This window comes from Bombina bombina, chromosome 12 (assembly GCF_027579735.1).
Source record: "Bombina bombina isolate aBomBom1 chromosome 12, aBomBom1.pri, whole genome shotgun sequence".
Classification (NCBI taxonomy): domain Eukaryota; kingdom Metazoa; phylum Chordata; class Amphibia; order Anura; family Bombinatoridae; genus Bombina; species Bombina bombina.
The window spans coordinates 46,203,090-46,491,447 of NC_069510.1; the positions used below are offsets into that span (position 1 = coordinate 46,203,090).

The window sequence follows — 288,358 nt, forward strand, 5'->3', positions numbered from 1 at the left end:
CTCCTTATCCATAACAAATGAAACATGGTCAGACTGGAGACTAATCAACAAACCACTGAACAAAATCTCCTCTTGATATTCTCCTCTCACCACACTTCTCAATAACCCGGAATTCCCACCAGGCCTTCACCAAATACCCCCCCAACCCGCAAGTCCTTCCAGATCACTTCCTATATACCTCTTGACAGATAGCAATCACAAAATCATAACCAAAAACCAAATGGATTCTTTAAATCATCCATTCCTATCCTCTTGGTTTCGTCTTAATCAGGCAAGACACTACATAACCACACACAAGGATATAAAGAACCTAACACGATCTCTCACCCTCTTTGAACAAATATGTCAATCAATTGAAAATACACCTAGAACAATCTCCAAACTACATAAACTGATCCTACAAATGTCCTTTCCACTTCTCCCCTCTTATACAAAAAGATGGGACCTAGAACTCAAGACGAACACTGCCCCCAAAATCTGGATGCGCAGATTCGACACTCTAACCCACTCAGCACATTCAGCCCAAGCTAAAGAGACCAACATCAAGATAATGATGAGATGGTACTTAACTCCAGCAAGATTAAAATCTATATATAAAAACTCATCAATGCTCTGTTGGAGAGGCTGCACACAAGAGGGACACCTTACCCACATTTGGTGGGACTGCGATCTTATAAAACCATTCTGGTCACAAATTTTTACATATATTAATAAAATATTAAACACAAACATATCTCCCACCCCAGATTTAGTTCTACTCTGCCAACCCCCGCCATTACTTGTAAGATAAGAAAACACCTTTACCACTTACTGCTCAACACTGCAAATCAGCTAATCCCTAGAAAATGGAAATCTACATCAATCCCTGCTATCCAGGAATGGATAACATCAGTTCAAAAAAATCTTCTTTTAGAAAGATTGCATTACCTCAAATTAGGCCAACTCACCCTATATCAAGATATGATCTTCTTGTGGGAATCCTTCACATTCGCTGGTACATAGACTCAAATCAACAAAAGGTCCCCCCTTTAAAATCTTTAAATTCTATAAAAAACCCATATCCCCCCCCCTCTCCCTGCCATTAACGAGACATCTCTGCCCTTATCATATACAACTTGTAATGATCTAAATATGGTTCAACGCATAAAAATTCTAACCACAGACTAATGAAGTGGGCAAGTAAACAACACCAGAAGAAGCAGAGAAATAAGACCACTGATTGTGTACACGGTCCCCATGTTAGCTCCCCATTATCTTTCCATTTCCCATCTTTCTCTTTATTCTACTCTTCTTTCCTTTCTCTCCTTAATTTATGTTAAGTGCTAATTTTTTTTTGAGATAAGTTTACTTTCACTGCCTCACACTTATAATACAATATGTCTTGAGGAATGTATATCAGCATCCCAATTGGGCAAGGACACCATTAGTCCTATCTTTGAAACAACAGGAGCTCCCCCCACACCTGCTAATCTCTAACTCTTCCTAAGCACAAGAGCTCTAATGTCACAGCACACGATGGATTAATTAAAGGACATTGGACTATGGTATAATCTTTCAACAAGGACTGTCCTCATGACAAACATTATGCTATGTTTAGCCTAACATCAATCTTTTTCATGATTTATTTATCCTGCCTTGATTGTAAACTATTGACCTTATATATGTTTACCTGTTGTTTTGAATTGAAAATAAAAAGAAAACATAAATAAAAAAAAAAAAAATTTAAAATTTGAAATGTCTGAGTCCACTTTACTTGGATCAGATCCGTCACCCACAGAATGAAGCTCTCCGTCCTCATGTTCTGCAAATTGTGACGCAGTATCAGACATGGCTCTATTATTATCAGCGCACTCTGTTCTTACCCCAGAGTGATCGCGTTTACCCCTAAATTCTGGCAATTTAGATAGTACTTCAGTCATAACATTAGCCATGTCTTGCAAAGTGATTTGTAAGGGCCGCCCTGATGTACTTGGCGCCACAATATCACGCACCTCCTGAGCGGGAGGCGAAGGTACTGACACGTGAGGAGAGTTAGTCGGCATAACTTCCCCCTCGTTGTCTGGTGAAATTTTCTTTACATGTACAGATTGGCTTTTATTTAAAGTAGCATCAATGCAATTAGTACACAAATTTCTATTGGGCTCCACATTGGCCTTTAAACATATTGCACAAAGAGATTCCTCTGTGTCAGACATGTTTAAACAGACTAGCAATGAGACTAGCAAGCTTGGAAAATACTTTTCAAATAAATTTACAAGCAATATAAAAAACGTTACTGTGCCTTTAAGAAGCACCAAAAAAATGTCACAGTTGAAATAACAATGAACCAAATTAGTTATAGCAACCAAATTTTCACAGTAAATGTAATAAGTTTTTATCACAGTCAAAACACAGTCTCACAGGTCTGCTGTGAGTGATTACCTCCCTCAAAACTAGTTTTGTAGACCCCTGGGCTCTGTAGAGACGTCCTGGATCATGGAGGAAGAAATAGGAAGACTGTGACTGAATTTTTACTGCGCAATAAAGCGCCAAAATAGGCCCCTCCCACTCATAATACAACAGTGGGGAAGCTCAGTAAACTGATTTTATTCATAAACAAACGACAGCCATGTGGTAAAATAATGCCCATAAAGTTTTATCACCAAGTACCTCAGAGAAAAACGATTAACATGCCAGTAAACGTTTTAAAATAAAATTATGAAATGTTATTAATAAGCCTGCTGCTAGTCGCTTTCACTGCAGTGGAGGCTCAAATATAACTTAAATGTATACAGTATTTTCTTAGTGAAGTTCCATTCCCTAGAAATACCACAGTGTAAACATACATACATATCAGCCTGATACCAGTCGCTACTACTGCATTTAAGGCTGCACTTACATTACATCGGTATTAGCAGTATTTTCTCAGTCAATTCCATTCCTTAGAAAATAATATACTGCAACATACCTCCTTGCAGGTGAACCCTGCCCGCTGTCCCCTGTTCTGAAGTTACCTCACTCCTCAGAATGGCCGAGAACAGCAAATGGATCTTAGTTACGACCGCTAAGATCATACAGAAACCCAGGCATATTCTTCTTCTAATGCTGCCTGAGAAAAAACAACACACTCCGGTGCTGTTTAAAATAACAAACTTTTGATTGAAGAAATAAAAACTAAGTTTAACAATCACAGTCCTCTCACACGTCCTATCTATTAGTTAGGTGCAAGAGAATGACTGGGTAGGACGTAGAGGGGAGGAGCTATATAGCAGCTCTGCTTGGGTGATCCTCTTGCACTTCCTGTTAGGGAGGAGATATCATCCCATAAGTAATGGATGACCCGTGGACTGACTACACTTAACAGGAGAAATATTTGCTATGGAGTTATCCATTACAGCCGTCAATTGTTGCATAGTAATAAGCATTGGCGCGCTAGAAGTACTAGGGGCCTCCTGCGTAGGCAAAACTGGTATAGACACAGAAGGAGATGATGTAGAACTATGTCTACTCCCTTCATCTGATGAATCATCTTGGGCAACTTTACTATTTGTGGCAGTACTGTCCTTACTTTGTTTGGACGCTATGGCACAATTATCACACAATTTTGAAGGGGGAGACACATTGACTTTCATACATATAGAACATAGCTTATCTGAAGGTACAGACATGTTAAACAGGCTTAAACTTGTCAATAAAGCACAAAAACCGTTTTAAAACAAAACCGTTACTGTCTCCTTAAATTTTAAACAGAGCACACTTTATTACTGAATATGTGAAAAAGTATGAAGGAATTTTTCAAAATTTACCAAATTTTCACCACAGTGTCTTAAAGCATTCAAAGTATTGCACACCAATTTTCAGAGCTTTAACCCTTAAAATAACGAAACCGGAGCCGGTTACAGTTTTAACCCCTCTACAGTCCCAGCTACAGCCTTTGCTGTGACTTTACCAAACCCAGGGGGGAATACGATACCAAATGAAGCCTTCTAGGAACTTTCCAACTACTTTCAGATCTTCACACATGCATCTGCATGTCTTGCTCTCAAAAGTAACTGCGCAGTAATGGCGCGAAAATGAGGCTCAGCCTACAACTGGGAAGGCCCTTCCTGACTGGAAAGGTGTCAAACACAGTGCCTGACGTTAAAAAACGTTCCCCAAGTTTATAAGTGTGAATAACAAGCATACAGAAAATAATAATAAAATAATCCGAGAGCGCCAACTAGAGGCAGAGGAAGATTCTAACAGAAAAATAAATAACAGTCAAAACATTTATTTAAACATACTGTATAGTAAAAATATGGATCCATGTAACATATACTGAAATCAAATACAGTTAAAAAATACAATAATCAATACAGTTAAAAAATACAATGGTCAACGAATTTGTATCACCAATTACGGGGATAATAAAATAAGAGTCACATTAAATGATCTCTTAAGGAGAAAGAAAAAGTTCTGAAAAAAGTCCAAAGGAATAATGGTGCAATTCCTAGGTGTAAATGTCAAATCCAAAAATCCAGTGAAAAAAGGGGAGGTGAAAAAAATCCAATAAATAATCCAATGAAAAAAGTGTTATACTCCAAGTGTATATATAAAAATGTGTAATATGAACTGGGGATCCCCTAAAACTGTGTAAAAGAGTGTGAAAAAATATGTGTAAAAAATCTGAAAAATGGGAAAAGGTAAAAAAAATATATATATAAAAAAGTTATACGTGTAAAAAATCCAATATAAAGTCTTAATTAATAAGTAAAATCCAAGTGAAACTGAGTTAATAAAAACATAATTTATGCTTACCTGATAAATTCCTTTCTTCTGTAGTGTGATCAGTCCACGGGTCATCATTACTTCTGGGATATTACTCCTCCCCAACAGGAAGTGCAAGAGGATTCACCCAGCAGAGCTGCATATAGCTCCTCCCCTCTACGTCACTCCCAGTCATTCGACCAAGGACCAACGAGAAAGGAAAAGCCAAGGGTGAAGTGGTGACTGGAGTATAAATTAAAAAATATTTACCTGCCTTAAAAACAGGGCGGGCCGTGGACTGATCACACTACAGAAGAAAGGAATTTATCAGGTAAGCATAAATTATGTTTTCTTCTGTTAAGTGTGATCAGTCCACGGGTCATCATTACTTCTGGGATACCAATACCAAAGCAAAAGTACACGGATGACGGGAGGGATAGGCAGGCTCTTTATACAGAAGGAACCACTGCCTGAAGAACCTTTCTCCCAAAAATAGCCTCCGATGAAGCAAAAGTGTCAAATTTGTAAAATTTGGAAAAAGTATGAAGCGAAGACCAAGTTGCAGCCTTGCAAATCTGTTCAACAGAGGCCTCATTCTTGAAGGCCCAAGTGGAAGCCACAGCTCTAGTAGAATGAGCTGTAATTCTTTCAGGAGGCTGCTGTCCAGCAGTCTCATAAGCTAAACGAATTATGCTACGAAGCCAAAAAGAAAGAGAGGTAGCGGAAGCTTTTTGACCTCTCCTCTGCCCAGAGTAAATGACAAACAGAGAAGACGTTTGTCGAAATTCCTTAGTTGCCTGTAAGTAAAATTTTAGAGCACGGACTACATCCAGGTTGTGCAGTAGACGTTCCTTCTTTGAAGAAGGATTTGGGCATAAAGAAGGAACAACAATCTCTTGATTGATATTCCTGTTAGTAACTACCTTAGGTAAGAACCCAGGTTTAGTACGCAGGACTACCTTATCCGAATGAAAAATCAAATAAGGAGAATCACAATGTAAGGCTGATAATTCAGAGACTCTTCGAGCCGAGGAAATAGCCATTAAAAATAGAACTTTCCAAGATAACAACTTTATATCAATGGAATGAAGGGGTTCAAACGGAACGCCCTGTAAAACATTAAGAACAAGGTTTAAACTCCATGGTGGAGCAACAGTTTTAAACACAGGCTTAATTCTGGCCAAAGCCTGACAAAAAGCCTGGACGTCAGGAACTTCTGACAGACGTTGTGTAACAGAATGGACAGAGCTGAGATCTGTCCCTTTAATGAACTAGCAGATAAACCCTTTTCTAAACCTTCTTGTAGAAAAGACAATATCCTAGGAATCCTAACCTTACTCCAAGAGTAACCTTTGGATTCACACCAATATAGGTATTTACGCCATATCTTATGGTAAATCTTTCTGGTAACAGGTTTCCTAGCCTGTATTAAGGTATCAATAACTGACTCAGAAAATCCACGTCTTGATAAAATCAAGCGTTCAATTTCCAAGCAGTCAGCTTCAGAGAAGTTAGATTTTGATGTTTGAAGGGACCCTGTATCAGAAGGTCCTGTTTCAGAGGTAGAGACCAAGGTGGACAGGATGACATGTCCACCAGGTCTGCATACCAAGTCCTGCGTGGCCACGCAGGTGCTATTAGAATCACTGATGCTCTCTCTTGTTTGATTCTGGCAATCAATCGAGGAAGCAACGGGAAGGGTGGAAACACGTAAGCCATCCTGAAGTCCCAAGGTGCTGTCAGAGCATCTATCAGGACTGCTCCTGGATCCCTGGATCTGGACCCGTAACGAGGATGCTTGGCGTTCTGTCGAGACGCCATGAGATCTATCTCTGGTTTGCCCCAACGTCGAAGTATTTGGGCAAAGACCTCCGGATGAAGTTCCCACTCCCCCGGATGAAAAGTCTGACGACTTAAGAAATCCGCCTCCCAGTTCTCCACTCCCGGGATGTGGATTGCTTACAGGTGGCAAGAGTGAGACTCTGCCCAGCAAATTATCTTTGATACTTCCATCATAGCTAGGGAGCTTCTTGTCCCTCCCTGATGGTTGATGTAAGCTACAGTCGTGATGTTGTCCGACTGAAACCTGATGAACCCCCGAGTTGTCAACTGGGGCCAAGCCAGGAGGGCATTGAGAACTGCTCTCAATTCCAGAATGTTTATTGGCAGGAGACTCTCCTCCTGACTCCATTGTCCCTGAGCCTTCAGAGAATTCCAGACGGCACCCCAACCTAGAAGGCTGGCGTCTGTTGTTACAATTGTCCAGTCTGGTCTGCTGAATGGCATCCCCCTGGACATGTTCTCTTCCAGAGACTCAATCCAGAATGCCGCTGCAGCCGTGATCGGCGCAATGCATGCAAGGGGTTGCAATATAAAACCTTGTTGAACAAACATTTTCTTAAGGTAACCCTCTAACTTTTTATCCATTGGATCTGAAAAAGCACAGCTATCCTCCACCGGGATAGTGGTACGCTTAGCTAAGGTAGAAACTGCTCCCTCCACCTTAGGGACCGTTTGCCATAAGTCCCTTGTGGTGGCGTCTATTGGAAACATTTTTCTAAATATCGGAGGGGGTGAGAACGGCACACCGGGTCTATCCCACTCCTTAGTAACAATTTCAGTAAGTCTCTTAGGTATAGGAAAAACCTCAGTACTCGTCGGTACCGCAAAATATTTATCCAACCTACACATTTTCTCTGGTATTGCAACTGTGTTACAATCATTCAGAGCCGCTAACACCTCCCCTAGTAATACACGGAGGTTTTCCAGTTTAAATTTAGAACCGTCACCCACAGAATGAAGTTCTCCGTCCTCATGTTCTGCCACCTGTGACGCAGTGTCTGACATGGCCCTAATATTATCAGCGCACTCTGTTCTCACCCCAGAGTGATCACGCTTACCTCTTAGTTCTGGTAATTTAGCCAAAACCTCAGTCATAACAGTAGCCATATCCTGTAATGTGATTTGTAATGGCCGCCCAGATGTACTCGGCGCTACAATATCACGCACCTCCCTCTGAGCGGGAGATGTAGGTACTGACACGTGAGGCGAGTTAGTCGGCATAACTCTCCCCTCGTTGTTTGGTGAAATTTGTTCAATTTGTACAGATTGACTTTTATTTAAAGTAGCATCAATACAGTTAGTACATAAATTTCTATTGGGCTCCACTTTGGCATTGCAACAAATGACACAGGTATCATCCTCTGAATCAGACATGTTTAACACACTAGCAAATAAACTTGCAACTTGGAAATACAATTCAATTAGAATAATATTAAAACGTACTGTGCCTTTAAGAAGCACAGAAGATCTATGACAGTTGAAAATTAATAAATTGAAACAGTTATAGCCTCAATCCTTGTAAACAACACAACTTTAGCAAAGGTTTAATCCCATTAGCAAGGATAACAAATTCTGAAAGCAGGAAACAAATTACAGAATAAACGTTTTTTATCTCAGTCAAACTATAATTCTCACAGCTCTGCTGAGAGAAATTACCTCCCTCAAAATAAGTTTTGAAGACCCCTGAGCTCTGTAGAGATGAACCGGATCATGCAGGGAATACAATGAGTTGCTGACTGAAATATTTGATGCATAGTAAAAGCGCCAAAAAACGGCCCCTCCCCCTCACACACAGCAGTGAGGGAGAACAGAAACTGTCAGAAAAACAGATTAAGCAACTGCCAAGTGGAAAAATAGTGCCCAAACATTTATTCACACAGTACCTCAGCAAATGAAAACGATTTTACATTCCAGCAAAAACGTTAAACATAATCTCTAGTTATTAAACAGCTTTATGTATTTCTTACAGTGTAATTCTAGTGAAGTACCATTCCCCAGAATACTGAAGTGTAAAGTATACATACATGACATTATATCGGTATGGCAGGATTTTCTCATCAATTCCATTGTCAGAAAATAAAAACTGCTACATACCTCTATGCAGATTCATCTGCCCGCTGTCCCCTGATCTGAAGTTTACCTCACTCCTCAGATGGCAGAGAACAGCAATATGATCTTAACTACTCCGGCTAAAATCATAGCAAAACTCTGGTAGATTCTTCTTCAAACTCTGCCAGAGAGGTAATAACACACTCCGGTGCTATTTTAAAATAACAAACTTTTGATTGAAGATATAAAACTAAGTATAATCACCATAGTCCTCTCACACATCCTATCTAGTCGTTGGGTGCAAGAGAATGACTGGGAGTGACGTAGAGGGGAGGAGCTATATGCAGCTCTGCTGGGTGAATCCTCTTGCACTTCCTGTTGGGGAGGAGTAATATCCCAGAAGTAATGATGACCCGTGGACTGATCACACTTAACAGAAGAAATGGTGGTTATTAGTGAATGATCCTCCTTATGAATGTCTCCATATGGGTGATGGTAATAGACTTTTGTGTGCTAGATGACTTTGCTTTGTCTTTTCAATGTAAACTTCGATTATCCCTGTAATTTAAAAAACAACATAGTGCAATAACGTTTTAGCATATGAAAAATAATGTAATAATGCTCACCAGATTTGTCAACGCGTTTCGGCCTCTATAAAAGGCCTTTCTCAAGAGTAGGTATGCATCCTTTAGATCCACGGTAGTCATATATTGACCTTCCTGGATCATTGGTAAGATTGTCCGAATGGTCTCCATTTTGAATGATGGGACTCTGAGGAATCTGTTTAGAATTTTTAGATCCAGGATGGGTCTGAAAGTACCCTCTTTTTTGGGAACCACAAATAGGTTTGAGTAAAAACCCAACCGTTGTTCCGCAATTGGAACTGGGTGTATCACTCCCATTGTATGTAGATCTTCTACACAGCTTAAAAACGCCTATTTCTTTGTCTGATCTGTAGACAGACGAGAAATGTGGAACCTTCCCCTTGGAGGAGAGCCCTTGAATTCTAGAAGATATCACTGGGATACAATATCTAATGCCCAAGGATCGTGTACATCTCTTGCCCAGGCCTGAGCGAAGAGAGAGAGTCTGCCCCCTACTAGATCCGGTCCCGGATCGGGGGCTACCCCTTCATGCTGTCTTGGTGGCAGCTGCAGGCTTTTTGGCCTGTTTACCCTTATTCCAGCCCTGCTAAGGTTTCCAGGTTACCTTCGGCTGTGAAGCGTTACCCTCTTGCAGCCGGAGAGGATGAAGCAGGGCCGCTCCTGAAATTACGAAAGGAACGGAAATTAGCTTTGTTCTTTGTCTTAAAGGACTTGTCCTGAGGGAGAGCATGGCCTTTTCCCCCGGTGATTTCTGAAATAATCTCTTTCAATTCAGGCCCGAAGAGGGTCTTTCCCTTGAAAGGGATGTTCAAAAGCTTGGATTTAGACGACACATCGGCCGCCCAGGACTTTAGCCATAGCACCCTGCGCGCCAAAATGACGAAACCTGAATTTTTTTCCGCTAACATAGCTAATTGGAAAGCGGCGTCAGTGATAAAAGAATTAGCTAGCTTTAGAGCCTTAATTCTATCCATAATTTCCTCATAAGAGGTCTCCGTCTGGAGTGAGTCTTCCAGCGCCTCAAACCAGAAAGTAGCTGCAGTAGTTACAGGAATAATGCAGGCAATAGGTTGGAGAAGAAAACCTTGTTGAACAAAAATTTTCTTAAGTAAACCCTCTAACTTCTTATCCATAGGGTCTTTAAAAGTACAACTGTCTTCAATTGGTATGGTTGTGCGTTCAGCAAGTGAAGAAACAGCCCCCTCCACCTTAGGGACCGTCTGCCACGAGTCCCGCACGGGGTCAGATATGGGAAACATTTTCTTAAAAACAGGAGGGGGAACAAAGGGAACACCTGGTCTATCCCACTCCCTAGTAACGATATCCGCAATCCTTTTAGGGACCGGAAACGCATCAGTGTAAACAGGGACCTCTAGGCACTTGTCCATTTTACATAATTTCTCTGGGATCACCAAAGGGTTGCAGTCATCCAGAGTAGCTAATACCTCCCTGAGCAAAACGCGGAGGTGTTCTAGTTTAAATTTAAAAGCCAATGTATCTGAATCTGTCTGAGGAGGAACCCTTCCTGAATCAGAGACTTCTCCCTCAGACATCAAATCCCTCGCTCCCACTTCAGAGCGTTGTGAGGGTATATCGGATACGGCTAACAAAGCGTCAGAATGCTCATAATCTGTTCTTAAAACGGAGCTATCACGCTTTGCAGGTAACACAGGCAGTTTAGATAAGAAGGCTGTGAGAGAATTATCCATGACTGCCACTAAGTCTTGTAATGTAAAAGGGTTAGACACACTAGAGGTACTAGGCATCGCTTGAGCGGGCGTAACTGGTTGTGACACTTGGGGAGAGGTAGACGGGCTACCCTCATTACCGTCAGTCTGAGAATCATCTTGGGCCACATTCTTAAGTGCAACAATATGATCTTTAAAGTGTATAGACATATCAGTACAAGTGGGAAACATTCTGAGAGTGGGTTCCACCATGGCTTCTAAACACATTGAACAAGGATTTTCCTTGGTGTCAGACATGTTTAACAGACTAGTAGTATACACAAACAGGCTTGGAATTCACTTTAATCAAATAAAAAACACAATTTGAAAAAAACGTTACTGTGCCTTTAAGAGATAAAAAGAGCACACAATTTTGCAAAACAGGGAAAATGCAGCAATCCTTTTGAAATTTTCACATTATGTACCTAAAGCCTTAGTAAGATTGCACCACTAGTATCAAAACGATTAACCCCTTAATGCCCATACCGGAGCAGCCTAAAGCCAACACCCGGTTAAAATTACTACAGAACCTTGCCACAGCCTTGCTGTGGCCCTACCTGCCCTTAGGGATCAGATTTGGGGGAATATAGCTCCTTTTAGGCCCTCAAACAGCAGCAGGACCCTCCATGTGAAGCAGCATGAACTTCTATGCAATTCTAACTGCGCATCTGAGGCGCAAAACTAGGCTCCTCCCACTCTACTCCGGAGCTGTGAGGCCTAAGAAATCTCTCCTAAGTGAATAAAAATTAGCCATGTGGGTAATAACCCCAGAAAGAACCCAAAAGGACTTTCAAAGTGTCTTACAAATGATATTTTCCTTAGATAAACAATCGATTGCCCTGAATTAGTGTCAACCAGTGTCATATTTTTATAACTGGTCTTGTTCTTTAAGTATCGTTTGTTTCCTCTGCTCTTGCACCTATATCGACACACCTACTTTTCAACTTCCTATAAAGGATGAACTTACCCTTATCTAATTGCTTGGTATTTGTGCCGCCTACTCTCAGCAGCTGCACTCAAGCTTCAAGCCATTCTTCGATTCGGAATCTCTCTGAAACTACCGCTCCCAGCACCAATCGTGTGACGTCACACGCCACCGGAAGTGCAATCGACAACGTCTCACTGCATAGCTACTAGCCGCAACTCGCTCCAGGCAAATTTACAAATTATAACTGGACTTCATCCCTCATACTAACTTCGTCCTTACCGGTAAGCGACCTAACAATGTTATACTCAGAAGTCATACCGGAGCTCAGGTGAAATAATAAACTTTACTTGGGGAATCATTCTGCATATCTTTTTAAACGGTTGTAACTGGATACTAGATGTGACTAAATAACAACTGTCTATAACATATTTTTTAACCCACATAATTGACAAAGAGTTCTCTCCTATGTTAGTAAGGAAGTCCTACGATGCAGATATACTAAGTTACTTTGCTAGCAAGTACTATAGGGCTTCAATGCTTTATTTTTTTGTTACCTTCACCAATTACTCAATTACCGGTTAAGCTGTTTTAACCCTGTGCAAAGAAGTAATATTCTTCCATCTCAGATGTGAAAACAGCATTACCGCATATTATCTGAAAGGGGATTGTAGAAACACCACAGTTAACACATTCCTATTCCACCTGTGTGGGAAGTGCTCTCCATCTCCCATCCTACACATAAAATTTAACCTGCAGCTGAGGTCCTTACATTCCTTTCTTTCTCTCTAATTTAGGGGAAGAATTAATCATTACAACCAGCATAATTAGCCCTGTTATGTAAGCATTCAATTCCTTACTAAGTCTGTGACCATAGCTTACCCTCCCCTCATGGGGATATTGTCAGTCTCTTCTAGCTTTATCTCAGTCTTGTCTAGAAATAAATGACTGAACATACCTTATTGCAGACTACCCTGCAAACTGTTCCCTCCAACTGAAGTTTTCTGGTACTCCTCAGTCCTGTGTGGGAACAGCAGTGGATTTTAGTTACAATATGCTAAAATCATTTTCCTCTCAGCAGAAATCTTCATCACTTTTCTGCTACAGAGTAAATAGTACAAACCGGTACCATTTAAAATAACAAACTTTTGATTGAAGATAATAAAAACTACAATTCTAACACCACATTCACTTTACCCTCCCGAGAGAGACCCTAGTGCTTAGAGCCGGCAAACAGAATGACTGGGGGGTGGAGCTAGAGGGGGAGCTATATGGACAGCTCTGCTGTGTGCTCTCTTTGCCACTTCCTGTAGGGAAGGAGAATATCCCCGAAGTAAAGGATGAATCCGTGGACTGGATACACCTTACAAGAGAAATTTTATTTTAGAATAGGGTAGGGCATTTTGTTATTTTGGGGGGCTTTGTTAATTTTTTAAGGGGGCTTAGAGTAGGTGTAATTAGTTTAAAATTCATGTAATCTTTTTTTATTTTATTTAATTTAGTGTTTGTTTGTTTTTGTAATTTAGTGTTTGTTTATTTTTGTAATTTAGTTTAGTTGATTTAATTGTAGATAATTGTAGGTAGTTTATTTAATTAATTTATTGATAGTGTAGTGTTAGGTTTAATTGTAACTTAGGTTAGGATTTATTTTACAGGTAATTTTGTAATTATTTTAACTAGGTAGCTATAAAATAGTTATTAACTATTTAATAGCTATTGTACCTAGTTAAAATAAATACAAAGTTGCCTGTAAAATAAATATTAATCCTAAAATAGCTACAATATAATTATTATTTATATTGTAGCTATATTAGGGTTTATTTTACAGGTAAGTATTTAGTTTTATATAGGATTAATTTATTTAATAAGATTTATTTTATTTTGTTAGATTTAAATTAAATTTAACTTAGGGGGGTGTTAGGGTTAGACTTAGCTTTAGGGGTTAATACATTTATTAGAGTAGCGGCGAGGTCCGGTCGGCAGATTAGGGGTTAAAAAGTGTAGGTAGGTAGCGGCGATGTTGGGGGGGGGCAGATTAGGGGGTAATAAATATTATGAAGGGGTCGGCGATGTTAGGGGCAGCAGATTAGGGGTACATAGGGATAATGTAGGTTGCGGCGGTGTACGGAGCAGCAGATTAGGGGTTAAAAATAATATGCAGGGGTCAGCGATAGCGGGGGCAGCAGATTAGGGGTTAAAAAGTGTAAGGTTAGGGGTGTTTAAACTCGGGGTTCATGTTAGGGTGTTAGGTGCAGACTTAGGAAGTGTTTCCCCATAGGAAACAATGGGGCTGCGTTAGGAGCTGAACGCTGCTTTTTTGCAGGTGTTAGGTTTTTTTTCCGCTCAAACTGCCCCATTGTAGTAGTATTAAAAAGAATTTACTACTTGAGTAATGCTTATTAGTAGGTTTTAGGTTCTATTATTATTATTTTTTTTCCTTTGTATAATACACTGAGCACCAATTTATAAAGTTATAGACTTTTTTTGTTTGTGGTTGATACATTCACAATAATGGACATTGATAATATTCCATATTTTTATTAGTTTTTGGTAATTTTTATTTCGTCAACACTGATATATCACTGATAACACTGATAAGAATCCATATTTTTATTAGTTTTTGGTTATTTATACTTTGTTAACACTGATACATTTTTGAATCGCTAAGGAACTTCACAGTTATCTCTAGGACCATCATCCTTTAGATATTTTAGTTTTTTCTAACACATAGTAGGGGTTAACACACCCACAACTTTAGAGAGAATCAACCCTCTACATTTTGGTACATAACAATTTATAGATAAAGGCAACACTTTAACTAGCGTGTTTAGGAAGACAGATATCCTCAGGACGCTATACACACCTTCACTCACTTTTAAACATTTATATACACTTATTGTAAAATTTAACCTCCATTGTCTATACACATTTGTATAAACTATAAGAACCAACCCTATATACTAAAAAAAGAAAAATATACGCTTTATAATTTCAACGGATACCTTCAGCTTTTTTAGCGCACTTACTATCACCTTTTGCAGTTCTAACTTTAACTTGAAAAGAACGAAGGATCTTTTCATATTGTAAGTTGTGTGGTATCCCTCTCTTTTTTATATCCAGCACTCTAATGAACATCCTACATATCTAACAACCTATATTAAGTTGTGGTAATCAAAAGCAAAAGATCCCAGTAAATCCTCCTTAAAAGAAATCCACCTTTTTGAAAGAAGAAAAATCCTCTCAGGTGGCAAAAAATTAACAGGTGAAGTTCCAGTCAATCAAAAGAAAGCAAGTTCTATATAGGTCTAGAAGTGAGCAGTATGTGCATTCTTGATAAAGCCCTTTGGGGTGAAACGCGTTGAGTAGGACCTACTGCTACACATTATTGACTGAATGTCATTTATCAGCAACTTTCCAGCAACTTTTCAGCCAAACATTCGGGCGTTTGTTGCTTAAACATCTATTTGTGACACATACAGCGGAATTGCCATCCACATCCTTTTCTCCCAAGGCGCCTAGGTGATTGAAAGGAACACCAACATCATAAACTTGAAATCGTGGAAGCGGAACGTGAACTCGGACCTCTAAAACACAGAGGGGAGTCAGGTGACCACACTCGCCACCTGAGCCCTGCAGACTAACCACTTCATACAGCTGAACAGAAGGTGGAAGAGAATAACAAGTAACCACGTAAGCGGTTGCAACCAAAACTAAGGTACCTTTCTTTATCCCATATAATATCCAACTGGATACATTTACCAGCTATAAAGGTGAAAATTTTAAAACAGATACCCTCCTATATTATCCCCCTGGACTCGGTAAAACCGCAGAGGGGACTGTGAACTGTACAACTCTAATCAGGGAGCGGTATACCCACCTGAGGAGCTTACAAACAACATAATAAGAACTGTGTTATAAAAGGTTTAAAAACAGCTTTTCCTGGATAACCTGAAATAGAGAGCGGTACACCCGCCTGAGTATTTTACAAATTGCTATAAACAATATAATAAGAACTGTGTTATATAAGGTTCAAAAAAAGCCTTCTCTTGAAATGATAAAGACTTTCTTTTTTCTAATTTAAAGATTACTGCACACCAAGTCAATTGCTGCTGAATTTGCTATATTATGTTATTGAAATTATATCTATCCGATACATTGTTAAAAGCTACTTAAAGCTGCTTAGGTTGGTTTATATATACCAGCAAATCAGGTTTATATACAACTTGCTAGATTGTGAAGATTCTTTCTGTCTTATATCCATATAATATAAAGTTGGGGATTTATATATTTTACTTATTCAACTTTGTTTTAGATTGGGAGACGTCCCTTATTATCTGTTTTAGTGATTATAGTAATACATTTTTTTTTACATTGACACCATATGCTCATTCATTTTTTCATTGAACAAATACATTGTATCTAAAAATTCATTTTTTCTAACAAGTCACTATTTTCGTGCTTCAAGCACTGCTAATAACACTCTAAACTTGCACATCACTTTGTTTACCTTGAGGGATAAACTATATTAGTAGCAGGAAATTCATATCCTTAGGCGCTCATATCACACCTACCTATACCTATTGACATAAGTTACTTCATTATCTTATTGTTCTGTATTGCTGAAATAACATGGCTAATTATTTACAACATTATAACTATTAATATATATTTTGCTTTATTTTATGAATATTGGTTTCTGTCACATGTGATTGGGCAAATTGCTCATTATAAAATAATTCAGATCAGCCCAGAGACAAAGGATAATATAATCATGAAATCATATCTATCTCAAAAGAATATTTCTATATTATTGGTATAACTGCTGTTATGACAATTTATAGTACAGGATATAACTGCTATAAAAACGAATTGCTGCCCACAATCAGTTAAAAGCAAGTCATAATTGGATGGAAACCAAAAAAACTAATTTTATGCTTACCTGATAAATTTATTTATTTCCGGATATGGTGAGTCCACGGCGTCCTCAATTACTGTTGGGAATATCACTCCTGGCCAGCAGGAGGAGGCAAAGAGCACCATAGTCAAGCTGTTAAATATCACTCCCCTTCCCACAAACCCCAGTCATTCGACCAAAGTTAAATAGAGAAAAAGGAGTAACACAAGGTGTAGTGGTGCCTGAGGATAAGTCAATAAACTGTCTTAAAAGAAAGGGTGGGCCGTGGACTTGCCATACCTGGAAATAAATACATTTATCAGGTAAGCAAAAATTTTGTTTTCTTTCCTAAGATATGGTGAGTCCACGGCCTCCTCAATTACTGTTGGGAACCAATACCCAAGCTAGAGGACACAGAGGACTAGGGAGGGACAATACAGGTAGACCTAAACAGAAAGAACCACAGCTTGAAGAACCTTCCTCCCAAAGGAAGCCTCAGCCAAGGCAAAAGTATCAAATTTATAAAAAATTTAAAATGTATTCAGAGAGGACCAAGTTGCAGCCTTGCAAATCTGTTCCACAGAAGCTTCATTTTTGAAAGCCCAAGAAGAGGAGACAGCTCTGGTGGAATGAGCTGTAAGTCTCCCAGGAGGCTGCTGTCCAGCAGTCTCGTAAGCCAAACAAATTATACTTCTCAACCAGAGAGAAAGAGAAGTAGCAGTAGCTTTCTGACCTTTACGTGTCCCAGAGAAACAAACAAACAAGACAGACAAAATCCCTAGTCGCATGCAAATAGAATTTAAGAGCATGCACAACATCCATGTTGTACAACAAATGTTCCTTATGAGAAGAAGGATTAGGACATAGAGAAGGAACAACAATTTCCTAATTATTAATTCTATCCAAAACAACCTTAGGAAGGAAACCAAACTTAGTACGAAGTACTGCCTTATCGGCATGAAAAATAAGATAAGGCGAATCACACTGCAGTGCAAAGCTGAGAGTTCTGAAACTCTCCGAGCAGAAAATATAGCAAGAAGAAACAAAACCTTCCAAGATAACAACTTAATGTCTATGGAATGGCAAACGGAGCCTGCTGCAAAACTTTAAGAACAAGGTTAAAGGGACAGTAAACATCAGAATTTTTATTTATTACCAATTCCCCAATTTTGCATAACCAACACAGTTATAATAATATACTTTTTACCTCTGTGATTACCTTGTATCTATGGCTCTGCAAACTGCCCCCTTATTTCAGTTCTTTTGACAGACTTGCATTTTTAGCCAATCAGTGCTTGCTCCTAGGAGCTTCACGTGCCTAGATAGCTCAATGTTATCTATATGAAACACATGAACTAACGCCCTCTAGTGGTGAAAAACTGTCAAAATGCTTTCGGATTAGAGGTGGCCTTTAATGTCTAAGAAATTAGCATATATACCTCCTAGATTTAGCTTTCAACTAAGAATACCAAGAGAACAAAGCAAAATTGGTAATAAAAGTAAATTGGAAAGTTGTTTAGAATTACATTCCCTATTTAAATCATGAAAGTGTTTTTTTTATTTGTCTGTCCCTTCAAGACTCCAAGGAGGAGCAACATACTTAAAGGGACAGTCAAGTATAAATTAAACTTTCATTATTCAGATAGGACTTTTAATTTTAATCAACTTTCCAATTTACTTTTATCATCAAATTAGCTTTTTTCTCTTGCTATTCGTAGTTTAAACTAAACATAGGTAGGCTCATATGCTAATTTCTAAGCCTTTGAGGGCTGCCTCTTATCACAGGCTTTTTAAATCTCTTTTCAACACAAAGAGACAGAAAGTACACGTGGGTCATATAGATAACACTGTGTTCAGGCACAGAAAGTTATTTAAGATCTAGCAAAATACAATGCTAAATTTAAGACAATAGATGATAAACAGTCACAGTCATGTGATCAGGGGGCTGGAAGAAGGTTCCTAGATACAAGGTAATCACAAAGGTAAAAAGTACATTAATATAACTGTGTTGGTTATGCAAAACTGGGGAATGAGTAATAAAGGGATTATCTATCTTTTAAAACAATAACAATTCGATGGTTGACTGTCCCTTTAAATACAGGCCTGATTCTGACCAAAGCTTGACAAAAAGATTGCACATCTGGGAGGCGGAGCGGAGCGGAGCCGTTCAGGGAAATGGATGCACTGCAGTGAAGCTCTGTCGCCTTTTCAACCTTATTGGCCCCTTAATGCTCTAAAAACTGGTGAACAACTATCCACAACAAACACACACCCTTGGAGCAAGCCGACAAGGACTTTGACATGATACACTGCTGATCGGTGCAAATCACAGCTTTTACTCCAGCTCCGTGGGAACACCTGATCGCCATCTTGGATCTGGGCCTATACTCCAAAGGCCCCCAGAACCCAGTAAAAATGGATTAACTCACCCTCAAGCTTACACCTGTTCCTGACACAGAGGTTCATAGTCCCACATAACGAGAAGGCAGCCACTAAGGTGAGAAATGCCCCATGCGCCCACGCCATGTAAATAGGAACAAATCATGCGCTTAAGCCTAAAAGTATTACAAGGCCCTGCAAGACAAAAGAGGCCATGCTGTGCCTATTAATGCAGCAAGTACACTCTTTCGTAGGGCCACACAATTAATGATCTCCAGCGCTCCTGCACCAATATTAGATTTTGTCTCCCCCAGAGATACAAGCTTTTTCTTTAAAGCAGCAGACCAGAAGCATGTAAATGCAAGCACATGTAGGCTGCATACCTCCTAAGGCTAAAGGGTCTATAAGGCAAGCAAGGGATAATTAGTTAGCAACAACACTCAACACCTTAGCTGCCATGATTCCATGATCCAGGAATTAAAACTAAAAGTGGAAGATCTTGACAACAGGAATAGACGCAGCAACTTAAGGATATGCACTGATGTTTTTCCAATACCTAAAAGGTTTACTGGTTTGAGTCTCTGGAAGAGGCTTTACAGGTAGAGACCCCATTGGATGGCATACTTGGCAAGCTTAGAGCACTTAAGCTAGCCAATTCTTTTGTTTCTGATGCCATTGTTCATTTGACTAAACTAACGGCTAAGAATTCTGGTTTTGCTATTCAAGCACGCAGGGCGCTATGGCTTAAATCGTGGTCAGCTGACGTTACTTCAAAGTCTAAGCTGCTTAACATTCCCTTCAAGGGGCAAACCCTATTCGGGCCTGGTTTGAAGGAGATCATTTCTGATATCACTGGAGGAAAAGGTCATGCCCTTCCTCAGGATAGGTCCAAATCAAGAGCCAAACAGACTAATTTTCGTGCCTTTCGAAACTTCAAGGCGAGTACGGCATCAACTTCCTCTAATGCAAAATAAGAGGGAACGTTTGCCCAGTCCAAGTCGGTCTGGAGACCTAACCAGACCTGGAACAAAGGTAAGCAGGCCAAAAAGCCTGCGGCTGCCCCTAAGTCAGCATGAAGTATCAGCCCCCTATCCGGTAACGGATCTAGTAGGGGGCAGTCTTTCACTCTTCGCCCAGGCTTGGGCAAGAGATGTCAAGGATCCCTGGGCGTTGGAAATTGTATCCCAGGGATATCTTCTGGACTTCAAAGCTTCTCCTCCAAAAGGGAGATTTCACCTTTCACAATTATCTGCAAACCAGATAAAGAGAGAGGCATTCTTACACTGTGTTCAAGACCTCCTAATTATGGGAGTGATCCATCCTGTTTCACAGGAGGAACAAGGATAGGGATTTTACTCAAATCTGTTTGTGGTTCCCAAAAAAGAGGGAACCTTCAGACCAATTTTAGATCTCAAGATTTTAAACAAATTCCTCAGAGTTCCATCATTCAAGATGGAGACTATTCGTACCATTGTACCTATGATCCAGGAGGGTCAATACATGACTACAGTGGATTTAAAGGATGCTTATCTTCACATTCCGATACACAAAGATCATCATCGGTTTCTCAGGTTTGCCTTCCTGAACAGGCATTACCAGTTTGTAGCTCTTCCCTTTGGGTTAGCTACAGCCCCAAGAATCTTTACAAAGGTTCTGGGGTCACTTCTGGCGGTCTTAAGACCGCGGGGCATAGCCTTGGCCCCTTATTTAGACGACATTCTGATACAGGCGTCAAATTTCCAAATTGCCAAGTCTCATACGGACATAGTTCTGGCATTTCTGAGGTCGCATGGGTGGAAGGTGAACGAGGAAAAGAGTTCTCTATCCCCTCTCACAAGAGTCTCCTTTCTGGGAACTCTAATAGATTCTGTAGAAATGAGGATTTACCTGACAGAGTCCAGGTTACCAAAACTTCTAAATTCCTGCCGTGTTCTTTATTCCACTTCTCGCCCTTCGGTGGCTCAGTGTATGGAAGTAATCGGCTTAATGGTAGCGGCAATGGACATAGTGCCGTTTGCACGTCTACATCTCAGACCGCTGCAACTATGCATGCTCAGTCAGTGGAATGGGGATTACACAGATTTGTCCCCTCTACTAAATCTGGATCAAGAGACCAGGGATTCTCTTCTCTGGTGGCTATCTTGGGTCCATCTGTCCAAGGGAATGACCTTTTGCAGGCCAGATTGGACAATTGTAACCACAGATGCCAGCCTTGTAGGCTGAGGGGCAGTCTGGAACTCTCTGAAGGCTCAGGGATCGTGGACTCAGGAGGAGACACTCCTTCCAATAAACATTCTGAAACTGAGAGCGATATTCAATGCTCTTCACGCTTGGCCTCAGTTAGCGACAATGAGGTTCATCAGATTTCAGTCGGACAACATCACGACTGTGGCTTACATCAACCATCAAGGGGGAACAAGGAGTTCCCTAGCGATGTTAGAAGTCTCAAAGATAATTAGCTGGGCAGAGTTTCACTCTTGCCACCTATCAGCTATCCATATCCCAGGTGTAGAGAACTGGGAGCCGGATTTTCTAAGTCGAGAGACTTTTCATCCGGGGGAGTGGGAACTCCATCCGGAGGTGTTTGCACAATTGATTCATCGTTGGGGCAAACCAGAACTGGATCTCATGGCGTCTCGCCAGAACGCCAAGCTTCCTTGTTACGGATCCAGGTCCAGGGACCCCAAGGCAACGCTGATAGATGCTTTAGCAGCGCCTTGGTCCTTCAATCTGGCTTATGTGTTTCCACCGTTTCCTCTGCTCCCTTGTCTGATTGCCAAAATCAAGCAGGAGAGAGCATCGGTGATCTTGATAGCGCTTGCGTGGCCACGCAGGACTTGGTATGCATATCTGGTGGACATGTCATCCTTTCCACCATGGACTCTGCCGCTGAGACAGGACCTTCTACTTCAAGGTCCTTTCAACCATCCAAATCTAATTTCTCTGAGGCTGACTGCCTGGAGATTGAACGCTTGATTTTATCATAGCGTGGTTTCTCCGAGTCAGTCATTGATACCTTATTTCAGGCACGAAAGCCTGTCACCAGGAAAATCTATCATAAGATATGGCGTAAATATCTTTATTGGTGTGAATCCAAGGGCTACTCATGGAGTAAGGTCAGGATTCCCAGGATATTATCTTTTCTCCAAGAAGGTTTGGAGAAAGGGTTATCAGCTAGTTCTTTAAAGGGACAGATTTCTGCGCTGTCTATTCTTTTGCACAAGCGTCTGGCGGATGTTCCAGACGTTCAGGCATTTTGTCAGGCTTTAGTTAGAATCAAGCCTGTGTTTAAACCTGTTGCTCCACCTTGGAGTTTAAATTTGGTTCTTAAAGTTCTTCAGGGGGTTCCGTTTGAACCTCTTCATTCCATAGATATCAAACTTTTATCTTGGAAAGTTCTTTTTTTGGTAGCTATTTCCTCGGCTCGTAGAGTTTCCGAGTTATCTGCCTTATAATGTGATTCTCCTTATCTGATCTTCCATGCAGATAAGGTAGTTCTGCGTACCAAACCTGGGTTTTTACCTAAGGTGGTATCTAATAAGATTATCAATCAGGAGATTGTTGTTCCATCATTGTGTCTTAATCCTTCTTCAAAGAAGGAACGTCTATTACACAATCTTGACGTGGTTTGTGCTTTAAAGTATTATTTACAAGCTACTAAAGATTTTCGTCAAACATCTGCTTTGTTTGTTGTCTACTCTGGACAGAGGAGAGGCCAAAAGGCTTCGGCAACCTCTCTTTCGTTTTGGCTAAGAAGTATAATCCGCTTAGCTTATGAGACTGCTGGCCAGCAGCCTCCTTAAAGGATTACAGCTCATTCTACTAGAGCTGTGGCTTCCACATGGGCCTTTAAAAATGAGGCTTCTGTTGAACAGATTTGCGAGGGGGCGACTTGGTCTTCGCTTCATACCTTTTTTAAAATTCTATAAATTTGATACTTTTGCTTTTTAGGAGGCTATTTTTGGGAGAAAGGTTTTACAGGCAGTGGTACCTTCCGTTTAAGTACCTGCCTTGCCCCTCCCTTCATCCGTGTACTTTAGCTTTAGTATTGGTATCCCACAAGTAATGGATGATCCGTGGACTGGATACACCTTACAAGAGAAAACATAATTTATGCTTACCTGATAAATTTATTTCTCTTGTGGTGTATCCAGTCCACGGCCCGCCCTGTCATTTTAAGGTAGGTATTTTTTAATTTTAAACTACAGTCACCACTGCACCCTATGGTTTCTCCTTTCTCTGCTTGTCTTCGGTCGAATGACTGGATATGGCAGTTAGGGGAGGAGCTATATAGCAGCTCTGCTGTGGGTGATCCTCTTGCAACTTCCTGTTGGGAAGGAGAATATCCCACAAGTAATGGATGATCCGTGGACTGGATACACCACAAGAGAAATAAATTTATCAGGTAAGCATAAATTATGTTTTTTCCTAATTAGAATTCCAACTCCATGCTTTTTGGACTTAGGGTGGGATGCATAGCAACATGTGCCAAATTTAATTGCGAAGGTCAGTGGTTCTCTGTTTTTAATGAAATTAGTTTCTTGGACAAATGCTAAGTCCATTTTGTGTCTGTCAAAGTCTCTCAATGTTTGAGATCTTTTAGATGGGATGTTGAGTCCTTTGGTGTTTATTGTTTGAATCCTTATGGAATCTATAGGTTTTTTGTTATGTTGTGGATTAGCCATGGAAAGGTAATAGTATCAACGTGTCAGGGTTTTTTCCCTGCTTTGTTTGCCATGTGCTGCTAGCAGCCATTTTACTCACCTCTCTTGCTGACTCTGGTGCATACTGTGTGATGCTGCTCATTTCCTGCACTTCCTTTTATGGCCAGACTGATGTAAATCATCCGTGTGAGACAGGATGCAATCTCAGAATTGTGATGTCATCACTTATTATTTAAAGGGCCTCTATTCAGTATGCTTTGCCCTTGCGTTGTCTCAGACCTGTTTGTGAGAGCTCCTGTGTATTACCTGGCTGTCTGACGTCCCTCCTGGTTCCTGATCTCTGGTTTGTTCCTGACTCTGCTGGTCTCCTTGTTCCTGATTCCGGCTCGTCTGACTACTCGCTTTGGCTCCTGACTTGGCTCGTCTGACTATTGGTTTTGGCTCCTGACTCGGCTCATCTGACTACCAGCTCTGGTTTTGATTCCTGGCTTGTTATTTATTTTTGCTATTAATAAAGGTGTGATTATTTTTGCACTTCTCGTCTCAGTCTGATTCCTGGCACCCTGACATTACGCAAGGGACATAAATCCTGATGGTGCTAATAATCCACCTTTGCCTGCCATAATTTCCAGGATGGATGAACAGGATCACTGCTTGGATCAACTAGCCCTGCAAACCCTGCTGACTTGCACTGCACATTTGGACCAAAGTGCCCCGCAAGTTATGGCTGCTCCTTTTTCCGCTGCTGCACCTAGTCCTACCAGGAGCATGTCCGTTCCTGCACCTCTACCTCAGCGATATGGAGGCGATCCTAATCAGTGCAGAGGGTTTTTGAACCAGGTGGGCATTTACTTTGAGATGTTACCTCAGGCGTTTCCCTCTGACAGAGCTAAGGTGGGATTTCTCATCTTGTTACTCTCTGACACAGCTCTTGCCTGGGCTGATCCCTTGTGGGAGACTAATAAACCTGTGATTTCAAATTACCCTGAATTTTTGGCCTCATTTCGAAGAGTATTTGATGTTCCGGCTCGCTCCTGCTCTGCTGCTAAACGACTCATGTCCATTCAGCAAGGTATAAGATCTGTTGCTCAGTATGCCATTGAGTTCCATACGCTTGCCGCAGAGATAGGCTGAAACAATGAAGCCCTTGTTGCCGCCTTCTTTCATGGGCTCTCTGATGCGATTAAAGACGAAGTTGCTGCCAGAGATTTACCAGAAGATCTCGAGACATTGGTGTCTTTTTTGATCCTAATTGACATCAGACTAAGTGAGAGGCCCTCTTTCAAGGAGTGCTTGTGGAAGCCTCCTGTTCCATTTTCTCCTATGTGTTCGTTCCCACCCATGCCTCCCTCTCCTCCCATGCCTCCCGGTCCCGAGTCACCAGGTACTGCTGAGCTGATGCAGTTGGGATTCACACGTCTCTCCGCAGTGGAGAGGGCCTTTAGGAGGAGGGAGGGGCTCTGCCTCTATTGTGGGTTACAGGGCCACCTTTTAAAGTCTTGTCCTACACGACCGGGAAACGCTCACACCTAAGGTCCTGTCGGGGGCAGACTTTGGGTGGTTTATCCTCGTCCCCGGAACTGCTAAAGGAGAAACCTTTGGTCATGGTTGTCCTTTCCTCGGTGGACTCCTCCATAGTCACCCAGGCTCTAGCTGCGGGCTATTTCATTGACAGTGCTTTTGTATCAAAGCACTCCATTCCTGTTTTGCCTCGGTCCGTTCTGCTTGCTATTGAGGCCATTGATGGCAGGCCCCTTCAGCCCGCACTCGTTAATTACGAAACTGCTCCATTATTCATGGTTGTTCCAGGTGATAAACTCTCTGCATTTTCCGGTTGTTCTAGGTTATCCCTGGCTCCAAAAAACATTCCCAGTCTTGATTAGCGCAGGTCCCAAATTTTGTCGTGGTCTCCGCAATATCTTTCCACTTGTCTTTTCAGAAACCAGTTAAAACTTGTGCATTTCTTCAGTATCTCAATTGCCAGAGGAGAACTGAGAGTTCCTTGACGTTTTTGACAAGATGCCTGCCGGTACGTTGCCTCCTCACCGGTCTTACGATTGTGCCATAGACCTGCAACCCGGAGCCATTCCTTCTCGGGGCTGGGTTTACCCTCTGTCTGTTGCGGAGAATTGTGCTATGGAGGAATATGTTGTAGATGCTCTGTTGCGGGGGATCATCTGCAAATCCTGCTCTCCTGCAGGGACTGGCTTCTTCTTTGTGAAGAAAAAGGGTGGCGAGTTAAGACCATGCATCAATTATAGGGGTCTTAATCGTCTTACCATTAAGAATGCTTAACCTATTCCGCTCATTACGGAACTCTTTGACCGCCTCAAGGGAGCTACAGTCTTTACTAAACTTGATTTGAGAGGAGCGTACAATCTCGTTAGAATCAAGGAGGGCCACAAATGGAAAACACGAGCTTGCTTCAATTTTTGCCCGGGAGTTCTTCCGTTTACATTGGTTAACCAAGGAGATAGTGTCGGACCGGTGTAGCAAGTTTGTCTCCAGATTTTGGCGTTCCTTTTGTGCTCAAATGGGGATCCAGCTTTCCTTCTCCTCGGCATATCACCCTCAATACAATGGGGCTGCGGAACGGTCTAATCAAGCTCTGGAACAGTTCCTCCGTTGCTATGTCTCAGATCACCACAATACTTGGTCTGAACTGTTATCTTGGGCAGAGTTTGCACGTAATAGTGCTATAATGCTTCCTCCAAGTTATCCCCGTTCATGGCGAATTATGGGTTTCAACCGTCCTTGTTGCCCGATTCATTCATGTCTCAGGGTATTCTGGCTTTGGAGGAGCATCTCCGGCAACTCCGTTCCACGTGGGTGCAGATTCAGGATTGCCTTCATCTTTCTATGTAGCTCCAAAAGTTCCAGGCGTCTGCTTGCGTCTTCCTACCAGTTTGGCTGTCCTCCCGCAACTTGAACTTAAACTTTGTGTGCCTTCCAATAAACTGGCTCCCCGTTATGTTGGTCCTTTTTGAATACTCCGACGGGTCAATCCTGTGGCCTACGCTCTTGACCTTCCTCCTGCAATACGCATCTCCAATGTTTTTCATGTCTCCCTCTTGAAGCCATTGGTTTGTAATTGGTTTACCGCTGTGTTACCTCGTCCCCGTCCTATCTTTGTTAACAACCATGAGGAGTATGAGGTCAGCAGCATTATTAACTCTCGTATGTCCAGGGGCCACGTACAGTATTTGGTTCACTGGAGGGGCTACGGTCTGGAGGAGCGTTCATGGGTTCCTTCCTCTGATGTTCATGCTCCCGCCCTCCTCCGTGCCTTCCAAGCCCGTTTCCCTATAAAAGCCTTTTGTCGTTGAGGGGGGGGGGGGCGGTACTGTCAGGGTTTTTTCCCTGTTTTGTTTGCCATGTGCTGCTGGCAGCCATTTTACTCACCTCTCTTGCTGACTCTGGTGCATACTGTGTGATGCTGCTCATTTCCTGCACTTCCAGACTGGTGTACATCATCCGTGTGAGACAGGATGCAGTCTCAGAATTGTGATGTCATCACTTATTATTTAAACGGCCTCTGTTCAGTATGCTCTTGCTTTGTCTCAGACCTGTTTGTGAGAGCTCCTGTGTATTACCTGGCTGTCTGATGTCCCTCCTGGTTCCTGATGTCTGGCTTGTTCCTGACTCTGCTGTTCTTCTTGTTCCTGATTCCGGCTCGTCTGACTACACGCTTTGGCTCCTGACTCGGCTCATCTGACTATTCGCTTTGGCTCCTGACTCGGCTCGTCTTACTACCAGCTCTGGTTTTGATTCCTGGCTTGTTATTTGTTTTGTGGACTTTTTTTTATTTTTTTTATTTATTTTTTTATTGAGGATATTCAAACAGTACAACAAACGGTAACCGTCATAAGCACTACAACTTATAGTCACAGAAACATAAATAAAATGCTTTAAAAAAGTATATTAAGGTCAAAAATAGAAGTAATGAGTGATATGAGCATCTGAATCCTCCATTTTGTAATAATCATAGCTTATTGGGGTTACTACTGAGCTGACCACTTATGGGTCATATGGTTATGGAATTAGAGCAAATATGGTAGTCCCAGGGAAAGCCCTTTAAGGACCTCATGATGAATTGAGAGTTCAAAATATATGTAAGGGAGGGGATAGGGAATTCAGCGGGCATAGGCGTGTCGAGCTAAGAATAAATAACAGTCGGAACTGAAGTGAAAATAAAATGTATGACAGTAAAATGGGTTCTTGAACCTTAAGTTTACAATATTTTCTATAGTTTATTCCTCCTGAAAGATCTAAGGTCACTCTAGGACCTTACCAAGCTTAGTAACAAAATATAGGAGAATAAGCATATGGAGTGGGCGCTTTTGGACTAAGGGAAATATAGTGGAAGATTAATTGCAGGTATGACCAATTGAAATATATAAGAATAAGTATATATCTCCAGCGCCAAAGGGTGTCACTATACCAGCTCCTATATGCAAGATCTCCTGACCAGATCTTAAAAAGTTACAGAAAATATCATAGGCTGAAAGGAGCACTTAGATCACCTAAATGGAGTCTTCGCTGTGTAGAGTCAGAGGGGTATTTTAAAATAGTATAAAACTAATAATATTAGGATTAAAATGTATACATATTTATTTCACAGATAATAAAAATATATAAAATCACCAATTCTTGAAATAAAACATTCACAGGATCCTAGGATAAACTGGGGCCCTGACTGTGTAGTGGGAATCTTCCTTTGCCTCAAGGGAATGTTGAATACAGAACTTTATAAAACATCCATTGTACAATATAACAGTCTTCCTTTAAAAATATATATAAATCTTATAAAAGTGGAAAAAAATGGTTGCGCAGATGTAGTTAATGCACAAATCTGCTAGAGCAATGCTAGACAATGATAAACAATTTAAACAATGCTAGACAATGATAAAAAACAATGATAGACAATTTAAAACAAGAGGGTATCGATACCTATTAAAATGACCTTATAAAAATAACCATGTAAAATATGAATCGGTAAAAAAATTTATATAAGACAAAAAATAAATAATCCTTGTGAGGTAAAAAAAAGTGGTTGTGGAGTGAAAAAAACAATTGCTTAAAAAATGCAATTGCTAAAATACCAAAATTGTGGAAAAATGTGTAAGTGTAGGTGTACACCTTTTCAAAAATTCTAATGTCAATATTCCATATATAACATCATGGTGAAGAAATGTTGTGAAAAAATATATTGTGAAAAATAAATGGTGATAATGTCTTAATAAAATTGTGAAAGTTAATATCTTTAAGAAAAGTCTCTTAAAAAAATTGTCCAAATGTCCTTCAGATAGCACAATTATAATCCAATTTGTACAAGTAGAGATATCCTTGCTATAGTGTTTAGATGGTGGATGGTTCCTAATATATTTACTCCAGATAGGATGTTTCCATATATCTTCAATGTCCTAAGCAAAAAAATATATGATATAAGATATATGGAAACATCCTATCTGGAGTAAATATATTAGGAACCATCCACCATCTAAACACTATAGTAAGGATATCTCCACTTGTACAAATTGGATTATAATTGTGCTATCTGAAGGACATTTGGACAATTTTTATCAAAAGACTTTTCTTAAAGATATTAACTTTCACAATTTTATTAAGACATTATCACCATTTATTTTTCACAATATATTTTTTCACAACATTTCTTCACCATGATGTTATATATGGAATATTGACATTAGCATTTTTGAAAAGCAATTGTTTTCTCTTGTTAAGTGTAGTCAGTCCACGGGTCATCCATTACTTATGGAATATATCTCTTCCTAACAGGAAGCTGCAAGAGGATCACCCAAGCAGAGCTGCTATATAGCTCCTCCCCTCACATGTCATATTCAGTCATTCTCTTGCAGCCTTGTTATTTTAAATGGCACCGGAGTGTGCTGTTTATTCTCAGGCAGCATTAGAAGAAGAATCTGCCTGCGTTTTCTATGATCTTAGCAGACGTAACTAAGATCCACTGGCTATTCTCATCTGAGGAGTGAGGTAACTTCAGAGAAGGGGAATATCATGCAGGGCTCCCCTGCAACAAATGAGGTATGTGCAGTAATTATTTTTCTGAGGAATGGAATTGACTGAGAAAATACTGCTGATACCAATGTAAAGTAAGTTCAGCCTTAAATGCAGTGATAGCGACTGGTATTAGGCTGATGAGTGTGTGTACACTGAATGTATTTTTCTAAGGAATGGAATTGACTCTGAAAATACTGTTAATACTGAAATAATGTATGAGCCTTAACTGCAGTAAAAGCGACTGGTAGCAGGCTTATTAATAACAATTCATAACTTTTCAAATGTATGTTTAAAACGTTTACTGGCATGTTAATCGTTTTTTGTGAGGTACTTGGTGATAAAACTTATTGGGGCATGATTTTTACCACATGGCCATCTTTGTTTTCTGCATAGAAACAGTTTTCTGAGCTTCCCCACTGTTGTAATATGAGTGGGAGGGGCCTATTTTAGCGCTTTTTTTGCGCAGCATTTTGAGGGAGGTAATCAGTCACAGCAGACCTGTGACAGTGTGTTTTGACTGTGAGAAAAACGTTAATTATTAAATTGTTATCCGTTTTTGGGTATTAAGGGGTTAATCATCCATTTGCTGGTGGGTGCAATCCTTTGCTAACTTAATACATTTACTGTGAAAAATTGGTTGCTATAACTATTTTGGTTCATTGTTATTTCAACTGTGACAGCTTTTTGTGCTTCTTAAAGGCACAGTAGCGTTTTTTATATTGCTTGTAAATTTATTTAGAAAAGTATTTCCAAGCTTGCTAGTCTCAATGCTAGTCTGTTTAAACATGTCTGACACAGATGAATCTCTTTGTTCACTATGTTTAAAGGCCAATGTGGAGCCCAATAGAAATTTGTGTACTAATTGCATTGATGCTACTTTAAATAAAAGTCAATCTTTACATGTAAAGAAATTATCACCAGACAACGAGGGGGAAGTTATGCCGACTAACTCTCCTCACGTGTCAGTACCTTCGCCTCCCGCTCAGGAGGTGCATGATTTTGTGGCGCCAAGTACATCAGGGAGGCCCTTACAAATCACTTTGCAAGACATGGCTACTGTTATGACAGAAGTATTATCTAAATTGCCAGAATTAAGAGGCAAGCGCGATAGCTCTGGGTTAAGGACAGAGCGCGCGGATGAGGTGAGAGCCATGTCAGATACTGCGTCACAGTTTGCAGAACGTGAAGACGGAGAGCTTCATTCTGTGGGTGACGGATCTGATCCAGGGAAACTGGATTCAGAGATTTCTAATTTTAAATTTAAGCTTGAGAACCTCCGCAAATTGCTAGGGGAGGTATTAGCGGCTCTGAATGATTGTAACACGGTTGCAATTCCAGAAAAATTATGTAGGTTGGATAGATACTATGCGGTTCCGGTGTGTACTGACGTGTTTCCTATACCTAAAAGGCTTACAGAGATTATTAGCAAGGAGTGGGATAGACCTGGTGTGCCTTTTTCCCCTCCTCCCATATTTAGGAAAATGTTTCCTATAGACGCCACCACACGAGACTTATGGCAGACGGTCCCTAAGGTGGAGGGAGCAGTTTCTACTTTAGCTAAGCGTACCACTATCCCGGTGGAGGATAGTTGTGCCTTTTCAGATCCAATGGATAAGAAATTAGAGGGTTACCTTAAGAAAATGTTTGTTCAACAAGGTTTTATCTTACAGCCCCTTGCATGCATTGCGCCTGTCACTGCTGCGGCGGCATTCTGGTTTGAGTCTCTGGAAGAGGCCATTCGCACAGCTCCATTGGATGAAATTATGAACAAGCTTAAAGCACTTAAGCTAGCTAACGCATTTGTTTCTGATGCCGTCGTACATTTAACCAAACTTACGGCTAAGAACTCCGGATTCGCCATCCAAGCGCGCAGAGCGCTATGGCTTAAATCCTGGTCAGCTGACGTGACTTCTAAATCTAAATTGCTTAATATTCCTTTCAAAGGGCAGACCTTATTCGGGCCCGGCTTGAAAGAAATTATAGCTGACATTACGGGAGGTAAGGGCCATGCTCTACCTCAGGACAGGGCCAAATCAAAGGCCAAACAGTCTAATTTTCGTGCCTTTCGTAACTTCAAGGCAGGAGCAGCATCAACTTCCTCCGCTCCAAAACAGGAAGGAGCTGTTGCTCGTTACAGGCAGGGCTGGAAAGTTAACCAGTCCTGGAACAAGGGCAAGCAGGCCAAGAAACCTGCTGCTGCCCCCAAGACAGCATGAAGAGAGGGCCCCCTATCCGGAAACGGATCTAGTGGGGGGCAGACTTTCTCTCTTCGCCCAGGCTTGGGCAAGAGATGTCCAGGATCCCTGGGCGTTGGAGATCATATCTCAGGGATATCTCCTGGACTTCAAAACTTCTCCTCCACGAGGGAGATTTCATCTTTCAAGGTTATCAGCAAACCAAATAAAGAAAGAGGCGTTTCTACGCTGTGTACAAGACCTCTTACTAATGGGGGTGATCCACCCAGTTCCGCGGACGGAACACGGGCAGGGATTCTATTCAAATCTATTTGTGGTTCCCAAGAAAGAGGGAACCTTCAGACCAATCTTGGACTTAAAAATCCTAAACAAATTTCTAAGAGTTCCATCATTCAAAATGGAAACTATTCGAACCATCCTTCCCATGATCCAAGAGGGTCAGTACATGACCACAGTGGACTTAAAGGATGCCTACCTTCACATACCGATTCACAAGGACCATTATCGGTACCTAAGATTTGCTTTCCTAGACAGGCATTACCAGTTTGTAGCTCTTCCCTTCGGATTAGCTACGGCTCCAAGAATCTTTACAAAAGTTCTGGGCTCACTTCTGGCGGTACTAAGACCGCGAGGCATAGCGGTGACTCCGTACCTAGACGACATTCTGATACAATCGTCAAATTTTCAAACTGCCAAGTCTCATACAGAGATAGTTCTGGCATTTCTGAGGTCGCATGGGTGGAAGGTGAACGTGGAAAAGAGTTCTCTATTACCACTTACAAGAGTTCCCTTTCTAGGGACTCTTATACATTCTGTAGAGATGAAAATTTACCTGACAGAGGCCAGGTTATTAAAACTTCTAAATGCTTGCCGTGTCCTTCATTCCATTCCACACACGTCAGTAGCTCAGTGCATGGAAGTAATCGGCTTAATGGTAGCGGCAATGGACATAGTACCATTTGCGCGCCTGAATCTCAGACCACTGCAATTGTGCATGCTAAGTCAGTGGAACGGGGATTACTCAGATTTGTTCCACCTACTAAATCTGGATCAAGAGACCAGAGATTCTCTTCTATGGTGGCTTTCTCGGCCACATCTGTCCAAGGGGATGACCTTTCGCAGGCCAGATTGGACGATTGTAACAACAGACGCCAGCCTTCTAGGCTGGGGCGCAGTCTGGAACTCCCTGAAAGCTCAGGGATTATGGACTCAGGAGGAGAAACTCCTCCCAATAAATATTCTGGAATTAAGAGCAATATTCAATGCTCTCCTAGCTTGGCCCTAGTTAGCAACTCTGAGGTTCATCAGATTTCAGTCGGACAACATCACGACTGTGGCTTACATGAACCATCAAGGGGGAACCAGAAGTTCCCTAGCGATGTTGGAAGTCTCAAAGATAATTCGCTGGGCAGAGTCTCACTCTTGCCACCTGTCAGCGATTTACATCCCAGGCGTGGAGAACTGGGAGGCGGATTTTCTAAGTCGCCAGACTTTTCATCCGGGGGAGTGGGAACTTCATCCGGAGGTCTTTGCTCAACTGATTCATCGTTGGGGCAAACCAGATCTGGATCTCATGGCGTCTCGTCAGAACGCCAAGCTTCCTTGTTACGGATCCAGGTCCAGGGACCCGGGAGCAGTGCTGATAGATGCTCTGACAGCCCCTTGGGTCTTCAACATGGCTTATGTGTTTCCACCGTTCCCGATGCTTCCTCGTTTGATCGCCAAGATCAAACAGGAGAGAGCTTCAGTGATTCTGATAGCGCCTGCGTGGCCACGCAGGACTTGGTATGCAGACCTAGTGGACATGTCGTCCTGTCCACCGTGGTCTCTGCCTCTGAGACAGGACCTTCTAATTCAGGGTCCTTTCAACCATCCAAATCTAATTTCTCTGAGGCTGACTGCATGGAGATTGAACGCTTGATTCTATCAAAGCGTGGCTTCTCGGAGTCGGTTATTGATACCTTAATACAGGCTAGGAAGCCTGTTACCAGAAAAATTTACCATAAGATATGGCGTAAATATTTATATTGGTGCGAATCCAAGAGTTACTCATGGAGTAAGGTTAGGATTCCTAGGATATTGTCCTTTCTACAAGAGGGTTTAGAAAAGGGCTTATCTGCTAGTTCGTTAAAGGGACAGATTTCTGCTCTGTCTATTCTTCTACACAAACGTTTGGCTGAAGTTCCAGACGTTCAGGCTTTTTGTCAGGCTTTAACTAGGATTAAGCCTGTGTTTAAGACTGTTGCTCCGCCGTGGAGCTTAAACTTAGTTCTTAATGTTCTTCAAGGCGTTCCATTTGAACCCCTTCATTCCATTGATATCAAGCTGTTATCCTGGAAGGTTTTGTTTTTGATGGCTATTTCCTCGGCTCGAAGAGTCTCTGAGTTATCTGCCTTACATTGTGATTCTCCTTATCTGATTTTTCATTCAGACAAGGTAGTTCTGCGTACTAAACCTGGGTTCTTACCTAAGGTAGTTACTAACAGGAATATCAATCAAGAGATTGTTGTTCCATCACTGTGTCCTAACCCTTCTTCAAAGAAGGAACGACTTTTGCATAATCTGGACGTAGTCCGTGCCCTGAAGTTCTATTTGCAGGCAACTAAAGATTTTCGTCAAACTTCTTCCCTGTTTGTCGTTTACTCTGGACAGAGAAGAGGTCAAAAGGCTTCGGCTACCTCTCTCTCTTTTTGGCTTCGTAGCATAATACGTTTGGCCTATGAGACTGCTGGACAGCAGCCTCCTGAAAGGATTACAGCTCATTCTACTAGAGCTGTGGCTTCCACCTGGGCCTTTAAAAATGAGGCCTCTGTTGAACAGATTTGCAAGGCTGCGACTTGGTCTTCGCTTCACACCTTTTCAAAATTTTACAAATTTGACACTTTTGCTTCTTCGGAGGCTATTTTTGGGAGAAAGGTACTTCAGGCAGTGGTTCCTTCTGTTTAATGTTCCTGCCTTGTCCCTCCCTTCATCCGTGTACTTTAGCTTTGGTATTGGTATTCCATAAGTAATGGATGACCCGTGGACTGACTACACTTAACAAGAGAAAACATAATTTATGCTTACCTGATAAATTTATTTCTCTTGTAGTGTAGTCAGTCCACGGCCCCGCCCTGTCTTTAAGGCAGATCTAAATTTTAATTAAACTCCAGTCACCACTGCACCCTATGGTTTCTCCTTTCTCGTCTGCTTTGGTCGAATGACTGAATATGACATGTGAGGGGAGGAGCTATATAGCAGCTCTGCTTGGGTGATCCTCTTGCAGCTTCCTGTTAGGAAGAGATATATTCCATAAGTAATGGATGACCCGTGGACTGACTACACTACAAGAGAAATAAATTTATCAGGTAAGCATAAATTATGTTTTTTTCACTCCACAACCGCTTTTTTACCTTACAAGGATTATTTATTTTTTGTCTTATATACATTTTTTCACCGATTCATATTTTACATGGTTATTTTTGTAAGGTAATTTTTATAGGTATCGATACCCTCTTGTTTTAAATTGTCTATCATTGTTGTTTATCATTGTCTAGCATTGTTTAAATTGTTTATCCTTGTCTAGCATTGCTCTAGCAGATTTGTGCATTGACTACATCTGCGCAACCGATTTTTTTCCACTTTTATAAGATTTATATATATATTTAAAGGAAGACTGTTATATTGTACAATGGATGTTTTATAAAGTTCTGTATTCAACATTCCCTTGAGGCAAAGGAAGATTCCCACTACACAGTCAGGGCCCCAGTTTATCCTAGGATCCTGTGAATGTTTTATTTCAAGATTTTGTGATTTTATATATTTTTATTATCTGTGAAATAAATATGTATACATTTTAATCCTAATATTATTAGTTTTATACTATTTTAAAATACCCCTCTGACTCTACACAGCTAAGACTCCATTTAGGTGATCTAAGTTCATAAACATATGAACTATGGTATAATTAGCTCATGACCAGACAGTAGTGAATCACTAGGATAATGGTTGGTTATATATATATATATATATATATATAAACACAGAAAGCAAATATCTAACAGATAGGAAGATACTGACATTTGTTCTTTATGGTATTACTATAACAGTCTCCCAAAGGGAAACAGTGCTCTTTCATGAAGCAGCAGGTACTAACTGAGCTGAAGTTTCAACAATACAGTAGATGATGACGTGGGGGTTGGGGGTTTTCCTCTTAGCTTTTCCTAAGATAGTGCTCAACTTAACCCCTCCCTAAGTTAATATATAAGCTATTGTTATGGGATTAGAAAGTTGTTTATCACTGATATTAGGTTTTTTATATGTATAGAGAGCGAACGGATAACTAGTGCAATATACTAAAATATATGTAAATAACCAATCTGTATGTATCTATGTACCTATGTCCTGTCTATTCATACATAAAACCATAGTCCCTCCTGTTTCAGCTCTGGTCAAAAAAGAGAGAGTGAGTCTAAGCTCTACTAGTATAACTGGCCAAAGTTATTAGGTTTAAAGACCATCTATTAAGGTATGTTCAGTAGTAGGTGGGAAAGCTAGTGAGTTACAGATGTGATTATTGTATGTTTCAAAGTGAACCGGTAACAGGACTGCATATATATATGTAAACATAGTTAGGATACTAGGGGTACTGAGGTTGGTAATTAAAGGTTGTTCTCACGTGGAGCTTGAGAGTAAGGTGCCAGTACATATGCACATTTTTGCACCATATACATACTATATATAGGTTATCATTCATATTAGTACAAATACACAGCATATTTGAGTTCAGAAAGTGATCTTGTATGCAGATATACCAGATAAAAAAACAAAACAAAAAAAAAACGGTGTATAGGCTAATGGTTAGGTGGAATATATAGTAGACGTTGTTGAGAACATGAGAAAAACAAATGCTAAAGACAGTCAGTGAAATTCGACATTAACAATATGTCTATAAGCCTATAGCCTGAGCGCGTCTTAAGCACCTAAGTGTGCTCTCAATGAAAATTACTAAGAACAGAGGAAAACACTGAAGACAGTCTTACACATGAACCTATATCTAAGTCCATTTTAGCCAAGGAAAATATCTTCTAAGTTATGCAGAAGCCTTCTCTATCCTACTCCCATTCTACAGCTAGTCTGCAGGTAACTGCGTACTACTGGATTATCCCATGAAATGTCATGGGACTTCCGTGGAAAGAAACCATGTAAGACTCCAACACGCAGATGACACCGCTTCAACCTGTGGTGAGCCAGCATGACAGATCCAGATTCCAGAATGTGCTGGGGTAAAGACCTTTTAGATTAGAGGGACACTTCATAGACCAAAAATTCTGTAAGTTGAAAACGAGTAGGCCCCGATCTCCAACCTGAGGAGTCGGCCGCATCTCCCCGGTCAGAGGCCGGAGGCAATTGATCAGATGACTGTTTCTCTCCGGAACACAAAATAGGAGGTGTCAGCGGTCGGATAAGCCAAGCTCGTGTGGCTAGGACAGGTAGCATGGGACCTGGTAAGTCGACACTCACAAGTAGATGCCACTTGGTGCTTCCAAGGTAGAAGGGTGGTGAGCTGGCTAGACCGCATACAGCGTTGTCTTTGTTATTAACTCTTGGGTCACATTCTGGAGCATCGTCATACCCCTCATTCTGTGGTGACAAGCACTGCTGGACTGGGGATATGTCCTCTGTTAGACCCGTGAGAACTAAGTTCTTATTAGTAGGGTATCCGGTGCGGATCTGTATCGGTATGCCTCTGATAATTGCAGTGAGATCGTCAAATCTTCTGTCTGCCTTACTTGCAAGTTCCTTTAGAAGGGAATAAATATCTGTAGGCTCCATAGTGAATCCGTAGTATGATGAGCTTCTTGTACCCTACTATCTGAGGGTGCGTTAGTAGGGTTAGCATTTGGAGGCCAGCGCCGCTCCTTGTGACAATTTTAATTATATTCTCCACACAACATTGGTACAAAGTTTTACTTATAGCTGATAGTACCTATAGTTATTAGGGATCACATAAAAGCGAAGAAGATCTGTAGTTTGTTGGATTTCAAACAGAATTTAATTGAAAGTTTGTAGTGGGTCCAGAGCTGCTAATAAGTGCGACTTGTCATGGCGCCAGTTAGACACCCCCCCCCCCCCCCCCGTTTTGTGGACTTTTTAATTTCTTTTACAAGATATGCCGAGTCCACGGGTTTCATCCTTACTTGTGGGATATTAACCTCCTGCTAACAGGAAGTGGCAAAGAGCACCACAGAAGAGCTGTTACATAGTTCCATAGTTCCTCCCCTAACTCCTTTCCCCAGTCATTCTCTTTGCCTATGCTAGTAATAGGAAGGGTAAAGTGATAGTGGTTACAAAATGATAGTTTTAATTTCTCCAATCAAGATATTTTTTATTTTAAATGGTACCGGTGAGTACTATTTTAATCAGGGAGGATATGGAAGAAGATTTCTCCCGGAAATTGATGATCTTAGCAGCAGTTACTAAGGTCAGTTATGGTTCCCACAAATCTGAAGGCAATATGAAGGAAACTCTTCAGTGTGGAGGACGGTCTCATGCATTAAGCAGCATGAGGTATCTGTCAGCCTAATTTTTCTGAGGAAACCTTGTATATCAGAATTGGCTGTATTTGGTTCCTTATATGGAACAGGGTAAGCAGTAGTCCTAAATGTAAAGGGGAGTTACTGTCCTACTAAGTGTTTTTTTCTTTATTGCAAGCATATAATTGACACTGGGACCTTTTGTTCATAAATTTATATGAAGCAACAGTAAAAGAAATCTTTATTTATTTATTTTATTATTAAGACAGTTTGGGGACCACTAAGTGCGACGTCCATTGTGGGCGGGGCCTATTTTCGCGCCTCAATTGCGTAGTTTACTCTGAAGGAGACAGCAGACATTAGCTCCGGTTGGGCCATATCTGTGTTTTACACTATCCGGATTGGTGTCGATTCATTTGGCAGTTCTCTGGGGGCAGGTAGGCGCCACAGCCGAGCTGTGGTGAGGTGCAGGGGTCATTATTTAGAATTTTTTTTTATTTTTTTATTTAATGTTCCTGTAGAGAGTAAATTCAATTGTTGCATGTGGATGCAATAATTTTTGGCAAACTTATACATCCATACATAGGTTTTAAACGTTCATAGACGTTTTTAAGCGTATTTGGGGAAAAAATTGTGTGCTTTTATTTCTTAAAGGCACAGTACTCGTTTTTTTGCAAAATTGTTTTTGTTAATAAATAAACTATTTACCAATTGTTGTGGTTATTACTACTTTGTTCATCATGTCTGACATTGAGGAAACTCATTGCTCTATATGTTTAGAAGCCATTGTGGAATCCCCTCTTACTTTGTGTACCTCTTGGGTATAGGAAAAGCGTCGGGGTGCACCGGAACCTCTAGAAACTTGTCCATTTTGCATAATTTCTCTGGAATGACAAAGTTGTCACAATCATCCAGAGTAGATAACACCTCCTTAAGCAGTGCGCGGAGATGTTCTAATTTAAATTTAAATGTCACAACATCAGGTTCAGCTTGTTGAGAAATTTTTCCTGAATCTGAAATTTCCCCATCTGACAAAACCTCCCTCATGGCCACTTCAGATTGGTGTGAGGGTATGACAGAACAATTATCATCAGCGCCCTCCTGCTCTTCAGTGCTTAAAACAGAGCAATCACGCTTTCTCTGATATGCAGGCATTTTGGATAAAATATTTGCTATAGAGTTATCCATTACAGCTGTCAATTGTTGCATGGTAATAAGCATTGGCGCGCTAGATGTACTAGGGGCCTCCTGCGTGGGCAAAACTGGTGTAGACAAAGTAGGAGATGATGTAGTATCATGTCTACTCCCCTCATCTGAGGAATCATCTTGGGCAATTTCTATCGTTCAAAATTTACCAAATTTTCACCACAGTGTCTTAAAGCATTAAAAGTATTGCATACCAATTTTCAGAGCTTTAACCCTTAAAATAACGGAACCGGAGCCGTTTACAAATTAAACCCCTATACAGTCCCAGCTACAGCCTTTGCTGTGACCTAACCAAGCCCAGGGGGAATACGATACCAAATGACGCCTTCTAGAAACTTTTCCAAGCACTTTCAGGTCCTCACACATGCATCTGCATGTCTTGCTCTCAAAAACAACTGCGCAGTAATGGCGCGAAAATGAGGCTCAGCCTACAACTGGGAAGGCCCTCTCTGACTGGAAAAGGTGTCTAACATAGTGCCTGACGTTAAAAAACGTTCCCCAAGTTTATAAGTGTGAATTATCAGCATAAACATGTATAAAATGTCCAAATAAAGCAATCGATTTAGCCCATAAAAGTGTCTACCAGTTTTATAGCCCATATTAAGCCCTTTATTCTGTTTGAAACTAAGAAAATGGCTTACCGGTCCCCATGAGGGGAAATGACAGCCTTCCAGCATTACACAGTCTTGATAGAAATATGGCTAGTCATACCTTAAGCAGAAAAGTCTGCTAACTGTTTCCCCCAACTGAAGTTACTTCATCTCAACAGTCCTATGTGGAAACAGCAATCGATTTTAGTTACTGTCTGCTAAAATCATCTTCCTCTCACAAACAGAAATCTTCATCCTTTTCTGTTTCAGAGTAAATAGTACATACCAGCACTATTTTAACATAACAAACTCTTGATAGTAGAATAAAAAAACTACATTTAAACACCACATACTCTTAACCATCTCCGTGGAGATGTTGCCTGTGCAACGGCAAAGAGAATGACTTGGGTGGGCGGAGCCTAGGAAGGACTATATGGCCAGCTTTGCTGGGACTCTTTGCCATTTCCTGTTGGGGAAGAGATATTCCCACAAGTAAGGATGACGCCGTGGACCGGACACACCAATGTTGGAGAAATGGGAAGATGACTTGGGAATAATTATCTTTCCACAAACAAGTATCTCCATTTTTCCAAAATATAGTAAAAACGTCTATCTCGCCTATAAAATTAGCATACCTAAAAATGATACTTTTATGGATAAATGGGTCAATATTAATCAGTTGCGAACGTGCCATCCTAAATCTCAACTACAAGTCATAGAGGGAGAATGAAGTGTCATATCCCCAAATGCACTAAAGAAATATTGTAGTTTAAAGATGCCTAGCTAATGAGCATAGGGGTTCAAAAATAATGGACTCTCTTCATAAAAGGTTGTCTATAATGCATACTGTCAATACACTCACCAGGTACTACTGACTTTAAGCCAATTCAAATACATGTGTCCTACATCTATTTGAAATTGGAAGGGGGATTATGTGAGGATTCAAAAGAGAGCATTGGTCTCATTAGATCAGCACAAATCCCTGGGGTGATGGATCCAAATATTCTGTGTTTTGGTGGAAAATATGCTCAGAAGCCCTTTGAAAATTCTCAATATACATTCTGGTCTGGGAGAAACATATGCCAACCTTCACTAACAGACACATGTGATAATTTAACACCATGGCTCAATAGATTTTTTTTTTTGAAGCTTAAATATATTCAGAAAAAGAACCAGTTTTTAAGAAAAAGGATGTAGCAAAACTCGTATAGATGTGAATGATCCCCTGTCGAGCTCCCACACAAGCTGCCATTTTAAGTCTCTGTATGACATGGGGAAACTAGATTTCAGATAAAAGAATTGTGCCAAATTTTCATGTAAGTTTAAGATACTCAAAGGAACATGTAGATTCAGACACATATTAAATATGAAACTAAAAATCTGGGAGATTATCTATGCCTAGGAAGGGTAATATGGGAAGTTAAAAGCCTGAGAGTTAAGATTTTAACATGTCTTAACCTATGTATTTTTTTTTTTTTAATCATAGAACATCTACATGGCCCCTCTTGCCGCCATCGTCCGACGCCACAACCTCAACATTGTCTCCAGCGCTGACGACACCCAGTTAATTATCTCACTCACCCGAGATCCCACCACCGCCAAAAAGAACGTCCACGAAGGCCTGACAGCAGTCACCGCCTGGATGAAGGACAACCGGCTCAAACTTCACACAGACAAAACAGAAGTCCTCCTCCTCTGACCCAATAAATCCACATGGGATGACTCCTGGTGGCCCACAGCCTTCGGTCACCCTCCAACCCCAACCGACCATGCACAAAATCTAGGCTTCATCCTGAACTCCTCACTCTCCATGGACTGACAAATCAATGCCATCACCTCAACATGCTTCCACATTCTCCACTTGCTACGAAAAATCTTCAAGTGGATCCCTACCGAAACCAAGAAAACAGTCACCCATGCCCTCGTCAGCAGCCGGTTAGACTATGGCAACGCACTCTACGCCGGCTCCAACATCAAACTTTAAAAGAGACTCCAACGTATCGAGAAACCCTCAGTCAGACTCATCGTTGACATCCCTCTCCAATGCCACATCACCGAACACCTAAGGAACCTTTACTGGCTGCCCATCAACAAGAGAATCACCTTCAAGCTCCTTACCCACACGTTCAAGGCCCTACACAACATCATACCCGAATACCCCAATCACCGCGTAAATTTCTACACCCCCACCAGACAACTCCGATCGGCCGACCAAGCACTCGCAGTCATCCCCCGCATCAGCCATCCACAGCGGGCGGAAGATCCTTCTCCTACATGGCAGCAAAGACATTGAACACCCTCCAGCTGCACCTCAGACAATCCACCTCAAAAAGGACCTCAAAACCTGGCTCTACGACTGAATGCCCATCAACTCCCCCACTTCTCCTATCCCCTATCCCTTAGTGCCTTGAGACCCTCACGGTGATTAGTTTGCCCTCTATAAGTACCCAAGAGATAGATAGAAGTTTGGAAAAGCATATATATAGTTTTAAAACATTAAATATATACCTCAGACTGTATAAATATCTATACATGGTTCTAAGAAATGCCTTTCAGATTTGTAACAGATGAATAACTGCAAATAGATGTATAAATGTTTGACATTTTGAACAACATTATTTCTTTCATTTCAGACCTACATCTGGTTTTTCATGCATTGAAAATAATTAGAAACGTGAAATATACTGTATTCATTTAAGATACAATACAATACCAGGATGTTGAATGCTATGATGCTGTGAAGAGAGATGGTTGGCAGTGAGCTGTTTTTTTTAATATGATGCTAGAAATAATGCTCATGTTTCATATCAAAATAATCAGAAAAAAATGGCACAATATGGTCCATGTATATTAAAGGTATGACTTATTAATGCAAGAAATTATAGTATATTAAATAAAAATATATAGGAACTGTATTTACTGTTAGCAGTGTTAAGAATAGAAACTTCATTTCTGAGTGTCTGCTGCCACCTATAGATCAGGGATGGTATCACAGCCAATAGATAAATGGCTACTCAGGGAGGCATCTCCCAAATAACAAAGAGATGTTCAGCTCAAGGAGCCTATCACAAGACAAGCTTCCGTTGTGCGTTTTCAATTTCACCAATGATTATAATAAAAAGGGGTGGGGTTATATCACGTGATATAACCTCAGGCAAGTGAAAAAAAAGAGGACTCTGCTGCTGAATTTTGACTGACAAACTGTTGCCTTGGGATCCAGTCTATATAAAGCAATCTGGGCCTAAATTTTTATCCATCTTGCAAAAATTACCTCTTTTAATTTATGAGGTGAAATTGGATTTATCAGAGAAAATGTAAACATTAATTTGGTTATTTAGGTAAAGTATAAGAAACTGTTAAGTATATTTAATATTTTAAATCAAAGGCTATAGTTAGATTACAGTAATTTAAAAGGGCACTTTGTATTTTAAACTCATATTCACAGTCCTGTGTAGTATTAAGCTAGTCTTTTGTATGCTAAGTAATTTATTTCAGCTCAGATAAATTGGCATATCATTTGGTTGTTTGCATTAAAAATATATTTAATTCCTGATGTATATAATTGGAGTTATATAGGATCAATTGAGACTAAGTAGCTTAATTGTACTGGTCTGAAAGTTAGTGGCCCATACTTTGGTATTTCATTGTGGTGATGTAATGCAATTCAATTGTGAATAAGGTTAATTCTAAAGATACATTTGGTTTGCTTTTGTAAAGAATATTGTAACAACATAAGTGTGTATCATTTGATTCATAATCTAAATTCTATAAATATAATTCAATGTGCTTATAACTTTAACTAATATAAAGAATTTAGGAATTTATATTAACTTTAATTGTTTCATATATTCGTTTTATTGAGGGTTTGTTTTAAAGAATAATTATTAAATATATTGTATTATAACCCGGCCATATACTGAGATAAGCACATTGCAAAATGTGCACATTTAGGCCTAGATTAACATCCTATTAATGTTATCATGGCAAGACTGTTACGGAAATGTACAACAGCAATTTTGTAGTGTAGATACAAGGTATTATGAAAGTATTAATACTTTCACTTGGTTTAAAATATTAAAGGCTGATTTTACATTATTAAAATGTGTAAAATGTATCTAAAGGCATTGATGTCATTTTTTATTAAACACTGGAATCTAACATCTGAAAAATACTAAGGTTTAGCAGAAAAATAGCCTCTTGCCAAGGTTTATTGAAACACTCCCTAAATTAAAGGGATATGAACACTAAAAAAATTATTTTGTAATTCAGAGCATCCAATTTTAATAAAAGTTTCAAATTTACTTCTATTTAAATTTTCTTTGTTCCCATGCTTAAAGGAACATAAACCCAAAATGTTTATTTCATGATTCAGATAGAACATACAATTTTAAACAACTTTCCAATGTGCTTCTATTACCAAATGGTCTTCATTTTCTTGTTATCCTTTGTTGAAAAGCAGAAAGGTACGTTTAGGAGTGTGCACGTGTCTGCAGTACTATAGCAGCAGTTTTGCAACAATGTTATACATTAGCAAGAGCACTAGATGGCAGCACTATTTCCTGTCATGTAGTGCTCCAGACATGCACAATACCTATCTAAATATCTCTTCAACAAAGAAAAACAAAATAACAAAGCAAATTTGTCAATAGAAGTAAATTGAAAACTTTTTTTAAATTGTATTCTGTATCTGAATCATGAAAGAAAAATGTTGGGTTTCATGTCCCTTTAAGAGATATTTAGGTAGGTGCACAACTGGGAGCTAGCTGTTAATTGGTGACTGCATCTTGTGATGAAGCAAATTTGCTAATAGAAGTAAATGGGAAGGTTGTTTGAAATTCTATGCTCTATCTGCATCATGGAAATATTTGTGGTTTATGTCCTTTTAATTTTCATTTTCCTATCCCTTTAATGACCCATTAAAATATTTAAATGTATTTTATAAATTTCAATTTGTTAGAAACTTGTTGTTTAAATGGGAATGACAAACACATTTTTGATCTTCCTTTCATAGCTTGAGAACTTTTGCCCAATCACATGGAGAGAACTCCCCAGTGCGTCCCACTACCTGACCATGTGACTTGATAGCTTTGCAAGTTTTGCGTACTGTCCATTTAAATTCACCTCCCGGGCACAATCCTCTATGCCCTAGGAATAAATACATCCATGTTGATTAACCTAGGGTATTGTGTACGAACAAGAAAAGAAATCTGATATTGCCAAAGTAAAAGAATTCACAAGTGGCACTTCATTAATCTGTCGTCTTTTTTTAAGCTCCACGGAGACACAAGGAGAGATTAATGACATTTCAACATAGTGTATTAATATGCATCATTGATTTAATAAGAGTTTTGCTGTTGGCTCTTATCAAAAGCCAGAAAACTGTTTCATTTGATGAAAGATTATCATACACGCTCTGCATATCAGTGAAGTACTAAACCCATTAAGGAATATGCTCACAGTTAGGAATGAGCAGCAATCTCCGCAGGAGATATGTATAAATTTATCTCAGAAAGTTTAAGAGATAGAGAACCACAGATTCTGCGGGGCTAATATGCAAGACTTTATACTAATAACCATTGCAGACATGTTTTTATATTACTTACCAAAGGCAGAATTTAATGTTTAAAATGATGTTCATAAGTAGCATTTTAGTGAAATGTGAATGTTTCACAAAATATCTGGTCATCCTTCCCTTGCTCAGAACAAAAATAAAAAGCAGCGTTTGCCCCAGGAACTTTTTAATAGGTGCACTACCCAGCTGATTTTACTGACTACCCAGCTAAAATTGTAGCCAATATTAAAATTATTTATTAATATGCTTATTGCAAAAATTATCATTAAATACATGTATGGTAAATTATACAAATATTTTGTGCTTTGGATAGCAGAAAATACTATAATACTAGAAATAATTACACTGCCCCCACTAGGCTACTTTAGAATGCCATCCATCTTGCAAACTTTTCTGTGGATAACACTGGAACAGACATAAAATAAATATATTAAAGAGACATTCTACTGTCTTTTGATAATGAGAGTATATAAAGGGAAAGTAAATACCATATGATTACAGCATTTTGCTGCAGTTTTAAAACAAATTAACATAAGCCTAGATTACGAGTTTTGTGCTATAGAGGGTGCGAATTGAACGCAACAAAAGTTGGGTTATTTCACCCCCCATAGCACTGCCATTACAAGTTTCTGAAAAGCCTCCTTGTGCATGCGATATGGTGGCGATAAGCTCCATACCGCACGCACAAAATCGAAGGGCTGAGATTACGTACTCATGCATGCTTTCCCCATAGACATCAATGGGGAGAAGGTGTTAGAAAAAAACTAACACCTGAAGTGCGGAATGGTGATCTCCGTAACGCAACCCCATTGATGTCTATGGGGAAAAAAAAGTTACGTTTAAACCTAACATCCTAACATAAACCCCAAGTCTAAACACCCCTAATCAGCTGCCCCCGACATCGCCGACACCAAAAGAAAGTTATTAACCCCTTATCTGCCGCCCCCGACATCACCACCACTAATAAAAGTTATTTACCCCTATTCCGCCACTCCCCGACATCGCCGCCACTATAATAAAGTCACTAACCCCTTAACCTCTGGCCTCCCACATCACTGCCACTAAATAAACTTATTAACCCCTAAACCGCCAGCCCCCCACATCGCAAAAAACTAAATTAAATTATATTAACCCCTAAACCTAAAAACCTCCTAACTTTATATTAAAATTACAATATCCCTATCTTAAAATAAATAAAAACTTACCTGTGAAATTAATAAAATCTAAAAAAAACCTAAGCTGCCCATTGCCCTGAAAAAGGCATTTGTATGGGCATTGCCCTTAAAGGGGAATTCAACCACCCAACATTTATTAAAAAAAACCTTAACACTAACCCCTGAAGATCCACTTACAGTTTCTGAAGTCAGGACATCCAGGCGGCAAGAACCTTTTATCCAGGCGGCATCTTCTATCTTGCTCAAGGCGGAATCTTCTATCTTTATCCCGGCGGCGTCTTCTATCTTAATCCCAGCGGCGCAGAGCGGATCCATCCTTGAAGACATTTGGAGCGGAGCGTCCTCTTCATACGGTTGCCGCCGTACACTGAATCTTCAATGCAAGAGAGCCTTTTCAAAATGGCGTCCCTTGCATTCCTATTGGCTGATTTGATTTTTGAAATTCAAATCAGCCAAAAGAATTTCAGTAGCTCTCATCCTATTGGCTGATTTGAACAGCCAAAAGGATTTCCGTAGCTCTCATCCTATTGGCTGACTTGAATTTCAAGAATTAAATCAGCCAATAGGAATGCAAGGAAGCCATTTTGAAACGGCTCCCTTGCATTAAAGATTCAGTGTAAGGCGGCTCCGGTACGGATGTCTTCAAGGATGGATTTGCTCCGCGCACCCGGGATGAAGAAAGAAGACGCCGCCGGGATGAAGATAGAATATGCTGTCTGGATGAAGACTTCTCGCCGCCTGAATGTCCAGACTTCAGAAACTGTAAGTGGATCGTCGGGGGTTAGTGTTAGGGTTTTTTTTTTTTTTTTCATTTTTAAATTTTTTATTGAGGAAAGATAAATTTATACATGTCATAAATATGAAGTATTGCAGCATACAACAAATGCACAGCATGTCATATAGAGAAATTAATACAGTATTCATCTATTGCACAGAAGTCCTCATTTTTCTTTTTTTTTTTTTTGACCCCTTAACACACAAATACAGGTCACTCTTGGACCCTAACTGTTAGCTTATAAAAAGTCCAGGGGGTCATACTAGAAACTTAGAATTAAAAGGAAAACAAAAAAGGAGAAAAAAGATAAGAAAATGCAACACACACAAAGAGGTAAGTATTCAAAAAGAGGCGGCGTGGACTGGGCCCTCCTGCATCAATCTGGAAAAGAATATTGTTAGCATATTCTATGTCTTATCATTATACAAAATAACATAACCCCAATCATGAGGAGAAAATTGCTGCTCATTATGTACCAGGTCTGGGAGTTAAAATTGTGATGGATGTACAAAAACTTAATAGCAACCTCATTGTCTGCAGCGCATTTGAGTTATGTGTAGTCCACAAATAAAATATGATAGTACATTTTATAGTCTACCTGCCTTTCATCCAATTCTATTTACATTAAAGCCCACAGCACATTATAAAATGCAAGTTATAACCTGCTTCACCCGGTGCCCCGGCCGCTGGCCACCAAGATAATGTATGACATAACAATCTGTGGGTATATACTGTGTTGTCCTAGTGTATGATGTTATTGCCTATTATGTTCCCCCAGGGACCCCCCCCCCCCGTATCCCCAACAGGAACTGTGACAAGCAGAGTGTTATTATGATATTGATTGAAAAGCAGCATCGCAATAATATTAATAGGTGTACTGCAGTACAGTTATCATAAGACGATGTCTTGTGGAGCCCAACAGTGTGGAGAGGTTGCTAATCACAGCATACAATAAACCCAAACTTATTAACAAACAAGTGACTAAAACATATATAACAAAATAACTAGGGTAGGGACCGACATTTTGCAAGATATCATCATGTGTTATAATATGCCAACAGTCACCATTTACCCATTTGGGATTATTCCAGTGATATTATGTGAGTCTTTGAGTAGGGTATTAGGCGGATGTTTCCGCAAAAGCAAAAAAGATCTATTCATAGTCACCGGGTCTGTTGGCAATTGTAAAGTGTCCGGCTTTGCTTGGGCTGGATCTGGAAACAGACGTTGTGGATCAGTGGTGCCCAATATGGCTGCCCATGTGGATAGAAGTTTCGGCTTGGCCGCTGCCTCCTGGGGGACTCCCCCGGCACCTCCTCCAACTACCGCAAGCAAGGTATGCGCCTTCTTCCACTGAGGATAGATAGAACTGCCGGGTGGATCCAGGGTCTCATAGCTAGTTGGGCATGTTAGCTCCGGGTCCGCTGAACGTGAGTCATCTGACATCTTCACAGCTGACCCGGCCCACTGGGATTCGCGGGGTAAGATGGCTACCGGAGGACCCTCTTGTTTGCATATCTTAGCGGGGACAGGTTTTGTAGCGTTATCGGCCGGTGCAAGAGTAAAGAACTTCATAAGGTTGTCAAACGGGGCCTTATCAATTAACTGTTGGCACAGTATTTCAAACTTGCACCATCGTGCTGGTAGGCTTTCGTGTGCTATTGTCTCTCCCATAGCGGCCATCTTGTCCATGCTGAATTAGGCACTGTATACTTGTGTTGCTATGTGTTCGGAAGGAGGGTTTGTATACGTCCACAGGTAAGTAGCTTCTTGTATCTCAATGCGTTATTGGGAAAATAAAAGTCAGTAGGGCAGATACCTTCTGCCTGCACTGGTTACCCGGAGGAGCCGGGGAGGGTCGCTACCTATAAGCAGGCCGCCACCCTAGGTCTTGCTCGTCCAAACTAAAGCTCCGATATCATGGAAACAACAAAACCACTGATATGTTATGATCACCGCTGCTTCAGTGGCTCTTATATAATAAGATGACTAGATGTTAAAATTGTTAATAGCCCCTAAATCGGCGGATTATAGAGAATTCCTTCAGAGCTTAGAGTAGATGCGTCCTGTCAGGAACGCTGCTTGGACACGCCCCCTAGTGTTAGGGTTTTTTTAAATTTTTTGGGTGTTTTTTTTTTTAGATTAGGGTTTGGGCTTTTTTTTAAAGAGCTGAATGCCATTCTCAGGGCAATGTAAAAGAGCTGAATGCCCTTTTAAGGGCAATGCCTATACAAATGCCCTTTTCAGGACAATGGGTAGCTTAGGTTTTTGTTAGAGTTAGATTTTTTTATTTTGGGGTGTTGGGTGGGTGGTGGGTTTTACTGTTGAGGGGTCTTTGTATTTTATTCTAGGTAAAAGAGCTGATTTCTTTAGGGCAATGCCCTACAAAAACATAATTTATGCTTACCTGATAAATTTATTTCTCTTGTGGTGTATCCAGTCCACGGATCATCCATTACTTGTGGGGATATTCTCCTTCCCAACAGGAAGTTGCAAGAGGATCAACCAAAGCAGAGCTGCTATATAGCTCCTCCCCTAACTGCCATATCCAGTCATTAAACTGAAGACAAGCAGAGAAAGGAGAAACCATAGGGTGCAGTGGTGACTGTAGTTTAAAATTAAAAAATACCTGCCTTAAAATGACAGGGCGGGCCATGGACTGGATACACCACAAGAGAAATTAATTTATCAGGTAAGCATAAATTATGTTTTCTCTTGTAAGGTGTATCCAGTCCACGGATCATCCATTACTTGTGGGATACCAATACCAAAGCTAAAGTACACGGATGAAGGGAGGGACAAGGCAGGTACTTAAACAGAAGGTACCACTGCCTGTAAAACCTTTCTTCCAAAAATAGCCTCCGAAGAAGAAAAAGTATCAAATTTATAGAATTTTGAAAAGGTATGAAGCGAAGACCAAGTCGCCGCCTTGCAAATCTGTTCAACAGAAGCCTCATTTTTAAAGGCCCATGTGGAAGCCACAGCTCTAGTAGAATGAGCTGTAATCCTTTCAGGAGGCTGCTGGCCAGCAGTCTCATAAGCTAAGCAGATTATACTTCTTAGCCAAAACGAAAGAGAGATTGCCGAAGACTTTTGGCCTCTCCTCTGTCCAGAGTAGACAACAAACAAAGCAGATGTTTGACGAAAATCTTTAGTTGTTTGTAAATAATACTTTAAAGCACGAACCACATCAAGATTGTGTAATAGACGTTCCTTCTTTGAAGAAGGATTAGGACACAATGATGGAACAACAATCTCCTGATTGATATTCTTATTAGATACCACCTTAGGTAAAAAAACAGGTTTGGTACGCAGAACTACCTTATCTGCATGGAAGATCAGATAAGGAGAATCACATTGTAAGGCACATAAATCTGAAACTCTACGAGCCGAGGAAATAGCTACCAAAAAAAAGAACTTTCCAAGATAAAAGTTTGATATCTATGGAATGAAGAGGTTCAAACGGAACCCCCTAAAGAACTTTATGAACCAAATTTAAACTCCAAGGTGGAGCAACAGGTTTAAACACAGGCTTGATTCTAACTAAAGCCTGACAAAATGCCTGAACGTCTCGAACATCCGCCAGATGCTTGTGCAAAAGAATAGACAGCGCAGAAAACATAATTTATGCTTACCTTATAAATTTATTTCTCTTGTAGTGTATCCAGTCCACGGGTCATCCATTACTTGTGGGATATTCTCCTTCCCAACAGGAAGTTGCAAGAGGATCACCCACAGCAGAGCTGCTATATAGCTCCTCCCCTCACTGCCATATCCAGTCATTCGACCGAAACAAGCCGAGAAAGGATAAACCATAGGGTGCAGTGGTGACTGTAGTTTAAAATTAAAAAACATAATTTATGCTTACCTGATAAATTCCTTTCTTCTGTAGTGTGATCAGTCCACGGGTCATCATTACTTCTGGGATATTACTCCTCCCCAACAGGAAGTGCAAGAGGATTCACCCAGCAGAGCTGCATATAGCTCCTCCCCTCTACGTCACTCCCAGTCATTCGACCAAGGACCAACGAGAAAGGAAAAGCCAAGGGTGAAGTGGTGACTGGAGTATAAATTAAAAAATATTTACCTGCCTTAAAAACAGGGCGGGCCGTGGACTGATCACACTACAGAAGAAAGGAATTTATCAGGTAAGCATAAATTATGTTTTCTTCTGTTAAGTGTGATCAGTCCACGGGTCATCATTACTTCTGGGATACCAATACCAAAGCAAAAGTACACGGATGACGGGAGGGATAGGCAGGCTCTTTATACAGAAGGAACCACTGCCTGAAGAACCTTTCTCCCAAAAATAGCCTCCGATGAAGCAAAAGTGTCAAATTTGTAAAATTTGGAAAAAGTATGAAGCGAAGACCAAGTCGCAGCCTTGCAAATCTGCTCAACAGAGGCCTCATTCTTGAAGGCCCAAGTGGAAGCCACAGCTCTAGTAGAATGAGCTGTAATTCTTTCAGGAGGCTGCTGTCTAGCAGTCTCATAAGCTAAACGAATTATGCTACGAAGCCAAAAAGAAAGAGAGGTAGCAGAAGCTTTTTGACCTCTCCTCTGCCCAGAGTAAACGACAAACAGAGAAGACGTTTGTCGAAATTCCTTAGTTGCCTGTAAGTAAAATTTTAGAGCACGGACTACATCCAGGTTGTGCAGTAGACGTTCCTTCTTCGAAGAAGGATTTGGGCACAAGGAAGGAACAACAATCTCTTGATTGATATTCCTGTTAGTAACTACCTTAGGTAAGAACCCAGGTTTAGTACGCAGAACTACCGTATTCGAATGAAAAATCAAATAAGGAGAATCACAATGTAAGGCTGATAATTCAGAGACTCTTCGAGCCGAGGAAATAGCCATTAAAAATAGAACTTTCCAAGATAACAACTTTATATCAATGGAATGAAGGGGTTCAAACGGAACGCCCTGTAAAACATTAAGAACAAGGTTTAAACTTCATGGTGGAGCAACAGTTTTAAACACAGGCTTAATCCTGGCCAAAGCCTGACAAAAAGCCTGGACGTCAGGAACTTCTGACAGACGTTTGTGTAACAGAATGGACAGAGCTGAGATCTGTCCCTTTAATGAACTAGCAGATAAACCCTTTTCTAAACCTTCTTGTAGAAAAGACAATATCCTAGGAATCCTAACCTTACTCCAAGAGTAACCTTTGGATTCACACCAATATAGGTATTTACGCCATATCTTATGGTAAATCTTTCTGGTAACAGGCTTCCTAGCCTGTATTAAGGTATCAATAACTGACTCAGAAAATCCACGTCTTGATAAAATCAAGCGTTCAATTTCCAAGCAGTCAGCTTCAGAGAAGTTAGATTTTGATGTTTGAAGGGACCCTGTATCAGAAGGTCCTGTTTCAGAGGTAGAGACCAAGGTGGACAGGATGACATGTCCACCAGGTCTGCATACCAAGTCCTGCGTGGCCACGCAGGAGCTATTAGAATCACTGATGCTCTCTCTTGTTTGATTCTGGCAATCAATCGAGGAAGCATCGGGAAGGGTGGAAACACGTAAGCCATCCTGAAGTCCCAAGGTGCTGTCAGGGCATCTATCAGGACTGCTCCTGGATCCCTGGATCTGGACCCGTAACGAGGAAGCTTGGCGTTCTGTCGAGACGCCATGAGATCTATCTCTGGTTTGCCCCAACGTTGAAGTATTTGGGCAAAGACCTCCGGATGGAGTTCCCACTCCCCCGGATGAAAAGTCTGACGACTTAAGAAATCCGCCTCCCAGTTCTCCACTCCTGGGATGTGGATTGCTGACAGGTGGCAAGAGTGAGACTCTGCCCAGCGAATTATCTTTGATACTTCCATCATAGCTAGGGAGCTTCTTGTCCCTCCCTGATGGTTGATGTAAGCTACAGTTGTGATGTTGTCCGACTGAAACCTGATGAACCCCCGAGTTGTCAACTGGGGCCAAGCCAGGAGGGCATTGAGAACTGCTCTCAATTCCAGAATGTTTATTGGCAGGAGACTCTCCTCCTGACTCCATTGTCCCTGAGCCTTCAGAGAATTCCAGACGGCACCCCAACCTAGAAGGCTGGCGTCTGTTGTTACAATTGTCCAGTCTGGTCTGCTGAATGGCATCCCCCTGGACAGATGTGGCCGAGAAAGCCACCATAGAAGAGAATTTCTGGTCTCTTGATCCAGATTCAGAGAAGGGGATAAGTCTGAGTAATCCCCATTCCACTGACTTAGCATGCACAGTTGCAGTGGTCTGAGGTGTAAGCGTGCAAAGGGTACTATGTCCATTGCCGCTACCATTAAGCCGATTACCTCCATGCATTGAGCCACTGACGGGTGTTGAATGGAATGAAGGGTGCGGCAAGCACTTTGAAGTCTTGTTAGCCTGTCCTCTGTCAGGTAAATCTTCATTTCTACAGAATCTATAAGAGTCCCCAGGAAGGGAACTCTTGTGAGTGGAACGAGTGAACTTTTCTTTTCGTTCACCTTCCATCCATGTGACCTTAGAAATGCCAGTACTAACTCTGTATGAGACTTGGCAGTTTGAAAGCTTGAAGCTTGAATCAGAATGTCGTCTAGTTATGGAGCTACCGAGATTCCCCGCGGTCTTAGTACCGCCAGAAGAGCACCCAGAACCTTTGTGAAGATTCTTGGAGCTGTAGCCAATCCGAATGGAAGAGCCACAAACTGGTAATGCCTGTCTAGGAAGGCAAACCTTAGGTACCGGTAATGATCTTTGTGAATCGGTATGTGAAGGTAGGCATCTTTTAAATCTACAGTCCATAGTCCTCTCACACATCCTATCTAGTCGTTGGGTGCAAGAGAATGACTGGGAGTGACGTAGAGGGGAGGAGCTATATGCAGCTCTGCTGGGTGAATCCTCTTGCACTTCCTGTTGGGGAGGAGTAATATCCCAGAAGTAATGATGACCCGTGGACTGATCACACTTAACAGAAGAAAATACCTGCCTTAAAAGGACAGGGCGGGCCGTGGACTGGATACACTACAAGAGAAATAAATTTATCAGGTAAGCATAAATTATGTTTTCTCTTGTTAAGTGTATGCAGTCCACGGATCATCCATTACTTCTGGGATACCAATACCAAAGCTAAAGTACACGGATGATGGGAGGGACAAGGCAGGAACTTAAACGGAAGGAACCACTGCCTGTAGAACCTTTCTCCCAAAAAACAGCCTCCGAAGAAGCAAAAGTGTCAAATTTGTAAAATTTTGAAAAGGTGTGAAGCGAAGACCAAGTCGCAGCCTTGCAAATTTGTTCAACAGAGGCCTAATTTATAAAGGCACAGGTGGAAGCCACAGCTCTAGTAGAATGAGCTGTAATCCTTTCAGGGGGCTGCTGTCCAGCAGTCTCATAGGCTAAGCGTATTACAGGTATACCCCGCTCATACAGCGGGTTAGGGACCGGAGCCCCGCTGTAAAGTGAAAACCGCCTTAAAGTGAAACAAGGCAGTTTTAGCTTTCTTTTCACTTGCTAGTGTGTTTTAAAACTTGAAAACATGTTTGAACTAACATATATTAGGGTTGCAATAGTGCTACGTTTAGTTTAACACTAGCACAGCACAGAATTCAATTAGTATTCAATAAATACTGTATCTGTAAAATAGTGACAATTACTGTAGTAAAATTTGCCAAACTATAGCACTGAGATACAGATTGCACTGTAATGATGTAAACAGAGTGAACTAAGCATAACAAAATGGTGCCAGTCACTTTTCTCGCAATCTCACGATGATTACAGCACTGTTTTAAAATCCTTGGAAGTTGAACTTCAGCTCCACAAAGCGCTGTATTAGTGAAGCGCTGTAAAGTGAAGCGCTGTAAAGTGAGGTATACCTGTATGCTTTAGTAGCCTGTAAGTAAAACTTCAAGGCACGGACTACGTCCAGATTATGCAAAAGACGTTCCTTCTTTGAAGAAGGATTAGGACACAATGATGAAACAACAATCTCTTGATTGATATTCCTGTTAGAAACCACCTTAGGTAAAAACCCAGAATGAAAAATCAGATAAGGAGAATCACAATGTAAGGCAGATAACTCAGAGACTCTTCGAGCCGAGGAAATAGCCATCAAAAACAGAACTTTCCAAGATAAAAGTTTAATATCAATGGAATGAAGGGGTTCAAATGGAACTCCCTGAAGAACTTTAAGAACCAAGTTTAAGCTCCACGGGGGAGCAACAGTTTTAAACACAGGCTTAATCCTAACCAAAGCCTGACAAAATGCCTGGACGTCTGGAACTTCTGCCAGACGCTTGTGCAAAAGAATAGACAGAGCAGAGATCTGTCCTTTTAAAGAACTAGCTGATAAGCCTTTGTCCAAACCCTCTTGGAGAAAGGACAATATCCTAGGAATCCTAACCTTACTCCATGAGTAACTCTTGGATTCACACCAATAGATATTTACGCCATATCTTATGGTAGATTTTCCTGGTGACAGGCTTCCGAGCCTGTATTAAGGTATCAATGACTGACTCGGAGAAGCCACGCCTAATACAAGGTCCTTTCAATCATCCAAATCTAATTTCTCTGAGACTGACTGCATGGAGATTGAACGCTTGATTCTATCAAGCGTTCAATCTCCATGCAGTCAGTCTCAGAGAAATTAGATTTGGATGATTGAAAGGACCTTGTATTAGAAGGTCCTGCCTCAGAGGCAGAGTCCATGGTGGAAGAGATGACATGTCCACTAGGTCTGCATACCAGGTCCTGCGTGGCCACGCAGGCGCTATCAGAATCACCAACGCTCTCTCCTGTTTGATTTTGGCAATCAGTCGAGGGAGCAGAGGAAACGGTGGAAACACATAGGCCAGGTTGAAGAACCAAGGAGCTGCTAGAGCATCTATCAGTGTTGCTCCCGGGTCCCTGGACCTGGATCCGTAACAAGGAAGCTTGGCGTTCTGGCGAAACGCCATGAGATCCAGTTCTGGTTTGCCCCAACGATGGACCAGTTGAGCAAACACCTCCGGATGGAGTTCCCACTCCCCCGGATGAAAAGTCTGACGACTTAGAAAATCCGCCTCCCAGTTCTCTACGCCTGGGATGTGGATCGCTGACAGGTGGCAAGAGTTAGACTCTGCCCAGCAAATTATTTTTGAGACTTCTAACATCGCTAGGGAACTCCTAGTTCCCCCTTGATGGTTGATGTAAGCCACAGTCGTGATGTTATCCGACTGAAATCTGATGAACCTCAGTTTTGCTAACTGAGGCCAAGCTAGAAGAGCCTTGAATATTGCTCTTAACTCCAGAATATTTATTGGGAGGAGTTTCTCCTCCTGAGTCCACGATCCCTGAGCCTTCAGGGAGTTCCAGACTGCGCCCCAACCTAGAAGGCTGGCATCTGTTGTTACAATCGTCCAATCTGGCCTGCGAAAGGTCATACCCTTGGACAGATGGACCAGAGAAAGCCACCAGAGAAGAGAATCTCTGGTCTCTTGATCCAGATATAGTAGAGGGGACAAATCTGAGTAATCCCCATTCCACTGACTTAGCATGCATAATTGCAGCGGTCTGAGATGCAGGCGCGCAAATGGCACTATGTCCATTGCCGCTACCATTAAGCCGATTACTTCCATGCACTGAGCCACTGACGGGCGTGGAATGGAATGAAGGACACGGCAAGCATTTAGAAGTTTTGATAGCCTGGACTCCGTCAGGTAAATTTTCATCTCTACAGAATCTATAAGAGTCCCTAGGAAGGAGACTCTTGTGAGTGGTGATAGAGAACTCTTTTCCACGTTCACTTTCCACCCATGCGACCTCAGAAATGCCAGAACTATCTCTGTATGAGAGCTTGACGCCTGTATCAGGATGTCGTCTAGATACGGAGCCACCGCTATGCCTCGCGGTCTTAGAACCGCCAGAAGTGAGCCCAGAACCTTTGTAAAAATTCTCGGGGCAGTGGCCAACCCAAAGGGAAGAGCTACAAATTGGTAATGCCTGTCTAGAAAGGCAAACCTTAGGAACCGATGATGATCTTTGTGAATCGGTATGTGAAGGTAGGCATCCTTTAAGTCCACTGTGGTCATGTATTGACCCTCTTGGATCATAGGTAGGATGGTCCGAATAGTTTCCATTTTGAATGATGGAACTCTGAGGAATTTGTTTAAGATCTTTAGATCCCAGATTGGTCTGAAGGTTCCCTCTTTCTTGGGAACCACAAACAGATTTGAATAAAATCCCTGTCCTTGTTCCGTCCGCGGAACTGGATGGATCACTCCCATTACTAGGAGGTCTTGCACACAGCTTAGGAATGCCACTTTATTTATCTGGTTTGCTGATAACCTTGAAAGATGAAATCTCCCTTGTGGAGGAGAAGCTTTGAAGTCCAGAAGATATCCCTGAGATATGATCTCCAATGCCCAGGGATCCTGAACATCTCTTGCCCACGCCTGGGCGAAGAGAGATAGTCTGCCCCCCACTAGATCAGTTTCCGGATAGGGGGCCATTCCTTCATGCTGTCTTGGGGGCAGCAGCAGGCTTTCTGGCCTGCTTGCCCTTGTTCCAGGACTGGTTAGGTTTCCAGGCCTGTCTGGAATGAGCAACAGTTTCCTCTTGTTTTGAAGCGGAGGAAGTTGATGTTGCTCCTGCCTTGAAATTTCAAAAGGCACGAAAATTAGACTGTTTGGCCTTTGATTTGGCCCTGTCCTGAGGAAGGGTATGACCCTTGCCTCCAGTAATGTCAGCAATAATTTCCTTCAAGCCAGGCCCGAATAAGGTCTGCCCCTTGAAAGGAATGTTGAGTAATTTAGACTTTGAAGTCACGTCAGGTGACCAGGATTTAAGCCATAGCGCCCTACGCGCCTGGATGGCGAATCCGGAATTCTTAGCCGTTAGTTTAGTCAAATGAACAATGGCATCAGAAACAAATGAGTTAGCTAGCTTAAGCGTTCTAAGCTTGTCAATAATTTCATTCAATGGAGCTGTCTGGATGGCCTCTTCCAGAGCCTCAAACCAGAACGCCGCCGCAGCAGTGACAGGCGCAATGCATGCAAGGGGCTGTAAAATAAAACCTTGTTGAATAAACATTTTCTTAAGGTAACCCTCTAATTTTTTATCCATTGGATCTAAGAAAGCACAACTGTCCTCAACCTGGATAGTGGTACGCTTTGCTAAAGTAGAAACTGCTCCCTCCACCTTAGGGACAGTCTGCCATAAGTCCCGTGTAGTGGCATCTATTGGAAAAAAAATTCTAAATATAGGAGGTGGGGAAAAGGGCACACCGGGCCTATCCCACTCCTTACTAATAATTTCTGTAAGCCTTTTAGGTATTGGAAAAACATCAGTACTCACCGGCACTGCATAGTATTTATCCAGCCTACACAATTTCTCTGGCACTGCAATTGTGTCACAGTCATTCAGAGCAGCTAATACCTCCCCAAGCAATACACGGAGGTTCTCAAGCTTAAATTTAAAATTAGAAATCTCTGAATCAGGTCTCCCCGATTCAGAGACGTCACCCACAGACTGAAGCTCTCCGTCCTCAGGTTCTGCATATTGTGACGCAGTATCAGACATGGCTCTTACAGCATCTACGCGCTCTGTATCTCGTCTAACCCCAGAGCTATCGCGCTTGCCTCTCAATTCAGGCAATCTGGATAATACCTCTGACAGGGTATTATTCATGATTGCAGCCATGTCCTGCAAAGTAATCGCTATGGGCGTCCCTGATGTACTTGGCACCATATTAGCGTGCGTCCCATGAGCGGGAGGCGAAGGGTCCGACACGTGGGGAGAGTTAGTCGGCATAACTTCCCCCTCGACAGACCCCTCTGGTTACGAAAGGCACGAAAATTAGACTGTTTGGCCTTTGATTTGGCCCTGTCCTGAGGTAGAGCATGGCCCTTACCTCCCGTAATGTCAGCTATAATTTCTTTCAAGCCGGGCCCGAATAAGGTCTGCCCTTTGAAAGGAATATTAAGCAATTTAGATTTAGAAGTCACGTCAGCTGACCAGGATTTAAGCCATAGCGCTCTGCGCGCTTGGATGGCGAATCCGGAGTTCTTAGCCGTAAGTTTGGTTAAATGTACGACGGCATCAGAAACAAATGCGTTAGCTAGCTTAAGTGCTTTAAGCTTGTTCATAATTTCATCCAATGGAGCTGTGCGAATGGCCTCTTCCAGAGACTCAAACCAGAATGCCGCCGCAGCAGTGACAGGCGCAATGCATGCAAGGGGCTGTAAGATAAAACCTTGTTGAACAAACATTTTCTTAAGGTAACCCTCTAATTTCTTATCCATTGGATCTGAAAAGGCACAACTATCCTCCACCGGGATAGTGGTACGCTTTGCTAAAGTAGAAAATGCTCCCTCCACCTTAGGGACCATCTGCCATAAGTCCTGTGTAGTGGCGTCTATTGGAAACATTTTTCTAAATATAGGAGGTGGGGAAAAGGGCACACCGGGTCTATCCCACTCCTTGCTAATAATTTCTGTAAGCCTTTTAAGTATAGGAAAAACATCAGTACACACCGGCACCGCATAGTATCTATCCAGCCTACACAATTTCTCTGAAATTGCAACTGTGTTACAGTCATTCAGAGCAGCTAATATCTCCCCAAGTAATACACGGAGGTTCTCAAGCTTAAATTTAAAATTAGAAATCTCTGAATCAGGTTTCCCCGAATCATAGATGTCACCCACAGACTGAAGCTCTCCGTCCTCATGTTCTGCATACTGTGACGCAGTATCAGACATGGCTCTAACAGCATTTGCGCGCTCTGTATCTCTCCTAACCCCAGAGCTATTGCGCTTGCCTCTTAATTCAGGCAATCTAGATAATACCTCTGACAGGGTATTATTCATGATTGTAGCCATGTCCTGCAAGGTAATCGCTATGGGCGTCCCTGATGTAATTGGCGCCATATTAGCGTGCATCCCCTGAGCGGGAGGCGAAGGGTCTGACACGTGGGGAGAGTTAGTCGGCATAACTTCCCCCTCGACAGAACCCTCTGGTGATAATTCTTTTATAGATAAAGACTGATCTTTACTGTTTAAGGTGAAATCAATACATTTAGTACACATTCTCCTATGGGGCTCCACCATGGCTTTCAAACATAATGAACAAGTAGGTTCCTCTGTATCAGACATGTTTAAACAGACTAGCAATGAGACTAGCAAGCTTGGAAAACACTTTAAAACAAGTTTACAAGCAATATAAAAAAACGTTACTGCGCCTTTAAGAAACACAAATTTTCCCAAATTTTGAAATAACAGTGAAAAAATGCAGTTACTCTAACTAAATTTTTACAGTGTATGTAATAAGTTAGCAGAGCATTGCACCCACTTGCAAATGGATGATTAACCCCTTAATACCAAAAACGGAATAACAAATGACAAAAACGTTTTTTAAACAGTCACAACAACTGCCACAGCTCTACTGTGGCTTTTTACCTCCCTCAATACGACTTTTGAAGCCTTTTGAGCCCTTCAGAGAAGTCCTGGATCATGCAGGAAGAAGCTGGATGTCTGTGTTTGTAATTATTGCTGTGCAAAAAAACGCCAAAATAGGCCCCTCCCACTCATATTACAACAGTGGGAAGCCTCAGGGAACTGTTTCTAGGCAAAATTCAAGCCAACCATGTGGAAAAAACTAGGCCCCAATAAGTTTTATCACCAAACATATGTAAAAAACGATTAAACATGCCAGCAAACGTTTTAAAATACACTTTTATAAGAGTATGTATCTCTATTAATAAGCCTGATACCAGTCGCTATCACTGCATTTAAGGCTTTACTTACATTACTTCGGTATCAGCAGCATTTTCTAGCATATTCCATCCCTAGAAAAATATTTTAACTGCACATACCTTATTGCAGGAAAACCTGCACGGTATTCCCCCTCTGAAGTTACCTCACTCCTCAGAATATGTGAGAACAGCAAAGGATCTTAGTTACTTCTGCTAAGATCATAGAAAACGCAGGCAGATTCTTCTTCTAAATACTGCCTGAGATAAACAGTACACTCCGGTACCATTTAAAAATAACAAACTTTTGATTGAAGAAATAAACTAAGTATAAAACACCACAGTCCTCTTACGACCTCCATCTTAGTTGAGAGTTGCAAGAGAATGACTGGATATGGCAGTGAGGGGAGGAGCTATATAGCAGCTCTGCTGTGGGTGATCCTCTTGCAACTTCCTGTTGGGAAGGAGAATATCCCACAAGTAATGGATGATCCGTGGACTGGATACACTTAACAAGAGAAATATGTCCCTTTAAGGAACTAGCTGACAATCCTTTCTCCAATCCTTCTTGGAGAAAGGATAATATCCTGGGAATCCTGACCTTACTCCATGAGTAACCCTTGGATTCACACCAATAAAGATATTTACGCCATATCTTATAATAGATTTTCCTGGTGACAGGCTTTCGTGCCTGAATTAAGGTATCAATGACTGACTCGGAGAAACCACGCTTTGATAAAATCAAGCGTTCAATCTCCAGGCAGTCAGCCTCAGAGAAATTAGATTTGGATGGTTGAAAGGACCTTGAAGTAGAAGGTCCTGTCTCAGCGGCAGAGTCCATGGTGGAAAGGATGACATGTCCACCAGATCTGCATACCAAGTCCTGCGTGGCCACGCAGGCGCTATCAAGATCACTGATGCTCTCTCCTGCTTGATTTTGGCAATCAGATGAGGGAGCAGAGGAAACGGTGGAAACACATAAGCCAGGTTGAAGAACCAAGGCTCTGCTAGAGCATCTATCAGCGTTGCCTTGGGGTCCCTGGACCTGGATCCGTAACAAGGAAGCTTGGCGTTCTGGCGAGAATCCAGTTCTGGTTTGCCCCAACGATGAATCAATTGTGCAAACACCTCCGGATGGAGTTCCCACTCCCCCGGATGAAAAGTCTGTCGACTTAGAAAATCCGCCTCCCAGTTCTCTACACCTGCGATATGGATAGCTGATAGGTGGCAAGAGTGAAACTCTGCCCAGCGAATTATCTTTGAAACCTCCAACATCGCTAGGGAGCTCCTTGTTCCCCCTTGATGGTTGATGTAAGCTACAGTCGTGATGTTGTCCGACTGAAATCTGATGAACCTCACTGCCGCTAGCTGAGGCCAAGTCTGAAGAGCATTGAATATCGCTCTTAGTTCCAGAATGTTTATCGGAAGGAGAGCCTCCTCCTGAGTCCATGACCCCTGAGCCTTCAGAGAGTTCCATACTGCCCCCCAGCCCAGAAGGCTGGCATCTGTTTTTACTATTGTCCAATCTGGCCTGCGGAAGGTCATACCTTTGGACAGATGGACTCGAGATAGCCACCAGAGAAGAGAATCCCTGGTCTCTTGATCCAGATTTAGTAGAGGGGACAAATCTGTGTAATCCCCATTCCACTGACTGAGCATGCAGAGTTGCAGGGGTCTGAGATATAGGCGGGCAAACGGAACTATGTCCATTGCCGCTACCATTAAGCCGATTACTTCCATACACTGAGCCACCGAAGGGCGAGAAGTAGAATAAAGAACACGGCAGGAATTTAGAAGTTTTGACAACCTTGCCTCTGTCAGGTAAATCCTCATTTCTACAGAATCTATCAGAGTTCCCAGGAAGGAAACACTTGTGAGAGGGGATAGAAAACTCTTCTTTTCGTTCACTTTCCACCCATGAGACCCCAGGAATGCCAGAACAATGTCCGTATGGGACGTGGCAATTTGGAAATTCGACGCCTGTATCAGAATGTCGTCTAAGTAAGGGGCTACTGCTATGCCTCGCGCCCTTAGGACCGCCGGAAGTGACCCCAGAACCTTCATAAAGATTCTTGGTGCCGTAGCTAACCCAAAGGGAAGAGCCACAAACTGGTAATGCCTGTCTAGGAAGGCGAACCTGAGAAACCGATGATGATCTTTGTGTATCGGAATGTGAAGATAAGCATCCTTTAAGTCCACTGTAGTCATGTATTGACCCTCCTGGATCATAGGTAGGATGGTTCGAATAGTCTCCATCTTGAAAGATGGGACCCTGAGAAATTTGTTTAGGATCTTGAGACCTAAGATTGGTCTGAAGGTTCCCTCTTTCTTGGGAACCACAAATAAATTTGAATAGAATCCTTGCCCCTGTTCCTCCTTTGGAACTGGGTGGATCACTCCCATAACTAGGAGGTCTTGAACACAATGTAAGAATGCCTCTCTCTTTATCTGGTCTGCAGAAAAAAGGTGTGAAAGGTGAAATCTTCCTTTTGGGGAAGAAGCTTTGAAGTCCAGAAGATATCCCTGGGACACAATTTCCAACGCCCAGGGATCCTGAATGTCTCTTGCCCAAGCCTGGGCGAAGAGAGAAAGTCTGCCCCCTACTAGATCCGTTACCGGATCGGGGGCCAATCTTTCATGCTGTCTTAGAGGCAGCAGCAGGCTTCTTGGCCTGTTTACCTTTGTTCCAAGCCTGGTTAGGTCTCCAGACTGGCTTGGACTGGGCAAAATTTCCTTCTTGTTTTGTATTAGAGGAAGATGATGCCGCGCTCGTCTTAAAGTTTCGAAAGGCACGAAAATTAGTTTTTTTGGTCCTTAATTTGTTAGACCTATCCTGAGGAAGGGCATGACCTTTTCCTCCAGTAATATCAGAAATGATCTCCTTCAGTCCAGGCCCGAATAGGGTCTGCCCCTTGAAGGGAATATTGAGAAGCTTAGACTTTGAAGTAACGTCAGCTGACCAGGATTTAAGCCATAGCGCCCTACTCGCCTGAATAGCAAAACCTGAGTTCTTAGCCGTTAGTTTAGTTAAATGAACAACGGCGTCAGAAACAAATGAATTGGCTAGCTTAAGAACTTTAAGCTTGTCAAGTATATCATCCAATGGAGTTTCTACCTGTAAGGCCTCTTCCAGAGACTCAAATCAGAAGGCCGCAGCAGCAGTGACTGGGGCAATGCATGCAAGAGGCTGGAGAATAAAACCTTGTTGAATAAACATTTCCTTAATGTAACCCTCTAACTTTTTATCCATTGGATCTAGGAAAGCACAACTGTCCTCGACGGGGATAGTTGTACGCTTGGCTAGGGTAGAAACTGCTCCCTCCACCATAGGGACCGTTTGCCATAAGTCCCGTGTAGCGGCATCTATTGGAAACATTTTCTTAAAAATAGGAGGGGGAGAGAACGGTACACCTGGTCTATCCCATTCCTTAGTAATAATTTCTGAAAACCTTTTAGGTATTGGAAAAACATCAGTGTAAACAGGCACTGCATAGTATTTATCCAATCTACACAATTTCTCTGGCACTATAATGGTGTCACAGTCATCCAGAGTAGCTAAAACCTCCCTGAGCAACACGCGGAGGTGTTCAAGCTTAAATTTAAATGTTGACATATCAGAATCAGGTTGAAGCATCTTCCCTGAGTCAGAAAAATCACCCACAGAAAGAAGCTCTCCTGCCTCAGCTTCTGCATATTGTGAGGGGATATCAGACATAGCTACTAAAGCGTCAGAGTGCTCTGTATTTTTTCTAGCCCCAGCGCTGTCTCGCTTTCCTTGTAACCCTGGTAGTTTGGACAATACCGCTGTAAAGGTATGATCCATAACTGCCGCCATGTCTTGTAAAGTAAACGCCATGGGCGCGCTAGATGTACTTGGCGCCTCTGGAGCGGGAGTCCCTTGAGCAGGAGTCAAAGGTTCTGACACGTGGCGCGAGTTAGTCGGCATAACTTCCCCCTTGTCAGTTTCCTCTGGTGATAAATCTTTTAAAGACAGAATATGATCTTTATAACTTAAAGTAAAATCAGTACATTTGGTACACATTCTAAGAGGGGGTTCCACAATGGCTTCTAAACATAATGAACAAGGAGATTCCTCTATGTCAGACATGTTTAAACAGACTAGCAATGAGACCAGCAAGCTTGGAAAACACTTTGATAAATGTAAACAAGCAAAAAATAAAAACGGTACTGTGCCTTTAAGAGAAACAAATTTTGTCAGAAATTGAAAACAGTGATAAAAAGCAGTAAATCTTACGAAATTTTTACAGTGTGTATAATAGACTAACAGAGCATTGCACCCACTTGCAAATGGATGATTAACCCCTTAGTTTCAAAACCGGATCAAAAAAACGATATAAACGTTTTTCAACAGTCACAACAAACTGCCACAGCTCTGCTGTGGCCCTACGTGCCCATATAACGACTTTGAAAGGCATAAAAACCCTTTAGAGAGGTCCTAAGTGTTCAGGGGACTACTTCAGGGAAACTGGATGTCTCAAGCTGCAAAATCGAATGCGCATTTAGGCGTGAAAATAGGCCCCTCCCAACCTGTACTCACAGTGAGAGGGCCTAACAAAACTATCCCTAGGCAAAATCTAGCCAGCCATGTGGAAAAAACTGGGCCCCAATAAAGTTTTATCACCAATATGTATAAAAAAAAGTTTAAACACTTCCAGCAAACGTTTTATTTTTCAGTAATGTGAGAAAGTAATAAGAATATTACCTTTTACAGCAAGCATGATACTAGTCGTTATTAAATCACTGTAATCAGGCTTACCTTAAATAAATCCAGTATTAACAGCATTTTCTAGCATATTCATTTCTCTAGAAAAATTTAAACTGCACATACCTCATAACAGGAGACCCTGCACGCCATTCCCCCAGCTGAAGTTACCTCTCTCTTCAGTTATGTGTGAGAACAGCAATGGATCTTAGTTACAACCTGCTAAGATCATCAAAAACCACAGGCAGACTCTTCTTCTACTTTCTGCCTGAGGCTAAAATAGTACAACTCCGGTACCATTTGAAAATAACAAACTTTTGATTGAAGATAAACTAAATAAAAACACCACATCTCTCTAGCTACTTCCTTTCTTGTCGAGAGCTGCAAGAGAATGACTGGGAGTGGCAGTTAGAGGAGGAGCTATATAGACAGCTCTGCTGTGTGTGATCCTCTTGCAGCTTCCTGTTGGGAAGGAGAATATCCCACAAGTAATGGATGATCCGTGGACTGGATACACCTTACAAGAGAAATGCAGTATACGCCCCTTAGCGAGACCCCCTTTTTTCAGGGTAAAAAGTGGTTTTAGATTATTCCACCAGGGAAATAGAAGTATTGGCAAGCATTCTTTAATTAATCTCACCAGCCCAGAGACCTTTAGATAATCAGTCCCTAAGGGACATATTTATCAAAGTGCGAGCGGACATGATACGATGTAGCGTATGATGTCCGCTGCACATCGATAAATGCAGACAGCATACGCTGTCGGCATTTATGATTGCACAAGCAGTTCACCAGAACTGCTTGTGCAATACCGCCCCCAGCAGATATGCAGCCAATCAGCCACTAGCAGGGGGTGTCAATCTACCCAATCGTATTCAATTGGGTTTGTTTCTGTCCGCCGCCTCAGAGCAGGCGGACAAGTTATGAAGCATCGGTCTTTAAACCCCTGCTTCATAACTTCTGTTTCCTTTTGGAGCTTGATAATTCGGCCCCGAAGTCTTCACTGAGATCTAGAAGCAAATGGTGTGTACTAAATAAGATATATTTAAAGGGACACTAAGGTCAAAATTAAAATTTCACTGAGAAAGAAGTCCACGTCTGATTGCCCCTTTTTCCCTTATGAAGACATAATATAAGAATGTAAGTTTAGATGCCGTACCATTTTTGGTGAACAACTTGGGTTGTCCTTGCTGATTGGTGGATAAATTCATCCACCAATAAAAAAAGTACTGTCCAGAGTCCTGAACAAAAAAACTTAGATGTCTTCTTTTTCAAACAAAGATAGCAAGCGAATGAAGAACAATTGATAATCGGACTAAATTAGAAAGTTTCTTAAAATAGCATGCTCTATCTGAATCACAAAAGAAAAAAATTGTGTTTAGTGTCCCTTAAGTCTGTGCTTGTTTACAACTTCATAAGCCTGATAAAACGGTGAATGTACCAATGAGAAAGGAGTTGCTTGTTTTTAAATAAATCTTTTAAACGCCAACAAAGGAACCTTTTTGCTTTTTACTGGCATTGTGATACCCCTCACTGTTTTGCTAACCAGCATCCTATTGGTGCATGAGTTAGCTGTTTGGGAGTCTGAGCTCTCTCTTGGTGCTGACGGAGCCTACCTTGTGACTGTGACATCACCCCCTATCCACACGCCACCCAGTTGAGGAAATCCACATTGTGGTGTTGGCTTGTCGCTTGCTGTCATTCTCCTTTACCACTGTTGTGCCTGGGTTGACTCACTGGAGGGACCGGTATGCTCCAGTTTGCCACACGTGAACTACATGTACTGCCCATCTAAATGTGAGTTGCCACTTGTCATCACATCAAGTGTTTTCTTCTACTTAGACATACTCACCCTATGAGGTGCCTCTTGTCTTTTTCTGTCGTACGAGTTAAGGTGCAGAGGTCTAAAGACCGCTGCTTCTTGACTCCTGTTTCCGGTGAACCTGAAGGCTCGAGCGGAAACAGATACATTAGGGGCCGTTCGGGGATAGATAAATCAGCCACATTGTGACTATGGTGTAAAACCAAGTTTTGACCCTGCATGAAACATACAAATAGCCTCACAATGTTCCTGTTTAATTGCTGTGCTAAATTACTTATGTGGCACAACAATGGGGAAACTTCATAAAAAGTACCATGTCCCATATACTTCAGACAAAACCCTAGTAAACAAGCAAGCTTATTTTTTTCAGCAATGCAGTAATACAATGTTTATTACAGGGTTAAACTGATTGGGTTCCTTTAGATTAGCCCGGTAAACATTAATAACAGAACAGTCATAGAAAAAGGATAATGTGCACAGATTGCACAAAACTTTGACCCCGCTACTTGTAGTTATATACAGCGTTCCTCTGTTCTTAAGTTGCATTTGGCCCAGCTGCTAAATTTTACTCTGCCAGGTGAGTCAAAATAGACCTTATTTGTTGAGTTGTTTTTATCAGTGTATAACCATTTGCCTCAAAGAAAAATTATATGTAGATTAAAAATATCTAAACCACTCACACACATATTTATATACAGTGTATATATATATATATATATATAGATAGATAGATAGATAGATAGATAGATAGATAGATAGATAGATAGATAGATAGATAGATAGATAGATAGATAGATATAGATCGTTAGAACTGTATCGGTTGTCAGGTACATATCTTATATTTCTCAAATCTCAACGCATATTTGGTTTGACCATTGGATGCATAGCAGTGTTTATTTGTACAGAAATATTCCCAGTGTAAGCTACCTACAGCAGGTTGACTTTACACCAAAATTATTTTAGTTGTGACATTTTACTATATTTTTCCACGTATTATTGAAGTGTTATTCTAATCCTCTTGTAATATCAAGAATTTAGTGCACAAAAACATGCAGGTTATTTATTTTAATAACCAATTAAAATGTGTTATTCAATAACCACTGTAAAGCCTGTTTGTTAATTCAATATTTCTAAAATATACAAATAATTTCTTTATCATACTAGTTGTTAAAGGGACATGAAATCCAACATTTTTTCTTTCACGATTCAGAAAGATTTTTCTTTTATGATTCAGATACATTTTTAAGCAACTTTCATATTTACTTCTCTGATCAATTTTGCTACATTTTCTTGGTATATTTTATTGAAGAAGCAGCAATGCACTAGTGGAAGCTATGCACTAGCGGGAGATAGCTGAACTCATTTGTAAGCCAATGAAAATGGGCATACAAATTCAGCCACCAATCACCAAGCTCCTGAGCCTATCTAGATGTGCTTTTCAACAAACGATAATAAGAAAATGAAGCAAATTAGATAATAGAAGTAAACTTTGCCTAATGTTGGGAAAATGTGTTCTATTTTGTCAAACCAGTTTCTTTTATTTGGATATTTATGAACAAAGATTAAGCTATGTAAGGTCTACAGATATTATTTATTGTGCTACAGCAAAACAAGCCCATTGAAGTCCCCCCTTCCCATGTATTTGACACCAAAACATAAAATACCATTGTACAGGTTCTTATTGGATGGAGAAGATATAACTATTTCTGTGCAAGATGGTAAAACTGAGATGCTATGTGCAGCCATGTAAAAATAAAGTTTCTAATTTGTCCATAATTTATTTTTTCCCCATTTATAAAAGTTGTGCTATACTTAATACAACATTATAGTGTAATATTAAAATTATCTAATTTGTTACAGCATTTTATTATTAAATTCATTTTTGATGACTTATATTTACCATCTGAAAAAGGGATACATACATAAAGGGATAGGAAACCCCAAAAATGTTCTTTCATTATTCCAATAAAACATACAATTTCAAAGAACTTTCCAATTTACTTCTATTATAAAATTTGGTCCATTCTATTGTTATCCTTTGCTGAAGGAGCAGCATTGCACTATTGGCAGCTAGCTGTACATATCTAGTTAGCGGATCACAAGAGACATCAGCAGCTAGCTCCCAGCTAGCACATTTTAAAATAGAAGGGAATTTAAAAGTGTCTTAAAATGACATGTTCTATCTTAATCATACAAGTTTAATTTTGAGTTTCCTATCCCTTGAGTCTAATGACGGCTCTGAGCCATCGCAGAGTTTCCCACTCTGGTGCTAACGACGGCTAAGAGCCGTCGCTAGCACTCTCCCACCTTGAAGGAGATCTGGGGGCTCCCACCTGCTCCTACCCCGGCGATCGGGCCTGCATAGTGACAGGCATCGCCAGGGCTTTAGGTTTTGCGTGGTGACGTCACGTTCAATGACGTGATGACATCACCGCGCAACTTTATTGAAAGTTAACAATACAAAGTATAGGGAAAGGGGGCATGCTGCTTCGACGCCTGTATCTCAGGCATCTATGCAGCTGCAGACCCCCAAGACCCACCGTTGGAAAGGTAATTGCCTAACCTTTCCAACTGTGTAAGGGATATAGGAACAAAAATACAAAAGTAAAAAAAAAACCAATGTTAAATAAAAATTTAAAAAAAAACTTAAATCACCTTGGCACCCAGGTGGGAAAGTGCTTAGCACTCAAAGGGTTAAAGTAGTGATAACTAAGATAACAGTGACTTAGCATTTAATTTATATTACACCCTCTCTATGATAATTAACATAAATTAATAATTTTGGCATAAAATTAATTTGAGTGTTAAGAGTCACCTAGAACATTACAGTGATTTGTGAATTCAGGAGGACAACTTATTTTATTGAGAAAGATAAATTAATTTAGCATTATGCATTCTTTTTCCTGAAAATATTACATAAATTACTTTAATAACTGCATTAAAAATTGTATGCTCTATGATATTTAGTAAAAAATATTAAAGGGATATGAAACCCAAAATGTATTTACTTCTATTATCAAATGTGCTTTGTTCTCATGGTATTCTTTGCTGAAGTGATATCTAGGTAAGTAGCATGTACATGTCTGGAACGGAGCATTAGATTCCAGTAAAAAGTGCTGCCATCTAGTGCTCTTGCAAAGGTATAACATTCTTGCAAAACTCCTGCCTTATAGTGCTGCAGACACGTGCATGCTCCTGAGCTTACCTTCCTGCTTTTCAACAAGGGATACCAAAAGAATGAAGAAAATATGATAATGTAAGTAAAATGGAAAGTTGTTTAAAATGACATGATTTATTTCCATCATGAAAAATACATTTGGGGTTTTATGTCCCTGTAAATAGAAGCTTTCAGATATGAACAGGAGGATTATTTGGATCAAGGGTGATGTATTTGTACATATATTAGTAAGAATTACAAATCAGGGCATATCAAGGCTTGACAAATCCTGGGAGTCAGGAGGTAGATCCTGGAATTTTATACACATTTTTTTACTATCCGCTTGGTCATGTGATTGATGTAAATTTGTCAAGTTCTCATGAGTATAATGCCAGTGAAATTAAGTTATTTGTTCATGTCCACAAGGTAGTGACAAGGTAATGAGAAATCTCTATTTGTTTCCAGAAATTTAATTTTGCTTTTAGTAATATTTTGACCTTTATTCACAAACGGTGAACAGATCCATATTAAAGGGACGGTCTACTCCAGAATTGATGTTGTTTAAAAAGATAGATAATCCCTTTATTAACCATTCCCCAGTTTTGCATAACCAACACAGTTATATTAATATACTTTTTACCTCTGTAATTACCTTGTATCTAAGCATCTTCTGACAGACCCCTTATTTCATTCTTTTTGACAGACTTGCATTTTAGCCAATTAGTGCTGACTCACACACTAGGTGCCAATCTCAGAGTTTTACTGAGTGCTGATTGGATGTTTAAATGCAGGTATCATACCTACCAAAAAACCTAGTGCCTAGCATATCCAATATAACCTTTCTTTTTCTGGCAACACAGTTCAGCAAGTTGTGAGATAAATGGGACAAAAAGCTATATTCTGGTAGATTGGAATACTGCTGTTGAGGTTTCCCAATGTATAGTATCTGGCAAATGTATATATTTGTCCCAATATGAAATCAAGTTTTCTTATAAATTGGAATGGCTTTGAATTTTAAAACTTTTTTTTTTTCAAACAGCTTTTTCTCACAGATTGGAAGAGACTCTGTTTTTCTGTCTATCATCAAATATATAAGCAAATGTAATATAACAAATAGATAACAGCACAAGAGCAATAAAGCAACAGACAAGCCCTTTGAATTGTACAACATTATATAACTATCAATGTGTTAGAGACTTATCTAGTTAGATGGTGGCTACAGCTGGGATATATTTTATGTGATAGTTGTGTGTTATATGAACTATAGATTTCATCATTAATCGTTTTAATCAAGGTCTGTTAATGACAATGGTGTCAGCTATGTTGTGAATGAGGTTTCAGTAGCCTGATAGCATGTACATATATAGAATACATGTACAACTGCAGGATGATAGCTCACTAAGGGCAAGATTACAAGTGAAGTACAAATTAACGCTCCCGCTTGAATGTCAATTGCGCTAGAAGTAAGATTTTTGCGCTAGTCGAAAGTCAACTGTTTTTGCTCTAGCGGTAATCCAATTAGCGCAAAAAATACGAAGTTAGAATATCACGTGTGCGTTTATGAATTCCCCAAAAAAAAGTCAAAAGAGAAAAAAAAGTGGGGGGAAAAACACACCACTCTCGCGCAAACACAATTGCATATTCTCATTAGCGCTAACCCAACATAAAAATATAAATATTTCATATTCCAATGTTCTTCATATAGCAGAATATGTTCTATGTATTCATAAATACATATTTCTATATATTTACGTTAGTACTTTAGCACAAATCAGGAGCACCAGAATGTCCATTATAATAAAACTTAACTTTTATTTATGAGAATACAGCTTGGTATAAAAAGTTACAGAATGTAACCAAACATAATCAGAAAGTAGCATATGCAATGCCTATTGTGCTAACGCGTTTTGGCATTAGCCGTAGTCATAGCTTAATGAAACATGATGCATACACAACCTTTAAAAGACCTACTTTACATTGATAGGTTAATTCAAATTTAAACTCTGCTTACAGATTGGTTTCAAATTTTCTCTATTCCCATGTCTCTCCACCTAATGCTTTAGAGTTATATTTGTCAATTAACTCCTTCCTAACCTGTAAGGAATTAAATGGAGTGTTATTTCAAGCCTTTTCATACATTATACTGGCTTTTTATTATATTGAATTTTATAATTATTGTGACCCTGTCAGGGACTTTTTTCCCTGCTTTGTTTGCCATGTGCTGCTGGCAGCCATTTTTGCTTACCTTTTCTTGCTGAATCTGGTGCAGAGTGTGTGATGTTGCTCATTTCCTGCATGCCCTCTTATGGCTTTGCCATTGCGTTGTCTCAGACCTGTTTGTGAGTTCCTGTGGTTTACCTGGCTGTCTGACATCCCTCTAGGTTCCTGACTCGGCTCGCCTGACTACTCGCTTTGGCTCCTGAATCGGCTCGTCTGACTACCAGCTCTGGCTTTAACTCCTGGCTTGTTATTTGAATTGTGGACTTTTTATTATTTTTTGTTATTAATAAAGGTGTGATTATTTTTGCACTTCTCGTCTCAGTCTGATTCCTGGCACCCTGACATTACGCAAAGGCCATGAATCCTGATGGTGCTAATAATCCACCTTTACCTACCATCATTTCCAGGATGGATGAACAGAATCACCGCTTGGATCAATTTGCACTAGCCCTGCAAACCCTGCTGACTCGCACTGCACATTTGGACCACAGTGTAACACAAGTTTTGGCTGCTCCTGTTTCCGCTGCTACACCTAGTCCTACCAAGAGCCTGTCCGGTTCTGCACCTCTACCTCAGCAATATGGAGGCGATCCTAATCAGTGCAGAGAGTTTTTGAACCAGGTTGGCATTTATTTTGAGATCTTAAATCAGGCGTTTCCCTCTGACAGAGCAAAGGTGGGATTTCTCATCTCGTTACTCTCTGATACACCTCTTGCCTGGGCTAATCCCTTGTGGGAGACTAATAAACCTGTGTTTTCAAATTACCCTGATTTTGTGGCCTCCTTTCGAAGGGTATTTGATGTTCCGGCTCGCTCCTCCTCTGCTGCTAAACGACTCATGTCCATTCAGCAAGGTACAAGATCTGTTGCTCAGTATGCCATTGAGTTCCATACGCTTGCCGCAGAGGTAGGTTGGAACAATGAAGCCCATGTTGCTGCCTTCTTTCATCGGCTCTCTGATGCGATTAAAGACAAAGTTGCTGCCAGAGATTTACCAGAGGATCTCGAGGCATTGGTGTCTATTTTGATCCTAATTGACATCAGAGAGAGGCCCTCTTTCAAGGAGCACTTGCGGAAGCCTCCTGTTCCATTATCTCCTACGTGTTTGTTCCCACCCATGCCTCCCTTTCCTCCCATGCCTCCTGGTCCCGAGTCACCAGGTACTGCTGAACCGATGCAGTTGGGATTCACGCGTCTCTCCGCAGCTGAGAAGGCCTTTAGGAGGAGTGAGGGGCTCTGCCTCTATTGTGGGTTACAGGGCCACCATTTAAAGTCTTGTCCTACACGGCCGGGAAATGCTCACACCTAAAGTCCTGTCGGGGGCAGACCTTGGGTGGTTTATCCTCGTCCCCGGAACCGATAAAGGAGAAACCTTTGGTCACGGTTGTCCATTCCTGGGTGAACTCCTCCATAGTCACCCAGGCTGTTGTTGACTCCGGTGCTGCAGGCTATTTCATTGACAGTGCTTTTGATTCAAAGCACTCCATTCCTGTATTGCCTCGGTCCGTTCTGCTTGCTATTGAGGCCATTGATGGCAGGCCCCTTCAGCCCACACTCGTTAATCACGAAACCGCTACGTTATTCATGGCTGTTGGGGCTCTCCATTTTGAAACCCTCCAGTACCAGGTGATTAACTCTCTGCATTTTCCGGTTGTTCTGGGTTATCCCTGGCTCCAAAAGCACAATCCCAGTCTCGACTGGCGCAGCTCAGAAATTTTGTCATGGTCTCCGCAATGTATTTCCACTTGTCTTTGGAAACCAGTCAAAGTCTTGTGCACTTCTTCGGTATCTCAATTGCCAGAGGAGTACAGAGAGTTCCTAGACGTCTTAGCTCTATTCAACGTTTTTTGGGCTTCGCCAAATACTATAGAAAGTTTATTAAAAACTTTTCTTCCTTGGTCAAACCTATCACAGACATGACCCGTAAAAAGAATGATCCACTCCATTGGTCACCTACTGCTATTAAGGCCTTTGATAGTCTTAATACTGCTTTTGCTGCTGCTCCAGTACTGGCTCATCCTAACCCTGTCCTGTCTTTCGTTCTTGAGGTCGATGCGTCTGAGACTGGAGTAGGTGCTCTCTTGTCTCAACGTCCTACGCCTGACGGTTCCTTGCATCCGTGCGGTTTCTTCTCTAAGAAATTCTCTCCAGCAGAGTACAATTATGAAATTGTCGACAGGGAATTACTTACAAGGAATGAAGGCATCTTCTCGAGGGTACTAGCGTACCAGTGTTCATTCTTACTGACCACAAGAATTTAACTTATCTATCAGAAGCAAAACGTTTGTCGCCCTGACAGGCCAGATGGGCGCTATTTTTGTCTCGGTTTAATTATGTGGTCTCCTACCTGCCTAGTAGTAAGAATGTTAGGACTGATGCCCTCTCTCGACAATTTTCGCCTCAGTCCAAGGAGGAGTCTGTACCTACTCCAGTAATACCTCCTGATCATATTTTGGCTATCATACGTAATAATTTGACTTCTCCCTTGGGGGAGGAGATCCTGGCTGCACAAACCAATGCACCTCCTGAGAAAACCTAGTGGTAAGTGCTTTGTTCCTGAGAATCTTGGAAGTAAACTTTTGCACACTTACCACTATCCTAAAGCCGCAGGCCACCCGAGGAAGAAACAAATTATTTGGTCTGTCACTCGACAATTCTGGTGGCCAGGTCTTTGTTCTGATGTTGCTGCGTATGTTGCCTCCTGCTTGTCAGGGGTTTTTCCCTCTTTTGTTTGCCATGTGCTGCTGGCAGCCATTTTACTTACCTCTCTTGCTGACGTGGTGCATTCTGTGTAATGCTGCTCATTTCCTGCACTTCCTTTTATGGCCAGACTGGTGTTCATCATCAGTGTGAGACAGGATGCAGTCTCAGAATTGTGATGTCATCACTTATTATTTAAAGGGCCTCTGTTCACTATGTGAGAACGGCCTGTTTTGTAAACTCGAGAAGTGTGAGTTCCATCAAACTCAAGTAACCTTCCTAGGTTATGTTATCTCCGTTGCAGGGTTCTCCATGGATCCTGACAAGTTATCTGCAGTTCTGCAGTGGCCTCGCCAGTTGGTCTTCGGTCTATTCAACGTTTTTTGGGGTTCGCCAATTACTATAGAAAGTTTATTAAAAACTTTTCTTCCTTGGTCAAAACTATGACAGACATGACCCGTAAAGAGAATGATTTACTCCATTGGTCACCTACTGCTATTAAGGCCTTTGATAGTCTTAAGACTGCCTTTGCTGCCGCTCCAGTTCAGGCTCATCCTAACCCTGTCCTGACTTTCGTTCTTGAGGTAGATGCGTCTGAGACTGGAGTAGGTGCCCTCTTGTCTCAACGTCCTACGCCTGACGGTTCCTTGCATCCGTGTGGTTTCTTCTCTAAGAAATTATCTCCAGCAGAGAGCAATTATGACATTGGCGACAGGGAATTAGTGGCCATAATTTTGGCACTCAAGAAATGGAGGCATCTTCTCGAGGGTACTAGCGTGCCAGTGCTCATTCTTACTAACCACAAGAATTTAACTTATCTTTCTGAAGCAAAACGTTTGTAACCCCGACAGATGGGCGCTATTTTTGTCTCGGTTCAATTTTGTGGTCTCCTACCTGCCTGGTAGTAAGAATGTAAGGGCTGATGCCCTCTCTCGACAATTTTCGCCTCTATCCAAGGAGGAGTCTGTAACTACTCCAGTTATACCTCTTGACCATATTTTGGCTACCATACGTACTAATTTGACTTCTCCATTGGGGGAGGAGATCCTGGCTGCACAAACCAATGCACCTCCTGAGAAACCTAGTGGTAAGTGTTTTGTTCCTGAGAATCTTCGAACTAAACTTTTGCACAATTACCACTATAATAAAGCCGCAGGTCACCCACGTAAAAACCAAATGATTTGGTCTGTCACTCGACAATTCTGGTGGCCAGGTCTTCGTTCTGATTTTGCTGAGTATGTTGCCTCCTGCTCAGTTTGTGCACAGAATAATACTCCTCGACATCTTCCTGTGGGTCTTCTTCAACCTATTGCTAATGGTGAGCATCCTTGGACACATCTTTCCATGGACTTCATTGTCAAGCTCCCTGTTTCCAATGGCAATACTGTAATCCTTATGGTGGTTGACCATTTTTCTAAAATGTCACATTGCATTCACTTGAAGAAGTTGCCTACCGCTCAGGAGCTTGCTTCAATTTTTGCCCGTGAGATCTTCCGTTTACATGGGTTACCGAAGGAGATAGTGTTGGACCGGGGTAGCCAGTTTGTCTCTAGATTTTGGCGTTCCTTTTGTGCTCAAATGAGGATCCAGTTTTCCTTCTCCTCGGCATATCATCCTCAATCCAATGGGGCTGCGGAGCGGTCTAATCAAGCTCTGGAACAGTTCCTCCGTTGCTATGTCTCAGATCACCACAATAATTGGTCTGAACTGTTACCTTGGGCTGAGTTTACTCGTAATAGTGCTATTAATGCTTCCTCCAAGTTATCCCCGTTCATGGCGAATTATGGGTTTCAACCATCCTTGTTGCCCGATTCATTCATGTCTCAGGGTATTCCGGCTTTGGAGGAGCATCTCCGGCAACTCCGTTCCACGTGGGTGCAGATTCAGGATTGCCTTAATCGTTCTATGCAGCGCCAAAAGTTCCAGGCTGATCGTAGGCGTCTGCCCGCGCCTTCCTACCAGGTTGGTGAGAGAATTTGGCTGTCCTCCCGCAACTTGAACCTTTGTGTGCCTTCCAATAAACTGGCTCTCCGTCATGTGGGTCCTTTTCGAATACTACGACGGGTCAATCCTGTGGCTTACGCTCTTGACCTTCCTCCTGCAATGCGCATCTCCAATGTTTTTCATGTCTCTCTCTTGAAACCATTGGTTTGTAATCGGTTTACCACTGTTTTGCCTTGTCCCCATCCTATCTTTGTTGACAACCATGAGGAGTATATGGTCAGCAGCATTATTGACTCTCGTATGTCCAGGGGCCACGTACAGTATTTGGTTCACTGGAGGGGCTACGGTCCGGAGGAGCGTTCATGGGTACCCTCCTCTGATGTTCATGCTCCCGCCTTCCTCCGTGCATTCCATGCCCGTTTCCCCAATAAGCCTTTTGTCCTCCCGCGGGGGAGGGGTCGTTGAGGGGAGGGTACTGTCAGGTTTTTTTCCCTCTTTTGTTTGCCATGTGCTGCTGGCAGCCATTTTACTCACCTCTCTTGCTGACTTGGTGCATTCTGTGTGATGCTGCTCATTTCCTGCACTTCCTTTTATGGCCAGACTGGTGTTCATCATCAGTGTGAGACAGGATGCAGTCTCAGAATTGTGATGTCATCACTTATTATTTAAAGGGCCTCTGTTCATTATGCTTTGCCCTTGCGTTGTGTTTGTGAGAGCTCCTGTTTATTACCTGGCTGTCTGACGTCCCTCCTGGTTCCTGATCCCTGGCTTGTTCCTGACTCTGCTGTTCTCCTTGTTCCTGATTCCGGCTCGTCTGACTACTCGCTTTGGCTCCTGACTCGGCTCGTCTGACTACCAGCTCTGGTTTTGATTCCTGGCTTATTATTTGTTTTGTGGACTTTTAATTATTTTTTGCTATTAATAAAGGTGTGATTATTTTTGCACTTCTCGTCTCTGTCTGATTCCTGGCACCCTGACACTGCTCAGTTTGTGCACAGAGTAAGACCCCTCAACGTCATCCTGTGGGTCTTCTTCAACCTATTGCTAATGGTCATTGTCAAGCTCCCTGTTACAAATGGCAATACTGTTATCCTAAAGGTGATTGACCCTTTTTCTAAAATGTCACATTGCATTCCCTTGAAGAAGCTGCCTACCGCTCAGGAGCTTGCTTGCTTCAATTTTTGCCCAGGATGTCTTCCGTTTACATGGGTTACCCAAGGAGATAGTCTCAGACCGGGGTAGCCAGTTTGTCTCCAGATTTTGGCGTTCCTTTTGTGCTCAAATGGGGATCCAGCTTTCCTTCACCTCTGCATATCACCCTCAATCCAATGGGGCTGCTGTGGAACGGTCTAATCAAGCTCTGGAACAGTTCCTCCGTTGCTATGTCTCAGATCACCACAATAATTGGTCTGAACTGTTACCTTGGGCTGAGTTTGCTCGTAATGGTGCTATTAATGTTTCCTCCAAGTTATCCCCGTTCATGGCGAATTATGGGTTTCAACCATCCTTTTTGCCTGATTCATTCCTGTCTCAGGGTATTCCGACTTTGGAGGAGCATCTCCGGCAACTCCGTTCCACGTGGGTGCAGATTCAGGATTGCCTTCATCATTCTATGCAGCGCCAAAAGTTCCAGGCTGATCGTAGGCGTCTGCCCGCGCCTTGCTACCAGGTTGGTGAAAGAGTTTGGCTGTCCTCCCTCAACTTGAACCTTCGTGTGCCTTCCAATAAACTGGCTCTCCGTTATGTTGGTCCTTTTCGAATACTACGACGGGTCAATCCTGTGGCTTACGCTCTTGACCTTCCTCCTGCAATGCGCATCTCCAATGTTTTTCATGTCTCTCTCTTGAAACCATTGGTTTGTAATCGGTTTACCACTGTTTTGCCTTGTCCCCATCCTATCTTTGTTGACAACCATGAGGAGTATATGGTCAGCAGCATTATTGACTCTCGTATGTCCAGGGGCCACGTACAGTATTTGGTTCACTGGAGGGGCTACGGTCCGGAGGAGCGTTCATGGGTACCCTCCTCTGATGTTCATGCTCCCGCCCTCCTCCGTGCATTCCATGCCCGTTTCCCCAATAAGCCTTTTGTCCTCCCGCGGGGGAGCGGTCGTTGAGGGGAGGGTACTGTCAGGTTTTTTTCCCTCTTTTGTTTGCCATGTGCTGCTGGCAGCCATTTTACTCACCTCTCTTGCTGACTTGGTGCATTCTGTGTGATGCTGCTCATTTCCTGCACTTCCTTTTATGGCCAGACTGGTGTTCATCATCAGTGTGAGACAGGATGCAGTCTCAAAATTGTGATGTCATCACTTATTATTTAAAGGGCCTCTGTTCATTATGCTTTGCCCTTGCGTTGTGTTTGTGAGAGCTCCTGTTTATTACCTGGCTGTCTGACGTCCCTCTTGGTTCCTGATCCCTGGCTTGTTCCTGACTCTGCTGTTCTCCTTGTTCCTGATTCCGGCTCGTCTGACTACTCGCTTTGGCTCCTGACTCGGCTCGTCTGACTACCAGCTATGGTTTTGATTCCTGGCTTATTATTTGTTTTGTGGACTTTTAATTATTATTTGCTATTAATAAAGGTGTGATTATTTTTGCACTTCTCGTCTCTGTCTGATTCCTGGCACCCTGACACTGCTCAGTTTGTGCACAGAGTAAGACCCCTCAACGTCATCCTGTGGGTCTTCTTCAACCTATTGCTAATGGTCATTGTCAAGCTCCCTGTTACAAATGGCAATACTGTTATCCTAAAGGTGATTGACCCTTTTTCTAAAATGTCACATTGCATTCCTGTGATAAGTGTAGTAACACACCAATCCTTATGTTTAAGGAAAGTCCCCTTATATAGAATGGATTTGTATGCGTGGCAACATTACCTAACAAATATGAATAAATGATAGGTACCTCTGTTGCTAGCAAGGTGTTAGGTGCTTTAACCAGATATCTGCACAATATTAACGAGTAGTTAAATTGAGCATTAACTTAACTGAATACACAGCTTAGAAACAGACCGGAAGGTTAGCAGTGTTAGATACATCAATAAACTTCATCTTTAGCTGTAGATACAATTGATGCGGTCAAATACTGTTATAGAAATACTTGCGATTGTCTTTAGTATGATTAGTTCCTCAGTCAGAGTTTGTTACAGCTGCAGCTCTTAGACGGACTGAATCTGCAGAACCTGTCAGCGTGAAATGACTACACCCAGCAGCTTTACTTGCAGCGTTGTGGCTCTGAGAATCAAACAGGCAATCCAGACTTAGATTTTCTCAAAGTAAAGTGCTGTTAGGTTTGCGGCAAAATATCAAAGGTTTGATGCTATGACTTTTGTAATCAGAGACATTTCATAGGTTTTGAGCTTTAGAATTTCTACAAAGGCTTAATATAAAGTTTTAGGAACAAATGATCAAGGGATTCCCTAACACTTCTGAAATAATCAAGCACTGAAGCTTGTGAAAGGGAGTTCCTTTATAGAGAGCTAACAGGGTGGAGTTTCTGAATTAAAGGGACATGCTACTGACAGGATATGACAGATCCCCCCCTTCAGGAGCGTCTCCCCGAAAACAAAGGTCCCGGCTTCGAGGGGAAAGCGGAATGAAAAGACTGCAACAATAGAGGGGCGTTCAAGTCCCGAATAGGTACCCAAGAATCCTCCTCAGGAGAGTACCCCCTCCAATGTACCAAATACTCAATAGTATTCCGGCGCTTTCTGGAATCCAAAATGCGTTCCACCTCATAATCCATTTTGTCATCAAAAGCAACTGTGGAATGATGAGAACGAGTATCGGTGTGCTCACGATGACCCAAGTACGGCTTTAATAGAGAGACATGGAAGGTCGGATGAACGTGAAAATTACTGGGCAATTGCAACTTCACTGCGTTTTCATTGATAATCTTTAGTATTGGGTACGGACCGATATACTGGTCAGCTAGCTTTTTACAGGGTACTTTGAGGTTGATATTCTTGGTAGACAACCAGACCAAGTCCTTGACTTTATAATTCGGAGGAGGTGAACGTTTTCTATCAAAATACAACTTTTGGGTTGCTTTAGCATTTTTGAGATGAGTTTGTAGGGTTTCCAAGGTTTCCTTGATTTGAGTGAAATAATCCAAGACAGCGGGGGAATTTGATGAGGAAGTTGTGTTTGGAAATGATCTTGGATGGTAACCGTATGTGGCATAGAATGGTGACACTTCCGTGGAAGAACTGATGGAATTGTTGTATGAAAATTCCGCCAAAGGTAACCATTCGCTCCAATCCTCCTGCAAAGTTGAAATATAACAGCGGAGATACTGTTCCAAGGTCTGATTGAGTCTTTCTGTTAACCCATTAGATTGTGGATGAAAGGCTGTTGAGAATCTGAGAGAAATGTTCAATTTATTGCATAAATATCTCCAGAATTTTGACGTGAATTGGGATCCACGATCCGTAACTATAGATAGAGGCAATCCGTGTAACTTGACAATATGTGTCAAAAAAACCTTAGCTGTGGTGGAAGCAGTGGGTATCCGTCGTAATGGGATAAAATGAGCCAATTTAGAGAGGTGGTCAACAACTACCAAGATTGTAGTATAATTGTTAGAGATGGGTAGGTCAACGATAAAATCCATTGATAACATATCCCAGGGTCTCTCTGGAATGGGTAGAGGTTGTAATAGTCCGAATGGTTTATTATGTCCCTTTTTCTTTGTGACACAAATATGACATTTGTTAATGTATTCTTGTATGGTTTTAGTCATATTTGGCCACCAGTAATTCCTACTGATAAGTTCATTTGTCTTTTGTATTCCGAAATGTCCTGCTAGAGGTAAGTCATGGTTTTGTTGTAGGATGGTGTCTCTGAGTGACTGAGGTATATATATGAGGTTTTTATAATGATATAATCCAGTAACTGAATCATGATAACAGACTGAAGGAATTTCAGTGTCTGACTGTTGAGCTCTTAGTATATCAGCTTGGATTGTGGTTAAAGATGCTAAGAGTTTGTAAGGTGGTATTATATATGACTTCTCTTCACCTTCTGTTGGTACGTTAAATGACCTTGACAATGCATCTGCCTTAGAGTTTTTTGTTCCTGGGATGTAAGTTAGCACAAAATTGAAACGGTCCAGGAACAAAGCCCATCTTACTTGTCGTGAAGACAAGGTTTTGTTTTTCTTTAAGTATTGGAGGTTTTTATGGTCTGTAAAGACTTGAAAAGGTGTAGTTGTTCCTTCCAATAAATGTCTCCAGTGTTCCATGGCCGACTTCATTGCAAGCAATTCTTTATCTCCAACCGAATAGTTCCTCTCAGCAGGTGTTAATCTTCTGGAATAATATCCCACTGGATGGAGTAATGAAGATTCCTTATCAGGTTGGGATAAGATTGCGCCAATTCCTACGTTGGAAGCGTCAACCTCAAGAGTATATGGTAATTCCGGATCTGGAAGGTGTAAGATTGGGGCTGTTGAAAATAATTCTTTAAGGTGATGAAAAGCTTGATTTGATTCTTTATCCCATATGAATTTCTGTTTTCCTGTTAAACGAGTTAATGGTTGAACTACAGAAGAAAAGTGGTTTATAAATTTTCTATAAAAGTTGGTGAATCCCAAAAATCTTTGTAGTGAATTCAGAGCCCGGTAATCTATTATTGGACGGAGACTGCCATCTTTATTGGTAACAAAGAATATGGCAGAGGCTATTGGTGAGGATGAGGGGGTTATAAAACCTTTTCTGAGATTCTCGTCAAGATAATCCCTTAAATGTTTTAGTTCTTTCTGTGATAACGGAAATAATCTTCCAGAAGGAATTTCAACCCCAGGTTTTGTTTCTATGGGGCAATCAAAATGTCTATGGGGAGGTAATGACTCAGCTTCTTTTAAATTAAATACATCAGCAAAATCTCTATAGTCATCTGGTAAGTGAGGTTCAATGTGTCTAATAGAGACATATGGAAAACATGTCTCAGTACAATACTTAGATGGGAAAGTAATTTCATTGTTTAACCAATCTATCAAAGGATTATGTTTTTTAAGCCAAGGGTATTCTAAGATTACTGGATGTAATGAACTAGAGATTATGTCATAGGAAATAAACTCTTTGTGTCCAGAGTTAGTGATAGTTAATATGGGTATGGTGTGATGCGTTATCGGCCCTTTTAAATATTGTGACCCATCAATTACACGCACATACAGAGGGGTTTCTTTTAACACACTTGGAATTTTATTTTGTTTAACAATTAACTCATCAATGAATATCCCGTTGGCTCCTGAATCAAGTATGGCTTCGCTCTGGACCTGGTTGCAATCCCACTGTAAAGATAAGTTAAGTGACATGTAAGTATTAGTTTTTTTTGACTGATGTTTGCAAACGTAATCTGACTTACCCTTTCTTTGACGTGTAAGTATGGGACAGTTTGCAACATCATGTTCTTTGTTGGCGCAGTACAGACACAAGTTAGCTAGGCGCCTTCTTAATTTTTCCTCTTGACTCAAGGGTCCTCGTATTGCACCAATTTCCATGGGGACTGGTTGAGACGATGCTTTGTCCAGGGATGTATGGTATTGTTTTTTAATTGGGAATTCATATAATTGTCTTTCGGACTTTCTCTCTCTATGTCTTCTGTCCATGGAAATGCATAATTTCATAAGCGCCTCCAAGGATTCTGGGTATTCAACTTGTGAGAGTTCGTCCTTTAAATATTCGGACAGTCCCAAGCGGAACTGGTTTTTTAAACTTATAGTGTTCCATTGTGAGTCAGTGGCCCAGAGCTGGAAGTCCGCAATATAGTCTTCCACTGCCCGTTTTCCCTGTTTTAGAGATCTTAATTTTTGTTCCGCAGTGTGCTGTTTATTTACATCCTCATACAGGATTGACATGGTATGGAAAAAATTTTCAATCGAATTTAAGATTGGGTCATCCAACTCAAAGAACCTGTCTGCCCATGCTCTGGGCTCCCCAGTAAGAAAAGAAATAGCAGTGCATACTTTTATTTTATCTGTACGGTATGTTTTAGGCTTTAATGAAAACATTAACATACAGGCATTTTTATATTCTCTGAACTTGGTTCGATCACCACTAAAAGGAATAGGAGGGTTAACCTGTGGTTCTGGGAACTCACTTGTCTTTTGTGCAACAAAATCATTAAGCAGTTTTTTTTAATGTATTATTCTCATTAGTGAGATCTCTTAATCCTTGTGCAAGAATCTCCACCTTCTGATTTAAAGATGTTATTTGATTGGACATTTCCAGTGGGTCCATTATACCAGAGGTGTTATTTTACAGGCTTGATTATTCTGTGATAAGTGTAGTAACACACCAATCCTTATGTTTAAGGAAAGTCCCCTTATATAGAATGGATTTGTATGCGTGGCAACATTACCTAACAAATATGAATAAATGATAGGTACCTCTGTTGCTAGCAAGGTGTTAGGTGCTTTAACCAGATATCTGCACAATATTAACGAGTAGTTAAATTGAGCATTAACTTAACTGAATACACAGCTTAGAAACAGACCGGAAGGTTAGCAGTGTTAGATACATCAATAAACTTCATCTTTAGCTGTAGATACAATTGATGCGGTCAAATACTGTTATAGAAATACTTGCGATTGTCTTTAGTATGATTAGTTCCTCAGTCAGAGTTTGTTACAGCTGCAGCTCTTAGACGGACTGAATCTGCAGAACCTGTCAGCGTGAAATGACTACACCCAGCAGCTTTACTTGCAGCGTTGTGGCTCTGAGAATCAAACAGGCAATCCAGACTTAGATTTTCTCAAAGTAAAGTGCTGTTAGATTTGCGGCAAAATATCAAAGGTTTGATGCTATGACTTTTGTAATCAGAGACATTTCATAGGTTTTGAGCTTTAGAATTTCTACAAAGGCTTAATATAAAGTTTTAGGAACAAATGATCAAGGGATTCCCTAACACTTCTGAAATAATCAAGCACTGAAGCTTGTGAAAGGGAGTTCCTTTATAGAGAGCTAACAGGGTGGAGTTTCTGAATTAAAGGGACATGCTACTGACAGGATATGACAATTCCCTTGAAGAAGCTGCCTACCGCTCAGGAGCTTGCTTGCTTCACTTTTTGCCCAGGATGTCTTCCGTTTACATGGGTTACCCAAGGAGATAGTCTCGGACCGGGGTAGCCAGTTTGTCTCCAGATTTTGGCGTTCCTTTTGTGCTCAAATGGGGATCCAGCTTTCCTTCACCTCTGCATATCACCCTCAATCCAATGGGGCTGCTGTGGAACGGTCTAATCAAGCTCTGGAACAGTTCCTCCGTTGCTATGTCTCAGATCACCACAATAATTGGTCTGAACTGTTACCTTAAGCAGAGTTCGCTCGTAATAGTGCTATTAATGCTTCCTCCAAGTTATCCCCATTCATGGCGAATTATGGGTTTCAACTATCCTTGTTGCCCGATTCATTCATGTCTCAGGGTATTTCAGCTTTGGAGGAGCATCTCCGGCAACTCTGTTCCACGTGGGTGCAGATTCAGGATTGCCTTCATCGTTCTATGAAGCGCCAAAAGTTCCAGGCTGATCGTAGGCGTCTGACCGTACCTTCCTACCAGGTTGGTGAGAGAGTTTGGCTGACCTCTCGAAACTTGAACCTTCGTGTGCCTTCCAATAAACTGGCTCCTCGTTATGTTGGTCCTTTTTGAATACTCCGACGGGTCAATCCTGTGGCTTACGCTCTTGACCTTCCTCCTGCAATGCGCATCTCCAATGTTTTTCATGTCTCCCTCTTGAAACCATTGGTTTGTAATCGGTTTGCCACTGTTGCCTCGTCCCCGTCCTATTGTTGTTGACAACCATAAAGAATATGAGGTCAGCAGCATTATTGACTCTCGTATGTCCAGGGGCCGCGTACAGTATTTGGTTCACTGGAGGGGCTACAGTCCTGAGGAGCATTTATGGGTTCCCTCCTCTGATGTTCATGCTCCCACCCTCCTCTGTGCCTTCCATGCCCATTTCTCCAATAAGCCTTTTGACCTCCTGAGGAGGAGGGGTCATTGAGGGGAGGGTACTGTCAGGGTTTTTTCCCTGCTTTGTTTGCCATGTGCTGCTGGCAGCCATTTTTGCTTACCTTTTCTTGCTGAATCTGGTGCAGAGTGTGTGATGCTGCTCATTTCCTGCACGCCTTCTTATGGCCAGACTGTTGTACATCATCCGTGTGAGACAGGTTTCAGTCTCAGAATTGTGATGTCATCAATTATTATTTAAAGGGCCTCTGTTCAGTATGCTTTGCCCTTGCGTTGTCTCAGACCTGTTTGTGAGTTCCTGTGGTTTACCTGGCTGTCTGACGTCCCTTATGGTTCCTGACTCGGCTCGTCTCACTACTCTCTTTGGCTCCTGACTCGACTCGTCTGACTACCAGCTCTGGCTTTGACTTCTGACTTGTTACTTGAATTGTGGAGTTTTTATTACTTTTTGTTATTAATAAAGGTGGGATTATTTTTGCACTTCTCGTCTCAGTCTGATTCCTGGCACCCTGACAGAACCTTGAATATCTGGATTAGTATGTACTGGACTTTATTCCTAATGTAAGTCTACAATCAACATACGTATCAAACATTAGTATCAAATACTCAAATCATTTAGTACGTACATTTTGAGAGTCACAAAGTTCCTATTGGCTCACAATTATTTTCTGGTTAAATGCTTGTGCAATGCCAATCGGCCGATAGCAGGAGGTGTCAATCAACACGATCGTATGCGATTGGGCCAATTGATATACGCAGCCTCAGAGGTGGCGGACGAGTTAAGGAGCAGCGATCTTTAGACTGCTGCTTCTTAATTCCTGTTTCCGGCGAGCCTGAAGGCTCACGCTGAAACAGGGTTATTTGGCCACATTCGGGCCATGATAAATCGCCCCTTAAGGGTGTTTTCCATAAAAGTTGCTTTGTTTATTATTTGTTGCATTAATGTTCCCAAAAATTCAGTAAAACTAGGTTTTAAAATAAATTCCTGAAAACAGAGAAATATATCTACAATTAATTTGTCACGTTCTTGGATATGCAAAATACCCTATTATTATTTTAACTTAATAATAGAATAATATTTATGAGCTGGCATACTTTAAAAAAATGTATGCCTTTAGGACAGGCGTTTTCAATCCAGTCATCAGGTCTCCAGGCCAGATTTTCAGTATTACCTACGGTGAGATTGGATTAATATTCAGCTGATTATTTCACATGTGCTCCAGTTCCGATATACTGGAAATCTGGCCTGTTAAAGAGGCCTGAAGACTGGTGTTTAAAATCCCCGCTTTAGGATTAATTCCTAAAAAAAAAGTTGAGAAACACTGCATGGACTTTGCAGGAACTACATAATTCAATTGCTCCTTGTATTTAAAGAGGCATGAAACCTAAAATGGTTCTTTCATGATTGGAATATATTATACAATTTCAAACAACTTATACTCTTATTATCTGTTTTGCTTCATTTTCTTGGTATCATTTGTTGAAGGACCAGTAATGCACTACTGGGAGCTAGCTGAAAGCCAAAAACAAGAGGCATATATGTGCAGCCACTAATCAGCAGCTTCCAAGTCTACCTAGGTATACGCTTCAACAAAGGATGCAACGAGAATTAAACAAATTAGATATTAGAAAAAAAATTGGAAAGTTATTTCAAATTGCATAGTCTATCTCAATCATGAAAGAACAAATTTGGGTTCCATGTACCTAAAATAACAGATTTTACCAGTAATATCTGGTACGTGTTGCACCAGGTGATACTAAAGGGACAGTCTAGTCAAAATTGAACTTTCATGATTCAGATAGAGCATGCAATTTTAAAAAACTTTCCATTTTCATTTTATCATCAAATTTTCCTTGTTGGCTTGGTATTCTTTGCTAAAAAACTAAACCTAGGTAGGCTCATATGCTAATTTCTAAGCCCTTGAAGGCCGCCTCTTACGTCTGCTCTTTTGACAGTTTTTTTTTCTAAAGCTATAAAGTGCTAGTTCATGTGTGCCATATAGATAACATTGTGCTCACTCCCGTGGAGTTATTTATGAGTCAGCACTAGGGATGCACCGAAATTTCGGCCGCAGAAACGTTTCGTCCGAAAATGGCATTTTTGGCTATTTGAGTTTTTGGGGGGTTTTCCCAGTTATTTTTGGTAAACTTATTGTGTAGCATGTTTCAAATTTGATGCTAGCCTAGAGCTGCTTTTAAATTTATTACTTGACTTACTGTTTTGCATATAATGAGTCTTCTAGGACTATACTTTATTTGGATAATTGATTAAAAAAAAAATTGTTAAATCTGATTCTGTTACATAGAACTAAATAAAGAATAATACAGTATAGTAGTAGTTTGGGTAGTGTTAGGGCTGTGAACTCCCTCAGGTCTTGATTGACTCAGACACCCTCACTAAATAAAGAATAATACAGTATATTGATATTTAATATCGTTTTAAGTAGGGATGCACCGAAATTTTGGTCGCAGAAACATTTTGGCCAAAAATGGCATTATCATATTTTGCCTGTTTTTTTTTTCTTGGTAAAATTATTGTGTAGCATATTATTGTTTTAAGATATTTTTGTCCAATTTTAGTGTGTTACTTTGATGGCTTGAAGGTTTCAATTCAGATTCATTCATTAAATGAACCTGAAAATGTCTTTTTTTTTCAAATATATATTTTTTTAGTTTTTTTTTTTTGCCTAATTAGACATTAGGCAAAAAAAAAAACTAAAAAAATATATATTTGAAAATAATTTGAAAAAAAAAGACATTTTCGGTATCTGTTTCGGTTTTCGGCCAAGTGCATCCCGGATTTTCGGGTTCGGTTTCGGTCCAGAATTTCCATTTCGGTGCATCACTAGTCAGCACTTATTGCTACAATGCAAGTCTGTCAAAACTGAGATAAGGGTGCAGTCTGCAGAGGCTTAGATAAAAGGTAATCACAGAGGTAAACTATAAAACATTTCAAGTAGGGACTTCCGGTGTGTGGAGCTATGGAACGGTGGTGTGCAAGAAGAGCTCCATACACACGGCACCAAAAAAAGGCCAAAAAAGTGCCATCCACCGCTCCCGCGCCACAGCCTTGTTGGGCGACAAACTACCGGCAGCTCCAACCGGCCAAACAGTGTGAAGGGCTCACTATCATCGCCCTTGCCCCCGTGAAGCGGCACGCACTTAAAGCCGCCGGACCCCCGGGCGCCATCTTAGAAGGGCCGGCTCCCTAGCCCCACAGATTCTCCACTCCCCTACAGGGCATAGGCACCCAAAGCAGCATCTGGGACTCCTCTGCTTACGCTGACATAGCCGCAATTCAGCCGGAAGACTGGTGAGACTGCCGCAGTGCAGGAAAGAACATAAAGGTCACACAGGCCTCAAACACCCACGCAGCAACAAATAAAGCACCTGCACCACCACAAATCCCCCAGGCTAGCGCGGTAGCATAACCCTAGCTGCTACTACACCCCCTACTACCCTAGGGACCTCAGAGCTCTCCATCCGGCAGACAGCTGCACCACAGAGCATAGCACCAGCACCAAAAGCCCCCACTGACAAAGCAGCCCAGACAAGCCATTCTAGGAACTGCTGTGGGAAACTATTGCCCAGAGGCCCACAACACACTACTACTATCAGGCCTGTGTGTGGCAGATATCAAAGGCCTTAGGCCAGAACAACCAGGTGCATAACACTGAGCAGCACCCCACACCGCCAGGACTCTCATCAGAGACTATCACCTACCAAGGGACTTTCCTCTCCCCTCTTCTCGTCTCAATTCTGAACCACTTAAAAGGACCATACTCTTTAAAAAAAGGTTTATGAGAGGAACACCAGAGGCCTACACCTGCTGACCATGAACCTAAACACTCCTCACAAGAAAGACATCCTAACACAAACCAGATCTCTACTGTCCTTTTCTTTGCTACAATCTCTGGCTGGAAAGCTGCGTGTGAGCTATCAATTCAGCTGCCTTTTATGAAAGTACTTCAATGTCTCTGCCACACAATCCATACCTATTATGGCAGGCAAGCAGAAATCATCAGAAAAAAGCAGAAGCAAACACCAGACCCCCCGATAGAACCCCCTGTACCCCCTGACAAAGAACCACTTCAAGAGGCCTCACAATCCTTGATATACGACTTGAAGGCCTTTTTCCTCCCCAAAATTGAGTCACTACAGGCGGGCATGGACACCCTCACCATGAGATCAGGCAATACTCTACATGCCTACAGCAAGCAGAACAGAGGATCTCAGATGTGGAAGACACTCAACCTCCATCACCATACAAAGGCTAGAACGCCAGAACTTCACAATTCAAGAGAAACTCGATGACCTCGAGAACCGCTCCCACCGCAACAACCTAATGGTGTTGAGGGTGCCTGAGTCGATCAAGAACAAAGACCTGATGGAGTTCACAGCCCTAACACTACCCAAACTACTACAGCTGGATCCTGACACTTTACCGCTCGATGTGGAGACAGCACATAGAATAGGGCCAGAGACTCTACCATCCAGACCCAACCAACGCCCCAGACAGGTGATCTTCAAGCTACTGCGCTACCAGGAAAACCTAGCAGTCCTCAAAGCATACAGATCCAAACCAGACCTCAATGAGGGACATAAACTGCTTATCTTTCAGGACTTCTCTCCTGAAGTTGCTAGGAAAAGGAAGGAATTTGCACCTCTTAGTTCCAAACTATACACACAAGGATGACAAGCTTCGCTCCTATATCCGGCCAAACTACGGATCATGACCCCAAGAGGGCCCAAGCTTTTCCTCACCACGCAACAGCTGTAAGAATTATTGGATAGGGAACCAAGAGATGGAGAGAGTTGAGGGACACTGGGTTGCTTTGAGCTACATCCACTACACATCTGAAGTTCTTCACCATTATGAACTTACACATTCCAAACTCAAACTTTTGGACTGAGAACAGCTCTAACCCCCTAATCAACAGCGTCAAGATGTTCCAGCGACTTGTGTGGGCATCAAGGTTTAAGACACACCTATACCACAACCTAGATTTCCAAAAACACATAAAGACACAATGGCTAGAATATGCAAAATTCAACGCTCAACACCAAGACACACCGGGACTCTTCCGAAATGCCTCAAAAGCCGTTATGAGGGGACACATAACTAATTTCACAGCCCACTATAACTCCAAATGCAAACGTTTAGACGCCAACAAAAAACACTGCAGTCACATCAGCCTACAACGACTACTTAGCCCACCCCTCTCACCAGAACAGACTAAAATATTACGACCTAAAGAAGGTAAGGGATTACATTCTACCGCAGCAAGACCTAACCTTTCAATGCCACAGAAAGGGATGTTTCTTTAATGCGGTAAAGGTTATCTCCCCTAAATCACTAGACCCCTCCATAATCTCTAACGGAATTCCCCAAACTGACAATAGGAATATTATGGAGGAATTTGTACGCTTTTACAAAGACCTTTACTCCAGACACACGGCATCACCCAGCGATAAAGACAAATTTTGATCCCAAATAAAAAAACGCACCCTCACTTCCAAACAGCTAAACCTTCTAAATGCAAAGATAACAGTTCCAGAGGTACAGAAATCAATAAGAACCGGCACATTAGGCAAAGCCCCAGGCCCGGACAAAATCCCAATAGAATATTACAAAATTCTCTGAAAAGGACTTAGCCTTCCCTTAGCCCAATCATTCACAGCATACCTCAAAAACTCGGCCCAACCCGCAACAGACTTTGTCGATGCACACATTTCATGAGATATTGCTCGTCAGTCACAACATTCGCAAGACTTTAACGATGATCTCTCACTTCTGGCAAGCTAGAAGTGAGAGACGCATAAACTCCAATGCCAGATGCATGCCTTCTCGCCATAAATGCAGGGAAGGCATTTTACAGAGTGGAATAGGACAATCTACTGACCTCTCTTGACCAATTCGGTATCACTGGGGATTTCCACAACCTCATCCAAACACTCTATCGAAACCCAAGAACCTCGGTCATAGTTAATGGTGAGGTGTCCAAGCCTTTCCCTGCTGGAAAGGGGAACCCGACAGGGCTGCCCGCTTTCGCCTCTTTTTTTTTAACCTGGCAATAGAGCCACTAGCCATCCACATTAGGAACACTCTGAAGGGAGTGGCTCCCATACCCTACACTTATCCCTCTATGCTGATGACCTACTGCTGTATCTCCAAAACTCAAACACTAAAATGTCAAAACTAATGGCCATACTTAACCAATTTGGAACAATTTCCGGAAATAAAGTGAACCTAGACAAATCGGAACTGATACCTCTTAAAAGAAACCCTAATGCCCCCCCCCCCAACTCAAACAACACTTAAAAATACGGTAGGTTCCTTTAAAAAACTGGGAATTAAATTACATACGAGCCCAAATTTAATTTACAAACTTGATTTCCCCCCCCATTCCTACGCAAATACAAACGCTTCTAGCTGGATGGTCAAAACTACCCATCCCCCTGTCCGGCAGAATTAACCTAATAAAAATGATAGCCAAACGCTTATACACCTTACAACTATTAACCCTCCTAATTACACAAAAGAATTTACAAACCGTGAATAGTGCCTTCTCTAGCTTTGCATGGAACAATAAAAAAACAACAAATTAGTTGCCTCAAGATGGCTATGCCAACAGATAGAGGAGGCCTCAAACTACCAATTGTAGAGTCGTACAAATGGTCCACACTAGCCAAACTGGTCTTTGAGTGGCTGGCGGGCACAGCTGTCTACAGTGATGAACAACTGGAGAAACAACGGATGCACCCGCTCAGTCGAGCCTTCCTACCACACGCATCTTTGCACTCCCTACCCCCCCCCCCCCCAAATTAAAAACAACATCCTATATAGAGACCCTCTAAGGGCATGGGTGAACCTTTGTAGGTCGTGGGGACTATCTCACATGATCACTAAACACCTTCCAATACAGGGCAATCCAACCTTCCTACCAGGAATGACCACTCAAATCTTTAAGATGTGGGAAGAAAGGGGACTAACCTCAATAAGACAACTGATAGAACCACTTATGAACAAAATATACAACCCCTATTAGCAATCCAAGAAAAATTCAACTTACCCCGACACAGCACCTTTGCATATCTTCAATGCTCCCACTATGCCTGCAAACAATTAACGGACGGACTTGACTGCACAACTCGCACCCCTATTGAAAACTTATGCTCTCTAACCAAACAAGAGACACATTCTATCTCACATATCTACAACCAAATCATCCAAAATAAAACAGCATATAACAACATAACATGACTATTGTGCGATAGTTGGAAAGCGAATGCCAACATAGATATTACCGAAAATCTCCTGACCACTAGTTTTGACTGGTGTCAAGGGCCACACTGGCATCTGATCACATCTCAAACTCATGCACCTCAGCTATATTACCCCTAAATTACACGCTAAGTGGGTTCCTGAAGCGACTGATAATTGCCTCAAATGCTCCCTGTCTAACCCAGACATTCCGCACTTGTTCTGGACTTGCCCCAAGAAACTCCAATATTGGGCTAAAATACAATACTGGCTATCAAAAGTGTGTGGGTGTCATATAACCTTATCAATGCTTGATGTCCTCTTATAAGAGGCTATATACAATCCTCTCCCAAAGACCGTTTTTTTAAACACATCCATACTCATAGCTAGGAAACTAATCCTCAAAAATTGGATTTCTAACAAACCATCACACCTGACACAGTTTACACGCCTATTACACACCCAACTCCTAATAGAGCGGCAGAAGTTAAAGGTGACATGGAAAAAAGAATTAAATCATTCATGACCAAATGGGAACCTTACTTGCTACACTTCTCCTCCAACATTAGACCACAAATCCTGACCCCCTTCCTTAATAGCACCTACTTAATGACTGAACAACTGAAAGGTAGATGGCCTGTGGACGAGGGAGACACAAGACGCAATTCCCAACGGGTCTGACACTTGTCACTCCCTATCCCCCCAACTCACAACGAGATGCTATCAGGATTTCTGGATGGCCCGGAGTCTCCTCCCGGATGCTGGATTCCCCCTCCCTCCCCTCCTGGGATATTCTAGGGGAGGGAGCTCAGCAGATTTCATGAGGGCGGAAAAGCCAGCAGCTAAGTCTTGACAATCTTAATTTTGTTATATATATTTATGCTAGACTTGTTTATGTTTACTTGTTTATGTTTGTAGCTATATTGTTGGGTGTCGTGGTTGGTCACCATGACACACTACTATTATAACCCTCCCAGAATACAAATGCGTATACCTGACGCTATATATCTATCTGACTACCACCACACTTACAGATCCATGAACTTGAAATTGCTGAGAATTTAACATTACAGTCAGATGAAGCCAACTATTCACCTGGGAAAGACCCCCCTCTCCTCCTTCTCCACCCACCCTCCCTCTCCTCCACATGTCTTCCCTTCACATATACCCCCCTCCTCCCACTTGCCAAGTCTCTCCATTCCCACTTCCCCAGTTAGAAGTTAAGTTATTTATAAAAAGTTATAAAATGCTCAAGAATGAGAACTAAGCAAGTTGTCACTGCATCTGAGTAACAGATTTTTATATATCTATATATGTATACAGCCTCCTTTTCTGATGAATACTTGATGTAAAACTGCTGAACCTTTATTTTACCCTGTATCTCTACTTGAGTTTTGACAAATAAAGAAATTAAAAAAAAAAAAAAAAAAAAACATTTCAAGCAGACTGTCCCTTTAAGTTCAAGTTTTTTGGAAGTTGCTCTATACTTATTTTTTAATATTTTAATTCAATTTATAATCTTCATTTTGCTGATAATTTGTATTTCTATCTATCTGTATCATTGTACTTATTACCAGGTCTGGAAAATATTGGACTAGTAAGGAATAAAAGCAGATGAAGAAGAAATTAGCCTTATCAACACGTTTCTCACCCCATGATTATTACAGTTTCTTGGAGAACTTTTTAAGGGTGCTGTTTTTCTATATACCATGATTCTATGAAATATTTAAAAAAGAAAATTGCAGAACCTTGACTCACGTTAAACGTATAAAGCATGTGGGGTCGTTCCAACCGTAGTTAGGCCATGCAGCAATACTGCTACTGGAAAAGAATGCTCTCAGTAGTGTTCCTTCATTGTCCGTGAGCGTAATTTGGCATAGTTAAAACAGAATGTTTTACCGGCTTGGGTGCTAGACAACAGAGCAAACTACGGAAACCTGGATAGTCAAAAAACACCCAACGCATTTCATTCTGAAGAGGTCAGAACTTTCTCAAGGGTAATTTCGTATGGGGTAGTGGGCTGTATATATACGGCTTCCCTGTAAACAATCCATTGTGATATTAAACATATATACAAAGCATATATCATATATCAAGCATCATTTAAAAAGTTGCTAAAAAAAACACAGAACTATTTAACCAACGATGTATAACTAAAACAGAAACTCAGATGTATGGCTGTGTTCCCAGAGTAAATATATGGTACTTGTAGAGTGAAACAAAGTTAAAACTAAGTATGACATTTGTAAAACCTATGTTAGATTAAGAAAGCCTGGTTTTTAAGTCAATATTTCTTCGGTTGTAGACATTGTAGCTCCTTAATCCAAAATATTTAGGCACATCCCTATAACATATAACCATCCAACTGGGAGACAGGGAAGCCGTATATACCGCGTATGAGATTACCCTAGAGAAACGTCTGACCTCTTTGGAGCTAAATGCGTTGGGTTTTTTAGACTATCCAGGCTTCCATAGTTTGCTCTGTTGTTGTCATGGTTCAGCCTGGAATTGAACCTGGGACCTGTTTATGTTTCTGCTGCTGTTCTTTCCCAGCCTGTTGTTTTGCCACTATGCCACCAGATGGCTTGATCACAGCATAAGAATATTGTGTTTTTCTGTTTGTTGCAACTTTGGCTCTCTGGCTCCACCTGCTTGCCAGCTGAAACAAATCATTTAATCAGCAGCCTGCTTTATCTGGGAGGTTTGTTTGCAATTCTGTGCCTTGACATTAAGAGTGATACTCAGAAACATTCTCTGCTCCTGTATCCTGTGTGAAATACAGATTTGTTGGATTTCCTGGTTCCTGATTTCTGCTTCAATTACTGACTACTCTTCTGGATAATCCCTTGGCACTGTGTTTCATTTTGGGACTGATTTCCTGGCAATTTGATCTTGCCTAAAACTCTCTTTCCTAAGGACTGTACTTTTGCTTGCTTGTTTCCTGATGCTACAAAGTTCCAATTGCAATCTATGCAAATATCCTGTTTGTTTCTACAAAGTTCCAAATTGCAGTCCATGCAAATATCCTGTTTGTTTCTACAAAGTTCCAAATTGCAGTCTATGCAAATATCCTGTTTGTTTCTACAAAGTTCCAAATTGCAGTCTATGCAAGTATCCTGTTTGTTTCTACAAAGTTCCAATTTGCAGTTTATGCAAGTATCCTCCTTGTTTCTACAAAGTTCCAATTTGCAATCTATGCAAGTTTCCTGTTTGTTTCTACAAAGTTCCAAATTGCAGTCTATGCAAGTTTCTTGTTTGTTTCTATAAAGTACCAGTTTGCAGTTTATGCAAGTTTCCTTAAAGTACCAGTTCTACAGCATATGCAATTATCCTGTTTGTTATTACAAGGCACTGCATTCCTGTGTGTTATTACACAGTTCCAGTCTACAGCATATGCAAGTATTCTGTTTGTTATTACAAAGCCCTGCATTCCTGAGTGTTATTACACAGTTCCAGTCTACAGCATATGCAAATATCCTGTTTGTTATTACAAAGCCCTGCATTCCTGCCTGTTATTACACAGTTCCACTTCTACAGCATATGCAAGTATCCTGTTTGTTATTACAAAGATCTGCATTCCTGCCTGTTATTACAAAGAACTGTATTCCTGCCTAATACTACAACCTATAGACTTTGTCTTATCTAATTGCATATCTCTACATTGCTTTATACTATAAATAAAACCATCTCCTTTATTTCCTAAAACGTTGTACCTGTTTAATTATGCCTAAAAGGAAAGACTCACGCAGACAAAACACAACATTAACCCCAAAACCTGACACCTCTGCACAACAGCTCCTTACTCCTGAACCTGCTCCCTTGCAGAGTATGACAGAATGTCAAGGCCACAAATTGGAGCTTGCAGAGGTGATTCACTCTTTGAAGTGTCAGAGAGAATTTTGTCTGTGAAATCTCATCTACTACAACTTAACCAACTTCTAAAATCTCTTCCGGATGCATTGAAGTCACTTATCCAAGATTTCACTGCAGGATTCCAGACTTTACAGGATAGCCTAAAAGACTTTTTCAATAAAAAAAAATTGTGGGTTTGGCACTCCTACTCCTGTGCCCACTACCCCAAAGGCCGTATCCTTATCAATCAAAAGGAGGATTTCAACCCCACTTACCACTGATGAAATGGCCAGAAGGAGAAATAATGGCTTATGTTTCTATTGTGGAGCTACTGGGCATGTAATATCCTTTTGTCCAGTAAGACCCCCTAAGAAGTCTGTTCCGCGGTCTCCACCTCTAAATCCTGAGTCATCAAATAGACAGGCTACAGAGAGGAAGTCAAACTGTTATCCCACTTCGGATTCCTCTGGAGATGAGCTCTGCATGGGTTCTATGTTACATCCCCAATTTGATCAGCCTAGGACTGCACCTTTCAAAATCTCTGATTCCTGTGAAGTACTAACATATGATCCACAGAATCCTAGTACTATGAATCCAGAGATTTTCCTACCAGATCCAGCTACATTCTTATCTTTGTGCTTTCCAGAGGAAATGTCTAACTATTCAACCATTGAAGAAGATACTGATTCTGACACTGGAGGGACAGTGCTTCAAACTGCTGTGCGGTAAAAAGGTCCTTTACCACCTCTACCTCAGACCCACCTCTCCAGAACCTACAAGCCTAGAACTGCACAGAAAGCAAAGATCAGTCCTGTTGCGGCCCTCTATACTAATTCCAGTCCCCAGAATCCTCTCCTGAAGAGCCCTTCAAAAAAGAAGATACCCCCTAATTGTACATATGCCTCTGATGGCACTCTGGTACGTATTAAAGATCTGATGCTATACGAGAATGCTGGGTCCGCTCAGAGGTCGTCCTTGAGGAGGGGGTACTGTCATGGTTCAGCCTGGAATTGAACCTGGGACCTGTTTATGTTTCTGCTGCTGTTCTTTCCCAGCCTGTTGTTTTGTTACTAGGCCACCAGATGGCTTGATCACAGGATAAGAATATTGTGTTTTTCTGTTTGCTGCAACTTTGGATCTCTGGCTCCACCTGCTTGCCAGCTGAAACAAATCATTTAATCAGCAGCCTGCTTTATCTGGGAGGTTTGTTTGCAATTATGTGCCTTGACATTAAGAGTGATACTCTGAAAGACTCTCTGCTCCTGTATCCTGTGTGAAATACAGATTTGCTGGATTTCCTGGTTCCTAATTTCTGTTTCAATTATTGACTACTCTTCTGGATAATCCCTTGGCACTGTGTTTCATTTTGGGACTGATTTCCTGGCAATTTGATCTTGCCTACAACTCTCTTTCCTAAGGACTGACTCAGGTACTTTTGCTTGCTTGTTTCCTGATACTACAAAGTTCTAATTGCAGTCTATGCAAATATCCTGTTTGTTTCTACAAAGTTCCAAATTGCAGTCTATGCAAATATCCTGTTTGTTTTTACAAAGTTCCAAATTGCAGTCTATGCAAATATCCTGTTTGTTCTAAAAAGTTCCAAATTGCAGTCTATGCAAGTATCCTGTTTGTTTCTACAAATTTCCAATTTGCAGTTTATGCAAGTATCCTCTTTGATTCTACAAAGTTCCAATTTGCAGTCTATGCAAGTTTCCTGTTTGTTTCTACAAAGTTCCAAATTGCAGTCTATGCAAGTTTCCTGTTTGTTTCTACAAAGTATCAGTTTGCAGTTTATGCAAGTTTCCTTAAAGTACCAGTTCCACAGCATATGCAATTATCCTGTTTGTTATTACAAGGCACTGAATTCCTGCGTGTTATTACACAGTTCCAGTCTACAGCATATGCAAGTATTCTGTTTGTTATTACAAAGCCCTGCATTCCTGAGTGTTATTACACAGTTCCAGTCTACAGCATATGCAAATATCCTGTTTGTTATTACAAAGCCCTGCATTCCTGCCTGTTATTACACAGTTCCACTTCTACAGCATATGCAAGTATCCTGTTTGTTATTACAAAGCTCTGCATTTCTGCCTGTTATTACAAAGAACTGTATTCCTGCCAAATTCTACAACCTATAGACTTTGTCTTATCTAATTGCATATCTCTACATTGCTTTATCCTATAAATAAAACCATCTCCTTTATTTCCTAAAACATTGTACCTGTTTAATTATGCCTAAAAGGAAAGGCTCACGCAGACAAAACACAACATTAACCCCAAAACCTGACACCTCTGCACAACAGCTCCTTACTCCTGAACCTGCTCCCTTGCAGAGTATGACAGTTGTGGAGATCCAAAACCAGAAAACAATAAATTTATCAGATAAGCATAAATTATGTTTTCTCTTGTAAGATGTATCGAGTCCAAGGATTCATCCTTACTTGTGGGATACCAATACCAAAGCTTTAGGACACGGATGAAGGGAGGGAAAAGACAGGGACCTTAAACGGAAGGCACCACTGCTTGTAGAACCTTTCTCCCAAAAATAGCCTCCGAAGAAGCAAAAGTATCGGATTTGTAAAATTTTGAAAAAGTATGAAGCGAAGACAAAGTCGCCGCCTTACAGATCTGTTCAACAGAAGCCTCATTTTTAAAAGCCCATGTGGAAACCACAGCTCTAGTAGAATGAGCAGTAATTCTTTCAGGAGGCTGCTGGCCAGCAGTCTCATTCAGCCAAAAGGAAAGAGAGGTAGTGGTAGCCCTTTGACCTAGCCGTTTACCAGAATAAACAACAAACAAAGAAGATGTTTGACGGCAATCTTTAGTTGCTTGTAAGTAGAACTTTAAAGCACGAACCATATCAAGATTGTGTAACAGACGTTCCTTCTTAGATGAAGGATTAGGACACAAAGAAGGAACCACAATCTCTTGATTGATATTCCTATTAGAAACAACCTTAGGAAGAAACCCAGGTTTGGTACGTAAAACCACCTTATCTGATTGGAAAACAAGGTAAGCTGAATCACATTGTAAAGCAGATAGCTCAGAAACTCATCGAGACGAAGAGATAGCTACTAAAAACAAAACTTTTCAAGATAGAAGCTTAATATCTATGGAATGCATAGGTTCAAACGGAACCCCTTGAAGAACTTTAAGAACTAAGTTTAGGATCCATGGCTGAGCAACAGATTTAAATACAGGCTTGATTCTGACCAAAGCCTGACTAAATGCTTGAACGTCTGGAACATCTGCCAGACGTTTGTGAAGTAGAATAGACAAAGCAGATATTTGTCCTTTTAGGGAACTATCAGATAATCCCTTCTTCAAACCTTCTTGGAGAAAAGACAATATTCTAGGAATCCTAATCTTACTACACGAGTAACCTTTGGATTCACACCAATAAAGATATTTGCGCCAAATCTTATGATAGATCTTCCTGGTGACAGGCTTTCTAGCCTGAATCAGGGTATCAATGACCGATTTAGAGAAACCACACTTTGATAGAATCAGGCGTTCAATCTCCAAGCAGTCAGACGCAGAGAAATTAGATTTGGGTGCGTGAACGGACCTTGGATTAGAAGGTCCCGCCTCATTGGCAGAGTCCACAGTGGAACCGAGGACATGTCCACTAGGTCTGCATACGAAGTCCTGCGTGGCCACGCAGGTGCTATCAGAATTACCGAAGCTTTCTCCTGCTTGATTCTGGCAACCAGACGTGGAAGGAGAGGAAACGGTGGAAAAACATAGGCCAGATTGAAAGACCAAGGCACTGCTAGAGCATCTATCAGTACCGCCTTGGGATCCCGGACCTGGACCCGTAGCGAGGAAGTTTGGCATTCTGACGAGACGCCATCAGATCCAATTCTGGTGTGCCTCATAGCTGAATCAGCTGGGCAAATACCTCCGGATGGAGTTCCCACTCCCCCGGATGAAAAGTCTGACGACTTAGAAAATCCGCCTCCCAGTTCTCTACTCCTGGGATGTGGATCGCTGAGAGATGGCAAGAGTGATCCTCTGCCCACCGGATTATTTTGGTTACCTCCATCATCGCTAGAGAACTCCTTGTTCCTCCTTGATGATTGATAAAAGCTACAGTTGTGATGTTGTCCGACTGAAACCTGATGAATTTGGCCGCAGAAAGCTGAGGCCACGCCTGAAGTGCATTGAATATCGCTCTCAGTTCTAGAATGTTTATCGGAAGGAGAGCTTCCTCCCAAGACCATAACCCTATGCTTGCAGGGAATTCCAGACTGCACCCCAGCATAGCAGGCTGGCATCTGTCGTTACAATGAGCCACTCTGGCCCGTGGAAACACATTCCCTGAGACAGGTGGTCCTGAGAAAACCACCAGAGAAGAGAATCTCTGGTCTCCTGGTCCAGATGCAGTTGAGGAGATAAATCTGCATAATCCCCATTCCACTGTTTGAGCATGCATAGCTGCAGTGGTCTGAGGTGAAGGCGGGCAAAAGGAACTATGTCCATTGCCGCTACCATGAGTCCGATTACCTCCATACACTGAGCCACTGATGGCCGAGGAATGGAATGAAGAGCTCGGCAAGTGGTTAAGAGTTTTAACTTTCTGACCTCCGTCAGAAATATTTTCATTTCTACCGAGTCTATCAGAGTCCCTAGGAAGGAAACTCTTGTAAGAGGGAAGAGAGAACTATTTTTTATGTTCATCTTCCACCCGTGAGATCTCAGAAAAGCCAACACGATGTCCGTGTGAGACTTGGCTAGCTGGAAAGTCAACGCCTGAATTAAGATATCGTCTAGATAAGGTGCCACTGCTATGCCCTGTGGTCGTAGAACCGCCAGAAGGGACCCTAGCACTTTTCTGAAAATTCTGGGAGCCGTGGCCAAGCCGAAGGGTTCTGAGGAAGGCGAATCTGAGGAATTGATGATGATCTCTGTGAATAGGGATGTGTAGATACGCATCCTTTAAGTCCACAGTAGTCATATATTGACCCTCCTGGATCCGAGGTAGAATAGTCTGAATAGTCTCCATCTTGAATGATGGAACTTTGAGGAACTTGTTTAGAATTTTGAGATCCAAGATTGGTCTGAAAGTTCCCTCTTTCTTGGGAACCACAAACAGGTTTGAATAAAACCCTAGCCACTGATCCTCTTTTGGGACTGGGCGGATCACTCCCATGGTATGTAGGTCTTCTACACAGCGTAAGAACGCCTCTCTCTTTGTCTGGTTTACAGACAATCGAGAAATGTGAAATCTCCCCCTTGGAAGGGAGCCCTTGAATTCCAGAAGATATCCCTGGGACACAATTTTTAAAGCCCAGGGATCCTGAACATCTCTTGCCCAAGCCTGAGCAAAGAGAGAGTCTGCCCCCTACTAGATCCGGTCCCGGATCGGGGGCTACCCCTTCATGCTGTCTTAAAGGCAGCTGCAGGCTTCTTGGCCTGTTTACTCTTGTTCCAAGCCTGGATAGGTCTCCAGACTGACTTGGATTGGGCAAAATTCCCCTCTTGCTTTGTAGCAGAGGAAGCTGAAGCGGGACCACTCTTAAAGTTCCGAAAGGAACGAAAATGATTTTGTTTGGTCGTCATCTTATTTGATCTATCCTGAGGGAGGGCATGACCTTTCCCTCCAGTGATGTCTGAAATAATCTCTTTCAGTTCAGGCCCGAATAGGGTCTTACCCTTGAAAGGAATGTTCAAAAGTTTAGACTTAGATGACACATCAGCAGACCAGGACTTAAGCCATAACGCCCTGCGTGCTAAAATGGCAAAACCTGAATTCTTTGCCGCTAATTTAGCCAGTTGAAAAGCAGCATCTGTAATAAAAGAATTAGCCAACTTAAGGGCCTTAATTCTGTCCATAATTTCCTCTAATGGAGTCTCCATTTGAAGAGCCTCTTCTAGAGCCTCAAACCAGAAAGCAGCTGCATTTGTTTCAGGAACAATGCATGCAATAGGTTGGAGAGAAAAACCTTGATGAACAAAAATTTTCTTCAGGAGACCCTCTAATTTTTTATCCATAGGATCTTTGAAAGCACAACTGTCCTCAATAGGTATAGTTGTACGCTTAGACAGAGTAGAAATAGCTCCCTCCACCTTAGGAACTGTCTGCCATTAGTCCCTTATGGTGTCAGATATGGGAAACATTTTGTTAAAAACAGGAGGGGGAGTGAACGGAATACCCACTCCTATCCCACTCCTTAGCAATAATATTCACAATCCTCTTAGGGACTGGAAAAACATCAGTGTAAACAGGAACCTCTAAGTATCTATCCATTTTACACAATTTCTCTGGGACCACTATAGGGTCACAATCATCTAGAGTTGCTAATACCTCCCTAAGCAATAAGCGGAGATGTTCAAGCTTAAATTTAAAGGCCGTCATATCAGAATCTGTCTGAGGAAGCGTCTTTCCTGAATCAGAAATTTCTCCCTCACATAACAAATCCCTCGCCCCTTCAGAGCATTGTGAGGGCATATCAGATACGGCTACTAAAGCGTGAGACGGCTCAGCATTTTTCCTTAACCCAGAGCTGTCCCGCTTTCCTTGTAAACCAGGCAGTTTGGATAAAACCTCAGTGAGGGTTGTATTCATAACTGTGGCCATGTCTTGTAAAGTAAATGAATGTGACGCACTAGAGGTACTAGGCGTCACTTGTGCGGGCGTTACTGGTTGTGACACTTGGGGAGAGCTAGATGGCGAACCCTTATTTACTCCTGATTGAGAATCATCTATTGTTCTATTTTTAAGTGCTAATATATGTTCTTTATAATTTATAGACATATCAGTACAATTGGGACACATTCTAAGAGGGGGTTCCACAATGGCTTCCAAACATATTGAACAAGGATTTTTCTTGGTGTCAGACATGTTAAACAGGCTAGTAATGTAACAAGCAAGCTTAGAAAACACTGTAATCAAAGTAAATAACACTTAGAAATAAAACGGTACTGTGCCTTTAAGAGAAAAAAATCTGCACAAGTTCTGCAAAACAGTGTAAAAAAACAGTAAACTTATCGAAATTTTTACAGTAGTATCTTATAGCCTTAGTAACTTTGCACAGCTATGCAAATAAACAATTAACCCTTTAATGGTAAAACCGGATTGAAAAAACGTCAAAACCGGTAAAAAAAGACTTCCAGCTCCTTGCCACAGCTCTGCTGTGGCGCCTACCTGCCCTTCAGAACGATTTGTGGGGGAAAAACCTCCTTTACAGCCCACAAACACAGCAGGAACCTCTAGAGAAGCAGTTGGATGTCTCTAAGGAAAATAAACTGCGCAACTGAGGTTCGAAAATAGGCCCCTCCCACCCCACTCAATGTTTTGAGGCCTATTAGAAAAACACCTGAGTGTCTCTTAATTAACCATGTGGGTTAAAAAACCCTAACACAAGCCACAATGATCCCTTTAATCCCTTCAAAAAACGTTATAATTGCATCATTTACTGAACAAACAAAAACGTTTTTTCCTAACAGTGTAACCAGTAACAAATGAGCCCTTCAAGCAAGCTGAAAATTCCTATCCAAGTGTCTGAATACAGCTTACCCTTCCTCATGGGGATATTGCCAGCCTTTTCTAGAATAAACACAGTCTGTCTAGAAAAATATAGACTGAACATACCTCATATGCAGCTTAGCATGCAAACCGTTCCCCCAACTGAAGTTTTCCTGTACTCTTCAGCCCTTTTGAGAACAGCAGTGGATCTTAGTTACAAAGTGTTAAGATCATAATCCACCTTGCAGAAATCTTCATCTCTTTTCTGCCAGAGAGTAAATAGTACACACCGGCACCATTTAAAAAAAAAAAAAACTTTTGCTTGAGAAATAAAAAACTAACATTTTTGTCACCACACTCGCTCTGCACTTCCTAGTTACTTAGAGTAGGCAAAGAGAATGACTGGGGGTGGAGCTTAGGGGGAGCTCTATAGACAGCTATGCTGTGGGTGCTCTCTTTGCCACTTCCTGTAGGGGAGGAGAATATCCCACAAGTAAGGATGAATCCGTGGACTCGATACATCTTACAAGAGAAATTCTGTTTTAACTTTGCCAAATCGCACTCATGGGGGCCGATTTATGAAGATGTGAGCAGACATTTACAGGTTTACGGTTATATGACCCACTTGAGGGACCTAACCTTAATTTTTTGTCATTTCCATTATATTTTATATTTTTAAGGGCATTTTAATATTTTAGTCCACCAGAGGGACTTTGTTTAGTCTTAACATTTATATATTTACTTCAGGGGTGTATTTTGGTGTAGACAAGCAAGGCACTTGCCTAGGGCGGCAGATATGGGAATGAGCTCTTTTTGAGTTTCACTACACACACACTCACCATCTACATTCACGCACATTTAAACATGAACTTTTACTTTGGAAATGCAGTGAAAAAAGGTCACGTTACACCGTCACCAAAAAATATTATAAATATTATTGCCTAACACCTGGAGGGGCGCAGCAGAATTTGAGTGCCTAGGGCAGCACTAAACCTAAATACGCCACTTATTTACTTCTTTATTTATTTACTGCATTTACTGCATGTTATACATAGGACTTTTATCCTTCACTCCTTAGAGACCATTATCCTACGTTGCATAGTCATGACAATGAAGCACAACATTTAGTTTTCATGTGCCAAAGGTAAAAGAACACCGGCCCCCATAAAACTTTACAACGTAATAGCATATAACATGTAGTGACTATTGCTTGCTGTCACTGCAATCAGAAAAATAAAAATTAGCAAAATAAGTGTTGTATGCATACTCAGAAGTGTTGTAAAACAGGTAACACAACATATAAAGTGTTTATAATGGCCCAATATATGCCTGCAGTGTTATGTTTAATAGTGTATTTACACAAGCAGATATTAAACAGGTCTGTTTTAATAAAAGCTTACATTTTAGAGCAGAGCGTCTAACCAGTGCAACACGTAACTAATTTACTGGCACGCTGCCTTTGCACTACTACACATTGCTTGATTTCATTGGCTGTAACTGTGTTACTTAAAGGGACATGAAACCCAAAAGTGGTCTTTCATGATTCAGAGGTTTCCAATTTACTTATGTTATCAAATTTGCTTTGTACTCTTTCTATTCTTTGTCAAAGAGATATCTAGATAGATAGCGTGCACATGTCTGGAGCAACACATGATAAGAAATAGTGCTCTTGCTAAGGTTCAACATTTTTGCAATACTGGTGCCATAGTAGATAGTACGGCAGACACATGCACACTCCTTAACTTACCTTCCTGCTTTTCAACAAAGGATAACAAAAAACAAAGAAAATTGATTACTAGAAGTAAATTTGACAGCTGTTTAAAATTGTATGTTCTACTCGAATCAGGAAAGACTAATTTGGGGTTTTATGTCACTTTAAAGGGATAATATTGAGGGTAATACCTCAAATCATGGGTGTTACCATGTTTAAATCTGTCTTTCACTATATTCCATTGCTTATGTGTTTGCACATGTGCAGCAACTATCCTTCAGATACCTGCAGTTTAACCTAGGTTTCAAAATGGCAGCACCCATAATTAGAAATATATTTAGTGTCCCTTTAAAGGGGCATAAACGTGCAAATATGTAAAGACAAAAAAAAGGCGTTCCAATGGTGCAGTTTATCACCACAAATAATTACAGTAGTATCATAAAGTCATTCTAAAGAATGATACTCACAGGTGTGGCGCACTATATGGCAGTGCAAGTCAGGTAGGCTGAATAGATCAGAGCCCACGAGTTGGCTCACTCCAGAACGTGTATATCTCCAAGGTTGCTATGCATAAGGATACAAGAAGGAAGGGAGGGGGGTACTCCAATAGTGCATGCGATTGTTACAGCATAGAGAATAAGCCCAGAGACCCTTCAATATATATACTCACAGAAGTGGCGCACTATATTGCAGTGCAAGTCACACAGGCTGGGATAATATGAGCCCACCAGCTAGCTCACATAGGCATACAGGTACCAGATCCACAATTAGAATAGGTATAAAAAACACACTTCAATCCTTGATGAAACAAAAAAAACTTTGAGCATAGAGAGCTATTTATTGGATTAAAAACTTTAAATTCTGCAACGCATTTCAGAGTGCATCTGGCACTTTTTCCTCAAGAGTGCACGATTGCATGTAAATAACTATATGTGTAACCCCTGAATGGAGTTAAAGGGACAGTGTACTCTTAGAGGCCCATTTATCAAGCTCCGAATGGCCCGTGTTTCAGACTCGCTAGAAACAGCAGTTATCTAAAGACCGCTGCTCCATAACCCTGTCCGCCTGCTCTGATGAGGCGGACAGAGATCGCCACAATTCAACCCGATCGAGTATGATCGGGTTGATTGACACCTCCCTGCTGGCGGCCGATTGGCCGCGAGTCTGCAGGGGGCGGCGTTGCTCTCCGCATTCAGCGAGGTCTTGAGGACCTGATCTGCACTGTCGGATCAGGTCCACAAGACCTTTGATAAATAGGCCTCATTATATCTTCTTCTCTTTAATGTGCTTCCAATTATCCATTTTACCTACTGGAGTTTATTAAATGGTTTACAAATAGCTCCTTCATCTTTATTTCATCATTTGGAATAGCTGATTTTGTCTATTGTACTGAACATTTCTGAACTTAAGTTCTGGTTACAAAAAAACAACGTATAAACAAAAAGATTTAGATAAACTAATGTTCCAAGTGGGGGGGCTACTAAAAACAAAATTTATGCTTACCTGATAAATTTATTTCTCTTGTGGTGTATCCAGTCCACGGGTTCATCCATTACTTGTGGGATATTCTCCTTCCCAACAGGAAGCTGCAAGAGGACACCCACAGCAGAGCTGTCTATATAGCTCCTCCCCTAACTGCCATCCCCAGTCATTCGACCGAAGACAAGCATGAAAAAAAGGAGAAACTATAGGGTGCAGTGGTGACTGTAGTTTAAAAATAAAAAACACCTGCCTTAAAATGACAGGGCGGGCCGTGGACTGGATACACCACAAGAGAAATAAATTTAGCAGGTAAGCATAAATTTTGTTTTCTCTTGTAAAGGTGTATCCAGTCCACGGGTTCATCCATTACTTGTGGGATACCAATACCAAAGCTTTAGGACACGGATGAAGGGAGGGACAAGGCAGGAACTTAAACGGAAGGCACCACTGCCTGTAAGACCTTTCTCCCAAAAACAGCCTTCGAAGAAGCAAAAGTATCAAATTTATAGAATTTAGAAAAGGTATGAAGCGAAGACCAAGTCGCCGCCTTAGAAATCTGTTCAACAGAGGCCTCATGTTTAAAAGCCCATGTGGAAGCTACTGCTCTAGTAGAATGAGCTGTAATTCTTTCAGGAGGCTGATGGCCAGCAGTCTCATAAGCTAAGCGTATTATAATTCTTAGCCAAAAAGAAAGAGAAGTTGCCGAGGCCTTTTGGCCTCTCCTCTGTCCAGAGTAGACAACAAACAAAGCAGATGTTTGACGAAAATCCTTCGTAGCTTGTAAATAAAACTTTAAAGCACGAACCACATCAAGATTGTGTAATAGACGTTCCATCTTTGAAGAAGGATTAGGACATAGTGAAGGAACAACAATCTCCTGATTGATATTCTTATTAGATACCACCTTAGGAAGAAACCCAGGTTTGGTACGTAACACTACCTTATCTGCATGGAAAATCAGATAAGGGTAATCACATTGTAAAGCAGATAACTCCGAAACTCTTCGAGCCGAGGAGATAACTACTAAAACCAGAACTTTCCAAGATAAAAGCTTAATACCTATGGAATGCAAAGGTTCAAACGAAACCCCTTGAAAAACTTTAAGTACTAAATTTAAACTCCATGGCGGAGCAACAGGTTTAAACACAGGCTTGATTCTAACTAAAGCCTGAGAAAACGCCTGAACGTCTGGAACCGCAAAAGAATAGACAGAGCAGAAATCTGTCCCTTTAAGGAACTAGCCGACAAACCCTTCTCCAATCCATCTTGGAGAAAAGATAATATCCTAGGAATCCTGACCTTACTCCATGAGTAACCCTTGGATTCACACCAATGAAGATATTTACACCATATCTTATGATAGATTTTCCTGGTGACAGGCTTTCGAGCCTGAATTAAGGTATCAATGACCGATTCGGGAAAACCACGCTTTGATAGAATCAAGCGTTCAATCTCCAAGCAGTCAGACGTAGAGAAATTAAATTTGGATGTTTGAAGGGACCTTGAAGTAGAAGGTCCTGCCTTAGCGGCAGAGTCCATGGTGGAAAGGATGACATGTCCACCAGATCTGCATACCAAGTCCTGCGTGGCCACGCAGGGGCTATCAAGATCACCGAAGCTCTCTCCTGCTTGATCTTGGCAATCAGACGAGGGAGCAGAGGAAACGGTGGAAACACATAAGCCAGGCTGAAGGACCAGGGCGCTGCTAGAGCATCTATCAGCGCTGCCTTGGGATCCCTGGGCCTGTAACAAGGAAGCTTGGCGTTCTGATGAGACGCCATGAGATCCAGTTCTGGTTTGCCCCAAAGTTGGATCAACTGGGAAAATACCTCCGGATGGAGCTCCCACTCCCCCGGATGAAAAGTCTGCCGACTTAGAAAATCCGCCTCCCAGTTCTCTACTCCTGGGATATGGATAGCTGAGAGATGGCAAGAGTGAACCTCTGCCCATAGAATTATCTTTGAAACCTCCAACATTGCCAGGGGGCTCCTTGTTCCCCCCTGATGGTTGATATAGGCTACAGTCGTGATGTTGTCCGGCTGAAATCTAATGAACCTGACCGCAGCTAGCTGAGGCCAAGCCTGAAGAGCATTGAATATCGCTCTTAATTCCAGAATGTTTATCGGAAGGAGGGCCTCCTCCTGAGTCCACGAACCCTGAGGCTTCAGGGAGTTCCAGACTGCACCCCAGCCCAGAAGGCTGGCATCTGTCGTTACTATAGTCCATTCTGGCCTGCGGAAACTCATTCCCTTGGACAGATGGACCCGAGATAGCCACAAGAGAAGAGAATCCCTGGTCTCTTGATCCAGATTTAGTAGAGGGGACAAATCTGTGTAATCCCCATTCCACTGATTGAGCATGCAAAGTTGCAGTGGTCTGAGATGTAGGCGGGCAAACGGAACTATGTACATTGCCGCTACCATTAATCCGATTACCTCCATAAACTGAACCACTGACGGACGAGAAATGGAATAGAAAGCACGGCAGAAAGTTAGAAGTTTTGACAACCTGACCTCTGTCAGATAAATCTTCATTTTTACTGAATCTATCAGAGCTCCTAGGAAGGAAACTCTTGTGAGAGGTGAGAGAGAACTCTTTCCTTCGTTCACCATCCACCCGTGAGACCTTAGGAATGCCAGAACAATGTCCGTATGGGACCTGGCGATTTGAAAAGTTGACGCCTGTATCAGGATGTCGTCTAGGTAAGGGGCTACTGCTATACCCCGCGGTCTTAGAACCGCCAGAAGGGACCCTAGAACCTTCGTAAAGATTTTTGGTGCCGTGGCTAACCCGAAGGGAAGAGCCACAAATTGGTAATGCCTGTCTAGGAAGGCGAACCTGAGAAACTGATGATGATCCCTGTGTATCGGAATATGTAGATAAGCATCCTTTAAATCCACGGTAGTCATATATTGACCCTCCTGGATCATAGGTAGGATGGTTCGAATAGTCTCCATCTTGAAGGATGAGACCCTGAGAAATTTGTTTAGGATCTTGAGATCCAAGATTGGTCTGAAAGTTCCCTCTTTCTTGGGAACTATAAACAGATTTGAATAGAAGCCCTGCCCCTGTTCCTCCTTTGGAACTGGGTGGATCACTCCCATAACTAGTAGGTCTTGAACGCAATGTAAGAATGCCTCTCTATTTATCTGGTTTGCAGATAATTGTGAGAGATGAAATCTCCCCTTTGGAGATGAAGCTTTGAAATCCAGAAGATATCCCTGGGAAACAATCTCCAGAGCCCAGGGTTCCTGTACGTCTCTTGACCAAGCCTGGGCGAAGAGAGAAAGTCTGCCCCCCACTAGATCCGGTCCCGGATCGGGGGCTACTCCTTCATGCTGTCTTAGAGGCAGCAGCAGGCTTTTTGGCCTGTTTCCCCTTGTTCCAAGCCTGGTTAGGTCTCCAGACTGGCTTGGACTGGGCAAAATTTCCTTCTTGTTTTGTAGAAGAGGAAGATGAAGCTGCGCCACTCTTGAAGTTTCGAAAGGAACGAAAATTAGTCTGTTTGGTCCTTAACTTGTTGGACCTATCCTGGGGAAGGGCATGGCCTTTTCGTCAAGTAATATCAGAAATGATCTCCTTCAGTCCAGGCCCAAATAGGGTCTGCCCTTTGAAGGGGATATTGAGAAGTTTAGACTTTGAAGTGACATCAGCTGACTAGGATTTAAGCCATAGCGCCCTACGTGCCTGAATGGCAAAACCTGAATTTTTAGCCGTTAGCTTGGATAAATGAAAAACGGCGTCAGAAATAAATGAATTGGCTAACTTAAGAGCCTTAAGCCTGTCAAAGATATCATCCAACGGGGTCTCTACCTGTAAAGCCTCCTCCAGAGACTCGAACCAGAAAGCCGCTGCAGCAGTGACTGGGGCAATGCATGCAAGAGGCTGGAGAATAAAACCTTGTTGTATAAAGATTTTCTTAAGGAAACCCTCTAATTTCTTATCAATAGGATCTAGGAGAGCACAACTGTCCTCGACAGGAATAGTTGTACGCTTAGCTAGGGTAGAGACTGCTCCCTTCAACTTAGGGACCGTCTGCCGCAAGTCCCGTCTAACGGCATCTATAGGAAACATTTTCTTAAAAGCAGGAGGGGGAGAGAACGGCACACCTGGTCTATCCCATTCCTTAGTAATAATTTCTGAAAACCTCTTAGGGATTGGAAAAACATCAGTGTAAACAGGCACTGCAAAGTATTTGTCCATTATACACAATATCTCTGGGACTACAATGGTGTCACAGTCATTCAGAGTCGTTAAAACCTCCCTGAGCAACACACGGAGGTGTTCAAGCTTAAATTTAAATGCTGTCATTTCAGTCAGACTGAAGTAACGCCTTCCCTGAATCAGAGAAGTCACCCACAGATAGAAGCTCTCCTGCTTCAACTTCTGCACATTATGAGGGTATATCAGACTAAGCTACTAAAACTTCAGAGAGCTCTGTATTTGTTCTAGCCCCAGAGCTGTCTTGCTTTCCTTGTAACCCTGGCAGTTTGGACAATACCTCTGTGAGGGTATGATTCATAACTGCCGCCATGTCTTGTAAAGTAAACGCATTGGACGCGCCAGATGTACTTGGTGTCACTTGCGCGGGAGAAATAGGTTCTGACAAATTGGGAGAGCTAGGTGGTTTGACCTCCCTTTTGTCAGTCTGAGAAACCTCTGGTGATAAATCTTTAAAAGCCATAATATGTTCTTTATAACTTATAGAAAGGTCAGTGCATTTGGTAAACATTCTAAGAGGGGGTTCCACAATGGCTTCTAAACATAATGAACAAGGAGTTTCCTCTATGTCAGACATGTTTAACAGACTAGTAATGAGACCAGCAAGCTTGGAAAACACTTTAATAAATGTGAAAAAAGCAATAATAAAAAACGGTACTGTGCCTTTAAGAGAAAAAAAACTACCACATAAACTGCAAAACAGTGAAAAAAAGTAGTAAACTCTACGAAATTTTTACAGTGTGTATAAGGGACTAAAGCAGCATTGCACCCACTTGCAAATGGATGATTAACCCCTCAGGCCCAAAAATGAATTAGAAAAACATTAAACCTGTTAACAAACAGTCAAACACACTGCCACAGCACTGCTGTGGCTCCTACCGGCCCTCAAATACGATTTTTGCAGGAACAAAACCCTCTATAGAGGTCCTATAAGCCAGAGGACTCCTTCAGGGAAGCTGGATGTCTCAGACTGAAAACGAAAATAGGCCCCTCCCACCATGCACTCAAAGTCAGAGGGCCTTAAAAAAGTACCCCTAGGAGTAATCTAACAAGCCATGTGGAAACTAGGCCCCAAATAAAGATTTATCACCCTCAGAGAAAAAACGTTTTTATTTATAAATCATGCAAACGTTTTTACACTAAGTAATATAAGTATTAACATGAATATTACCTCTTTTTGCAAGCATGATCCCAGTTGTTGTTAAATCACTGTATCAGGCTTACCTTAAATATACCAGGCACTGTCAGCATTTTCTAGACCTTATCATCTCTCTAGAAATAAATATACTGAACATACCTCAAAGCAGGCAATCTGCAGACCATCCCCCCAACTGAAGTTTTCTTTCCATACTCTTCAGTTATGTGTGAGAACAGCAAAGGACCTTAGTTACAAACCGCTAAGATCATCAAACCTCTAGGCAGAAGTCTTCTTCCAATTTCTGCCTGAGAGTAAAAACAGTACAACGCCGGTACTGTTTAAAAATAACAAACTTTTGATTGAAGGTAAAAACTACACTAAGTCACCACATCTCTCTTGATACTTCCTTTCTTGTCGAGAGCTGCAAGAGAATGACTGGGGGAGGCAGTTAGGGGAGGAGCTATATAGACAGCTCTGCTGTGGGTGTCCTCTTGCAGCTTCCTGTTGGGAAGGAGAATATCCCACAAGTAATGGATGAACCCGTGGACTGGATACAGCTTTACAAGAGAAACGTTTATTTTCTATAAATGTTCATTTTCCATTGTTCTCTCTAAGGCCCCTATAATGTAAAGCTCTCCGCTCTGGTGAGGTTATCTAAAAAGTCTTGTTAGTACCATGAGATCCCTTGAAGAATTTTATAAAGGAAAAGGTTACCTTGAGAACTATTTATCCAGCTATGCAGTGTTCTACGAGTGAAAGAGAGACATATACATTACAATATTATGCTAAACAAAACCCCACTAAGATTTAGGGGTAGATTTAACAAGCAGTGGATGCTGCAATCTACCCCCGTAGTTTCCAGATTGCTGGAACCATGAGTTGTTCCTTAACTCGGACAGCAATCAGCTCAATCGGATACGATCGGGATGACTGACACATTTCACTAGAAAAGCTTGTGCAATGATAAATCGATGCGCGGCAGACATGATCTGCTACAGTGGATCATGTCCGCCCGCACATTATTAAATCGGCCCCTTAGTGTGATTTTTCTCTATGCCTGTGAGGTTTTAATCATCAGGCACTAAGTATTAGCCTTTGAGCAAACAGTAACTAAGAACATAAAGGAGTTTGTGTAAATAATTAAACAGATAAGATAAGGAGCTATTCTCTCTCAAGAAGATTAGCCCATTGTGGGCTTGATTATAAATTGAGCGCAAAATATTGCTCACACAAAAACAGAATTTATGCTTACCTGATAAATTACTTTCTCTTGTGGTGTATCCAGTCCACGGATTCATCCTTTACTTGTGGGATATTCTCCTTCCTAACAGGAAGTGGCAAAGAGAGCACACAGCAGAGCTGTCCATATAGCTCCCCCTCTAGCTCCACCCCCCAGTCATTCGACCGAAGGTTAGGAAGAAAAAGGAGAAACCATAGGGTGCAGTGGTGACTGTAGTTTAAAAATAAAAAACACCTGTCTTAAAATGACAGGGCGGGCCGTGGACTGGATACACCACAAGAGAAAGTAATTTATCAGGTAAGCATAAATTCTGTTTTCTCTTGTAAGGTGTATCCAGTCCACGGATTCATCCTTTACTTGTGGGATACCAATACCAAAGCTTTAGGACACGGATGAAGGGAGGGAACAAGACAGGTACCTTAAACGGAAGGCACCACTGCTTATAAAACCTTTCTCCCAAAAATAGCCTCCGAAGAAGCAAAAGTATCGAATTTGTAAAATTTGGAAAAAGTATGCAGCGAAGACCAAGTTGCTGCCTTACAAATCTGTTCAACAGAAGCCTCATTTTTAAAAGCCCATGTGGAAGCCACTGCTCTGGTAGAATGAGCAGTAATTGTTTCAGGAGGCTGCTGGCCAGCAGTCTCATAGGGCAAACGGATGATGCTTTTCAGCCAAAAGGAAAGAGAGGTAGAGGTCGCCTTTTGACCTCTCCTCTTACCAGAATAGATAACAAACAATGAAGTTGTTTGTCTGAAAACCTTAGTTGCTTGTAAATAGAACTTTAAAGCACAAACCACATCAAGATTGTGTAACAGACGTTCCTTCTTCGAAGAAGGATTAGGACACAGAGAAGGAACAACAATTTCCTGGTTAATATTCTTATTAGACACAACCTTAGGAAGAAAACCAGGTTTGGTATGCAAAACTACCTTATCTGCATGGAACACCAAGTAAGGTGAGTCACACTGTAAAGCAGATAACTCTGAAACTCTTCGCGCAGAAGAGATAGCTACCAAAAACAAAACTTTCCAAGATAAAAGCTTAATATCTATGGAATGTAAAGGTTCAAACGGAACCCCTTACAGAACTGAAAGAACTAAATTCAGACTCCATAGCGGAGCCACAGGTCTATAAACAGGCTTGATTCTGACTAAAGCCTGAGTAAACGCTTGAACGTCTGGTACCTCCGCCAGACGTTTGTGGGAAAGAATTAAAAAAAACAGATATCTGTCCTTTTAAGGAATTAGCTGACAATCCTTTCTCCAATCCATCTAGGAGAAAAGACAATATCCTGGGAATCCTAATCTTACTCCATGAGTAGCCCTTGGATTCGCACCAACAAAGATATTTTCGCCAAATCTTATGGTAGATTTTCCTGGTGACAGGCTTTCTAGCCTGAATCAGGGTATCGATAACCGACTCAGAGAAACCACGCTTAGATAGAATTAGGCGTTCAATCTCCAAGCAGTCAGACGCAGAGAAATTAAATTTGGATGTTTGAAAGGACCTTGAAATAGAAGGTCCTGCCTCATTGGCAGAGTCCATGGTGGAACGGATGACATGTCCACTAGGTCTGCATACCAAGTCCTGCGTGGCCACGCAGGTGCTATTAGAATCACTGACGCCCTCTCCTGCTTGATTCTGGCAACCAGACAAGGAAGGAGAGGAAACGGTGGAAACACATAGGCCAGATTGAAGGACCAAGGCGCTGCTAGAGCATCTATCAACACCGCCTGGGGATCCCGGGACCTGGACCCGTAAAGAAGAAGTTTGGCATTCTGACGGGACCCCATCAGATCCAATTCTGGAGTGCCCCATAGCTGAGTCAGCTGGGCAAATACCTCCGGGTGGAGTTCCCACTCCCCCGGATGAAAAGTCTGACAACTTAGAAAATCCGCTTTCCAGTTGTCTACTCCTGGGATGTGAATTGCTGAGAGGTGGCAAGAATGATCCTCCGCCCACCTGATTATTTTGGTTACTTCCATCATTGCTAGGGGACTCCTTGTTCCCCCTTGATGGTTGATGTAAGCTACAGTCGTGATGTTGTCCGACTGAAATCTGATGAATTTGGCCGCAGCTAGCTGAGGCCATGCCTGAAGAGCGTTGAATATCGCCCTCAGTTCCAGAATGTTTATCGGGAGAAGGGCTTCTTCCCGAGACCATAAGCCCTGAGCCTTCAGGGAGTCCCAGACAGCACCCCAGCCCAACAGACTGGCGTCGGTCGTTACGATGATCCACTCTGGTCTGCGGAAACACATTTCCTGAGACAGGTGATCCTGAGACAACCACCAGAGAAGAGAATCTCTGGTCCCCTGGTCCAACTGTATTTGAGGAGACAAATCTGCATAATCCCCATTCCACTGTTTGAGCATGCATAGTTGCAGTGGTCTGAGGTGTATCCGTACAAAAGGAACTATGTCCATTGCCGCTACCATTAGTCCGATTGTCTCCATGCACTGAGCTACAGACGGCCGAGGAATGGAATGAAGAGCTCGGCAAGTAGTTAAGAGTTTTAACTTTCTGACCTCCGTCAGAAATATTTTCATTTCTACTGAGTCTATTAGTGTTCCTAGGAAGGGAACTCTTGTGAGGGGGGAGAGAGAACTCTTTTTGATGTTCACCTTCCACCCGTGAGACCTCAGAAAGGCCACTACGATTTCCATGTGAGACTTGGCTCTTTGGAAAGTTGACGCCAGAATTAAGATGTCGTCTAGATAAGGAGCCACTGCTATGCCCCGCGGTCTTAGCATCGCCAGGAGGGACCCTAACACCTTTGTGAAAATTCTGGGAGCAGTGGCCAAAACGAAAGGGAGAGCCACAAACTGAAAATGCTTGTCCAGAAAGGCAAACCTGAGAAACTGGTGATGATCTTTGTTGATAGGAATGTGTAGATACGCATCCTTTAGATCCACGGTAGTCATATATTGACCCTCCTGGATCATTGGTAAGATTGTCCGAATGGTCTCCATCTTGAATGATGGGATTCTGAGGAATTTGTTTAGAATTTTGAGATCCAGGATTGGCCTGAAAGTTCCTTCTTTTTTGGGAACCACAAACAGGTTTGAGTAAAAACCCAGCCCTTGTTCCGCAATTGGAACTGGGTGGATCACTCCCATTGTATGTAGGTCTTCTATACAGCGTAAGAACGTCTCTTTCTTTGTCTGGTCTGTAGACAGACGAGAAATGTGGAATCTTCCCCTTGGAGGGGAGTCCTTGAATTCTAGGGAGATATCCCTGGGATACAATCTCTAAGGCCCAGGGATCGTGTACGTCTCTTGCCCAGGCCTGAGCGAAGAGAAAGAGTCTGCCCCCTACTAGATCCGCTCCCGGATCTGGGGCTACCCCATCATGCTGTCTTGGAGGCAGCTGCAGGCTTCTTGGCCTGTTTACCCTTGTTCCAGCCTTGGTAAGGTTTCCAGGCTGCCCTGGGTTGTGAAGTGTTACCCTCTTGCTTTGCAGCAGGGGAGGATGAAGCGAGACCGCTCCTGAAATTTCGAAAGGAACGAAAATTATTTTGTTTGTTCTTTGTCTTAAAGGACTTGTCCTGAGGGAGAGCATGGCCTTTTCCCCCAGTGATTTCTGATATAATCTCTTTCAATTCAGGCCCGAAAAGGGTCTTTCCTTTGAAAGGGATGTTCAGCAGTTTGGATTTTGACGACACATCGGCCGACCAGGACTTGAGCCATAGCGCCCTGCGCGCCAGAATGGCGAAACCTGAATTCTTTGCCGCTAACTTAGCTAGTTGGAAAGCGGCATCTGTGATAAAAGAATTAGCCATCTTAAGAGCCTTAATTCTGTCCATAATATCCTCATATGAGGTCTCCGTCTGGAGCGCATCTTCCAGAGCCTCGAACCAGAAAGCAGCTGCAGTAGTTACAGGAACAATGCACGCTATAGGTTGGAGAAGGAAAAATTGATGAGCAAAAATTTTCTTAAGTAAACCCTCTAACTTTTTATCCATAGGGTCTTTAAAAGCACAACTGTCCTCAATTGGTATGGTTGTGCGTTTAGCAAGTGAAGAAACAGCCCCCTCCACCTTAGGGACCGTCTGCCACGAGTCCCGCGTGGTGTCAGATATGGGGAACATTTTCTTAAAAACAGGAGGGGGAACAAACGGAATACCTGGTCTATCCCACTCCCTAGTTACTATATCCGCAATCCTCTTAGGGACCGGGAACACATCAGTGTACACAGGAACTTCTAGGTACTTGTCTATTTTACACAATTTCTCTGGAACCACCAAAGGGTCACAGTCATCCAGAGTAACTAATACCTCCCTGAGTAATAAGCGGAGGTGTTCTAGTTTAAATTTAAAGGCCAACATATCTGAGTCTGTCTGAGGAGCAACCTTTCCCGAATCGGAAATTTCTCCCTCAGACAGCACCTCCCTCGCCCCCATTTCAGAGCGTTGTGAGTGTATATCGGATACGGCTACTAAAGCGTCAGAATGCTCATAATCTGTTCTAAAAACAGAGCTATCCCGCTTTGCAGGTAACACTGGCAGCTTAGATAAAAATACTGAGAGGGTATTATCCATAACTGCCGCTAAGTCTTGTAAGGTAAAAGAGTTAGACGCGCTAGAGGTGCTAGGCGTCGTTTGAGCGGGCGTAACTGGTTGTGACACTTGGGGAGAGGTCAACGGGCTAACCTCATTACCTTCTGTCTGAGAATCATCTTGGGCCACATTTTTAAGTGCAACAATATGGTCTTTAAAGTGTATAGACATATCAGTACAAGTGGGACACATTCTGAGAGGGGGTTCCACCATGGCTTCTAAACACATTGAACAAGGATTTTCCTTGGTGACAGACATGTTTAACAGACTAGTAGTAAGACAAACAGGCTTAGAAATCACATTAATCAAGCAAAAACACACTTTGCAAAAAAACGTTACTGTGCCTTTAAGAAATAAAAAAGGCACACAATTTTCCAAAACAGTGAAAAATGCACCAAACTTTCTGAAATTTTCACAGTATGTACCTAAAGCATTGGTAAGATTGCACAACTAGCAAAAAAATCGATTAACCCCTTAATGCCAAAACCGTATCAATAGTAAGCTAACAGACCGGTTAAAACAAATTTAGCACCTTGCCACAGCTCTGCTGTGGCCCTACCTTCCCTTAGGAGTCAGATTATGGGGAAAAAGCTTCTTATGGGTCCTCAAACTGTAGCAGGAGCCACCATGTGAACACAGCCTGAAGATCTAGTCAATCTAACTGCGCATCTGAGGCGCGAAATTAGGCCCCTCCCACCTTACTCCGGTGCTGTGAGGCCTAAAGAAACACTCCTAAGAGTTATAATATTAGCCATGTGGGTAACAACCCCTGAAAGAAACCCAAAGGGACCTTCTAAGTGTCTCAAAAACGATCTTTATAAGTAAAAACCGTTTGCCATAAAAAAGTGTCAACTTGCCATAAAATAGTGTCAACCAGCATAAATTAGCCCTGTTATGTAAGCTTGTAATTCCATACTTAGTCTCTGAATAAAGCTTACCCTTCCCTCATGGGGATCTTATCAGTCCTTTTCTAGCATTATCACAGTCTTGTCTAGAAATAAATGACTGAACATACCTTATTGCAGCCTAACCTGCAAACCGTTCCCCCCAACTGAAGTTTTCTTGTACTCCTCAGTCCTGTGTGGGAACAGCAGTGGATTTTAGTTACAACATGCTAAAATCATCTTCCTCTCTGCAGAAATCTTCATCTCTTTTCTGCTGGAGAGTAAACAGTACACACCGGTACCATTAAAAATAACAAACTTTTGCTTGTAGAACAAAAACTACAAATCTAACACCACATTCACTTTACCCTTCCGAGAGGGACCCTGTTGCTTAGAGCCAGCAAAGAGAATGACTGGGGGGTGGAGCTAGAGGGGGAGCTATATGGACAGCTCTGCTGTGTGCTCTCTTTGCCACTTCCTGTTAGGAAGGAGAATATCCCACAAGTAAAAGATGAATCCGTGGACTGGATACACCTTACAAGAGAAAGCGATTTTTGTGCTCAACTTAGTAATACCAGGGCACGCAAATGTGAACTGGTATTATAAGTTAGGTGCAATAAACCCACATAATTCAACATTAGTATCTGTGAGATATATAAAGGGCCAGCCTGAAATGCACCTTGTTCAAATTCCACAAAGAGAAACATATTGCAGCAACTTGCTTATGGACACACAATCATAAATAATGAAACACCACAGTTCCACAGAACACAGTTTGTGAAATATTATATTATATACTTGTGTGTTATCATTTATGGTTTCATAATAAGAAAAATATATAGATAAATATAGCTTCATAACCATATATATTGATTATTTTATCTTGCACATTTGATTTAAAGGGACATAAAACCCAAATTGTTTTTCTTTTATGATTCAGATAGAATATACAATTTTAAACCACTTTCCATTTTACTTCTATTACCAATTTGTATTCGGTTTCTAGTTATCCTTTGTTGAAAAGCAGAAAGGTAAGTTCAGGGAAGTGCTTGTGTCTGCAGCACTATATAGCAGCAGTTTTGCAACAATGTTTTACATTAGCAAGAGCACTAGATGGCACTGGCAGCACTATTTCCTGTCATGCAGTGCTTCAGGCATGTGAACGCTACCTATCTAGATATCTCTTAAACAAAGAATAACATGAGAACCAAGCAAATTTGATAACAGAAGTAAATTGGAAACTTTTTATATTTGTAATCTTTGAATAATGAAAGACATTTTGTGACGTTCATGTCCCTTTAAGAATTCAGTGGGTCAATCTCGGTCTCATCTCTTTAAAGCTAATCAAGTTCTACAACAAGTAACCTCCAATTAATTCTAATAATTTTGTTTTCCTCTCAGATTGACACCAAGAGACTTGCAGCAAGTCTCAGAGCAGATGAACCAAAATGCCATTCACAACCAACAACTCAAAGGCATCTCTGGTGGAAATATCTTTGGCAATTGGTGAAACGCAAACAAAGGTTCCATTGGATGAAGTACCAATTGGTAAGGCAGTTTTTCACTCCTAAAAAACAGACTTCTGTGCATCATTGTTAAACAAACCATGAGAAAGAGTGAGTTGAGTGTATGTGTTTATTTAAATACAAAATGTATGCTTACCTGATAAATTCATTCTTTCATGGTCGTGAGAGGCCACGAGTCATTACACCTGGGAATCTACTCCTGGCCACTAGGAGGAGGCAAATGATACCCTAACATTCCAAGAGCTTTTAAAGGGACATGCCACCCACATTTTTTCTTTGATGATTTAGAAAGAGAATGCAATTTTAAACATCTTTCTAATTTACTTATATTATCTAATTAGTTTTATTCTCTTGATATTCTTTGATGAAAAGCATATCTAGATATGCTCACTAGCTGCTGATTGGTTGCTGCACATAGAAGCATCGTGTGATTGGCTCACCATGTGCATTGCTTTTTCTTCAACTAAGGATATTTTAAAAAATGAAGCAAAATAAATAATGGAAGTAAATTGTAATGTTGTTTAAATTTCTATTCTCTATCTGAATCATGAAAGAAAGATTTTGGGTTTAGTGGCCCTTTAATCCTTCCCTTATCTCTAGTATATCAGTCTAACATATAGCCAAGAAAGGAGAAAAAATAGAGAGAACAAAGCAGGGTAAATTAGGTGCAAACTAGAACTGCTGCTAATTTAAAGCATAAATGTGGACAGGTCTCGTGGACTCTCACGAACATTAAAGAAAGAAATTTATCAGGAAAGCATACATTGGCCTCTATTTAACAAGGTCTGGCAGACCTGATCCGACAGTGCGGATCAGGTCCGACAGTGCGGATCAGGTCCGCCAGACCTTGCTGAATACGGAGAGCAATACGCTCTCCGTATTCAGCATTGCACCAGCAGCTCACAAAAGCTGCTGGTGCAACGCCGCCCCCTGCAGACTCGCAGCCAATGGGCCGCCAGCAGGGGGGTGTCAATCAATGTACTCGATCGGGTTGATTTCCGGCGATGTCTGTTGATTCTTTGTGACTGCTGCTTCATAACTGCTGTTTCTGGCGAGTCTTCAGACTCGCCAGAAACACGGGCCATCAAGCTCCTTTCGGAGCTTGATAGGTAGGCCCCAGCTTGTTTTCTTTCCAGTACCAGTTCTCCAATACCCAAACTGTGGAGTTCACAAGAAGAACTGTGTGTGGGGGGGGGGAATAAAAACAAACGTCTCCTGTGGAGGCAAAGATAAGAGATGGATAACAGAGAGGAGGGAAGGATTAAAAGCGCTTTGAATGTTTGGATATCTTTGCCTCCTCGTAGTGGCCAAAAGTTGAATCCCATATATAATATCTTATGGACTCTCACCAATTTATGAAATAAATCTGGCATGGAAACAGTAAGATAAAATAGTGCATTATAAATCAATTGGGATTATCTAATAATTATATAATGTAGATTTGAATTACAGTACATAAATGTTGCAATTTAACTGTACAAGGGCATATTTGAAATATGTTCAATTTACATCAGTTTTGCTGAATTGCTTCCATTGAATGTCATCACTGTGTGAGTAGAGCAATAGCTTTTAATATTTTAAAACTCCCATGACAATGTGTGCAGGAGTATACATACTTTAAGTGCCATCAGTAATGTCACATGACATTATCACTAGCCCTGCTTAGAGCACATGCAATATGCAAATGTATGTGCGTGCACCATATCTGTGGATTTCAAATATTATTTTTGTGTCCTTTTATTATTATTTTATCCAGGTTTGCAATAGAATCTAACATAAATATTTTTTTGTATGTGAAACAACTATAGACAAAATCCCATTAAATTAAAAGTGAGATACAGAAATATGTCACACTGAAAAAAAACTACAATTGCTAATATATTAAAGAACTATACAACTGAAAGATATGCCAATTAATGAATGTTATAATAAGACAAAAATGTACCTTTAATTTTTCTTGTAGTTAAATGTGGCTGCTGATGTTACAAGATTCTGTTTTCATATATACTGTATCTACGCTTTGTAGAAATTTCTGGCTCTGTCTTTTGGATCCAGCACATTATATAGCACTCTTCATATTTTATTACCCTAGTGTAAAAAAAAACCATACATTTAAAAATATAACTACAATTAAATACATCTAGCAATACCACTAATCAGTTTATAATAAAGTTACAATATAAACTGTAAAACATAACTAATTAATATACACTTTTTAAATCATTTTATACGTACACTCTCTGAAGCACCAGCTCATACTGAGCATGTGCAAGAACTCACAGAATATATGTATATGTATTTTTTTGATTGGCAGATGGCTGTCACATTATGTAGGGGGAAAATTACCTAACTTTGAATAGCAGTTTTATTTCCTGACAAATATCATTTTAAATTCAAACTAAGTTCTTTTGCATGATCTTTTTACTATGCATTTGTTGATTATGCAATGGTCCTTTAACTGCTTGCCTGCGCATGACGAGAAACTGCTGCCCTTGAGAGCATGGCAACCAGTTCTTGTCATGCTGATCACTGCACCAGATAGAAGATTACTCTGCACTGCAGGCAAGATCGTAGGTGTTATAGTGGGCAACACTCCCAAAGCTACATGGGAGTGCTGGTGATGTCACCATGAATGAAACGGGGCTGTAATATGACGGGCAGGTAAGGGAGCTGGATAGGGGCGTTGCTGTTTAAACCAGTGAATCTCAGCACCCTTACTATCCATAGACCTCCAAAAAACCCTCATTTTAAAGAAAAACGTCTGTTCTTTCAGTACAAAGCATATATATATTATTTTTTTTTTAAAGTCTAAACACAATACATGGGTATTTGCTTGGGAATGGGACATTATATACTCAAACTGTTGTCTAGAGACACCTAATAATGTTTGTTTTCTAGAAGACAAGTCTCTCTCAAAAAAAACATAATTTATGCTTACCTGATAAATTCCTTTCTTCTGTTGTGTGATCAGTCCACGGGTCATCATTACTTCTGGGATATAACTCCTCCCCAACAGGAAATGCAAGAGGATTCACCCAGCAGAGCTGCATATAGCTCCTCCCCTCTACGTCACTCCCAGTAATTCGACCAAGAATCAACGAGAAAGGAGAAACCAAGGGTGAAGTGGTGACTGGAGTATAATTTAAAAGATATTTACCTGCCTTAAAACAGGGCGGGCCGTGGACTGATCACACAACAGAAGAAAGGAATTTATCAGGTAAGCATAAATTATGTTTTCTTCTGTTATGTGTGATCAGTCCACGGGTCATCATTACTTCTGGGATACCAATACCAAAGCAAGAGTACACGGATGACGGGAGGGATAGGCAGGCTCATTATACAGAAGGAACCACTGCCTGAAGAACCTTTCTCCCAAAAATAGCCTCCGAAGAAGCAAAAGTGTCAAATTTGTAAAATTTGGAAAAAGTATGAAGCGAAGACCAAGTTGCAGCCTTGCAAATCTGTTCAACAGAGGCCTCATTCTTAAAGGCCCAAGTGGAAGCTACAGCTCTAGTGGAATGAGCTGTAATTCTTTCAGGAGGCTGCTGTCCAGCAGTCTCATAGGCTAAACGTATTATGCTACGAAGCCAAAAAGAGAGAGAGGTAGCAGAAGCTTTTTGACCTCTCCTCTGTCCAGAATAAACGACAAACAGGGAAGAAGTTTGGCGAAAATCTTTAGTTGCCTGCAAGTAGAACTTGAGGGCACGAACTACATCCAGATTGTGTAGAAGACGTTCCTTCTTTGAAGAAGGATTTGGACACAAGGATGGAACAACAATCTCTTGATTGATATTCCTGTTAGTGACTACCTTAGGTAAGAACCCAGGTTTAGTACGCAGAACTACCTTGTCTGAGTGAAAGATCAGATAAGGAGAATCACAATGTAAGGCTGATAACTCAGAGACTCTTCGAGCCGAGGAAATAGCCATTAAAAACAGAACTTTCCAAGATAACAATTTTATATCAATGGAATGAAGGGGTTCAAACGGAACACCCTGTAAAACGTTAAGAACTAAGTTTAAACTCCATGGCGGAGCAACAGCTTTAAACACAGGCTTGATCCTAGCTAAAGCCTGACAAAAGGCCTGGACGTCTGGATTTTCTGACAGACGCCTGTGTAACAATATGGACAGAGCTGAGATCTGTCCCTTTAATGAGCTAGCCGATAAACCCTTTTCTAAACCTTCTTGTAGAAAGGACATTATCCTAGGAATCCTAACCTTACTCCAGGAGTAACCTTTGGATTCGCACCAGTATAGGTATTTACGCCATATCTTATGGTAAATCCTTCTGGTAACAGGCTTCCTAGCCTGTATCAGGGTATCAATAACCGACTCAGAAAACCCACGTTTTGATAAAATCAAGCGTTCAATTTCCAAGCAGTCAGCTTCAGAGAAGTTAGATTTTGATGTTTGAATGGACCCTGTATCAGAAGGTCCTGTCTTAGAGGTAGAGACCAAGGCGGACAGGATGACATGTCCACTAGATCTGCATACCAAGTCCTGCGTGGCCATGCAGGTGCTATTAGAATCACTGATGCTCTCTCCTGTTTGATTTTGGCAATCAATCGAGGAAGCAGCGGGAAGGGTGGAAACACATAAGCCATCCCGAAGTTCCAAGGTGCTGTCAAAGCATCTATCAGAACCGCTCCCGGATCCCTGGATCTGGACCCGTAGTGAGGAAGTTTGGCGTTCTGGCGAGACGCCATGAGATCTATCTCTGGTTTGCCCCAACGTCGAAGTATTTGGGCAAAGACCTCCGGATGAAGTTCCCACTCCCCCGGATGAAAAGTCTGGCGACTCAAGAAATCCGCCTCCCAGTTCTCCACTCCCGGGATGTGGATTGCTGACAGGTGGCAAGAGTGAGACTCTGCCCAGCGAATTATCTTTGATACTTCCATCATTGCTAGGGAGCTTCTTGTCCCTCCTTGATGGTTGATGTAAGCTACAGTCGTGATGTTGTCCGACTGAAACCTGATGAACCCCCGAGTTTTTAACTGGGGCCAAGCCAGAAGGGCATGGAGAACTGCTCTCAATTCCAGAATGTTTATTGGCAGGAGACTTTCCTCCTGATTCCATTGTCCCTGAGCCTTCAGAGAATTCCAGACAGCGCCCCAACCTAGTAGGCTGGCGTCTGTTGTTACAATTGTCCAGTCCGGCCTGCTGAATGGCATCCCCCTGGACAGATGTGGCCGAGAAAGCCACCATAGAAGAGAGTTTCTGGTCTCTTGATCCAGATTCAGAGTAGGGGACAAGTCTGAGTAATCCCCATTCCACTGACTCAGCATGCACAATTGCAGCGGTCTGAGATGTAGACGTGCAAAGGGAACTATGTCCATTGCTGCTACCATTAAGCCGATCACCTCCATGCATTGAGCTACTGACGGGAGTTGAATGGAATGAAGGACACGGCATGCATTTAGAAGCTTTGTTAATCTGTCTTCTGTCAGATAAATCTTCATTTCTACAGAATCTATAAGAGTCCCCAAGAATGGAACTCTTGTGAGAGGAAAAAGAGAACTCTTCTTTTCGTTCACTTTCCATCCATGCGACCTTAGAAATGCCAGAACTAACTCTGTATGAGACTTGGCAGTTTGAAAGCTTGAAGCTTGTATCAGAATGTCGTCTAGGTACGGAGCTACCGAAATTCCTCGCGGTCTTAGTACCGCCAGAAGGGCACCCAGAACCTTTGTGAAGATTCTTGGAGCCGTAGCCAATCCGAATGGAAGAGCTACAAACTGGTAATGCCTGTCTAAGAAGGCAAACCTTAGATACCGGTAATGATCTTTGTGAATCGGTATGTGAAGGTAAGCATCCTTTAAATCCACTGTGGTCATGTACTGACCTTTTTGGAACATGGGTAAGATTGTCCGAATAGTTTCCATTTTGAACGATGGAACTCTTAGGAATTTGTTTAGGATCTTTAAATCCAAGATTGGCCTGAAAGTTCCCTCTTTTTTGGGAACCACAAACAGGTTTGAGTAAAACCCTTGTCCTTGTTCCGACCGCGGAACCGGATGGATCACTCCCATTAATAACAGATCTTGTACACAGCGTAGAAACGCTTCTTTCTTTATCTGGTTTGTTGACAACCTTGACAGATGAAATCTCCCTCTTGGGGGAGAGAATTTGAAGTCTAGAAGGTATCCCTGAGATATGATCTCTAGCGCCCAGGGATCCTGAACATCTCTTGCCCAAGCCTGGGCGAAGAGAGAGAGTCTGCCCCCCACTAGATCCGGTCCCGGATCGGGGGCCCTCGGTTCATGCTGTCTTTGGGGCAGCAGCAGGTTTCCTGGCCTGCTTGCCCTTGTTCCAGGACTGGTTAGGTTTCCAGCCTTGTCTGTAACGAGCAACAGCTCCTTCCTGTTTTGGTGCAGTGGAAGTTGATGCTGCTCCTGTTTTGAAATTCCGAAAGGGACGAAAATTAGACTGTCTAGCCTTAGTTTTGGCTTTGTCTTGAGGCAGGGCGTGGCCCTTACCTCCTGTAATGTCAGCGATAATTTCTTTCAAACCGGGCCCAAATAAAGTTTGCCCCTTGAAAGGTATATTAAGTAATTTGGACTTAGAAGTTACATCAGCTGACCAGGATTTTAGCCACAGCGCTCTACGTGCCTGAATGGCGAATCCTGAGTTCTTAGCCGTAAGTTTGGTTAAATGTACTACGGCCTCCGAAATGAATGAATTAGCTAGTTTAAGGACTCTAAGCCTGTCCGTAATGTCGTCCAGCGTAGATGAACTAAGGTTCTCTTCCAGAGACTCAATCCAAAATGCTGCCGCAGCCGTAATCGGCGCGATGCATGCAAGGGGTTGCAATATAAAACCTTGTTGAACAAACATTTTCTTAAGGTAACCCTCTAATTTTTTATCCATTGGATCTGAAAAAGCACAGCTATCCTCCACCGGGATAGTGGTACGCTTAGCTAAAGTAGAAACTGCTCCCTCCACCTTAGGGACCGTTTGCCATAAGTCCCGTGTGGTGGCGTCTATTGGAAACATCTTTCTAAATATTGGAGGGGGTGAGAACGGCACACCGGGTCTATCCCACTCCTTAGTAACAATTTCAGTTAGTCTCTTAGGTATAGGAAAAACGTCAGTACTCGCCGGTACCGCAAAGTATTTATCCAACCTACACAATTTCTCTGGTATTGCAACAGTGTTACAATCATTAAGAGCCGCTAAAACCTCCCCTAGTAATACACGGAGGTTTTCCAATTTAAATTTAAAATTTGAAATATCTGAATCCAATCTGTTTGGATCAGAACCGTCACCCACAGAATGAAGCTCTCCGTCCTCATGCTCTGCAAGCTGTGACGCAGTATCAGACATGGCCCTAGTATTATCAGCGCACTCTGTTCTCACCCCAGAGTGATCACGCTTGCCTCTTAGTTCTGGTAATTTAGCCAAAACTTCAGTCATAACAGTAGCCATATCTTGTAATGTTATCTGTAATGGCCGCCCAGATGTACTAGGCGCCATAATATCACGCACCTCCCGGGCGGGAGATGCAGGTACTGCCACGTGAGGCGAGTTAGTCGGCATAACTCTCCCCTCGCTGTTTGGTGAAATTTGTTCAAATTGTACAGATTGGCTTTTATTTAAAGTAGCATCAATACAGTTAGTACATAAATTTCTATTGGGCTCCACCTTGGCATTGGAACAAATGACACAGGTATCTTCCTCTGAGTCAGACATGTTTAACACACTAGCAATAAACTTGCAACTTGGTTACAATCTTATTTAACAAAAACGTACTGTGCCTCAAAGAAGCACTAAACGATTAAATGACAGTTGAAATAATGAACTGAAAAACAGTTATAGTCTCAATCCTTAAAAACAACACAACTTTTAGCAAAGGTTTGTTCCCATTAGTAAATTAACAATAATTAAATTTGAAAATAAAAATTACAGAGCAACGTTTTTAATCACAGTCAATATATAAGTCTCACAGCTCTGCTGAGAGAATCTACCTCCCTCCAAAGAAGTTTGAAGACCCCTGAGTTCTGTTAGAGATGAACCGGATCATGCAGGAAATACAAGAGTAACTGACTGGAAATTTTTGATGCGTAGCAAAGAGCGCCAAAAACGGCCCCTCCCCCTCACACACAGCAGTGAGAGAGAAACGAAACTGTCACAATTAAAACAAGCAACTGCCAAGTGGAAAAATAATGCCCAAATATTTATTCACTCAGTACCTCAGAAAATGCAAACGATTCTACATTCCAGCAAAAACGTTTAACATGATAAATACCTATTAAAAGGTTTAGTGTACTTTTAACAGAGTAATTCCGGTGAAATACCATCCCCAGAATACTGAAGTGTAGAGTATACATACATGTCATTATAACGGTATGGCAGGATTTTCTCATCAATTCCATTCAGAAAATAAAAACTGCTACATACCTCAATGCAGATTCATCTGCCCGCTGTCCCCTGATCTGAAGCTTTTACCTCCCTCAGATGGCCGAGAAACAGCAATATGATCTTAACTACTCCGGTTAAAATCATAGTAAAAACTCTGGTAGATTCTTCTTCAAACTCTGCCAGAGAGGCAACAACACGCTCCGGTGCTATTGTAAAATAACAAACTTTTGATTGAAGTTATAAAAACTAAGTATAATCACCATAGTCCTCTCACACATCCTATCTAGTCGTTGGGTGCAAGAGAATGACTGGGAGTGACGTAGAGGGGAGGAGCTATATGCAGCTCTGCTGGGTGAATCCTCTTGCATTTCCTGTTGGGGAGGAGTTATATCCCAGAAGTAATGATGACCCGTGGACTGATCACACATAACAGAAGAAAAATATGTATAAATTTTGTCTGTGTAGCCAGGTGATCTCTGTGGCAAGAACAAAAAGTACTTTTGGTTCTGTACTGCACAAAGGGGCCTTCTAATCTATATAATAACCCCCAAAAGCATGTATGGGCCCCTATTTCACATGTGGCTACCTCGATAACAGTTTATTAAGGTGATCAAAGTAACAGCAGTGGTCACCTGGACATTTTCATTATTTAATAAAATCTTATCAAAAATATACATTGGTTTTCCAGTTTTTGCCACAGCTATTTCACATGCCATGAAATATAAATATAATAATGGTATATTCTGAATCTGCTGGGCCTGCTAAAAAAACTATATATAATTTGAGTGGGTTACTCATTGAAATTTGACTTACAGCAGTGTTTAAATGGAAGTTGCAAAAATAAAATTTATGCTTACCTGATAAATGTATTTATTTCTAGATACGGTGAGTCCACGAAATCATCAATTACTGTTGGGAATATCACTCCTGGCCAGCAGGAGGAGGCAAAGAGCACCACAGAAAAGCTGTTACGTATCACTTCCCTTCCCACAATCCCCAGTCATCTGACCAAAGGAAAAGAAGAGAAAGGAAATAACACAAGGTGTAGAAGTGCCTGAGGTTTAGATGGGAAAAAAATGTCTGAAAAACAGGGAGGGCCGTGGACTCACAGTATCTAGAAATAAATACATTTATCAGGTAAGCATAAATTTTGTTTTCTTTCTTAAGATACAGTGAGTCCACGGAATTATCAGTTTTTTGTTGGGAACCAAAACCCAAGCTAGAGGACACCGATGATTAGGGAGGGACAAGACAGGTAATCTAAACAGAAGGCACCAACGCTTGCAAAACCTTTCTCCCAAAAGAAGCCTCAGCCGAAGCAAAAGTATAACATTTATAAAACTTTGAAAAAGTGTGCAAAGAAAACTAAGTTGCAGCCTTGCAAATCTGTTCCATTCTTGAAGGCCCAAGAAGAAGAAACAGCCCTAGTAGAATGAGCTGTGATTTTCTCAGGGGGCTGCTGCCCAGCAGTCTCATATGCCAAACAAATAATGCTTCTCAACCAAAGAGAAAGGGAAGTGGCAGTAGCTTTCTGACCTTTTTAAAATCCAACCCTCCAGGTGGATTTAATCTCATGACCTCCTGCATGCAAAGTAGGGAAGCTACCCCCAAGCTACAGCAGTGCTTCACCTCCTCCTTGCACTGAAGGCAAAGAGAATGACTGGGGATTGTGGGAAGGGAAGTGATACTTAACAGCTTTGCTGTGGTGATCTTTGCCTCCTCCTGCTGGCCAGGAGTGATATTCCCAACAGTAATTGATGATTCCGTGGACTCACCGTATCTTAAGAAAGAAAAAACTGGCTTAGCACTGGGGTGTGAAAACAGATTAGCAGCAAAAGGGTTAATGATGATGTATTGAGACTAACACATTTAAAAATGTGTTCCTTCCTAAAAATTATTGTTTAAAAAATATTGTACATATAGGTAATGCTTATGTATTTTATTATTTCTATATAAATGGTTTAAAATGGTTTTATATATAAATGTAACTGACTAAAGTAAAACTCACTATAATTAATATGTTGTTATATAGATCCAACAGGTGTGTCAACAAATGATTTACAACCCAGCGACATAACTAATGAAGAGGAATTTGATCCATGGGCATTACCTGAGCTGCAGGCTTCTGGCCCATCTTGGAAAGGTATGTATGTAAAGCAAATATAATGAAACTTCTCAGCATGTAAGATGCATGTGCATATAAGATGTGGAATATCTATAAATGTAACATCTTAGAAAAAATAAATTGCTAAGACATCTACATTACTCTCTTGTGTCCCTTAAAGGGACACTGAAGTCAAAAATAAAAGTTTCATGATTTAGATAGAGCATGCTGTTTAAAACAGCTTTCCAATATACTTTATTAAAATGTGCACAATATTTTCCTATGCACTTTCTGAGGATCCAGCTCCTACTGAGTATGTGCAAAAGTACATAGTATTTACATATATGCATTATGTGACTGGCTGATGGCTGTCACATGGTACAAGGGGAAATTGTATTAACTTTGAAATTTGTCAGAATACTACTGCTCATTTCATATTCAAAGTAATTGCTACTACATGTTGTCTTTCTATTGTGTATTTGTCAGTAATTCAATTATAATGTATTTAGTAGTCCTTTAAAGGTCATTCTCCTTCAAACCTGTTAGTGCTTCACCCATCTGCTCTTATTTAATTTTGCTTGTTACCCCTCTCTCTGTCTCAGTAGTTCCTACTCTCCCTTTTATTTACCCCTCACTTCTTCTGCCATCTCCTTTTATCTTTGTCTTCTATTTACTGGCATCTAAAATCCCATCCTTTTCACATAAACATCTACAGTTATTAAACGTGTCCAGTAGACGAGGATGCTTCTCTATTGACACAAATGGAAACTGAAATTATTATTTCTATTTAAAAATATATCTTATATGCCAAAACATGTTGTAATTATAAGAGTAAAAAAATGGCTGATTGGAAGGTTAACCCTTTCACACCGTTAGGACATTCCATGTCGTACTAACAGTGCTGGGCTTTAACGCATCCTGCAGCTTCCCTCTTTGACGTAGGCAGGAATCGGCCTGGTAGGGGCGTGTCTAGCAGCTTAAGCAGTCCCCCATTATCCGATCCTGGCCCTGAAATCACACGATTGCATCAACAATAGTTTGAGTTCATTTTTATAATTAGCCGTATATGAATAATGAAATCAATTCGTGGGCAGACAAGGTTCAAATGTTGTGAACCTGCCCGCATTTAATCACAAATTGTGGGGCGCAATTGTTCTCCATATTTAGCATTGCACAAGCAAACACTCGTGCAATACCACTCTATGCTCTAATAGGGCTTTACAATCACCAGGTCGAATAAGTCTAGTGTGATTTTCACCCTTCAACTGTAAGTTGGCCGAGAGGGTTTAGGAAGCAGCAGTTGAGTGGGCTCTAGTGAGCGAGCCTGCAACCAATTGGATCATGCGCCTTGTAATAAATAAAACCCCAAGTTTACATTTAGTTGTAATGTAAATTAGTAATAGTAAAATGTAAATACTAGGAACTCAATTTAATATTATTTCCTTCCATTCATTGTTAGGGAACAGTAGTCTGTGGGTTAGAAACTCATCCTCACATTAACCTTTGACCTCTGTTTATATTATAAGAATGTAAATGCATATACTATACATCCTACAGGAGAAACGTGTTTGATACTCTTGTACATGAAAACAATTTACAGGCCACATAACTATATACTGTATGTATGTATATATATACATATATATATATATATATATATAGAGAGAGAGAGAGAAAGAGAGAGAGAGAGAGAGAGAGAGAGAAAGGGGTTTTCTAATAATGGTAATTCCTCATGTGCATGTAGAGAAGTAAATACAAAAGAAATATACATATATCCTGGTGAGTGAAACCATATTTAGGCAGTAACGACAAATGCACTTGATTTAATATGAGCTGTGTATGTGTATGTATTAGGTTTAAAAAAAAATTAATTTATTTCAAATTGATTAAAAATGTGAATTATTTTTTGGGTTATTATAAAAAAAAGAAGGGATCAATTATAAAAATGAATTGAATATAAAACTATATTAAATATAATACTAATTGGGGGGTTGCCAAAAAATATATATAATAATTTATAGTTCCTATGTAAAAATACCTAAAAAGATTAAAACGATACTAATGAGAATACAAAGTTAATAAAAATCCTTGAGTTTAAAACAAAAAAAAAAGTGTTATAATTATATTGTAGCTATTTTAGGATTTATTTTTATTTTACAGGCAACTTTGTATTTATTTTAACTATTAACAATAGCTATTAAATAGTTAATAACTATTTAATACCTAGCTAAAATACTTACAAAATTACCTGTAAAATAAATCCTAACCTAAGTTACAATTAAACCTAACACTACACTATCATTAAATTAATTAAATAAATTAACTACAATTACCTGTAATTAAATACAATTAAATAAACTAAACTAAATTACAAAAAAAACCACTAAATTACAGAAAATAAAAAAATATTACAAGCATTTTAAACTAATTACACCTAATCTAAACCCCCTAATAAAATAAAAAAAATAAAAATATAATAAAAGTCTCTACCCTAATCTACATTACAAAGTAATCAGCTCTTTTACCAGCCCTTAAAAGGGCTTTTTGCGCGGCATTGCCCCAAAGTAATCAGCTTTTACCTGTAAAAAAATACAACCCCCCCCAACATTAAAACCCACCACCCACATACCCCTACTCTAACCCACCCAAACCCCCCTTAAAAAAACCTAACACTAACCCCCTGAAGATCTCCCTACCTTGAGTCGACTTCACCCAGCGAGGCCGAAATCTTCATCCGATGGGGCAGAAGAGGACATCCAGACCAGCAGAAGTCTTCATCCAAGCGGCATCTTCTATCTTCATCCATCCGACGAGGAGCGGCTCCATCTTCAAGACCTCCGGCACGGAGCATCCTTCCTGGCCGACGGACTAACGACGAATGACGGTTCCTTTAAATGACGTCATCCAAGATGGAGTCCCTCAAATTCCGATTGGCTGATAGGATTCTATCAGCCAATCGGAATTAAGGTAGGAAAAATCTGATTGGCTGATTCAATCAGCCAATCAGATTGAAGTTCAATCCGATTGGCTGATCCAATCAGCCAATCAGATTGAACTTCAATCTGATTGGCTGATTCAATCTGATTACTGTTAGGTTTTTTTAAGGGGGGTTTGGGTGGGTTAGAGTAGGGGTATGTGGGTGGTGGGTTTTAATGTTGGGGGGGTTGTATTTTTTTTTTACAGGTAAAAGAGCTGATTACTTTGGGGCAATGCTCCGCAAAAAGCCATTTTAAGGGCTGGTAAAAGAGCTGATTACTTTGTAATGTAGAATAGGGTAGGGACTTTTATTATTTTTATTTTTATTTTATTAGGGGGCTTAGATTAGGTGTAATTAGTTTAAAATTCTTGTAATATTTTTTTATTTTCTGTAATTTAGTGTTTGTTTGTTTTTGTAATTTAGTTTAGTTTATTTAATTGTATTTAATTGTAGGTATTTGTAGCTAATTTATTTAATTAATTTAATGATAGTGTAGTGTTAGGTTTAATTGTAACTTAGGTTAGGATTTATTTTACAGGTAATTTTGTATTTCTTTTAGCTAGGTAGTTATTAAATAGTTAATAACTATTTAACAACTATTGTACCTAGTTTAAATAAATACAAAAGTTGCCTGTAAAGTAAAAATAAATCCTAAAATAGCTACAATGTAAATATTAATTATATTGTAGCTATATTAGGGTTTATTTTATAGGTAGGTATTTAGTTTTAAATAGGATTAATTTAGTTAATAAGAGTAATATTATTTAGATTTATTTAATTAATATTTAAGTTAGGGGGGTGTTAGGGTTAGTGTTAAACTTAGGTTTAGGGGTTAATAATTTTATTAAAGCGGTGGCGGTGTAGGGGGGGCAGGATAGGTGTAAATACATTTATTATAGGTGGCGGCGGTATAGGGGGGGCAGGATAGGGGTTAAAAGGTATTATGTAGGTGGCGGCGGGGTCCGGGAGTGGCGGTTTAGGGGTTAACATATTTATTATAGTTGCGGCGGGGTCCGGCGTGCCGGTTTAGGGGTTAAACAATTTATTTAGTGGCGGCGGGGTCCGGGATCAGCAGGATAGGGGTTTATAAGTTTATGTAGGTGGCGGCGTTATAGGGGGCGTCAGATTAGAGGCTAATAGGTATAATGTAGGTGGCGGCGGGGTCCGGGAGCGTCGGTTTAGGGGTTAATAACTTTATTTAGTTGCGGGGGGCTCCGGTATAGGGGGTAGAACAGTATAGTATAGTGTGAGTGCTTAGTGACAGGGGTATCAATAAAGCTGTAAAAAAGCCGATGAGCAGCGAGATTCATGAGTGATAATTATCACAGTCCGCTGCTCATCGCCCCGTACTTGGTGCACAGCTTTTTGACAGATTTATTGATAACTTTGGCAAGCGTATTCAGGTCCGCAGCGGCGATGTGAGGCGAGCTTAGGTGAGCGTATTGGGCCAGCGAATGCAGGTAAGTAGACAACTTCATAACTAGAGGCCATTGTCTGCAGTACTATGAAAGCAGTAAAATACATAAATGATATATAGAAACCTATAATCAGGCAAAAGAAATTGAGAATAGTGTTTTTCTTGGGAGTTACAACCTATAGGTTTTTATTCAAACTAAAATGGTAAAATGCTATATATATATATATATATATATATATATATATAAATATACATATAAATATACACATATATTACATGTTATATACATATATTTTTTTCTTCCTCCAGAATTAAACACCAAACAGAAAATACGTAGAGTTCTAAGCGGAATAGTGAAGGTGTGTCTATTGCTTGGTTTCCTCTACCTCTTCATCTGCTCACTAGATGTTCTGAGTTCTGCATTTCAGCTGGTGGGAAGTAAGTTAACCCAACTTCCGAAAATATATAAAAAAAAATATATAAGATAAAATATTTAAAACTTTCATTTTAAAGTCATTCAGTCTTTGTTTTCTGAAACAAACCTGAATGCATGTTTGAGTCACCGCCTTAAATTGAAAGTCACTTTGAATGAACAAAACATAAAACATAACAATGCATGAATAAGGGAGCAATCCCGAAACGTTGCTGCTACATTTGTCTGTGCTGTGACCTGCAATAAAAGAGTTTGCTGCCACTTTTTCTGGTTTGTTGGATTTTAACTTTGGGGCTTTGAGTGGCTCCCCTAAGTGGCTGGCATTATCCTCTTAGTGCTGAACTGTCTCCTTTGAATTCACGACATAAAACATAACATTGTAAGCCATGTAGATTGTAAGGTTTAAAAAATTGTTTAAGGAAAAAGCTCAATATAAGTTACCCAAAATGGAGAAAAATATATTCCACATGATTTATAAATGTATCAGTTTTTTTCCCTTCTATCCTGTCTCATACTGGGTTATTTTCCTCCACAGGTAAACTGACCGGTGACATTTTTAGTGATAACGATGTTCTTGCAAATCCAATTGCTGGGTTGGTCATTGGAGTACTGGTCACAGTCCTGGTGCAAAGCTCCAGCACATCCTCATCTATCGTCGTCAGCATGGTGTCATCAGGAAGTAAGTCCAATAATATGGATTCCAAAATGTGATTCTTGCAACTATTCTCTTTTCGTAATGTACCACCACAACTCCAAATGCAAAGATAGCTCTATCTATCTATCTATCTATCTATCATTTAAACATGAAATAACTGAGATGTAAAAGATATGTCAAACACAACCAGTGTATAGTCACAAAAATAATATAATTCAAATGAAAATAACAATGTGAAAATAAACTGTGCACATTAAGTCCTTCTGTAAATAAAGATAAAGAAACCTTTAAATGCCTCCGATGTAAGTAGGGAACTTCCAAAAAAATTTCAATAAGTGTACCCAATAGACAGAACTTATTTGTAGTTAAAGGGATACTAAACCCAATTTTTTTTTTCTTCCATGATTCAGATAGAGAATGCAATTCGAAGCAACTTTCTAATTTATTCCTATTATCAATTTTCTTTGTTCTCTTGTTATCTTTATTTGAAAAAGCAGGAATGTCCCTTAAGGTTAGGAGCCGGACCATTTTTGGTTTAGCACCTGGGTAGAGCTTGCTGATTGGTTTTCTACATTTAGCTACCAATCAGCAAGCGCTACCCAAGTGCTGAACCAAAACTGGGACAGCTCTTAAGCTTTCATTCTTGCTTTTTCAAATAAAGATAGCATGAGATCAAAAAAATTGATAATAGGAGTAAATTAGAAAGTTGCTTAAAATTGCATGTTCTATCTGAATTATTAAAGGGACATGAAACCCCAAACAAATCTTTCATGATTCAGATAGAGAATACAATTTTAAACAACTTTCTAATTTACTTCTATTATCTAATCTGTTTTATTCTCTTGGTATCATTTGTTGAAGGAGCAGCAGTGCACTACTGGTTTCTAACTGAACACATGGGTGTGCCAATGACAATCAGTTTATATATGCAGCGACCAATCAACAGCTAGAACCTAGGTTCTCTGCTGCACATGAACTTTCCTAGATAAACATTTCAGCAAAGGATAACAAGAGAAAGAAGCAAATTAAATAATAGAAGTAAAATGGAAAGTTGTTTGAAATCGTATTCTCTATCTGAATCATGAAAGAAAATGTTTGGGTTTCATGTCCCTTTAAAGAAAACATATGGGTTTAGTATCCCTTAAAGCTGCTGAAGATTGAACCGTGGTCTCCAGATTAAAAACCTATTGTCTTATCGATATGCTACACCAGGACTTACAGTGTAATAGGGAATTGGTATCCAAGAGTTGCAACTTGTTTGTAGTTGGAGAGACAGCCAATAGTGTAACACAGTTTCATATAGAGCCCAAATGAAAAACTCTTTTTAAAACAAACTTACGACTCGTGGCTTAGAACTACACTAGCACAAAGAATAGTGCTTTCTTTATAAATCACTCCAGCAAAACAGGAACTGGCAATCAAATAAATGTAGCCACCAATCAGCAAGCGCTACACAGGTGATTCCATTCCAAGCTATATGTGAATGCAATACTATACAAAACAACTATAGCATAAAAGATATGTAAAAGTGTGTATCAATAAAATAATTTATATATGATAAACTGTGTAGCTGTATATTAACCCTAATTGTTTTGCTGGGTCCTAGTACTGAACGTGAAGGCTTCTATACCAATCATCATGGGAGTGAATGTTGGAACCTCTGTAACCAGCACTTTGGTGTCTCTGGCGCAGTCTGGTGATCGCAATGAGTTTCGGAGGTGTGTTAGTTACTTAAGATCTAATTCACAAATTAATTCTTGTAATTCCAAGCGATAGTGGAGGGTCTTAAAAGGGCATTAAAAAACTATTAAAGGGACACAAGTCAAAATTAATCTTTCATGATTCAGATAGAACATGCATGTGCAATAATTTACAGAATATACCTATATGTATTTGTGATTGGCTGAGGGCTGTCACATGATACAGGAGTGGAAATAGACATAACTTTGAAATGTATCAGAAACAAATCTACTACTCATTTGAAGTTCAGACTATTGCATTGTCTTTTTATCATGCATTTGTTGAATATGCAAATCTATTGTATTTACTGGTCCTTAAAACAAAGTAGAATTACATAATCAGCAAGTGCACAATAAAAATACAGTGCAATAGCACTCTGGGATGGAAAGATGAAAAATGTAAAAGGTACACGAGTCCTCAGAGGATATGTGTGTATTCTGCAGAAAAACAGTAATAACTTCTACTAGAAGCATTTTTGCTAATGGAAGCATTTTTCAAAAAATGTTTCAATTTTGACCTTTCTATCCCTTTAAATGAGCAGTATATTTTTTTTCTGACAAATATCAAACTTTGTCAATCATGTGACAGACGTCAGCCAATCACAGACTCATATACGTATACACTGTGAACTCTTGCACGTGCTCTGTAGCAGTTGGTGCTCCAGTAAGTGTGAATATACTGTAAAAAGATTGAGCATGATTTGATAAAGCAAGTCAATTGGAAAGTCTTTAGAGTCCCTTTAACCTCAACCTTTAATCTATCTGTAAAACAAAAGTAAACAACATTGCAATATCCATGCATTATTTATTGAGACTGATTTTGATGTAAAATACATTTGAATATTGTTTTAAGTTCCACTCCCTTCATAGGGGCTGGATTGTTTCCATCATTTTTAAAGGGACATAAAAAACAAAAAAATGATTTTGTGATTTAGATAAAGCTTTCATTTTAAACAACTTTCCAATTTACTTATATATAATTTGCTTCATTCTCTTGGTATCCTTTGTGAAAAGCAAATCTAGATAGGTTCAGGAGCTGGGAGCTAGCTGCTGATTGGTGCATGCCGATATATGCCTTTTGTGACTGGCTTACCAATATGTTCAGCTAGTTCCCAGTAGTGTATTGCTCTTTTTTCAAGAAAAGATACAAAGAAAATAAAGTAAAATTGATAAAAGAATTAAATTAAAGAAATGTTTTGATTGTATGTTTTATCTAAATCATGAAAGAAACTTTTTGGGTTTCATATCCCTTTAAGTATGATGACATTTTCCTTAAGCATGCAGCATTCTCCACAGTGATTGGTTATCTCAGATCACACACCAAATTACATCTGCCCCTAATTGGCCACATCAAAAGAGACCAGGAACATAGATTCCACCAGGTTTGTTAAAGGGACATTGAACCCACATTTTCTCTTTCATGATTCAGATTGAGCATGAAATTTTAAGCAACTTTCTAATTTACTCCTATTATCACATTTTCTTCATTCTCTTGGAATCTTTATTTGAAAAAGAAGAATGTAAGCTTAGATGCCGGCCCATTTTTGGAGAACAACCTGGTCTGTTCTTGCTGATTGGTGGATAAATTCACCCACCAACAAACAAGTGCTGTCCAGGATACTGAACCAAAAATGGTCTGGCTCCTTAAAGGGACACTCAGGTTAAATAAAATTTTCATGATTCAGATACAGCATGCAATTTTAAACAACTTTCCAATTTACTTCCATTAAAAAAAATGTTCACAGCCTTTTATATTTACACTTTTTGAGTCACCAGATCCTACTGAGCATGTGCAAGAATTCACAGACTATACGTATATGCATTTGTGATTGGCTGATTGCTATCACATGGTACAAGGGGAGTTGAAATATACATAACTTTGAAATTTGTTATAAAAAAATCTACTACTCATTTGAAATTCAGAATAAGTGCTATTGCATTGTCTTGTTATCTTGCATTTGTTGATTATGCAAATCTAATGTGTTGACTGCTCCTTTAACTTAGATGCCTTCGTTTTCAAATAAAGATAGCAGGAGAACGAAGAAACATTTATAATAGGAGTAATTTAGAAAGTTGCTTAAAATTGCCTGCTCTATCTGAATAACGAAAGAAAAAAATTGGGTTCAGTGTCCCTTTAAGGGAGTATCAATAAACTACTCTTCACCTGCAAAACCTTGTAAATGATACTAATAAAATAGCAGTGTTAAATGATTGTAAAAAAGATATATATATTTTGCAACTTTAAATGTCACTTTAAATTTATTTTACAGAGGTTATGTCCTCTGTTCTCATCAAATTCTTTGTTTAAAAAAAGATATCTAGATAGGTGGTGCACACATTCATACCAGAAAACACTGCTGCCACCTATTGTTCTTGCAAAATGCGAAACAGTTATAAAACTGCTGTCATATATTGCTCCAGTTACGTGCACGCTCCTACACCTTCCTACCTGCTTTCCGTTAAAAGATACTAAGAGGACAAAAGTAAATTTGACAAAAGAAATAAATTGGAAAGTTTTTTTTAAATATTTTACACTCTATCTGAATTATATAAAAAAAAAATTGGTTTTATGGCCCTTTAAATTTCAAATAGAAATATGGACCTTCTAGTTCCTATCTGCGGTTAAAATCAGTTTCTAATGAAAAAAATTTGCAGTTTAAAAGGCAAATGTTTGGTCTTATATGTAGAACTAATATCTACTGTAAGAACCAACAATACTCTGTCCCAATAGGGCGATCTTTTGAGCATAACAACTTCTTGACGTGTATAGCTCAATGTTTATTGTTTAACAGCTGTATTTTATGGTCACAGGGCTTTTGGCGGTTCCGCAGTACATGGCATTTTCAACTGGTTGACAGTTCTTGTCTTGCTGCCCATTGAGATTGGCACTGGATATCTTTATCATGTCTCCAAAGCAATCATTAACAGCTTCAACATCTATGCAGGAGGCGATGCACCAGATATCCTAAAAGTCATAACAGTGCCCTTCACACACCTCATTATTAGGGTAAGTGGTGAACTGCTACATATTATGCCAGTCCCTTTATGTATTGGTCGTTGAAATTTGATGGATCAATTATCTTAAAGGGCCATGATACCCAAATGTTGAAACACTTGAAAGTGATGCAATATAGCTGTAAAAAGCCTTAACATCTCTAGGTAAAAAATAAAGATAGTTTACCTCAAAAGTTCCTCAGTAGCCACATCCCATTGTAAAGGACTTCTAAGCAACAAATCAGTATGTCTGTCCCTGGACAGCGAAAGTAGCGATGATTCGTGCGCACTCATCTTATTTCCCTATTCAGTTTAAGGAAGTTTACTATGAAATCTCATGAGAGTTAAGTGAAATCTCATGAAATCACAGTAAAAGAGTTCATGACCTCAGCACTGCTGATGCTGATTGGTTGCTGTTCATTTCTTATTTTTATTTCTTTTACCTGCAGCTGGGCAACAGCTGAACTATAACTTTTTACACAGAACTTACTCTGCTGAGCTAAGGAAATTGTGAGGTAAAATATCTTCCTTTTTTACATAGAGATGCTCAGGTGATATTTTCCGGTCATCTTTTTACAGTTATGCTGCATCAGTCTCAAGTGATTTAGCATATGAGTATTATGTCCCTTTAAAGGCACATGAAACACAAAAAACAAAATTTATGCTTACCTGATAAATTTCTTTCTTTTGCGATGTACCGAGTCCACAGAGCTGTCTATATAGCTCCCCCTTAACTCCACCCCCCAGTCATTCGACCGAAGGCCAAGGAAGAAAAAGGAGAAACTATAAGGTGCAGAGGTGACTGAAGTTTACATAAAAAATACTATCTGTCTTGATAGACAGGGTGGGCCGTGGACTCGGTACATCGCAAAAGAAAGACATTTATCAGGTAAGCATAGATTTTGTTTTCTTTTGCAAGATGTACCGAGTCCACGGATTCATCCTTACTTGTGGGATACCAATACCAAAGCTTTAGGACACGGATGAAGGGAGGAACAAGACAGGAGCCGAAACGGAAGGCACCACTGCTTGCAAAACCTTTCTCCCAAAAATAGCCTCAGAAGAAGCAAAAGTATCAAATTTGTAAAATTTGTAAAAGAAATAAAGCGAAGACCAAGTCGCAGCCTTACAAATCTGTTCAACAGAAGCATCATTTTTAAAAGCCAATGTGGAAGCCACCGCTCTACTAGAGTGAGCAGTAATTATTTCAGGAGGCTGCTGTCCAGCAGTCTCATAAGCCAAACGGATGATGCTTTTCAGCCAAAAGGAAAGAGAGGTAGCCGTAGCCTTTTGACCCCTACGTTTTCCAGAATAATACAATAAACAAAGAAGATGATTGACGAAAATCTTTGGTTGCCTGCAAATAGAACTTGAAAGCACGAACCATGTCCAAGTTGTGCAATAAACGTTCCTTCTTAGAAGAAGGATAAGGACACAGAGAAGGAACAACAATCTCCTGATTGATATTCTTATTAGACACAACCTTAGGAAGAAAAACGGGTTTGGTACGCAAAACTACCTTATCTGCATGGAAAACAAGATAAGGCGAGTCACATTGTAATGCAGATAATTCAGAAACCCTTCGAGCTGAAGAGATAGCCACTAGAAACAGAACTTTCCAAGATAGAAGCTTAATATCTATGGAATGCATGGGTTCAAACAGAACCCCCTGAAGAACATTAAGAACTAAATTTAGACTCCATGGCGGAGCAACAGGTTTAAACACAGGCTTGATTCTAACTAAAGCCTGACAAAAAGCCTGAACGTCTGGGACATCTGCCAGATGCTTGTGCAATAGAATAGACAAAGCAGATATCTGTCCTTTTAAGGAACTAGCTGACAATCCTTTCTCCAATCCTTCTTGAAGAAAGGACAAAATCCTAGGAATCCTGATCTTACTCCAAGAGTAGCCTTTGGATTCGGACCAAAAAAGATATTTACGCCATATCTTATGATAGATTTTCCTGGTTACAGGCTTTCGAGCCTGAATCAAGGTATCTATGACCGACTCAGAGAAACCCCGCTTTGATAAAATCAAGCGTTCAATCTCCAAGCAGTCAGTTGCAGAGAAATTAGATTTGGATGCTTGAAAGGACCTTGAATCAGAAGGTCCTGTCGCAATGGTAGAGTCTATGGTGGCAGAGATGACATGTCCACCAGGTCTGCATACCAAGTCCTGTGTGGCCACGCAGGTGCTATCAAAATCACTGAAGCTCTCTCCTGTTTGATTCTGGCAATCAGACGCGGAAGGGGAGGGAAAGGTGGAAACACATAAGCTAGGTTGAACGACCAGGGTACTGCTAGAGCATCTATCAGTACAGCCTGAGGATCCCTGGACCTGGATCCGTAACAAGGAAGTTTGGCGTTCTGACGAGACGCCATCAGATCCAATTCTGGTGTGCCCCATAGCTGAACCAGTTGAGAAAACACCTCCGGATGGAGCTCACACTCCCCCGGATGAAAAGTCTGACGACTTAGAAAATCTGCCTCCCATTTCCCTACCCCTGGGATATAGATCGCTGATAGATGGCAAGAGTGAGTCTCTGCCCATCAGATTATCCTGGAAACTTCTATCATCGCCAAGGAACTCCTTGTTCCCCCCTGATGATTGATATAAGCTACAGTCGTGATGTTGTCCGACTGAAATCTGATGAATCCGGCCGAAGCCAGCTGAGGCCACGCTTGAAAAGCATTGAATATCTCTCTTAATTCCAGAATATTTATCGGTAGGAGGGCCTCCTCCTGAGTCCACAAACCCTGTGCTTTCAGGGAATTCCAGACTGCACCCCAGCACAGTAGGCTGGCGTCCGTCGTCACTATAACCCACGCTGGCCTGCAGAAACACATTCCCCTGGACAGGTGATCCTGTGACAACCACCAAAGAAGAGAGTCTCTGGTCTCTTGATCCAGATTTATCTGAGGAGATAAATCTGCATAATCCCCATTCCACTGTTTGAGCATGCATAGTTGCAGTGGTCTAAGATGCAAGCGAGCAAACAGAACTATGTCCATTGCCGCTACCATAAGTCCGATTACCTCCATACACTGAGCCACTGACGGCCGAGGAATGGAATGAAGAGCTAGGCAGGTGGTTAAAATCTTTGATTTCCTGACCTCCGTCAGAAAATTTTTCATATCCACCGAATCTATCAGAGTTCCCAGGAATGGAACTCTTGTGAGAGGAATAAGAGAACTCTTTTTACGTTCACCTTCCACCCATGAGATCTTAGAAAGGCCAACACTACGTCCGTGTGAGACTTGGCTAATTGGAAAGTCGACGCTTGAATTAGGATGTAGTCTAGATAAGGCGCCACTGCTATGCCCCGTGGCCTTAGGACCGCCAGAAGGGACCCTAGCACCTTTGTGAAGATTCTTGGCGCCGTGGCCAACCCGAAGGGAAGAACCACAAACTGGTAATGCCTGTCCAGAAAGGCAAACCTGAGGAACTGCTGATGATCTTTGTGGATAGGAATGTGTAGATACGCATCCTTTAAATCCACGGTGGTCATATATTGACCCTCCTGGATCATTGGTAAAATAGTCCGAATGGTCTCCATCTTGAAGGATGGAACTCTTAGGAATTGGTTTAGGATCTTGAGATCTAGAATTGGTCTGAAGGTTCCCTCTTTTTTGGGAACCACAAACAGATTGGAGTAGAAACTTTGTCCCTGTTCTGCTTTCGGAACTGGGCAGATCACTACCATGGTAAAAAGGTCTTCTACACAGCGTAAGAACGCCTCTCTTTTTGTCTGGTTTACAGACAATTGGGAAAGATGGAATCTCCCCTGTGGAGGAGAATCCTTGAAATCTAGAATATACCCCTGGGTTAAAATTCCTACGGCCCAGGAGTCCTGAACGCCTCTTGCCCAGGCCTGAGCAAAGAGAGAGAGTCTGCCCCCTACTAGATCCGGTCCCGGATCGGGGGCTACCCCTTCATGCTGTCTTAGTGGCAGCAGCAGGCTTTTTGGCCTGTTTACCCTTGTTCCAAGCCTGGTTAGGTCTCCAGGTTGGCTTGGATTGAGCAAAGTTCCCCTCTTGCTTTGCAGCAGGGCAAGAGGAAGCAGGACCACCCTTGAAGTTTCGAAAGGAACGAAAATTATTTTGTTTGGTCCTTGACTTATTTGACTTATCTTGGGGGAGGGCATGACCCTTCCCCCCAGTGATGTCTGAAATGATCTCTTTCAGTGCAGGCCCGAATAGGGTCTTAACTTTGAAAGGGATGGTCTAAAGCTTAGATTTTGATCAGCCGACCAGGACTTAAGCCATAACGCTCTACGCACTAAAATGGCAAAACCTGAATTATTTGCCGCTAACTTAGCGAGATGAAAAGCGGCGTCTGTAATAAAAAAATTAGCTAGCTTAAGAGCCTTAATTCTGTCCAGAATATCATCTAGTGGAGTCTCCACCTGAAGAGCCTCTTCTAGAGCCTCAAACCAAAAGGCAGCTGCAGTGGTTACAGGAACAATGCACGCTATACAGGGAGTGCAGAATTATTAGGCAAATGAGTATTTTGACCACATCATCCTCTTTATGCATGTTGTCTTACTCCAAGCTGTATAGGCTCGAAAGCCTACTACCAATTAAGCATATTAGGTGATGTGCATCTCTGTAATGAGAAGGGGTGTGGTCTAATGACATCAACACCCTATATCAGGTGTGCATAATTATTAGGCAACTTCCTTTCCTTTGGCAAAATGGGTCAAAAGAAGGACTTGACAGGCTCAGAAAAGTCAAAAATAGTGAGATATCTTGCAGAGGGATGCAGCACTCTTAAAATTGCAAAGCTTCTGAAGCGTGATCATCGAACAATCAAGCGTTTCATTCAAAATAGTCAACAGGGTCGCAAGAAGCGTGTGGAAAAACCAAGGCGCAAAATAACTGCCCATGAACTGAGAAAAGTCAAGCGTGCAGCTGCCAAGATGCCACTTGCCACCACTTTGGCCATATTTCAGAGCTGCAACATCACTGGAGTGCCCAAAAGCACAAGGTGCGCAATACTCAGATACATGGCCAAGGTAAGAAAGGCTGAAAGACGACCACCACTGAACAAGACACACAAGCTGAAAAGTCAAGACTGGGCCAAGAAATATCTCAAGACTGATTTTTCTAAGGTTTTATGGACTGATGAAATGAGAGTGAGTCTTGATGGGCCAGATGGATGGGCCCCTGGCTGGATTGGTAAAGGGCAGAGAGCTCCAGTCCGACTCAGACGCCAGCAAGGTGGAGGTGGAGTACTGGTTTGGGCTGGTATCATCAAAGATGAGCTTGTGGGGCCTTTTCGGGTTGAGGATGGAGTCAAGCTCAACTCCCAGTCCTACTGCCAGTTTCTGGAAGACACCTTCTTCAAGCAGTGGTACAGGAAGAAGTCTGCATCCTTCAAGAAAAACATGATTTTCATGCAGGACAATGCTCCATCACATGCGTCCAAGTACTCCACAGCGTGGCTGGCAAGAAAGGGTATAAAAGAAGAAAATCTAATGACATGGCCTCCTTGTTCACCTGATCTGAACCCCATTGAGAACCTGTGGTCCATCATCAAATGTGAGATTTACAAGGAGGGAAAACAGTACACCTCTCTGAACAGTGTCTGGGAGGCTGTGGTTGCTGCTGCACGCAATGTTGATGGTGAACAGATCAAAACACTGACAGAATCCATGGATGGCAGGCTTTTGAGTGTCCTTGCAAAGAAAGGTGGCTATATTGGTCACTGATTTGTTTTTGTTTTGTTTTTGAATGTCAGAAATGTATATTTGTGAATGTTGAGATGTTATATTGGTTTCAATGGCAAAAATAAATAATTGAAATGGGTATATATTTGTTTTTTGTTAAGTTGCCTAATAATTATGCACAGTAATAGTCACCTGTACACACAGATATCCCCCTAAAATAGCTATAACTAAAAACAAACTAAAAACTACTTCCAAAACTATTCAACTTTGATATTAATGAGTTTTTTGGGTTCATTGAGAACATGGTTGTTGTTCAATAATAAAATTAATCCTCAAAAATACAACTTGCCTAATAATTCTGCACTCCCTGTAGGTTGAAGAAGAAAACCTTGATGAACAAAAATTTTCTTTAGGAGACCCTCTAATTTTTTATCCATAGGATCAATTAAAGCACAACTGTCTTCAAAAGGTATAGTTGTACGCTTAGCCAGAGTAGAAATAGCTCCCTCCACCTTAGGGACTGTTTGCCATGAGTCCCTCATGGTGTCAGATATGGGAAACATTTTCTTAAAAACAGGAGGGGGAGCGAACGGAATACCTGGTCTATCCCACTCCTTAGTAACAATGTCTGAAATCCTCTTAGGGACCGGAAAAACATCAGTGTAAACAGGAACCTCTAAATATTTGTCCATTTTACACAATTTCTCTGGAACTACAATAGGGTCACAATCATCCAGAGTCGCTAAAACCTCCCTGAGCAATAAACGGAGGTATTCTAGCCGTCATTTCTGAATCTGTCTGAGGGAACATCCTTCCTGAATCAGAAATCTCTCCCTCAGATAGCAAATCCCTCATCCCTACCTCAGAACATTGTGAGGGAATATTGGATACGGCTACTAAAGCGTCAGAAGGCTCAGCATTTGTTCTTAAAGGACCAGTCAACACAGTAGATTTGCATAATCAACAAATGCAAGATAACAAGACAATGCAATAGCACTTAGTCTGAACTTCAAAATGAGTAGTAGATTTTTTTTTTTAATTTTTAAAAGTTATGTCTATTTCCACTCCCCCTGTACCATGTGACAGCCATCAGCCAATCACAAATGCATACACGTACCATGCGACAGCCATCAGCCATTCACAAATGCATACACACTTATTCTTGCACATGGATCCAAGTTTAAATATAAAAAGACTGTGCACATTTTGTTAATGGAAGTAAATTGGAAAGTTGTTTCAAATGGCATATTCTATCTGAATAATGAAAGTTTAATTTGATTGAGTGCCCCTTTAACCCAGAGCTACTGCGCTTCCCTTGCAACCCTGGCAGTTTAGATAAAACCTCTGTGAGGGTAGTATTCATAACTGAGGCCATATCTTGCAAGGTGAAAGAATTAGACGCACTAGAAGTACTTGGCGTCGCTTGTGCGGGCGTTACTGGTTGTGACACTTGGGGAGAACTAGATGGCAAAACCTGATTTCCTTCTGTCTGAGAATCATCCAATGCCAAACTCTTATAAGTCAAAATATGCTGTTTGCAATTTATAGACATATCAGTACAAGTGAGACACATTCTAAGAGGGGGTTCCACAATGGATTCTAAACAAATTGAGCAATGAGTTTCCTCAATGTCAGACATGTTGAACAGGCTAGTAATGAGACAAGCAAGCTTGGAAAACACTTTATTTAATGAAAAAAACACAATTTTCAAAAACGGTACTGTGCCTTTAAGAGAAAAAAAAGGCATACACAAACTGCAAAAATGCTTAAAATTGCCTCAAATTTTCAGAAATTTTTACAGTACACCCACTAAGCTCTAGTAAGATTGCACCACAAATAATTAAGCAATAAACCCCCAAATGAAAAAACCGGATTGACAAATGTCCAAAACCGGTAAAAAAAACCTCTGTCAGCACCTTGCCACAGCTCTGCTGTGGCGCCTACCTGCCCTGAGGGAACGATAATGTGGGGATAAAGCTTCGATTAGGCCCCAGAGGTGTACCAGGACCTCTGGAGATGTTGCTTGCTGCTTGTCTGCACTGAGGTGCGAAAATAGGCCCCGCCCATCTCACTCGATGTTGCTGGGGCCTACACAAAATCTACCAAACCTTTTTTGTAAGCCATGTGGGTTATAAAAACCCCTAAATAAGCCAAGTGTACCCTCAAACAGATGTCCCATAAGAAATAAAATCAGTACTCCCAGAACACACAAACGTTTGGCTAATATATCATATACAAACTGAGTGCCCATAAGATTAGCCCTTTATGCAAGCTAGTAATGCCTCTTATAAAAACATAATTTATGCTTACCTGATAAATTTATTTCTCTTGTAGTGTATCCAGTCCACGGATCATCCATTACTTATGGGATATTCTCCTTCCCAACAGGAAGTTGCAAGAGGATCACTCACAGCAGAGCTGCTATATAGCTCCTCCCCTAACTGCCATATCCAGTCATTCGACCGAAACAAACAGAGAAAGGAGAAACCATAGGGTGCAGTGGTGACTGTAGTTTAATTAAATTTTAGACCTGCCTTAAAATGACAGGGCGGGCCTTGGACTGGATACACTACAAGAGAAATAAATTTATCAGGTAAGCATAAATTATGTTTTCTCTTGTTAAGTGTATCCAGTCCACGGATCATCCATTACTTATGGGATACCAATACCAAAGCTAAAGTACACGGATGATGGGAGGGACAAAGCAGGGATTAAGCGGAAGGAACCACTGCCTGAAGAACCTTTCTCCCAAAAACAGCCTCCGAAGAAGCAAAAGTATCAAATTTGTAAAATTTTGAAAAAGTGTGAAGCGAAGACCAAGTCGCGGCCTTGCAAATCTGTTCAACAGAGGCCTCATTTTTAAAGGCCCAGGTGGAAGCCACAGCTCTAGTAGAATGAGCTGTAATTCTTTCAGGGTGCTGCTGTCCAGCAGTCTCATAGGCTAGGCGTATAATACTCCGAAGCCAAAAGGAAAGAGAGGTTGCCGAAGCTTTTTGACCTCTCCTCTGTCCAGAATAAACGACAAACAGGGAAGATGTTTGACGAATATCTTTAGTAGCTTGTAAGTAAAACTTCAAGGCACGGACTACGTCCAGATTATGTAAAAGACGTTCCTTCTTTGAAGAAGGATTAGGACACAATGATGGAACAACAATCTCTTGATTGATATTCTTGTTAGAAACCATCTTAGGTAAAAACCCAGGTTTGGTACGCAGAACTACCTTATCTGCATGAAAAATCAGATAAGGAGAATCACATTGTAAGGCAGATAGCTCAGAGACTCTCCGAGCCGAGGAAATAGCCATCAAAAACAGAACTTTCCAAGATAAAAGCTTAATATCAATGGAATGAAGGGGTTCAAACGGAACTCCTTGAAGAACTTTAAGAACCAAGTTTAAGCTCCATGGGGGAGCAACAGGTTTAAACACAGGCTTAATTCTAACCAAAGCCTGACAAAATGCCTGGATGTCTGGAACTTCTGCCAGACGCTTGTGCAAAAGAATAGACAGAGCAGAAATCTGTCCCTTTAAAGAACTAGCTTGGAGAAAGGACAATATCCTAGGAATCCTAACCTTACTCCATGAGTAATTCTTGGATTCACACCAGTAAAGATATGTACGCCATATCTTGTGATAGATTTTCCTGGTAACAGGCTTTCGTGCCTGTATTAAGGTATCAATGACTGACTCGGAGAAGCCACGCTTTGATAGAATCAAGCGTTCAATCTCCATGCAGTCAGTCTCAGAGAAATTAGATTTGGATGATTGAAAGGACCTTGTATTAGAAGGTCTTGTCTTAGAGGCAGAGTCCATGGTGGAAAGGATGACATGTCCACTAGGTCTGCATACCAGGTCCTGCGTGGCAACCCAGGCGTTATTAGAATCACAGATGCTCTCTCCTGTTTGATTTTGGCAATCAGTCGGGGGAGCAGAGGAAACGGTGGAAACACATAAGCCAGGTTGAAGAACCAAGGCGCTGCTAGAGCATCTATCAGTGTCGCTTCTGGGTCCCTGGACCTGGATCCGTAACAAGGAAGCTTGGCGTTGTGGCGAGACGCCATGAGATCCAACTCTGGTTTGCCCTAACGATGAATCAATTGAGCAAACACCTCCGGATGGAGTTCCCACTCCCCCGGGTGAAAAGTCTGACGACTTAGAAAATCCGCCTCCCAGTTCTCCATGCCTGGGATATGGATTGCTGACAGGTGGCAAGAGTGAGTCTCTTCCCAGCGAATTATTTTTGAGACTTCTAACATCGCTAGGGAACTCCTGGTTTTCCCTTGATGGTTGATGTAAGCCACAGTCGTGATAATGTCCGACTGAAATCTGTCGAACCTCAGTGTTGCTAACTGAGGCCAAGCCAGAAGAGCATTGAATATTGCTCTTAACTCCAGAATATTTATCGGAAGGAGTTTCTCCTCCTGAGTCCACGATCCCTGTGCCTTCAGGGAGTTCCAGACTGCACCCCAACCTAGAAGGCTGACATCTGTTGTTACAATTGTCCAATCTGGCTTGCGAAAGGTCATATCCTCGGACAGGTGGACCCGAGACAACCACCAGAGAAGAGAATCTCTGGTCTCTTGATCCAGATTTAGCAGAGGGGACAAATCTGTGTAATCCCCATTCCACTGATTTAGCATGCATAATTGCAGCGGTCTGAGATGTAGGCGCGCAAATGGCACTATGTCCATTGCCGCTACCATTAAGCCGATCACCTCCATACACTGAGCCACCGAAGGGCGCGGAATGGAATGAAGAATACGGCAAGCATTTAGAAGCTTTGATAACCTGGACTCTGTCAGGTAAATTTTCATCTCTACAGAATCTATAAGAGTCCCTAAGAAGGAGAATCTTGTGAGTGGGGATAGAGAACTCTTTTCCTCGTTCACTTTCCACCCGTGCGATCTCAGAAATGCCAGAACTATCTCTGTATGAGACTTGGCAATTTGAAAGCTTGACGCCTGTATCAGGATGACGTCTAGATACGGAGCCACCGCTATGCCTCGCGGTCTTAGAACCGTCAGAAGTGAGCCCAGAACCTTTGTAAAGATTCTTGGGGCTGTAGCCAACCCGAAGGGAAGATCTACAAATTGGTAATGCCTGTCTAGAAAGGCAAACCTTAGGAACCGATGATGATCTTTGTGAATCGGTATGTGAAGGTAGGCATCCTTTAAGTCCACTGTGGTCATGTACTGACCCTCTTGGATCATGGGTAGGATGGTCCGAATAGTTTCCATTTTGAAAGATGGAACTCTGAGGAATTTGTTTAAGATCTTTAGATCCAAAATTGGTCTGAAGGTTCCCTCTTTTTTGGGAACCACAAACAGATTTGAATAAAAACCCTGTCCTTGTTCCGTCCGCGGAACTGGATGGATCACTCCCATTACTAGGAAGTCTTGCACACAGCGTAGGAATGCCTCTTTCTTTATCTGATTTGCAGATAACCTTGAAAGATGAAATCTCCATTGTGGATGGGAAGCTTTGAAGTCCAGAAGATATCCCTGAGATATGATCTCCAACGCCCAGGGATCCTGAACATCTCTTGCCCACGCCTGGGCGAAGAGAAAAAGTCTGCCCCCTACTAGATCCGTCGCCGGATAGGGGGCCGTTCCTTCATGCTGTCTTAGAGGCAGCAGCAGGCTTTCTGGCCTGCTTGCCTTTGTTCCAGGACTGGTTAGGTTTCCAGGCCTGCTTAGATTGAGCAAAAGTTCCCTCTTGTCTTGAAGCGGAGGAAGTTGATGCTGCACCTGTCTTGGAATTTCGAAAGGCACGAAAATTAGACTGTTTGGCCTTTGATTTGGCCCTGTCCTGAGGAAGGGTATGACCCTTACCTCCAGTAATGTCAGCAATAATTTCTTTCAAACCAGGCTGAATAAGGTCTGCCCCTTGAAAGGAATGTTGAGTAATTTAGACTGTGAAGTCACATCAGCTGAACAGGATTTGAGCCATAGCGCCCTACGCGCCTGGATGGCGAATCCGGAATTCTTAGCCGTTAGTTTAGTCAAATGAACAATGGCATCAGAAACAAATGAGTTAGCTAGCTTAAGAGTTCTAAGCTTGTCAACAATTTCAGTCAATGGAGCTGTATGGATGGCCTCTTCCAGGGCCTCAAACCAGAATGCCGCCGCAGCAGTGACAGGCGCAATGCATGCAAGGGGCTGTAAAATAAAACCTTGTTGAATAAACATTTTCTTAAGGTAACCCTCTAATTTTTTATCCATTGGATCTGAAAAAGCACAACTGTCCTCAACCGGGATAGTGGTACGCTTTGATAAAGTAGAAACTGCTCCCTTCACCTTAGGGACAGTCTGCCATAAGTCCCGTGTAGTGGCATCTATTGGAAACATTTTTCTAAATATAGGAGGTGGGGAAAAGGGCACACCGGGCCTATCCCACTCCTTACTAATAATTTCTGTAAGCCTTTTAGGTATTGGAAAAACATCAGTACTCACCGGCACTGCATAGTATTTATCCAGCCTACACAATTTCTCTGGCACTGCAATTGTGTCACAGTCATTCAGAGCAGCTAATACCTCCCCAAGCAATACACGGAGGTTCTCAAGCTTAAATTTAAAATTAGAAATCTCTGAATCAGGTCTCCCCGAATCAGAGACGTCACCCACAGACTGAAGCTCTCCGTCCTCAGGTTCTGCATATTGTGACGCAGTATCAGACATGGCTCTTACAGCATCTACGCGCTCTGTATCTCGTCTAACCCCAGAGCTATCGCGCTTGCCTCTCAATTCAGGCAATCTGGATAATACCTCTGACAGGGTATTATTCATGATTGCAGCCATGTCCTGCAAAGTAATCCCTATGGGCGTCCCTGATGTACTTGGCGCCATATTAGCGTGCGTCCCATGAGCGGGAGGCGAAGGGTCCGACACGTGGGGAGAGTTAGTCGGCATAACTTCCCCCTCGACAGACCCCTCTGGTGACAATTCTTTTATAGATAAAGACTGATCTTTACTGTTTAAGGTGAAATCAATACATTTAGTACACATTCTCCTATGGGGCTCCACCATGGCTTTTAAACATAATGAACAAGTATCCTCTGTTTCAGACATGTTTGTACAGACTAGCAATGAGACTAGCAAGCTTGGAAAACACTTTAAAGCAAGTTAACAAGCAATATAAAAAACGTTACTGTGTCTTTAAGAGAAACAAATTTTGACAAAATTTGAAATAACAGTGAAAAAAGTCAGTTACACTAACAAAAGTTTTACAGTGTATGTAACAAGTCAGCAGAGCATTGCACCCACTTGCAAATGGATGATTAACCCCTTAATAACAAAAACAGAATAATAAATGACAAAAAACGTTTTTTAAACACAGTCACAACAACTGCCACAGTCTACTGTGATTGTTACCCTCCTCAAACACGACTTTGAAGCCTTTTGAGCCATTCAGAGATGTCCTGTATCATGCAGAGGGAAGCTGAATGTCTCTGTCAGTATTTTTATCTGCACAGAAAAGCACTAAAATAGGCCCTTCCCACTCATATTGCAACAGTGGAAAGCTTCAGGAAACTGTCTCTAGGCAGAAATCAAACCAGCCAAAAAACTAGGCCCCAATAAGTTTTGTCACCAAACATATATAAAAACGATTAACATGTCAGCAAACGTTTTATATTACATTTTTATAAGAGTATGCATCTCTATTAATAAGCCTGATACCAGTAGCTATCACTGCATTTAAGGCTTTACTTACATTAATCCGGTATAAGCAGCATTTTCTAGCAAATTCCATCCCTAGAAAAATATTAACTGCACATACCTTATTGCAGGAAAACCTGCACGCCATTCCCTCTCTGAAGTTACCTCACTCCTCAGAATATGTGAGAACAGCCATGGATCTTAGTTACTTCTGCTAAGATCATAGAAAATGCAGGCAGATTCTTCTTCTAAATACTGCCTGAGATAAACAGCACACTCCGGTACCATTTAAAAATAACAAACTTTTGATTGAAGAAATAAACTAAGTATAAAACACCACTCTCCTCTTACGACCTCCATCTTTGTTGAGGGTTGCAAGAGAATGACTGGATATGGCAGTTAGGGGAGGAGCTATATAGCAGCTCTGCTGTGGGTGATCCTCTTGCAACTTCCTGTTGGGAAGGAGAATATCCCATAAGTAATGGATGATCCGTGGACTGGATACACTTAACAAGAGAAACTAGGATTACTGCTTACCCTTCCCCTAATGGAGATACTGTCAGCCTTTCTGAGTTAACACAGTCTCTGCAGAAAAAATGACTGAACATACCTCATTGCTGTATAGCAAGAAACCGTTCCTCACACTGAAGTCTTCCTGTACTCCTCAGCTTCTGTGGGAACAGCAGTGGACCTTAGTTACAAATGCTAAGATCATCATCCTCCAGGCAGAAATCTTCATCTATGTAAATAGTACAACACCGGTACCATTTAAAAATAACAAACTCTTGATTGAAGATATAATAAAAGTAACAGTTTAACACCTCTTTCACTTTACCCTTCCTGCTTAAAGCCGGCAAAGAGAATGACTGGGGGTGGAGTTAAGGGGGGAGCTATATAGACAGCTCTGCTGTGGTGCTCTCTTTGCCACTTCCTGTTAGGAAGGATAATATCCCACAAGTAAGGATAAATCCGTGGACTCGGTACATCTTGCAAAAGAAAAAATCTTTCATGATTCAGATATAGAATACAATTTCAAAAAAGTTTCCAATTTACTTCTTTTATCAAATTTGCTTTGGTCTCTTTTTTCACACAGATCATAAAATTTTAAAAAGGTTTCAAATTTACTAATATTATTATATTTGCTTTGTTCTCGTGTTATTATTTGTTGAAGAGATATTTAGCTAGGTAGCATGCACATGTCTGTAGCACTACATGACAGGAAATAGTGCTGCCATCTCTCTTGCTAATGTATAACTGTTGCAAAACTGTTGCCATAAAGTGCTACAGACACATGCGCACACCAGATTTTACCTTCCTGCTTTTCAACAAAGGATACAAAGTGAAAATTAGAATTGGAAAGTTGTTTAAAATAGTATGTTCTATCTAAATCATGAAAGAAAAAAAAACAGAATTTATGCTTACCTGATACATTTCTTTCTCTTGTGATGTATCGAGTCCACGGATTCATCCATACTTGTGAGATATTCTCCTTCCCTACAGGAAGTGGCAGAGAGAGCACCCACAGCAGAGCTGTTTATATAGCTCCTCCCTTAGCTCCACCCCCAGTCATTCGACCGAAGGCTAGGAAGAAAAAGGAGAAACTATAGGGTGCAGTGGTGACTGAAGTTTTTTAAATAAAAAACAGAATTTATGCTTACCTGATAAATTACTTTCTCCAACGGTGTGTCCGGTCCACGGCGTCATCCTTACTTGTGGGAATATCTCTTCCCCAACAGGAAATGGCAAAGAGTCCCAGCAAATCTGGCCATATAGTCCCTCCTAGGCTCCGCCCACCCCAGTCATTCGACCAACGGACAGGAGGAAAAATAAAGGAGAAACCATATGGTACCGTGGTGACTGTAGTTAGAGAAAATAGAGACCTGATTAAAAAACCAGGGCGGGCCGTGGACCGGACACACCGTTGGAGAAAGTAATTTATCAGGTAAGCATAAATTCTGTTTTCTCCAACATTGGTGTGTCCGGTCCACGGCGTCATCCTTACTTGTGGGAACCAATACCAAAGCTTTAGGACACGGATGAAGGGAGGGAGCAAATCAGGTTACCTAAACGGAAGGCACCACGGCTTGCAAAACCTTTCTCCCAAAAATAGCCTCCGAAGAAGCAAAAGTATCAAATTTGTAAAATTTGGCAAAAGTGTGCAGTGAAGACCAAGTCGCTGCCTTACATATCTGATCAACAGAAGCCTCGTTCTTGAAGGCCCATGTGGAAGCCACAGCCCTAGTGGAGTGAGCTGTGATTCTTTCAGGAGGCTGCCGTCCGGCAGTCTCGTAAGCCAATCGGATGATGCTTTTAAGCAAAAAGGAAAGAGAGGTAGAAGTCGCTTTTTGACCTCTCCTTTTACCAGAATAGACGACAACCAGAGAAGATGTTTGTCTGAAATCTTTTGTAGCTTCTAAATAGAATTTTAGAGCAAGGACTACGTCCAAATTGTGTAACAAACGTTCCTTCTTTGAAACTGGATTCGGACACAAAGAAGGTACAACTATCTCCTGGTTAATATTTTTGTTAGAAACAACCTTTGGAAGAAAACCAGGCTTAGTACGCAAAACCACCTTATCTGCATGGAACACCAGATAGGGCGGAGAACACTGGAGAGCAGATAACTCTGAAACTCTTCTAGCAGAAGAAATTGCAACCAAAAACAAAACTTTCCAAGATAACAACTTAATATCTATGGAATGTAGAGGTTCAAACGGAACCCCTTGAAGAACTGAAAGAACTAGATTTAAACTCCAGGGAGGAGTCAAAGGTCTGTAAACAGGCTTGATCCTAACCAGAGCCTGAACAAATGCTTGAACATCTGGCATAGCTGCCAGTCGTTTGTGTAGTAAGACAGATAAAGCAGAAATCTGTCCCTTTAGAGAACTCGCAGATAATCCTTTATCCAAACCTTCTTGCAGAAAGGAAAGAATCTTAGGAATTTTTATCTTATTCCATGGGAATCCCTTGGATTCACACCAGCAGATATATATTTTCCATATTTTATGGTAAATCTTTCTAGTTACCGGTTTTCTGGCCTGAACCAGAGTATCTATCACAGAATCTGAAAACCCACGCTTTGATAGAATCAAGCGTTCAATCTCCAAGCCATCAGCTGGAGGGAGACCAGATTTGGATGTTCGAATGGACCCTGAACAAGAAGGTCCTGTCTCAAAGGTAGCTTCCATGGTGGAACCGATGACATATTCACCAGGTCTGCATACCAAGTCCTGCGTGGCCACGCAGGAGCTATCAAGATCACCGAGGCCCTCTCCTGTTTGATCCTGGCTACCAGCCTGGGAATGAGAGGAAACGGTGGAAACACATAAGCTAGGTTGAAGGTCCAAGGTGCTACTAGTGCATCCACTAGAGTTGCCTTGGGATCCCTGGATCTGGACCCGTAGCAAGGAACCTTGAAGTTCTGACGAGACGCCATCAGATCCATGTCTGGAATGCCCCATAATTGAGTCAACTGGGCAAAAATCTCCGGGTGGAGTTCCCACTCCCCCGGATGGAATGTCTGACGACTCAGATAATCCGCTTCCCAGTTTTCCACACCTGGGATGTGGATCGCAGATAGATGGCAGGAGTGATCCTCCGCCCATTGTATTATTTTGGTCACTTCTTTCATCGCCAGGGAACTCCTTCTTCCCCCCTGATGATTGATATACGCAACAGTCGTCATGTTGTCTGATTGGAATCTTATGAATCTGGCCTTTGCAAGCTGAGGCCAAGCCCTGAGAGCATTGAATATCACTCTTAGTTCCAGAATGTTTATCGGGGGAAGAGACTCTTCCCGAGACCATAGTCCCTGAGCTTTCAGGGATTCCCAGACCGCGCCCCAGCCCACTAGACTGGCGTCGGTCGTGACAATGACCCACTCTGGTCTGCGGAAGCTCATTCCCTGAGATAGGTGGTCCAGGGATATCCACCAACGGAGTGAATCTCTGGTCTTCTGATCTACTTGAATCACTGGAGACAAGTCTGTATAGTCCCCATTCCACTGTTTCAGCATGCACAGTTGTAATGGTCTTAGATGAATTCGCGCAAAAGGAACTATGTCCATTGCTGCAACCATCAACCCTACTACTTCCATGCACTGAGCTATGGAAGGACGTGGAACAGAATGAAGAACTTGACAAGCGCTTAGAAGTTTTGACTTTCTGACATCTGTCAGAAAAATCCTAATTTCTAAGGAATCTATTATTGTTCCCAAGAAGGGAACTCTTGTTGACGGAGACAGAGAACTTTTTTCTATGTTCACCTTCCATCCGTGAGATCTGAGAAAGGCCAGAACGATGTCTGTATGAGCCTTTGCTCTTGAAAGGGACGACGCTTGTATTAGAATGTCGTCCAAGTATGGTACTACTGCAATGCCCCTGGGTCTTAGAACCGCTAGAAGGGACCCGAGTACCTTTGTGAAAATCCTTGGAGCAGTGGCTAATCCGAATGGGAGGGCCACAAACTGGTAATGTTTGTCCAGAAAGGCGAACCTTAGGAACTGATGATGTTCTTTGTGGATAGGAATATGTAGGTACGCATCCTTTAGATCCACGGTAGTCATAAATTGACCTTCCTGGATAGTGGGTAGAATCATTCGAATGGTTTCCATTTTGAACGATGGTACCCTGAGAAATTTGTTTAGGATCTTTAAATCCAGAATTGGTCTGAAGGTCCCCTCTTTTTTGGGAACTACGAACAGATTTGAGTAAAATCCCATTCCTTGTTCCGTCATTGGAACTGGGTGTATCACTCCCATCTTTAACAGGTCTTCTACACAATGTAAGAACGCCTGTCTCTTTATTTGGTTTGAGGATAAGTGAGACATGTGGAACCTTCCCCTTGGGGGTAGTTCCTTGAATTCCAGAAGATAACCCTGAGAAACTATTTCTAGCGTCCAGGGATCCTGAACATCTCTTGCCCAAGCCTGAGTAAAGAGAGAGAGTCTGCCCCCCACTAGATCCGGTCCCGGATCGGGGGCTACTCCTTCATGCTGTTTTGTTAGCGGTAGCAGGCTTCTTGGCCTGCTTACCCTTGTTCCAGCCTTGTATCAGTTTCCAGGCTGGTTTGGACTGTGAGGCATTACCCTCTTGCTTAGAGGATGCAGAATTAGAGGCCGGTCCGTTCCTGAAATTACGAAAGGAACGAAAATTAGACTTATTCTTGGCCTTGAAAGGCCTATCTTGTGGGAGGGCGTGGCCCTTTCCCCCAGTGATGTCTGAGATAATCTCTTTCAATTCTGGCCCAAAGAGAGTTTTACCCTTGAAGGGGATGTTAAGCAATTTTGTCTTGGATGATACATCCGCTGACCAAGACTTTAGCCAAAGCGCTCTGCGCGCCACAATTGCAAACCCTGAATTTTTCGCCGCTAATCTAGCTAATTGCAAAGCGGCATCTAAAATAAAAGAGTTAGCCAACTTAAGTGCGTGAACTCTGTCCATAACCTCCTCATATGGAGTCTCTCTACTGAGCGACTTTTCTAGTTCCTCGAACCAGAACCACGCTGCTGTAGTGACAGGAACAATGCACGAAATGGGTTGTAGAAGGTAACCTTGCTGTACAAAAATCTTTTTAAGCAAACCTTCCAATTTTTTATCCGATCCGTCGGTCGTGACGATGACCCACTCTGGTCTGCGGAAACTCATTCCCTGAGACAGGTGATCCTGAGTCAACCACCAGCGGAGTGAGTCTCTGGTTACCTGGTCTACTTGAATCTGGGGAGACAAGTCTGCATAATCCCCATTCCATTGTTTGAGCATGCACAGTTGCAATGGTCTTAGATGAATTCGAGAAAAAGGAACCACGTCCATTGCTGCAACCATTAATCCTATTACCTCCATGCACTGAGCTATGGAAGGCTGAGGAATAGATTGAAGAACTTGACAAGCGTTTAGAAGCTTTAACTTTCTGACCTCTGTCAGAAATATCTTCATTTCTACAGAATCTATTATTGTTCCCAGAAAAGGAACCCTTGTGGACGGGGACAGGGAACTCTTTTCTATGTTCACCTTCCACCTGTGAGACCTGAGAAAGGCTAAAACAATGTCTGTATGAGCCCTTGCTTTGGAAAGAGATGACGCTTGGATTAGAATGTCGTCTAGGTAAGGTGCTACAGCAATGCCCCTCGGCCTTAGAACCGCTAGAAGGGACCCTAGCACCTTTGTGAAAATTCTGGGAGCAGTGGCTAAACCGAATGGAAGAGCCACGAACTGGTAATGTTTGTCCAGAAAGGCGAACCTCAGGAACTGATGATGAACTTTGTGGATAGGAATATGCAGGTACGCATCCTTTAAGTCCACGGTAGTCATATATTGACCCTCCTGGATTGTTGGTAAAATCGTCCGAATGGTTTCCATTTTGAATGATGGAACTCTGAGGAATTTGTTTATAATTTTTAAATCCAGAATTAGCCTGAAGGTTCCCTCTTTTTTGGGAACTACAAACAGGTTTGAGTAAAAACCCAGACCTTGTTCCGCTGTTGGAACTGGGTGTATCACTCCCATCTTTAATAGGTCTCCTACGCAATGTAAGAATGCCTGTCTCTTTATCTGGTCTGAAGATAAGCGAGACATGTGGAACCTTCCCCTTGGAGGAAGTTCCTTGAACTCTAGAAGATACCCCTGAGAGACTATTTCTAGTGCCCAGGGATCCGGAACATCTCTTGCCCAAGCCTGAGCAAAGAGAGAAAGTCTGCCCCCTACTAGATCCGGTCCCGGATCGGGGGCTACCCCTTCATGCTGTCTTGGTAGCAGCAGCAGGCTTCTTGGCCTGTTTACCCTTGTTCCAGCCTTGCAATGGTTTCCATGCTGGTTTAGGCTGGGAAGCGTTACCCTCTTGTCTAGAGGCTGCAGAGTTAGGAGCCGGTCCGTTCCTGAAATTGCGAAAGGAACGAAAATTAGATCTGTTCTTAGCCTTGAAAGGCCTATCCTGTGGGAGGGCATGGCCCTTTCCCCCAGTGATGTCTGAAATAATCTCCTTCAATTCTGGCCCGAAAAGGGTCTTACCTTTGAAAGGAATATTAAGCAATTTTGTTTTGGACGACACATCCGCCGACCAAGATTTTAGCCAAAGCGCCCTGTGCGCCACTATTGCAAAACCTGAATTTTTCGCCGCTAATTTTGCTAATTGAAAAGCGGCATCCAAAATAAAGGAATTAGCCAACTTTAGTGCGTGAATTCTGTCCATGACTTTATCATATGGAGTCTCCTTTTGGAGCGAATTTTCTAGTTCCTCGAACCAAAAAGACGCCGCCGTGGTGACAAGAATAATGCACGAAATTGGTTGAAGAAGGAAACCTTGCTGAACAAATATCTTTTTAAGCAATCCTTCCAATTTTTTATCCATAGGATCTTTGAAAGCGCAACTGTCCTCAATAGGAATAGTTGTGCGCTTGGCTAACGTTGAAACTGCCCCCTCTACCTTAGGGACCGTTTGCCATGCGTCCCTTCTGGGGTCGACAATGGGGAACATTTTCTTAAATATAGGAGGGGGAACAAAAGGTACACCTGGCTTCTCCCACTCCTTAGTCACTATGTCCGCCACCCTCTTGGGTATCGGAAAAGCATCAGCGTGCACTGGGACCTCTAAGAATTAGTCCATTTTGCACAACTTCTCTGGAATCACCAAAGAATCACAATCATCTAGAGTAGCTAGCACCTCCTTAAGCAGGGCGCGGAGATGTTCTAGCTTAAATTTAAATGCCACAATATCAGGTTCTGCCTGCTGAGAAACTTTTCCTGAATCAGAAATTTCTCCCTCAGACAGACCCTCCCTCACTGCCAACTCAGATTGATGTGAGGGTATAACAGATAAATTATCGTCAGCGCCAACTTGCTCATCTTCTGTATTTAAAACTGAGCAATCACGCTTTCTGGGAAATGCTGGCAGCTTGGATAAAAGATTTGCTATAGAATTATACATTACTGCTGTTAATTGCTGCATAGTAACAAGCATTGGCGCGCTAGATGAACTAGGTATCGCCTGCACGGGCAAAACTGGTGTTGACACAGAAGGAGAGGATGATGAGCTATCCCCACTACCTTCATTTGAAGAATCATCTTGGGCAACCTTATTAAATGTGACAGTACTGTCCTTACTTTGTTTGGACGCCATGGCACAATTTGCACATACATTTAAAGGGGGAACCACCTTGGCTTCCATACACACAGAACATATGCTATCTGAAGGTACAGACATGTTAGACAGAATTAGGCAGGCTATTAATGCAATAAAGACGAATTTAAACAAAACCGTTACTGTCTCTTTAAATAATAAAAAGAGCACACTTTATTTCTGAATGTTCGAAACACTATCAAGGAAATATCCGATCTTTATAAAATTTACACCCCAGTGTCTTAATGCTTTGAAAGTATTGCACACCAAATTTCAAGTCTCTAACCCCTTAAATGAGCAAACCGGAGCTAATAGTTTAATTTACTGGTTTAAACACACTACAGTCCCTGCCACAGACTTTGCTGCGGCTTTTACCTTCCTTAGGGGTTATTCACCACAGAATATAAGCCTTCCTGAGTCCGTTTCTCAGCCACAGGACCCTCTCACATGAAGCTGCATGCACTGCCTTTAGAAGTAACTGCGCAACTGAGGCGCGAAAAACATAATTTATGCTTACCTGATAAATTCCTTTCTTCTGTTGTGTGATCAGTCCACGGGTCATCATTACTTCTGGGATATAACTCCTCCCCAACAGGAAATGCAAGAGGATTCACCCAGCAGAGCTGCATATAGCTCCTCCCCTCTACGTCAGTCCCAGTCATTCGACCAAGAATCAACGAGAAAGGAGTAACCAAGGGTGAAGTGGTGACTGGAGTATAATTTAAAAGATATTTACCTGCCTTAAAACAGGGTGGGCCGTGGACTGATCACACAACAGAAGAAAGGAATTTATCAGGTAAGCATAAATTATGTTTTCTTCTGTTATGTGTGATCAGTCCACGGGTCATCATTACTTCTGGGATACCAATACCAAAGCAAAAGTACACGGATGACGGGAGGGATAGGCAGGCTCATTATACAGAAGGAACCACTGCCTGAAGAACCTTTCTCCCAAAAATAGCCTCCGAAGAAGCAAAAGTGTCAAATTTGTAAAATTTGGAAAAAGTATGAAGCGAAGACCAAGTTGCAGCCTTGCAAATCTGTTCAACAGAGGCCTCATTCTTAAAGGCCCAAGTGGAAGCCACAGCTCTAGTGGAGTGAGCTGTAATTCTTTCAGGAGGCTGCTGACCAGCAGTCTCATAGGCTAAACGTATTATGCTACGAAGCCAAAAAGAGAGAGAGGTAGCAGAAGCTTTTTGACCTCTCCTCTGTCCAGAGTAAACGACAAACAAGGAAGAAGTTTGGCGAAAATCTTTAGTTGCCTGCAAGTAGAACTTGAGGGCACGAACTACATCCAGATTGTGTAAAAGACGTTCCTTCTTTGAAGAAGGATTTGGACACAAGGATGGGACAACAATCTCTTGATTGATGTTCCTGTTAGTGACTACCTTAGGTAAGAACCCAGGTTTAGTACGCAGAACTACCTTGTCTGAGTGAAAAATCAGATAAGGGGAATCACAATGTAAGGCTGATAACTCAGAGACTCTTCGAGCCGAGGAAATAGCCATTAAAAACAGAACTTTCCAAGATAACATTTTTATATCAATGGAATGAAGGGGTTCAAACGGAACACCCTGTAAAACGTTAAGAACTAAGTTTAAACTCCATGGTGGAGCAACAGCTTTAAACACAGGCTTGATCCTAGCTAAAGCCTGACAAAAGGACTGGACGTCTGGATTTTCTGACAGACGTCTGTGTAACAAGATGGACAGAGCTGAAATCTGTCCCTTTAATGAACTAGCTGATAAACCCTTTTCTAAACCTTCTTGTAGAAAAGACAATATCCTAGCGATCCTAACCTTACTCCAGGAGTAACCTTTGGATTCGCACCAGTATAGGTATTTCCGCCATATTTTATGGTAAATCCTTCTGGTAACAGGCTTCCTAGCCTGAATCAGGGTATCAATAACCGACTCAGAAAAACCACGTTTTGATAAAATCAAGCGTTCAATTTCCAAGCAGTCAGCTTCAGAGAAGTTAGATTTTGATGTTTGAATGGACCCTGTATCAGAAGGTCCTGTCTTAGAGGTAGAGACCAAGGCGGACAGGATAACATGTCCACTAGATCTGCATACCAAGTCCTGCGTGGCCAAGCAGGTGCTATTAGAATTACTGATGCTCTCTCCTGTTTGATTTTGGCAATCAATCGAGGAAGCAGCGGGAAGGGTGGAAACACATAAGCCATCCTGAAGTTCCAAGGTGCTGTCAAAGCATCTATCAGAACTGCTCCCGGATCCCTGGATCTGGACCCGTAGCGAGGAAGTTTGGCGTTCTGGCGAGACGCCATGAGATCTATCTCTGGTTTGCCCCAACGTCGAAGTATTTGGGCAAAGATCTCCGGATGAAGTTCCCACTCCCCCGGATGAAAAGTCTGGCGACTCAAGAAATCCGCCTCCCAGTTCTCCACTCCCGGGATGTGGATTGCTGACAGGTGGCAAGAGTGAGACTCTGCCCAGCGAATTATCTTTGATACTTCCATCATTGCTAGGGAGCTTCTTGTCCCTCCCTGATGGTTGATGTAAGCTACAGTCGTGATGTTGTCCGACTGAAACCTGATGAACCCCCGAGTTATTAACTGGGGCCAAGCCAGAAGGGCATTGAGAACTGCTCTCAATTCCAGAATGTTTATTGGAAGGAGACTCTCCTCCTGATTCCATAGTCCCTGAGCCTTCAGAGAATTCCAGACAGCGCCCCAACCTAGTAGGCTGGCGTCTGTTGTTACAATTGTCCAGTCTGGCCTGCTGAATGGCATCCCCCTGGACAGGTGTGGCCGATAAAGCCACCATAGAAGAGAATTTCTGGTCTCTTGATTCAGATTCAGAGTAGGGGACAAATCTGAGTAATCCCCATTCCACTGACTTAGCATGCATAATTGCAGCGGTCTGAGGTGTAGGCGTGCAAAAGGTACTATGTCCATTGCCGCTACCATTAAGCCGATCACCTCCATGCATTGAGCTACTGACGGGTGTTGAATGGAATGAAGGACGCGGCATGCATTTTGAAGTTTTGTTAACCTGTCTTCTGTCAGGTAAATCTTCATTTCTACAGAATCTATAAGAGTCCCCAAGAATGGAACTCTTGTGAGAGGAAAGAGAGAACTCTTCTTTTCGTTCACTTTCCATCCATGCGACCTTAGAAATGCCAGAACTAACTCTGTATGAGACTTGGCAGTTTGAAAGCTTGAAGCTTGTATTAGAATGTCGTCTAGGTACGGAGCTACCGAAATCCCTCGCGGTCTTAGTACCGCTAGAAGGGCACCCAGAACCTTTGTGAAGATTCTTGGAGCCGTAGCCAATCCGAATGGAAGAGCTACAAACTGGTAGTGCCTGTCTAAGAAGGCAAACCTTAGATACCGGTGATGATCCTTGTGGATCGGTATGTGAAGGTAAGCATCCTTTAAATCCACTGTGGTCATGTACTGACCCTCTTGGATCATGGGTAAGATTGTCCGAATAGTTTCCATTTTGAACGATGGAACTCTTAGGAATTTGTTTAGAGTCTTTAAATCTAAGATTGGCCTGAAAGTTCCCTCTTTTTTGGGAACCACAAACAGGTTTGAGTAGAACCCTTGTCCTTGTTCCGACCGCGGAACCGGATGGATCACTCCCATTGTTAACAGATCTTGTACGCAGCGTAGAAACGCTTCTTTCTTTATCTGGTTTGTTGACAACCTTGACAGATGAAATCTCCCTCTTGGGGGAGATAATTTGAAGTCTAGAAGGTATCCCTGAGATATGATCTCTAGTGCCCAGGGATCCTGAACATCTCTTGCCCAGGCCTGGGCGAAGAGAGAGAGTCTGCCCCCTACTAGATCCGGTCCCGGATCGGGGGCTCTCGGTTCATGCTGTCTTTGGGGCAGCAGCAGGTTTCCTGGCCTGCTTGCTCTTGTTCCAGGACTGGTTAGGCTTCCAGCCTTGCCTGTAACGAGCAACAGCTCCTTCCTGTTTTGGTGCAGTGGAGGTTGATGCTGCTCCTGTTTTGAAATTCCGAAAGGGACGAAAATTAGACTGTCTAGCCTTAGCTTTGGCCTTGTCTTGAGGTAGGGCGTGGCCCTTACCTCCCGTAATGTCAGCGATAATTTCTTTCAAACCGGGCCCGAATAAGGACTGCCCCTTGAAAGGTATATTAAGTAATTTGGACTTAGAAGTAACATCAGCTGACCAGGATTTTAGCCACAGTGCCCTGCGTGCCTGTATGGCGAATCCTGAGTTCTTAGCCGTAAGTTTGGTTAAATGTACTACGGCCTCCGAAATGAAAGAATTAGCTAGTTTAAGGACTCTAAGCCTGTCCGTAATGTCGTCTAGCGTAGAGGAACTAAGGTTCTCTTCAAGCGACTCAATCCAAAATGCTGCCGCAGCCGTAATCGGCGCGATACATGCAAGGGGTTGTAATATAAAACCTTGTTGAACAAACATTTTCTTAAGGTAACCCTCTAATTTTTTATCCTTTGGATCTGAGAAAGCACAGCTATCCTCCACCGGGATAGTGGTACGCTTAGCTAAAGTAGAAACTGCTCCCTCCACCTTGGGGACCGTTTGCCATAAGTCCCGAGTGGTGGCGTCTATTGGAAACATCTTTCTAAATATTGGAGGGGGTGAGAACGGCACACCGGGTCTATCCCACTCCTTAGTAACAATTTCAGTTAGTCTCTTAGGTATAGGAAAAACGTCAGTACTCGCCGGTACCGCAAAGTATTTATCCAACCTACACAGTTTCTCTGGTATTGCAACGGTGTTACAATCGTTGAGAGCTGCTAAGACCTCCCCTAGTAGTACACGGAGGTTCTCCAATTTAAATTTAAAATTTGAAATATCTGAGTCCAATCTGTTTGGATCAGAACCGTCACCCACAGAATGAAGCTCTCCGTCCTCATGCTCTGCGAGCTGTGACGCAGTATCAGACATGGCCCTAGCATTGTCAGCGCACTCTGTTCTCACCCCAGAGTGATCACGCTTGCCTCTTAGTTCTGGTAATTTAGACAAAACTTCAGTCATAACAGTAGCCATATCTTGTAATGTTATCTGTAATGGCCGCCCAGATGTACTAGGCGCCAAAATATCACGCACCTCCCGGGCGGGAGATGCAGGTACTGTCGCGTGAGGCGAGTTAGTCGGCATAACTCTCCCCTCGCTGTTTGGTGAAATTTGTTCACATTGTACAGATTGACTTTTATTTAAAGTAGCATCAATACAGTTAGTACATAAATTTCTATTGGGCTCCACCTTGGCATTGGAACAAATGACACAGATATCTTCCTCTGAGTCAGACATGTTTAACACACTAGCAAAAAAACTTACAACTTGGTTATAATCTTTTTTAGCAAAAAAACGCACTGTGCCTCAAAGAGGTACTAACGATTAAATGACAGTTGAAATAATGAACTGAGAAACAGTTATAGCATCAAACTTTAAAACAACACAACTTTTAGCAAAGGTTTGTTCCCATTAGTAAAAAACAACACTAATTAAATTTGTACATAAGAAAACAAAACAACGTTTTTTATTCACAGTCACTATAAGAATTCTCACAGCTCTGCTGAGAGAATTTACCTCCCTTCAAAGAAGTTTGAAGACCCCTGAGATCTGTCAGAGATGAACCGGATCATGCAGGAAATATAAAAGTAACTGACTGGAATTTTTTGATGCGTAGCAAAGAGCGCCAAAAACGGCCCCTCCCTCTCCCACACAGCAGTGAAGAGAAACGAAACTGTCACAATTAAAGCAAAAAACTGCCAAGTGGAAAATAATGCCCAAATATTTATTCACACAGTACCTCAGCAATGTAAACGATTCTACATTCCAGCAAAAACGTTTAACATGAGAATAGTTATTAAAAGGATTAGTGACCTTTAACACAGTAGTTCCGGTGAAATACCATCCCCAGAATACTGAAGTGTATACATACATGTCATTTTAACGGTATGGCAGGCTTTTCTCATCAATTCCATTCAGAAAATAAAAACTGCCACATACCTCAATGCAGATTCATCTGCCCGCTGTCCCCTGATCTGAAGCCTTTACCTCCCTCAGATGGTCGAGAACAGCAATATGATCTTAACGACTCCGGTTAAAATCATAGTAAAAAATCTCTGTCAGATTCTTCCTCAAACTCTGCCAGAGAAGTAATAACACGCTCCGGTGCTATTTTAAAATAACAAACTTTTGATTGAAGTCATAAAAACTAAGTATAATCACCATAGTCCTCTCACACATCCTATCTAGTCGTTGGGTGCAAGAGAATGACTGGGACTGACGTAGAGGGGAGGAGCTATATGCAGCTCTGCTGGGTGAATCCTCTTGCATTTCCTGTTGGGGAGGAGTTATATCCCAGAAGTAATGATGACCCGTGGACTGATCACACATAACAGAAGAAATGAGGCCTCCTCCCTCTGCATACCAGAGTGAACGGGCCTTTCTGACTAGATTAGGCGTCTAAACAACTGCCAGGCGTAATAAAAATGTTCCCAAATGTGTTTCAAAGTTCACAAAACACTCCAAATGTCATATAAATATGATAAAAATAAATCGATTTAGCCCACAATAGTGTCAACCAGCATAGAGCCCAATTTATAAGCCTTAATTCTGTTACTGAGTCTAAGAAAATGGCTTACCGATCCCATAAGGGAAAACTGACAGTCTTCTAGCATTACTATGTCTTGTTAGAAAAGTGACTGATCATACCTGAAGCAGATAAGCCTGCAAACTGTTCCCCCCAACTGAAGTTCTCTGGTTTCAACAGTCCTGCGTGGGAACAGCTATGGATTTTAGTTACTGGTGCTAAAATCATACTCCTCTTTTAACAGAAATCTTCATCACTTTCTGTTGTAGAGTAAATAGTACAAACCGGCACTATTTTAAAATAACAAACTCTTGATAGAATAAAAAACTACAACTAACACCACATACTCTTTACCATCCCCGTGGAGATGCTACTTGTTCAGAGCGGCAAAGAGAATGACTGGGGGGCGGAGCCAGAGGGGGGGCTATATGGACAGCTCTTGCTGTGTGCTCTCTTTGCCATTTCCTGTAGGGGAAGAGAATATCCCACAAGGATGAAGCCGTGGACCGGACACACCAATGTAGGAGAAATCTTCATCCCTTTTCTGCCAGAGAGTAAATAGTACACACTGGTACCATTTAAAATAACAAACTTTTGCTTGAGAAAATAAAAACTAAAATTTTTGTCACCACACTCACTTTGCCCTTCCTAGCAGTTAAAGGGACATTATACACTCATTTTTTTCTTTGCATAAATGTTTTGTAGATAATCTATTTATATAGCCCATAAAGTTTTTTTTTTTAATTAATGTATAGTTTTGCTTATTTTTAAATAACATTGCTCTGATTTTCAGACCAAGCCCCAAAGTTTTATGTGAATACGCTTGACTACCTACTCCAGCTTGCTCCTGTTTGTGTAAAGGGTCTTTTCATATGCAAAAGAAGGGGGAGGGGGGGGAGTGTCTTATTTGTCACTTGCAGTGGGCTTTCCAGCTACCTTTTCAACAGAGCAAAACTGACAGCTTCTAAGTAAGTTTTTAAACAGTTTTATACTGGATTTTTATATCAGTATCTGTGCATATTATTCTTTATAGTAGTGTCTATTACATGCAGTTATATAAAAATGAGTGTATATTGTCCCTTTAAGCAGGCAGAGAGAATGACTGGGGGGTGGAGCTAAGGGAGGAGCTATATAGACAGCTCTGCTGTGGGTGCTCTCTCTGCCACTTCCTGTAGGGAAGGAGAATATCCCACAAGTATGGATGAATCCGTGGACTTGATACATCTTACAAGAGAAATTAGGTTTATGTCCCTTTAACCACTGAGGTTAGACACAATAATTTCTATACTATAGGGGTAGCATTTTAAAGGTACATTAAACACTAAAGTAATGCTAGGCAGAATGATGTATTTAATGCAAAGATTAGCCTGATAATAATATGCAGCTGTATTTTTTAATGATATTAGTGGTTTAAATATTCATAAAATAAGTATAATGTTTTAGTGTCCATAGAGCAGTGGGGGCTGCTATGTTGTAACCTAGGTTTGCATCTTTGCTGCTGCTAGTTAGGGATAGTTATAAATGGGTCTCTAGAGTGTTTAATAAATGACTGTGTGCAATATAGCTGTGTTAAAGGGACATAAAACTAAATTTTTTTCTTTTATAATTCATATAGAACATAGTCATATAAAAGTAAAAAATAAACTTTCCTGATTCAGATAGAGCACACAATTGTAAACATATTTCCAATTCACTTCCATTATCAAAATGTGCACAATCTTTTCATATGGACACTTTCTGAGGCACCAGCTCCTACTGAGCATGTGCAGCAATTCACAGTATATACGTATATGCATTTGTTGATTGGTTGATGGTTGTCACCTGATGAAGGGGGAAGGAAAATTTAACTAACTACAAATGTCAGATTCGGCCTGTTTCTGCTTTGTCTTTTTATTATGCTAGGCTTATTCTAATATGCTGTTCCCTCCTTTCACTTTCTATTCCTTAATTATTTGTTCCACTGCATAATAAACGTGTTCCTTCCCTTGATAATTTGCTCTTTTTGGCCTTTTTAAGAGACAGGACAAAATGTATCAAACAAATGCAGGTGGAATTGAGGGCCCTATTTCCGTGGGAATTTACAATCTAGAAGGGTAGGAGGGTGAGAAACAGGAGGTGAGGACTGCAAGGGTGAGAACGATGTTAATATAGAGTAAGATGAGGAGAAATTATTAGGTAAGTGGAATTCATTAGTTACTGAGTTGGGTGGTAGGTTTCCTTGAAAAGAAATGTGTTTAGGGAGCATTTAAAGGAAGACAGATTAGCGGAAATTCGGACAGCGCAAGGAAGTGTGTTCCAGTGGGTTGGTCCTACAGTCTAGTATGGGAAGAAGTTATGATAGAAGATCCAAGGAGCAGGTCATTGTTGTACCTTAAGGGGCGAGCTGGAGTATATTTGTTGATTATTAAGGACAGGTAGAGGGGGGCAGCATTGATGAGGGCTTCGTAGGTCAGGGTGAGAATTTTGAATTGAATTTTGCTGTGGTTGGGGAGCCAGTGAAGGAACTTGCAGAGTGGTGCAGCAGATACAGAGCGGTGGGAAAGGTGGATTAGCCTGGCAGAGGCATTTAGGATGTATTGAAGCAGCGACAGGTGGGAGAGTGGAAGGTCAGTGAGTAGGTTATTTTAGTAGTCAAGTTAGGAAATTACCAGGAAGTGGATTAGTTGCTTAGTGGTATCAGTGGCAGGATGAAAAGAGCAATTGGATGTGGGCTTTGAAGGACAGATTGGAGTCAAGTGTAACTCAGAGGCACTGGACTTGGGGTGATGGGGGAGATAGTGGTGCCGTCAACTTACTTACTGAAATAAAATTACAAAGAAGAAAATTGTATTATTTAATCAAAATTGTAGCAAAAAATGTTTTATAAAAAGTTTAAAATTTGTAAATTTTAAATTACGCAGCAAAAACATAAAACTAAATTTATGCTTACCTGATAAATTTGTTTCCGGGCATGGAGAGTACACGACGTCATTACAATTACTAGTGGGATATTCAACTCCTGGCCAGCAGGAGGAGGCAAAGAGCACCCCAGCAAAGCTGTTAAGTTAAACTTCCCTTACCCATAATCCCCAGTCATTCAGCCGAAGGAAAATAGAAAAAGAAGAAACACAAGGGTGAAAAGGGTGCCTGAGGTTTACTCAAAAAAACTGCTGAAATATAATTTAAAAAAGAGGGCGGGGTCATGGACTCTCCATGCCCGGAAAGAAAGAAATTTATCAAGTAAGCATAAATTTTGTTTTCTTTCCTATGGCATGGAGAGTCCACGCCATTTCAATTACTAGTGGGAACCAATACCCAAGCTAGATTACATGGAATAAAAAGGAAGGGATAACAAGGCAGGAGGACCTAAATAGAAGGCACCACCGCTTGAAGAACCTTTCTCCCAAAAGAGGCCTCAGCCTAGGCAAAAGTATCAAATTTGGAACATTTGGAAAAAGTATGCAAAGTGGACCATGTAGCCGCCTTCCAAATCTGTTCAACAGAAGCTTCGTTTTTGAAAACCCAAGATGAGGAGACAGCCCTAGTAGAATGAGCTGTAATTCTCTCAGGAGGCTGCTGTCCAGCAGTCTCATAAGCAAAACGAATCACACTTCTTAACCAGAGGGAAAGAGTAGTAGAAGTGCCATTCTGACCCTTACGCTTTCCAGAGAAAACAACAAACAGGGCAGAAGATTGCCGGAAATCATTAGTAGCTTCTAAGTAAAATTTTAGAGCACGCACAACATTCAAGTTATGCAAAAGACATTCCTTATGAGAAGGATTAGGACAGAAAGAAGGAACAACAATTTCCTGATTAATGTTTCGATCCGACACCACCTTAGGGAGAAACCCCAAATTAGTAAGAAGGACCGCCATACCTGCATGAAAAATAAGGTACGGGGAAATCACACTGTAGAGCTGAATGCTCAGCAACTCTGCAAGTGGAGGAAATAGCAAGGAGAAACAAAACCTTCCAAGATAACAATTTAATATCAACAACGTGCATTGGCTCAAACAGAGCCTGCTGCATTTAGAACTAGGTTAAGGCTCCAAGGAGGAGCAACAGGTTTAAACACAGGCCTAATTCTGACCAAGGCCTAAACAAAAGCTTGAACATCTGGTAATTCTGCCAGACATTTGTGCAAAAGGATAGACAGAGCAGAAATCTGACCTTTCAGAATACTGACTGACAAACCCTACTCCAGGCCATCCTGAAGAAAAGATAAAATTTGTGGAATCATCACCTGACTCCAAGAAAAACCTTTAGCTTCACACCAAAAAAGGTATTTACGCCATATCTTATGGTAAATCTTCCGAGTAACAGGTTTACGAGCCTGAAGCATAGTATTAATGACTGCCTCCGAAAAAACGTGTCTAGACAGGATTAGGAGTTCAATCTCCAAGCAGTCAGCTTCAGAGAATCTAGATTTGGTTGGAGGAATGGACCCTGAATGAGAGATGACATCTTCACCAGATCTGCAAACCGGATCCTGCGAGGCCAGGCAGGAGCTATTAGGATCACAGATGCTCTCTCCTGCTTGATACGAGCAATGACTCGTGGAAGGAGAGCAAATGGAGGAAACAGGTATGCTAGACTGAAATCCCACGGAACTACCAGGGCATCTATCAGGGCGGACTGAGGATCTCTTGACCTTGAACCATACTTTGGAAGCTTGGGGTTCTGACGAGACGCCATCAGATCCAACTCCGGAACCCCTCGCATGAGGGTTATCCTGGAGAACACTTCCGGATGGAGGGCCCACTCCACGGGATGAAAAGTCTTTCTGCTCAGAAAATCTGCCTCCCAATTGTCCACTCCTGGGGGTCTATTTATGAAGCAGCGGATGCTGAGGTTGAGACCGAGCTGAGACATAGACTGATCTAACTCTGAATCTATTATACAGAATTCAACAGTTAATAATATTGAAAAAGAAAAAAGTCTTTCAAAATGTATTAGAAATTTATAAATTTAGAGAGCAATAAAGAGATCCTTCAAAGCAACCTTTCCGATTGCCTTAAGCTCCTACCGGACAGGATTGACATCCCACTAGTCAAAGGAAACGAAACCTTTCTTTAAGGATCTTCTCTTAGCACAGAAAACGATCCGTTGATGAGAAATATTTAAAAAACTAACATCCGACAGAGCCCTGCAATGCGATACACCTCAGCTCCGCTCCGATAAATCAGAAGTGCGGGTGTCACGTGAGGGTGTTAAATAACTAACTGCGCCACTTGAAAGAGCACGAAAAAAGTAAACTGCTCACAGACTGCTGTTTATATAAAAAATAAACCTCTCTAACTGTTCCTCTAAATATGTCAGCATGCACTATTAAAGTACCCTGCATTTCGATAATGCAACACTCCTCAATCGAATCTCAATAAAGTTATGAGTCCCCCAGCCAATTAACGTCTCACATTTAACCCATACAATATCATGTCCTCCAAATAAAGTATCCTTAAGTAAAAAGGATATATGTCCTAATTTGGATCCGAATGAGGATTAACCTCTTAAGTACTGCTGTCCTTCAATACCTAGAAGGAGAAAACTACATAGGTGTGACAGCCACATTGCTCCCTTTCATGGACCTGTAGTAAAAGAAAGAACAGAGTAACTAACTCTGGCTTTCTGCAAAGGGGTAGCAAAATGTTAAAAATAAAGCAACTACTACTTCGCCACCTTTTAACTACTAAAAGCCACCACTACTCTTACTAAAGAGATGACATGGGCACAGCTAGACCCCAATCCTTGCTTGTAGGGAAGAGTACCCATAAAAGGATTAAATATCTTCAGACACCAACTTTGCACATCCTACATTGACAGAGGCAAAGAGAATGACTGGGGATTATGGTAAGGGAAGTTACACTTAATAGCTTTGTTGGGGTGCTCTTTGCCTCCTCCTGCAGACCAGGAGTTGAATATCCCACAAGAAATTGGAATGACATCATGGACTATCCATGCCATAGGAAAGAAAATAAATTTAAGGCACACAGTAGAAATTTGTATTTTTAATACAGAATTCAAAGGGTATTATTTTCCTTATCGTAAAAGGAGTTCCCTGCCTCTGCTTGTGGGCTGAACAGGGACATTTTATGGGTGTAGCTAAAATTTCTCTTCCAGGTCTGGTATGTTCTGTAAACATTTTCCCTTTGCAAAGCCACTGCTTTTTCTCGCAAACTAAAAGGTGAAAACATTGTGCAAAAAATACTCAAAACAAATTACCATAATATATAACACATGCAAATAAAAACAGAGGTGATTGCAAGATACTATACACTAAAAGCAGAGCAATCAGGTTGTATTGGCCACAGTATTTATTTTTTTAAAGTGTGACCCCCTGCTCCCTGCCAAAATCGCTCTCCCCAGAGAAATTCTCCTTTCCAGCAAACTCCATTACTTTCCGTGGGAGACATCTAGCAACACGCAGCGGACAGCACTTTTTCTTTTGTAAAGAACTCCCCGAAGGTAGCCACAGCGTTGTTTTTTCACGTTCCATCTCATGAAGTTGTAATCATCTGAGCGTATTTACTACTACAAGCTTGGAATAACATTCATAATACAATTTAATTTCAATAAAATATGTCTGAAAAAAAAAAAACAGTTACCATAAAGCACTTCCAATTGTAATTAGACCAAATAATTTTGCCCAAGAAACATTCTTTGAATATTTAGATGCGCATAATTCAGTCTTCTTAGCCATCCTGATTATTCCATATATTTATCTCATATAGCTGGATAGCGCAGTGATAGCTGGGAATGCCTTAAACGATCCAGAGACCAAAAACATGAGCCTTATAAAGCGATGGTGTGTTACGCAAGATGTCAATGTGAGTATCAGGGTACAGACAACCCCCCCACCCCGTGTTTTATCACACAAATAAGCACATTGGCTATACCGTACAGTACCTTATTTCTGATCTTATGGGAATTATTATATTGCAGATCACCAAATATATCCCGGTTACCAACTTAACGGAGTGCGACATCTCCCAGTGCATTCATACAGAGAATGGGATATTTCTGGAAAAGAACGTCACTGTCAAGGAAGGTGTACAGAAATGTAGGTGTTCTTTCTTAGTTGTTGCAGAATGATGCAAGTTACCGAAATTCCATTAAAATTAGATGATTTATTAATTGAACTTGGAAATGCATTTTGAAAACATTCAATTCTAAACGATTAAAGAGACATGAAACCCAAACATTTTCTATCATGATTGACGTAGAGCATGTGATTTTAAACAACTTACCAATTTATTTCTATTATCAAAATTGTTTGATTCTCTTTTTATCCTTTGTTGAAGTATAAGACACAAACTACTGGGAACTAGCTGAACACATCTGGAGAATCAATTTAAAGAGGCGTTTATGTGCAGCAACCAATCAGCAGCTAGCTCCTAGTAATGCATTGCTTCTCTTGAGCCTACCTAGGTATCTTTTAGAACTAAGGATACCTAGAGAATGAAGAAAAACATAATTTATGCTTACCTGATAAATTCCTTTCTTCTGTTGTGTGATCAGTCCACGGGTCATCATTACTTCTGGGATATAACTCCTCCCCAACAGGAAATGCAAGAGGATTCACCCAGCAGAGCTGCATATAGCTCCTCCCCTCTACGTCACTCCCAGTCATTCGACCAAGAATCAACGAGAAAGGAGAAACCAAGGGTGAAGTGGTGACTGGAGTATAATTTAAAAGATATTTACCTGCCTTAAAACAGGGCGGGCCGTGGACTGATCACACAACAGAAGAAAGGAATTTATCAGGTAAGCATAAATTATGTTTTCTTCTGTTATGTGTGATCAGTCCACGGGTCATCATTACTTCTGGGATACCAATACCAAAGCAAAAGTACACGGATGACGGGAGGGATAGGCAGGCTCATTATACAGAAGGAACCACTGCCTGAAGAACCTTTCTCCCAAAAATAGCCTCCGAAGAAGCAAAAGTGTCAAATTTGTAAAATTTGGAAAAAGTATGAAGCGAAGACCAAGTTGCAGCCTTGCAAATCTGTTCAACAGAGGCCTCATTCTTAAAGGCCCAAGTGGAAGCTACAGCTCTAGTGGAATGAGCTGTAATTCTTTCAGGAGGCTGCTGTCCAGCAGTCTCATAGGCTAAACGTATTATGCTACGAAACCAAAAAGAGAGAGAGGTAGCAGAAGCTTTTTGACCTCTCCTCTGTCCAGAATAAACGACAAACAGGGAAGAAGTTTGGCGAAAATCTTTAGTTGCCTGCAAGTAGAACTTGAGGGCACGAACTACATCCAGATTGTGTAGAAGACGTTCCTTCTTTGAAGAAGGATTTGGACACAAGGATGGAACAACAATCTCTTGATTGATATTCCTGTTAGTGACTACCTTAGGTAAGAACCCAGGTTTAGTACGCAGAACTACCTTGTCTGAGTGAAAGATCAGATAAGGAGAATCACAATGTAAGGCTGATAACTCAGAGACTCTTCGAGCCGAGGAAATAGCCATTAAAAACAGAACTTTCCAAGATAACAATTTTATATCAATGGAATGAAGGGGTTCAAACGGAACACCCTGTAAAACGTTAAGAACTAAGTTTAAACTCCATGGCGGAGCAACAGCTTTAAACACAGGCTTGATCCTAGCTAAAGCCTGACAAAAGGCCTGGACGTCTGGATTTTCTGACAGACGCCTGTGTAACAAGATGGACAGAGCTGAGATCTGTCCCTTTAATGAGCTAGCCGATAAACCCTTTTCTAAACCTTCTTGTAGAAAGGACATTATCCTAGGAATCCTAACCTTACTCCAGGAGTAACCTTTGGATTCGCACCAGTATAGGTATTTACGCCATATCTTATGGTAAATCCTTCTGGTAACAGGCTTCCTAGCCTGTATCAGGGTATCAATAACCGACTCAGAAAAACCACGTTTTGATAAAATCAAGCGTTCAATTTCCAAGCAGTCAGCTTCAGAGAAGTTAGATTTTGATGTTTGAATGGACCCTGTATCAGAAGGTCCTGTCTTAGAGGTAGAGACCAAGGCGGACAGGATGACATGTCCACTAGATCTGCATACCAAGTCCTGCGTGGCCATGCAGGCGCTATTAGAATCACTGATGCTCTCTCCTGTTTGATTTTGGCAATCAATCGAGGAAGCAGCGGGAAGGGTGGAAACACATAAGCCATCCCGAAGTTCCAAGGTGCTGTCAAAGCATCTATCAGAACCGCTCCCGGATCCCTGGATCTGGACCCGTAGTGAGGAAGTTTGGCGTTCTGGCGAGACGCCATGAGATCTATCTCTGGTTTGCCCCAACGTCGAAGTATTTGGGCAAAGACCTCCGGATGAAGTTCCCACTCCCCCGGATGAAAAGTCTGGCGACTCAAGAAATCCGCCTCCCAGTTCTCCACTCCCGGGATGTGGATTGCTGACAGGTGGCAAGAGTGAGACTCTGCCCAGCGAATTATCTTTGATACTTCCATCATTGCTAGGGAGCTTCTTGTCCCTCCTTGATGGTTGATGTAAGCTACAGTCGTGATGTTGTCCGACTGAAACCTGATGAACCCCCGAGTTTTTAACTGGGGCCAAGCCAGAAGGGCATGGAGAACTGCTCTCAATTCCAGAATGTTTATTGGCAGGAGACTTTCCTCCTGATTCCATTGTCCCTGAGCCTTCAGAGAATTCCAGACAGCGCCCCAACCTAGTAGGCTGGCGTCTGTTGTTACAATTGTCCAGTCCGGCCTGCTGAATGGCATCCCCCTGGACAGATGTGGCCGAGAAAGCCACCATAGAAGAGAGTTTCTGGTCTCTTGATCCAGATTCAGAGTAGGGGACAAGTCTGAGTAATCCCCATTCCACTGACTCAGCATGCACAATTGCAGCGGTCTGAGATGTAGACGTGCAAAGGGAACTATGTCCATTGCTGCTACCATTAAGCCGATCACCTCCATGCATTGAGCCACTGACGGGAGTTGAATGGAATGAAGGACACGGCATGCATTTAGAAGCTTTGTTAATCTGTCTTCTGTCAGATAAATCTTCATTTCTACAGAATCTATAAGAGTCCCCAAGAATGGAACTCTTGTGAGAGGAAAAAGAGAACTCTTCTTTTCGTTCACTTTCCATCCATGCGACCTTAGAAATGCCAGAACTAACTCTGTATGAGACTTGGCAGTTTGAAAGCTTGAAGCTTGTATCAGAATGTCGTCTAGGTACGGAGCTACCGAAATTCCTCGCGGTCTTAGTACCGCCAGAAGGGCACCCAGAACCTTTGTGAAGATTCTTGGAGCCGTAGCCAATCCGAATGGAAGAGCTACAAACTGGTAATGCCTGTCTAAGAAGGCAAACCTTAGATACCGGTAATGATCTTTGTGAATCGGTATGTGAAGGTAAGCATCCTTTAAATCCACTGTGGTCATGTACTGACCCTTTTGGATCATGGGTAAGATTGTCCGAATAGTTTCCATTTTGAACGATGGAACTCTTAGGAATTTGTTTAGGATCTTTAAATCCAAGATTGGCCTGAAAGTTCCCTCTTTTTTGGGAACCACAAACAGGTTTGAGTAAAACCCTAGTCCTTGTTCCGACCGCGGAACCGGATGGATCACTCCCATTAATAACAGATCTTGTACACAGCGTAGAAACGCTTCTTTCTTTATCTGGTTTGTTGACAACCTTGACAGATGAAATCTCCCTCTTGGGGGAGAGAATTTGAAGTCTAGAAGGTATCCCTGAGATATGATCTCTAGCGCCCAGGGATCCTGAACATCTCTTGCCCAAGCCTGGGCGAAGAGAGAGAGTCTGCCCCCCACTAGATCCGGTCCCGGATCGGGGGCCCTCGGTTCATGCTGTCTTTGGGGCAGCAGCAGGTTTCCTGGCCTGCTTGCCCTTGTTCCAGGACTGGTTAGGTTTCCAGCCTTGTCTGTAACGAGCAACAGCTCCTTCCTGTTTTGGTGCAGTGGAAGTTGATGCTGCTCCTGTTTTGAAATTCCGAAAGGGACGAAAATTAGACTGTCTAGCCTTAGCTTTGGCTTTGTCTTGAGGCAGGGCGTGGCCCTTACCTCCTGTAATGTCAGCGATAATTTCTTTCAAACCGGGCCCAAATAAAGTTTGCCCCTTGAAAGGTATATTAAGTAATTTGGACTTAGAAGTTACATCAGCTGACCAGGATTTTAGCCACAGCGCTCTACGTGCCTGAATGGCGAATCCTGAGTTCTTAGCCGTAAGTTTGGTTAAATGAACTACGGCCTCCGAAATGAATGAATTAGCTAGTTTAAGGACTCTAAGCCTGTCCGTAATGTCGTCCAGCGTAGTTGAACTAAGGTTCTCTTCCAGAGACTCAATCCAAAATGCTGCCGCAGCCGTAATCGGCGCGATGCATGCAAGGGGTTGCAATATAAAACCTTGTTGAACAAACATTTTCTTAAGGTAACCCTCTAATTTTTTATCCATTGGATCTGAAAAAGCACAGCTATCCTCCACCGGGATAGTGGTACGCTTAGCTAAAGTAGAAACTGCTCCCTCCACCTTAGGGACCGTTTGCCATAAGTCCCGTGTGGTGGCGTCTATTGGAAACATCTTTCTAAATATTGGAGGGGGTGAGAACGGCACACCGGGTCTATCCCACTCCTTAGTAACAATTTCAGTTAGTCTCTTAGGTATAGGAAAAACGTCAGTACTCGCCGGTACCCGCAAAGTATTTATCCAACCTACACAATTTCTCTGGTATTGCAACAGTGTTACAATCATTAAGAGCCGCTAAAACCTCCCCTAGTAATACACGGAGGTTTTCCAATTTAAATTTAAAATTTGAAATATCTGAATCCAATCTGTTTGGATCAGAACCGTCACCCACAGAATGGAGCTCTCCGTCCTCATGCTCTGCAAGCTGTGACGCAGTATCAGACATGGCCCTAGTATTATCAGCGCACTCTGTTCTCACCCCAGAGTGATCACGCTTGCCTCTTAGTTCTGGTAATTTAGCCAAAACTTCAGTCATAACAGTAGCCATATCTTGTAATGTTATCTGTAATGGCCGCCCAGATGTACTAGGCGCCATAATATCACGCACCTCCCGGGCGGGAGATGCAGGTACTGCCACGTGAGGCGAGTTAGTCGGCATAACTCTCCCCTCGCTGTTTGGTGAAATTTGTTCAAATTGTACAGATTGGCTTTTATTTAAAGTAGCATCAATACAGTTAGTACATAAATTTCTATTGGGCTCCACCTTGGCATTGGAACAAATGACACAGGTATCTTCCTCTGAGTCAGACATGTTTAACACACTAGTAATAAACTTGCAACTTGGTTACAATCTTATTTAACAAAAACGTACTGTGCCTCAAAGAAGCACTAAACGATTAAATGACAGTTGAAATAATGAACTGAAAAACAGTTATAGTCTCAATCCTTAAAAACAACACAACTTTTAGCAAAGGTTTGTTCCCATTAGTAAATTAACAATAATTAAATTTGAAAATAAAAATTACAGAGCAACGTTTTTAATCACAGTCAATATATAAGTCTCACAGCTCTGCTGAGAGAATCTACCTCCCTTCAAAGAAGTTTGAAGACCCCTGAGTTCTGTTAGAGATGAACCGGATCATGCAGGAAATACAAGAGTAACTGACTGGAAATTTTTGATGCGTAGCAAAGAGCGCCAAAAACGGCCCCTCCCCCTCACACACAGCAGTGAGAGAGAAACGAAACTGTCACAATTAAAACAAGCAACTGCCAAGTGGAAAAATAATGCCCAAATATTTATTCACTCAGTACCTCAGAAAATGCAAACGATTCTACATTCCAGCAAAAACGTTTAACATGATAAATACCTATTAAAAGGTTTAGTGTACTTTTAACAGAGTAATTCCGGTGAAATACCATCCCCAGAATACTGAAGTGTAGAGTATACATACATGTCATTATAACGGTATGGCAGGATTTTCTCATCAATTCCATTCAGAAAATAAAAACTGCTACATACCTCAATGCAGATTCATCTGCCCGCTGTCCCCTGATCTGAAGCTTTTACCTCCCTCAGATGGCCGAGAAACAGCAATATGATCTTAACTACTCCGGTTAAAATCATAGTAAAAACTCTGGTAGATTCTTCTTCAAACTCTGCCAGAGAGGCAACAACACGCTCCGGTGCTATTGTAAAATAACAAACTTTTGATTGAAGTTATAAAAACTAAGTATAATCACCATAGTCCTCTCACACATCCTATCTAGTCGTTGGGTGCAAGAGAATGACTGGGAGTGACGTAGAGGGGAGGAGCTATATGCAGCTCTGCTGGGTGAATCCTCTTGCATTTCCTGTTGGGGAGGAGTTATATCCCAGAAGTAATGATGACCCGTGGACTGATCACACATAACAGAAGAAATTAAACAATAGAAGTAATTTGGAAAGCTGTTTAAAATCTATCTGAATCAGGAAAAAAAATGTTTGCGTTTCATGTCCCTTAAACAAGGTTAACCTGTTTTGTCTGATTAATGTTATTAGCCAGTCAGAAGAATGGGCGGCATCAAATTTGATAGTGAGACTGCCAATCCAAAACCTAATTGATTAACCAAATCGTTTTTTTTTTTTCTTTAAACTTGGGAGGAAGCCCCTTTAAGAACCAGAATATAGCATAAACAAATAAGAGGAACTGTTTTGCTTGCCGACAAAGGCTGAAGAATAAGGTTTCTTCAGTCTAACCATATAAGTGAAAATTAATAGTTTAAGGAAAGTAAAGTAAAAATAACTTAGTATGGTTTATATGGTTTTATAAAATCTTTTGATAGTTTTGCGATATTGGCCCTGTGAAGGGTAACTACCCAAATACATTCATCTTCTCCTAGAAGTTTTCCTCATTAACAACTAAGACATTGAAGCCCTTGGAGCCAAGGCCCAATAAGACTAGAGTATGACACCAAATTTCAAATAGAAGCATTGATGATGCTGGGTGGGAACGTTTGTTGAATGCTTTCCTCTCTATATAGAGATGTTAAATGTATTGTACTCACGGGTTATTAGTCAAACTATCTGTTAAACCTCAACCATGTCATTAATGTATGGAAAACCAATACAAAATTATATAATAAAAAAAATAATTTAGTAGTCATTATAGGCATTAAAGACATGAAACCCAAAATGTTTCTTTCATTATTCAGATCGATCATACAGTTTTAAATAACTTTAAAATTTATTTATATTATACATTTTGGGAGTTAGCTGAACACATCAAGTAAGCCAATGACAAGAAGCATATGTGCAGCTACCAATCAGCAGCAAGATCCCTGTAGTGACTGTCTCCTCCTGAGCCTAACTTGTTATTCTTTTCAACAAAGGATAGCAAAAGAACAAAGCAAATTAGATAATAGAAGTCAACTGGAAAAAAAAGTTTCATATCCCTTTAATGTTCTCATACTGCAATAAGCAGAATGTGTCTAACCGACATCTCTTATTATTCCAAAACAGGTGTCCACATTTTTGCGAATGTCAATCTATCAGACATAGCCGTCGGCTTCATCCTCTTGATTGGTTCTCTCATTGTCCTCTGCACCTGTCTCATCCTTATTGTCAAATTGCTCAACTCAGTTCTCAAAGGACAAATCGCTCAAGTTATCAAAAAGATCATAAATGCAGGTAATGAAGACGTTTCCACCATATCTAAATAAAACATTTAAAGGGATAGTCAAATCAAAATTAAATTTTCCTAATTTAGATAGAACGTGCAATTTTAAACAACTTTCTAATTTACTCCTATTATCAATTTTTTTGTTCTATTGGTATCTTTATTTGAAAAAGCTATTATGTAAGCTTAGGAGAAGGCCCATTTTTGGTTCAGACCTGGGCAGCCCTTGCTGATTGGTGTCTAAATGAAGCCACCATTTAGCAAGCGCTATCCAGGTTTCTGAACCAAAAATGGGCCGGCTTCTAAGCTTAAATTTCAGCCTTTTCAAATAAAGATACCAAGAGAACGAATAAAAATTGATAATAGAAGTAAATTAGAAAGCTGCTTAAAATTGCATGCTTTATCTGAATCATGAAAGTTTAATTTTGACTAGACTATCACTTTAAAGCAAACTATTTTATTAATGAATGGAGATACAGTATTTCAGATACTGACTAATATCAAGTGTTGTACTATTAGTTTTTATAGCTAATGCGATTCCTACATATCATGTTCTACAATATTCAGTCTTCTTAAAAGAATTGCAGTAAATGTTATAAAATGACCTAGTGACATGCTGAAGCACCAATATATCTATATGAACTGTGTATACGACTTTAAATTTATACTTGTTTGCTTTGTTTGTTTTTTTCTACTATACAGATTTCCCCTTTCCGTTCAGTTGGTTAAGTGGATACTTAGCCATCATTGTTGGTGCTGTAATGACCTTTGTGGTACAAAGCAGTTCAGTTTTTACTGCCGCAATCGTTCCTCTAATGGGTAAGTGTCAGTGGGAGAAAAAAAAGATTTTGGCCTCGGCAGTCTGTCTATTTCATCAGCTGGTTTAACTTTGAGCTGAACAGTACAGTTGTGTAAGATCTGTGTCTAATATACACTTGTAGATTTCTATTTCATGGGTAGAACTATGCACAGTAATTAATCTTCTCTGGGTTAAGAAATGTGGATTTCTGCACGCTACTGTCATCACTGTATCCCAATGTGCTTTTCCTACCACTGATAATTATTTTGTACTTCTGCACAGCTGACCTGGCCACTTACAGGTGCAAAGCTTGAGTTCCAGTATCTGTAGGATGCTCTTTGATTGGATAATGATAGAGGAAATACAGGATTATACAGTGCTAGGAAGGTTTTGTACATCAAACACAGAGAACGGTGTGATAGAACACACCAAAGTAGCGCTAATCCTTAAAAGTAATGCAAAAAAAATAGTATATAAAAATGTAGATATAAAACAAATCCAAAAAGTACAAATGCACTCAAATACTTAATAGTATAAAATAAAATATATTCTAGGCTTTCAAGTCCAAAATTTGCAAAAAAATGCAGAAGAATCCGGCTGCTCCTCTAGGACAGGTGAATCCACAGACCTTGATTGTGTACACAGAATCTAAAAGACAGAGGAGAGGAGCGCAAACTCAAATGCAGAGTATAAAAAGTTTTAATTTGAATCACACAGACAAATGGCAACTCACAGGATATAAAAAATAAAACAGCGTGTTGTGTATCATATACACCAAATAACTTATCCCCTCAGGGTGTGTGTCACCAGGACCGCTCCAGGAGAAACAGAAGTGTTGCTGTAAGTTCCCCACAAACACCAGAACCAGGCTGATGCAGGATCGATTGATAAGTCAGTTACCAGGATGAAATGTATATTTCCAAATATACACACTATGAGGGTGACAAGCTAGTATTCACATAAGTGATAGAAACACAGCAAATAGTACATTGATATAAAATAAATCTGTTGGTTTTCGAAAATTTCTAACGGCCACTGTATTAGTGAATGTATCATGGTATAAGGTCAAATCTAAAAACGGTATTGATTCAGAAGATTTCTCCATGGTGAATTTCAAATTATATGTATTATTATTAATATAATACACAAAATCTGAAATGATACTCTCCGGGCCCTGCCAAATCATGATGATGTCATCAATGTAGCGATGGTATTTGATGACATTAAGAGGAAAAGGATTATTATTCCAGACTAAATTCTCCTCAAAGTGAGATATATATAAATTTGCGTACGATGGGGCAAAGGTGGTCCCCATCGCAGTACCCTGATGTTGTTTATAATAATTTCCCTCAAATAGAAAATAATTGTGGCTCAAAATAAAGAATATCCCTTCAATTATAAATTCTATTTATTTTTCTGCAAATGTATTATTACTTAAAATATCTTTAATTACTGATACCCCTTTAATGTGAGGGATACTTGTATACAGCGATGAAACATCACAAGTAATCCAAGTATAATTATATTCCCATGGGAAACCCTCAAATATTGAGATTGATCTCCAAGCTTTCCTCTAGAGATATTTACTGTCTGCAATTTTTATGTATCTCACCCTTTGTCTCATATATGAAATATGTTGAAATGAAATTTTAGTGGGTTTTTTTTTATGTATACAGGGGATGGTTCATATATCTTCATTATTTGTGTGCATAGTTTTTAAATTATGCTATTTTTCTTCTATTCTGTTTTTATTATCAAATTTTTTAGGACTCACATTGAATGCCAGCCCTTTGTCTAATATGTCCTACTAAACACTTTTAGAGGCTGAGCATCATAATAAACGTAAGGTTTGACATCATTTGTCTTTTTATAGGAAATGTTTTATGTCTTTTTTAAATTATTATCCATACTGATGTATTATCGAAATATTGTTTTTGCTGTTTATGTATTTTATGTGTCCAATATTTATTGTATTTATCCATGTATCTGCAATATTGTAATATGCTGGATCACCTTAATAATTTGTCTTTGTTGCGATTCTCGGATTATGCCATTCTCGTATGTCACGAAGATTCATTGGTTATTTTTATCCCAATGGTGGCAACGGTGGGAGAGTCAATACACACCTCCTTTAAAGTAAAGAGCATTGCAGCATCCGAATCTATCACTCTTGAGAAAGTCCCTACGTAGCTGGGACGAAACGCGTAGAGCCCCGCCCACCTTTTTTGCCTATTGATCCTGTGAGGCCGCCCAAGTTCCGGGTCTGCAGCTAGGAACTGTGTGGTTTGAGTGCCGAGGATTTATTTTATATCAATGTACTATTTACTGTGTTTCTATCACTTATGTGAACACTAGCTTGTCACCCTCATAGTGTGTATATTTGGAAATATACATTTCATCCTGGTAACTGACTTATCAATCGATCCTGCATCAGCCTGGTTCTGGTGTTTGTGGGGAACTTACAGCAACACTTCTGTTTCTCCTGAAGCGGTCCTGGTGACACACACGCTGAGGGGATAAGTTATTTGGTGTATATGATACACAACACGCTGTTTTATTTTTTATATCCTGTGAGTTGCCATTTGTCTGTATGATTCAAATTAAAACTTTTTATACTCTGCATTTGAGTCTGCGCTCCTCTCCTCTGTCTTTTAGATTCTGTTTAAGGTATTGTACATGTTTATTTGCCCCTTAACTTGTTGAATATTCAGTGTGCTATTTTTGAATCCTGATAAGAAGACAGATAATTGATAGAAAGATAAATATCTAGATGCAGAATGAGAGACAGGCAGAGTTACAAGATTTGTATTAACTGTGATATAAGTGAATCTAGGTCCATCTTATCATATAAGTTAATATAAATGTATTATTCTATTCCAAAAGGTTATGAGCTTGTCATACTTCAGAAGCATACAGTATGTATAATATAGCAGAAGAAAACATAACATCTCATTTTAAAAAGATTTGAGAGGAAATACCTGTAATCCCACAGGGGGAGGTTAAGGGACATGCCCCTGTGACACCTGAGGTTAGTTATGGTTTAAATCCCATAGAGTGATACTGTGCGCTTAACAAAAGTATTACTAAACCCCTGTATCCTTCAGATTGCCAGTTGCTTTTTTTTTGCTAATTGATTAATACTTACTGAAAATATCCTAGGGGTGATGGGTCTCACGTTGGTCTGAGCTCCCATAAAATAATCCATAAGCGAGAAGCTGGAGCACCTCTATCTTTAACCTTCTCCTGAGAAGCCAAAAACAAACTGAGGAGAGATGGGATGTGGGAGGGATTAAAGTTCTTTTGAGGGTTCTTAGCCTCCTACTAGTGGCAGCAGGTATATTCCAAATGTTATGGATTCCTATGGACTATCATCATCATACAAAAGAAAATAAAAACAAAATAATATGCTTTATAGAGAGCCTTATCTGGCACATAAGTACTGTAGCTATAAGACCCCATATGTAATCTTAGATGATTAGGGCAATTACTGAATAAATAATTAATTATGATTCAGGAGTTAATGAGAGTTTGATCTTACCTTCACCATTTTTGTAATCACTTTTGTTGTTTTGCATTACATTTACTGCAGTGCCTGCTACAGGTTTTTAAAGCACATGTCTCCCGCAGGTGTTGGCGTGATCAGCATGAACAGAGCATATCCTCTATTCCTGGGATCCAACATTGGAACAACTACAACAGCAGTACTCGCTGCGCTGGCTAGTCCTGCAGAATCCCTCAGCAATTCTGTGCAGGTACACAGACTTTCCTACAACATGACAGAGGGGAAATTACTGTTTTTTGAACGTTAGACAATAGATAAGAGAAAATAATTTGCCAATGAGAAAAAGGCAAATGGTTGTATTCACTGTATAACCATATAACCCAAAATATAATGACGCTGCAAATAAAAAAGTATTTTGATATACTACTGAAAAGATACTGATACAAAACTTTACAAAAGAAATGCAGTGACATGCTGCATATAAAAAGGTTACTTGCTTCCCTTAAAGGATCAGTAAATACAGTAGATTTATATAATCAACAAACGAATTATAAAAAGACCATGCATTAGAACTTAGGGGTCGATTTATCATGCTACGATGGACAGGGGCGTACATATGCGCCCTTGTCTGCAGCAGCTTGCCTCTGGTGGAATTCAGCATTGCACAAGAACGCTATTTTGCGCTCTTGTGCAACGCCGCCCCCTGCCCTTGCATAGCCAATCATGCCTGGGCAGGAGCTGTCAATCTCCCCGATCGGACGAGAACGGGGAGATTTGGGAAGGAGACCTGATGACTGCTACAGACTGCAGGTTCTCTTGTGAGAACCTGCTGTCGTAGGGGGGCAAAGGCTTGCAAAGCCTTTGATAAATCAACCCCTTAGTCTGAACTTCAAAGGAGTAGCAGTTATGTCTATTTCCACTCCTCCTGTATCATGTGACAGCCATCAGCCAATCACAAATGCATATACCTATATTGTGAATTCTTGCACATGCCGAATAGGAGCTTGTGTCACAAAAAATGTAAATACAAAAAGACAGTGCACATTTTGTTAATGGAAGTAAATTGGAAAGTTGTTTAAAATTGAGTGCTCCATCTGATTCATGAAAGTTTAATTTTGACTTGACTGTCCCTTTAAAGGGATATAAAATCAAAAATCTTTTTTTTCATGATTCAGACAGAGCATAAACTTTTAAACAACTTTACAGTTCACTTCTATTATTAAATTTGCTTCACTCTCTTGTTATCCTTTTTTTTGATGGAGCAGTAATGCACTACTGGGAGCCAGCTGAACACATTGCGTTAGCAGACACATTTATAGCTCCCAGTAGTGCAATGCTGCTCATGAGACTACCTAGGTATGTTTTTTGACAAAGGATGCCAAGAGCATGAAGAAAAAACATAATTTATGCTTACCTGATAAATTCCTTTCTCCTGTAGTGTAGTCAGTCCACGGGTCATCCATTACTTATGGAATATATCTCTTCCTAACAGGAAACTGCAAGAGAATTACCCAGCAGAGCTGCTATATAGCTCCTCCCCTCACATATCATACTCAGTCATTCGACCAAAGCAGACGAGAAAGGAGGAACCATAGGGTACAGTGGTGACTGGAGTTTAATTAAATTTTAGACCTGCCGTAAAAACAGGGCGGGCCGTGGACTGACTACACTACAGGAGAAAGGAATTTATCAGGTAAGCATAAATTATGTTTTCTCCTGTTAAGTGTAGTCAGTCCACGGGTCATCCATTACTTATGGAATACCAATACCAAAGCTAAAAGTACACGGATGAAGGGAGGGACAAGGCAGGAACATTAAACAGAAGGAACCACTGCCTGAAGTACCTTTCTCCCAAAAATAGCCTCCGACGAAGCAAAAGTGTCAAATTTGTAAAATTTTGAAAAAGTGTGAAGCGAAGACCAAGGGGGGTAGTTATCAAGCCGTCTACTTTTCTGACTTCGCCGGCCCTATACGCCCGCCTAAGCTCGCCTACCTTCGCCGCCGCGGACCTGAAAAAATATGCCTAAGTTATCAAATAAAGCTGTCAAAAAGCCGCGGGGCGATGAGCAGCGGACTGTGACAGTTATCACTCATCCGATCTCGCTGCCCTTCGGCTTTTTCCCAGCTTTATTGCTAGCCTGTCACTAAGCACTCACACTAAACTGCACTGTTCTACCCCCTATACCGGCGCCCCCGGAGCCCCCCGCAACTAAATAAAGTTACTAACCCCTAAACCGCCACTCCTAGACCCCGCCGCAACTCTTATAAATGTATTAACCCCTAAACCGCCGCTCCTAGACCCTGCCGCAACTCTTATAAATGTATTAACCCCTAAACCGCCGCTCCCGGACACCGCTGCCACCTACAGTATACCTAGTAACCCCTATCCTGCCCCCCCTACACCGTCGCCCTCTATTATAAAATTATTAACCCCTATCCTGCTGATCCCGCACCTCTCTGCAACTAAATAAATAGTTTAACCCCTAAACCGCCGCTCCATGAACCCGCCGCAACCTATATTAAATGTATTAACCCCTATCCTGCCCCCCCTACACCGTCGCCACCTATAATAAATTTATTAACCCCTAATCTGCCCCCCCTACACCGTCGCCACCTATAATAAATTTATTAACCCCTAATCTGCCCCCCACTACGCCGCCGCCACTGTAATAAAATTATTAACCCCTAAACCTAAGTCTAACCCTAACCCTAACGCCCCCCTAACTTAAATATTAATTAAATAAATCTAAATAAATTAACTCTTATTAACTAAATGAATCCTATTTAAAACTAAATACTTACCTTTAAAATAAACCCTAATATAGCTACAATATAAATAATAATTATATTATAGCTATCTTAGGATTTATATTTATTTTACAGGTAACTTTCAATTTATTTTAACCATGTACAATGACTATTAAATAGTTATTAACTATTTAATAGCTTACCTAGCTAAAATAAAGAGAAATGTACCTGTGAAATAAATCCTAACCTAAGTTACAATTACACCTACACCGCCACCTACATAATACCTATTAACCCCTATCCTGTCCCACCTATAATAAATTTATTAACCCCTATCCTGCCGATCCTGTACCCCGCCGCAACGAAATAAATTGTTTAACCCCTAAACCGCCGCTCCCGGACCCCCCCTGCAACCTATATTAAACTTATTAACCCCTAATCTGCCCCCCCTACACCGTCGCCAACTATAATAAATGTATTAACCCCTATCCTGCCCCCCTATACCGCCGCCATCTATATCAAACTAATTAACCCCTAAACCTAAGTCTAACCCTAACCCTAACACACCCCTAACTTAAATATTATTTTAATAAATCTAAATAAAATTACTATTATTAACTAAATGAATCCTATTTAAAACTAAATACTTACCTATAAAATAAACCCTAATATAGCTACAATATTACTAATAATTATATTGTAGCTATTTTAGGATTTATTTTTATTTTACAGGCAAATTTCAATTTATTTTAACTAGGCACAATAGCTATTAAATAGTTATTAACTATTTAATAGCTACCTAGTTAAAATAAAGACAAATGTACCTGTGAAATAAATCCTAACCTAAGTTACAATTACACCTAACACTACACTATACTTTAATAAATTATTCATATTTAAAAATAAATACTTACCTGTAAAATAAACCCTAAGATAGCTACAATATAATTAATAATTATATTATAGCTATCTTAGGATTTATATTTATTTTACAGGTAACTTTGTATTTATTTTAGCTAGTTAGAATAGTTATTAAATAGTTATTAACTATTTAATAACTACCTAGCTAAAAGAAATACAAAATTACCTGTAAAATAAATCCTAACCTAAGTTACAATTAAACCTAACACTACACTATCATTAAATTAATTAAATAAACTACCTACAAATAACTACAATTAAATACAATTACATAAACTAACTAAAGTACAAAACATAAAAAAAGCTAAGTTACAAAAAATAAAAAAATAAGTTACAAACATGTTAAAAATATTACAACAATTTTAAGCTACTTACACCTAATCTAAGCCCCCTAATAAAATAACAAACCCCCCCAAAATAAAAAAATGCCCTACCCTATTCTAAATTAAATAAATTTCAAAGCTCTTTTACCTTACCAGCCCTTAAAAGGGCCATTTGTGGGGGCATGCCCCAAAGAAAACAGCTCTTTTGCCTGTAAAAGAAAAATACAACCCCCCCGAACATTAAAACCCACCACCCACATACCCCTAATCTAACCCAAACCCCCCTTACAAAAACCTAACACTAATCCCCTGAAGATCATCCTACCTTGAGTCGTCTTCACTCAACCGAGCCACCGATGGAACTGAAGAGGACATCCGGAGCGGAAGAAGTTAATCCTCCAAGCGGCGCTGAAGAAATCTTCCATCCGATGAAGTCATCATCCAGGCGGCGCTGAAGAAAAGTCGTTCGATCCGGCCGATGTCATCTTCAAAGAGGCGCTGAAGAGGTCTTCTATCCGGGCGAAGTCATCTTCCAAGCCGGGTCTTGAATCTTCCTTCCGCCGACGCAGAACCACCTTCTTCACCGACGGACTACGACGAATGACGGCTCCTTTAAGGGACGTCATCCAAGATGGCGTCCCCTCAATTCCGATTGGCTGATAGGATTCTATCAGCCAATCAGAATTAAGGTAGGAAAATCTGATTGGCTGATTCCATCAGCCAATCAGATTCAAGTTCAATCCGATTGGCTGATCCAATCAGCCAATCAGATTGAGCTCGCATTCTATTGGCTGATCGGAACAGCCAATAGAATGCGAGCTCAATCTGATTGGCTGATTCCATCAGCCAATCAGATTTTTCCTACCTTAATTCCGATTGGCTGATAGAATCCTATCAGCCAATCGGAATTGAGGGGACGCCATCTTGGATGACGTCCCTTAAAGGAGCCGTCATTCGTCGTAGTCCGTCGGTGAAGAAGGTGGTTCCGCGTCGGCGGAAGGAAGATTCAAGACCCGGCTTGGAAGATGACTTCGCCCGGATAGAAGACCTCTTCAGCGCCTCTTTGAAGATGACATCGGCCGGATCGAAGACTTCTTCAGCGCCGCCTGGATGATGACTTCATCGGATGGAAGATTTCTTCAGCGCCGCTTGGAGGATTAACTTCTTCCGCTCCGGATGTCCTCTTCAGTTCCATCGGTGGCTCGGTTGAGTGAAGACGACTCAAGGTAGGATGATCTTCAGGGGATTAGTGTTAGGTTTTTGTAAGGGGGGTTTGGTTTAGATTAGGGGTATGTGGGTGGTGGGTTTTAATGTTGGGGGGGGTTGTATTTTTCTTTTACAGGCAAAAGAGCTGAACTTTTTGGGGCATGCCCCCACAAATGGCCCTTTTAAGGGCTCGTAAGGTAAAAGAGCTTTGAAATTTATTTAATTTAGAATAGGGTAGGGATTTTTTTTATTTTGGGGGGGTTTGTTATTTTATTAGGGGGCTTAGATTAGGTGTAAGTAGCTTAAAATTGTTGTAATATTTTTAACATGTTTGTAACTTATTTTTTTATTTTTTGTAACTTAGCTTTTTTTATTTTATTTACTTTAGTTAGTTTATGTAATTGTATTTAATTGTAGTTATTTGTAGGTAGTTTATTTAGTTAATTTAATGATAGTGTAGTATTAGGTTTAATTGTAACTTAGGTTAGGATTTATTTTACAGGTAATTTTGTATTTCTTTTAGCTAGGTAGTTATTAAATAGTTAATAACTATTTAATAACTATTCTAACTAGCTAAAATAAATACAAAGTTACCTGTAAAATAAATATAAATCCTAAGATAGCTATAATATAATTATTAATTATATTGTAGCTATCTTAGGGTTTATTTTACAGGTAAGTATTTATTTTTAAATAGGAATAATTTATTAAAGTATAGTGTAGTGTTAGGTGTAATTGTAACTTAGGTTAGGATTTATTTCACAGGTACATTTCTCTTTATTTTAGCTAGGTAAGCTATTAAATAGTTAATAACTATTTAATAGTTATTGTACATGGTTAAAATAAATTGAAAGTTACCTGTAAAATAAATATAAATCCTAAAATAGCTAGAATATAATTATTATTTATATTGTAGCTATATTAGGGTTTATTTTAAAGGTAAGTATTTAGTTTTAAATAGGATTCATTTAGTTAATAAGAGTTAATTTATTTAGATTTATTTAATTAATATTTAAGTTAGGGGGGCGTTAGGGTTAGGGTTAGACTTAGGTTTAGGGGTTAATAATTTTATTACAGTGGCGGCGGCGTAGTGGGGGGCAGGATAGGAGTTAATAAATTTATTATAGGTGGCGACGGTGTAGGGGGGGGCAGATTAGGGGTTAATAAATGTATTATAGGTGGCGACGGTGTAGGGGGGGCAGGATAGGGGTTAATACATTTAATATAGGTTGCGGCGGGTTCAGGGAGCGGCGGTTTAGGGGTTAATACATTTATTATAGTTGCGGTGGGCTCCGGGAGCGGCGGTTTAGGGGTTAATATGTATAGAGTAGCTTGCGGTGGGCTCCGGGAGCGGCGGTTTAGGGGGTAATAACTTTATTTAGTTGCGGCGGTGTAGGGGGGGTCAGATTAGCGGTGTTTAGACTCGGGGTACATGTTAGGGTGTTAGGTGTATACAGCTCCCATAGGAATCAATGGGATGTCTGGCAGCAGCGAACTTGTACTTTCGCTATGGTCAGACTCCCATTGATTCCTATGGGATCTGCCGCCTCCAGGGGTGGCGGATTGAAAACCAGGTACGCTGGGCCGTAAAAGTGCCGAGCGTACCTGCTAGTTTTTTGATAACTAGCAAAAGTAGTGAGAATGTGCCGCACTTGTGTGCGGAACATCTGGAGTGACGTAAGAATTGATCTGTGTCGGACGGAGTCCGGCGGATCGATGCTTACGTCACAAAATTCTACTTCTGCCGGTCTCGAGCCTTTGATAACTAAGGCGTATCAGCCTCGCCACAAATACGCTGCGGAATTCCAGCGTATTTGAGGTTGACGGCTTGATAACTACCCCCCCAAGTCGCAGCCTTGCAAATCTGTTCAACAGAGGCCTCATTTTTAAAGGCCCAGGTGGAAGCCACAGCTCTAGTAGAATGAGCTGTAATCCTTTCAGGAGGCTGCTGTCCAGCAGTCTCATAGGCTAAGCGTATTACGCTACAAAGCCAAAAAGAGAGAGAGGTAGCCGAAGCCTTTTGACCTCTCCTCTGTCCAGAGTAAACGACAAACAGGGAAGAAGTTTGACGAAAATACTTAGTTGCCTGCAAATAGAATTTCAGGGCACGGACTACGTCCAGATTATGCAAAAGTCGTTCCTTCTTTGAAGAAGGGTTAGGACACAGAGATGGAACAACAATCTCTTGATTGATATTCCTGTTAGTAACTACCTTAGGTAAGAACCCAGGTTTAGTACGCAGGACTACCTTGTCTGAATGAAAAATCAGATAAGGAGAATCACAATGTAAGGCAGATAACTCAGAGACTCTTCGAGCCGAGGAAATAGCCATCAAAAACAGAACTTTCCAAGATAACAGCTTGATATCAATGGAATGAAGGGGTTCAAATGGAACGCCTTGAAGAACATTAAGAACTAAGTTTAAGCTCCACGGCGGAGCAACAGACTTAAACACAGGCTTAATCCTAGTTAAAGCCTGACAGAAAGCCTGAACGTCTGGAACTTCAGCCAGACGTTTGTGTAGAAGAATAGACAGAGCAGAAATCTGTCCCTTTAACGAAGTAGTAGATAAGCCCTTTTCTAAACCCTCTTGTAGAAAGGACAATATCCTAGGAATCCTAACCTTACTCAATGAGTAACTCTTGGATTCGCACCAATGTAAATATTTACGCCATATCTTATGGTAAATTTTTCTGGTAACAGGCTTCCTAGCCTGTATTAAGGTATCAATAACCGACTCCGAGAAGCCACGCTTTGATAGAATCAAGCGTTCAATCTCCATGCAGTCAGCCTCAGAGAAATTAGATTTGGATGTTTGAAAGGACCCTGAATTAGAAGGTCCTGTCTCAGAGGCAGAGACCACGGTGGACAGGACGACATGTCCACTAGGTCTGCATACCAGGTCCTGCGTGGCCACGCAGGCGCTATCAGAATCGCCGAAGCTCTCTCCTGTTTGATCTTGGCAATCAAACGAGGAAGCATCGGGAATGGTGGAAACACATAAGCCATGTTGAAGACCCAAGGGGCTGTCAGAGCATCTATCAGCACCGCTCCCGGGTCCCTGGACCTGGATCCGTAACAAGGAAGCTTGGCGTTCTGACGAGACGCCATGAGATCCAGATCTGGTTTGCCCCAACGACGAATCAGTTGAGCAAAGACCTCCGGATGAAGCTCCCACTCCCCCGGATGAAAAGTCTGGCGACTTAGAAAATCCGCCTCCCAGTTCTCCACGCCTGGGATGAAGATCGCTGACAGGTGGCAAGAGTGAGACTCTGCCCAGCGAATTATCTTTGAGACTTCCAACATCGCTAGGGAACTTCTGGTTCCCCCTTGATGGTTGATGTAAGCCACAGTCGTGATGTTGTCCGACTGAAATCTGATGAACCTCAGAGTTGCTAACTGAGGCCAAGCTAGGAGAGCATTGAATATTGCTCTTAACTCCAGAATATTTATTGGGAGGAGTTTCTCCTCCTGAGTCCATAATCCCTGAGCTTTCAGGGAATTCCAGACTGCTCCCCAGCCTAGAAGGCTGGCGTCTGTTGTTACAATCGTCCAATCTGGCCTGCGAAAGGTCATCCCCTTGGACAGATGTGGCCGAGAAAGCCACCATAGAAGAGAATCTCTGGTCTCTTGATCCAGATTTAGTAGGGGGGACAAATCTGAGTAATCCCCGTTCCACTGACTTAGCATGCACAATTGCAGCGGTCTGAGATGCAGGCGCGCAAATGGTACTATGTCCATTGCCGCTACCATTAAGCCGATTACTTCCATGCACTGAGCTACTGACGGGTGTGGAATGGAGTGAAGGACACGGCAAGCATTTAGAAGTTTTAATAACCTGGCCTCTGTCAGGTAAATTTTCATCTCTACAGAATCTATAAGAGTCCCTAGAAAGGGAACTCTTGTAAGTGGTAATAGAGAACTCTTTTCCACGTTCACCTTCCATCCATGCGACCTCAGAAATGCCAGAACTATCTCTGTATGAGACTTGGCAGTTTGAAAACTTGACGCTTGTATCAGAATGTCGTCTAGGTACGGAGTCACCGCTATGCCTCGCGGTCTTAGTACCGCCAGAAGTGATCCTAGAATTTTTGTAAAGATTCTTGGAGCCGTAGCTAATCCGAAGGGAAGAGCTACAAACTGGTAATGCCTGTCTAGGAAGGCAAATCTCAGATACCGGTAATGGTCCTTGTGAATCGGTATGTGAAGGTAGGCATCCTTTAGATCCACTGTGGTCATGTACTGACCCTCTTGGATCATGGGAAGGATGGTTCGAATAGTTTCCATTTTGAATGATGGAACTCTTAGAAATTTGTTTAGGATTTTTAAGTCCAAGATTAGCCTGAAGGTTCCCTCTTTCTTGGGAACCACAAATAGGTTTGAATAGAATCCCTGCCCGTGTTCCGTCCGCGGAACTGGGTGGATTACCCCCATTAGTAAGAGGTCTTGTACACAGCGTAGAAACGCCTCTTTCTTTATTTGGTTTGCTGATAACCTTGAAAGATGAAATCTCCCCCGTGGAGGAGAAGTTTTGAAGTCCAGGAGATATCCCTGAGATATGATCTCCAACGCCCAGGGATCCTGGACATCTCTTGCCCAAGCCTGGGCGAAGAGAGAAAGTCTGCCCCCCACTAGATCCGTTTCCGGATAGGGGGCCCTCTCTTCATGCTGTTTTGGGGGCAGCAGCAGGTTTCTTGGCCTGCTTGCCCCTGTTCCAGGACTGGTTAACTTTCCAGCCCTGTCTGTAACGAGCAACAGCTCCTTCCTGTTTTGGAGCGGAGGAAGTTGATGCTGCTCCTGCCTTGAAGTTACGAAAGGCACGAAAATTAGACTGTTTGGCCTTTGATTTGGCCCTGTCCTGAGGTAGAGCATGGCCCTTACCTCCCGTAATGTCAGCAATAATTTCTTTCAAACCGGGCCCGAATAAGGTCTGCCCTTTGAAAGGAATATTAAGCAATTTAGATTTAGAAGTCACGTCAGCTGACCAGGATTTAAGCCATAGCGCTCTGCGCGCTTGGATGGCGAATCCGGAGTTCTTAGCCGTAAGTTTGGTTAAATGCACAACGGCATCAGAAACAAATGCGTTAGCTAGCTTAAGTGTCTTAAGCTTGTTGATTATTTCATCCAATGGAGCTGAGCGAATGGCCTCTTCCAGAGACTCAAACCAGAATGCTGCCGCAGCAGTGACAGGCGCAATGCATGCGAGGGGCTGTAAAATAAAACCTTGTTGAACAAACATTTTCTTAAGGTAACCCTCTAATTTTTTATCCATTGGATCTGAAAAGGCACAACTATCCTCCACCGGGATAGTGGTACGCTTAGCTAAAGTAGAAACTGTTCCCTCCACCTTAGGGACCGTCTGCCATAAGTCTCGTGTGGTGGCGTCAATAGGAAACATTTTCCTAAATATGGGAGGAGGGGTAAAAGGCACACCCGGTCTATCCCACTCCTTGCTAATAATCTCTGTAAGCCTTTTTGGTATAGGAAATACGTCAGTACACACCGGTACCGCATAGTATCTATCCAACCTACATAATTTCTCTGGAATTGCAACCGTGTTACAATCATTCAGAGCCGCTAATACCTCCCCTAGCAATGTGCGGAGGTTCTCTAGCTTAAATTTAAAATTGGAAATCTCTGAATCCAGTCTCCCTGGATCAGATCCGTCACCCACAGAATGAAGCTCTCCGTCCTCACGTTCTGCAAACTGTGACGCAGTATCTGACATGGCTCTCATCTCATCCGCGCGCTCTATCCTTAACCCAGAGCTATCGCGCTTGCCTCTTAATTCTGGCAACTTAGATAATACTTCTGTCATAACAGTAGCCATGTCTTGCAAAGTGATTTGTAAGGGCCTCAATGATGTACTTGGCGCCACAAAATCACGCACCTCCTGAGCAGGAGGCGAAGGTACTGACACGTGAGGAGAGTTAGTCGGCATAACTTCCCCCTCGTCGTCTGGTGATAATTTCTTTACATGTAAAGATTGACTTTTATTTAAAGTAGCATCAATGCAATTAGTACACAAATTTCTATTGGGCTCCACATTGGCCTTTAAACATAGTGAACAAAGAGATTCATCTGAGTCAGACATGTTTAAACAAACTAGCAATGAGACTAGCAAACTTGGAAATACTTTTCAAAATTAATTTACAAGCAATATAAAAAACGTTACTGTGCCTTTAAGAAGCACAGAAAAACTGACACAGTTGAAATAACAATGACCAAAATAGTTATAGCAACCAAATTTTCACAGTAAATGTATTAAGTTAGCAAAGGATTGCACCCACCAGCAAATGGATGATTAACCCCTTAGTACCCAAAAACGGATAACAATTATATAATTAACGTTTTTCTCACAGTCAAATACACTGTCACAGGACTGCTGTGCCTGATTACCTCCCTCAAAATGGATTTTGAAGACCCCTGAGCTCTCTAGAGACGATCTGGATCATGGAGGATGAAGTAGACAGATTGTGACTGAATTTTTAACCACCACAAAAAAAGGGCGGGCCTCATGGACTCTTGCTAATATGAAAGAAATGAATTTATCAGGTAAGTTCTTACATAAATTATGTTTTCTTTCATGTAATTAGCAAGAGTCCATGAGCTAGTGACGTATGGGATAATGACTACCCAAGATGTGGATCTTTCCACGCAAGAGTCACTAGAGAGGGAGGGATAAAATAAAGACAGCCAATTCCTGCTGAAAATAATCCACACCCAAAATAAAGTTTAATGAAAAACATAAACAGAAGATTCAAACTGAAACCGCTGCCTGAAGTACTTTTCTACCAAAAACTGCTTCAGAAGAAGAAAATACATCAAAATGGTAGAATTTAGTAAAAGTATGCAAAGAGGACCAAGTTGCTGCTTTGCAAATCTGATCAACCGAAGCTTCATTCTTAAACGCCCAGGAAGTAGAAACTGACCTAGTAGAATGAGCTGTAATCCTTTGAGGCGGAGTTTTACCCGACTCGACATAGGCATGATGAATTAAAGATTTCAACCAAGATGCCAAAGAAACGGCAGAAGCTTTCTGGCCTTTTCTAGAACCGGAAAAGATAACAAATAGACTAGAAGTCTTTCGGAAAGACTTAGTAGCTTCAACATAATATTTCAAAGCTCTAACAACATCCAAAGAATGCAACGATTTCTCCTTAGAATTCTTAGGATTAGGACATAATGAGGGAACCACAATTTCTCTACTAATGTTTTTTTTTTAAACTTTATTTATATCCAGCAAAATACAACAAAAAAATATATGAGAACAACCAAATTTCTCAATTTTCGCCTCGCAGGGCTCCTAATCATCATTCACATAACAATAAATACATGATGAGGCTCATTGCTTGTTGCCTTGTTAACATTTCATGGTTATATTCAAACTGAAATATATACAATGCTGGGTTTTACACATAAATCTTAAAAATCTTTTACACTCGTCTGAGACCGTATCACACACCCTGGGTAGAAAAAAAAAAAAAAGAAAAAAAAGAGAAAAAGAAAAAAAAAGAAAAGGAAAATGAGAGGACTGACTAAGCAATATATGTCAAGATATCCAGCAGTGTATAATACGAGGAAAAAAAGAAAAGAACACAACCGAATTTGTCATTTTACACCTCACAGAACTCCTTAACATACTTTACAAAAAAAAAAAAAAAAAAAAAGAATATATAGTGATGCTCATCACTTATTACCTTGTTAATATTTCATAGTCGAAAAAACAAGCTAATTTATACAAAATGCTGGATTATAAACATACAACTTAGAACTCTTTTACACTCATGTTTACCTTGTTACAACCCACAAAAAAAAAAAAAAAAAAGGGGGATAATCCTTCTCTCCCTCTCCCCCCTGGGCACCGGGACTACGTCATCCTATCCCTAACTTCACCCCACTGGTAAGGTATCCTCTCTTCACATATCAGCGTCTGGAAAGCTAGTGAGTTTCTTAACGGGGCTATATGTTGTTTTTGTATCTCAATTGGCCATTCTGCGGTTATTTTGAGCCATTTATTAAAATATTTTCTGAGGTTATGTTCCAAAGCTAGTTTCTCATCATATAATTCTGCTGTCATTTGTATTTTTATCAGCTTTGTAAACTCCACCATCTTTGGCGCTTTTTTAAGTTTCCATTTTCTTAAAATTAAATTTCGAGCTGCCATAATGGAGGTATTAATTAATTGTTTATCTCCTGCCCGTCTCTGTTCTTGACATAATAAGAAAACTACCTCTGAATTGAATTCCATCCGTGTTTGAATATATTTATTCAGCCAATAGTTAATTTTTCCCCAGAATTGCCTGATCTTGGGACATAACCAAAAACAATGTAAAAGGTCCGCCCTTTCCGCATTACATTTATAGTAGCCCAGACTAGAGCCCTCAGCTGCCCATTTATTAATTCTGTCTGGAGTGAAATAATAATTATTCAAAATTTTCCAATGGGCTTCCCTCCAACTGACTATTGATGTGGACTCTGCAACTACACCTATACTCTTCTGAATCTCCTCTTCCTGTATATTTGGAAAATATTTTTTGAGTTTATCTCTTATTCCTGTCAGATAGTTGTCACCCAATTTTATAAATACCGCTTCATACCAATAAGAAACTGCTCGACAGCCCGCATTGTATAGTTTGAAACCTGCCTCTAGTTCTCTTAACCTCCATTCAGGATTTGTCTCAGATATTAATGTTGTAATAAAGCTTCTAGCTTGTAGAAACGCAAAGAAATTTTTTGAGGGGAGCTGGTATTTACCCGCAACTTGGCTAAATAGTTGTATATTGTTTGTACCTTCTATTAATAATTGCGAACAGTATATAATTCCCTTGTTCTGCCATTCCTTGAATACTGCATTGTGCATGCCTGGTGAGAATGCTGGTGTTCCAATTATGGGTAGATATTGTGAGATTCTATGGTCTATCCCCAGTACTTTACAGTACTTTTGCCACGCCAATATTATATTTGAAATTGTCAACAACTGTTTAATATTACCGGGCAATTTCCCATATGTATGGTGCAACGCAGCTTTCAAATTAAAAGGGGCAATTAGCTCCGACTCTATGTCATAATACGTAATATACTGAGATTCTGTTAGCCAGTCTATTGCATATTTCACCATGGTGGTCCAATTGTAATATCTTAAATTTGGAAGGGACATACCACCATATTTTTTGGGTACAGTTAACCTATCTACCGATATTCTAGGTCTCCCCTTACCCCAAAAAAACTTAGTACATGCCTTGTTGAACCTAAGTAAATCCTGCTTAGAGATAAACAGCGGTAAATTCTGTAATAAATCCATTAGGCGTGGAAAAAAAATTGATTTGATTAGCATAATTTTAGCTGAAAGGGAGAGGAACAACAATTTCCATCTCTGTAATTCCATCTCCAAATTTAAAAAAAACTGCGTATAGTTCAGAGTATACCACTTATGGGGATTGTTTCCTAATTTAATTCCCAAATATTCTATCGTAGTCACTTCTCTAAATGAATGATTGGTAAAACTTGTTTTATTTTTTTTTATCCACAAAATCTCAGATTTCTGGGTATTGATCTTGTACCCCGTAAATTTACTAAAGTAGTTTATTATCTCCAAGCTTTTTGGTATATTGGTCTTTGAATCACTTAAAAATAAAATAATATCATCTGCATAGAGTGATACGACTGTATTTTGTTTGCCAAGACTAATACCCTTTACTTCCTTTCTTAGATAGATTGCAAGTGGCTCTAATGATATGTTAAAAAGTATTGGGGATAGCGGGCATCCTTGTCTGGTACCCCTTTGGAGTGTTATATATGGAGTGAGTGCCCCATTTACACAGATTTGTGATCTAGGCGTTTTGTATATTAATTCAATTATATTGACCAAATTACCAAAAAAACCGAATTGGGTTAAAGAGGTCATCATGTGCTCCCATATTATCGAGTCAAACGCCTTTTCCGCGTCTATAGTTACTAATGCCAAATCTGATTTACAGTTACTTTCTGTTCTATTTAATTTGTTATAGTAATGATCAATTGTTAATAGCACTCTACGAATGTTTCTAGCAGCGTTTCGCCCTGGCATAAATCCCGTCTGGTCTGGGTGGATTATATCGCCGACTACTTTCTTGAGCCTATATGCAATAATGGACATTAAAATCTTATAGTCATTATTGAGTAGCGATATGGGTCTATACGAACCCATATCTTCTTTTGGTTTGCCTTTTTTATGGATCAAGGTCACTATAGAATCCGTAAAGTACGGTGATTGCTTTTGGTTATGTACGAAATATAAATTGAAAATATCACACAGAATTCCCGCCACATCTAATTTCAATATCTTATAAAAATCAGCCGATATACCATCAGGGCCTGGTGCTTTCCCTAATTTCATTGCCTCAATGGCCATATTTACTTCCTCTATAGTTATTTCTACATTTAATTGGGTTGCTTTTTCTCTATCTAGTTTTGTTAAGGTGATTTCTTTCCAGAAATTCTCTTTTACCTGGGTGTCTACTTCCCCTTGTGAGTATAGTTTTTGATAGTATTTATAAAAGGCATCCCGAATTTCCGACGCTTTAGCATACGTGTTATTTTTATGTTTTATCAGAGTACATACATTCTTATTTTTCCTGACCTCCCTCATTTTAGCCAGATGTTTGGCTGATATTCCTTGGAGGCCTTGCCAGTAATTCCTATTTTTAGTATCTTCCACTGCCCATTTATTATTCAGGAACAACTCTCTCTCTGCTTTGGCCCTTATATAATTATCCCAGGATACCTTGTTGGGGTTTATGATATATTTTCTGTATACATTTTTAAGCTGATTCACTAATTGTACCTCCCTAGCCATCTGTTTCTTTTTCTTTCTGACCATATATTGTTTAATTTCCCCCCTTAATACGGCTTTGCCCGCTTCCCAGAAAATTTCTGGTTTGTGTCTGTACCCTTGATTCAGTTCAACATATTCCTGCCACCTTTGTGTCAGCCAATTACGAAAACCTATGTTGTCAATCATATACCCAGGAAATCTAAAGGTATTCATATTTGACCGTTCTGGTGCATGTAATATAAATTTAAGTGATATAATTGCATGGTCCGAAATAGTAAAGTCTAAAATTTCCGTTTCTATATCCATTTTCAACATTTTTTCTTCTATTAGAAACAAATCAATCCTAGAAAAGTTTTTGTGTGCTTTAGACTCACAAGAGTATTCCCTCATATCTGGGTGTTGGGCTCTCCATATATCCTTGACTCTTAATATTTTACAGAATTCTCTGAAGAAGCTGGCCTCTCTTTTATATTTACCAGAGCTTTTCTTTTGTCTTAATCTATCTATTTCAGGGTATAAGGTCATATTGAAATCACCCGCCAGGATTAAATTCTGATCTAAATAGGGAATTAATTTATCTTTAAGTTTGTTCCAGAATTCCTTGACAAAGCTATTTGGGCCATAGATATTACAAATTGTCCATCTCTTGGAGTCTATTTCTATTTGAAGTATTAAAAATCTGCCTGCCGAGTCTCCTTCTGACTTTATTATATTGTATGTTAACCTATTATTTATCATTATGGCGACTCCACATCTCCTTGTTATACAGGGTGTTGCTATAATCTCGGCTATCCATTTGGGCTTAAGTTTAGGTATTTCGTTTTCTCTTAAATGGAGTTCCTGCAGCAAAATTATGTCAGGATTACATTTTTTAATAGTTTTTAAAATGCCTTTGCGTTTCATTGGGGAGGTTACACCTCCAATATTCCACGAAATAAACTTCAAATTGTCTCCCATATCACCTAACTTCTAACCAGCTAAATTCCCGGTGCCCATAGGTGGAGAGAAGAGAAGGAAGAAAAAAAAAAAAAGGAAAAGGGCCCGCCCCACTCAATCTAAAAAAAACCCCTAACCATACTGTTCTACTTCTATTAGCCATCAGAACCATAATGTCTGTCTCATTTAATCCTGTTGTATATAGCCCAGATGAACTAGAAATTTATCTCATTTCTGGTGCAAAATAGCTTTGCTTCTTCTGGGGAATTTAACATTATCTGCCCTTCCTTCCCTTCAGCAACTATTTTTGCAGGGTATCTTAAATTGGCTTTTATGACTGCCTTTATCAGCCCAGAACAGTAAGGGGACATTTCTTTTCTCTTGGTAGAAGTATCTACCGAAAAATCTTGGAAAACTAATATCTGCTTACCCTCTATTAACAGTGGGTGACATTTCCTGTATTGTCTCATGATTGACACCTTATCTTGAAAATTAAGGTAGCGAATCATGACCATTCTGGGTCTGTTTTTCATATCCGTACCCGCCCTTATGGGGCCGGTGCGGTGTGCTCTCTCTACCGCTACTTGTCCCCCTTGAGGTGTCATCCCTAAGATGTTCGGGAGTGTCACAGAGGCAAATTGCAAAAGATCACTATACTCAGTTGTTTCAGGTAGGCCTACCACTCTCACGTTATTTCTTCTTGACCTATCCTCTAAGTCCTCTACTTTATTCTGTAACGTTTTTATAGTGTCTGTAAGCTTTCGTGTGATCTCCTCCTGGTGGATACATGTATCCTCCAGCTCAGAGACCCGCGTCTCTACTTCTGTCAGCCTGTTTGAACTTTCGTGAATTTTATGTGTTTAAGCTTGAAAAACTCCAAGCGTGCTGAATACTATTTCTCCCTGTTGAGGAGAGAGCAAAAAAAAAAAGAAAACAAAGGAGCAATTTATGCTTCAAAATACGTGTGAAAAAAAAAAAAAAAAAAAAAAAAAGGTGTAAGTGTGGAAACAGTGAAAAAAAAAAAAAAAAAAGTGTCAAAACGTGATAAGTGCCTCTAAGAGGACTGTGTTATTTTTATCTCTTTTCCCTAGCGCCTCAGTACTATCAAAGAAATAACATAATTTATGTAAGAACTTACCTGATAAATTAATTTCTTTCATATTAGCAAGAGTCCATGAGCTAGTGACGTATGGGATATACATTCCTACCAGGAGGGGCAAAGTTTCCCAAACCTCAAAATGCCTATAAATACACCCCTCACCACACCCACAATTCAGTTTAACGAATAGCCAAGAAGTGGGGTGATAAAAAAAGTGCGAAAGCATATAAAATAAGGAATTGGAATAATTGTGCTTTATACAAAAATCATAACCACCACAAAAAAAGGGCGGGCCTCATGGACTCTTGCTAATATGAAAGAAATGAATTTATCAGGTAAGTTCTTACATAAATTATGTTTTCTTTCATGTAATTAGCAAGAGTCCATGAGCTAGTGACGTATGGGATAATGACTACCCAAGATGTGGATCTTTCCACACAAGAGTCACTAGAGAGGGAGGGATAAAATAAAGACAGCCAATTCCTGCTGAAAATAATCCACACCCAAAATAAAGTTTAATGAAAAACATAAGCAGAAGATTCAAACTGAAACCGCTGCCTGAAGTACTTTTCTACCAAAAACTGCTTCAGAAGAAGAAAATACATCAAAATGGTAGAATTTAGTAAAAGTATGCAAAGAGGACCAAGTTGCTGCTTTGCAATCTGATCAATCGAAGCTTCATTCCTAAACGCCCAGGAAGTAGAAACTGACCTAGTAGAATGAGCTGTGATCCTCTGAGGCGGAGTTTTACCCGACTCAACATAGGCAAGATGAATTAAAGATTTCAACCAAGATGCCAAAGAAATGGCAGAAGCTTTCTGGCCTTTTCTAGAACCGGAAAAGATAACAAATAAACTAGAAGTCTTTCGGAAAGACTTAGTAGCTTCAACATAATATTTCAAAGCTCTAACAACATCCAAAGAATGCAACGATTTCTCCTTAGAATTCTTAGGATTAGGACACAATGAAGGAACCACAATTTCTCTACTAATGTTGTTGGAATTCACAACTTTAGGTAAAAATTCAAAAGAAGTTCGCAACACCGCCTTATCCTGATGAAAAATCAGAAAAGGAGACTCACAAGAAAGAGCAGATAATTCAGAAACTCTTCTGGCAGAAGAGATTGCCAAAAGGAACAAAACTTTCCAAGAAAGTAATTTAATGTCCAATGAATGCATAGGTTCAAACGGAGGAGCTTGAAGAGCCCCCAGAACCAAATTCAAACTCCAAGGAGGAGAAATTGACTTAATGACAGGTTTTATACGAACCAAAGCTTGTACAAAACAATGAATATCAGGAAGAATAGCAATCTTTCTGTGAAAAAGAACAGAAAGAGCAGAGATTTGACCTTTCAAGGAACTTGCGGACAAACCCTTATCTAAACCATCCTGAAGAAACTGTAAAATTCTCGGTATTCTAAAAGAATGCCAAGAAAAATGATGAGAAAGACACCAAGAAATATAGGTCTTCCAGACTCTATAATATATCTCTCTAGATACAGATTTACCAGCCTGTAACATAGTATTAATCACAGAGTCAGAGAGACCTCTTTGACCAAGAATCAAGCGTTCAATCTCCATACCTTTAAATTTAAGGATTTCAGATCCTGATGGAAAAAAGGACCTTGCGACAGAAGGTCTGGTCTTAACGGAAGAGTCCACGGTTGGCAAGAGGCCATCCGGACAAGATCCGCATACCAAAACCTGTGAGGCCATGCCGGAGCTACCAGCAGAACAAACGAGCATTCCTTCAGAATCTTGGAGATTACTCTTGGAAGAAGAACTAGAGGCGGAAAGATATAGGCAGGATGATACTTCCAAGGAAGTGATAATGCATCCACTGCCTCCGCCTGAGGATCCCGGGATCTGGACAGATACCTGGGAAGTTTCTTGTTTAGATGAGACGCCATCAGATCTATTTCTGGAAGTTCCCACATTTGAACAATCTGAAGAAATACCTCTGGGTGAAGAGACCATTCGCCCGGATGCAACGTTTGGCGACTGAGATAATCCGCTTCCCAATTGTCTATACCTGGGATATGAACCGCAGAGATTAGACAGGAGCTGGATTCCGCCCAAACCAGAATTCGAGATACTTCTTTCATAGCCAGAGGACTGTGAGTCCCTCCTTGATGATTGATGTATGCCACAGTTGTGACATTGTCTGTCTGAAAACAAATGAACGATTCTCTCTTCAGAAGAGGCCAAAACTGAAGAGCTCTGAAAATTGCACGGAGTTCCAAAATATTGATCGGTAATCTCACCTCCTGAGATTCCCAAACTCCTTGTGCTATCAGAGATCCCCACACTGCTCCCCAACCTGTGAGACTTGCATCTGTTGAAATTACAGTCCAGGTCGGAAGCACAAAAGAAGCCCCCTGAATTAAACGATGGTGATCTGTCCACCACGTTAGAGAGTGTCGTACAATCGGTTTTAAAGATATTAATTGAGATATCTTTGTGTAATCCTTGCACCATTGATTCAGCATACAGAGCTGAAGAGGTCGCATGTGAAAACGAGCAAAGGGGATCGCGTCCAATGCAGCAGTCATAAGACCTAGAATTTCCATGCATAAGGCTACCGAAGGGAATGATTGTGACTGAAGATTTCGACAAGCTGAAATCAATTTTAGACGTCTCTTGTCTGTTAAAGACAGAGTCATGGACACTGAATCTATCTGGAAACCCAGAAAGGTTACCCTTGTCTGAGGAATCAATGAACTTTTTGGTAAATTGATCCTCCAACCATGATCTTGAAGAAACAACACAAGTCGATTCGTATGAGATTCTGCTAAATGTAAAGACTGAGCAAGTACCAAGATATCGTCCAAATAAGGAAATACCACAATACCCTGTTCTCTGATTACAGACAGAAGGGCACCGAGAACCTTTGTAAAAATTCTTGGAGCTGTAGCTAGGCCAAACGGCAGAGCCACAAACTGGTAATGCTTGTCCAGAAAAGAGAATCTCAGGAACTGAAAATGATCTGGATGAATCGGAATATGCAGATATGCATCCTGTAAATCTATTGTGGACATATAATGCCCTTGCTGAACAAAAGGCAAGATAGTCCTTACAGTTACCATTTTGAACGTTGGTATCCTTACATAACGATTCAATATTTTTAGATCCAGAACTGGTCTGAAGGAATTCTCCTTCTTTGGTACAATGAAGAGATTTGAATAAAACCCCATCCCCTGTTCCGAAACTGGAACTGGCATAATTACTCCAGCCAACTCTAGATCTGAAACACAATTCAGAAATGCTTGGGCTTTCACTGGATTTACTGGGACACGGGAAAGAAAAAATCTCTTTGCAGGAGGTCTCATCTTGAAACCAATTCTGTACCCTTCTGAAACAATGTTCTGAATCCAAAGATTGTGAACAGAATTGATCCAAATTTCTTTGAAAAAACGTAACCTGCCCCCTACCAGCTGAGCTGGAATGAGAGCCGCACCTTCATGTGGACTTAGAAGCAGGCTTTGCTTTTCTAGAAGGCTTGGATTTATTCCAGACTGGAGATGGTTTCCAAACTGAAACTGCTCCTGAGGATGAAGGATCAGGCTTTTGTTCTTTGTTGAAACGAAAGGAACGAAAACGATTATTAGCCCTGTTTTTACCCTTAGATCTTTTATCCTGTGGTAAAAAAGTTCCTTTCCCACCAGTAACAGTTGAGATAATAGAATCCAACTGAGAACCAAATAATTTGTTACCCTGGAAAGAAATGGAAAGTAGAGTTCATTTAGAAGCCATATCAGTATTCCAAGTCTTAAGCCATAAAGCTCTTCTAGCTAAAATAGCTAGAGACATAACCCTGACATCAACTCTGATAATATCAAAAATGGCATCACAGATAAAATTATTAGCATGCTGAAGAAGAATAATAATATTATGAGAATCATGATCCGTTACTTGTTGCGCTAAAGTTTCCAACCAAAAAGTTGAAGCTGCAGCAACATCAGCCAATGATATAGCAGGTCTAAGAAGATTACCTGAACACAGATAAGCTTTTCTTAGAAAGGATTCAATTTTCCTATCTAAAGGATCCTTAAACGAAGTACCATCTGACGTAGGAATAGTAGTACGTTTAGCAAGGGTAGAAATAGCCCCATCAACTCTAGGGATTTTGTCCCAAAATTCTAATCTGTCAGACGGCACAGGATATAATTGCTTAAAACGTTTAGAAGGAGTAAATGAATTACCCAATTTATCCCATTCTTTAGAAATTACTTCAGAAATAGCATTAGGAACAGGAAAAACTTCTGGAATAACCACAGGAGATTTAAATACCTTATCTAAACGTTTAGAATTAGTATCAAGAGGACCAGAATCCTCTATTTCTAAAGCAATTAGTACTTCTTTAAGTAAAGAACGAATAAATTCCATTTTAAATAAATATGAAGATTTATCAGCATCAATCTCTGAGACAGAATTCTCTGAACCAGAAGAGTCATCAGAATCAGAATGATGATGTTCATTTAAAAATTCATCTGTAGGGAGAGAAGTTTTAAAAGATTTTTTATGTTTTCTAGAAGGAGAAATAACAGACATAGCCTTCTTGATGGATTCAGAAACAAAATCTCTTATGTTATCAGGAACATTCTGCACCTTAGATGTTGAAGGAACTGCAACAGGCAATGGTACATTACTAAAGGAAATATTATCTGCATTAACAAGTTTGTCATGACAATTAATACAAACAACAGCCGGAGGAATAGCTACCAAAAGTTTACAGCAGATACACTTAGCTTTGGTAGTTCCAGCACTAGACAGCGATTTTCCTGAAGTATCTTCTGACTCAGATGCAACGTGAGACATCTTGCAATATGTAAGAGAAAAAACAACATATAAAGCAAAATTGATCAAATTCCTTAAATGACAGTTTCAGGAATGGGAAAAAATGCCATAGAACAAGCTTCTAGCAACCAGAAGCAATGAAAAATGAGACTTAAATAATGTGGAGACAAAAGCGACGCCCATATTTTTTAGCGCCAAATAAGACGCCCACATTATTTGGCGCCTAAATGCTTTTGGCGCCAAAAATGACGCCACATCCGGAACGCCAACATTTTTGGCGCAAAAGAACGTCAAAAAATGACACAACTTCCGGCGACACGTATGACGCCGGAAACGGAAAAGATTTTTTTGCGCCAAAAAAGTCTGCGCCAAGAATGACGCAATAAAAACAGAATTTATGCTTACCTGATAAATTACTTTCTCCAACGGTGTGTCCGGTCCACGGCGTCATCCATTACTTGTGGGATATTCTCCTCCCCTACAGGGAAAGGCAAGGAGAGCACACAGCAGAGCTGTCCATATAGCTCCCCCTCTAGCTCCGCCCACCAGTCATTCGACCGACGGTTAGGAGAAAAAAGGAGAAACTATAGGGTGCCGTGGTGACTGTAGTGTACAAAGACAAAAATTTTTTTAACCTGATTAGGAAAACCAGGGCGGGCCGTGGACCGGACACACCGTTGGAGAAAGTAATTTATCAGGTAAGCATAAATTCTGTTTTCTCCAACATTGGTGTGTCCGGTCCACGGCGTCATCCATTACTTGTGGGAACCAATACCAAAGCTTTAGGACACGGATGAAGGGAGGGAGCAAATCAGGTTACCTAAATGGAAGGCACCACGGCTTGCAAAACCATTCTCCCAAAAATAGCCTCCGAAGAAGCATAAGTATCAAATTTGTAGAATTTGGCAAAAGTGTGCAGAGAATACCAAGTCGCTGCCTTACATATCTGATCAACAGAAGCCTCGTTCTTGTAGGCCCATGTGGAAGCCACAGCCCTAGTAGAGTCAGGAGGCTGTCGTCCGGCAGTCTCATAGGCCAATCGGATAATGCTTTTTAGCCAGAAAGAGAGAGAGGTAGCAGTAGCTTTTTGATCTCTCCTCTTACCAGAGTAAACGACAAACAAAGATGAGGTTTGTCTAAAATCTTTTGTTGCTTCTAAATAGAACTTTAAAGCACGAACAACATCTAAATTGTGTAATAAACATTCCTTCTTTGAAACTTGTTTCGGACACAGAGAAGGAACAACTATTTCCTGGTTAATATTCTTGTTGGAAACAACTTTTGGAAGAAAACCAGGCTTAGTACGCAAAACAACCTTATCTGAATGGAAAACCAGATAGGGTGGATTACACTGCAAAGCAGATAATTCAGAAACTCTTCTAGCAGAAGAAATAGCACCCAAACACAGTACTTTCCAAGATAATAACTTAATATTTATGGAATGTAAAGGTTCAAACGGAACCCCTTGAAGAACTGAAAGAACTAAATTTAGACTCCAAGGAGGAGTCATGGTTCTGTAAACAGGCTTGATTCTAACCAAAGCCTGAACAAAAGCTTGTACATCTGGCACAGCTGCCAGTCGTTTGTGTAACAAGACAGATAAAGCAGAAATCTGTCCCTTTAGAGAACTAGCGGACAACCCTTTATCCAAACCTTCTTGGAGAAAGGAGAGAATCCTTGGAATTTTTATTTTACTCCAGGAGAATCCCTTGGATTCACACCAACAGATATATTTACGCCATATTTTATGGTAAATCTTTCTAGTCACAGGTTTTCTGGCTTGGACCAGAGTATCTATCACAGAATTCGAAAACCCACGTTTGGATAAAATCAAGCGTTCAATTTCCAAGCAGTCAGCTGCAGAGAAACTAGATTTGGATGTTCGAATGGACCTTGTACTAGAAGATCCTGTCTCAAAGGTAGATTCCATGGTGGAGCCGATGACATATTCAGCAGGTCTGCATACCAAGTCCTGCGTGGCCACGCAGGAGCTATCAGAATCACTGAGGCCTTCTCCTGTTTGATCCTGGCTATGAGCCTGGGAAGGAGAGGAAACGGTGGAAACACATATGCTAGGTTGAACGACCAAGGCGCCACTAATGCATCCACTAGAGTCGCCTTGGGATCCCTGGATCTGGACCCGTAACAAGGAATCTTGAAGTTCTGACGGGACGCCATTAGATCCATGTCTGGAATGCCCCATAATTGGGTTAACTGAGCAAAGACCTCCGGGTGGAGTTCCCACTCCCCCAGATGGAAAGTCTGACGACTCAAATAGTCCGCCTCCCAGTTGTCTACTCTTGGGATGTGAATAGCAGATAGATGTCAGGAGTGATTCTCTGCCCATTGGATGATCTTGGTTACTTCCTTCATCGCTAGGGAACTCTTTGTTCCCCCCTGATGATTGATGTACGCAACAGTCGTTATGTTGTCCGACTGAAATCTTATGAACCTGGCTTTCGCTAGCTGAGGTCAAGCCAGGAGCGCATTGAATATTGCTCTTAGTTCCAAAATGTTTATCGGGAGAAGCGACTCTTCCCGAGACCATAGGCCCTGAGCTTTCAGGGAATCCCAGACCGCGCCCCACCCCAAGAGGCTGGCGTCGGTCGTGACAATGACCCACTCCGGTCTGCGGAAACTCATTCCCTGAGACAGGTGATCCTGGGTCAACCACCAGAGAAGTGAGTCCCTGGTTACCTGGTCTACTTGAATTTGGGGAGACAAGTCTGTATAGTCCCCATTCCACTGATTGAGCATGCACAGCTGTAATGGTCTTAGATGAATTCGAGCAAAAGGAACCACGTCCATTGCTGCGACCATTAATCCTATTACTTCCATGCACCGAGCTATGGAGGGTTGAGGAATAGAATGAAGAACTCGACAAGCGTTTAGAAGCTTTAACTTTCTGACTTCTGTCAGGAAGATCTTCATTTCCATAGAATCTATTATTGTTCCCAGAAACGGAACCCTTGTGGACGGTGACAGTGAACTCTTTTCTATGTTCACCTTCCACCCGTGAGATCTGAGAAAAGCCAACACAATGTCTGTGTGGGCCCTCGCTTTGGAAAGAGACGACGCTTGGATTAGGATGTCGTCTAGATAAGGTGCTACAGCGATGCCCCTCGGCCTTAGGACCGCTAGAAGGGACCCTAGCACCTTTGAGAAAATTCTGGGAGCGGTGGCTAAACAGAATGGAAGAGCCACGTGAAGGATGGAACTCTGAGGAAATTGTTTAATATCTTTAAATCCAGGATTGGCCTGAAAGTTCCATCTTTTTTGGGAACCACAAACAGGTTTGAGTAAAAACCTAGACCTTGTTCCCCGGAGGGGACTGGGTTTATCACTCCCATCTTTGATAGGTCTCTTATACAATGTAAGAATGCCTGTTTCTTTATCTGGTCTGAAGACAAGTGAGACAGGTGGAATCTTCCCTTTGGAGGAAGTCCCTTGAACTCTAGTAGGTATCCCTTGGAGACTATCTCTAGTACCCAGGGATCCGGAACATCTCTTGCCCAAGCCTGAGCGAAGAGAGATAGTCTGCCCCCTACCAGATCCGGTCCCGGATCGGGGGCTACCCCTTCATGCTGTCTTGGTAGCAGCAGCAGGTTTACCCTTGTTCCAGCCTTGCATGGGCTTCCAAGCGGGTTTGGGCTGGGCCGCGTTACCTTCTTGTCTAGCGGCAGTGGAGTTATTAGCCAGTCCGTTCCTGAAATTGTGAAAGGAACGAAAATTAGACTTGTTCTTAGCCTTAAAAGGCCTATCCTGTGGGAGGGCATGGCCCTTACCCCCAGTGATGTCTGAAATAATTTCCTTCAATTCCGGCCCAAAAGGGGTCTTACCCTTGAAAAGAATATTAAGTAACTTAGTCTTGGACGACACATCTGCCGACCAGGATTTTAGCCAAAGCGCCCTCCGCGCTACTGTAGCAAAACCTGAGTTTTTCGCCGCCAATTTCGTTATTTGAAAAGCGGCATCCAATATAAAGGAATTAGCTAACTTTAATGCGTGAATTCTGTCCATGACTTCTTCATAGGAAGTCTCTTTCTGGAGCGACCTTTCTAGTTCCTCGAACCAAAAGGACGCCGCTGAAGTGACAGTAATAACACACGTAGCTGGTTGAAGGATGAACCCTTGTTGAACAAAAATCTTTTTAAGCAATCCTTCCAATTTTTATCCATAGGATCTTTGAAAGCGCAGCTGTCCTCTATAGGAATAGTTGTGCGCTTCGCTAGTGTTGAAACAGCTCCCTCAACCTTCGGGACCGTCTGCCATGTGTCCCTTCTAGGGTCTACTATGGGAAACATTTTCTTAAATATAGGAGGTGGGGCAAAGGGTACACCTGGCTTCTCCCACTCCTTATCCACTATGCTCGCTACCCTCTTGGGTATTGGAAAAGCGTCTTCGTGCACTGGGACCTCTAAAAATGTGTCCAATTTGCACAACTTCTCTGGTACTACTACAGAATCACAGTCATCCAGAGTAGCTAATACCTCCTTAAGCAAAGCGCGGAGATGTTCTAGCTTAAATTTAAATGCTACTATATCAGGATCTGCCTGTTGAGAAATTTTTCCTGAGTCTGAAATTTCACCCTCAGACAGCCCTTCCCTCACAGCCAATTCCGATTGATGTGAGGGTAAAATAGATAAGGCATCGTCAGCGTCTGATTGTTCATCCTTTTTTTATCTGTATTTAAAACTGAACAATCACGCTTTCTCTGAAATGCTGGCAGTTTGGATAAAAGATTTGCTATAGAATTATCCACTACTGCTGTTAATTGTTGCATAGAAATAAGCACTGGCGCGCTAGGTGTCGCCTGCGCGGGCAAAGCTGGTGTAGACACAGAAGGAGAGGATGTAGAATTATCCTCACTACCTTCATTAGATAAATTATCTTGGGCAACATTATGAAATCTAACAGAGCTGTCCTTATTTTGTTTGGACGCTATGGCACAATTATCACAAACACTCAAAGGGGGAACACATTTGTCTCTACACACACAGAACATAGGTTATCTGATGGCATAGACATGTTATACAGATTTAGGCAGGCAAACAATGCAATAAAAACGATTTTAAACAAAAACGTTACTGTCTCTTTAAATAATAAAATTACACAGTTTATTTCTGAATGTTCAAAAAACTATGAAGGCAATATCCGATTTTTATGAAATTTGGACCCCAGTGTCTTAATGCTTAGAAAGTATTGCACAGCAAATATGGAGACTCTAGCTCTTAAAACAAGCAAACCAGAGCTAATTGTTGGATTTAACCGTTTTTATACACTACAATCCCTGCTACAGTATTGCTGCAGCATTTTACCTTCCTTAGGGGTCAATCATCCACAGAAATAAGCCTTCTGGAGTCACTTTCTGAGTCACAGGACCCTCTCACATGAAAACTGCATGCACTGCCTTGAAATCAACTGCACAGCTGAAGCACCAAAATGAGGCTTCCTCCCTCAGCACACTAGAGTGAAGGGGCCTTCCTGACTAGATTTAGGTGTCTAAAACATGCCAGATCAATAAAAAAACGTTCCCAAGTGTATATGAGCTTATAAAACAGTTCAAATACCATGATATTGTAATAAAAACCAATCGATTTTGCCCCTAACAGTGTCTACCAGCATAAAAATCAAAAAGGGGAAGCCTGTTATCTTTTTTGCTGAGGTGAAAGAAAAATGGCTTACCATTTTCCCTGAGGGGAAAAATGACTGTCATCTAGCATTAGCCTGTGTTGTTAGAAGGAGACTAGTCATACCTGAAGCAGATGAGTCTGCAAACTGTTACCCCCAACTGAAGTTCTCTGGTTTCAACAGTCCTGTGTGGTAACAGCAATGGATTCTAGTTACTTGTGCTAAAATCATATTCCTCTTAACAGAAATCTTCATCACTTTTCTGTTGTAGAGTAAATAGTACAAGCCAGCACTATTTTAAAATAACAAACTCTTGATAGAAGATATAAAAAACTACAACTAACACCACAAACTCCTCACCATCCCCGAGGAGATGCTACTTGTTCAGAGCGGCAAGGAGAATGACTGGGGGGCGGAGCTAGAGGGGGAGCTATATGGACAGCTCTGCTGTGTGCTCTCCTTGCCTTTCCCTGTAGGGGAGGAGAATATCCCACAAGTAATGGATGACGCCGTGGACCGGACACACCAATGTTGGAGAAATGAAGCATTTTCAGCCCCCGCGAGCCTAACAGCCCACAGGGAAAAAAGAGTCAAATTTTTAAGGTAAGAAAAAATGTTTGATTCAAATGCATTATCCCAAATATGAAACTGACTGTCTGAAAATAAGGAATGTTGAACATTCTGAGTCAAGGCAAATAAATGTTTGAATACATATATTTAGAACTTTATAAACAAAGTGCCCAACCATAGCTTAGAGTGTCACAGAAAATAAGATTTACTTACCCCAGGACACTCCTCTACATGTTTGTAGAAAGCCAAACCAGTACTGAAACGAGAATCAGCAGAGGTAATGGTATATAAATAAGAGTATATCGTCGATCTGAAAAGGGAGGTAAGAGATGAATCTCTACGACCGATAACAGAGAACCTATGAAATAGACCCCGTAGAAGGAGATCACTGTATTCAAATAGGCAATACTCTCCTCACATCCCTCTGACATTCACTGCACGCTGAGAGGAAAACCGGGCTCCAACTTGCTGCGGAGTGCATATCAACGTAGAATCTAGCACAAACTTACTTCACCACCTCCATAGGAGGCAAAGTTTGTAAAACTGAATTGTGGGTGTGGTGAGGGGTGTATTTATAGGCATTTTGAGGTTTGGGAAACTTTGCCCCTCCTGGTAGGAATGTATATCCCATACGTCACTAGCTCATGGACTCTTGCTAATTACATGAAAGAAATTACTTTTTGACCTCAGATACCTGAAGTTGGCTTATAGTCTCTAGCTTCTGTTAATTTCTGTTCAAATTTCAGGCCTTTTATTATTTATTTCTGTTGCTTTTAGTATACAGTTTACTCACTCCTATATTCAGGGAGCTATTATTCTGCAGAATGTATTCCGTTAAAGCCACCAAAAATTGTGTATAGAAACTTTTCACAAAAGCTTATGTGTCTTTTAGAAAGTTTGTGGGGACAGAAAACCTTTCTAGACCTTTACCTGTCTCCTTTCAATGTCACCCCTTTACCTTACCATTCCACTGTGTATTTATACATATACCTAATTTCTTGAATATACATTCAGGTTTCATATAGTAAGTTATCCAAATGAAAATTCAGCAATGCCTTAACCCACAATATTCAACAAGATTATATCCTGGCCATTTGTAAAAACATTGCTTGTATATAGATTGCAATGGGGTTTGGATAGTAAACCTTAAAGAAAGGAGACACTTAACTCAAATTTACATATTTGCCTGAAAAAAAAGAAACTTTATCAATGGTATACTTAGAATATCCTTCTGGTGGATGTATCCACAGACAAATGTCCAGCTCAAGTACTTGTCTTCAAACAAAAAATGAACACGACCACTCCAGCTTATTATGTGGGCCTACCAGTGATGTCTTACAGGCCAAATAGCTTAGCAGGTTGCTCTGCCACCAACAATGTGTACCCAGGTTATTTTCCACTTATAGTCTATACGTCTTACTTAAGGTTACTTGAGGACAACAAACAAATAATTGTCTTTCTTTTTTTTCCCCTTTTTCCAATATGGCTTTTTTTTAAAACTTTTTTAACCCTTTTAGAAAACAGGCTCTTTAACTTTTGTCGAGGCAGGTTTATCATGATAGTTCCAAGTTCTCTCATACCGGTATCAAACTACCTCCTCTGACCCCATTAGCACAGAGAAATAGAAAGTTATGCGCCGTGCACAGGCTTATACTTGCAGTTTTCCACTCGGGAGCTCTTTCTCCAGCTTTAGCTATCAGCCGTTGCTTCTCAGGAACACACTTGCCGTTAGCGTAGGGACCGGCCTGCTCAGGATACCTCCCGAGCCAGCCCGCCTCAGTCACCGCAGCGTGTCGCTCCCTGCAGCTTTGCCGACTTTCGGCGCTCTTCTGGAGCACCAGCTCCCTGCTGTAATCTGCTCTCAGCAGAGGATCAGCTCCTAATGGTATCTGCTTTAGCCTTGCTGCATGTCGCGTGTCTCCCCTGTGAGACCGGCTCAGATGTGTTTGGCTCTCAGGACAGTATGGCTATTGTCGGTACCATCCGACCGTGGTGGTGAAATAGGACCTCCTATCTGCTCCGCCAAAGCTTTTCCTTCCAGGGCGCTCTTATCGTATCAGACCGCCAATAGAAGCTATGAGCTGGGGAGATGTAAAGTTGTAGCTCGGTACACAGAGCTCAGAGCGCGCGTGTCTTGTCTCACGCTCCTCCCAACCGGAAGTCTTCTCTACTAATGTTGTTAGAATTCACAACCTTAGGTAAAAATTCAAAAGAAGTTCGCAACACCGCCTTATCCTGATGAAAAATCAGAAAAGGAGACTCACAAGAAAGAGCAGATAATTCAGAGACTCTTCTGGCAGAAGAGATCGCCAAAAGGAACAAAACTTTCCAAGAAAGTAATTTAATGTCCAATGAATGCATGGGTTCAAAAGGAGGAGCTTGAAGAGCCCCCAGAACCAAATTCAAACTCCAAGGAGGAGAAATTGACTTAATGACAGGTTTTATACGAACCAAAGCTTGTACAAAACAATGAATATCAGGAAGATTAGCAATCTTTCTGTGAAAAAGAACAGAAAGAGCAGAGATTTGTCCTTTCAAAGAACTTGCGGATAAACCTTTATCTAAACCATCCTGAAGAAACTGTAAAATTCTCGGAATTCTAAAAGAATGCCAAGAAAAATGATGAGAAAGACACCAAGAAATATAAGTCTTCCAGACTCTATAATATATCTCTCTAGATACAGATTTACGAGCCTGTAACATAGTATTAATCACAGAGTCAGAGAGACCTCTTTGACCAAGAATCAAGCGTTCAATCTCCATACCTTTAAATTTAAGGATTTGAGATCCTGATGGAAAAAAGGACCTTGCGACAGAAGGTCTGGTCTTAGCGGAAGAGTCCACGGATGGCAAGAGGCCATCCGGACAAGATCCGCATACCAAAACCTGTGAGGCCATGCCGGAGCTACCAGCAGAACTAACGAGCATTCCTTCAGAATCTTGGAGATTACTCTTGGAAGAAGAACTAGAGGCGGAAAGATATAGGCAAGATGATACTTCCAAGGAAGTGATAATGTATCCACTGCTTCCGCCTGAGGATCCCGGAATCTGGACAGATACCTGGGAAGTTTCTTGTTTAGATGAGACGCCATCAGATCTATTTCTGGAAGCCCCCACATTTGAACAATCTGAAGAAATACCTCTGGGTGAAGAGACCATTCGCCCGGATGCAACGTTTGGCGACTGAGATAATCCGCTTCCCAATTGTCTATACCTGGGATATGAACCGCAGAGATTAGACAGGAGCTGGATTCCGCCCAAACCAAAATTCGAGATACTTCTTTCATAGCCAGAGGACTGTGAGTCCCTCCTTGATGATTGATGTATGCCACAGTTGTGACATTGTCTGTCTGAAAACAAATGAACGATTCTCTCTTCAGAAGAGGCCAAGACTGAAGAGCTCTGAAAATTGCACAGAGTTCCAAAATATTGATCGGTAATCTCACCTCCTGAGATTCCCAAACTCCTTGTGCCGTCAGAGATCCCCACACAGCTCCCCAACCTTTAAGACTTGCATCTGTTGAAATTACAGTCCAGGTCGGAAGAACAAAAGAAGCCCCCTGAATTAAACGATGGTGATCTGTCCACCACGTTAGAGAATGTCGTACAATCGGTTTTAAAGATATTAATTGAGATATCTTTGTGTAATCCCTGCACCATTGATTCAGCATACAGAGCTGAAGAGGTCGCATGTGAAAACGAGCAAAGGGGATCGCGTCCGATGCAGCAGTCATAAGACCTAGAATTTCCATGCATAAGGCTACCGAAGGGAATGATTGTGACTGAAGGTTTCGACAAGCTAAAATCAATTTTAGACGTCTCTTGTCTGTCAAAGACAGAGTCATGGACACTGAATCTATCTGGAAACCCAGAAAGGTTACCCTTGTCTGAGGAGTCAATGAACTTTTTAGTGAATTGATCCTCCAACCATGATCTTGAAGAAACAACACAAGTCGATTTGTATGAGATTCTGCTAAATGTAAAGACTGAGCAAGTACCAAGATATCGTCCAAATAAGGAAATACCACAATACCCTGTTCTCTGATTACAGACAGAAGGGCACCGAGAACCTTTGTAAAAATTCTTGGAGCTGTAGCTAGGCCAAACGGTAGAGCCACAAACTGGTAATGCTTGTCCAGAAAAGAGAATCTCAGGAACTGATAATGATCTGGATGAATCGGAATATGCAGATATGCATCCTGTAAATCTATTGTGGACATATAATGCCCTTGTTGAACAAAAGGCAAGATAGTCCTTACAGTTACCATTTTGAACGTTGGTATCCTTACATAACGATTCAATATTTTTAGATCCAGAACAGGTCTGAAGGAATTCTCCTTCTTTGGTACAATGAAGAGATTCGAATAAAACCCCAGTCCCTGTTCCAGAACTGGAACTGGCATAATTACTCCAGCCAACTCTAGATCTGAAACACATTTCAGAAATGCTTGAGCTTTCACTGGATTTACTGGGACACGGGAAAGAAAACATCTCTTTACAGGAGGTCTTATCTTGAAACCAATTCTGTACCCTTCTGAAACAATGTTCTGAATCCAAAGATTGTGAACAGATTTGATCCAAATGTTTTTGAAAAAACGTAACCTGCCCCCTACCAGCTGAGCTGGAATGAGGGCCGCACCTTCATGTGGACTTAGAAGCTGGCTTTGCTTTTCTAGAAGGCTTGGATTTATTCCAGACTGGAGATGGTTTCCAAACTGAAACTGCTCCTGAGGATGAAGGATCAGGCTTTTGTTCCTTGTTGAAACGAAAGGAACGAAAACGATTATTAGCCCTGTTTTTACCCTTAGATTTTTTATCCTGTGGTAAAAAAGTTCCTTTCCCACCAGTAACAGTTGAGATAATAGAATCCAACTGAGAACCAAATAATTTGTTACCCTGGAAAGAAATGGAAAGTAGAGTCGATTTAGAAGACATATCAGCATTCCAAGTTTTAAGCCATAAAGCTCTTCTAGCTAAAATAGCTAGAGACATAAACCTGATATCAACTCTGATAATATCAAAAATGGCATCACAGATAAAATTATTAGCATGTTGAAGAAGAATAATAATATTATGAGAATCATGATCTGTTACTTGTTGCGCTAAAGTTTCCAACCAAAAAGTTGAAGCTGCAGCAACATCAGCCAATGATATAGCAGGTCTAAGAAGATTACCTGAACACAGATAAGCTTTTCTTAGAAAGGATTCAATTTTCCTATCTAAAGGATCCTTAAAGGAAGTACCATCTGACGTAGGAATAGTAGTACGTTTAGCAAGGGTAGAAATAGCCCCATCAACCTTAGGGATTTTGTCCCAAAATTCTAATCTGTCAGACGGCACAGGATATAATTGCTTAAAACGTTTAGAAGGAGTAAATGAATTACCCAATTTATCCCATTCTCTGGAAATTACTTCAGAAATAGCACTAGGAACAGGAAAAACTTCTGGAATAACCACAGGAGATTTAAAGACCTTATCTAAACGTTTAGAATTAGTATCAAGAGGACCAGAATCCTCAATTTCTAAAGCAATTAGTACTTCTTTAAGTAAAGAACGAATAAATTCCATTTTAAATAAATATGAAGATTTATCAGCATCAATCTCTGAGACAGAATCCTCTGAACCAGAAGAGTCATCAGAATCAGAATGATGATGTTCATTTAAAAATTCATCTGTATAAAGAGAAGTTTTAAAAGATTTTTTATGTTTACTAGAAGGAGGAATAACAGACATAGCCTTCTTGATGGATTCAGAAACAAAATCTCTTATGTTATCAGGAACATTCTGAACATTAGATGTTGATGGAACTGCAACAGGTAATGGTACATTACTAAAGGAAATATTATCTGCATTAACAAGTTTGTCATGACAATTAATACAAACAACAGCTGGAGGAATAGCTACCAAAAGTTTACAGCAGATACACTTAGCTGTGGTAGTTCCAGCACCAGACAGCGATTTTCCTGAAGTATGTTCTGACTCAGATGCAACGTGAGACATCTTGCAATATGTAAGAGAAAAAACAACATATAAAGCAAAATTGATCAAATTCCTTAAATGACAGTTTCAGGAATGGGAAAAAATGCCAATGAACAAGCTTCTAGCAACCAGAAGCAAAGAAAAAATGAACTTAAATAATGTGGAGACAAAAGCGACGCCCATATTTTTTAGCGCCAAATAAGACGCCCACATTATTTGGCGCCTAAATGCTTTTTGGCGCCAAAAATTACGCCACGTCCGGAACGCCGACATCTTTGGCGCAAAAGAACGTCAAAAATGACGCAACTTCCGGCGACACGTATGACGCCGGAAACAGAAAAGATTTTTTGTGCCAAAAAAGTCCGCGCCAAGAATGACGCAATAAAATGAAGCATTTTCAGCCCCCGCGAGCCTAACAGCCCACAGGGAAAAAAAAGTCAAATTTTTAAGGTAAGAAAAATAATTGATTCAAGTGCATTATCCCAAATATGAAACTGACTGTCTGAAAATAAGGAATGTTGAACATCCTGAGTCAAGGCAAATAAATGTTTGAATACATATATTTAGAACTTTATAAACAAAGTGCCCAACCATAGCTTAGAGTGTCACAGAAAATAAGACTTACTTACCCCAGGACACTCATCTACATGTTTGTAGAAAGCCAAACCAGTACTGAAACGAAAATCAGCAGAGGTAATGGTATATATAAAAGAGTATATCGTCGATCTGAAAAGGGAGGTAAGAGATGAATCTCTACGACCGATAACAGAGAACCTATGAAATAGACCCCGTAGAAGGAGATCACTGCATTCAAAATAGGCAATACTCTCCTCACATCCCTCTGACATTCACTGCACGCTGAGAGGAAAACCGGGCTCCAACCTGCTGCGGAGCGCATATCAACGTAGAATCTAGCACAAACTTACTTCACCACCTCCATAGGAGGCAAAGTTTGTAAAACTGAATTGTGGGTGTGGTGAGGGGTGTATTTATAGGCATTTTAAGGTTTGGGAAACTTTGCCCCTCCTGGTAGGAATGTATATCCCATACGTCACTAGCTCATGGACTCTTGCTAATTACATGAAAGAAATAGGCCCCTCCCACTCATATTACAACAGTGGGGAAGCTCAGAAACTGTTTCTATGCAGAAAACAAAATGGCCATGTGGTAAAAATCATGCCCTAATAAGTTTTATCACCAAGTACCTCACAAAAACGATTAACAAGCCAGTAAACGTTTTAAACATACATTTGAAAGTTATGTATTATTATTAATAAGCCTGCTACCAGTCGTTTTTACTGCAGTTAAGGCTCATACATTATTTCAGTATTAACAGTATTTTCAGAGTCAATTCCATTCCTTAGAAAAATACATTCAGTGTACACACACACACACATCAGCCTGATACCAGTCGCTATCACTGCATTTAAGGCTGAACTTACTTTACAATGGTATCAGCAGTATTTTCTCAGTCAATTCCATTCCTCAGAAAATAAATTACTGCACATACCTCATTTGTTGCAGGGGAGCCCTGCATGCTATTCCCCTTCTCTGAAGTTACCTCACTCCTCAGATGAGAAACAGCCAGTGGATCTTAGTTACGTCTGCTAAGACCATAGAAAAAAACCCAGGCAGATTCTTCTTCTAATGCTGCCTGAGAATAAACAGCACACTCCAGTGCCATTTAAAAATAACAAACTTTTGATTGTAGAAATAAACTAAGTTAAAAAACACCACAGATCTCTCACAGCTTCCTTTTTAGTTAGGCTGCAAGAGAATGACTGAGTATGATATGTGAGGGGAGGAGCTATATAGCAGCTCTGCTGGGTAATTCTCTTGCAGTTTCCTGTTAGGAAGAGATATATTCCATAAGTAATGGATGACCCGTGGACTGACTACACTTAACAGGAGAAACAGATAATAGAAATCATTTGGAAAGTTGCTTAAAATTGTATTCTCTTTTTAAATCCTGAAAGTTTAATTTTGACTTTACTGTCCCTTTAACTCCAACCTGTCACATTAACACATTTTAAATCAGAGTGTCGCCACATTGCAGTTATGATAATTCAATACCCTTTCAATACTTTTCATTTCTGCAATTACCAAAACTGAAATGCACATTAATACATATATATCTGAATAGAATCCTTATTGTTATACACTTGTATTCACATAAATGATTATAGTAAAAGTTATCACTGTTTTCAATGAGAGCTATTAGTATGCATGTGCTTGTGAAGCATATCTAAATATACGTCATGCACTAGCATTTTAAACATTGGTTCTGTTTAGAGAACCAGAAGTACCTTCAATAATGTAAAAGGAGTCATGCAAAGCAAGCCACCTCAGTCTCTCTGAGCAGACACTCTGTTTAAAATACTATTGCAGAGAGCATATATAGATATTCTTCACAAGCACATGCACAGTAAATGAAAATAGTGACAGCTTTTATTAGGAGCATTTTTGCTAACACAAGTATATTGGAAAAATGCATCTATTGATAACTGAAATACAATGATTAGCATTTAACACGTTCTATCTTCTCCCTCCATACAAAATTGCTAGTGTGTTTGTTTAAATACAATACACCCTTAGATGTACTGCAAACTCAACGGATGCCCCTAAGAGAAACAGTTCTATAATGCCTATGTTTTGCTATGAACTGGTGTTTCAAAATCCAAGATCACATGCACTAAAGATAAACAAACTTCTTTGCTTCTCAAACACCAATAATATATTCTTTAAAGATGTTATTGATATAGCAAACTCTACTTTTAAATCAAGTTACACATTTAATCAAGTTAAAGGCCCAGGGACATAAGACAATATTTACACAAAGCTGAATAAATAAACTATTAGGCTAGCTTTGTACACACACAAGTATTACTGAATTTTATTTTGTTGACACCAAGGGGCATATTTATCAATGTGCGAGCGGACATGATACGAAGTAACGTATCATGTCCGCTGCACATCGATATATTGGCTTCATAACTTCTGTTTCCGGTGAGCCTGAAGGCTTGCCGGAAACAAGGGGCATCAAGCTCCATATGGAGCTTGATAAATATGCCCCCAAATCTATTGGAAGATTATTCCATGTATAGGCTACCCTTTTGATAAAGAAGTAATTTTGCAAATTGCTTTCTGCTGCTCCTCTGTTTCTGTGTCTAACGCTTCTTCTGCATTGTCTTTTACAGGTTGCTTTCATCCACCTTTTCTTCAACCTTACTGGATTGGTTCTTTGGTATGTTATACCCTATCTACGTATTCCCATTCCTGTGGCAAAGTTGTTTGGAGATATCACAGCCAAGTATCGTTGGTTTGCCATCTTGTACCTTCTTGTCAGTTTCCTTATCCTGCCGCTGGCGGTTTTCGGGCTCTCTATGGCAGGCTGGATAGTGCTGGCGGCTGTGGGTGGTCCTATCCTTCTAATTATCATTGTCATAATAATAATCAATGTTCTACAGAACAAAGTTCCACAATATTTACCATCGTTCTTGAGGAACTGGGATTACCTTCCCATGTGGCTGCACTCCCTGGCTCCCTGGGACAAGCTACTGAAATCATTTTGTGGGTGCTGTTGCAAGAAGTGCTCGAAACAGAAAACAGAAGAGAAACCTAAGGACCTTTTGCCTGTGGACATAACATCCATAGAAGCAAACTGCTATGATAATCCTGAATTTATTCATTCCCAAGAACTATGAGGGTGGTCTCCACCTGTATGGACCTAATCCTTTCTCACTATTCCCACGTCCCTAACCTCAAGTATTTAATATAAAAGAAAACTTTTTTGTACATTGATAATATTCAGTCTAGTTTTTTACATAAAGAATGTTTTGTTTTACTTTTTTATGGAAACAGTTGCATTTTCAGATTGTGTTGGAACCTCATGGAACAATGGGATATGTACAAGATAGAATAATACTTTAAAGAATTAAGGAAAAGTCCAGCACTCCAGCAAAAATTTCAAAGACTTTATTGAGACTTTCACTCCATCAATGTGGCGGATATAAAAACACGCATAGAGCATGGATATAAGAATGAGTTCTCTTTTTCTGTGATAGAATAATACTTACCATCTTATCCTATAACATACCATACGTGATACAAGATATTTGCGAAAACACGGAAGACGGTTAATATAATTTGTTTGTGTAACCCTACACTGCTATAATCGGTAGTCAAACCACAAGGCCAGATTAAAACAAATTAATTACAATTACATAGAAATTAAACACTAAATAGATTTCATGCACCTCCCTCTAATTATGACCGCCGCCATGTTGGAACTTAGGTTGCACTGCAGGTAGCTGAAGAAGAGTTACTGTACATGTGCAAACACAGCAATGGAATGCAAAAAAAGTACATTTCAAAATGGTAACATCCATGATTAGCAGGAGGCGGGGAATAGCCTCAATACTATTAATTTAATATGCATTCAGTTTTTAATGTTCCTTTAAGTACTAAAGAAGAAATAATATAAATCTTCAATTACATTGTAATGCCGATGTATTGAACTTCAACTCTGGATGTTCTCTATTAACCATCTGTTAGGCCAAACAGGATGGCACTGCGCTGCATATTACCTAAGGGGTAAAAACAGGATTTAAAAGGGACATAAAACTCAAAATATTTCATTCATAATTCAGATAGAATATACAATTTTAAACAACTTTCCAATTTACTACTATCATTAAAATGTCTTCTTTTTTTGTTATCCTTTGTTGAAAAGCAGGAAGGTAAGTTCAGGTGTGTGCACGTGTTTGCAGCACTATATGGCAGCAGATTTGCAACAATCTTATACATAAGTAAGAGCACTGGATGGCAGCACTATTTCCTGTCATTTAGTGCTTCAGACCTGTGCACGTTACCTACCTATCTAGTTATCTCTTCAACAAAAAATAACATGAAAACTGTGCAAATTTGAAAATATAAGTAAATTGGAAAAAAAAAATGTAAATGCTATTCTCTATAAACAAAAATTTGGGTTTCGCCTCCCTTTAAGGATGTTCAGGTTGAATCACTGTTTATCCCTTAATAGCCATGAAAGGCGACAAACCCCTTTCCTGCACAGATTAAACCAAGGCTTAATGTAGTTATATCAAACACAGGAGCCAGTGGTAAAACTGAGTAGCCAGCTAAATATTTGTTAGGTGCTGTGTAATATATTTGTATAATAATATTAAAAACAAGGAGGGTGAGCTAGTTTCCTGGCTTATAGAATTTGTCATGCCCTGGGTTTAAGTGGATAAGAATGGTTAAGGAGAAATATCTGTGTGTTGGGGGGGGGGGGGGCGACAAAATCTTAATTCAACGTCCCGCTAGTATACTATTTTTCAGATGATGTGTGTTTATGTGAATAGAAGTGAAAATAAATGTTATAGTTGTCTAAAAAGAAAAAAACAAGGAGCATTTCCTGATTAATCTATGTTAAACCTTTCTTATTCATAAAACACAAATATTATGGATTTATCAGTAGGGCAAGTTGTGGTACTTTTTGTAATGTTATATGTATTGTTATGAACATCTCAGCACACAAATAAGGCACAACACAGGTGTATTAAAACTCTTCAAAACTACATAGTCTTGTTGTATTATTGAGTGTGAAGTATAGTTTTTATGTATGTTAGAGACAACAGTCAGGTGACAAAGCATTAAAGAGACAGTCTACACCTTAATCATCTTAAAGTCTTACCTTAGATTAAGCTGCATATAGTCTCCTGAACCCCTTTCTATATCATGTAGCAGGAATGGTAAAAAAGTTATTTTAAAATTAATATGATTTCTGGCCAGTTTGAAATGGCTGCCAAGCTCCACCCACTAATGACATCATGGCACTCTGCTGAATAGCACTGACAGTCTGTTTAATTCAATTAGTGAACCTTTTGTGATTGGATGCCATATTGCAGTCCAGATCATCATGTCATCAGTGGGCTGAGCTTCGCAGCCATTTAACAGTGGCCAGAAACAATATTCATTTGAAAAAGGAAATGTTTGCTTACCTGATAAATTTATTTCTTTTACGATATGACGAGTCCACGGATTTCATCCTTACTTATGGGATATCGCCTCCTGGTCAGCAGGAGGAGGCAAAGAGCTCCGCAGCAGAGCTGCATAAATAGCTCCTCTCTTCCCCCCCAACCCAGTCATCCGACTGAAGTTAGGAAGAGAAAGGAAAAGCCAAAGAGCAGAGGTGACTGAAGTTTAGCAAAAATAAAAACCTGTCTTTAGAAAAAAAACGACAGGGTGGGCCGTGGACTCATCATATCGTAAAATAAATAAATTTATCAGGTAAGCATAACTTTCCTTTTCTTTTACAAGATATGACGATTCCACAGATTTCATCCTTACTTATGGGATACAATACCAAAGCTATAGGACACGAATGAAAGGGAGGGACAAGACAGGAACCTAAACGGAAGGCACTACTGCTTGAAGAACCTTTCTCCCAAAAACAGCCTCGGACGAGGAAAAAGTATCAAATTTGGAAACTTTGGAAAAAGTGTGAAGAGATGACCAAGTTGCAGCCTTGCAAATCTGTTCAACAGAAGCATCATTTTTAAGTGCCCATGAGGAAGCCACAGCCCTAGTAGAATGAGCCGTAATTCGTTCTGGAGGCTGCTGCCCAGCAGTCTCATATGCGCCACGGATAATACTCTTCAGTCAAAAAGAAAGAGAGGTAGTCGTAGCTTTCTGACCCCTACGTTTCCCAGCAAAAACAACAAAAATTAAGATGTTTGACGAAAATCCTTAGTCGCCTGCAAGTAGAACTTCAAGGCACGGACTACATCCAAATTATGTAACAGACGCACCTTCTTAGAAGAAGGGTTAGGACACAAGGAAGGAACAACAATTTCCTGATTAATATTTTTGATAGAAACAACCTTAGGAAGAAACCCAGGTTTGGTACGTAACACCACCTTATCAGAATGGAAAATAAGATAAGGAGAATCACATTGTAATGCCGAAAGCTCAGAAACTCTGCGAGCAGAAGAAATAGCAACCAAAAATAAAACTATCCAAGATAATAACTTAATATCTATGGAATGCATAGGTTCAAACGGAACCCCTTAAAGAACATTAAGAACTAAATTCAAACTCCAAGGAGGAGCAATTGGTCTAAACACAGGCCGGATTCTAGTCAGGGCCTGACAAAAAGATTGAATATCTGGAACATCTGCCAGACATTTGTGTAGCAAAATAGACAAAGCAGAAATCTGTCCCTTTAAGGAACTTGCTGACAACCCTTTCTCCAATTCTTCTTGGAGAAAACATAAAATCCTGGGGATCCTTACCCTACTCCATGAGTAGCCCTTGGATTTGCACCAATAAAGATATTTACGCCATATCTTATGGTAAATTCTTCTAGTAACAGGCTTGCGTGCCTGAACCAAGGTATCAATGACCGGATCAGACAACCCCCGCTTAGATAAAATCTAGCGTTCAATCTCCAAGCAGTCAGCTGAGGAGAAATTAGATTTGGATGATGGAAGGGACCCTAAATGAGAAGGTCCTGCCTCAATGGAAGCTTCCACGGCGGCAGAGAGGACATGTCCACTAGATCGTCATACCAAATCCTGCGAGGCCACACAGGAGCGATTAGAATCACCAAAGCCCTCTCGTGTTTGATCCGTGCAATCACCCGGGGAAGGAGAGCAAACGGCGGAAACACATAAGCTAGGTTGAACGACCAAGGCACTGCCAAGGCATCTATCAGTTCGGCCTGAGGATCCCTGGACCTGGATCCATATCTTGGAAGCTTGGCATTCTGACGAGACGCTATCAGATCCAATTCCGGTCTGCCCCACCTGAGAATCAGGGTGGCAAAGACCTCCGGATAGAGTTCCCATCCCCCCGGATGAAACGTCTGTCTGCTCAAGAAATCCGCCTCCCAGTTGTCCACTCCTGGGATGTAGATTGCCAACAGATAACAAGAGTGAGCCTCCGCCCATCAAATTATCTTGGATACTTCTGTCATCGCTAAGGAACTCCTTGTTCCTCCCTGATGATTGATGTAAGCCACAGTCATGACGTTGTCCGACTGAAATCGGATGAATTTGGCCGAAGCCAACTGAGGCCAAGCCTGAAGCGCAATGAATATTGCTCTCGATTCCAGAATATTGATTGGAAGTAGAGACTCCGACCGAGTCCACACACCCTGAGACTTCAGGGAATTCCAGACTGCACCCCAAACTAGTAGACTGGCGTCCGTTGTCACTATCACTCATGAAGGTCTGCGGAAGCACGTCCCTTGGGACAGATGATCCAGCGACAATCATCAAAGAAGAGAGTCTCTTGTCTCCTGATCCAGATCTATCTAAGGAGACAAATTTGCATAATCTCCATTCCACTGTCTGAGCATGCTCAGTTGTAGAGGTTTGAGATGAAAACGAGCAAACGGAATGATGTCCATTGCCGCCACCATCAATCCAATTACCTCCATGCACTGAGCCACTGATGGCTGAGGATTGGACTGAAGGGCTCGGCATGTATTCAGAATCTTTAACTTTCTGACTTCCGTCAAGAAGATTTTCATGGATATAGAGTCTATTAGATTTCCCAGGAAAGGAACCCTTGTCTGTGGAATTAGTGAACTCTTTTCTAGATTCACCTTCCACCCGTGAGTCCTTAAAAAGGACAGAACAATGTCGGTATGAGACTTTGTCAGTTGATAAGACGACGCCTGGATCAGAATATCGTCCAGATAAGGTGCCACTGCAATGCCCCGTGGTCTAAGAACAGCCAGCAGAGACCCTAGAACCTTCATGAAGATCCTGGGTGCCGTGGCCACCCCGAAAGGAAGAGCCACAAACTGAAAATGTTTGTCCAGGAAGGCAAACCTTAGGAACTGGTGATGATCTCTGTGGATAGGAATATGAAGATATGCATCCTTTAAGTCCACGGAAGTCATATATTGACCCTCCTGGATCAATGGAAGAATTGTCTGAATAGTCTCCATCTTGAAGGATGGAACTCTGAGAAACTTGTTTAGACTCTTGAGATCTAAAATAGGTCGGAATGTTAACTCTTTTTTGGGAACCACAAAAAGGTTTGAGTAAAACCCCTGCCCCTGTTCCTGTTTTGGAACGGGACAAATTACTCCCATAGTGGAAAGGTGTTTTACACAACATAAGAACGCCTCTCTTTTTATCTGGTCTACAGACAATCGTGAAAGAAGAAACCTTTCCCTTGGGAGGGAATTTTTGAACTCCAACTGATACCCTTGAGAAACGATCTCTAGTGTCCAGGGATCCTGAACATCTCTCATCCAAGCTTGGACAAAGAGAGAAAGTCTGCCCCCTACTAGATCCGGTCCCGGATCGGGGGCCGCCCCTTCATGCTGTCTAGGTAGCAGCGGCAGGCTTCTTGGGTTGTTTACCCTTATTCCAACCCTGGTTAGGTTTCCAGGTGGCTTTGGCTTGAGAATAATTCCCTTCCTGCTTAACGGAAGAGGAAGAGGGGATTCCCTTGAAGTTTCGAAAGGAACGAAAATTACTCTGTTGTCCCCGTTGCTTAGCTGTTTTGTCCGGAGGGAGGAGATGACCCTTACCTTCCGTAATGTCAGAAATGATCTCCTTAAAGTCAGGCCCGAACACGGTCTTACCTTTGAAAGGAATCGCCAAGAGCTTTCATTTAGAGGACACATCCGCAGACCAAAATGTTAACCATAATGCTCTACGCGCTAAAATGGAAAATCCTGAATTCTTAGCCGCCAATTTGGCGATCTGAAAGGCGGCATCCGTAATAAAGGAATTAGCCAGCTTAAGGGCCTTAATTCTATCCATTATTTCTTCTAAAGGAGTCTTAGTCTTAAAGGACTCTTCTAGAGCGTCAAACCAAAAGGCAACCGCCGTTGTGACTGTTACAATGCAGGCCGTTGGTTGAAACAGAAACCCTTGATGAATATATAGCTTTTTTAGAAGACCTTCCAATTTTTTATCCATAGGGTCCTTGAAAGCACAACTGTACTCAATAGGGATAGTCGTACACTTAGCCAGGGTAGATATAGCTCCCTCCCCCTTAGGGACCGTCTGCCAAGGTCCCGAACGGTGTCAGCTATAGGGTACATTTTCCTAAAAATAGGGGAAGGGGAGAACGGGATACCCGGTCTCTCCCATTCCCTTGTAATAATTTCCGAAATTCTCTTAGGAACCGGAAAAACATTGGAATAATAAGGGACCTCTAATTATTTGTCCATCTTACTCAACTTCTCTGGTGGGACCACAATAGAGTCACAGTTGTCCAGAGTTACCAAAACCTCACGTAGCAAAAGGCGGAGGTGTTCAAGTTTAAATCTGAAGGACATGAGATCCGAATCTGTCTAGGGTAATGCACTTCCTGTGTCAGACAGTTCCCCCTCAGACAGGGCCTCCCTACCCCCCAATTCAGAACCCTGGGAAGGTATATCAGAGATAGCTATTAAAGTATCAGAAGTTGCACGGACCACGTGGGCCTCTGTTCTGCTGCGTTTGCCTTGTAACACTGGCAACTTAGATAAAAAAAGAGTGGATGACATAACTGCAGCCATATCCTGCAGTGTAAATGAAGTAGACGCCGTTGAAGAACATGGCGCCACCTGTGTGGCAGTAAATGCTGTGACGCTTGGGGAGAAAGATGCGGCACACCCTGAATTTCATCAGTCTGAGGACATTCATTAGATATATCATTATTAAAGAAAATCTGTTCTTTACACTGTAAAGCCCTCTCAATACATGGGGGACAAAGTGTAACAGGGGGTTCCACAATGGCATCTAAACACATAGGACAAGTATTTTGTTCAAGGTCATCCATTTTGATAACCTGGACAAAAGAAAGCAAGTCAGAAGCACTGAAAATATTTAGTGTAAAATTCAGTCTACATTAAATTTTGTGAGTAGTACTGTGTCTTTAAGAAAAACGTTAACTGAATTAAAGCCCTTTTATAAGGCAGAGAGCAATTGTTTACGCCTCCCCTGCATGGAGCCTTGAAAAATAAGAGCTATACTAATAAAATCCCTCAGTAACCTCGCCGCAGCTCCGCTGCGGTTCCTACCTGCCTCCACATGAGCAACTCAACTCCTCAAGTACGGCGCACATAAGATCGCTTGGAAAAAATTACCACGAGCGAACGTAGGAGCCGTAAGGAGATGCAGATCTAAGACCTCTACCGGAACCAGCTGAAAGGGAACTGCGCTGCAAAGCGCGCAAGAAATAAGCCCCGCCCCTCATGGGCATAAATACACAAGTAAAAAAATGCCATGTACCGGAGCCATATTATGTAAAAACACATCACCGGAACAATCCCCAGCGTCAGCCATATTAATAAATGAACAGAGCAATGCCCGTTTACAGTGCCCACCAACACTACATTATCCCAGCGCTTCTAGGCGAACATTGTAATGCCAGAATGTCTGGATAACTAAACCATTATGTTTGTGCTGTGCACATATCCCAGCGCTTCTATGCTAAGCCAATGCCAGAATGTCTGGAAGTTAAAGGGATGCCCTTCCATAGCCCCCATTTACAGTTAGTTCTGAGATATGTTGCTCCAAAATAAAAACTGCACTTACCTCCATGCTGAGGAACAGCATACCAAACTCACAGTGTCAGGAGATCCATTCTTCCTCCTGAGGTCCTGTGAAAAACAGAGGGGTCTTAATCACTTTTACCTCTAAGACCATAAACAGAAAAAGCAGCACAATCATGGGAGGCGCAGTGGAGTCAAATCCACCAGTTCCCATAGCCTGACAGGCTAGATCCAGAGGCTGCCCTGTAGAAAAATAGTACACTCTGGCACCATTTGAAAATAAAAAACTCTTGATTGAAGAATCTAAACTAACACCTCACTTTACCTCTTCCTATCACTAACGCAGGCAAAGAGAATGACTGGGTTGGGGGGGAAGGGAGGAGCTATTTATGCAGTTCTGCTGTGGAGCTCTTTGCCTTCTCCTGGGCGAAATCCCATAAGGATGAAATCCGTGGACTTGTCATATCTTGTAAAAGAAATAACTTTTTTACCATTCTGGCTGCATAATATAGAAAGGGTGCAGAAGGCTATTTGCAGCTTAATCTAAGGTAAGACTTTAAGATGACCAAGGTGTAGACTGTCCCTTTAAGAGCCAGATTACAAGTAATTTTTTATTGCTCATGAGCACTAAACTCAAGGTAAAAATTTGCGCTGGTATTAAAATTTAAAAGTAAAAAAGCGCAAACAAAACACTCAGACGCGCTAACTTTAGTACTTCGGGTATCACGACCGCACTAACATCCTCTCCCATAGACTTGTATTGGGCACACTAAAGAAAGCCTTTTCATTTTATCGGTTATGCGTTAACCCAAAACTGCAATAGATTAACTGCGCTAATGCCGAATGTGAGTTAGGAATACTTTAAATTCCTATGTTCCTCACAGAATTTTATATATATATATATATATATATATATATATATATACATATACACACACACATATATATATATATATATATATATATATACATACAGGTATATATATTTGTAAAATATATATCGAAACATCTATATGTATATATACAAATAAAGATTATATACGTATATATTCTTCTTGGGCTTTTGCTTGATCGCAACACATAACTTTCAACTATCTTGTAATATCGCTATTTAGAGCGGATGCAATATACAGTGCAAGAAATGGATGCACTAGAACAATCAGTAGTGCTAAACCTTTTCTGTAAAATCTGACTTTACCACAGACTTGTAATATCTAGCTGTGCGATAACGTCAATGTGGTCCAGCAACACTGCTTATTGCGTCCCGCGCTATCATTAGCGTCACTTGTAATCTGGCCCTTAGTGGGTAATAATTATAAAGTGCAATATTCTAATCAACCCACAGTAAATGAGGTGAAGAGTGTTAATTCACAATTTACTATATTCATTGTGTTGATTCGTATGAGCAACTTAATGAATCCATAAGTCATTATAACACAAAGATGATACACAAAAAAAGGGTGTAGTGAAATGTCATGGTCCCTGCAAGACCACAGTGAGATGTAGTGCACACTACCTATGTAAGCTTTTCAACAAAGAATGAAATAAGAACAAATCAAATTTGATAATAATGGGAAACGTTCTCAAAATGGTATGCTAGGTCTAAATCACAAAATAATGAGTTTTATGTCCCTTTAACAAATTCTTCGAAAGAATTACCTTTCACATATCTTTTACATTAGTAGCAAAGTTATTAACCTAGCGTAAAAAGCTGAGTCATTTAAAAAAAAAAAAAAATACATGTTGGTTAACACGTCCTAATTACTTTCTGCTGCCTAATGTGAGCTTATGTTAAACCAAGAAAAATGTGTTATTTTCAATGGGTAACTCATTGCTCAAGTTTGGTAGCATCATTATGTCTTAGTAATGGGCAGTGCAGAGGTCATATTCATAACGGTTTGTAGGCGCTCATAATAATCAGTTCATCCACATCAGCTAAACAGGTTTAAAAATATAAACAAAAAGTTGCACGTAGAACTTAAAGGGATGAAGCGATATCCAACAGTGCTCATTTAGTAAATATATATATATATATATATATATATATATATATATATATATAAATCGGTGTAGAAGAAGGGCACGTTCAGGATTTGTATAGAGAAGAATATTTTCTTTATTCTTAGATCATTAATACATGGTTGACGTTTCGGCCCTCAGTTGGGCCTTCATCAGGACAGGTATAATCTTTAAACAGCCGAGTGGCGACGATCACAGATCCATACAGGCGAGTGCGCTGTTTGGAAAGCGAGCTTGGGCGGATCATGATGAATTTCTCCATGCGAAAAAAGGAAGTTCTCCTGATTTATCTTTTCAAAACCGTGTTTTTTAGGTAGTATTTTTTGCCCTCTTCAAGTAATCTATTACATTTGCATTTTCCATCGGGCAAATTTGCACATTCATTTGTTATAATAATGACCCTACATAATCGTAAAACATTCAAATTGTTAATACAACTCTCTTTCTTTGTGTGGCAATTTTACATTCTCTGTTTGGCATTTGTATATAACCAAAGATAGACCTGCTAGAATCAGAAAGTACTACGTCAGAAATAGATATGAACTATCATGCGCTTATTTGTAGCAGAAGTTGATAAATGATACATTCGTAACTGGGCGTAATGCTAATGTGGACTTTTGGAAATGTGGCTAAAATTAGTAAATGTAACCCTTTTTTAAATGCACCGGAGCGCCTTGGCGAACAAGAACGAAGTGAGAGGAATGTATAGTCAAACTTGACCAATTTTAGGCACAAAATACTTTAATAAATCAGGGGATTCAGATGTATGCAGATTTATAGGCGCAATTTTATGAGAATTGCTTTGATAAATCCTGCTCATTGTGTTAAAAATTAAACAACTTACTTGTTTTCTTGCACAGAAAAATTCTCAGTGTAGCCACTGCCCTCAGGGAGATGAGGGAGCTGCTTTATTCTGAGCATGGATAAGAAACTGACTTCCTGTTTCTCTACCATTAAAGGGTCATAATACTCATATGCTAAATCACTGTAAACTGATACAGTATAACTGTAAAAAGCTTGCAGGAAAATATCACCTTAGCATCTCTATGCAAAAAAAGAAGATATTTTACCTCACAATTTCCTCAGCTCAGCAGAGTAAGTTCTGTGTAAAAAGTTATACTCAGCTGCTGCTCAGCTGCAGGTTAAAAAAAATTAAAAAAATTAAGAAATGAACAGCAGCCAATCAGCATCAACAGTGCTGAGGTCATGAACTCTTTTACTGTGATCTCATGAGATTTCATAGTAAGCTTCCTTAAATTGAATAGGGAAATAACATGAGTGTGCACGAAAGCTCACTCCCTTAGCTGTCCCGGGACAGACATACTGATTGGCTGCTTAGAAGTCCTTTACAATGGGATGTGGCTACTGAGGAATTTTTGAGGTAAAAGAAAATTTATGCTTACCTGATAAATTTATTTCCTCTTGGACATGACAAGTCCACGGATCATCATCTTTACTTATGGGATATTCTCCTCCTGGTCAACAGGAGGCGGCAAAGAGCACCTACAGCAAAGCTGTTAAACAGCTCCTCCCTTCCCCACCAACCCAGTCATTCGACCGAAGTTAGTAAGAGAAAGGAAAAAACTAAAGGTGCAGAGGTGTCTGAAGGTTTAGAAAAATAACATCCTGTCTAAAAAACAGGGCGGGCCGTGGACTCGTCATGTCCAAGAGGAAACAAATTTATCAGGTAAGCATACATTTTCTTTTCCTCTTAAGGACACGACGAGTCTACGGATCATCATCTTTACTTATGGGATACAATACCCAAGCTTAGAGGACACAGATGATACGGGAGGGACAAAACAGGATACCTAAACAGAAGGCACCACTGCTTGAAGAACCTTTCTCTCAAAAGCCGCCTCAGCTGAGGCAAAAGTATCAAATTTATAGAATTTTGAAAAAGTGTGCAGAGAGGACCAAGTAGCAGCCTTACAAATCTGTTCAACAGAAGACTCATTCTTGAATGCCCAAGAAGAAGCCACGGCCCTTGTAGAGTGAGCCGTAATCCTCTCAGGAGGCTGCTTCCCAGCAGTCTCATAAGCAAAGCGAATGATACTCCATAGCCAAAAAGAAAGCGAAGTAGCCGCAGCCTTCTGGCCCCTTCGCTTCTCAGAGAAAACAACAAACAAAGACAAAGACTGGCAAAACTCCTTCGTCGCCTGCAAATAGAACTTTAACGCACAAACCACATCCAGATTGTGCAGAAGACGTTCCTTCTGAGAAGAAGGATTCGGACATAAGGAAGGAACTACAATTTCCTGATTAATGTTTCGATCAGAAACTACTTTAGGAATAAAACCTAATTTAGTACGCAAAACCACCTTATCAGCGTGAAAAATAAGATAAGGAGAAGAGCACTGCAAAGCCAAGAGTTCTGACACTCTACGAGCAGAAGAAATAGCAACAAGAAATAAAACCTTCCAAGATAGCAGCTTAATATCTATGGAATGCATAGGTTCAAACGGAACGCCTTGAAGAACATTGAGAACCAAATTAAGACTCCAAGGAGGATCAATAGGTTTAAACACAGGCCTGATCCTAACCAGAGCCTGACAAAAGGACTGAACATCTGGAATATCTGCAAGATGTTTATGCAACAAAATTGATAAAGCAGAAATTTGACCCTTTAAAGAACTTGCTGACAAACCCTTCTCCAAACCCTCTTGGAGAAAGGCTAAAATTCTCGGAATCCTAACTCTACTCCACGAGTAGCCCTTAGATTCACACCAATAAAGATATTTACGCCATATCTTATGGTAAATCCTTCTAGTTACAGGCTTCCTGGCCTGAACCAAGGTCTCTTTGACCGCATCAGAAAAACCTTGTTTTGACAAAATTAAACGTTCAATCTCCAAGCAGTCAGCTTCAGAGAAACTAGATTTGGGTGGAGAAAAGGCCCTTGAATGAGAAGATCCTTTCTCAACGGAAGTCTCTAGGCTGGTAGAGACTACATGTCCACCAGGTCTGCATACCAAGTCCTGCGAGGCCAGGCAGGAGCAATGAGGATCACTGGAGCGTTCTCCTGTTTGATTCGAGCAATGACCCGAAGAAGAAGCCCAAACCGGGGAAACAGGTATGCAAGCTTGAAGGACCAAGGAACTGCCAGGGCATCTATCAGTTCGGCCTGCGGGTCCCTGGACCTCGACCCGTACCTCGGGAGCTTGGCATTCTGCCGAGATGCCATGAGATCCAACTCAGGTAGACCCCATTTGAGGATCAGACTTGAGAACACTTCCGGATGAAGTACCCACTCGCCCGGATGGAAATTTTGTCTGCTCAGAAAATCCGCTTCCCAGTTATCCACCCCTGGGATGTGGATCGCCGACAGATGACAAGAGCGGGCCTCCGCCCACTGAATTATCTTGGATACTTCAGACATCGCTAAGGAACTCCTCGTTCCTCACTGATGATTGATATAAGCTACAGTCGTTATGTTGTCCGACTGAAATCTGATGAACCGGGCCGAAGCTAACTGAGGCCAGGCCAGAAGAGCATTGAAAATTGCTCTCAGTTCCAGAATGTTGATAGGAAGGAGGGATTCCGCACGGGTCCATACTCCCTGAGCCTTCAGAGAACCCCAGGCGGCTCACCATCCTAAAAGACTGGCGTCTGTTGTCACAATCACCCAGGGAGGTCTGCGAAAGCAGGTTCCCTGAGAAAGATGATCCAGAGACAACCACCATTGAAGAGAGTCCCTTGTCTCCCTCTCCATGACTTTTGGAGGAGACAAGTCCGCATAATCTCCATTCCACTGTCTGAGCATGTTTTAATGCAGAGGTCTGAAATGGAACCGAGCAAACAGTATTATGTCCATCACAGCCACCATCAGTCCTATTACCTCCATACACTGGGCCACTGACGGACTCTGAGTGGATTGGAGCAATCGACAAGTATCTATAATCTTTGATTTCCTCACTTCTGTCAGAAAAATTTTCATCTGAACGGAATCTATTAGAGTTCCCAAGAAGGTCACCCTTGTCTTCGGAACTAAGGAACTCTTTTCCAAATTCACCTTCCACCTGTGGGATCTCAGGAAGGCTATGACAATGTCGGTATGAGACTTTGCTAGATGACAAGACGGCGCCTGGATTAGAATATCGTCTAGGTAAGGCGCTACCGCTATGCCTCGTGGTCTTAAGACCGCCAAAAGAGACCCCAGAACTTTTGTGAAAATTCTGGGTGCAGTGGCCAGCCCAAAAGGAAGAGCCACAAACTGGAAGTGTTTGTCTAGAAAAGCAAATCTTAGGAACTTGTGATGGTCCTTGTGGATAGGAACATGAAGATATGCATCCTTTAAGTCCACAGTCGTCATGAATTGGAAGAATAGTGTGAATAGTCTCCATCTTGAAGGATGGGACCTTTAGAAACTTGTTTAGACATTTGAGATCTAAAATTGGTCTGAAAGTTCCCTCCTTTTTGGGAACTACAAACAGATTTGAATAAAAACCCTGTCCTCGTTCCTGAAGAGGAACTGGGACAATTACTCCCATGGAGGAGAGGTCTTTTACAGAATGTAAGAACCCCTCTCCTTTTATCTGGTTTCCAGATAACCTTGAAAGGAGGAACCTTCCTTGAGGAGGAAAACTCCTGAACTCCAGTCTATATCTCCGGGAAACAATCTCTATAGCCCAGGGATCCTGAACCTCTCTTACCCAAGCCTGAACGAAAAAGGACAGTCTGCCCACGACCAGATCCGGAACTGGATCGGGGGCAAACCCTTCATGCTGTTTTGGATTCAGCAGCAGACTTCTTGAATTGTTTCCCCTTGTTGGTTGGGTCTCCAGGTGGACTTAGGCTGGGTAAAGTTTCCATCCTGTCCGGTGGAGGAAACAAATGAATTTCCCTTAAAGTTTCGAAAAGAACGAAAATTACTTTGACGTCCCTTTTGCTTGTTTCTCTTATCTTGGGGAAGGAGATGACCCTTACCTCCAGAAATATCAGAAATAATTAACTTCAGGCCAGGACCAAACAAGGTCTTTCCCTTGTAAGGAATTGCCAGAAGTTTAGATTTGGAAGAAACATCTGCAGACCAGGGCTTTAGCCACAAAGCTCTGCGAGCCAAGACAGAGAACCCTGAACTTTTCGCAGTTTATTTAGTAATTTGCAAGGAAGCACCAGTGATAAAGGCATTAGCTAATTTAAGCGCCTTGATCCTATCCTGGATCTCTTCCAAAGTGGTCTCAGTTCTGAGAGACTCATAAAGAGCGTCAAACCAGTAAACCACAGAACTAGTGACTGTCGCAATGCAAACTGCAGGTTACAACAGTAACCCCTGGTGAACATAAATCTTTTTAAGTATTCCTTCCAGCTTCTTGCCCATAGGATCTTTAAAAGCACAGCTATCCTCAATAGGAATAGCCGTACGCTTAGCCAGGGTGGAAACAGCTCCTTCTACCTTGGGAACAGTCTGCTAAGTTTCCTTAATAGCGTCTGCCACAGGAAACATCTTCTTGAAAACCGGAGATGGAGAAAAAGGAATACAAGGTCTATCCCATTCCTTAAAAATAATCTCCAAATTCTTCTTAGGAACTGGAAAAACATCAGTATATGATGGAACTTCAAAATATCTATCCATCTTGCACAACTTCTCAGGAGCCACTACTAAAGAAGAGTCACAATCATCCAAAGTTGCTAATACCTCCCTGAGTAATAGACGGAGGTGCTCCAACTTAAACCTGAAAGAAACCACCTCAGAATCTGTCACAGGTGCAGAACTTTCAGACTCAGAAATTTCACTTTCTGATAGGAACTCCGAACCCTCTACCTCAGATCCCTGAGAGGGTGTATTCGAAAAGGACCAGAGCGTCAGCAACCTCACCCTGGACGCTCTTTCTTTTACGCCTGCCTTGTAACAAAGGCAGGGCCGATAATGCATCTGAAATAGTAGAAGACATGACCTTAGCTATGTCAGATAAAGCTATTCCAGCCGAAACCGGAACAGGAGTACATGGCACTGCTTGAGCGGGCGATATTTCCTGGGACACTTGGGGAGACAGCTGCGGTGAACTCTGGATCTCATCCTGAGACCCCTGAGAAGAAACCGCCTTAGATAATGATTGCTCACTAAAAATCTCATCTTTGAAACTCAAAGCCTTCTCAACACAGGAAGGACAAAAAGAGACAGGTGGTTCAACCTGAGCATTCAAGCACATGGAACACACACCAGATTGATCAGATTCAGCATCCATCTCAAGGCACAGAATAAAACAAAACAAAAAATATATATTTTTTTTATGTTACTGTGTCTTTAAAACACAAACCACCACCAAAGAATACCTTAGAAACTCATCTCTAATTATAAACTATCTTATATATAGTAATTAGGGTGCAGAAAAAAATGTTATATGCAAAAACGGTACTGTACCTTTAAATTTTAAACAGTATGAAACAAACCACTTTTTTTTTTTTTTAATATATGAAAACAACTATACACATCAGACTCTTCTACACCTCAGCAACCTGCTGAGGTGCCTACCTGCCCCCTGAACCAAGGATTAAACTCCTTCTTGCTCCTTCAGAATAAAACCCCTTTTTCTGGCAGAGAAAGCAGGAACCAGCACTCGTTTGTTGAGAAAAACGATTTCCACTGCCTGTGTGATGGCCCTAGACACCAGGCACTCAGAACTAAAGCTCCATGCGACTTTACTACAGCATGGAGATGACACAGGAACCAGGAAATGCGCGAAAATAGACCCTGCCCATCATGGGCGTCACCCAAAACGGCTCCATAACGATATGGAATTATTTCCCAATAAAGTTAAGCAGTCTCCCCACAAAAAAAGCCCCAGTGCCAGTACATGCTGTCTATAAAAGAAGCCCCTTAAAGATGCAGAAGGGGTACTTTGTCCCAGAGCTGCCATGCAGCTTGATGTACAGTAAAGTGCCATAATATCCTTGCTCCCAGCATGAATAAAGAAAAAGGCACTTACCTCAATGCTGTCCGACAGCAAGACAGTCCATCAGGTGTAAGAGGATATCTTCTCCCTCCCATGGCCCTGTGGAAGCAGATTAGCCTGAGTTACCATGCGCTTAGGCTATCTATATAGGGGCAGCAGAAATTTAGGAGGCGTAGTGAGAATTATGTCCCACCAGTTCCTAATGCTTTAAAGCCACCAAAAGCCCTTCTGTAGAGACTGATCAGGTCTAGGCTACAGCCCAGGAGAAAGTAGCACACTCTGGCACTACTTTAAAAAAAAAAAAAAAAAAAAACTCTTGATTGAAGAATCTTTTCTAACACCTCACTTTGCCACGCTCCTATTACTAACAGGCAAAGAGAATGACTGGGTTGGTGGGGAAGGGAGGAGCTATTTAACAGCTTTGCTGTAGGTGCTCTTTGCTGCCTCCTGTTGACCAGGAGGAGAATATCCCATAATTAAAGATGATGATCCGTGGATTTGTCATGTTCTTAAGAGGAAAATATCTTTCTTTTTTACATAGAAATGTTCAGGTGATATTTTCTAGTCAGCTTTTTACAGCTATTCTGCATCACTTTCAAGTGTTTCAACATTTGGGTATCATGGCCCTTTAAGTGAACAGTAAGCCAGCACATGTTGCTCTAGAAGATTTATGACATCATGCTTTATATGCCTTCGTGTAGAGACAACAGCACTCTGGAAGAAAAATAATGTAGACTACAGCTTTTCCATAATAATTTACATTTTAAAATTAAAAATGATTTTGTTCAAAATAGCTCACCTGCCAAATTGCTTATTCTTCATCTCTAAAATATAGTGTGCTAGTTACATTATAAAGTCTATCTGAATGTGCCTCTAAGTACAGAAGCACAACCATAGCCCTAAATACCTTTCAGATACATTATCTATCTAAGGAACAGCTAAACATTAGCTGGATTCCTCATTATACAATATAAGCAGCTGCCTAGGGGTGCCAGATCACATGATAAAACTTTACAAAAACTCCTTTCTATCTTACATTCCATGTTCACGCACACTTGCCTATGCAATGCACCCAATCAGAATCTAAACTGATGAACGCATATGCTCTAAGTAGATTTATGTTTGTGAGATAGCAATAGTGAGTATACGTGTTAGTGGTAACAACGCTGGGCACAACTAGAGTTCCCAGGTGTCCAGTAATCAGCTGGACAGTTCAGTATTTCAACACAATGCCCAGTAAAATATTTACAAAAATACAAATGTCCAGTTTTTTGGTTTGTTTTTTTAAGTCCCCTGAGTGGCAGCTACATTTTAAATACCTCATAGCCCTCTATGCATTATAAATAAATACACATGTGCTGCTCTGTTTGTTACTAGCAGCTAATGTTGGGAAAACAATCCTTGAACTTTATGTTACTTGCAGTCACATGGGGTGTTAAAACTCTGTTGAGTGTCTGTTACTGCAGCTACTGGGGAACATCACTGCTGTGTGTCTTTATTGGGAACCATGGTGGTCTAAAAAGACTACAATATGTGTTTGGTGCTGGCAGTCAGAGTCAAATCAATGCTGTATGTGTCGCATTGGCAGACAAAGAGGAAAAATCATTGATTTGAGTGTTACTGGAAGCCAAGGGGATACAATCACTGCTCAGTTGTGAATAATATGTATAGCAGAGTCAAGGGTGAGGCCTAAGGTAGAGATTTGTGAAAGGGCTATTCCATGACACCACCTATTACTGGTGTCCAGTACTTTTTTGGTTGACAGCTGATAACTCCAGGCACAAGTCAATTAAACAAATGACAATGTATCACTGAGGACAAAACCATGTGACTGACTCATTTTACTTTCCCATTGTCTGCAGGTAAGCATTCAATTTTAAAAATGTTTAAAGGGACATCAAACCCAACAATTTCTGTTTCATGATTCAGACAGAGCATCCAATTTTAAATAACTGTCCAGTTTACTTATTTTATCAAATTTTCTTAAGTCTCTTGGTAATCCTTTGTTGAAGAAAAAGCAAAGTGCTATAGGTAACGAGCTGAACACATCGGCTGAGCCAATGAGAAGCATATATGTGAAGCCATCAATATGAAGCTGCCTCCCAGTACTTCATTGCTGCTCCTGAGCCTACATAGGTATGCTTTTGAACAATGGCTACCACGAGAACAAGGCAAATTAGATAATAGAAGTACATTGGAAAGTTGTTTAAAATCACACACTCTGGAGGTTCCGGTGGAGGAGGAGCTACACAGGTGTTGCTCAGCTCGTACCTTCAGCCCTATACTCACTGGCGGTGGTTTTTTCGCGCCTCTCCCCAAGCTTTGGGGAAGTTTTTCTTGGGCAGTTATGGAAGACCTACTCGGGAACCTTATTCAGTGTTTTCCAGCTCACTGATTTTTTGCCTAACTATTGCTACCTGGATTTGCCTCTCTGCCTGTAGCTGTCTGCTCTACTTGGTTCAAATTTGCCATACTCACATTACCTGTGCCCCAGCCCTAGGACACTTATCTATCTCTCTCTCCGAGCCGTGCTACGTTCCCTGGTGCTAACTCTCTCCCCCTTCCCTGTGTCTGCTGCCCCCACCAGATTAAATTGAAAAACCGAACTGCGCTTCTTTACTGCAGAGGAGGTACCTGTCGTTTCATCGTTTGGTGTTCACCTTCCTCCCTCCCCCACCGGTGCTGCGTGGGAGGGAGCCGAGCCGAGGTCCTGATCTGGGGGCCCGGTCTTGAGGTTGTTCCTCGTCCTGCCGCCTGGTGTGGCGCTGCTCTCTCCCCTCCCACCGGTGCTGCGTGGGGGGAGCTGAGTGAGGTCATCATCCGAAGACGCGGAGCGTGAGTTCCGGTGGCGGTTCCTACTCGCATCAGGCTGCATTGCAGTGTTCTGGAGACCGACAACGGGGTGCTGGACAGTCTAGGAAGGGGTGAGTCTCCTGTTGTTATCCTCTATTTTCGTTAAACTCTTTGGTAGCACCAGCCGGTAGCCTTTGAGGAGGATTATTAGAAGGAGAGAGTGGAGAAAACTCTGAGGGGGAAAACTGGCTTCAAAGGGCTGGAGGCAGACGCCTGAGGAGAGCTAACTGGATATGACTTTGTCAGAATAAATTCATATAACTTTTTGTTCCTGGACATGGACAGCGAATATATCTCTATCCGTTGTTTGTAGCATAAAGAAATCTCATTTACATGACGGGTTAATAACATCTGGAAAAAGAGTAAAATATCATCTACAGGACTTTTTTGGTTACTACATTCAAACTTAGGAGCCCTGGTTAAAACTGCTTATCTGTGTCTTCTTGCTATAGTGATATTATTCCTAGCTGATTACATAGTATTTTATATTGTTATACTTTCAGCTGATTTACTGATACTACTAATGTATATACTTTGACCCTGCAAAAGGAAAAAGAAGATTTTTTTTTTTTTCTTTTTCCCTTACAGTAATTAAGGTATAACTGGGTCCAGGTGTCCTAGCAGCGACTATAGATCCCAGGTCATTATATTAAGGTTGTGCCTTATGTGGTACAAGACCTTCTAGCTCAATTATTGAAAGTTAGACAACTTCCTGGGTACCTAATGATCATTTTTATCTTTAAGTAATCTCTTAGGCTTCATATGGTGTAAGATTAAGACACCTTAATTTTTTATTTATTTAGAAGCTGATAGCAGATAAGGCTGTTGTAACTGCATGTTCAATTTGTTTTATTTGATGACAAAAATGCCTATATTGTCAATGGAAACTCCCTCACTATAGGTTTCATACTTCTCTTTTTTTTTTTTTTTTTTTTGAGTAAGGTGCTTTTGACCAGCTGGGAGGGTGTAGGAAACAAAGGGAAGATTAACAACTAGGCTATAAATATCATGCCTCAAGGTTATTTTCCTCAATTATACATAGTTCATTAATAACTTACCTTTGCAGGCCCATTTATCAAAGGGCTTGCGGACCTGATCCGACACTGCGGATCAGGTCCGCAAGACCTCGCTAAATGCGGAGAGCAATACGCTCTCTGCATTTAACATTGCACCAGCAGCTCACAAGAGCTGCTGGTGCAACACCGCCCCCTGCTGACTCGCGGCCAATCGGCCGCCAGCAGGGAGCTGTCAATCATCCCGATCTCATTCGATCGGGTTGATGTCCGGCGATTCCTGTCCGCCTGCTCAGAGCAGGCGGACAGGGTTATGAAGCAGCGGTCTTTAGACCGCTGCTTCATAAGTTGTGTTTCTGGTGAGTCTGAAGACTCGCCAGAAACACGGCCCTTCAAGCTCCGTACGGAGCTTGATAAATGGGCCTGCTGGTATTTGGAAGAGGGAGGGAAGGAAGGGAAAAAGAAAAGGGAAATATATACTTGTGTTTGCTTTAAACCTTAGGATAATCTGCTGTAGAAGTGTTAAAAACTACATTTTGGGCCTCCCTAATTAGTATAAACTCGTGGAAACCTAGAGGACTAGTGCATAATATTTAAATCCCTCTTTTTTCCAAAAAAATAGAGAATATATAAAACAGCTTGGGTAAGATTAAACCCCTCTCTTTCTCCTGTTTTCCTAAAAAGTATACTTGTTCTTCTCTAAGTCCTCCCTAGTGGCTGTCTCTTTTTTTTTTTTAGATAAGCCCTAGCATTAATCCCTTTCCTTAAAGGACTCAGACTGCCCACTAAATCATTGTTCTTTTACATTCCCTCCTAACTAATATAGGAATAAGGAAAGAGAGTTTATTGGTTCTCTTCCTGTTGCCCAGTGTCTCCTCTCATAGCTGCTCAGGAGAATATATATCACTCACAATCACTATTTTCCCCATTACGTCATAAATTCACGCTGTAAATCACTTACACTTCCTTCTTTTTTCTTTTTTTTTCTTTTTCCTCCCCCCCCTCACATTAAACTTAATGGGTATACATTACCCCTTCCTTTTCTAATTAAAATCACGTATATTTCACTTTTTTTTTTTTTTTTTTCCCTCACGTCACTCCACAATTCGGAGAATCACTTTAGAAGTTTCCCCAATTCACTCTTTTCGTAGATGGATAAATTTCTTCACGGGCACTCTAACACTTCTCCTGCGACTATGACGGGGAGACAAAGAGATAAGAGGAACAAAACTGTTCCTGAAACCTCAGTGGAGGTACATTCACCTACTCCCTCAGTACTTGGTACATCTGAACCGCTGGACATACACATATTAGTTTCGAGAATTTCAGAGGCATTAACTCCTAAATTTGATCTATTAAAAGTAGAAATTAAACAAGATATTGCCTCTTTATCCAATGAAGTGAAGCAGTTTGCCTCTAGATTATCTGAGGCTGAACAGAGAATTTCTGATCTTGAGGATCTGACTGCAAACTATACAGCTAACTGTGATTCCACAAATAAGATTCTGTTGAAAATGCAAAACAAAATTGAAGATCTGGAGGACAGATCAAGGAGGAATAACCTCAGGATTATAGGGGTTCCGGAGGATAGGCAATTTGAGGACTTAGATAAGTTAATAACTGTCACACTTCCTCGTCTACTCCAGATTCCAGAAAGCTACCCATCTATTATTATTGAAAGAATTCATAGGATAGGTACAATTGACACACATAGAACTAACACAAAAACAAGACCAATTATAGCAAAGTTTTTGAATTTTCAACAGAAAGTTACTTTTCTTCAGGCCTTCCGCAAGCATCAACCTATTTTTATAGGTGATGCAAAAATCTACCTGTTTCAAGACTATTCAGCTGGCACTGCCACTAAGAGGAGGGAGCTAGCCCCACACTGCACAAACTTTATCAAGAAAGGAGTCCAAGCAACCTTGCTGTATCCAGCCAGGTTGAAAATTATGATAGATGGACACGTACACTTATTTGATACAGCACGAGAGGCTACCAAATTTTACTCCGAATCTTTCCCCTCAGATTAAAAATTGAGAGAAGATAAAACAAGACAGGGAAAATATGTACTTGTTTTTGAAGGAATTGGTTATCTTTAGGATTAAGATTGGAAGAGAGGATAAGGGGCTCTTAGATGCTTGCCATCCAGGGGCATATGGGATGGTAAACGGGGAACATGGTATTTATTTATTTATTTTTATTTTATTTTTTTTTATTTTATTTATTTATTTTTTTTTTTATTTTTTTTTCGAGTTTCTTCTGAAAAATGGCTGGGGGGGGGTAACCTAAAGTTGACCTCCTGGAATATAGGTGGTTTAACCTCGCCTATAAAACGAAAGGCAATACTTTCTCAATTAAGAAAAAACAACACTGACATCGCCTTTTTACAAGAGACGCATCTGAAACCTGAAGAGGTATTAAAACTTAAGGCCTCTTGGGTTAAAGAAGTTCTATTCTCTTCCACCACAAAAAGAAAAAGCGGAGTGGTGATCCTCTTGGGGAAGAGGCTCTCTTACGAGGTTATCCAGGTAGATACGGATCAAGAGGGGAGATACTTGATGGCTAAAATCAAAGTTTTAAAAACGTTGTATACATTTTGTAACGTATATGCCCCCAACGTTTTTAGCCTCCCCTTTTGGGAAACGTTACAAAATAAGCTTCTCTTATTTTCAGAAGGGTATTTAATACTTGGAGGTGACTTCAACATGGCCCCTCAGTATCCGGTCGATAGGCTTAGGCAAAGCTCTGTTCCTCATAAAACCAAAAGAGACAATCTAGAGTCAAAGATGTTCATGAAATTGTTTAGCAACTTAAAACTTTGCGATATCTGGAGGATCCAAAACCCTGATCAAAGGGAGTTCACATGCCACTCCAGGGCACATAAAACTCTTTCAATAGATCTAATTCTGCTGGATGAAAGAGCATGTAAAACGAAGATGGTGGCTGGAATTTTACCCATCACCATCTCAGATCACGCCCCGATCACTCTTGATATTCAATTCAATTCTCCAAGTATCAGGAACCCCGGTTTCTTTTTTCCACGTTTCCTAGCAAGTGACCTCAAATTCAAAAATTGGCTTATCTCTAGGTTTCATGAATATGTATCTTTTAACCAAGAACACACTCCACAGCCCGCTTTATTTTGGGAGACTGCCAAGGCAGTTCTCCGCGGGGAAATTCTAGCCTATTCCATTTCCAGATCAAAAAAACTCAAAAGAAGGGAAAGTGAAGTATTAAAGGCAGTTATGAATGCATATAACCGTTATATTTTTCAAAAAACTTCTGAAAATTGGTCTAGATACATTAAGGCATTAGCTGTCAGGGACTCTCTTTTACTTTATAAATCGACCCAGAGAGATCTTAGGCTACGCGCCAAGCTATACTGCTATGGTAACAAAACTGGCAAGCTTTTGGCAAATTTGGTTAAGGCCGATAGACCTTCTTCCATAATAAAGCTTATCACCTCGGGTTCTAAATCTCTTACCTCCCCAGAAGAAATCTGCAAGGAATTTGAAGAATATTATAAGACATTGTACTCCCATAAGGTCTCTAACTTTACTCAGAGGGAAGATTTCTGGAATAAAATAGTGGTACCAACTTTAACCCCCGACTTAATAGAAACATTACAATCCCCAATTTCTGAAATAGAAGTCTCTACAGCAATCCAAAGGCTAGCCCTTAACAAAGCTCCGGGACCGGATGCGCTCCCGAATGAATTTTATAAAATACTGGCACCAGAAATAACACGCTACTTAACTTCACTCTTTAACGATATTTATATCACTGGTAGTAGCCCTACTAAAGAATTTGTCGCATCATATACAACTCTCATACTTAAGCAGGGGAAAGAACCAAACAAAAAGGAATCATACAGGCCCATTGCACTTCTAAACACAGATTACAAGCTCTTCACAGCCATCCTTGCACATAGACTTCAATTATTCCTTCCCACCATCATACATAAGGATCAAGCTGGTTTTATTTTGAAGCGAAACTCTTCAGCTAAGATAAGAGAGGTTTTCTTGACTATAGAATATTTTAAGAAGATGGAGGAGTCGGGAGGGCTGGGGGGGGAGGACACCCCTGACAGGGCAATCATTTCTATAGATGCTGAAAAGGCGTTTGATTCGGTACATCATGATCATTTGTCCTTTACACTACAGCAGTTTGGTATAGGAGGTAATATGCTTCGTCTATTTAATAACTTATATAGGAATGCCTCCACGAAAATCTTAGTAAATGGTGATATGACTCAGGATATAAGACTCGAGAGGGGAACCAGGCAGGGGTGTCCTCTCTCTCCTCTCCTCTTCGACATGGCCATTGAGCCTCTTGCCTTACAGATCCGACATCAACTGCAAGGGATTAAAATAAAAGATAAAGAACTGCAGATCGCATTATACGCAGATGACGTATTGGTATATATATCGGACACAGCTAGGAACATCCCTAAACTTCTTGAAATTGTGGAGCAGTTTGGCTCATTTTCTGGCTATAAGGTGAACATCTTAAAGTCTGAACTATGTTGGCTTAAACAAACCAAAGACTCATGCGAAAAACAGAATTTATGTTTACCTGATAAATTACTTTCTCCAACGGTGTGTCCGGTCCACGGCGTCATCCTTACTTGTGGGATATTCTCTTCCCCAACAGGAAATGGCAAAGAGCCCAGCAAAGCTGGTCACATGATCCCTCCTAGGCTCCGCCTACCCCAGTCATTCGACCGACGTAAAGGAGGAATATTTGCATAGGAGAAACCATATGATACCGTGGTGACTGTAGTTAAAGAAAATAAATTATCAGACCTGATTAAAAAACCAGGGCGGGCCGTGGACCGGACACACCGTTGGAGAAAGTAATTTATCAGGTAAACATAAATTCTGTTTTCTCCAACATAGGTGTGTCCGGTCCACGGCGTCATCCTTACTTGTGGGAACCAATACCAAAGCTTTAGGACACGGATGAAGGGAGGGAGCAAATCAGGTCACCTAAATGGAAGGCACCACGGTTTGCAAAACCTTTCTCCCAAAAATAGCCTCAGAAGAAGCAAAAGTATCAAACTTGTAAAATTTGGTAAAAGTGTGCAGTGAAGACCAAGTCGCTGCCCTACATATCTGATCAACAGAAGCCTCGTTCTTGAAGGCCCATGTGGAAGCCACAGCCCTAGTGGAATGAGCTGTGATTCTTTCAGGAGGCTGCCGTCCGGCAGTCTCATAAGCCAAACTGATGATGCTTTTAATCCAAAAAGAGAGAGAGGTAGAAGTTGCTTTTTGACCTCTCCTTTTACCAGAATAAACAACAAACAAGGAAGATGTTTGTCTAAAATCCTTTGTAGCATCTAAATAGAATTTTAGAGCGCGAACAACATCCAAATTGTGCAACAAACGTTCCTTCTTTGAAACTGGATTCGGACACAAAGAAGGCACGACTATCTCCTGGTTAATGTTTTTGTTAGAAACAACTTTCGGAAGAAAACCAGGTTTAGTACGTAAAACCACCTTATCTGCATGGAAAACCAGATAAGGAGGAGAACACTGCAGAGCAGATAATTCTGAAACTCTTCTAGCAGAAGAAATTGCAACCAAAAACAAAACTTTCCAAGATAATAACTTAATATCAACGGAATGCAAGGGTTCAAACGGAACCCCCTGAAGAACTGAAAGAACTAAGTTGAGACTCCAAGGAGGAGTCAAAGGTTTGTAAACAGGCTTGATTCTAACCAGAGCCTGAACAAAGGCTTGAACATCTGGCACAGCTGCCAGCTTTTTGTGAAGTAACACAGACAAGGCAGAAATCTGTCCCTTCAAGGAACTTGCCGATAATCCTTTCTCCAATCCTTCTTGAAGAAAGGATAGAATCTTAGGAATCTTTACCTTGTTCCAAGGGAATCCTTTAGATTCACACCAACAGATATATTTTTTCCATATTTTGTGGTAAATTTTTCTAGTTACAGGCTTTCTGGCCTGAACAAGAGTATCAATAACAGAATCTGAGAACCCTCGTTTTGATAAGATCAAGCGTTCAATCTCCAAGCAGTCAGCTGGAGTGAGACCAGATTCGGATGTTCGAACGGACCTTGAACAAGAAGGTCTCGTCTCAAAGGTAGCTTCCATGGTGGAGCCGATGACATATTCACCAGATCTGCATACCAAGTCCTGCGTGGCCACGCAGGAGCTATCAAGATCACCGACGCCCTCTCCTGATTGATCCTGGCTACCAGCCTGGGGATGAGAGGAAACGGCGGGAATACATAAGCTAGTTTGAAGGTCCAAGGTGCTACTAGTGCATCTACTAGAGTCGCCTTGGGATCCCTGGATCTGGACCCGTAGCAAGGAACCTTGAAGTTCTGACGAGAGGCCATCAGATCCATGTCTGGAATGCCCCACAATTGAGTAATTTGGGCAAAGATTTCCGGATGGAGTTCCCACTCCCCCGGATGTAATGTCTGACGACTCAGAAAATCCGCTTCCCAATTTTCCACTCCTGGAATGTGGATTGCAGACAGGTGGCAGGAGTGAGTCTCCGCCCATTGAATGATTTTGGTCACTTCTTCCATCGCCAGGGAACTCCTTGTTCCCCCCTGATGGTTGATGTACGCAACAGTCGTCATGTTGTCTGATTGAAACCGTATGAACTTGGCCTTTGCTAGCTGAGGCCAAGCCTTGAGAGCATTGAATATCGCTCTCAGTTCCAGAATATTTATCGGTAGAAGAGATTCTTCCCGAGACCAAAGACCCTGAGCTTTCAGGGGTCCCCAGACCGCGCCCCAGCCCATCAGACTGGCGTCGGTCATGACAATGACCCACTCTGGTCTGCGGAAGGTCATCCCTTGTGACAGGTTGTCCAGGGACAGCCACCAACGGAGTGAGTCTCTGGTCCTCTGATTTACTTGAATCATCGGAGACAAGTCTGTATAGTCCCCATTCCACTGACTGAGCATGCACAGTTGTAATGGTCTTAGATGAATGCGCGCAAAAGGAACTATGTCCATTGCCGCTACCATCAAACCTATTACTTCCATGCACTGCGCTATGGAAGGAAGAGGAACGGAATGAAGTGTTTGACAAGAGTTTAGAAGTTTTGTTTTTCTGGCCTCTGTCAGAAAAATCCTCATTTCTAAGGAGTCTATTATTGTTCCCAAGAAGGGAACCCTTGTTGACGGAGATAGAGAACTCTTTTCTACGTTCACTTTCCATCCGTGAGATCTGAGAAAGGCCAGGACTATGTCCGTGTGAGCCTTTGCTTGAGGAAGGGACGACGCTTGAATCAGAATGTCGTCCAAGTCAGGTACTACTGCAATGCCCCTTGGTCTTAGTACCGCTAGAAGGGACCCTAGTACCTTTGTGAAAATCCTTGGAGCAGTGGCTAATCCGAAAGGAAGTGCCACGAACTGGTAATGCTTGTCCAGGAATGCGAACCTTAGGAACCGATGATGTTCCTTGTGGATAGGAATATGTAGATACGCATCCTTTAAATCCACCGTGGTCATGAATTGACCTTCCTGGATGGAAGGAAGAATTGTTCGAATAGTTTCCATTTTGAACGATGGAACCTTGAGAAACTTGTTTAGGATCTTGAGATCCAAGATTGGTCTGAACGTTCCCTCTTTTTTGGGAACTACGAACAGATTGGAGTAGAACCCCATCCCTTGTTCTCCTAATGGAACAGGATGAATCACTCCCATTTTTAACAGGTCTTCTACACAATGTAAGAATGCCTGTCTCTTTATGTGGTCTGAAGACAATTGAGACCTGTGGAACCTCCCCCTTGGGGGAGGCCCCTTGAATTCCAGAAGATAACCTTGGGAGACTATTTCTAGTGCCCAAGGATCCAGAACATCTCTTGCCCAAGCCTGAGCGAAGAGAGAGAGTCTGCCCCCCACCAGATCCGGTCCCGGATCGGGGGCCAACATTTCATGCTGTCTTGGTAGCAGTGGCAGGCTTCTTGGCCTGCTTTCCCTTGTTCCAGCCTTGCATTGGTCTCCAGGCTGGCTTGGCTTGAGAAGTATTACCCTCTTGCTTAGAGGACGTAGCACTTGGGGCTGGTCCGTTTCTACGAAAGGGACGAAAATTAGGTTTATTTTTGGCCTTGAAAGACCTATCCTGAGGAAGGGCGTGGCCCTTACCCCCAGTGATATCAGAGATAATCTCTTTCAAGTCAGGGCCAAACAGCGTTTTCCCCTTGAAAGGAATGTTAAGCAATTTGTTCTTGGAAGACGCATCCGCTGACCAAGATTTCAACCAAAGCGCTCTGCGCGCCACAATAGCAAACCCAGAATTTTTCGCCGCTAACCTAGCCAATTGCAAAGTGGCGTCTAGGGTGAAAGAATTAGCCAATTTGAGAGCACGGATTCTGTCCATAATCTCCTCATAAGGAGGAGAATCACTATCGATCGCCTTTTCTAGCTCATCGAACCAGAAACACGCGGCTGTAGTGACAGGGACAATGCATGAAATTGGTTGTAGAAGGTAACCTTGCTGAACAAACATCTTTTTAAGCAAACCTTCTAATTTTTTATCCATAGGATCTTTGAAAGCACAACTATCTTCTATGGGTATAGTGGTGCGTTTGTTTAAAGTAGAAACCGCCCCCTCGACCTTGGGGACTGTCTGCCATAAGTCCTTTCTGGGGTCGACCATGGGAAACAATTTTTTAAATATGGGGGGAGGGACGAAAGGTATACCGGGCCTTTCCCATTCTTTATTTACAATGTCCGCCACCCGCTTGGGTATAGGAAAAGCTTCTGGGGGCCCCGGGACCTCTAGGAACTTGTCCATTTTACATAGTTTCTCTGGGATGATCAAATTCTCACAATCATCCAGAGTGGATAACACCTCCTTAAGCAGAGCGCGGAGATGTTCCAACTTAAATTTAAATGTAATCACATCGGGTTCAGCTTGTTGAGAAATTTTCCCTGAATCTGAAATTTCTCCCTCAGACAAAACCTCCCTGGCCCCCTCAGACTGGTGTAGGGGCATATCAGAACCATTATCCTCAGCGTCCTCATGCTCTTCAGTATCTAAAACAGAGCAGTCGCGCTTACGCTGATAAGTGGGCATTTTGGCTAAAATGTTTTTGATAGAATTATCCATTACAGCCGTTAATTGTTGCATAGTAAGGAGTATTGGCGCGCTAGATGTACTAGGGGCCTCCTGAGTGGGCAAGACTGGTGTAGACGAAGGAGGGAATGATGCAGTACCATGCTTACTCCCCTCACTTGAGGAATCATCTTGGGCATCATTTTCAGTGTCACATAAATCACATCTATTTAAATGAGAAGGAACCTTGGCTTCCCCACATTCAGAACACAGTCTATCTGGTAGTTCAGACATGTTAAACAGGCATAAACTTGATAACAAAGTACAAAAAACGTTTTAAAATAAAACCGTTACTGTCACTTTAAATTTTAAACTGAACACACTTTATTACTGCAATTGCGAAAAAGTATGAAGGAATTGTTCAAAATTCACCAAAATTTCACCACAGTGTCTTAAAGCCTTAAAAGTATTGCACACCAAATTTGGAAGCTTTAACCCTTAAAATAACGGAACCGGAGCCGTTTTTATCTTTAACCCCTTTACAGTCCCTGGTATCTGCTTTGCTGAGACCCAACCAATCCCAAAGGGGAATACGATACCAAATGACGCCTTCAGAAAGTCTTTTTTATGTATCAGAGCTCCTCACACATGCGACTGCATGTCATGCTTCTCAAAAACAAGTGCGCAATACCGGCGCGAAAATGAGGCTCTGCCTATGATTAGGGAAAGCCCCTAGAGAATAAGGTGTCTAAAACAGTGCCTGCCGATATTATTTTACAAAAATACCCATATTAAATGATTCCTCAAGGCTAAATATGTTATATATGAATCGATTTAGCCCAGAAAATGTCTACAGTCTTAACAAGCCCTTGTGAAGCCCTTATTTACTCTGTAATAAAAATGGCTTACCGGATCCCATAGGGAAAATGACAGCTTCCAGCATTACATCGTCTTGTTAGAATGTGTCATACCTCAAGCAGCAAAAGTCTGCTCACTGTTCCCCCAACTGAAGTTAATTCCTCTCAACAGTCCTGTGTGGAACAGCCATCGATTTTAGTAACGGTTGCTAAAATCATTTTCCTCTTACAAACAGAAATCTTCATCTCTTTTCTGTTTCAGAGTAAATAGTACATACCAGCACTATTTTAAAATAACAAACTCTTGATTGAATAATAAAAACTACAGTTAAACACTAAAAAACTCTAAGCCATCTCCGTGGAGATGTTGCCTGTACAACGGCAAAGAGAATGACTGGGGTAGGCGGAGCCTAGGAGGGATCATGTGACCAGCTTTGCTGGGCTCTTTGCCATTTCCTGTTGGGGAAGAGAATATCCCACAAGTAAGGATGACGCCGTGGACCGGACACACCTATGTTGGAGAAATATTCTGTTCTCCATAGTTCAGGAGGCATTTAGATACCTAGGTATCTGAATCTCTCCTAATCCCAAAGTGTGGTATGATTTAAATATTGTACCCGTTCTTAATAAAGTTAAGCAAGCCTTTAAAAACTGGCAGAATCTCCCTTTGTCTCTATCAGGACGAATAGCACTCTATAAAATGTCTTTGTTACCTAAAATTTTATATGTACTTCAGAACACTCCACTTGTCTTGAAAATGAAAAATATATGATCCTTTAACTCCGCTCTTCGCTCTTTCATCTGGCAGAATAGGAAACCAAGAATCTCATTGTCTAAGTTAGTGCTCCCCATAGAATATGGGGGACTCTCCCTACCAGATATTCGACTATATAACATAGTGTTCCAGGCCAGAGTAGCTATGGATTGGCTAGCTAATTCTAATTATGTAACAAGTTTTGAACTGGAAAGTAACATAGCCTCCCCATGCTCCCTGATAGCCTCATTACACTGCAAAAACAGAATTTATGCTTACCTGATAAATTACTTTCTCCAGCGGTGTGTCCGGTCCACGGCGTCATCCTTACTTGTGGGATATTCTCTTCCCCAACAGGAAATGGCAAAGAGTCCCAGCAAAGCTGGTCACATGATCCCTCCTAGGCTCCGCCCACCCCAGTCATTCGACCGACGGACAGGAGGAAATATATATAGGAGAAACCATATGATACCGTGGTGACTGTAGTTAGAGAAAATAATTCATCAGACCTGATTAAAAAACCAGGGCGGGCCGTGGACCGGACACACCGTTGGAGAAAGTAATTTATCAGGTAAGCATAAATTCTGTTTTCTCCAACATAGGTGTGTCCGGTCCACGGCGTCATCCTTACTTGTGGGAACCAATACCAAAGCTTTAGGACACGGATGAAGGGAGGGAGCAAATCAGGTCACCTAAATGGAAGGCACCACGGCTTGCAAAACCTTTCTCCCAAAAATAGCCTCCGAAGAAGCAAAAGTATCAAATTTGTAAAATTTGGCAAAAGTGTGCAGTGAAGACCAAGTCGCTGCCTTACATATCTGGTCAACAGAAGCCTCGTTCTTGAAGGCCCATGTGGAAGCCACAGCCCTAGTGGAGTGAGCTGTGATTCTTTCAGGAGGCTGCCGTCCGGCAGTCTCATAAGCCAATCGGATAATGCTTTTAAGCCAAAAGGAAAGAGAGGTAGAAGTCGCTTTTTGACCTCTCCTTTTACCAGAATAAACAACAAACAAGGAAGATGTTTGTCTGAAATCTTTAGTAGCCTCTAAATAGAATTTTAGAGCGCGGACTACGTCCAAATTGTGTAACAAACGTTCCTTCTTTGAAACTGGATTCGGACACAAAGAAGGTACAACTATCTCCTGGTTAATATTTTTGTTGGAAACAACTTTCGGAAGAAAACCAGGCTTAGTACGCAAAACCACCTTATCTGCATGGAACACCAGATAGGGCGGAGAACACTGCAGAGCAGATAACTCTGAAACTCTTCTAGCAGAAGAAATTGCAACCAAAAACAAAACTTTCCAAGATAATAACTTAATATCTACGGAATGTAAGGGTTCAAACGGAACCCCTTGAAGAACTGAAAGAACTAGATTTAGACTCCAGGGAGGAGTCAAAGGTCTGTAAACAGGCTTGATCCTAACCAGAGCCTGAACAAATGCTTGAACATCTGGCACAGCTGCCAGTCTTTTGTGAAGTAAAACAGATAAAGCAGAGATCTGTCCCTTCAGAGAACTTGCAGATAATCCTTTCTCCAAACCTTCTTGTAGAAAGGATAGAATCTTAGGAATTTTTATCTTGTTCCATGGGAATCCTTTAGATTCACACCAACAGATATATTTTTTCCATATTTTATGGTAAATTTTTCTAGTAACAGGCTTTCTAGCCTGAATCAGAGTATCTATTACAGAATCTGAAAACCCCCGCTTTGATAAAATCAAGCGTTCAATCTCCAAGCCGTCAGTTGGAGGGAAACCAGATTCGGATGTTCGAATGGACCCTGAACAAGAAGGTCCTGTCTCAAAGGTAGCTTCCATGGTGGAGCCGATGACATATTCACCAGGTCTGCATACCAAGTCCTGTGTGGCCACGCAGGAGCTATCAAGATCACCGAGGCCCTCTCTTGATTGATCCTGGCTACCAGCCTGGGAATGAGAGGAAACGGTGGGAATACATAAGCTAGGTTGAAGGCCCAAGGTGCTACTAGTGCATCTACTAGAGTCGCCCTTGGATCCCTGGATCTGGACCCGTAGCAAGGAACCTTGAAGTTCTGACGGGACGCCATCAGATCCATGTCTGGAATGCCCCATAATTGAATTATTTGGGCAAAGATTTCCGGATGGAGTTCCCACTCCCCCGGATGGAATGTCTGACGACTCAGAAAATCCGCTTCCCAATTTTCCACTCCTGGGATGTGGATTGCAGACAAGTGGCAGGAGTGATCCTCCGCCCATTGAATTATTTTGGTCACTTCTTCCATCGCCAGGGAACTCCTTGTTCCCCCCTGATGATTGATATATGCAACAGTCGTCATGTTGTCTGATTGAAACCTTATGAATTTGGCCTTTGCTAGTTGAGGCCAAGCTTTGAGAGCATTGAATATCGCTCTCAGTTCCAGAATTTTTATCGGGAGAAGAGATTCTTCCCGAGACCATAGACCCTGAGCTTTCAGGGGTTCCCAGACCGCGCCGCAGCCCACCAGGCTGGCGTCGGTCGTGACAATGACCCACTCTGGTCTGCGGAAGCTCATTCCCTGTGACAGATTGTCCAGGGTCAGCCACCAACGGAGTGAATCTCTGGTCTTTTGATCTACTTGAATTGTCGGAAACAAGTCTGTATAATCCCCATTCCACTGTCTGAGCATGCACAGTTGTAATGGTCTTAGATGAATTCGTGCAAAAGGAACTATGTCCATTGCTGCAACCATCAATCCTATTACTTCCATGCACTGCGCTATGGAAGGACGAAGAACAGAATGAAGCACTTGACAAGAGCTTAGAATTTTTGATTTTCTGACCTCTGTCAGAAAAATCCTCATTTCTAAGGAATCTATTATTGTTCCCAAGAAGGGAACTCTTGTTGACGGGGACAGAGAACTTTTTTCTTTGTTCACCTTCCATCCGTGAGATCTGAGAAAGGCTAGGACGATGTCCGTATGAGCCTTTGCTTTTGACAGAGACGACGCTTGAATCAGGATGTCGTCCAAGTAAGGTACTACTGCAATGCCCCTTGGTCTTAGAACCGCTAGAAGGGACCCTAGTACCTTTGTGAAAATCCTTGGAGCAGTGGCTAATCCGAATGGAAGTGCCACAAACTGGTAATGTTTGTCCAGAAAAGCGAACCTTAGGAACTGATGATGTTCCTTGTGGATAGGAATATGTAGGTACGCATCCTTTAAATCCACGGTAGTCATAAATTGATTTTCCTGGATAGTAGGTAGGATCGTTCGAATAGTTTCCATTTTGAACGATGGAACCTTGAGAAATTTGTTTAGGATCTTGAGATCCAAAATTGGTCTGAATGTTCCCTCTTTTTTGGGAACTATGAACAGGTTGGAATAAAAACCCATCCCTTGTTCTCTTATTGGAACTGGATGAATCACTCCCATTTTTAACAGGTCTTCTACACAATGTAAGAATGTCTGTCTTTTTATTTGGTTTGAAGATAATTGAGACCTGTGGAACCTTCCCCTTGGGGGTAGTTCCTTGAATTCCAGGAGATAACCTTGAGAAACTATTTCTAGCGCCTAAGGATCCTGAACATCTCTTGCCCAAGCCTGAGCAAAGAGAGAAAGTCTGCCCCCCACCAGATCCGGTCCCGGATCGGGGGCCATCCCTTCATGCTGTTTTGGTAGCAGTGGTAGGCTTCTTGGCCTGCTTACCCTTGTTCCAGCCTTGCATTGGTCTCCAGGCTGGTTTGGGTTGTGAAGTATTACCCTCTTGCTTAGAGGATGTAGAATTAGAGGTTGGTCCGTTTCTGCGAAAGGGACGAAAATTAGGCTTATTTTTAGCCTTAAAAGACCTATCCTGTGGGAGGGCGTGGCCCTTTCCCCCAGTGATGTCTGAAATAAATTCTTTCAAATCAGGTCCAAATAATGTTTTACCCTTGAAAGGAATGTTAAGCAATTTTGTCTTGGAAGACACATCCGCTGACCAAGACTTTAGCCAAAGCGCTCTGCGCGCCACGATAGCAAACCCTGAATTTTTCGCCGCTAATCTAGCTAATTGCAAAGCGGCATCTAAAATAAAAGAGTTAGCCAATTTAAGTGCTTGAACTCTGTCCATAACCTCCTCATACGAAGATTCTTTATTGAGCGACTTTTCTAGTTCCTCGAACCAGAAACACTCTGCCGTAGTGACAGGAACAATGCATGAAATTGGTTGTAGAAGGTAACCCTGCTGAACAAAAATCTTTTTAAGCAAACCCTCTAATTTTTTATCCATAGGATCTTTGAAAGCACAACTATCTTCGATAGGAATAGTAGTGCATTTGTTTAGAGTAGAAACCGCCCCCTCGACCTTGGGGACTGTCTGCCATAAGTCCTTTCTGGGGTCGACTATAGGAAATAATTTCTTAAATATAGGGGGGGGGACAAAAGGTATGCCGGGCCTTTCCCACTCCTTATTTACTATGTCCGCCACCCGCTTGGGTATAGGAAAAGCGTCGGGGGGCACCGGAACCTCTAGGAACTTGTCCATCTTACATAACTTTTCTGGAATGACCAAATTGTCACAATCATCCAGAGTAGATAATACCTCCTTAAGCAGTGCGCGGAGATGTTCTAATTTAAATTTAAATGTCACAACATCAGGTTCAGCTTGTTGAGAAATTTTTCCTGAATCTGAAATTTCTCCCTCAGACAAAACCTCCCTCATGACCCCTTCAGATTGGTGTGAGGGTATGTCAGAACAGTTATCATCAGCTTCCTCTTGCTCTTCAGTGTTTAAAACAGAGCAATCGCGCTTTCTCTGATAAGTAGGCATTTTGGATAAAATATTTGCTATAGAGTTATCCATTACAGCCGTTAATTGTTGCATGGTAATAAGAATTGGCGCACTAGATGTACTAGGGGCCTCCTGTGTGGGCAAAACTGGTGTAGACACAGAAGGGGATGATGTAGCATCATGTTTACTCCCCTCATTTGAGGAATCATCTTGGGCAATATCATTATCTGTGGCATTACTGTCCTTACTTTGTTTGGACACTATGGCACAATTATCACATAAATTTAAATGGGGAGACACCTTGGCTTTCATACATATAGAACATAGCTTATCTGATGGTACAGACATGTTAAACAGGCTTAAACTTGTCAACAAAGCACAAAAAACGTTTTAAAATAAAACCGTTACTGTCACTTTAAATTTCAAACTGAAAACACTTTATTACTGAATATGTGAAAAAGTATGAAGGAATTGTTCAAAATTCACCAAATTTCAGAGCTTTAACCCTTAAATTAACGGAACCGGAGCCGTTTTTACATTTAACCCCTATACAGTCCCAGCTATATGCTTTGCTGAGACCCAACCAAGCCCAGAGGGGAATACGATACCAAATGATGCCTTCTATAAGCTTTTTCAGTGATTCTTAGCTCCTCACACATGCATCTGCATGCCTTGCTCTCCAAAAACAACTGCGCATTAGTGGCGCGAAAATGAGGCTCTGTCTATAACTAGAAAAGGCCCCCATCTGAAAAAGGTGTCCAACACAGTGCCTGCCGTTTTTCTAAACAATCCCCAAGATTATAATAACCATTAATAGTTAGAATCTGCATAATATGCCTAGTAAAGCAATCGTTTTAGCCCAGAAAAATGTCTACCAGTTTTTTAAGCCCTTTTGAAGCCCTTTATTCTTTTATTTAACTAAGAAAATGGCTTACCGGTCCCCATGAGGGGAAATGACAGCCTTCCAGCATTACATGGTCTTGTTAGAAATATGGCCAGTCATACCTTAAGCAGAAAAGTCTGCTAACTGTTTCCCCCAACTGAAGTTACTTCATCTCAACAGTCCTGTGTGGAAACAGCAATCGATTTTAGTAACTTCTGCTAAAATCATCTTCCTCTTACAAACAGAAATCTTCATCTTTTTTCTGTTTCAGAGTAAATAGTACATACCAGCACTATTTTAAAATAACAAACACTTGATAGAAGAATAAAAACTACATTTAAACACCAAAAAACTCTTAACCATCTCCGTGGAGTTGTTGCCTGTGCAACGGCAAAGAGAATGACTGGGGTGGGCGGAGCCTAGGAGGGATCATGTGACCAGCTTTGCTGGGACTCTTTGCCATTTCCTGTTGGGGAAGAGAATATCCCACAAGTAAGGATGACGCCGTGGACCGGACACACCTATGTTGGAGAAAATAATATACTTCCACCTGAAATAAAAAAGATAAAATCTATCTATAACCCAATTCAGATGTGGAAGAAGTTATGTTCTTTGTCACATACTGAATCTAGGACCTCGAAGTATTTACCACTTTTAAACAACCCACAATTTCAACCTGGGATACAATCTGCTCTCTTCACTATGTGGAAATCGATGGGCCTTATAAATATTTCTCAGCTGTTAGACTTCGAAAGAAGGTGCATTAAAACATTCAACTCACATAAAGAGGAATATCACCTCTCAAATAAAAAAATTTACGCTTACCTTCAAGCGAGACACTTTGCTCTTCAATTAACAAATGACTTTGGTTGGGATTGGTCTTTAGGCCTCCTTGAAAACTGGCTCACATTAGTTAAGAGTGGTATAACTTCGATTTCATATATTTATCAAAAAATGATCTCCCTTAAAGGCCCAGATATAATAGAAAAGTTGCAGGCCAAGTGGGCAGGAGCTTTACTGGAAACTTCATTAGAGGCAACTGTAGTAACCTCATCATGTAAAGCAATCTTGCGCGCTACTCTCTCTGCCTCTTGGCGTGAGGCACATGTAAAACTAGTCCACATGACATATTTTACTCCAGAAAAAGGGACTAAATGCCGAAATGCCAGTTTTAATAAATGCCCAAAATGTTCATATATATCGGCTAGCCTTATTCACATGTTTTGGTATTGTCCAAAAATTAGAAACTTTTGGCTAACGATACAGTATTGGTTAAGTAAAACGGTGGGTGTTCCTTCTTTGATATTATCTCCTTCAAATATAATTTTTCCTCTTACAGATCTAGGCCTGCCTCAGGATAAACTTAAAACAGTTACCTTGGTAATACTGGCGGTTAGATATTTAATTTTGAAAAAATGGAAGCTGAAAGCAACCCCGAGTATCTCAGAGGTTAAAAACTGTCTAAAAAAGCAATGTATTATCGAACAATATGACACTGATCTACATAGTGACTTAGACGTGAAGAGTTTCTTCTCCAAGTGGTCGAACTTCATTCAAGCTTTATCTCCTAGCGAGATTAAATACTTAATATATCCATTTAAAGATACGGAATTGGTCCTTTTGGGAGTGTGGTGACCCTCCCCAGCCAAAATCCAAAATCTATAGTTATGGAACTTATTTTTTCTATCTAATTTTTCTTTCTTTTTTTTTCTCCTTTTTTAAAAAAAAAAAATCCCAACTAGGTGTACAAATAATTCATATAAGGGGATCAGTAATTTGATATGTGAAATGTGAAATTTTTGATTTATAATTGCTTTGTTTTGAACATTTTATGTTTTACTTGGCCCTGCGTGGCATAAAGAGGTTGAATTCATTTGATTGTATACTCTCTTGGTTATAAATAAACATTTAAAAAAAAAAAATCACACACTCTATCTGAACCATGAAAGAAAAAATTGGGTATCATGTCCGAAACCTAAAATGTTCTTTCATGATTCAGGTAGAGCATGTGCTTTTTTTTTTTATATTCATTTTTTATTGTATATTTCAACATGTTTAAACAAATACATTTGATTTCAAAAAGAGTAAGTAAAGTAAGTTAGGCCAGCAATTGACAATTCAAGTATTCCTGCATATGAGCAAAAGAGAAGGTAAAACAAGAAAGAACAAACATAAAACCCTCTAATATTTTCTAAGCTTTTTCTGGCCTCTGATAGCCTAAAAAAAAGAAAATAAATTAACTCAATTAATCCTTAAGTTTTAAGGTTATCCTGTTGAAATATTTTTATTTGTAATTCCATACAATTACTAACCCAAAAAAAAAGAAAAAAAAAAAAAGAACTGGCAACTCAAAACGAAAAACAAAAAACAAACAAACAAACAAACAAAAAAAATAATAAGGGGAAGGATTCTTCCTCCTCAGTCCTCCCTCCTCCTCCCCCCCCCCCTACCCAATCCAATCCATTCACCAAAGCCCCAGTAAAACCAGCTCTGTGTTTTGAAAGGGGAATATAATATACTCTATTTCTGTAATCGGGAGGGATTTAATAAATGGTGCCCATTTACCAAAGAATTTTCTGATGTCACTCTCATTGTTGATGTTCGTATCACGTTGCTCTAAAATGCATTGTTTTTTTAAGGTAATTTTTTATTTCTACCACCGAAGGTAATTCTTTCGTTTTCCATTTTTTAAATATTAGGTATCTGGCTGCTAAAATGGAGACACTTATTATCTTTTCGTTCAAATGTTGTTCTGCCTGATTGTCGCAGCAGAAAATGATTAAGCTTGGTGACAACTCCAAGGGAGAAATCTTAAGAGAGGTGTTAATCCAAAATTCAAGTTTACGCCAGAACTGACTAATCAGGGGGCATTTAAACATCATGTGTATGATGTCAGCTGCAACCAGAGAACATTTCGGACACTTTTGAAAATTCAGATTCTGAAGCTTATGCCCTTTTTCTGGTGTATAATGAAATTTATGTATCAATTTAAGATGAGCTTCTCTCCATGTTGCTGAGAGAGTGGCCTGAGCCACTTTGTGAATGGATTTTTGAATGAATTTACAATCAACATGCTCTAGTGCCATGATTAGTCTCCAGTCTTGAGCAATTTTCTCTAAAGTACGTTTCCCCTCTTGAGCTCCTAAAAGATAGTAGCAGTAAGAGATGGACATGCGGCCCTTCTTAACTAATGTAAGCCAGTCCTCTAGGTCACCCAGCTCCCAGTTCCACTCACCCTCCCTCAGTAACCCAGATACATAATGCCTTGCTTGCAGAAAAGAATAAAACTCCTTGTTAGAGAGATTGAAGCTGTTTTTAATTTCTTCAAATGTTCTGAGACACTTATTCTCTTCATCGATAAATTGTATTATCGTTTTTAGTCCCACTGAATACCACTTTTTAAAGATAGCTGAGTCTAGACCAGCTTGAAATAATGGATTACCCCTTAGGGGAAGATATTTGGAAACTTTGCAATTAAAGGAAAGAAGCTTCCCTATCCTCCACCATGCCTTTAATGGGTTAAAAATCGCTTTAATTTTCTTGATTCTAAGTGGCATGTCCTTTGGAGCGCAATGTAATAGTGCGCAAGGTAAGTATGGATCACAGATGCTCTCTTCCAATGCATTGTTTAGAACATAATTATTGCCGGAGATCCAGTCTGCCGCAATACGTGCTAAGAAAGAAAGATTATAAAGCCACAAGTTAGGTAATGCGAATCCTGCAAATATCTTGGCTTGTGTCAATTTATTCAGGGCTATCCTAGGTTTTCTCGTTTGCCATATGAAGCTTCTAAGCCAGCTGTTTAGGCTTCGAATGTCCCTATCAAATAGCATTAATGCAGTATTCTGTAATATATACAGCAATTTAGGAAGAAGTACCATTTTGAACAGGGCTATCCGTATCCAGAGCATGTGCTTTTAAACAACTTTCTAATTTACTTCTATTATTTGATTTGCTTCATTCTCTTACCTAGGTAGGCATTACTGGGAGCTAGCTCCTGATTAGTTTCAGCACATAAATGCCTATTGTTATTTGCTCAACAGATGTGTTTAGCTAGCTTCAAGCTTCAAGTAGTGCATTGATGCACCTTCAACAAATGATACCAAGAGAATTAAGCAAATTTGATAATAGGAGTAGAAAGTTGTTTAAAATTACATGCTCTGCTTGTTTCCGGTGGAGGAGGAGCTGCACAGCTGCAGCTCAGCTCGTTTCTCCAGTCTCCTGGACATTGGCGGTGCTCTTTTCGCGCCAGCCCCTGGTCTGGGGCTTCCCTTGGATAGTCACAAGAACCACTCCGGAACCCTTGACAGTGGCACACCATCCCACTGTTATACCCTAATCACCAGTTGCCTGGCCGATAGGTAACAGCCCTACAACCTACTGACCTTAAACAAAGCTAAAGGTGTCTCTTACTACACCTAGCTTTACTACGCTGGTCTGCCTTTTGCTATAATCAATCAAACAGTCTAACATCGTTGGTTGCCTCTTTTCCTTGGAGCTAAGACGTTTTCTGCGGACCCTGGCCCTCCCCCCTCCCCGCGCTCACCATCTCTTGACAGCCTAGCGTGAAAGCCTACAACACAAATCATCTCTTTGCCTCACCTGATATCTCTGCCGGTCCTGTCGGCTGGGGCTCGTCCCTCTCCCTCCCCCACCGGTGCTGCGCGGGAGGGAGCTGGGCCCGGTCTGGAGCGTGGACCCGGTGTACAGCTTGTTCCTGTGCTGCTCGGCCTCCCGACGCGGCGCCGCCCACTCCCCCCCCCACCGGTGCTGCGTGGGGGGAGCTGAGCGCGGTCCTCGGCTGGAGAGCCGACACAGGAGTGTTTGATGCGGCTTCTGGGCTGGAACCGCCCGACAACGATCTGGGGGCTATCACAGAGGCTGACCGATGGTAGGATTTCCTTGGAGGGGGTGAGTTTACAGTCACGCTGGTGATAAACTATTTGTGGGAACTGTCTTCGATTGCAGCAAGGGGATAAAAGAACAGCCCTAGGAAATACTTTACTCTATCTTAACTCAGCTATTATTGAGATTAACAAGGGCTTGAGTGTGAAGATAAGTGAGAGACACTCTCTAAACTGTTTAAGCTCATATGCTCACAAACTTTTGCTCCCTCCTTGCCCTTTAATTACTGAGGACATTGTACAAGCTCTCCATCCATGGTTCTGCAGCAAATCCCTTGTGAAATACTCCAGACTGAGTAACGTTTCATTTAAAAACATGACTTTACAAAAAGAAGACTCTGGCTCACTTTAAAATACATTGAAGAGGCTGTTTTTCTTCTTTTTTTCCTTATTTTCTGTTGTTGTGCCCTTTCTTTTTCTCATCTACATGGTTTTCTAACAGGTCTGATATATTGATACATTGCTATACTGTTACACCTCTATATTTGCTATATTGGCATATTTTGTTCCCTGCTGCAAAAGGAAACTTTGTACACTGTTATCACGCTTCAATATTTACTATATTTGAGTATTGGTTAATCTAACCCCAGTTTTTTTTCAACAAGTTATCTGATGATTTAAATCTTGCTAGTCAAAAAGGGTTTATATGTATGCTAACTCCCCGCGTGTGCAGTATTTGCATTAACTTACAAGATCCTGATTGCCTTAGCCGTTGTGAGACTAATGAAGGAAGCCTAATAGTGGTTTATCCTAGGTTTCCTCTGGTAAATCTAAGCCAGAATTTATATTCTGCATATTTTATTTATTTATTTTTATTATTTTTTTATAAACACTGCTGAGGCCCCCATTAGTCCCTTCTTTTTTATTCAGAATTAAGTTTACTGTACTTACTAATGGATATTTTAAACTAGATCCATCAGTTTACCTATTTCTACTTAATTCTAGGCTTGTCAGGCCTACTCTTTTATTACAGCTAGCCTATTGCTGTTAAGAGATTCTCTAATAATATTACTACTGCTCATCAGGGTAATCATCCTATATTGAGTATAGGCTGACTTAATTCATACACAGCATTTATCTATCGTTGCAAATCACTCTTTGTACTAGAGGCTGTATTTCAAGGAAGCACTGCATGTTTACTATGTATTTTATGTATTTTGACTGACAGCTAAATTTCTGACTTATCCCTGCTAAAGGTTAAAGAAAGCCAAACCTTCAGGGGTTTATACAGCAGAGAAGACTAGTTAAACTGGAAGCTTATGGTATTTACCTACCTTATAAAAATATTAAAGACCCTGAAAGGCAACCAGTAAGCCCCATAACTAAGTATACTTTGAAATCAATTTATCCCAGGCTCTGCCGGATAAATATCTGGCAAAGTATAAAACTATACGCATCCTTTGCTATAAGTACCGCTTGTGCCCCTATTGGCTTTCTGTGCAATAGGGAGTAAATAAGGATATAAATTCAAGGTTAAACTCCCTTTCCCTTTAAACCTATCCTACAGGAAGTGCCTGCCTGTTTAATCTGACTATAAGTTCTCTGGGTCCTATCCGTGTTTAGTTTTTACATTGAAGTCAAGGGCTGTTCTGATCATATCCCCTTCCCTGCTGCCATCACCGCTTCGGCGGGGCGAGCGAGTCCTATTCACTTCACGTAATCCTTTTTTTTTTTTTTTTCTCCTCTCCCCCCCTCTCACATCACTATTAAATATCAACGTCCTCTCACTCGCACCTTTCCCTCACTTCCTCACTCCTTATCCCCACAATTCTCCCGTTAATTTAGCTGGCTAGTCACCGGGAGGACTCTCCCTTTAGTAAGTATCTTTTCTTGTTTTTTTGTCACTGGTGCACATGGATAAATTTTTTCACACTCACTCAAAGACTCCCTCACCAACGATGGCGGCAAGGCAAAGAGATAGAAGAGCTAAAAACACCACAGACGCCCTGCCTGAGCCTCAAATTCCGGTTATACTACCTCCACCATCTGACACTTTCAACATGCAAATTTTGGTCACTAAAATCTCAGAGGCCTTGACACCTAATTTTGATACACTTAAGATTGAGATCAAGCAAGATCTCACATTACTCTCACAAGAAGTTAGGCAATTTGCTAATAGAATCAGCGAAGTTGAACAAAGGGTCTCAGATCTGGAAGATCTGACCACACTTCATAGTGCCAATCTTGAAACAGCCAACTTATCTATCGCTACAATGCAGGCCAAATTAGAAGATCTTGAGAACCGTGCCCGTAGGAACAATATACGGATAATTGGAATTCCTGAGGATGGAACCTACGAGAACTTAAATGTCTTTGTCTCAGAAACACTTCCGCAACTTCTTAAAATGCCACCTAACTATCCTAAAATCATAGTGGAAAGAGCACACAGGTTAGGCAAACCCTGGACAGATAACAAAGGGAACCATAGGCCTAGACCTGTGATTGCAAAGCTCTTGAATTTCCAAGATAAAGTCACACTGTTACAATTCTTCCGTAAGAATCAACCCATACTGATAGGGGACCTTAAAATCCTCCTCTTCCAGGATTTCTCATTTGAGACATCCTCCAAGAGAAGAGTACTAGCCCCAATCTGCTCCAAATTAATTCAACAAGGTCACCAAACCACCATTATTTATCCAGCAAAACTGAAAATTATAGATGGTGTAAACACCCATGTTTTTAATTCTATCTTAGAGGTTGAACATTATTTAAAAGAATCCAATCTGTTAGACAGACAATCGCCAGGTCAAAAATAGGTCAGTAGTATCTCTTTATGTTTAATGTCTGCAAATTCTCTCTTTCGTTTTTTATGCAATATGTTAGTCAGGATGCTGTGATTGGGGGATCTTGGAACATTCTTCTTCTTATACCTTGTCCCCTTTTTTTTTTTTTTTCCTCCTCTCTCTTCCCTTTCTCCCTTCTCCCTTCCCCCTCTTCCTCCCCTCTTCCACCCTGTGGGATACCACTCTTGTTCGCTTAGATGGCAAACCTTAGAGTAGTGTCGTGGAATGTGGGTGGAATTTCCACCCCCATCAAAAGAAAATCCATTCTCACACACTTAAGAAAATTAAGTACTAACATAGCATTCATACAAGAGACTCACCTGACCCCAGAAGAGTCCCTAAAACTTAAGGCTACATGGGTGAAAGAAATTTTCTTCTCCCCAGATGTGGGAAGAAAAAGAGGGGTGGCCATTTTGATAGGGAAAAAAATAAATTCAGAGGTTATCTACAATGAAGCAGATACGCACAGCAGATTTGTGCTGATAAAGATAAAAATTGGCAAAGAGATTTATACCTTATGCAATGTTTACGCCCCCAATAAGCTTGATCCAGCTTTCTGGTCCAAAATACAGGCTAAAATTCTTTCTGTTCAAGAGGGTCATCTGGTTCTTGGTGGAGACTTTAATATGGCTCCTAACTGTCCATTGGACAGATTTAGACCTATGACAAAATCAACTAAGCAAAAAAGAGATAACTTAGAAGCCAAACTACTGAAATCAATTATGCAAAATCTGGCAATTAAGGATATATGGAGACTTCAGAACCCCGATGCTAGGGACTTCACCTGTTTATCTAAGGCTCACAAGACGCTGTCTAGGATCGATCTACTCCTCATAAATGATAACGTGTCCAGGTCAGAGGTAAAGACAGGTATCCTTCCCATCTTCCTCTCAGACCATGGTCCAATCTTTGTAGAGTTCCAACTGAACCAGCTCAAAAATAGAGCAATACGCTTTATCTTTCCCTCATTTCTCGCATCAAATTTGAAATTCAAGAATTGGCTTAAAATCAAGTTTGCTGAATATGCTCATCATAATCAAGATCATATAGACTCTCCTCTGGTTTTCTGGGAGGCCGCGAAGGCTGTTCTTAGGGGGGAAATAATAGCCTACAGTGCTATGAGACTGAGGAAAATAAGATTAAGAGAAAAGGAAATCACTAATTCAATAATCAACTCTTATAACTCCTACCTTTTGGAAAATTCTCCAAGAAACTGGGCAAAATACATCAGAGCTAAGAATGCCGGGGACACCTTCGCGGTCTTCCAGGAAACACAGAGAGACTTAAAACTTCAAGCTAGACTATACAGATTTGGGAACAAATCTGGTAAACTTCTCGCCAATCTGGTTAAAAAAAGAGAAAAAATCATCTTTTATTGAGTTTGTACAACAGGATGGCGTCTCTTTAGAGAAACCTGAAGAGATTGCTCAAGCATTTCTCAGCTATTATCAGGATCTCTATTCCTATAGAAGCTTGGATCTTCTACAGGAAAGGCAATTTTGGAATGAAATTTCCCATCCTAAAATTTCAGCTGACCTGCTTGAAACGCTTAATCCCCCAATACTAGAGACTGAGATTACAAAGGTCATTTCAGATCTCCCTTCCAACAAATCACCAGGCCCAGATTGCATGCCGAACGAGTTCTTTAAAATTCTGAACACTGAGATAACGCCTTACCTCAACAATCTATACAATAGCATGTATTCTAAGGGATAGCCAGTTGCTACTTCCTTTTCTGTCTCTAATACGATTCTAATCTTGAAAGCCGGGAAGGATCCCTCACTAAAGGAATCTTATAGACCGATAGCCCTCTTAAATATGGACTACAAAATTCTCTGCTCCATTCTCGCCAGGCGCTTACAGCTATCACTGGCCAATATTATCCATCCAGATCAAGCTGGATTCTTATTTAAAAGAAATTCCTCTGCAAAAATCAGAGAGGCCCTGGTCACAACTGAATATTTCAAGGTGATGTCGGGGAGCCGGGGGGGGGAGGGCTCACCTGACCTAGCCATTGTTTCAATGGATGCAGAAAAAGCTTTCGACTCAATCCACTTTGATCATCTGCTTACTTCATTAAATAAGTTTGGGTTTAAGGGAGAGTTCCTGAGATTTATTACCAATTTATATAAAGAACCATATACAAGACTGATTGTGAATAACATTATCTCCCCACAGATAACTCATGGAAGAGGGACCCGACAGGGTTGCCCTCTCTCCCCCCTGCTCTTCGACATCTCAATAGAGCCCCTGGCGATCATGGTCAGACATCATCTCTCAGGAATAAAAATAGGCAATCAGATTATAAAAATAGCCCTCTATGTGGACGATGTTTTATTATATCTATCTGACACTCAAACCAGCATACCAAAATTATTGGACATCGCTGCTAGGTTTGGATCCTTTTCAGGCTTTTCAGGCTACAAGATTAATCAAGCAAAATCAGAATTACTATGGCTCAGAAAAAATAATAATGCTCCCGCTAACATTCCCTTTAGCCTGGCATCAAACTCTTTTAAATACTTAGGAATTTTTATCTCTTCTAACCCTGCAGAGTTGCATGATCTCAATATCACTGAAATCTTAAAAAGAATAAGGGAGAAACTGAAAAATTGGCAGGGTCTTCCAATATCCATCTCTGGTCAGATAGCTCTATTTAAAATGGTATTATTACCAAAACTTCTCTATGTGCTTCAGAACACCCCATTAATTATACTGGAAAGGGATATTCACTTACTTAACAGTGCACTCAGCAAATTTATCTGGCAAGAGAAGAGACCAAGGGTTTCTTTAAAGAAACTATCTCTCTCGAAAGAGTATGGAGGCCTTGCCTTGCCCAATATTCGCTTTTATAATTATGCCTTCCTGGTGCGAATAGTCGCTGATTGGATTTTTCGCAGTAACTATGTAACAAATAGTCTACTAGAGGAAACTATTTCTTATCCATACATTCCTTCAGCATTAATTCACTGCCAACCTAAAGAATTACCAAGAGAAATTAAATTGTTTAAAACTTTCATGAGTCCACTGAAGGCCTGGTGGAAAGTGGGGGAACTTTTATCTTTAAACTGCAAAGTCTCACAATTTTTACCATTCCTGGGCAATTCCCGGCAGGGCTAAACTCGCCACTCTTTAAGACCTGGCATATTCAGGGGCTGGACAGGGTCATACACCTGATTGATAAAGAGAGAAAATGTGTTAAATCTTTTGAAGAATTAAAAAAATAATTTAAAATCCATAACAAGGATTATTTTGCATATCTTCAAAGTAGACATTTTGTCACAGGGCTCATGAAAGAAACAGGTTGGACTTGGTCCTTGGACAAACTGGAAAGCTGGTTAAAACTCTTTGAAAATGGTCAGAGGTCGATCTCACTATGCTATCAACTAATTAATTCCAGTAAAGGGAACTTGGAGTTAGAGAAGATTACTCTACTATGGAACCAGATGATCCCTCACTCTAATATTGATGCTGAATCTGTCCAATTATCAATCCAGAAAGTGGCTCAGGCCACCTTGTCAGCTACCTGGCGAGAGTCACATATCAGATTAATACATAACTCTTATTTTACCCCCAAAAAAGGCAGTAAAATCCGCAATCATGGCTTCAATCACTGCCCAAAATGTTCATTGCCGGCAGCAGATTTAATGCACATGGTCTGGGAATGCCCTAAAATAAGATATTTTTGGCGGAAGCTAGAGTTCTGGCTCACTAAAACACTTAAAATCTCTTCACCACCTATAACACAGTCACAAATTATATTTGGGCTACCGAAACATAATCCACATCAAATAAATGACAAGTTAATTCTTCTGTCCATACTGGCATCTAGATACAGTATTTTTAAAAACTGGAAGTTAATGATACTACCATCTATCCCAGAGATTAAAAACTGTTTAAAGAAACAATGTTTGTTAGAACAAAGAGACACTAATTTAGACAACGAAGAGGATATCAGACAATTTTTTAATAAATGGTCAGTATTCATTAAATCTCTGCCGGATATGGAGATAAATGATCTAATTTTCCCGTTTAGAAATTCTGAATTGATACTTCTAGGAGCCTGGTAATAACTTTAGTAGAGAGCACTGACCCATCAGGCTGCTCAGGTATATACTCCACGAGGCCTTGTTAAATATAGTCCCCTGGCTGGACGAGGGGAGTGAATTGGGTGAGAAGGGGAATTTCTATCTTTCTCTTGTGGGTTTTTTTTTTTTTTATGTTTTTTTTTTTATTTTTATTTTTATTTTTTCTTTCTTGTCGGGTTGTTTTGTGGGGGTTGGGTGGGGTTTATAGTTAGAATTAAAAACTCAACTTAAGAACTTGAAAGAAATTAACTAGAAGAACTAAGGCTTAATCTGAGCTAATATTATTTCTTTTCTCTAAGACATTGAATTTAATTTATATCATTAAGACAGTCAAGATTGATTGTAGATTATTTTTTGTTAAATGTTTAAATCGCGTCTTGCATGGTGTAAACAAAATGTTGGAAGTTATTATGTTGAATAAATAAAAAAAATAAAAAAATTACATATTCTATGGACTTTTCTGGTTTTCATGACCCTTTAAACATCTAAATATCCAGATATAACAAGATTAATTTAGCTTTTCACTTCAAAGTAGAATGAATTCAAAAAATTGAAGCCAATTTTCAATTTGTAATTGTTTAAGTATTGTCACTGTATCTGGCATTATGTGCCCCTGTGACCAAAGGCAGAACATAGAGTGATCTGAGATGTCATCACAGAAAATGCAGCATGTCTGCAGAAAGAATAGCAACTGTTAACACTTTAACTTTTCAGTGCTGCTCCACATTAGGCTGTTCTTTTTAAACAGAGCTGTTCTCTGGCTGCATTGTATAAGTTTTCCTTAACACAGTGCATCCAGAACAAAGTGCTGTGTGAAGACAACAGTCAAATATGCAGTAGTGCTGCAAAGCAGCAGTGCATTGATTGTTGTCTGGCTCTGAGATTTTTGCAAGCTTGTTCCCTAGCTTTTCACAGTCTGCAAAGCTGTTTTCCTCTGAATGTAAGAGTTTCGTATTAGCAATGCACCTTTTTAATTACTACATTTCTGTTAGACTAAGAGAAAAAGAAACAAATTAATTCAAGAGACATTTTACAATTACTTTTATGTCTGCAGCTAATTTGCAATGCAATTTTCAACTATTGCACTAGATTATACAACTTTAAATATTGCTTTATTCTCCAGTTAACCAACACATTGCAATTGATCTGGTACTTTAGTGTAACTGACAAATTTACAATTTTTTTTAATTTAAAAATGACCTGCAGAAAAATTTTCACTAAAAAAATTTAACCGCAGAAAGTGAAAAAAAGTTCTGTCTCTGGGCCCCTGTGTAGTACTGCGTAATATATTGGTGCTTTAATAATAGCAGATAATAAAAACACATCTAAAGTGTCAAGTTACCCATATAATAAATCATTTGAAAGTGATGCAGCACATCTGTAAAAACCTACTAGAAAATATCACATGAACATCTGTGTAAAAAAAGGAAATTTATGCTTACCTGATAAATTAATTTCTTCTAAGATCCGACGAGTCCACGGATTTCATCCTTACTTGTGGGATATTAACCTCCTGCTAACAGGAAGTGGCAAAGAGCACCACAGCAGAGCTGTATATAAAGTTCCTCCCTTCCCTCCACCCCCAGTCATTCGACCGAAGGTTTAGGAAGAGAAAGGAAAAGCTAAAAGGTGCAGAGGTGACTGAAATTATAAAAAAACATAATTTATGCTTACCTGATAAATTTATTTCTCTTGTAGTGTATCCAGTCCACGGATCATCCATTACTTGTGGGATATTCTCCTTCCCAACAGTTAGTTGCAAGAGGATCACCCACAGCAGAGCTGCTATATAGCTCCTCCCCTCACTGCCATATCCAGTCATTCGACCGAAACAAGCCGAGAAAAGGAGAAACCATAGGGTGCAGCGGTGACTGTAGTTTAATTAAAATTTAGACCTGCCTGAAAAGGACAGGGCGGGCCGTGGACTGGATACACTACAAGAGAAATAAATTTATCAGGTAAGCATAAATTATGTTTTCTCTTGTTAAGTGTATCCAGTCCACGGATCATCCATTACTTGTGGGATACCAATACCAAAGCTAAAGTACACGGATGATGGGAGGGACAAGGCAGGAACTTAAACGGAAGGAACCACTGCCTGTAGAACCTTTCTCCCAAAAACAGCCTCCGAAGAAGCAAAAGTATCAAATTTGTAAAATTTGGAAAAAGTATGAAGGGAAGACCAAGTTGCAGCCTTGCAAATCTGTTCAACAGAGTCCTCATTTTTAAAGGCCCAGGTGGAAGCCACAGCTCTAATAGAATGAGCTGTAATGCTTTCAGGAGGCTGCTGTCCAGCAGTCTCATAGGCTAAACGGATTATACTCCGAAGCCAAAAAGAAAGAGAGGTTGCCGAGGCCTTCTGACCTCTCCTCTGTCCAGAGTAAACAACAAACAGGTTAGATGTTTGGCGAAAATCTTTAGTAGCCTGTAAGTAAAACTTCAAGGCAAGGACTACGTCTAGATTATGCAAAAGACGTTCCTTCTTTGAAGAAGGATTAGGACATAATGATGGAACAACAATCTCTTGATTGATATTCTTGTTAGAAACCACCTTAGGTAAAAACCCAGGTTTTGTACGCAGAACAACTTTATCTGAATGAAAGATCAGATAAGGAGAATCACAATGTAAGGCAGATAACTCCGAGACTCTTCGAGCGGAGGAAATAGCCATCAGAAAAAGAACTTTCCATGAAAGAAGTTTGATATCAATAGAATGAAGGGGTTCAAACGGAACCCCTTGAAGAACTTTAAGAACCAAGTTTAAACACAGGCTTAATTCTAACTAAAGCCTGACAAAATGCCTGAACGTCTGGAACTTCTGCCAGACGCTTGTGTAAAAGAATAGACAGAGCCGAAATCTGTCCCTTTAAAGAACTAGCTGATAATCCTTTGTCCAAACCCTCTTGGAGGAAGGACAATATCCTAGGAATCCTAACCCTACTCCATGAGTAATTCTTGGATTCACACCAATGAAGATATTTACGCCATATCTTGTGGTAAATTTTCCTGGTGACAGGCTTTCGTGCCTTTATTAAGGTATCAATTACTGGCTCGGAGAAGCCACGCTTTGATAGGATCAAGCGTTCAATCTCCATGCAGTCAGTCTCAGAGAAAGTAGATTCGGATGATTGAAAGGACCTTGTATTAGAAGGTCTTGTCTCAGAGGCAGAGTCCATGGTGGAAAGGATGACATGTCTGCATACCAGGTCCTGCGTGGCCACGCAGGCGCTATCAATATCACTGATGCTCTTTCCTGTTTGATTTTGGCAATCAGACGAGGGAGCAGAGGAAACGGTGGAAACACATAAGCCAGGTTGAAGAACCAAGGCGCTGCTAGAGCATCTATCAGTGCCGCTTCTGGGTCCCTGGACCTGGATCTGTAACAAGGAAGCTTGGCTTTCTGGCGAGACGCCATGAGATCCAATTCTGGTTTGCCCCAACGGAGAACCAATTGAGCAAACACCTTCGGATGGAGTTCCCATTCCCCCGGATGAAAAGTCTGACGACTTAGAAAATCCGCCTCCCAGTTCTCTACACCTGGGATATGGATCGCTGACAGGTGGCAAGAGTGAGTCTCTGCCCAGCGAATTATCTTGGAGACTTCTGACATCGCTAGGGAACTCCTGGTTCCCCCTTGATGGTTGATGTAAGCCACAGTCGTGATGTTGTCCGACTGAAATCTGATGAACCTCAGTGTTGCTAGCTGAGGCCAAGCCAGAAGAGCATTGAATATTGCTCTTAACTCCAGAATATTTATTGGGAGGAGTTTCTCCTCCTGAGTCCATGAACCCTGAGCCTTCAGGGAGTTCCAGACTGCACCCCAACCTAGAAGGCTGGCATCTGTTGTTACAATTGTCCAATCTGGTCTGCGAAAGGTCATACCCTTGGACAGATGGGCCCGAGATAACCACCAGAGAAGAGAATCTCTGGTTTCCTGATCCAGATTTAGTAGAGGGGACAAATCTGTGTAATCCCCATTCCACTGACTGATCATGCATAATTGCAGCGGTCTGAGATGCAGGCACGCAAATGGCACTATGTCCATCGCCGCTACCATTAAGCCGATTACTTCCATGCACTGAGCCACCGTGGGGCGCGGAATAGAGTGAAGAACACGGCAAGCATTTAGAAGTTTTGATAACCTGGACTCCGTCAGGTAAATTTTCATTTCTACAGAATCTATTAGAGTCCCTAGGAAGGAAACCTTTGTGAGAGGAGATAGAGAACTCTTTTCTTCGTTCACTTTCCACCCATGCGACCTCAGGAATGCCAGAACTATCTCTGTATGAGATTTGGCAATTTGAAATCTTGACGCCTGTATCAGGATATCGTCCGGGTAAGGAGCCACCGCTATGCCTCGCGGTCTTAGGACCGCCAGAAGTGAGCCCAGAACCTTTGTAAAAATTCTTGGGGCTGTAGCCAACCCGAATGGAAGAGCTACAAATTGGTATTGCCTGTCTAGAAAGGCAAACCTCAGGAACTGATGATGATTCTTGTGAATCGGAATGTGAAGGTAGGCATCCTTTAAGTCCACTGTGGTCATGTACTGACCCTCTTGGATAATGGGTAAAATGGTTCGAATAGTTTCCATCTTGAATGACGGAACTCTGAGGAATTTGTTTAGGATCTTTAAATCCAAAATTGGTCTGAAGGTTCCCTCTTTTTTGGGAACCACAAACAGATTTGAATAAAACCCCTGTCCTTGTTCCGTCCGCGGAACTGGATGGATCACTCCCATTACAAGGAGATCTTGTACGCAGCTTAGGAATGCCTCTTTCTTTATCTTGAAAGGTGAAATCTCCCTTGTGGAGGAGAAGCTTTGAAGTCCAGAAGATATCCCTGAGATATGATCTCCAACGCCCAGGGATCCTGAACATCTCTTGCCCATGCCTGGGCGAAGAGAGAGAGTCTGCCCCCTAGATCCGTTGTCGGATAGGGGTCCGCTCCTTCATGCTGTCTTAGAGGCAGCAGCAGCCTTTCTGGCCTGCTTGCCCTTGTTCCAGGACTGGTTAGGTTTCCAGGCCTGCTTGGATTGAGCAAAAGTTCCCTCTTGTTTTGAAGCAGAGGAAGTTGATGCTGCACCTGCCTTGAAATTTCGAAAGGCACGAAAATTAGACTGTTTGGCCTTTGATTTGGCCCTGTCCTGAGGAAGGGTATGACCCTTACCTCCAGTAATGTCAGCAATAATTTCTTTCAAACCAGGCCCGAATAAGGTCTTCCCCTTGAAAGGAATGTTGAGTAATTTAGACTTTGAAGTCACATCAGCTGACCAGGATTTGAGCCATAGCGCCCTACGCGCCTGGATGGCGAATCCAGAATTCTTAGCCGTTTTTTTTTTATATATATATTTATTTTATATCCAACATAGTGTACAATCAAATAACTTCAGCCTTTTATGCCACACAGGGCAAGGTAAAGCATATTATAAAAAATAAAAAAAAACACATTAGGGTAACATAAAATTTTCTCACAATTGATTGATCATATCCCTGTGGGCAATATTTATACACTGAGCTGGATTTTTCCTGTTTTAAATACCTCAAAAAACATGAAAAGAAACACCACATAGGCAAAAAACAAAAAAAACACAAAAAAAAAAAAAAAAAGGGTAAGGAATCCCCTCACTCAGCCGCCTTATCCTAACCAGAGTTGATATTAAATTTCTGTACTATTAGATATCCATGAATGTGGAAAAAGATCTAAAATGACCATTTCAGCAAAACTTACTGAGGATGTGAATGGCGCTAGAATCTGTTTTTGTATGGGCACGGGATAGGAGTTAATAATGGGATACCAGCCAAATAGAAATTTATTAATTCTGGCTTCTGAGGCATCCTGTAGATGATACGATTCAAAGACAATTTGATCTTGAATGGCGTACAAGATCTCAGATAATACAGGCCCTTTTTTAGCTTTCCATTTTTTAAGAATACTCTGTCTTACAGCTAATATTGAAGTATTTATAGAGCGGATCCAGTGCCTATCTGAACTGTTCGAGGATTCAACCAATAGGATAATATCACGGAACGTGAGGGAGACAGACACACCGAATATATTATTAAACCAATATATAAATTTCAACCATAGCTGGTTTATCTTAGGACAAGTCCAGAACATATGCGATAAGTCCGCTTCCTTGTATACACACCTAGGGCAATGAGCTGATCTAGATGGGTAAAATCGCGCCAGTTTGACTGGATGGAAATAAAAATTGTTTATTACTTTCATATGCGATTCCTTCCATATTGAGGGGACTTTACATTTTTCTAGGGACTTGAAACTTTGTATAATTCTATCGGGATCTATATCACGTATTGATCTACTCCATTGACCACTAATCTTACTAAGGAAGCCTTGCGTTTGTTTGGACAGCATAATGTCATAGATTAATGAGATCGAGGTGACACCCGCAACAACTTTCTGAATTAAAACTCTGATATCAGACCATGCAATCGAAAGGGGAAACTTCCAGTCCTGTGTCACAATAAAATGGCGTATCTGAAAAAAAGCAAATAAATCTGATCTTGGTAACTGAAAGAGGGAAAACAAAGTTTCACCTTCTAATACTACCTCATCTGCGCCGATTAATTGAGAGATTCTATTTAACCCCTTTTCGGCCCAATTTTTAAAAGTTTTTGATGTAAACCGGGAGAAAAAAGCGGGTTACCCCGAATGGGGAGAAATTCTGACACGGAAAAATCTATATCCAGTGATTTACAAAGTTTATGCCACGCCAGGACTATATTTTTAATTGTAATTAGTGAGGAGACGTTAGAGGGTAATTGACGAGGCTTACAATGCAAGATCGCAGGTAATGCGAAAGGGTAAATCATCCAGGATTCCTGTACCAATGAGGAAAATATATCTGTATTTGCCAACCAATCAATAGCAATTTTTGCCATCGCTGCAGTATTATAGAGATTAATATCAGGCAATGATAAACCCGCAGCCGATGATTTCTGCATTAGCCTAGCTAAAGCAATGCATGGTTTTTTATTTTGCCAAATAAATTTAGAAATAGAACTGTATAGACTTCTACAGTCCTGGTTAGTTATGAACAAGGGCAGGTTTTGCATTGGGTAGAGAAGGCGTGGCAATATAATGGTTTTAATCAAATTCACTCTTGCAGTAAGTGATATAGGAAAAGAGATCCATAGTTTCAAGTCTTGTTTGGTTTTTTGAAATAGCGGGAGATAGTTATCTGTGTACCAGTACTTTGGATTTTTATGCAATAAAAGACCCAGGTATTTAACAGACTCTACCTCTTTGAACGGATTTCTGGGATAGCTTGCGACTACTTTCCTGATGTACATTAATTCACTTTTTTCCGTATTTACTTTATACCCTGAGAACGAGCTAAAATCCTCTAGTACCTGTCTCAAAATAGGGATAGATTGTTGTGTGTTTTCTAAAAACACTAGAATGTCATCAGCATATAGTAATGTAATTAGACGATAAGAACCCATTGTTATCCCCGATAAACTGTTTCTTAATCTTATCGCTAGCGGTTCTAATGCTACATTGAACAGCAAGGGAGACAATGGACATCCTTGCCTTGTACCTCGCTGAAGGGTTATTTTAGGCGAGATCATTCCATTTACAAGTATGTATGAAATAGGCTTCGCGTAAATTCTATAGATAAATTGCAAAAAATTTCCCTTTATCCCGAATTGCCTGAGTGAAGTAAAGAGATGATCCCATACTATGGAGTCGAACGCTTTAACAGCGTCCAGTGTAAGAACTGCCATGTCTTTACAATTTCTTGTACTAGATTTTTGCTCCGTATTCCAGGCGTAATCTATCAATGTGATTAACTTGCGGATATTTTTGGAGGCATTCCTTTTGACCATAAAGCCAGTCTGATCCAAATGTATAAGCTTCTGTAAGGAGAGGGAAAATCTATTAGCTAAAATAGAGGCTAAGATCTTGTAGTCACAGTTTAAAACTGATATAGGCCTATATGACTCTGGCTCCTCAGGATCCTTACCCTTTTTTAATATCAGTGTGACATTGGCCGATGAAAAATAGGATGATATAGGGATATCTAGTGTGTAATATTCGTTAAAGAGCTTCTCTAGTACAGGTACAAGGTCTTCCTTGAGACATTTGTAATATTCCGCGGGTAATCCATCTGGGCCAGGAGCTTTGTTGGATTTCAATTTATCGATGGCCATACTAATTTCTAGACTGGTTATGTGATCATTTAACATTGTTAGTTCTTCCATTTGAATCGTGGGTACATCAATTTTAGACCAAAATATCTCCTGAATTTCCAGATTGGTTTTGACTGAAGAATATAGATCTTGATAATAATTAGAAAAAACCCTGCAGATCTCCGCGGTCTCCATATATCTGGTCTTATTCTCTTTAATGACTGGTATAAGATTCTTTCTCTTCCTGATTTTAGTGAGCTTAGCCAAATATTTGGCCGAGCAGCCATGGAACCCCTTAAAATGCCTATTTATTCTGATCTCCTCTATTTGAGCTTGTTCTTTAAGAAATAAATCTCTCTCCTTTCTAATAACAAAATAGTCATCCCAATTATTTTGTAATGGGGCGCTCTGAAATAATATAAAAGCCTTCTTCACTCTCTCTGCCAAGGTGACCTCCCGTAATTTAGTTTTTTTCCTGCGTATATTTAAGTAGGCCATAATTTCACCTCTTAAAACCGTCTTGGAGGCCTCCCAAAAAATTTCGACTTTACTTCCATATTCCCTGTTATTAGAGCTATATTCATGCCATTTTGATTGTAACCATAACCGAAACCTAGGGTCAGAACATAGGTACAGAGGAAAACAAAATACCGGTTTCTGACTCCTATTTTTTTTACCTGAAGTGAATAACAATGAAATTATTGCATGGTCTGATATCAGAATTTCTCCTATCATCGCCTTGGATTACCACACAGACAGCGACTCTGAGACCAAAAATAAATCAATCCTGGAAAATGTCTTATGCCCTTTAGATTCACAAGTGAATGTCGCAGTGTCAGGATTTTGAATCCGCCAAATATCTATTAGTTTTAATTTGTAGCAAAATCTCTGAAAATATTTAGCACTTTGTCTATTACTAACTATATTTTTACGTGAAAACCTATCTATTGAGGGATCTAACGTCATATTGAAGTCTCCGCATAAAATTAAGTTGTTCCCAATAAGCGGAAACAACTTATTTTGAATGTTATCCCAAAAACCTAGTGAGAATTTGTTGGGAGCATAAATACAACAGATTATAAATTTTATGTTTTTTATCATTATGTGCAGTAAAATAAATCTGGCCTCATCATCAATCTCTGTTTTTAGAATCTTATAGTCTAATTGTTTGTGTAATAATATTGCGACTCCGCGTTTCTTATCAGGACCATTAGTGGAGATTACTTCCCCGACCCATTTAATCTTGAGTTTAAGTGCTTCTGACTTCTTAAGGTGTGTTTCTTGAAGACAGACCATATCTGGCTGCATCTGAGCTAGTGTTCTGAGAATCAATTTACGTTTCATCGGGGAACTAATCCCCCCCACGTTCCAGGAAAACATCCTAATTTCCGCTGTCATTTTTTATAGGAGGTAGCAATTTTATCTTTGGATAAGATAGGTGGCGAGTGGGGGAGAAAAGAAAAAAAAAAAAAAAAAAAGGAAGAAAAAGAAAGCCAACAAGAGGGAAAACACAGATCCAGTGACATTTTGAATATCTTATTCTTAAAAAAACTTTTACACATTTTGAAAAACAGATTTCCGAATTATTATCCTATTTCCTTTAGAAATTCAATTACCTCTGATGTTTCACTAAAGACCTGCCTATTTCCATTGTCATTAATTATAATTCTGGCCGGATAGCTCAGCCAGGCATTAATGCCTTTATTTATTAGTTTCGTACAATAAGGAGCCATAACTTTTCTCCTGGCTGAGGTCTCACTAGAGAAGTCTTGGAATAACAAGATTCTGTTACTCCCAAATAGTAATGGTTCTTTTTTCTTTTTATAGAGACTGAGAATCTCCATCTTGTCCTGGAATCTCAGGAGTTTGAGGATAACCATCCTGGGTCTAGTGACCTCATTGGTAATTGGCTTCCTGGGTCCCACTCTATGGGCTCTCTCAATTATCAGGGGTACCATGTGTACGGGAACACCCAGAGCTTGTGGCAGAGTGGTCGACGAGAAGATCATGAGATCCTCAAACTCTGGGGACTCCGGCAACCCAATAATCCTAATATTATTGCGCCTGGAGCGATCTTCCAGATCCTCCAGGTGCAATTGCATACTTTTTATTTTAGCTTCATGTTTCTGTGTGATCGTATGTTGCGAGTTAGCCTGATCTTCTAATGAGGATATCCTATCTTCGGCTTCAGAGAGTCTTACTGCAAATTGTTTTATTTCTGACGAGAGTGTCCCTATATCAGCCGATATGGCACCTAATTCTGTTTTTATGGAATCAAATTGTGGTGAGAACAGAGCCACTAACTGACTTGTGAGGGCCTGGGTATCAATTGTTAAGGGTGTGATTTCAGTTATATTTTCTATATTGTTGTCTGCCAGCTTGGCCTTTTTATCTTTTGGTTTGGCTAGCATTTTTGGGGAATTAGTTTTGGCCTGTGTAATGAATTTTTCCATTTATGATGTGAAGAGAATGTGAATAAAATGTGATAGGAATAAAAGGACAACCGTGAAGTGAAGGAAAAGTGAAGAGGGAAAAAAAAAAAAAAATTAAGAAAGAAAGGAGTGAGAGAAATAGAAAAGGTAGCAACAAGGACCCTACTAAGGGTGTCTAGTGAAAAAGTGTGATGTGGATAATGAATAAAGATTCTTAATTTCCAATTTAAAGAATTTATCCTGTTAATCAGTGATTAAAAGAGTGTGCAAATATTGAAATTAGTGTTTTGAAGTGATTTAGGGAAAAATACCTAATAATTCCAATTAACTTTACTAATTCCCTAGAGCAGGTATATTCAGTCCGCACTGCCTAATAGCAACGAGACTAGCAGAAAAAGTAACTTTTTAAAAAATAAGCGCCTCTCAGAATTAAATGCTTTTGTCTTATAACTAATCTTATGCCCT

The 288,358-nt window shown here is 41.0% G+C and overlaps 1 protein-coding gene and 1 long non-coding RNA gene across 2 annotated transcripts; both read left to right on the plus strand.

Annotated features, from left to right (window-relative positions):
- Nucleotides 1-68,663: 68,663 nt before the first annotated feature.
- On the plus strand, nt 68,664-132,877 carry LOC128643197 (uncharacterized). The gene is made up of 3 exons (XR_008399782.1): nt 68,664-68,683; nt 122,305-122,451; nt 132,822-132,877. It is a non-coding gene; the product is annotated as an uncharacterized LOC128643197 (long non-coding RNA).
- On the plus strand, nt 132,878-228,691 carry LOC128643196 (sodium-dependent phosphate transport protein 2C-like; the record flags this gene model as incomplete). The annotated part of the gene is made up of 11 exons (XM_053696181.1): nt 132,878-132,932; nt 137,597-137,725; nt 138,256-138,399; nt 139,982-140,093; nt 142,926-143,121; nt 177,810-177,905; nt 178,021-178,138; nt 185,505-185,672; nt 186,364-186,480; nt 190,088-190,212; nt 228,185-228,691. Coding segments are annotated over 11 exons (1,767 nt in total), but the record flags the coding sequence as incomplete, so codon positions are not given.
- Nucleotides 228,692-288,358: the final 59,667 nt, after the last annotated feature.